This window comes from Neoarius graeffei, chromosome 13 (genome assembly GCF_027579695.1).
Source record: "Neoarius graeffei isolate fNeoGra1 chromosome 13, fNeoGra1.pri, whole genome shotgun sequence".
NCBI lineage: Eukaryota > Metazoa > Chordata > Actinopteri > Siluriformes > Ariidae > Neoarius > Neoarius graeffei.
This window is the reverse complement of record NC_083581.1, coordinates 57,163,926-57,398,046: the sequence shown is the minus strand read 5'-3', so window position 1 is coordinate 57,398,046 and position 234,121 is coordinate 57,163,926. Positions and strand designations below refer to the sequence as shown.

The window sequence follows — 234,121 nt, the reverse complement described above, 5'->3', positions numbered from 1 at the left end:
CCTTAAAAATTAAAATACCATTGCACTTCGCTCCAATGTCTATCAGAGTCTGTCTGGTGTATGTAGTTAGACAGAGTGCAGGCTGTGCAAAAAAGCTAAAAATAACAATAATTAACGCTAAATACACAAAAACGACCGGAGCAGGTATGACGGCTGCCTGCCTCACCAGTGCCATCTTGTGTCAAGACCAATCATTTCCCTGGGTCTGAGACTTACTTTGTTTCATTTGTAATGCAAATGATTGTAGTGTGATGTGCAAACGGATGAGATAGAGTTTCTTGTGTGAATGAATGTGTTACAGACCAGGGGTAGGAGGTAGGTAGTGGACAGAGTTCAACATCCTGACAGCCTGGTGGATGAAGCTGTTCAGCAGTCTTGTGGAGCGGGCCCGGAGGCTCCGGTACCTTTTCCCTGAGGGCAGGAGGCTGAAGAGTGAGTGTGAAGGGTGGGAGCAGGGCTCTACACTAACTTTTTTTTTCAGGAGCACACATGCTCCTAAGTTAAAAATTTTAGGAGCACAGGGGAAAAAATGGGGGCACAAGTAGGTTTTCATTTGAAAGGTTTATTGCAGCGCAAACCTTAGACACACCAACACATAAAACGCAAAATTCAATTGAGAATGAATGAATGAACTAATGAATGAATGAACAAACAAATGAATAACGAACAACTGAATGAATGAACAAACAGTAGCTAAACAGAGAGCAGAGCTCAGCAGAGCTAACAACATCATCAAGGACAGCTCCCACCCTGGCTCTGAGTTCTTTGACTTGCTGCCCTCAGGCAGGCGTTACAGGTGCATCAAAGCAAAGACCAACAGACTCAAAAACAGTTTTTTCCCACAGACCATAACCACCTTGAACAATTAGCCTTTTTCACATTACGTCACTTGCAGGGGAACTCATATCCGTTTTCAGCATTTTGAATGGAAGAAGAGGTATACGGCGGCAACATATGTTAACAAAACTGTGTCATTCACAGATAAGATTGATAATAATATTGCGCATTGTTGTTTATCATTACGTATTGTTAGCGACCATTCCAGTCACCTGTCCGCCTTGTTTTGGAAAGGACGTTTACTGACTTTCTATGGTTGCTACTTGTTAGCCAGCAGATTAGCATGCCGCCTCTTTTTCCATTCAAAAGGCTGAAAACAGATGTGAGGTTCTTCTGCAAGTGACGTAATGTGAAAAAGGCTAATTACATGCACTGACTGATGCCACTTCTGGCAGGTGCAACAATGCACCAACAAGGACCTAAAAGGACAATATTCTCACACTTACCTGATACAGTGCAATACTTATTACAGTGCAACCTCACAGAGCAACTTTTTAGTTTTTATAGCTTTTGTATATTTTATATTTATATTTCTACACTTTTACATCCATACCCAATACAATGCAATACCAAATACAGTGCAATATCCTGAGTTTTGTAGCTGAACTGAGTTTCTATAACTAATGTGCAATTAACATCTGCAACTCAACACGCCCAGTTGTGTATATATATTCTTTGTTTTTCTGCTGTGTTGTGACATGCACCATTTGTATATACTGTATATTATTTGTTTTTCTGCTGTGTTGTACAGTGGTGCTTGAAAGTTTGTGAACCCTTTAGAATTTTCTATATTTCTGCATAAATATGACCTAAAACATCATCAGATTTTCACACAAGTCCTAAAAGTAGATAAAGAGAACCCAGTTCAACAAATGAGACAAAAATATTGTACTTGGTCATTTATTTATTGAGGAAAATAATCCAATATTACATATCTGAGAGTGGCAAAAGTATGTGAACCTTTGCTTTCAGTATCTGGTGTGACCCTCTTGTGCAGCAATAGCTGCAACTAAACATTTCCGGTAACTGTTGATCAGTCCTGCGCACCGGCTTGGAGGAATTTTAGCCCATTCCTCCTTACAGAACAGCTTCAACTCTGGGATGTTGGTGGGTTTCCTCACATGAACTGCTCACTTCAGGTCCTTCCACAACATTTCGATTGGATTAAGGTCAGGACTTTGACTTGGCCATTTCAAAACATTAACTTTATTCTTCTATAAACATTCTTTGGTAGAACAACTTGCGTGCTTAGGTTCGTTGTCTTGCTGCATGACCCACCTTCTCTTGAGATTCAGTTCATGGACAGATGTCCTGACATTTTCCTTTAGAATTCGCTGGTATAATTCAGAATTCATTGTTCCATCAATGATGGCAAGCCATCCTGGCCCAGATGCAGCAAAACAGGCCCAAACCATGATACTACCAGCACCATGTTTCACAGATGGGATAAGGTTCTTATGCTGGAATGTAGTGTTTTCCTGTCTCCAAACAAAACGCTTCTCATTTAAACCAAAAAGTTCTATTTTGGTCTCATCCGTTAACAAAACAGTTTTCCAATAGCCTTCTGGTTTGTCCATGTGATCTTTAGCAAACTGCAGACAAGCAGCAATGCTCTTTTTGAAGAGCAGTGGCTTTCTCCTTGAAACCCTGCCATGCACACCATTGTTGTTCAGTGTTCTCCTGATGGTGGACTCATGAACATTAACATTAGCCAATGTGAGAGAGGCCTTCAGTTGCTTAGAAGTTACCCTGGGGTCCTTTGTGACCTCACTGACTATTACACGCCTTGCTCTTGGAGTGATCTTTGTTGGTCGACCACTCCTGGGGAGGGTAACAGTGGTTTTGAATTTCCTCCATTTGTACACAATCTGTCTGACTGTGGATTGGTGGAGTCCAAACTCTCTAGAGATGGTATTGTAACCTTTTCCAGCCTGATGAGCATCAACAACACTTTTTCTGAGGTCCTCAGAAATCTCCTTTGTTTGTGCCATGATACACTTCCACAAACATGTGTTGTGAAGATCAGACTTTGATAGATCCCTGTTCTTTAAATAAAACAGGGTGCCCACTCACACCTGATTGTCATCCCATTGATTGAAAACACCTGACTCTAATTTCACCTTCAAATTAACTGCTAATCCTAGAGGTTCACATACTTTTGCCACTCACAGATATGTAATATTGGATAATTTTCCTCAATATATAAATGAAAAAAATATAATATTTTTGTCTCATTTGTTTAACTGGGTTCTCTTTATCTACTTTTAGGACTTGTGTGAAAATCTGATGATGTTTTAGGTCATATTTATGCAGAAATATAGAAAATTCTAAAGGGTTCACAAACTTTCAAGCACCACTGTATGTTCCCATCTAAATGTTTGCACTGGGGTGTGTGCTTTCCATCTCATTATATAATTTTCCCGCACCTTCTCCCATCGTTCTAGCTTTCTTCACTACACTTTCTTCCTCATCCGTTCTTTTATTCTTGTTTCCACCATCATTGCTTTTAAAAAATGCCGTTATTCTCTGCATAGCGAATATATTTCTCAGCTCGGGCCGAACCAGCTCTCAGTTATCTCTCAGTTGAATGATCGGATGAATCCCTAAAAAGCACTTTTCCCACCTAATGCCACACCCACAACATACAACCGTGGGAAAGAGGGGCAATCACAGAAAGATGAGTAGAAAACGGGAAATGTTACAGGGGATATTTATTGTGATAGTAGGCTATTGTAGCGTCAGCACAAAAGCACCAGACTCAACTTTAACTGAAAGTGTTATTCAGTAGCCTAAACTTATTCAAGCTACAGACCGAGAAGAATAAAAATGCTGAAATCTCATGTCCCGGTAAAATGCACTAGCATGGCAGAACGGCAAAAAAAAGAGTAACTTTTTCACTCCCCCCCCCGGCTACCGTGGGAACCACCGCAGTGCAAGACAGAGGCAATGCACGCAACTACAGACAGGGAGCAAGGCGCAGGCAGAACACACACGCACGTACACAACACTGAACACACACACTTACAACAATACAGGCCGTTACTCGTTACACTGCCATGATGCTACAAGCCTGTGTCTCTCTGAGAGGGAGCAGCCCCTCCCTCCTGTGTGTGTGTGTGTGTGTGCATAGACATATAAACATAGACGCCACATTCTGCGTAGAATCATACGTCATCCTCGCCGCCATATTGGATGTGGCAAAGTGGAGATTCTTCAACCGTCTCTGGTATAGCGTCTAGACAGTAGCTGAGAATAAAGATGCCTCATTCATGTGCTGCGTTTAATTGTACCAACAGGTTTATCGTCCAAACGAGATCACATGGGATTACCTTTCACAGGTGAGACTGGAAAAATACTTTTCAATACTGTTCCTTCAGTCTTCAGTTTCCCAGCTCATCTCCACCAGGTAGGTGTATAGTTATAAGCAGTGAGAATTAGATAATACAGTGCCACACTATGATGAATGTTTTTGAACGTATAATGAATGTTTTTAAACTTTCTGAATGTGAAGGAATCAGTGATGTATTTTGTTTTGGTATGACGTTAGAACCTGTCCGAACTCAGTTTGGCGGTCATTCAGCTCACTTTATTCAACGAAAGTACGTCTGTGTGGTGACTCAATAAATAACACAGTAAATTTTTTTTTTCATTCACTATTTCCAGTTTTTCCACTATTTCCATCATTTATCATATTCAGTCTTGTAGGTTGGTTATTGTGGCCTCAGGTTTTGGTAGCTTGCTATGGTATGCTGACTGATTAGCTTACCTGAGCTATCTATCGCGTATCTGTCGCTAGTTTGCAGTGTACAGGGTATTTCGCACACTATTTATAACCATCACATTAAAAGTTATATGTGTTGTTTTGATGCCTGTTTGTTTCCCAAATATATACGTGTGTGTCTTAATGGGTGAATAAAAGGCATCGAGTTAAATATTATTGTAGAAAGGGGCTTTATGAAGTTCAGTCCATTTACTTGCATTGGTTTACGGGGAAGATTTGCCACATCCAATATGGCGGACACTCTGACGTATCCCAGCAACGGGGCCACCAGCTCAATGCGGCATCTATGTTTATATGTCTATGTGTGTGTGAGAGCGAGCAGCCCCTCCCCCATCCGCTCGCTGAGCGCAGAGACACAGTGTGTCACACAGAAAGTGAAGGATTTTCTCAGAGTGCTCCCTCCAAACAACGGGGATTTACATGAAAACGGAAGGAGATATTCACAAAATTATTTCACATTGAGCACTACAAGGCTCTGATGAACACATTGATGTAATTTTCTTGTCTCTAGTGTAAAAAATATTAGGTAGGCTATCCAGCGCTGGATTTACATACTTTGCAGTTTAACGTTTGATACATTTTAGAATGTTAAACTCGTCGCGTCTGTGCTCAGTGCTTTCCTAAATTGTTGGCCGCAAGAAGCCCTCGCACGAATGCGCGTGTTTTTTTTTCGTCGTTCGCATGCCGAAAAATTCACTCGCAAATGCGAGTGAAATGTGCGCACTGTAGAGCCCTGCCCAGCACTGCTTAAAGCTACACTTAATCTTGTTATAATACAAACTATTACACATGCCTATCTGTTCTTTAACTTGTCCTTCACTTAAAAACAGGTACAAGAACCAGTTTGAATCAATTTGAATTTTGGACCCCTGTGACACAAACTTTGTACCCTGATTGTAAAACAACCCTTACGTCACCTTCACTTGGCTTTTTCATCAGTACCTTGATTACCTTTATTTTTGCTCTTTGCAGATACGTGAGTCTTGTGTTGGTGTACCAGAGAAGGCAATGGACAAGTTCATGGAGTTGTGCCTCCAGTGCCAGGTAGACAAGCCACAGCTGGTTCAGCCAACCTTGCAACCAATCAAGTCCGGCAATTTTATGGAACATGGCCAGGTACTTAAATGTATAGACCAGTTGATTCCTTTTCTCTCAATTTTTATTCTCTTAATATTCTTGCCCTTGTTTAATTGATGGGGGCATAGTGGCCTTCGACTCTTGCATTTGCCCCTTTCCCAAATCCCAGTATGCATTACGCACTGGGAACTTCAGGTGGCTAGGCTCAGGTTGCTGATACCTGTACAGTGGATGTCTGCTAGTACAGTTAGACTATAATAGTGAGCACCACAGAATGCAGTGCGGTCAGTCAGAGCCAAAGACAGTGCAATTAATATAAGAATAACCGATTAAAAGCCTCTGTACTGATGAAAAATACCATGGAGCCAGTAACTAGACAAATAAAGGAGAGCAGATGTAATGTGTGTTCAGGGTTGTTGTTGATGCCTCTTGCTTCTTTCTTACTCTTTCCAGCTGCAATCTGGCCCCTCCTTTTATCTGCCTCTGTGATTCCCTCCCGAATGGCCTGGTGCCAGGCGGCTCGGCCCTTGGCTTGTAACTCCCACTTGTCCACAGGGATGCTGCAGGTGATCATGTCTCTCTTGCAGACATCCCGGAATCTCAGCGCAGGGTGACCAACATGCCTGTGGCCAACTGGCCATACATAATGTCTTTTGGTAGTCTTCTGTCTTCCATACATCAGACATGTTCCAGCCATCGGAGGTGTCTTTGGCTGAGTAGGGAGTACGTACTTGGGATTTTGGCACATTGCAGGATGACGGTGCTTGGTAGGTGGTCCTGCCAGCTGATACCAAGAATGCACCTGAGGCATCGCATGTGAAGGGCATTGAGCAGATGTTCTTGGCGCTTATATGTGCCCCAGGTCTCACTTCCATACAATAAGATACTGAGGACACAGGCCTGGTAGACTTGGATCTTGGTGTGTTCTGTCAGGGTTTTGTTTTCCCCACACCTTGCTTTTGACTAATCTACCGGTGGTGTCTACCTACACACTAGGTCTGACAACAAACTGTACAACCTGGCATGTCTGTGTTTAAAGACTAAGGTGAGGACAGTACTCTTCAAAGAGATGCTCTTTGCAGATGATGATGCACTCGCTGCCCACACAGAGGAGGCCCTTCAGAGACTGAATGACCGCTTTGCTGATGCATGCACCCAGTTTGGGCTCACTGTCAGCTTAAAGAAGACCTGCATCTGCATACAAGGTGGAAGTATCTCCATCAAAATGAACAGTGTCGCCTTGGAAGTTGTGGACAAATTCACCTATCTAGGGTCAACAGTCAGTAACACCCTCTCACTTGACACTGAGCTCGACAGACAACTTGGGAAGTCCAACACCACCATGGGGGGAGGGGGGAGAGAGAGAGAGAGATTATGTTGTGTTGTATTGTATTATATATACATAAACAATCTGAGTTAGGCTCAGTGAATAGGGGGAAGCCATGGCCTAATGGTTAGAGAAGCAGCTTTGGGGCCTAATGGTTAGAGAAGCAGCTTTGGGACCAAAAGATTGCCGGTTCAATTCCCTAGACCAGCAGGACTGGCTCAAGTGCCTTTGAGCAAGGCACCTAACCTCCAACTGCTCCCCAGGCCACTCTGGGTATGTTGTATGTCATTCTGGATAAGAGCATCTGCTAAATGCCTGTAACGTAATTTCTGTGAATAATGATTTTGACTTTGTCTCAGTTATTATTCTCAGATATTCATCTCACCTTTGGTGAATAGATGTTTATCTCCCAAAGATTTGCACTGAACTGATTATCAAAAGCACAGAACGAAGCACATCCCATATCAGTTCGATACAAAATATTGTCTTAATTTCCAATAATTGGATGATTCTGTATTTTATGGGACGGTTCCAACCCTAGCACCTACCAACGGCACTTAACATTTGACTTCACAAAAGACTAACGTTGAATAAAGTGGAGTGGACAAGTGTTGTTTTTTTTTAAGCAGTTCTCTTGTTTGTTTGTTTATAGAATTGTCTGCCATCGACAACGTTGCTGCCAACGCTGAGCTACTGCCAACGCTGAGCTACTGCCACCACTGGACTGCAGCTCAGGGGCTCAAAGCTCTGTGTCTTCATCACAGCAGGCCAGAGGGGGCAAGATATGTTGTGCTGGGTAGGCCTATACAGAAGGCTGTCACCCCAAACACTATGCAAACTTCGAGATGTATTTATATTACAGTCAGGCTCTGACAGTTTCTTTTTCTTCACCGACCACTGTAGCAGGTAGCTGGACAGTCGATTCTTTTTTGCCTGGCACCTCTGAATCCATGGAGAAAGCTTTACAAATACAGTACTAGCAAATGGAAAAAAGTCAAATGTACCTGATAGTAGAATTGTATGATACAGAATAGAGCTTTAATCATTTAAAATGCTTCGACAAGTAAGCCATTAAAATTGGCTAAACTAGTTAAAAGCTAAATTTCTGTATTAATATAGAGATGTAGTTATATGATCTATATTATAGAGCATAAAGCAGGTTAATGTAACGTATAATATGGGACATGATGATATAGTATGGGATATGAGATGGTAAAAGGTGAAGTGTTGTGATACAGTAGTACAGCAGTATAACATATGGTGGTATATACCTGCCACAGGTAGTATTTGACCAACGTTTGACATGCACATACTCTTCATTCCCTCTAGAAAACAGTTTGCAATGGCATGACTACACAATGAAGATCTGTTTTAATTATTGTTGTTCTTGTACGCAGGAAAAAGGAAGCAAGACGACAATGTGGAGCTGCTGGAATATCTGGAGAGGGCAGATCAGAGATTCTTGCAGCACGACAAGGACTTGAATGACACCTTGTTGCAGAAAATGGAAGCAGGTACAAGTGCTTTACTTGGACTCATGGAGGACTCCCTAAAGTGAATGACGCATGAAATGGAATGACGAATGACAGGTAGTAAATTTGAACACTAAATGGTCCCTTGTCATTCAGATTCTTACAAATGGAATAACAATTGAAATCTTTAGTTTTAGACCTCCCTAGGATAAGATAAGTGGGTGCTTGGTGGGATATCAGCTTTTACAAATGGAATGACAGGGTTTCTATATGTATTGACTTACTTTGAGCTAATGTTGTCAGTGATATCACCTTTTACAAATGGAATGATAAGGTTTCTAGGTGGAATGACATACTTTGAGGCAATGTTATCAGTGATATCATATTAACAAATGGAATGACATTGTTTCTAGGGTTAGGGTTAGGTTATAGGTGATATCACTGATAACATTGCCTCAAAGTATGTCATTCCACCTAAAAACACTGTCATTCCATTTGTAAAAGGGGATATCACTGATAACATTAGCTTAAAGTATATCATTCCACCTGGAAACGCTGTCATTCCATTTGTAAAAGGTGATATCACTGATAACATAACCTAAAAGTATGTCATTCCACTTAGAAACAATGTCATTCCATTTCATGAGCTGAAAGCATGTCATTCCACCTACATTTCAATCGTTATTCCATTTATAAGAATCTGAATGACAAGGGACCATTTATTGTTCAAATCACTAGCTGTCATTCGTCATTCCATTTCATGCGTCATTCACTTTAGGGAGTCCCACTCATGGGGCGTATGGTGGCAGTGATGGAGGCTCAGTCCCACAAATGACTGTACATCAACCACACTAAAGAGTGTTTTGTTTTTTCTTTTTAAAATTGAAATGTTTGAGATTGCGTGTTTACTGCACTCTACACTTTATTTTTTTACTTTTGTATTTTGTGTATTTTACTGTATTTTGTTTTTATGAATAAACCAACTTTTTGATTAGTCATGTCTGTTTCAGTATGCTTAATCAATAATGATACAGCTATCACAATTACAGCTACAAAATATTCCATTATTTTGCTCTTAATCAGAAAAAGATATTCCTACAAAGCTGTTTACATGGCTAATGAAAATGAATATTCCACTAATATTCCCATTTACTCTACCGTTCAAAAGTTTGGGGTCACTTTGAAATTTCCTTATTTTTGAAAGAAAAGCACTGTTCTTTTCAATGAAGATCACTTTAAACTAATCAGAAATACACTCTATACATTGCTAATGTGGTAAATGACTATTCTAGCTGCAAATGTCTGGTTTTTGGTGCAATATCTCCATAGGTGTATAGAGGCCCATTTCCAGCAACTATCACTCCAGTGTTCTAATGGTACAATGTGTTTGCTCATTGCCTCAGAAGGCTAATGGATGATTAGAAAACCCTTGTACAATCATGTTAGCACAGCTGAAAACAGTTTAGCTCTTTAGAGAAGCTATAAAACTGACCTTCCTTTGAGCAGATTGAGTTTCTGGAGCATCACATTTGTGGGGTTGATTAAATGTTCAAAATGGCCAGAAAAATGTCTTGACTATATTTTCTATTCATTTTACAACTTATGGTGGTAAATAAAAGTGTGACTTTTCATGGAAAACACAAAATTGTCTGGGTGACCCCAAACTTTTGAACGGTAGTGTGTATACATGTTATTTCACCTCCCTCACTGCCATCACCAGGAACTACCTGCAGGCCAGGACAATGATAACATTTTAACATAGCATACCTGTCAACCCTCCCGTTTTTCCCGGGAAATCCCTTATTTTGACTTATTTCCCGCTGTCTTCCCGTTTTTTTATTTTCCCGAAAATATCCCGTATTTTCACAATATAAAAAAGTCGGTAGGTCCAGAATTCATGACGCGCCTCTGACAGGAATTTACAGCAGGAAGTCAGGCCATGAATTCACGTCCCCGCCCTCTCCAGTACAGCAGGTGGCAGTCTAGTAATTACACATTGATTTTAATTGCATGTCTGTGAAGAAGACTGTCAGAACCATAGCGCTAGTCTGATCAAGGTCACTGCTCGGAACTTCTCACAAAACTAAAAGATAGTCGTAATTCTTTCCTCAGGCAGGGCTTGAAGTGGGCCGGAACGCATCGGAACTGCGTTCCTGCACTTCTTTATTTTCACCGGAGTGGCAGCGCAGTTGTGTGCGAAGTTTCCCCATTTGTTTGTCTGGCACTGCCTCAACCACAGGCTTGAATTAGCAGTTGGGGATGTTTTAAAGCAGATCAATGGCATGAACAACTTTAAGATCTTCTTCGACAAGCTGTACAGCCTTTATCACGCTTCGCCAAAAAATCAGCGCGAGCTGAGCAGCTGTGCGCAGCGCGTTGAGCAGCGCCTTCTTGTTATTGGCCGCGTCCTTTCCGTGCGCTGGGTCGCATCCAGTGAGCGCACCGTGAGAGCGGTTTGGTGATTGGTGAACTTAGTTAAACTTAAAGCTGCTTGTATGCGATTAGTAAACTTAAAGGTGTTAAACCTTCTTTTGCTTTTCTTTTAGTGCAATACGTGCACTAATTACTCATTTTTTTTATTTTTGAAACTTAATGTTGTGATGACTTGTTTTTATTAGTTTAAACTTAAAATGATGCAATGTTTTTCTGTTGTTCTTAAGGTTATCAACCTAATCAAGCCCTAATCAACCCCTTCATCACCTTTGAACTTCAATAAAAAACAAAAAAGGGGAAAAACTGAGTGTTCCTTGTGTGATCAAAGCTCTTTTGAAGTTGGGGCACAAAACTGGGGAAAATCATACACAACTTGACAATATGGTTGTGGTTCTTAGTTCTGATTTGTTTTTACTCCAGCTGTCTACAAACTAAGACACTTCGTTCAAAAATAATATCTCAGAGAGTCATTGTGAAAACACATCTGTTCAAGCAACAAATACTGTAGCACAACAACAAATGAAAAGAGTAGAGCAATAAGAGGCTGTGTCACAAACTGCTGCACAAGTCCCAGCTGAGACGCATATTCCCAATGTGCTGTGTCCAAAGAATGCTCCTAAAACCTGAATAATATTGGCATATTGCTGTGGCGCAGACACAACAATCTCTGAACGTTGATAAGACGAAGGAGATTGTTGTGCTCCTCTAACCATCAACGGTCCTGCCGTGGAGAGGGTGAGCAGCACAAAGTTCCTGGGAGTGCATGTCTCAGAGGACCTGTCCTGGAGTAACAACACAGCATCACTGGCCAGGAAGGCTCACCAGCGCCTCTGCTCCGCAAGCTGAGAAGAGCTAGAGCCCCAATCCCCATCATGTGCACCTTTTACAGAGGTGCCATCGAGAGCATCCTGACCAGCTGTATCATTGTGTGGTACGGTGCCTGCACCATGTCCTGCCACAAGACCCTCCAGCACATCGTGAGAGCAGCTGAGAAGATCGTCGGCACCTCTTTCCTCTCCCTCCAAGACATACACGGGACCCGCCTCACTCGGAAAGCCCTCTCCGTGGCAGGTGATCCTACCCACCCACTACACAGCTTTTCCAGCCTGCTGCCATCAGGGAGGAGACTGCGGAGTCTCCGAGCTAGAACCAGCAGACCGAGGGACAGCTCTGTCCACCAGGCTGTCAGGATGCTCAACTCTCTCCCTGCTCTGCCCCCCTCCCCCTTTTGCCTCCTGCACACACAAACTTTGGATCCTGCATCCTTCCCCATCAATACACACACTCAGGATCCTGACACACACACACACACACACACACACACACACACACACACACACACACACATACCCCTCAATACCAGACTTTGCCATCATCAAGAACTGGTCACGCGCACATCACTTTAGGCAGTCTATAAGCTCATCCAATTTGCACTACTGTTTATAATTGCACTAGCCATACCCACAGACTTTTATCTACAACCCCGATTCCAAAAAAGTTGGGACAAAGTACAAATTGTAAATAAAAACGCAATGCAATGATGTGGAAGTTTCAAAATTCCATATTTTATTCAGAATAGAACATAGATGACATATCAAATGTTTAAACTGAGAAAATGTATCATTTAAAGAGAAAAATTAGGTGATTTTAAATTTCATGACAACAACACATCTCAAAAAAGTTGGGACAAGGCCATGTTTACCACTGTGAGACATCCCCTTTTCTCTTTACAACAGTCTGTAAACGTCTGGGGACTGAGGAGACAAGTTGCTCAAGTTTAGGGATAGGAATGTTAACCCATTCTTGTCTAATGTAGGATTCTAGTTGCTCAACTGTCTTAGGTCTTTTTTATCATATCTTCCATTTTATGATGTGCCAAATGTTTTCTATGGGTGAAAGATCTGGACTGCAGGCTGGCCAGTTCAGTATCCGGACCCTTCTTCTACACAGCCATGATGCTGTAATTGATGCAGTATGTGGTTTGGCATTGTCATGTTGGAAAATGCAAGGTCTTCCCTGAAAGAGACGTCGTCTGGATGGGAGCATATGTTGCTCCTTTCGGCATTGATGGTGTCTTTCCAGATGTGTAAGCTGCCCATGCCACACGCACTAATGCAACCCCATACCATCAGAGATGCAGGCTTCTGAACTGAGCGCTGATAACAACTCGGGTCGTCCTTCTCCTCTTTAGTCCGAATAACAAGGCGTCCCTGGTTTCCATAAAGAACTTCAAATTTTGATTCGTCTGACCACAGAACAGTTTTCCACTTTGCCACAGTCCATTTTAAATGAGCCTTGGCCCAGAGAAGACGTCTGCGCTTCTGGATCATATTTAGATGCGGCTTCTTCTTTGAACTATAGAGTTTGAGCTGGCAACGGCGGATGGCACGGTGAATTGTGTTCACAGATAATGTTCTCTGGAAATATTCCTGAGCCCATTTTGTGATTTCCAATACAGAAGCATGCCTGTATGTGATGCAGTGCCGTCTAAGGGCCCGAAGATCACGGGCACCCAGTATGGTTTTCCAGCCTTGACCCTTACGCACAGAGATTCTTCCAGATTCTCTGAATCTTTTGATGATATTATGCACTGTACATGATGATATGTTCAAACTCTTTGCAATTTTACACTGTCGAACTCCTTTCTGATATTGCTCCACTATTTGTCGGCGCAGAATTAGGGGAATTGGTGATCCTCTTCCCATCTTTACTTCTGAGAGCCGCTGCCACTCCAAGATGCTCTTTTTATACCCAGTCATGTTAATGACCTATTGCCAATTGACCTAATGAGTTGCAATTTGGTCCTCCAGCTGTTCCTTTTTTGTACCTTTTAACTTTTCCAGCCTCTTATTGCCCCTGTCCCAACTTTTTTGAGATGTGTTGCTGTCATGAAATTTCAAATGAGGCAATATTTGGCATGAAATTTCAAAATGTCTCACTTTCGACATTTGATATGTTGTCTATGTTCTATTGTGAATACAATATCAGTTTTTGAGATTTGTAAATTATTGCATTCCGTTTTTATTTACAATTTGTACTTTGTCCCAACTTTTTTGGAATCGGGGTTGTATTAGGTGCTTATGTCCCTTTATTGTTCTGATGTCAATATCAGGGACTTTTATATTTATCTTATATATCTCGTAATAATCTTTATGATTAGTGTGTATTAGTCCTATATTTTATGCTTAATGTTTATTTAATGCTTAATGTTTATTGCTGCATCATAGGTTTGAGAGTAACGCAATTTCAATCTTCTGTATGTTCATATTGCAGTACTGACAATAAAGTAGACTTTGACTTTGATATCCCACATCTCAATCAGAAAATGCTAAATTCAGAGTAAGGCCAAATTTGGATTATCCAAAAGGAATATATTGTTTACGTGAGCCATATCAAATTTGAAATCTTGTTATATTTGGAATAATAGTGTGCATGTAAATGTACTGAGTTCAAAAGGAGTGTGAAATGTAAAGGTGTAATGTTGGGTCACGGGGCAGCAAATAAATGTTTCCTAGTTTGTCTCAACAGTTCTGGAAGCCTGTTTCTGCCACAATAATAATGAGAAGAGTTCTCATAATAATGAGATAACTGTCTTATAATTGAGATCTCATTTGCTCTGGCAGATCTCAATTCAATTTTATTTGTTGCACTTTAAACAATAGATATGTCACAAAGCAGCTTTACAGAAATATATAAAATTTATGACTCAATATCTAGTGGCACGGTGGTGTAGTGGTTAGCACTGCTGCCTCACAGCAAGAAGGTCCGGGTTCGAGCCCCGTGGCCGGCGAGGGCCTTTCTGTGTGGAGTTTGCATGTTCTCCCCGTGTCCGCGTGGGTTTCCTCCGGGTGCTCCGGTTTCCCCCACAGTCCAAAGACATGCAGGTTAGGTTAACTGGTGACTCTAAATTGACCGTAGGTGTGAATGTGAGTGTGAATGGTTGTCTGTGTCTATGTGTCAGCCCTGTGATGACCTGGCGACTTGTCCAGGGTGTACCCCGCCTTTCGCCCGTAGTCAGCTGGGATAGGCTCCAGCTTGCCTGCGACCCTGTAGAACAGGATAAAGTGGCTAGAGATAACAAGATGAGACTCAATATCCTATCTCATAATGATGTATGACTTACTATCTCACAATTATCACTTAAGGTCTCATAAATTAATCTCAGTCATAATTCTGAGATACAAAGTGATGATTAAGAGAGATATTCTCATTATTATGACATGCTGCAAAACAGGGTTTTATATGAAAATAAGTCAGAATATTTTTGAATATTTGCACCCTAAGTGTAAGTAGTCGACTCAAACCTGTTGTGCAATATGGATCACTGGGAAAAAATGACGACCAAGTACTGGATACAGGCAAAATATCTTCCCTACATCCAGTCCCTTCAAAAACTTGGTGTGTCAGCGACGGTTAACGGTGGTTTAGCCCCATCTTCAGATGTTTTACACTGGCGGATAAACCACTGCATATCTACCCCCATCATTGAACTGGACTAAGTTTGATTATAATTTTAGCTTCTACTAAGACTCCAGTAACAGTCACATGTAAACATCCTTTTAACAAAAGCTCTGTTGTCTTTAAATCTAGAATGATCAATCACAGACACGTGTTTGATCAACTTTTTTTCACATTTAAACAAGGGGCAAATACATTGGGGGATAAACCACTGCATATCTACCCCATTGAACTGACTTAAGTTTGATCATAATTTTACCTTCTATTAAGACACCAATAACAGTCAAAAAGTTTGATCAACTTTATTCACATTTAAACATTATTTAAAAAAAAAGCTCTGTTGTCTTTAAATCTAGAATGATCAATCACACACGTGTTTGATCAACTTTTTTTCACATTTAAACATGGGGCTAATACACTGGGAGATAAACCACTGCATATCTACCCCCATCATTGAACTGAACTAAGTTTGATCATAATTTTAGCTTCTACTAAGACTCCAGTAACAGTCACATTTAAACATCCTTTAAAAAAAGCTCTGTTGTCTTTAAATCTAGAATGATCAATCATAGACACGTGTTTGATCAACTTTTCTTTTCACATTTAAAGTGCTGATGACACGAACATGACTCTATGCAATTTCTTAAATAAACTATACAACATGGCAAACATGTTAGATTTCTGTTATAATTACGTGAAAAGAAGCTGTTGTTACACGAATATCCAACTTTTAATTGCACAGCGCAAGAAAACTGGATCCGTGGCTTGCGGCCATGTTGTGACGTCAGCAGAAGAACACGCTGCGGTTCACTGGCTGTTCTACTCAATGGAAATGGCGCATGAAAACGCCGGTGAACTCCCTAGTGCTAGCTCTTCCTCTGAACAAAAGAACAACCAAATACTGGTACTTTAAGCAGTGATCATGATGGCATGATTTTATCTGATTTTAAATAAATGAGATTGATAATAATGTGAATGTTCACAACTAGTACAAACTCTGCAGCTTCTGATTCAGCAGCTGCGTCATACTCCTCAAAAACATCAGCAAGAACCTACAATATAAATGGAAATGCAATACACTAAGCTCAAATGACTTTTGGAAAGTATAATTTCTAAATTTTTTCTACATATTCTTGAAGTCGGTCATCGGGGTACTTGCTACCGTTCCCTAACAACGCATGGCAAAGGGTAAAGTGTAGTGCTGCTACGAGTACTTGCTAAAGCCTCCGGTGGAAGATCCTCGATGTGCTGATAAGACATACAGTTCTATATAACACACAAGTGTCACGATAATCACAAAACAGATGCAAATTGTTAAAATACCTAATTTTTAAGCAATCATGTATTGATCTCTTCCGAATAGAATCTATGATAGCCTACCCTCTTTACCCTTTGCCTCTCGTTGCTAGGCGGCAGTTACATGAAAGCCGCAAGCTTTCACAAGCAAATACATGACTGATATCACGCCGACTTTATGATTACATTTATGATTATCATGAATGTGTACTCTATGATGTGTACTCTATGAGTGCTCTGGAGCGAGTCACTTCCAAGATGGCCTCACAGACCGCATGGTTACTATTTTTAGCATCATGTCGGAGCACTCTATAGCTCTACGTACCTTTATCTTATGTCGTTTCTCAACACATGTTCTGACAGGAGGACTGTCTTTGGAGGAGTCGCCTTGTCCCAGGCGACTGCTGGATCCAGCATAGCTACTAGTAGACCCCCTCCGGAATACTGTAGGCACTGCTGATGGTAGCAGCACACGTTTGTGCTGAACTGAACACCCAAGAGATTCTTTTAAGCTGGGAAGGGTGTCAAAACAATCCAAATCGAAGTGTTCAGAGCACAGGACGGATGTTGGTGAGGGCTCCCACTTGTCACGAGTGCGCCTGACTTGCTTCACCCACTTCGCATGCAGCTCGGGATCTCTGGGAAACTTGAATAAACTTACCCCATCCTTGTGGGTTTTGGAGCAAAAGCCGGCAACACAACGCAAAGGCATAATAATTTAAAAAAAAAAATATATATATATATATATATATATATATATATATGGTGGCACGGTGGTGTAGTGGTTAGCGCTGTCGCCTCACAGCAAGAAGGTCCTGGGTTCGAGCCCCGGGGCCGGCGAGGGCCTTTCTGTGTGGAGTTTGCATGTTCTCCCCGTGTCCGCGTGGGTTTCCTCCGGGTGCTCCGGTTTCCCCCACAGTCCAAAGACATGCAGGTTAGGTTAACTGGTGACTCTAAATTGACCGTAGGTGTGAATGTGAGTGTGAATGGTTGTCTGTGTCTATGTGTCAGCCCTGTGATGACCTGGCGACTTGTCTAGGGTGTACCCCGCCTTTCGCCCGTAGTCAGCTGGGATAGGCGCAGCTTGCCTGCGACCCTGTAGAAGGATAAAGCGGCTTGAGATAATGAGATGAGATGAGATATATATATATATATAAAATAATGTATAATAATGTATAATAAAAATACTAATAATGATAAACTGAACACCTGCCGCATCAACAACAAACTGGTAAGTTAGGAGGAAGGTTCTTTCGCTGACGTCATATAGCTCCTCCTCCTCTTTCGTCTCCTGGGTGCTGCAGCCCCGTCAAATTTGCCCAAATAGCAACGTTTTTTTTATCATAACTTGTAAAATAGGCACCTTCGTGAATTAATATATGGATCATCGGGAATTACTTTTTATGTTATAAAACATCGCCAAAGATGTCAAAAACGTGTCATCAGCACTTTAAACAAGGGGCAAATACATTGGGGGATAAACCACTGCATATCTACCCCCATCATTGAACTGAACTAAGTTTGATCATAATTTTACCTTCTATTAAGACTCCAGTAACAGTCACATTTAAACATCCTTTTAAAAAAAGCTCTGTTGTCTTTAAATCTAGAATGATCAATCACAGACACGTGTTTTATTAACTGTTTTTCACATTTAAACAAGGGGCAAATACATTGGGGGATAAACCACTGGATATCTACCCCCATCATTGAACTGACCTAAGTTTGATCATAATTTTACCTTCTATTAAGACTCCAGTAACAGTCAAAATGCTTGAACAACTTTATTCACATTTAAACATCCTTTTTAAAAAATCTCTGTTGTCTTTAAATCTAGAATGATCAATCACAGACACGTGTTTGATCAATTTTTTTTCCACATTTAAACATGGGCCCAATACACTGGGGGATAAACCACTGCATATCTACCCCCATCATTGAACTGAACTAAGTTTGATCATAATTTTAGCTTCTACTAAGACTCCAGTAATAGTCACATTTAAACATCCTTTAAAAAAAGCTCTGTTGTCTTTAAATCTAGAATGATCAATCACAGACACGTTTGATCATTTTTTCCACATTTAAACATGGGGCTAATACACTGGGGGATAAACCAATGCATATCTACCCCCATCATTGAACTGAACTAAGTTTGATCATAATTTTAGCTTCTACTAAGACTCCAGTAACAGTCACATTTAAACATCATTTAAAAAAAGCTCTGTTGTATTTAAATCTAGAATGATCAATCATAGACATGTGTTTGATCAACTTTTTTTTTTACATTTAAACATGGGGCTAATACACTGGGGGATAAACCACTGCATATCTACCCCCATCATTTAACTGAACTAAGTTTGATCATAATTTTAGCTTCTACTAAGACTCCAGTAATAGTCACATTTAAACATCCTTTAAAAAAAGCTCTGTTGTCTTTAAATCTAGAATGATCAATCACAGACACGTTTGATCATTTTTTCCACATTTAAACATGGGGCTAATACACTGGGGGATAAACCAATGCATATCTACCCCCATCATTGAACTGAACTAAGTTTGATCATAATTTTAGCTTCTACTAAGACTCCAGTAACAGTCACATTTAAACATCCTTTAAAAAAAGCTCTGTTGTCTTTAAATCTAGAATGATCAATCATAGACATGTGTTTGATCAACTTTTTTTTTCACATTTAAACATGGGGCTAATACACTGGGGTATAAACCACTGCATATCTACCCCCATCATTGAACTGAACTAAGTTTGATCATAATTTTACCTTCTATTAAGACACCAATAACAGTCAAAAAGTTTGATCAACTTTATTCACATTTAAACATTATTTAAAAAAAAGATCTGTTGTCTTTAAATCTAGAATGATCAATCACACACGTGTTTGATCAACTTTTTTTTCACATTTAAACATGGGGCTAATACACTGGGGGATAAACCACTGCATATCTACCCCCATCATTGAACTGAACTAAGTTTTATCATAATTTTAGCTTCTACTAAGACTCCAGTAACAGTCACATTTAAACATCCTTTTAAAAAAGCTCTGTTGTCTTTAAATCTAGAATGATCAATCATAGACACGTGTTTAATCAACTTTTTTTTCACATTTAAACATGGGGCTAATACACTGGGAGATAAACCACTGCATATCTACCCCCATCATTGAACTGAACTAAGTTTGATCATAATTTTAGCTTCTACTAAGACTCCAGTAACAGTCACATTTAAACATCCTTTAAAAAAAGCTCTGTTGTCTTTAAATCTAGAATGATCAATCATAGACACGTGTTTGATCAACTTTTTTTTTCACATTTAAACATGAAGCTAATACACTGGGGGATAAACCACTGCATACCGGTGACTACGAGACACACAGACTTGTGCAAAAATCGCAAACCGGAAGCGCAGTTTTGTCGACTTTACGGATACCCATGAAAAACCTGCAAATAATTTCCCAAACTCTCATCACACAAATCCATAGCCAAATCCCAAACAGCCTTCTATTATCTGTTTAGTATCTTAATCTACGGTGTAAAGGCGAGTTTTTTCTGACACTGGAAAAAGACACACGTTCAAGATGTAACCTCTGCGAAGAGCACGTGACCATGACGCGTCATCAACATGGCGACCCAGTGCTGAAACAGCAGCAGCGTCTGTCGCTCCAATACAAGCAGCGGCGACATCAGCCAGCTTCAGGTAGTGTCTCATACCTGCACTAAAGCAGGGCTTTGGGCCGACAATGACGGCCTGAACGAGGAAATAAGTTCCGGAACAAGAAATGAAAGAACAACAACAACCTGCCTTCAGTAATAAACGGCACACTGAGACAGAAAGCACTACGACGAAGAGCATGTTTGTGTCTCGGGCGCTGGAGAAAATCCTGTCGGATAAGGAGGTGAAGCGGAGCCAACACAGCCAGCTGCGGAAGGCCTGCCAGGTGGCTCTGGGTGAGCTCTGTTTACATTTACACCTGCTTGCTTTCCACAGAAAACTGACTTATTTACGATAACACTGATAAATATAATAATATAATCTATAAACACACCTTTTTAGTTCAGTGCATGTTTAAAATGTTCACTGTCAGGTTTTTATCAGGGCCTAATCGATTTCCCCGTTTCCTTGAAAGACTTCTGATACATTTGGGAGTTGATTCCTGAATGTTTATCTGCCAAACGCTTCATTCCGGGTTGTTTCGTTAGCTTCTACAGTTAGCACTGGCCCTGACATCACGATGATGTCGCTTGCTACTCTGCTAGCTCTTCTGGCTAACAGGCTAACACTATCGGTGTCCTGATCTAGATAAGATCTCGGAGGTTTGTTTAGCTTTTATTGATTGATTGATTGTGCATTTGGTCCTTATTTGTGTATTGTCGTCTGGACTATAAACTAATCGCACATCATCTCCTAATCGCTGTTTGACTGCTGAATAAATATTGTTCCTGATTTCCGCCGAGTTTTACATGAACACGGATGTCAGCTGTTTGACCAATCATATGAGAATACGTAGTGTTTCAGTAATCAGCTCACCTCAGCCTGCTCAGATGAGTCACTTGGCTTAGTTCTAGAGTCTCTTGTAACTTCATTGATCAGTCCCCTGTCTGACCTGTGTCACTGTGAATGTTGGTTATTAAAGGAAACCTCCACCCTGAAACATGTAAAATTTATGTTGAAATATTTGATGCTAGTTGTCCTGTATTTCTGCTATTCCTGTGAGAAGTTGGCAGTTGTGTGTGATGGAATTTAGCACAACAGGAAAGCCTATTATTCGTAGATCGCGAGTTCGAATTCCGATGTCGCCACTGCCATCCATAGCCGGGAGCCCAAGAGAGCAAAATTGGCCGTGCTCTCAGGTGTGGCATAATCTCTGTCCTCTGTCAATCACAAGTGCTGCTAACCAATCATGGGTGTCTGTGAGCTCATGCATAAAGTATGCAGGTGGGCGGATAGCGCTTTCCTCAGAGTGTGTTACGCCGCCGTTGATTTGATGTTGCGTGAGTAGCACCTTGAAAAGACACAGTTGGCTGTCTTGGAGGAAGCATGTGACCGCTCTTGCCCTCCCTGGTTAGTAGTGGTCAGGTGATGGGGAGAGCTGTCTGGCGGGTAAGACTTGGCCGTGACGGATTTAGGGAGAATTAAAAATATAAATGATTTCAACAGTCAGGTTTTGCAGTTAAATGCTCCCCATTTTCCTGCAGTGTTCAGTGTGGTGGTGGTGGTTGTTATATTAATGAGAAATCCACTGTAGAAACAGTGGACAGGGCAAACGTTTGAGTCAAATTTCCTGAATGCAATCCAACACATTTGCTCTGAGTTACGGCAGAGGCTTGGTTTAACTAATTAGCAATCTACAAGATGACAACCACAATGGCTTTGATGGTAGAATTAGCATGAAATTTTGCTCTGGAACTGGATATGTTTGAGCAGAGGTGGTGAAAGAGCTGGACAGACTACGCCGAGATGAAATGGTGACACTATGATCAGGGAGTCGAACAGAGTTGTGGGTCATGCAGGAAACTGTTAACCAAAGTGAAAATAGACCAGCTTGTTGTTGAAGGTAGTTTAAACCAAAACTTAGAATTCCATTATAAAATACATTTTAGATGCCACTGAATTTCGCATGTCGATTCTAAACATTTAATGTAGATGTCCTTCAGGGTGGAACTTATTTATTTATTAAATAATGCTGAAAGCATTGGCATGAACATGCATGTGATCCAGTATGCAATTAACACAATTATTGATGGTGTTAAATTTCAGCTCTGTGCACTTCCTCAATGTTTTTCGGGCAAGGGTGAGCTTTAACAAAGTGGTTTAGTCATTTTTACCCCAGTTCTCAAATGTATTATTGTTAGAGTTAACTGATATTCCTGAAGGTGTTAGATAGTGTTTCTTGGTAACATTTCCTAAACTCTGATCTTTGGGAATGTTTTTGACGAAATAAAATAAAAATCAGAGTTCAAAATGCTCACATGGAACTTGATCGTTGAGCCTGATATAGTTCAGTAATCAGTTTAAAATTTTCATTACTGCATAACCTTGATAAACCGAGTGGTCTGTTGGTTCAGGCTAACTGGCACAGCAGACTTGTTTGCATAGCAGGTTCCTGGATTTATAGTGCTTGGCTTACCTTGAGTATACAATCCACCTATTCACTAGCGACTTTCCCTTAGTTCATTTGTGAGGTGAGACTTGCTGACTAGAATATTCTTGGTCAAATGATATTGACCTTTAGTACTAACCTGAGCGAGGTGGTTCTTGTAGCCATAATACATGTTTGTTCCCTAGTTAGATCACAATATGGTATTTTTCCAAGTTTATGCAGGGTTTCATATCATCCAAACCACTCAAATATTCACATATTTTTATTAATTCATTTTTCTTCATGCTGACGGGGTCAATAATGGAAAAAGTACCATGACATTGTTTATAATAAATGTATAACTATGGTTAATGTAGCCAGTTAACAACTTCTTATTCTTATTCCGCTTCTGCTTATTATTCTTATTAATATTATTAAAAGGATTCCATGCCCCTTCAGTTTTGTGACTAGTGAGTCATTGGACTCCAAAATTACTCACATTTCATATGAATTTCCCAAACAGCTGGAGCACTTGTACCTAATGATACTCCAGTTTATTCTATTCGCATTCTCTGGATATGAGCAATTGTGCGCTCTGATTGGCTACTCTATTACTAGGCTATCAGCTCATATACTGTGAGTAGAGAAAAACAAAATGGCAGAGTGTGTTGCTGAACCAACCAAGGACGAAATAAAAACTACTCAAAAACAAAACCCCCCAAAAATATAAAAAAAAGCAACAAAATATGGAATAAAAGTATTTGATTATTATCTATCTATCTATCTATCTATCTATCTATCTATCTATCTATCTATCTACAACCCCGATTCCAAAAAAGTTGGGACAAAGTACAAATTGTAAATAAAAATGGAAGGCAATGATGTGGAAGTTTCAAAATTCCATATTTTATTCAGAATATAACATGGATGACACAATGTTTAAACTGAGAAAATGTATCATTTAAAGAGAAAACTTAGGTGATTTTAAATGTCATGACAACAACACATCTCAAAAAAGTTGGGACAAGGCCATGTTTACCACTGTGAGACATCCCCTTTTCTCTTTACAACAGTCTGTAAACATCTGGGGACTGAGGAGACAAGTTGCTCAAGTTTAGGGATAGGAATGTTAACCCATTCTTGTCTAATGTAGGATTCTAGTTTCTCAACTGTCTTAGGTCTTTTTTTGTCGTATCTTCCGTTTTATGATGCACCAAATGTTTTCTATGGGTGAAAGATCTGGACTGCAGGCTGGCCAGTTCAGTACCCGGACCCTTCTTCTACACAGCCATGATGCTGTAATTGATGCAGTATGTGGTTTGGCATTGTCATGTTGGAAAATGCAAGGTCTTCCCTGAAAGAGACGTCGTCTGGATGGGAGCATATGTTGCTCTAGAACCTGGATATACCTTTCAGCATTGATGGTGTCTTTCCAGATGTGTAAGCTGCCCATGCCACACGCACTAATGCAACCCCATACCATCAGAGATGCAGGCTTCTGAACTGAGCGCTGATAACAACTTGGGTCGTCCTTCTCCTTTTTAGTCCGAATGACATGGCATCCCTGATTTCCATAAAGAACTTCAAATTTTGATTCGTCTGACCACAGAACAGTTTTCCACTTTGCCACAGTCCATTTTAAATGAGCCTTGGCCCAGAGAAGACGTCTGCGCTTCTGGATCATGTTTAGATACGGCTTCTTCTTTGACCTATAGAGTTTTAGCTGGCAACGGCGGATGGCATGGTGAATTGTGTTCACAGATAATATTCTTTGGAAATATTCCTGAGCCCATTTTGTGATTTCCAATACAGAAGCACGCTCGTATGTGATGCAGTGCTGTCTAAGGGCCTGAAGATCACGGGCACCCAGCATGGTTTTCTGGCCTTGACCCTTACGCACAGAGATTCTTCCAGATTCTCTGAATCTTTTGATGATGATATGCACTGTACATGATGATATGTTCAAACTCTTTGCAATTTTACACTGTCGAACTCCTTTCTGATATTGCTGCACTATTTGTCGGTGCAGAATTAGGGGGATTGGTGATCCTCTTCCCATCTTTACTTCTGAGAGCCGCTGCCACTCCAAGATGCTCTTTTTATACCCAGTCATGTTAATGACCTATTGCCAATTGACCTAATGAGTTGCAATTTGGTCCTCCAGCTGTTCCTTTTTTGTGCCTTTAACTTTTCCAGCCTCTTATTGCCCCTGTCCCAGCTTTTTTGAGATGTATTGCTGTCATGAAATTTCAAATGAGCCAATATTTGGCATGAAATTTCAAAATGTCTCACTTTCGACATTTGATATGTTGTCTATGTTCTATTGTGAATACAGTATCAGTTTTTGAGATTTGTAAATTATTGCATTCTGTTTTTATTTACAATTTGTACTTTGTCCCAACTTTTTTGGAATTGGGGTTGTATCTCTATCTATAAATCTCTGATGATGACTACGAGCACAAAATCCAGTGTACTGCTTCAGACTGAGGCTTTTACTAGATTTTACATGGTCTAGCTCATTAAAAGCTTTGTGGATGCCTGATGAATGAAGTGTGTGCAGGCAGCACAACTTTCTGCAGAAAATTTATGAACTTAAGAGACCTGCAGTACTTATGAAATCAATTTTGGAAGTCTACCTTTAACTGGTGTTTTCCAGTGCTAAACGTGCTCTCTCCCAGCACTGATCACACAGCAGCTAATTCAAGCAATCAGGAACACTGAATGTAATACAGTTATACTGGGAGCTAGGGGAGGGCAAAATATGGGCTGTGTGGGGATCTTTCTCTGAGGACTTGATTCGAAAACACTGCTTTATATTAACAGCGTGTCTCTGTTTGTGCTACGTCTTATTCTGCTGATAGAAATTTTAGTTGTTCTTAGACCTACTGTATCTAACCTGACTGTCATCACGTGCTGCAGTATTCACATATCATTATGAGCAACAGCTTTTTTTTTTTTTTTTGCTTCATCATGCTGATCTGGATGCTTGCTTTATTTGGCAGTTGGGATGGTTCGTATTCAGTCATGGATTAATGTAACTTCAGATCAGAAGCTTAAAAGAAGGCCCCGACTTGCACTTACATACTTGTATATTCATTTGTATAAGCTTTAATTCAGCGTGAAAGAGTGAAATGGAACATAATGTATAAGGAATAAATCATATTCAGATGTCTTGTTATAGCAAAATAATCAATGAGTGGGTGGTGATTTTGATTATTTTCCCAGAACAGCATGTCTTGAAGTGTTCTAGTCTTCGTATAATAACAGCAATTTGCCAATGACTTTTTTTTTTTTTAAATTTAAGAACAACATATGTTTGTAGTTATATTTCAGTACATCTGTGAAAAAGTTCATTCCTGTTATCGCTTGCATTACAGCAGCTCTAAACAATCATTCCATCCCTTTCTCTTGAAGTAAATAAATACATGCAGTTTGTTACTGAGAAGCCACAAATGTGTGTAATTTCATGTGGCGGGAATTTTAAAGGAAGACTTTCACCTCTGATTGTTCCAAAGCACTGATACTGGAGACTCCTTCCATAAAATGTTAAACATTTCCTGACAGAAAACTTTTCCATATTATGCACTTTTTCTATTAAATAACAATACATCTTTTTAATCCCTTTGTTAGTAGGCTTTGATTTAAGTGGGGTGTCAACCGTATGAAGTCCTTGTAAATAAGTTGTTACTATAGAAATGGTAATGCATGAGCGTAAACCTGTGATTTTTTTTTTTTTTTTTTTTTTTCTCTCCCCACCACAGCAATCACTGCCAGAGCTGCCATAATATTAGAAACCTAAACACGTGGTTTAATGGTTAAATGTTCCGACATTTGATATTAGTGGCAGCTATTGACCAGAAACAAGTGTAGGAAAGTTTTGGGAAGAACGGAGAGAGTCATAACCGAACACGACACTTGGTGTACTATAAATATCAGTCATAAAGCAGACACTCATAATTAATAATTATATCATCTAAGAACACTTAGAAGAAGACTGCAGTAGATTACTTCACAATATGTGTAACTGCAAGCAGTGTTGAGTCATCACTGGCTAGCAACATAGAAAACAAGAATAGATCTAGATATATACACGCACACATCCTAAGAGGAAGGAAGAGCAGTTTCATTTGAATTTAGATGTATGATCTTGTAGAATGATTCAGTGTGTTGTGCTCAGTAATACTGTAGTTCCACTCACTGCATGTTTCTCCCTCTCTGTTTTTCAGAGGAGATCAAACTTGAGCTGGAAAACCAGAAGTGAGTCCATCATGTTCTCGGATCACACTATTCCTTCCCATGTCTTTGAGCTAAAAAGATGTACAAATGAAGCATTACTTAAAACACCTGTGTGTGGATTTCCAGAGCATACGATATAATCTTGAGTAGGGATGCATTATCAATGCTGGTATCGGGTATCAGTCAGCGACCGTGCTCAATTACTCGTACAGTACCAACCTCATACCATATGATACTTTGTGATGGTCAGAGGTTTACATACACTCATCACATACCACATACGGTCTTTGGTGCACAAGTTTTAATTTATTTAGAAATCAACACAGGGTCAAAATTATACATTCAACACAACTAATATTTGGTTAAATGTCCTTTTGCAAGTTTCACCTTGACCAGATGCTTTTGGTAGCTATCAACAGGCTTCTGGCAGAATTCCGTTTGGATATTTGAGCACTCTTTTGGGTCGTCCAGGCACAGACCTGATTTTTAAGTACAGCCCACGTATTTTTAATAAAGTTGAGGCCAGGAATTTGGGAAGGTCATGCTTTATCCATTCCACAACCAGCTTTGACGTCTTTGGAGTCATTGACCTGTTGGAACACCCAGTTGTGTCCACGTTTTAACCGCCTGATGGATTGAAGTTCTATTGAAGAATTCTCAGGTAGTCCTCTTTTTATTATTTTATCCATTTTGTTTAGCCATGCTTAACAGTTGGTACAGTTTGCTTGGGGTTGAACGCCTCCCCTTTACTCCTCCAAACATACCTCTGGTGTTATTGTGGCCAAACAACTCAAACTTTTTCTCATCTGGGCATAAAACTTTTCTCCGGAAGGCTTTTTCTTTGTCCATGTGGTCAGCTGCAAACTTTAGTTGAGCTTGAAGGTGTAGATTTTGGAGTAGGAGGTTCTTTCTTGGATGGTGGCCCCAGGGTATTATCTAGAAATTGAGAGAAAGGCGTCGGCAGGGGCGTCTGCTAGGGGGGTCTGGGGCATGAGAAAATTTCGAACTCTTGAAGCAAATTTGGGGTTTTCTAGTGCAATCTTGGCATGGAAAAGCAGTTGAGAGACGCTCTTAAAATAGGGTGTTTTTAGGTAGTGAATTTCTGAAAAAGGAATTGGTCAACTCAAATAATTTCAAGAAAATTCTTTATTTTATAGCACATGTAGCCTTTGTGCCTAAAGGTAAATAAGTATTAGAGCTTTCACACATGCCTCAGATGAGGCTACATGAAAAATTTTCTCTAATAGAGACTTTGTACCGTCACCTGACCCCATAGCAATGGTAACTGTGCTGCCATGACGGGGCACGCTTGTAGTGCTTCATTCGGTTGAGCTAATTGTGATTGATCGGTATGGGAAGGTTTTGCGGTGTTTTTGGATGTGCAAATTGTTTTGAATGAAACAAAGACATCAGATTTTTTTATTTTAATTTACCAAAAGTAATTCATCATTGGGGGGGTGCTAGAGATTTCTCAACGTAAAAGGGAAAAATGGGGGGGAGGGGTTCAGTGGGACTCTGTCGAATGGAGAGGTCAAAAACCCCATGATGTACTCACTTCATTTCCATGGAGGTAAGAATTCTTTAAAAAAAAATTATTTAGACCTGGAGCAAGGTGCTCATTCTTATCCAGTGACGTTAACATGAAGAACACAGCGGCTCGGCACAGCCTGAACTTGACTGAGACTTATGCCATGTACACACGTAGCCGGGTATTTTTAAAACCGAACATTTTACCCCCCTCCGTTTATAAAAATGTTTTATCCACACCACCTCGTCTTCGAAAAAAATCCCTTCCACACATAACCGAACATCTGCGTTTTCAATCACATTCATAAGCATTCCAAACCTGTAGATGGCTATTTCCCCAAATCCTCGCCTGTGCTCTTGGAGCAGTAGTTGGGCTTCTAAAATTAAACATGTAAATAGCACCTGCACAATAATTTAACGCTTTCAAGGCACTACTCCGATCCATTACTCTTTAGCTAGCCGCACACTACGCCAATTTTCAGCGTACCGAGCCAACTGAAGTCGCGAGTCAGGCGTAATTAAAGACTAGTTTTCGATGGTACCGACTCATCTCACAGCCGATTCGAAAAACTAATCGGGAGCCAGACTGATCGGCGAGAGTCGCTAGCAATAGCCAATCATATCTTTCGCATATAACACGTAACATCATTAAACACAATTTCTAGCGCGAGAAATATGTGTTGGTAGCACCTAATGCAGGTATATACTGTAATTCCATAGACTGAAGCTTTATCCATAGACACAGTGGGCTGGAAAGCCACTCTGCTCAAGTTGTGTGGCTGAATTCCAAATCGCTTTAACTCCCCTATATAAGGTTGGAAATAATAGCTCATGCAGCTTAGATAGTGCGCTACATATTCCATGTTGTGTCATTTGTAATTCAGCCTGTAGCATCTTCAAGTGTTGGATTTAACAGTAACTATATCCAATAGCCAATCACAAAGCTATTAAGTTGTCACGTGTCGCTTCAATCGCGACTGCACTCGTCAACAGTCGGGAGTCGGCTCTGAAATGGGTCGGTTCGGTACCGCGTGGATCGCCGTAGTGTGCGGCTAGCTTAAGTCCATGCTTAATCTGGCTTCTGCAGTAAACAAAGGTCGCACGTTTGACGTCAGGGCAGATTTGTTGTCATTTTTTTGGCGCAGATTGTGACATTCTAAAACGCAAACCTCCGGTTATCTCTGTCCACACGAAAAGGCATACACGGAGTTTTCAAAAATCTTCACTTTGCCCGGAGTTTTTTTAAATATTCGTTTTTGATGTGTTTTCATGTGGATGACAGGCCAAAACGTAGAAAAATATCTTCGATTTAGCAGATACCCGGCTACGTGTGGACGGGGTCTTAGTGCGTGTATGTTCGTGGATCCTTTGGAATCCGTTGGGCGTGCGCTTGGGAGCTAGTCGTTATGAGAAACACCTGATGCTGATTTGAGAGCAATCGGCACGTGCATGTAAGGACACAGCGGCTTTGTGAAGTATTATCATTATCACTGTCATATTTATTTGTAGCCATGTTCATGACCCTGTTTCAGTTTCATTTTTGTAAATACCACACCTGCTAACAAACACTCTCTTCCTGCACTTAGATCCGTCTACCGCCACATACCTGACAGAATGCATCACAAAGACTCTGTGAAAAGTGTCCTTGCATGCATGTGCTGATTGTGCTCAAGTCAGCATCAGGTGTTTCCCAAAATGATTGGGTCCCAAACGCGTGCACAATGTGCTCTGAAGGATCCCTGAATGGGAATTTTGAAGCCAGTCATTGCAGAAAATTACCTGTCAACTTCTAATATTGGCCGTCGAAAAGACAGGTCAACGGGTCTCGAGAGAACACCTAGGGCGGCCCCTCAGCGTATGGCGACGTAAAACTCACTTGACTGTAGACAGTGAGACAGGTGTTCCAGCAGGTCTGTGCCTTGGTGGTTCCTGGGATTTTCCTGACCACCTGAACTTTTATTTTCTCTCAGCTGAGGGTGACCATTTGGATTTTTTTTTCCCCAGACCTTGGCAAAGTGGCTACATGTCCCAATAATTGGTCAATTGTCAAACAAACCCATTTTATAGCACAGAGACGCTACCAGCTGCATCATTAAAGTATGTAAAGCTGTTTGTGAATCACCATTTTGGATCTTTCAGCACCACTGAATTAATAATCTAAGTGGGTGTATGTACATACATGGTCAAAAATATATAATTTTGACCCCGTGTTGATTTCAGAAAACCCAAAATAAACTTAAATTCTGTGAGCACTGAGACGCACAGCCTTTCTTTCCTCTCACTCTCCAGCATCTACATTTAGCTCAAGAGTCAAGGTGCAATTCGACACGTTGCGTTCATTTTTAATGACCGTACGCACTGATACTGCTCTGTGCATGCAGGTTGGGCACCCTGTCGCACACTCGAGCAAAGATACTGTTTAAATGCCTTGAGATTTTAAACTTCCGACAAGGAGTTTATCACCAGGAGCACACGGCAGCAAACAAGTACAGTGAAGTGAAGTGTTCTGTGACTCCCCGATTGCGTAATACTAAGTACGCTGCTCATTTATGTATCAGTATCGGTACTGATGAGTACCAAAAAACAATGATGCATCCCTACTCTTGAGGCACTGTGGCTGGTTGTACATTTTGTGTGTGTTTATATGAAGAATTTATGCAGCTGAAGTTGTAAACTAATGAGGAAGTGCTTTGGGTGCCACTCCCTAAACCGTTAATTATTTTTTATTTATGATAGAGGTTGGAACACACAGCTTGATTCATTTAACTATTCTTTTGATGTTTAAATTTGTCAGGGATGGTACTGTTGTTCCTCCCAAAGCTAATTACATCGAAGCTGACAAGTATGTGTTACCCTTCGAGCTGGCATGCCAGTCAAAGTCTCCACGTATTGTCAGTACATCATTGGACTGCTTGCAGGTATTGTATATTCTCATACCTAGTACAATAATCTTGTTTTGCATGTTGGTTTATATGAATTTGCAAATGTAATGCACTCAGGTTGTCATGTTGCTCTTAAACAGGCTTTTTTTGTGGCATGATACTAACCCTGAACTTCCTGTGTCCTATAGAAACTTATTGCTTATGGCCATATCACGGGTAATGCACCGGACAGCGGTGCACCAGGGAAACGGCTGATTGACAGATTGGTAGAGACTATCTGCAACTGTTTTCAGGGTCCACAAACTGACGAAGGAGTGCAGCTCCAGATTATAAAAGTGAGAGCGCCCAATGATTTATTTTTTATTTTTTTAAAATTGCTTGCCGGATGGATAATGGGGGCCGATCCTGTAAAGGTCACCAGTGTGATGTACAGCATGCTTGCAGAATAAACACAAAAGTAGGAACTCAGTGATGCTACTCTACATTTTATAATCCCTTTGAGTTCGACTCTCAAAGATCATACTAGTTTTGTAGTTAAGGCAGGTTAAATAACTATTAGATTCTCTTCTGACTTGTACACAGTGGCGTGCACAGACATTTTGGGGGGCAAGTGCTCTGGGGGGAAAAAAGGGCACTTTTTTGCGCATGTGGAACACCTTATTATAAAAGTCTGAGATTGAACCCTCCTCTTGTGTTCGGGTCGCCACTGACCCGTTTTAGTTTTTTTCTCTCTCTCTCTCTCTCTCTCTCTCTCTCTTTCTCTCTCTCATTATCTCTAGCCGCTTTATCCTTCTACAGGGTCGCAGGCAAGCTGGAGCCTATCCCAGCTGACTACGGGCGAAAGGCGGGGTACACCCTGGACAAGTCGCCAGGTCATCACAGGGCTGACACATAGACACAGACAACCATTCACACTCACATTCACACCTACGGTCAATTTAGAGTCACCAGTTAACCTAACCTGCATGTCTTTGGACTGTGGGGGAAACCAGAGCACCCGGAGGAAACCCACGCGGACACGGGGAGAACATGCAAACTCCACACAGAAAGGCCCTCGCCGGCCCCGGGGCTCGAACCCAGGACCTTCTTGCTGTGAGGCGACAGCGCTAACCACTACACCACCGTGCCGCCCCGTTTTAGTTTTTAAAGGTGTAAAACAACCACTTAACATTAATTTATTACATCGAGGCTTTTTGACTTTGCCAGGAATCTCTAGTTGAACAAAATAGAAAAAGAAATTTTTGTTTTCCTAAATCTGAAAATGGTCTAGCAAAAAATATAATACTTATGTGCAGTTGTTTCTGTATGCGACGGGCTACTTCACGACAAAATAATTACAGCTTGGGCTTAAGGCCTCTGCATGCTCTTGCGACAAGGCTTTCGCAGATAGCTTTTCGCAGACAGTTGTAATTTATTGTTGAGCGGGGATAATAGGCGTGCGCGATGTTATTCACCGGCACAACGCAAGGGGGCGCGAAGTTGCTAGGAGTAGTTGGTGGGTGTGGTTAGTGGAGTGTTTATCCTCCGGTTACTTATAATGACTAGAACTGGAGTCGTATAGATGTACGTACTTCCTCAATCAACCGCTCTTCATGCTGCTCCATCTTCGCTCATGCTTTTAAAAATGCCGGTTGTGAAAACAAACCAAACCGGGAAAGTAGGGAAGCGGAAGTGCGTGTACAGCGGATGTAGAGTGGACCAATCAGAGCCCTCTTGTCTGCGACGCTGTCTGCGAGGCTTCTGCGGTGGTCACAATTTTTGGGAGGTGCGCGCAGAGCGTCTGCGAAGGTGGGGGGGCTACGCATACACTGTCTGTGACGCTATCTGCGAGGACTGGGTTGTCAGCATAAATTGGCCTTTAGAGGGCAAACAATACATTTTCACTCGATTCATCTGTTACCTGGCTGGTGGGGCAGGGGAAGGACTGACTGACTGACTGCCCGATGTGTTGTCTGCGCTACGACAAGGCCGTGGCTTCCAGGGCGCTATGCTGCTGCAACCTCACATTGAATGCACTGCACGCTTGTTCACGTGACAGAGCAAGAGAGACAGAGGTCCGGTGTGTGTGCGGAGGGGGCACACATCGGGACATTATTTTCATACATGCTTTTAATGCCGCGGCTTTTCTAAAAGATCATGTCGACATTGGCCTCAGTAAACTGTAAAAAAAAAAAATTCAAAAGGGCACTTTTTTGGACAGAGGGCAGAGGGGCAGGTGCTTGAGCACCACCTCGTGTCTATCTGTGCACGCCACTGCTTGTACAGTTCATTACATTAGGAAAGATTATAATTAGGAGCCATGGCTTTGGTATTGCTTGTGGATCATATTTTTCTCAATAAAATTAAAGGTGTAGTCAATAATTTTGGCACAGCTTTCCCATAAATGCTGTTTTGAAAGCCAAAATTCAAACGTTCAGACTGTCCCTTCAGTGTTCCCTCCAAAGCCACACCTCTAAAACACATGCTGTATCAGCATGAACGCCTGAACACGAGCGCATGGAGGGAGGCTTTCTGAAGCGATGGACAGTCACGAGACTTTTTTTTTTTGTACTTTTTGGTTAATGTTTGTACATATGATGGCATCTGTAAATGAATATCTTTTTAAAAATACTACATACTCAATAGCATACACAATGTTCTAACTAACCCTACCTTTAAATTATTCAAGTAGATGCTGAAGGACTTGGAGGTCATTTTAAACTTTCTGGTTTCATTATGGCTGTTTTGTTTGGTTTCTCAGGCTCTCCTGACTGCAGTCACGTCTCCTCATATAGAGATACATGAGGGGACAATTCTGCTGACCGTGCGCACTTGCTACAACATCTACCTGGCCAGCCGTAACCTGATCAACCAGACCACAGCCAAGGCCACACTAACTCAGATGCTCAATGTCATTTTTGCACGCATGGAGAACCAAGCAGTTAGTATAAGTCAGAACTTTAGTATTCACTGAGCTGGCAGGTAAAATAAGGAATAAAACACTTGCAGCATTTTAGTATTAGAAAACGCAACCCCAAATCAGAAAATGTTGGGACGGCATGGTGAAATTAATACCTAAAACAATGATTTGTAAATAATCTTAGACCTGTCTTACACGCAGCACATTTGATATTTTACCTCATTTGTATTTGTATTTATTTATTTTTCCCCCCAAAAATGAACACATTTCAATTTTGATACTTGCAATGCACAAAAAAAATTGTGGGGAAAAAAGTGGTAAACCATTTACCAATTTATAATGTTGCCATTCCTTCTCAAAACATTGGAAACATCTTTCAGGACTGAAGACATCAAGTGAGGCCATCCTTAAAAAAAAAAAAATCCGTTTCCTGTCCACCGGGTGAGCAAAAAATTTTTTCAGTAGGGAGGGAGGGATTTTTTTTTTTTTTTATTTTATATTTTTATTTATATATATATATATATATATATATATATATATATATATATATATATATATATATATAAGAAATCGCAATGCTGTTTGCTTTTTCTTTCAGTACTTTTTTTATTACAAAAGCAGACACATTTAATAAAATGACAGTTTAATCAACTGAAACTTGTACAAAAACTAAGTTAGCATTTTAAATGCTGACTGCAATATTTGCAAAACTTTTACAAAGGTACTTAAAATGTTTTGAACACTAAACTTTGTACTGCACTTGTTTGACATTCAGAATTTTTATGTAAGAGTGCAAAGAAACTGATAATTTACCAGTGTTTTCAGGTTTTTGTTCTTTGAAACTATGACAAGCGAAACTTCAGTGTAAACAAATTTTAACCTCAATGTAAATAAACTTTAACATGCTTATTTTTTAGATTTTTTTGCTGCTCTTGCAGCTGCAGCTGTGTTTTTAGGTCCACGTTTTAGGGACTGCTTGCCACGACCCTTACAACCAGCACAAAGTGGCAACACTGAATGATTTTGTTTTTCTGAATCTTTACTATTTTGTTGTTCGCTAGAATACCATTTTGCGATTTCACACTTAAGCAAATGTTTGAAAACTCCGGATCTCCTTCCTTCATGGCGGCTGCCATTTTTTTTGTGCCGCACGGCGCATGATGCGCAGAGCTGATTCGATTCTATATTCTGTGCGGAATGCGTAATGTCAAGTTCGATTTTAGATTTATGAACCCGAAAAAAAATGTCGAAAAACCGGCGTTAAAAAAAAAATTTCAACCGCACAAACGGCACTCACCCGGCCGGTGGACCGGAAACAGAAAATTTTTTAATAATGGCCTGATGAAGCATTTCACAGGTGTTATTTTGTCCCATTCTTCCTGCAAATGGGTCGTTCTGTCATTTTTCATTTCAAAATTCTCCACACGTTCTCTATTGGGGAAAGAGGGGATAGGTACCCTTGTCTTCCATTATAGCTATGCCTTTGTAATGTGTGCAGAATGTGGTTTTGCATTGTCTTGTTGAAATATCCCTGGAAAAGATGTCGTCTTCAAGGCAGCGTATGATGCTCCAGAATCTCAGTGTACTTTTCTGCATAAATGCTGCCATCACAAATGTGTTAGTAACCTTTGCCAAGGGCACTGACACAACCCCATAACATGACACACCCTGGCTTTTGGACTTGTTGCTGGTTACAGTCTGGATGGTCCTTTACGTCTTTGGTCCAGAGCATACGGTATCCATTTCTTACAGAAAAAAAAGACCTTGAATACTGATTCATCTGAACCACAGTGTGTATTTCCACTGTGTGATGGTCCAGCCCAGATGCCTCTGAGCCCAGGGAAGTTGAAGGCACTTTTGGACACCGTTAACATAAGGCTTCCTTTTTATACAGTAAAGTTTTAACTGGCATTTGTGGATGTAACTCTGTACTGTAGTACTTGACAAAGGTGTGCCAAAGTAATCCCAAACCCATGTGGTTATATCAGCTGTAGATGAATGACTGTTCTTGATGCGGTGCTGTCTGAGGGCTTAGAGATCACAGGTGTTCAGCTTAGGCTTGCACCTTTGCCCTTTACATACCACAGTTCCTCCAGGTTTCTTGAATCGTTTAATGATCTGCACCATAGAGGATAAAATATCCAAATTCCTTCCTTTCTTTCTTTGAGGAAAATTTGTTTTTAAATATTTCAGTAACTTGCTCATGCATTTGTTGACAAACTGGAAAGCCTTGGCCCAGTTTTGCTCCTCAGAGACCAAGCCTTTCCCGGATGGATCATGATTACAATCATCCGTTGACATCAGCTGTTTCAAACGTCATTATTATTTCATTGCTTTATGTCATTGCTAGCCCTAAATGGTGTGTGTATGATGCACACATGAGAAAAGATGTTGGGAAACACCCCCACCACCCAAACAAAACATGAAATGACTTGTTCATGCTGTCTGCAATAAAATACAAGTCAAAGTAATGTAGAGATCACTTTTTTTTTTTTTTTTTTGAAATCATCATTTTACATACAGTGTCAACTTTTTCTGATTTGGGGTTGTAATCAGTGATGTGTTAGTATGCTGTAGCCTGATGCAAAGCAAAGGTACCACCTTGAAGTTGATAATTTTGATGTAACCGCACATCCCAATGTTTTTATTATTCTTATAACCAGTATTGATGATTATTAATGTACAACACATTGCACTTTTAATGCTTTTATAGTTGAGACAATTATTTTGGGTTTTATTCATTTATCATTAGCTTTAGATTATTGTGGATCATCTGATCCTGTAATCGAGTACTGATTATAGAAATGAGAACATATTGGAACAAGTGCATTAATATAAACCTACGATTTTGCCTTTTAGCTGGAACTGTCAATGCTACGGTTTTATAGAAGATTAATCAGATTAGAGAATTCACCACCTGTGTTCTATAATACTCTGATGTCCCTTTTTGTGGACCCCCCCCCCCAAAAAAAGTGAGTTGGTGTTCTAAAAATCTATTAAGTTCCCTGTTATAATTGAATGCATTCTCTAGGCACTCGAGGCCCAGGAAGCAGAGAAAGAGAGACAGCGACTTCAGGTTCCGAATCCTGTCGCAGTCTCCCGAAACACTTCGCCTACACCGTCCCCACAGAACGGGCCTCCAGGGCCCTCTCTGAGCCCTCCTGAACTTGCATCTGCACCCCCTACTCCTCAGAACACCTCCGTTAACGGACAGTCAGAGGGACCAATAACAGAAGAGGAACCAGCTGCACAAGAACAGAATGCAACCAAAAGTTCTCAACCAGGTGCCGCCTTTTTTTGGGGGGTTGGGGTCATGCTATCTGAAAGCATTGAATGTACAACAGTTATTTGTGATGTTCATATTTATTTATTTTGCTTGATAATATCCTATTAATGTGTTGGTCCAGAACTGCAGGAGTCGGATCCTTCTGTGCCCAAACCACTGCAAGAGCGGGATGGTGGGAGAGAGGAGGGTCATCTGGAGCCTGAGACAGAACAAACCTCAGAGGCTCAGGAGGAGGCCGAGCCAGACAGTGGCCTGGGCGAGAGCTCTGTGGAGGGAGGTGAGGGGCAGGCCGCTGTACTCATTTTACCACATGAAGATAGACGTGCTGATGAGAACTTTCCATATCGCAGTAATTGCATGATGTTTTAATATGGTTCTGCCACGAGGTCATGATTATACAGCACCGAATCAGAAAAAGTTGGGAAGGTTTGGAAAATGGGGGGGAGTGAGTTTCTAAATTTATTTGTATTTCATTGCAATTCAGGGCTAGTAATGACGTAAAACAATTAAATAATGCCATGATTTTAAATGGGTGATGTCAACAGGGCTAGCACAAAATTAGTATTCACGAAACACCTAGTCTTTGACCAAAGATGTATTGAGGATCTTCAGTTTGGCAATAAATGTGTGAGGGGGGAAAATAATTGAAATGGTTAAAAAGAAAGGAAGGGATTTGGATATTTCATCCTCTATGGTGCATAATGTCGTTAAACTGTTCAAGGAATCTGGAGGAATTTTAATGTGTAAAGGGCAAGGGCACAAGCCTAAGCTGAAACACCTGTGATCCCTGATCCCTCAGACGGCACTGCATCAAGAACAGTCATTCATCTATAGCTGATATAACCACATGGGCTTGAGATTACTTTGGTGAACCTTTTGCCAAGGACTGCAGTACAGAGTTACACCCACAAATGCCATTTCAAACTTTACTGTGTAGAAAGGAAACCTTATGTCCAGAAGTGCTATCAACTTTGCTGGGCTTGGAAGCATCTGGGATGAGCCATCACACTGACTGTTATCTGCAACAAGTCCAAAAGCCAGTGTTTGCCATGGTATGGGGTTGTGTCCGTGCCCTTGGCAAAGGTAACTTGCACTTCTGTGATGGCAGCATTAATGCAGAAAAGTAAATTGAGATTCTGGAACATCATATCCTGCCTTGAAGACATCTTTTCCAGGGATCTTTCAACAAGTCTATGTAAAACCACATTCTGCACACATTACAAAGGCATGGCTGTGGAAGAAGAGGGTGTCTGTCCGTCTGTCCCCAATAGAGAACGTGTGACAAATTTTGAAATGAAAGATATGACCATGACATACCCATTCCGTTTCACACCTTAAGACCTGTTTGCAGGAAGAATGAGATGACAAAACGCCTGAAACGCTTCCTCACTTGGAGTCTTCAGTCCCTAAACACGCTAAGTGTTGTGAGAAAAAGAAGAAACCTTTATTCGTCACTTTACAGTGTAATTCATCCTCTGCATTTAACCCATCTGAAGCAGTGAACACATGCGCACACACTCAGAGCAGTGGGCAGCCACACCAGAGCGCCCGGGGAGCAGTCAGGGGTTCGGTACCTTGCTCAAGGGCACCTCAGCCCAAGGCTGCCCCATGTTAACCTAACTGCATGTCTTTGGAAGGAGTGGCAACATTATAAAGTGGTAAATGCATTACTGACCCAACTTTTGATTTAAATGTGTTGCAAGAATCAAAATTGAAACGAGTGTTTTATTTTGAAAAAAAAAAAAACACAATAAAATTCATGAGGTAAAACATCAAATAATGTGCTGTTGTATTGTTTTGAGTGCAATACAGGTCAAAGATTATTTACAAATAATTGTTCTCGGTTTTAATTTAAATTTCAACATACCATCCCAACATTTTCTGGTTTGTGGCTGTATTTTTGGATTGTCTATATGTACCTGCATCCATCCAAGTTTCTCGTTAGCATGATTTATGAATAATGAATGGTTAAATGCTTGAAGGATGTGTATGGAATTTTCATTGTGACGAACAGATGAACTGATTTGATTTAGCAGTTGATCCAAATGGGGTCAAGGTCAAATGTCTGAAATAGTCTTTCTACAGTATACTTCAATCAAGTATATTTTAAGGCTTTTTCAAAAGGTGCACAAATTTGTAACGAGGGATTAGACTTGTTGGAGGCATCCCTGTTGATCAGGTTCTACTTGTTCTGCTTTATTATTGTAGTTGGACTAGGCAAATATAATTCGTGTAAAATTCATTAGTGACGCCATTCATCTAGTCCCATAGTTTGGTTCCCTGATAACGTTTACTTTCAGGTTTCTGTATTAACAACAAAAAGTAATTTGGTACATGCTGTACATTTAATCAGTGTTTCTCAAACTTTTTTTTTTTGGTCCAGTGACAACTTTAAAGTAAATTTCCTAGTCCCTGAAAATAATCCAGCTGCTCAGATATTAGGATTTAAATGTATGCCATAATATCTCTGTTATTTATTTGAGCCTTGAAGCATTTGCCTAAAATTTCCATCCTTACAATACATTTGGTCCATCTCATCTCATTATCTCTAGCCGCTTTATCCTGTTCTACAGGGTCGTAGGCAAGCTGGAGCCTATCCCAGCTGACTACGGGTGAAAGGCGGGGTACACCCTGGACAAGTCGCCAGGTCATCACAGGGCTGACACATAGACACAGACAACCATTCACACTCACATTCACACCTACGGTCAATTTAGAGTCACCAGTTAACCTAACCTGCATGTCTTTGGACTGTGGGGGAAACCGGAGCACCCGGAGGAAACCCACGCGGACACGGGGAGAACATGCAAACTCCACACAGAAAGGCCCTCATCGGCCACGGGGCTCGAACCCAGACCTTCTTGCTGTGAGGCGACAGCGCTAACCACTACACCACCGTGCCACCCACATTTGGTCCAAACTGCCCCCCCCCCCTTTATTTTTTATTTTAAATGCCTACTTGGACCAACTAACTTGAACAGTCAGATTCTTAATAATAATTACGGAAGCTGTGAGAGGCCCTTCATATAATCTTTTTTTATTCACCTTGTTATCCCGAGATAACGACATATAATTAATTCAGGATGTCGAGAAAACAACACAACTAATTTGAGATTTCGAGAAAACAAAACAATTATTCTGTGATCTCGAGAAAACAAGACAATTATTCCGTGATCTCGAAAAAACAAAACAATTATTTCATGATCTTGGGAAAACAGCGGAGATTTCTAGCAGAGCTGCGCCCCCTGTGGGTCAGACAACGAAGACTTAGAAATTGGCGGACATGTAACAGAGCAGAAATGGCTTTTTACGATGCCTTGAGAGAGAGGGCTAGTCTTCTGAAGAGGTGCCGTGGACTAATTTTGAAATGATCCCTTATTAAAAGACTTGATGCAATCTCTCCCTGTGTCAACCCCTGATCAAAATATTGCCTTATTAGGTGATCGATTATTCCAGACATTCTAATGACCAAAGTTGCATCTATACAGAATGAGAAATAGCCCCAGAGTCAGCATATCACAAGTCTCTTGGCGCACCTGAATGAACCATTTCTCGGCTGTTTACTCGAGATCATGAAAAAAATTTTGTTTTCTCGAGATCCTGAATTAATTATGTCGTTATCTCGGGATAACAAGGTGAATTAAAAAAAAAAAGGATTATATGAAGGGCCTCTCTCGGCTTTCGTAAATAATATTGTGCTTTCTAGCATTGTAACATGTAAACATAAAACATCTGACTGCATGACAGACCCCACTTTGGGAGCCATGACTTCAGTGTTCTCATCATGCTGTGTACATGACATTTCAGGTCCATATGTGATCTTTCACTAATTCTACTCTTTCTGCTTCAGTAGGCTTGGACCAACATTCGGACTCCGAGTCCAAAGTGGTACCCCCTACGGCCAGGACAGACGCTCAGCAAATGAATGGTGTTGTGGATGACCAAACGTCTGTGTCCTCAGATATTCTGGTTTGTTACAAATACAGACATTTATTTGGTTATATCTCTGGCTTGACTCTTAAGCCTTGGAGATTTGCTAGTTTATTATTGTTTAGTAATGCTTGTGTTCTCTTGTGGCTTCCAGTCAAGGTTACAGTTTATCTACTTAATTGTTTTTCACGAAGTCTCCTTGCTGTTACTCAGCCCTTGAGTTTTCTGAACTCTGTGTATTAAGGGAATAACAGTAGCCTGGATGTTCTCTTTCTTTAGTGGAAAAACTTTTGCTTTTGTAATTTTACATGCATAAAAGCTGCATGCAAGAAACTTGCTGCAGTGTTACTGCATTAAAAAATAAAAGAAAAATCTCCAGCTTAATCTACAGTGCGTAGATCTCTCTACTACATTTGCAGCCAACAGACAAGGATTTTGCCACTTTATTTAATGTGGAAAACAGCCCAGAAAGCCTGTTTAAAGGAAATGACTATAAACAGTGAAAGTGCAGTTGTTGGGGCAGGAAATGTATATAATTTTTTTTTTTTTAAATGTTATATGTGGCAATATAATGGCCTTAATAGAAAATGTATCACAGGATGGGTGTTTTACAATAGTAAAATCTATTCACAGATTCTTCCTGGGGGGGGGATCCCATCACTGGTGGGGGGAAATCCATCCATTATCCATAACCGCTTATCCTGTACAGGGTCGCAGGCAAGCTGGAGCCTGTCCCAGCTGACTATGGGCAAGAGGCGGGGTACACCCTGGACAAGTTGTCAAATCATCACAGGGCTGACACATACCGTAGAGACACACAAACATTCACATTCACACCTACGGTCAATTTAGAGCCACCAATTAACCTAACCTGCATGTCTTTGGACTGTGGGGGAAACCGGAGCACCTGGAGGAAACCCATGTAGACTCCACACCGAAAGGCCCCCGTCGGCCACCGGGCTTGAACCCAGATCCTTCTTGCTGTGAGGCGACAGTGCGAACCACTACACCACCATGCCGCCCTTGAAATAAATATATTTGAGTAACAGATTTGTGAATGCCTTCTACAAATACTTGTTTCCTTGACTGCCCCAACAACTATTATTTATTTATTTATTTATTTATTTTGTATAAAGTGAAGCATTAAAAACGACTGTGATGATTACAGATCTGATGTGGTAAATGCAGATTTAGTTTGATAAAATGCTGGAGTCTAAACCAGGGCATGAGAAATCCAGTGGACTACCGTGATGAATAACTTTTTGCATAATCTTTAAAACTGTCAGGTAACACCCTCAGCAACAAAGCTGCATGCTTACTGGTGTCGCAGGTTTTGTAGCTTCTGAACCATCTTTAGGTGGAGCTTAGAGCTGATGTAAGGATGCTTTGATCTACTGTATAAACTCAAACATTCTTCAGACAAACTACAAGCAACCCACAACACCTTTTTTATTTTTTTTTTCATTTTTATTTTTAAACATCCCGATAAAGTTTTTTTAGTTAATATACATTTTCTGTGGGTTTTTACAATTTCATGAGTCTTAAATTAAAAAAAATGTATTCTCATACTCCTTTTTTTTTTTTTTTTTTTTAATTGTATAAATGCCTTTAAAGGAGCCATTTTTACTGATGCAGAATTGGAAATAAGGTATATGGTGTGTTTTGGCTTTTGTGTGCAGGAGACTGAGGTGATGCAGAGCACGCAGACAGCTGCCCGCTTCTCTCACATCCTTCAGAAAGATGCCTTTCTCGTCTTCCGTTCCCTTTGCAAACTCTCCATGAAGCCGCTGGCTGATGGCCCACCAGACCCCAAGTGAGACATTAAGGGTATACTCACACACTAGGTGATCCTTACTGCACTCGAGCAAGTTTGACCCCAAAGTCCGGCTTGCTTGATTAGTGTGATCACTGCGTTCTGTGCTCAGGTGCGGTGCAGTTCATTTGGACTCATCCACAGTGTGATCGCTACCCGCACGGAACTTGAGCACTATAGAATTCACTTTTCAGTTCATTGGAGAATATTTGGGTTAATAACGGGTCTGGTTGATGAACGTGAATTGTAGTCGCTGAGTAAAGCTGACTGGAACATAAAGCGGTATGTGAGTGTAAGCCAGTGAGGGGGGGCAGTCACTTTCGGGAGCGGTACAAGGCAATTGTTCCTTGTGTGTACACCCTGAACCCTTTTACACTTTCCTCCATAGGTACATACGAGCCAGTAGTTTACAACCAAACCTGGCCTTCTAGAAGATGTGCTGCAGAGAAATAATTGCAGTTTGTGTTGAATTTCTGGCAGGGTTGTATAAACGAGTAGTTTTACAGGTTATTTAACAATAATTAAATTTTATATTGGGTCTTTGATTGTTAGTGACTAACAATTCCAGTTCAGCATGTCAGACTGTTGTGAAATATGGGCATGAAGTCACACACCTGAAGTGAAGCTGGAGTTTGTGTAGCCTTTCAAGTTCTGTGACCGGTTTGAGGTGCATTTCAGCTCTGCTTCATTAGAAATTCAGATGGAGTCAGAAAGTGTCCTTGATTAAAATGGCTCAGTATGGTATTAATTGTAAAATTATTGTCCTACACATGTGTTATGAGCATAGCGCTTGGGTGGTTGTCTCGTCTAGACTCCTTAATAACAACTTGGACAACCCAGTTTTCCTTTTTCTCACTGGGCATTTCTGGCCAAAACCATTTAAAAAGAGTTTATATCCAGGCAAGTGATTTATCTCTGAGTTAATAGAGAGACGCTTGAGGCCTCAAAATACAAGTGCCAAAGGCAACATAGTATTCCCATAAAATGTCAAATAGGATCTACAAAGTTTGCTTGAAAAGTTTGTGAACCCTTTTAGAATTTTCTATATTTCTGCATAAATATGACCTAAAACATCATCAAATTTTCACACAAGTCCTAAATGTAGATAAAGAGAACCCAGTTAAACAAATGAGACAGAAATATTATACTTGGTCATTTATTTATTGAGGAAAATGATCCAATATTACATATCTGTGAGTGGCAAAAGTATGTGAACCTTTGCTTTCAGTATCTGGTGTGACCCCCTTGTGCAGCAATAACTGCAACTAAACGTTTGCGGTAACTGTTGATCAGTCCTGCACACTGGCTTGGAGGAATTTTAGCCCATTCCTCCATACAGAACAGCTTCAACTCTGGGATGTTGGTGGGTTTCCTCACATGAACTGCTCGCTTCAGGTCCTTCCACAACATTTTGATTGGATTAAGGTCAGGACTTTGACTTGGCCATTCCAAAACATTCACTTTATTCTTCTTTAACCATTCTTTGGTAGAATGACTTGTGTGCTTAGGGTCGTTGTCTTGCTGCATGACCCACCTTCTCTTGAGATTCAGTTCATGGACAGATGTCCTGACATTTTCCTTTAGAATTTGCTGGTATAATTCAGAATTCATTGTTCCATCAATGATGGCAAGCCGTCCTGGCCCAGATGCAGCAAAACAGGCCCAAACCATGATACTACCACCACCACCATGTTTCACAGATGGGATAAGGTTTTTATGCTGGAATGCAGTGTTTTCCTTTCTCCAAACATAACACTTCTCATTTAAACCAAAAAGTTCTATTTTGGTCTCATCCATCCACAAAACCATTTTTTTCAGTAGCCTTCTGGCTTGTCCATGTGATCTTTAGCAAACTGCAGACAAGCAGCAATGTTCTTTTTGGAGAGTAGTGGCTTTCTCCTTGCAACCCTGCCATGCACACCATTGTTGTTCAGTGTTCTCCTGATGATGAACTCATGAACTTTAGCTAATGTGAGAGAGGCCTTCAGTTGCTTAGACGTTACCCTGTGGTCCTTTGTGACCTCGCCGACTATTACACGCCTTGCTCTTGGAGTGATCTTTGTTGGTCGACCACTCCTGGGGAGGGTAACAATGGAATTTCTTCCATTTGTACACAATCTGTCTGTCTGATTGTGGATTGGTGGAGTCCAAACTCTTTAGAAATGGTTTTGTAACCTTTTCCAGCCTGATAAGCATCAACAACGCTTTTTCTGAGATCCTCAGAAATCTCCTTTGTTTGTGCCATGATGCACTTCTACAAACGTGTTGTGAAGATCAGACTTTGATAGATCCCTGTTCTTTAAATAAAACAGGGTGCCCACTCACACCTGATTGTCATCCCATTGATTGAAAACACTTGACTCTAATTTCACCTTCAAATTACCTGCTAATCCCAGAGGTTCACATGACCAAGTATAATATTTTTGTCTCATTTGTTTAACTGGGTTCTCTTTATCTACTTTTAGGACTTGTGTGAAAAGCTAATGTTGTTTTAGGTCATGTTTATGCAGAAATATAGAAAATTCTAAAGTGTTCACAAACTTTTCAAGCAAACTTTGTAGATCCTATTTGACATTTTATGGGAATACTATGTTGCCTTTGGCACTTGTGTTTTGAGGTCTCAAGCGTGCTGTGGTGTTCCCCAGGGTTCTGTTCTTCATCCTGTACTTTAAACCTATATATACTTCCACTCTCGGACACATCATTAATTTCCATGTAAATGCAGATAGCATACAGCTATACATGCCTTAAACACCTGCTGTCAGCTTTCTGCTTTACTAAACCAAAGGGGGGGAACCTCTTATTCGAACCAATGCACAGAAGAAAGATCTGTCTCAATTTCCAGTCTCTGAGACCAAAAACTGCCAAGAACCTATTAATCTTTTTTTTTTTTTTTTTTGATAATGACCTCACTTAGTAGTGTGCAGTATCTACTATCACCTTTTGTAATAGCTCGAAGGTTGGGAAAAAGTATGTACACGTGCTTTTGTCATGAGACCCTGGAAGTTCTGCAGTGCTCTCTTATCTGGCCTACGCAAGAGCTGTCAGTGATTTATGCTGAGTACTGAATGTTGCTGTCAGAATCCAGATAAGACGCAGGTTGCCCATGCTTTTAGAGCTGGGTGGTTTGTTTTGGTTTTTTATTTATTTATTTATTTATTTATTTATTTATTTATTTTTTAAATTAAAATGTTTTTTTTAATAAATTTTTGTTTTTAAAGATCTTTTTTGATTGTTGGATTATGTTAGCTCACTCAGGTCATCAGTAATCTACTGGCCATCCAAAAAACAGCTCAAGCAGAAGTCAGCTTTTTGTGAGACGGCATACGTTTGGTAATTTCATGAAAGTTGCTTCTCAAAGTCCCAAAATGTGGAGTGATGATCCTAAAGAATTATTATTTTTTTTTAAGTGGTGGTGATGTTTTCCGACTTTTAGGTCTCATGAGCTACGCTCTAAGGTGGTCTCGCTCCAGTTGCTGCTGTCAGTGCTTCAAGGGGCCGGCCCTGTGTTTCGCACACATGAGATGTTCGTGAACGCTATCAAACAATACTTGTGTGTGGCGCTGTCTAAGAACGGAGTTTCCTCTGTGCCTGAGGTGTTTGAACTCTCTCTAGCCATCTTCCTCACCCTGCTCTCCCATTTTAAAGTGCACCTTAAGATGCAGATTGAGGTAAGAAAAGAATAAAGGCAGACACAATTAATTGATTGTATCTTCAGAATTGGATACAGGATACAAGTGAATCAAACTTTTCATCGGTTTTCTTTGGCTTTTGTCAGGTGTTCTTCAGAGAGATTTTCCTGACTATTCTGGAAACGTCTACAAGCTCTTTCGAGCACAAATGGATGGTCATCCAAACACTGACTCGCATTTGTGCAGGTACTCATGCTGCTTCTTGGCCTATGACCTGTTTACATTAATTATGAAAAAATACATATTATGCTCACTCATTATGAAAAAGTTCGGTCTCTTCTGTTTTTTCTCAGATGCCCAGTGTGTGGTGGATATCTACGTGAACTATGACTGTGACCTAAATGCAGCCAATATCTTCGAGCGGCTGGTGAATGATCTGTCAAAAATTGCTCAGGGTCGGAGTGGGCAGGAGCTGGGGATGACACCACTGCAGGTATTCCCTTCATCTGTCTTACTGTTTTAAGCTTTGCTGTATTTGGAGAAATGGCTAAGTTCAAAGGTTTTAGTTAAAACTAGCATGTACAGTATCAGATGAAGGGGGGCAGGGGAGACTTGACTCTGGTGAGTTAATCTACTTAAGCATGAGGCAATCTGGGGAAAGCCCATTGAATGTCACTGTGGCTGAATTCTGGAAAACCATCCAAAAAAATTGGGGTTTGGCCAAAAGTGGAGTTTTCTGCTGGTAACATTCTCTGCATTATCTACTTTCAGAAACCATAAATGTGTTTTTTCCAAAACATTATGGTAGTCATCTCATCTCATTATCTCTAGCCGCTTTATCCTGTTCTACAGGGTCGAAGGCAAGCTGGAGCCTATCCCAGCTGACTACGGGCGAAAGGCGGGGTACACCCTGGACAAGTCTCCAGGTCATCACAGGGCTGACACATAGACACAGACAACCATTCACACTCACATTCACACCTACGGTCAATTTAGAGTCACCAGTTAACCTAACCTGCATGTCTTTGGACTGTGGGGGAAACCGGAGCACCCGGAGGAAACCCACGCGGACACGGGGAGAACATGCAAACTCCACACAGAAAGGCACTTGCCGGCCACAGGGCTCGAACCCGGACCTTCTTGATGTGAGGCGACAGTGCTAACCACTACACCACCGTGCCGCCCACGTTATGGTAATGTGATTTTTAATTTTTAACCTTTTCTATGCCGAAGATAATGTTTGCTCAAGAGCCCATTTAACAACTGTAGTCTTAAAAACAGTCAGCCTTTTTTTTTTTTGGCAACTTTAACTTCATTATTTTAAAAATACCTCAGCTGTTGTCACACTACTCAAAATGTGGTTAAGCCAGTGGCATTGCGCCTCCCAAAGACTGGTCACTGGATAGCTACGTGCCAGGTGGCAAAACAGACCTAAAACTAATAAATTCAGTTTGAAGAGATACTGGCTGTCAAATATCTGTAGTGGTTCTGCATTGCAGCGAGAATGCAATCTTTAAATGCAAATTTCTTGTTTTTTCATTCTCCTTTTTCACATGTGGTTGTGATGTGTACGAAAGGAGTGTTTCGGTAAAGAGTGTAGTTTTCAGAACTATTTCTTCATGTGAATGGTCTCTCTCTCTCTCGCTCTTTTTTTTTTTTTTTTTTAATTATATTGTATATAAAAAAATTGGGCGGCACGGTGGTGTAGTGGTTAGCGCTGTCGCCTCACAACAAGAAGGTCCGGGTTCGAGCCCCGTGGTCGGCGAGGGCCTTTCTGTGCGGAGTTTGCATGTTCTTCCCGTGTCCGCGTGGGTTTCCTCCGGGTGCTCCGGTTTCCCCCACAGTCCAAAGACATGCAGGTTAGGTTAACTGGTGACTCTAAATTGACCGTAAGTGTGAATGTGAGTGTGAATGGTTGTCTGTGTCTATGTGTCAGCCCTGTGATGACCTGGCAACTTGTCCAGGGTGTACCCCGCCTTTCGCCCGTAGTCAGCTGGGATAGGCGTCAGCTGGGATAGGCTCCAGCTTGCCTGCGACCCTGTAGAAGGATAAAGCGGCTAGAGATAATGAGATGAGATAAAAAAATTGATGTGTTAGTTGGAGAAGCTCATGTCGTTCAGATTTTGGTTTGTTTTGCAGGAGCTGAGTTTACGTAAGAAAGGCTTAGAATGCCTTGTGTCTATTCTGAAGTGCATGGTGGAGTGGAGCAAAGACCTGTACGTCAACCCTAACTTGCAGGCCAATCTAGGTGAGAAGATGTCCTTTGTAGGCTATTTAAGGACTTTTTCTCTTGCTGTGTTGATTCTGCATGGTGGTTTATACCACCTTCAGTGCTTCCGATGTCTGCAGTGCTGTTTCTTATTTTATTTTTTTCTACTTCATTGACAGTTTTGATGGACTCTGCTGTGTTCTGGTGTATGTGTAGGTCAGGAGCATCAGGCTGAGGGAGAGGGAGTAGAAGCTAAACTTCCTGAACACTTGTCCTCTCGCAGAGACAGTATCAGCTCTCAGGACTCAGCCATGTCTTCAAGTGTTCAGACTTCCCAGCCTGACCACCCTGAACAGTATGAGGTTATCAAACAGCAGAAAGAGATTATTGAGCACGGCATTGAGCTGTAAGTCTGTTTTTTCTTTTCATTCATTTTTTTTAGCCTTGTTCAAACTGTAATGTCTTTTATTTCCACCATGTGTTCTGGTTAGATTTAATAAAAAGCCCAAAAGGGGTGTGCAGTACCTGCAGGAGCAAGGCATGTTGGGACCCTCTGCTGAGGACATCGCTCAGTTCCTGCACCAGGAGGAGAGACTTGATACAGTAGGTGTATTTTTATTTTCCATTTGCTGCCTTTGCTTTGCTAAAATCTCTCATGTTCTCAGCTCGCCTCTTGCTTCCTTTGATAAGACTCAGGTTGGGGAGTTCCTCGGTGAGAACGCCAAGTTCAATAAGGAGGTGATGTACTGTTACGTGGACCAACTGGACTTCTGTGGCAAGGACTTTGTGTCGGCATTACGCATATTCCTCGAAGGCTTCAGGCTGCCTGGGGAGGCGCAGAAAATCGATCGGCTCATGGAGAAATTTGCAGCGCGCTATCTGGAGTGCAATCAGGGGTGAGTGTCTAATGGAGTTCACCATGAATACAGCAAGTCTTTTCACTCAGCAGCCCATAGTGTAAACCTAGCCTTTTAATTAATTTACTTTATGACTGTCTGGGAAAGCTACTTTGTAGACTTGTATAGTCAGACACAAGAAACAAACCAAAGTTCTGTACATCTACAGCGCGACATGAATAAACAATGCAAAAGTGAAAAAATGGTTGATTTAATTTAACACAATATTTAATATTCACATTAAATGTGAAATGATTTATGTGAACATTCCACAAAAACAATCCTGTGACAATGGAGTCGACAAGTAGTGATGAGTTGGTGCTTATTCCTTTACAAAAGGGGGGGCAGAAAATTTTGGGTACATCCTGTCCTGAGACATTGACAAGACCATGGGAAATTTCACTGCTTGGTTCAGAAATTGCTGAAACTCGTAGCAAGCGTCACCACATCACAAAGTAGGCTATAGACTGGCTGTACGCCCACCGTTTTCATTGCCAAGCTCCATACCTGTGTCGTCGTCTTCTCCCCCAGACCCGACACTGGCGCTCGTTTATAAAAAGAATGTATGACAGAAAACTGTTGTGTGGTCATTTCCATGCAAAGCTCAGGATTTGTCAATGTGGTCATAAGCGGAGGCTATGATTAAATCTCACGTCAAGTCTCCCCTTGTGCACACAAGTTTTCAAGTCAGCATGGGCATGCGGTGCAGCACAGTAAATCTGGCTGAGATGAGAATTATTATTAGACCATATATTCCAGCTGGTATTTAAGCCTATTCACCCACATATCACTTCACAACATGTATCGTATGGCAAAATAATATACATTTTTTTTAAAGGACGATCAACTATGTGTCATTTCTTTAACATGGGCTAAATAGAGGGTCCCCCCCCCCTCCTATTTTGAGAACCTAGGATACTGGTGGCATAATTACAAATAAAATTGACCAATTGGACTTCCGGTTTGGAAATGTAGTGGGCAGACGTGTGGATGAGAAGCTCCTGACAACTTTAATATAATTACCTTTAAACTCCAATTATATACATTCTTGCATTAACGGTTCAGTTCTTTCACTTGATCCTATTTGTCGAGAAATATTGGTTGTGAAACATGCCAGGCTCGCAGAAACCGAAAGAGGAGAAAAAGCAAACTCTCAGTACCAAGGTGGCTAATATGGCGACTAAGGCTGCTAATAACAAACTTGCTGTATTGCTAGCAGCCGAAATAGAAAAGCAATGTGAATATCTTCGTGAAGACATGGCTGCACTTATTCAGTCATCTCTAGCACCTATTCAAGCATCGATAGCCAACTTCCAGGAATTGGCGGATACACTTGGGCAACGAGTCGCATCTGTAGAGACCACAGCAGGTGAAAATTTTGAGGATTTGTCTAAAGCAAAGAAAGCGATCTCGGAGTTGCAGGCTCCGAATGCTACGTTGGCAGACCGCATCAACGACTTGGAAAATCGCTCCAGGAGGGCAAACCTTCGGATTATAAATGTACCAGAAGGAAGCGAAACCACGATAACATTTGTTTCCACACTGCTGTATGAGAAAATTGGGAATCCGGTGTTTACAGCACCACCGGAGTTGGATCGAGCTCACCGGGCCACAACACAGAAACCTAAGGATGGCCAACCTCCCAGGCCCATCATCGTCGCGTTCCACAGATATCAAGACCGGGAGTGGGTACTATGCTGGACCAGGCAGAACGAGCTACAATACAAGGGCAATACTTTTAAGGTTTTACCCCAACCTAAGTGCAATCCTCTCTAGGAAACGCGCAGCTTTCAAGAAAGTTAAAGCAGCTCTTTACCAGAAAGGAATACAATTCAGGCTAATCTACCCTGCGCGCCTCCGGGTGACTCATGAAGGGGAGACTTTTCTGTTCGAGACACCATTGGATGCGGAGGCATTCAATTCCCAGCTGGGTGAGAAAACTGACGCTTCAGAGGCTGTGCACGAGGATTAATCTTGGTACATTTATGTTATGAAGACCTGATGAATAGCAAATAGCAATGGTTCACGTTTGTCTAGTTAGCCTGAGGTTCGTTTATTAGACCTACCAGTGACTTTTTCAAGACTGCTGAGGTTTGTTGGGGCATGTTCTGCTAATTGCATGCTCTGATCGACAGGTGGAACATTGAACAAGTTTTTATTTTTATTTTGTTTTGGAGTTTATTCGTTTCATTAAGAATTTGGAGCTCTCATGAGCAGAGTTTAAGATAATGGTGAGTAGTTGGAAGTGTTTAGAAGGGCGAATCCTGCGTGCTACCTGTTTGGTAGAGAAAGGAGGGGAGGTTTGGTTAAGGGGAGGGTTAATGACTGGACCTTTTATTTTTTTTCTCATTTTCATTTTGCACATTATTGTAAGGACTGGAATGATGTGCTTTGTGCTAGTAGTGTGGGGTTTTTTTTTTTTTACAGTTGGAGGAAAATGTTTGTACACCCTTTGGAATTTTTTACATTTCTGCCTAAATTGGTCATAAAACATCATCTGAACTCTCCAGCAATCTTAAGAATGAACAAACAGTGTCTGCTTGAACTAAAACCACCCAAACATTTGCGTTTTATATTTTTATTGACCATAAGATGGAATTATTCACAGGATAGGGAGGCATAAGTAAGTACACCCTTTGATTTAGTAGCTGGTTGACCCTCCTCTGGCTGCAGTAACTTCAACCAGACGTTTCCTGTAGTTGCAGACTAGACGGGCACAACAATCAGGAGAAATCTTGCACCATTCCTCTTTGCAAAACTGTTGCAATTCAGCAAGATTCCTGGGATGCCTGGAATGGATGGCTTTCTTGAGGTCATGCCACAACATCTCGATTGGATTGAGGTCGGGGCTTTGACTGGGCCATTCCAGAATGTGAATTTTGTTCTTCTGAAACCATTCTAATGTCGACCTGCTTCTGTGTTTAGGGTCATTGTCCTGTTGCAGGACCCATCCTCTCTTGAGTTTCAACTTTTTGACAGATTGCCTCAGGTTTTTCTGCAAAATATCTTGATATACTTGAGAATTCATTTTCCCATTGATTATAGCCAGTTGTCCAGGCCCAGAGGCAGCAAAGCACCCCCACACCATGATGCTACCGTCGCCATACTTGACGGTGGGGATGAGGTTTTGCTGATGGTGTGCTGTACCGACTTTCCCCCACACATGATGTGGTGTGTTTCCCCCCCAAACAATTCAACTTTGGTTTCATCCGACCACAATATGTTTTTCCAGTGGCGCTGAGGAGCATCCAGATGCTTTTTCGCGAACTCCAAACGAGCAGAAATGTTCTTTCTGGACGGCAATGGCTTCCTCCGTGGCCTTCTCCCATGAATCCCATTCTTGTTCAGTGTCTTTCTTATAGTAGATGTGTCCACAGAGATGTCTGCATGTTTCAGTGATTTCCTCAAGTCTTCAGCAGACACTCTTGGGTTCTTTTTTTACCTCATTGATGATGACTCTCAGTGCCTTTGGAGTGATCTTCGCAGGGCGGCCACTCCTTGGCAGAGTAACAACCGTTCCAAATTGTCTCCATTAATGCACAATTTTTTTTAATTGTAGACACATGAACACCAAGGGTCTTAGAGATGACTATTCTTTAAATTCGTTTCTTAAGACAAGGATTTTTTAAGATGTTACCTTGACAGTTTCGGCGATAAACTTCCGCCGCCTTCTTTGAAGAAGGCGGAAGTTTATCGCCGAAACTGTCAAGGTAACATCTTAAAAAATCCTTGTCTTAAGAAACGAATTTAAAGAATAGTTTCAATAGGTAGACATAATGAACTTTCACTACGGTCTTAGAGATGGTTTTGTAACCCTTTTTAGCCTTATACAAATCAATTATTTTGTGTCTTAAGTCTTCAGACAGCTCCTTTGAGCGAGGCATGATGCACAGAACATGCCTCTCATCAAAACACACCTTTTAACTGGTTTTCCAGTGGGGTTGGGTAGCTTACGACACACCTCAGTGATTGGACATCAGGTTGGCTCACACCTGAGTCAAATTTTTTAATCATCTAATTAGCTCTTGGATGAGCCTTAGCTAAGGGTGTACTTACTTATGCCTCCCTATCCTGTCAATATTTCCATCTTATGGCCAATAAAAATATGATAACATGTAATTGTTTGGGTGGTTTTCGTTCAAGCAGACACTGTTTGTTCATTCTTAAGATTGCTGGAGAGTTCAGGCGATGTTTTATGACCAATTTAGGCAGAAATGTAAAAAATTCCAAAGGGTGTACAAACATTTTCCTCCGACTGTATTTATTTTTATTTATTTATTTATTTATTTATTTATTTATTTATTTTTTTGGCAAGGGAGAAATATGGCTGTGCATGGGACACACATGACGCTTTTAGACCATGACTAGCAATGCAGGAGATGGCAGTGGCAGGGGGTTAGCAGTTCGGTTTACATTTCGGAATGTGAAGGGCCTGAATAGTCCAATGAAAAGATCTAAAATATTTATTCATCTCAAAAATTTAAAGACTGCTATTGCTTTCCTTCAGGAAACCCACCTGAAAATGCTGACCAGTTACGGCTTAAAAAGCAATGGGTAGGGCAAATCTTTCACTCAAGTTTTAACACTAAGGCAAGAGGAACCGCTATAATAATACATAAAAAAAAATACAGTTTACCACTTCTAGCATTATATCTGACCCACAAGGCCGTTACATTATCAGTGTTTGAAATACCCGTCTGCAGTCTGCATTTTGCAGAATGATTTTCAAGATTGCAGAATGAAAAAATGAGGCTCGGGATTCAATGGTTTTCAATTTAGCAAACTAGCGGTGCTGTAAATAAACTGAAACCTGCACCGCGCGAACCTGACGGCGTTTTCCAGGTCAAAGTTGAGCAATATTTACGCAATACCGAAGAAAGACGACGACAACCAAATAAGGGCAGTTGCCATTTTCCGATGTAAGATTTCGTCACTTTTAATACCCGCCGGGAGGACCCGACAACTACCTCGGCAGTGTTTGGCAGTTTCCGCCATGCATCTCCCAGAATTCAATGCGGCACAACAAACATGGCTCCCAAGAAGAGGATTGTTTCTTCGGGGCAAGAGTCCGACAAAAACGCCAAGAAAACGAGGACTATTTTATCGTATCTCGGCAAAACCGGCAGCCAGCGTGACTCCAACAGCGACAGATTGCGCGTCCACGAGGGGGACAAAAATGAAGACGGTCGCTGTTATAGTTGCATACATATATATTGGTAAATTGTATAGGTTTGTATATATTGTATTGTTGAATCATGCAAAATTATACTGATATCCCTTTGAAGACAGCAACAGTATTTTACCTTTATTCATAGATACTTTTGAATATTTTTTTTCTCATACCAAGCTACACTAATGCATGTTTTGTATACATGTTCTACTTTTTTTTTTTTACTACTAGTGCTGTCTTGCCTGTGGTGCAGACTAGCACAAAGTAAAACAGTTGCCCTGTAAAACAAAGCTCATAGGTTCAGTTCTGTAGCTCTCAGTAGTTCTGTAGCTCTCAGTTCTGCCATGATTAGTTTGTACCCAGTTCTCTGTTAGTTTAGAGTAGTGAAGCCCCTGCAGTCGTTCTCAGTTCAGTTCATGACCTTGCACTTTAGAAGTCAGGCAAACACAATGAACCCAAACGTCTTTCCATTTGCCAGTTGGGTTTTATTCCTTAATGGCATCAATTCTTTGCATCATCGTAAGATTTAACAGTGTAGAATTGAAACCTTGCTTTCAATTTAAAACTACAGGTTGCAGATGCAAACACTGTGAATGAAGTACATTTTGGGTAACAATCTATTGTTCAAGCTAGAAACTTAATCTTGACAAAATGTAACATGACGTGTAACATGAAAATGAATGTTTTGTTTCTTGAACAGTTGTGTTCTATATTTTGTGGCGATACCTTTATTAGTATGTTGTGTGGAAGGATAATGTGTGGGTGTGATAACTAATCCATAAATGTACTAGTTGGTATACTTCAAGTTGTAGTAGCCCGTAGTGTCAGGGCGAGGGGGATGAAAGACCTGTGGAGGTATCATGGAATGATAACTTTGCTGCAGAGAAGGATCTGTGAAGACTGAAATTAAAAATAGAGTGAGAGAATAAAGAATTGCAGTAATGCTATGAGTTGTAAAGCTAGATATGATGTAAATATAGGCATTATTAGGTTGAGAAGGGTGTAGTATGGAGGCTTGTGTATTTGCAGAAAATATTTCCAAATTGCAGAACACATTTTTTTCCAGTGTTCTGCAATATTGCAGAATGTCAAAAGTATTTCGACCACTGATTATAGTCTCTGGGCAACTTTTTCACACTCCGGTCGTACTAGGCAAGGCAAGTTTATTTATATAGCACATTTCATACACAGTGGCAGTTCAATGTGCTTTACAGAAGTAAAAAACATGCTAGTAAACATATATGCCCCCAACTGGGATGATGTAAATTTTGTACAAAGGCTTGTGTGCAAGCTTCCTGACTTAAACTCCCACCTTATGATTTTAGGAGACTTTAATTGTGTGATGGACCCAAATCTGGATAGGTCTAACCCTAAAATACAACCCCGATTCCAAAAAAGTTGGGACGAAGTACAAATTGTAAATAAAAATGGAATGCAATAATTTACGAATCTCAAAAACTGATACTGTATTCACAATAGAACATAGACAACATATCAAATGTCGAAAGTGAGACATTTTGAAATTTCATGACAGCAACACATCTCAAAAAAGTTGGGACGGGGCAATAAGAGGCTGGAAAAGTTAAAGGTACAAAAAAGGAACAGCTGGAGGACCAAATTGCAACTCATTAGGTCAATTGGCAATAGGTCATTAACATGACTGGGTATAAAAAGAGCATCTTGGAGTGGCAGCGGCTCTCAGAAGTAAAGCTGGGAAGAGGATCACCAATCCCCCTAATTCTGCGCCGACAAATAGTGGAGCAATATCAGAAAGGAGTTCGACAGTGTAAAATTGCAAAGAGTTTGAACATATCATCATCTACAGTGCATAATATCATCAAAAGATTCAGAGAATCTGGAAGAATCTCTGTGCGTAAGGGTCAAGGCCGGAAAACCATACTGGGTGCTCGTGATCTTCGGGCCCTTAGACGGCACTGCATCACATACAGGCATGCTTCTGTATTGGAAATCACAAAATGGGCTCAGGAATATTTCCAGAGAACATTATCTGTGAACACAATTCACAGTGCCATCCGCCGTTGCCAGCTAAAACTCTGTAGTTCAAAGAAGAAGCCGTATCTAAACATGATCCAGAAGCGCAGACGTCTTCTCTGGGCCAAGGCTCATTTAAAATGGACTGTGGCAAAGTGGAAAACTGTTCTGTGGTCAGACGAATCAAAATTTGAAGTTCTTTATGGAAATCAGGGACGCCGTGTCATTCGGACTAAAGAGGAGAAGGACGACCCAAGTTGTTATCAGCGCTCAGTTCAGAAGCCTGCATCTCTGATGGTATGGGGTTGCATTAGTGCATGTGGCATGGGCAGCTTACACATCTGGAAAGACACCATCAATGCTGAAAGGTATATCCAGATTCTAGAGCAACATATGCTCCCATCCAGACGATGTCTCTTTCAGGGAAGACCTTGCGTTTTCCAACATGACAATGCCAAACCACATACTGCATCAATTACAGCATCATGGCTGCGTAGAAGAAGGGTCCGGGTACTGAACTGGCCAGCCTGCAGTCCAGATCTTTCACCCATAGAAAACATTTGGCGCATCATAAAACGGAAGATACGACAAAAAAGACTTAAGACAGTTGAGCAACTAGAATCCTACATTAGACAAGAATGGGTTAACATTCCTATCCCTAAACTTGAGCAACTTGTCTCCTCAGTCCCCAGACGTTTACAGACTGTTGTAAAGAGAAAAGGGGATGTCTCACAGTGGTAAACATGGTCCTTGTCCCAACTTTTTTGAGATGTTGTTGTCATGAAATTTAAAATCACCTAATTTTTCTCTTTAAATGATACATTTTCTCAGTTTAAACATTTGATATGTCATCTATGTTCTATTCTGAATAAAATATGGAATTTTGAAACTTCCACATCATTGCATTCCGTTTTTATTTACAATTTGTACTTTGTCCCAACTTTTTTGGAATCGGGGTTGTAAATGCATACATAGTGCAGAGGGGAAAGGGACAGGATTAAAGAGTATGTAAGGTTGTGTGTACAGTTAGCATTCCGTTTTTATTTACAATTTGTACTTTGTCCCAACTTTTTTGGAATTGGGGTTGTACATTCATCATCAAGAATGGCGAACAAATTCTCAGAATTCTTCCAGCACACAGCAAGTGTAGACCCTTGGTGCTTTTTGTACCCTAATAGTAAAGTATTTTCCTATTTTTCTAATGTGCACCATTCCTATTCCAGAATTGATTGATAATTTTTTTTATTGATGATAAACTTCTTAACTCATTGAAAAGGATAGAATATTCTGCTATTGTAGAATCAGACCATGCTCCTATATTTCTAGCTCTATCATTTATGCATAACACTAGTCACCCTCAATGGCGCTTTAACACAACACTACTGTCAGACGAGATGTTCTGTAATTTAACCACCATGGCTATAAATAACTTTTTAGAGATTAACAGAGGGGATTCTGTTTCTCCATCACTACTTTGGGAGACTCTTAAAGCAGTTCTAAGGGGAGAAATAATAGCATACTCCATCTTAATAAAGAAAGACAAAGGAAAAAACAGAAGTTGATTGATGCAACACTAGATTTGGACTGTAAGCATTCCACATCTGAGTCCATCACTCTTTTTAAAGAAGGGATAGCCCTACAAACTGAATATAATCTTGTTTCGACTAAAGAAACAGAACAACTTTTAGGTGGTGTTTACATTAGACCGTATCGTTTTCGTTGCGGATGCACTGTCCGTGCACATTAAAACGCCGGGAAACGACTCCACAGGCGGAACAATTTGAATCCGCCAGGGCCCACGTATTCAACCCAGTACGTACCTGATCCGGTGCTGTGTAAACCTTGAGGAACGAGGATACTGTACGCAGTGCTGAACTCTAGCTGACGTCATTGGACAACGTCACTGTGACATCCACCTTCCTGATTCGCTGGCGTTGGTCATGCCACGTTGGTCATGTGATGCGACTGCTGAAAAACGGCACGGACTTCACTTCCTGCTATTTGTGTATACGCGAATCGTTTTAAAAACGTTAATCTGATGATCCGCTGATTCGAAATAATGTAAACAGGGCCTTAATTAGATCACGTGGGCTGTTTTATGAACATTGGGGGGGGGGGGGGGGAGAAGCAGGGTGGCTTCTGGCTCATCAATTAAAATCTAAGTCAGCCTCTCAGTTCATAGCTCAAATTGAAGACGACGCTGGAGATCTTACCACAAACCCTCAAATTAATGATGTTTTTAAAAATTATTATTTTAATTTGTATAAGTCAGAATCATTTAAAGACGCATCTCTTTTTTTTTTTTTTTTTTTTTTTCAAAATTTTTTGAAAATATAGAAGTTCCCAATCTCTCCTCTGTCCAAAAAGACCACTTAGATCAACCTCTGGAGCTTAAAGAAGTTCTTTCTGCCATGTCTGCTATGCAGAATGGAAAGGCCCCAGGGCCTGATGGCTTCCCCATCGATTTTTATAAAAAATTTTCTGCCCAGTTGGCTCCCTTATTGTTGGATATGTTTCATCACTCCCTCTCTCAGGGTAAATTACCGGACTCCCTTACTGAGGCGTCTATTACCCTTTTGTTGAAACCTGGTAGGGATGCGTCTAAGTGCAGTTCTTATCGGCCGGTGTCGCTATTAAATTCTGATATAAAAATACTCTCAAAATTGTTAGCTATGCGATTGGAAGTACCCCTACCATCTTTAATTTCAAGAGATCAGACAGGCTTTATCAGAGGAAGATATTTATTTTCTAATGTACGATGTCTTCTAAATATTCTATATAGTCCTTCATCAAATATTACCCCTGAAGTTGTAGTTTCATTAGACGCTGAAAAAGCCTTTGACCGGGTGGAATGGGACTATCTTTTCTTTAGTCTGAAGCAATTTGGTTTTGGCAAAACTTTTAGAAATTGGATCCAACTTCATTTCTCTCCCCAAGCATCAGTGGTTATGAACCTGCAGCGTTCACCAAACTTTCCTCTATCTAGAGGAGCTAGGCAGGGTTGCCCACTTAGTCCACTACTGTTTACATTAGCAATTGAGCCCTTATCCCTTGTTCTGAAATCTACACCCTCAATAACTGGTATTGACAGATGGGGATTAGAAAATAAGCTGTCCCTTTATGCTGATATGTTGCTTTACGTCTCCAATCCTTTACAATGCATCAACAAAATCATTTCAGTGCTCCACACATTTGGGCGCATATCAGGGTATAAATTGAATCTATCCAAAAGTGACTGTTTCCCTGTGAATAGACTAGCAAGGCAAATTCCAGACCATGCTTTGCCATTTCACATGTCAAAATCAGGTTTTAAATACCTGGGCATTAGCATAACCCCTACCTTCCAAGATCTCTTTCATAGGAACTTTTTTCCACTTATATCTAAGCTTAAATCAGACTTACAAAGGTGGGATATTTTGCATTTAACATTGGCTGGCAGAGCGAACTGTGTTAAAATGAATGTCTTACCCAAGTTTCTATTTCTGTTTCAGTGTCTTCCTATTTTTCTACCCAAATCTTTTTTTTTTTTTTTTGTCAAATAGAAAAATTGATATCAAAGTTCATTTGGAATGGACGGAATCCGAGAATTTCTAAAGAATTCCTCCAGCGACAAAGAGTGGGAGGTGGGCTAGCACTCCCTAATTTCAGAGGCTATTACTGGGCATCAAACATACATAAAATCACATACTGGTTGCAGTCTCCAGGTACAGCCTGGTGTGAGTTGGAAGGTAGATCATGTGTGTCGACCTGTCTACAAGCTCTAGTCTTATCTAGTCTACCAGTTAGGACTTTGCAATTTACATCAAACCCAGTGGTCATCTCCACTATGAAAATATGGTGTCAATTTCTATGAAAATATGGTGTCTTTTTTTTGTTTCCGTTTCCGGTTGAGAGTACGTCGTGCGCGTTCTGGCTGCCGCTTCTCACCGGAGCTCTTATTTTATTTCTTTTTCTATTTTTTTTCTTTCCTGTGTGTTTGTGTAGTTTGGTGTTTGAGTGTTTTGTCCGCCGGTTGTGGTGTAGCTCCGGACCCAGTTTGGGGCGTCAGTTCCCTCCAGGCCTTGGTTCGCTGTGGGTGATGCCTGCACTCCCAGCTGTGGACTGCAGTGAGCCTGTTGCTCAATTTACATCGTGGTTGTCCAGCGCTCTGTGCTTTAACGCTTGGCGTGATGCTCCGAGCGATGTTGCTCGGTGGCGTCGCGGCGGCTGTGCAGGCGGTTTGGGACACACCAGCGCTCTGCGTGGCGGAGCTTCTCTGCTCGCTGTGTGGATCCACGGCGTGGTGTTCGAGCGATGTTGCTGACGGCGTCACGGCAGAGATGTGGGACTTGTTTTCGTGCACCTTTTGGTGGGACTGTGGCTGCTACACCACGGGAATTACATCCTGACCCCTACTTGGTGGACTTTTTACTTATTTTTATTTATTTTTTCTTTCCTTGTCTATAATTGTAACGCGTCCTTGGGTTTTTTGAAAGGCGCTATATAAATTTAACATTATTATTATTATTATTATTATTATTATTATTATTTAGAAAGCACACTGACATAGGAGGAACTCTTCTGATTCGGAGCCCGCTTTGTAATAACCACAACTTTTTACCGGCTAAATTAGATCAGGCCTTTGTTGTATGGCGCAGGAAAGGAATCCTTAAATTTAGTGATCTTTATGTAAATGGAGTTTTCTCTAGTTTCAACGACCTGTGTGCTAAGTATGAACTTCAACAAACTGATTTTGTTTCGTTATTTTCAGGCTCGCCAGCATGCTAAGAGCCACAGCCCACATTTTCCTGCACTACCCCAAAAATCAATAATAGATTTACTGTTGGAAATCCCTTTTTGGTTAAAGGGGTTTACAGCACATTCATACTCAATGATCATGCCAATGACTGATGTTAAATTGGGGAGGTTAAAAACTGGTTGGGAAAACGAACTTGGAATTGAAATCTCAGAAGATGTATGGTCTGAGGCTCTAAGAAGGGTGAACAGTAGCATTTTTTGTGCAAGATTGGGTTTAATTCAGTTCAGGGTGGTGCATCGCCTACACTGGAGTAAAGCCAAAGTTTCTGCATTCTACCCTAATGTGGATAACAGATGTATTAGATGTCCAATAGATGTGGCGAATTTGACACACGTTCTGGTCATGCCATAAACTGGTAGGATATTGGTCAGCTGTTTTCGATGTTTTGTCTAATGTTCTTGGAGTGAGTTTAAGGCCTTGTGCTTTTAATTGCAATATTTGGTGTACCAGATGATGACTCGAATCTGACGAAAAAACAGCTCAATGTTATAGCTTTTGTAACTTTACTAGCACGAAGGCAAATTTTACTCCATTGGAAGTCAAGTGCCCCACCCACTGCAGCACGGTGGTTACAGGATGTGATGCTCTTTTTACATCTGGAAAAGATCAAATTTAATACAAGAGGTTCAAATAAGGGGCGGCACGGTGGTGTAGTGGTTAGCGCTGTCGCCTCACAGCAAGAAGGTCCTGGGTTCGAGCCCCGGGGCCGGCGAGGCCCTTTCTGTGTGGAGTTTGCATGTTCTCCCCGTGTCCGCGTGGGTTTCCTCCGGGTGCTCCGGTTTCCCCCACAGTCCAAAGACATGCAGGTTAGGTTAACTGGTGACTCTAAATTGACCGTAGGTGTGAATGTGAGTGTGAATGGTTGTCTGTGTCTGTGTCAGCCCTGTGATGACCTGGCGACTTGTCCAGGGTGTACCCCGCCTTTCGCCCGTAGTCAGCTGGGATAGGCTCCAGCTTGCCTGCGACCCTGTAGAACAGGATAAAGCGGCTAGAGATAATGAGATGAGATGAGGTTCAAATAAGTTCATCTCAGTGTGGGAACCTCTGCTGTCATACTTTAATGGTCTTCAAGCACTCTCCATATAACAATTGGTTACATCATTTCTATCTAATATATAATGCACCAAGCTATAACATTAATCATAATGATGTATCATGGTTAATCTTACTGTCCTATTGTTGTAATGTCCTTCAATGAAATGGCATTTCTGTACATTGATTTGGAATGAGCAGGTGTGGTTTTTTTTTGTTTTGTTTTGTTTTTTCCCCCCTTCCTCTTTTAAAGGTCCAGTCAAGTGGGGTAGGGTGGGTATGTTTGTTTAAAAGCAAAAAAAGTAATGTATCTCGATTCTTGTCCTTTTTCATGGTCTTTTTTTCAATAAAAAGTTAAAAAAAAAAAAAAATTGAGCAATTAAAACCAGTGGGTAGGCTAATTAATTTGCAGTATGATGGGTTAGATGCTTATTCAGTCATCTATTTAAACAAGAGCTTTGCCAGTCAATGGGCCATCTGGCTGTTATAAGAGCCAGATTTTTTTTTCCCTTCACCTACATGTAAAGATTTGTAATAATGCTATTTTATTAGACTACCAGTATATAGGTGTAACACTCGTAGGTTAGGGAATGAGGAACTGTGAGACAGGCTCGACAACTCAAGGGGTGTGGTGTTTTTAACTTGGCGATCACTTTTCAGTGACCGTTATTCCTCTCTACGTTTCACACGTGCATGCATGTGCACATGGCGCTGGGTAGCTCAGCTCTCTCCCTGATTACCGGCTGCTCTTTACAAGAACGGACAAAAAAACAACAAAAAAAAAAAACACCCAAATGTAAATTGCTAGTAATCAAACAAATATAAAAATCAAATTTATCAAATAAATATACCCATTTAGAATATAGAAGGCCCATAGCTGACTCATTTCCCTATCGTGCCGAGTAGCGCTATGGCACACCTTTCTGCATTTTTCCTTGTTTTATTTATATTGCCACTTTTTTTTTTCTGTCTTGTCATTTACCTTGTCCTGTTTGGATCTGATTGTGCCATAATTACTGTCACCCGTTTCTGTTTGTCCCTTTGATTAGTACAGTGGTATGCAAAAGTTTGGGCACCCCTGGTCAAAATTGCTGTTACTGTGAACAGTTAAGCAAGTTGAAGATGAAATGATCTCCAAAAGGCATAAAGTTAAAGATGATTCATTCACTTTTATATTTTAAGCAAAAACATTTATTTTTTTATTTTCATCTTTTACATTTTCAAAATGACAAAGTAAAAGGGCCTGAAGCAAAAGTTTGGGCACCCTGCATGGTTAGTACCTTGTAACACCCCCTTTGGCAAGTATCACAGCTTGTAAACTTTTTTTTTTTTTGTAGCCAGCTAATAATCTTTCAGTTCTTACCTGGGGAATTTTCACACATTTGTCCTTGCAAAAGGTTTCCAGTTCTACAAGTTTCTTGGGCTGTCTTGCATGCACTGTTCTTTTGAGATCTATCCACAGATTTTCAATGGTGTTTAGGTCAGGGGACTGTGAGGGCCAGGGCAAAACCTTCAGCTTGTGCCTCTTGAGGTATTCCATTGTAGATTTTGAGGTGTGTTTTGGATCATCGTCTTATTGTAGGACCCATCCTCTTTTTAACTTCAACTTTTTACAGATGGGGTGATGTTTGCTTCCAGAATTTGCTGATATTTATTCGAATCCATGCTTCCCTCGACCAATGAAATGTGCCCTGTGCCACTGGCTGCAACACAACCCCAAAGCATGATCGATCCACACCCATGCTTCAGAGTTGGAGAGATGTTCTTTTCCTGGAATTTGGCACCCTTTTTTCTCCAAACATGCCTTTTTGCACATTGTGGCCAAAAAGTTGTATTTTGGTTTCATCAGTCCACAGGACTTTTGTTTCCAAAATGCATCAGGCTTATTTAGATGTTCATTTGCAAACTTCAGATGCTGAATTTTGTGGCTAGGACGCAGGAAAGGTTTTCTTCTGATGACTCTCCCATGAAGGTCATATTTGTTCAGATGTCACTGCACAGAAGAACAGTGCACCACCACTCCAGGGTCTGCTAAATCTTTCTGAAGGTCTTTTGCAGTCAAACAGGGGTTTTTATTTGCCTTTCTAGCAATCCAACGAGCAGTTCTTTCAGAAAGTTTTCTTCATCTTCCAGACCTCACCTTGATCTCCACTGTTTCTGTTAACTGTCATTTCTTAACATTATGATCTGAGGAAACGGCTACCTGAAAACACTTTGCTACGTATTTGTAGCCTTCTCCTGCTTTGTGAGCATCAATTATTTTATTATTCAGAATGCGAGGGAGTTGCTTTGAGGAGCCCATGGCTGTTGATTTTAGGGACAAGTTTGAGGAGTCAAAGAATTTATACAGCTTTGAAATCTGCATCATCTGACCTTTCCTAATGAAGAATTTGAACAAGCCACAGCTCAATAAGCTAATTAAGGTCTGGAACCTTGGTTAAACTTACCTGAGAACTCAAATGTATTGGGGTGCCCAAACTTTCGCATGGTGTTCCTTTTCTTTTTTCACTCTTCAATTGTACAAAACAAAAACAATACACAAATCTTGCAGAAAACGCTGAAAAGAAATGTGCCGTCTTTACCTTTATGCCTTTTGATGATCAGTTCATCTTCTGCTCACTTAACTATTCACAGTAACAGACATTTTCAGTAAGGGTGCCCAAACTTTTGCATGCCACTGTATGCCTACTTAAACCCTCATGCTTGCCTTGCACATTTGTGAAGTACAAGGGTGTCAAAATAGATGCAACCCATAAACATTATAATAACTTATTACTCAGACAAGAAAGTCCAAAAAAGATGACATTTTCTGGAAGCTGATATTATAACAATTACAAAACTAATGCTGCTTTTCCACTACCAACGCGGCTGAGTCGGGCTGAGCCGTGCAGTGCTGAGTTGGGCTGAGTCGAGCTGAGTGGGGCTGTTGGAGTTGCATTTCGACTACAACCGCGCTGAACCGTGCTGGCTGGAAGTGGGTGGACACATTGGGTGGAGTTAGCGAAAGTGGGTGGACGTCATGTGATGTCGTTAGGCGGCGCAAACAGTGACATCAGTGACCTTTTAAGCGGTAGTCTCACAACCCGGATAGTAAACAATAAACATGGAGGACATGGAGTCGTTAGTGTTGCTGGTCTTGGTGCTGTGGCTTGTTGTCACCGACAACGCCAACAGATACTGGCAAGAGCGTATAGATGAGGCGAGGCGCATAAGGCTTCATAAATTCTCGTAATTCGTAATTCTTCTTCTTCTGGGCTTACGGTGTTTACAGATCCCAGCGTGCTCGCGGGGCGTGTGTGGGCATGTGAGGACACTCCTCCTCACCAATCAGTGCACAGGGGAGTGTCTCCTCACGCCCCTAGCCCCACTCGGTTTGGCTCGCTTCAGCCCCACTCCAAAACCGTGCGAGTTTTGGGTGCTGAGCAGGGCTGAAGCGAGCTGAGTCGTGCTGTTCTGAGGTAGTCGAAATGCGAGCCGTGTCGGGCTGAAGCGAGCTGAAGTGAGCTGAAAAAGGGTAGTGGAAAAGGGCCATAAGGGTTTGAGGTCTCTAGCTCAAAGGATACATCCATTAGAGCATATGTTCCAAATGACTGCCGTTGCACTGCAGACAAACTTGAAGCTGACAAGCGAAGTTGTCAATCACTCTTCCTTCCTGATGGCATGAATCTTCTGGGTGATGGCCACTTTCAGTTCAGCAATGGATTGAGGACGATTCTCATATGCATGGTCTTTCAAGAACCCCCAAAGATAAAAATCTGGGGGGTTCAGATCGGACGAATGCGGAGCCCACTCTAGTTTGCGGCGTTTGCTGATCAGCCGATGAGGGAATCTGTGGTCCAGCCACTCCATTGTGATGTTGGCTGTATGTGGAGTTGCCCCATCTTGTTGGAACCATTGCACATCTTGATTCACACCACGACATGTCCCAAGTACCCTCCAGAACTTGTTGAGTACCACAAGGTAATGCTCCTTTGCGACAGTGACTGCCTCCTCGTCTGCATCTTCAAACCAAAATGGTCTGATTATGCCATGTTTTGAGATGGTCACCCAGGCTGTATGTTTCAGAGTACAAGGGCCTCTGAAACACCTCATATGGGGTTTGTGTGCCCCAGAACACATTGTTTTTGCTACTGACGTGCTCAGAGAGCAAGAAGTGTGCTTCGTCGCTGAACCAAACACCAAGAAAGTCAGGATCCTCTTCGGTCTTGTTTTCGAACCACCAGCATAGCACATCACAACACGTTTTGCCATGTCAGCTGGTGTGAGTTTGTTTGATCTGGATCCTGTATGGGTACAGCTGAAGATCCTTGATCATGATTCTTTGCATTGATGCATGTGAAAGACCCAGTTCTTGGCTCTGTCTTTGGCTGGACTTTTTTGGACTCCTTCCAACAGAATTTCTCACCGCATCCACATTGTCAGGAGATCTTGCAGTCAGCTTCCTGCCAGATCTGAGTTTTTTTTTTTTTTCTTTTTCTTCCCGTTCCCCTTCTTGTTGAGGTGGTTTACTGATCCTGTGGCTTGAAATGTGTGTGCCCAAAGATAAATTTGGCTTTTTTGGGGATAGTTGAACTTCCTGAGAAATTTTGCTTGCACTGTTTTGAATGATTGATTGTTTCCAAATAAGTAGTGTAACAATTTTTTTTCCCTCTCCTTTGTCCAAGGCATTTTGACTAATAATTATTAGTTGTTATGGTCTCCTCTCTTCAAATCTGAAAAATTAGAACAAGCCAATTTTAATATTGGCAGAATTATTAGCAGTGACATGGGTTGCATGTATTTTGAGACACCCTGTATATGTGCTGTGTTTTGTACCAGACATTACTGCGATGATTGATTGATTGATTGATTGATTAGACTGTGAGATTAGCAGTCGAATCAGGCGCCTTAGCTCAAATAGTTGACTATTCAAGGGTCGCCCCTAGGTAATAACTAGTCTGGTTAACACCAGACCATATCACAAGTGAAATATGGTCTGGAATCCGCCTATTGAATTTCTCGTAGGGGAGGTGTGGTTTATAATTGTCAACGGCCGTTTATTGGACGTAGCGAATGTCTATCATTTGGCGTATACGTAGCCCATGGCCAATCATGGCAGTTGTACCCGGTGACGTAGTTAGAGCGAAGAAGAGAAGGAAAGAGTTTTTTAAAACAAACTTTCGCTCTAAACTATTCAGAACAGTGTCTAAAGCTTGATCGAAAGTTTGGTTCGTATCGCTTGCCGCCATGTTAAATGTGATCCGTAAACAGTCCCAAATAAACTACAAGCTTCCGTTTGTCGAGTAGTACGCGTCACCGTCTTTCCACCCCTCCCCACTCTCTGATTGGCTCCCTAACTCAGGCGAGCCTTTAGACCAGGGGTGTTCAAATTGATCCATAAAGGGCCGTGTGGCTGCAGGTTTTCATTCCAGCCATGCAGCAGCACACCTGACTTGGCTCATTCAATCAACTGAACTGTCTTCACACAGTCAAATACTTGCAGCCACACCCACCCTTGATTAAAGGGTGGGTGTGTCAGTTGATTGAATAAGCCAAATCAGGGTGCTGCTGCATGGCTGGAATGAAAACCTGCAGCCACACGGCCCTTTATGGATCAGTTTGGACACCCCTGCTTTAGACCATAGTTTCCATGCTGTCTTTTCAGATCGGAACGATTGTGCAAAGCAGCATGGGATTTCCCAGGCTAGGTAATAACAGGACTATTGTAATGTAATAACATGGTATCGTTTGTTGTTTATTTTTAATTGATTCCTTTTTATTGATAATTTCCTGCCTCATGTCTTTCCAGACTTTTCCCATTTGGTCCACTTGTTAGTAAAGGTTGTTGTCTTTGCACTGACTTTCAGCTGTTTGTTTCCAGGCAGACACTGTTCGCGAGTGCTGACACGGCCTATGTGCTGGCTTACTCCATCATCATGTTAACCACCGATCTGCACAGTCCACAGGTGAGTTTAAAGATGCCAGGCCTTGGATTAATGCTAAATATGTTTCATCTTACCTTTATTCTGATAAACATGTTTTTATCCCCCACTGGCCGAAAGGCCCAAAGGGGGATTATGTCGTGGCGAAGTCCGTCTGTCTGTCCCGGAAAGGGTTCTCACGTTCTGAAGTCAACTCCTTTTTTTTTTTTTTTTTGAGGAATTTCACGAAACTTGGAAAAAGGCTTTGTTATAGGACCATAATACGCATATTGCAATTTCGTTTGCAATATATTGTGGCAGGGTGATCTTGTGCTCTCCGAGCACTCTTGTTGTTTTATTTATGGTTAGGGTCTTTTCTTTATTGAGTGCCATTATATTCATATGCACGGTTTCTAAATATTTGTCCTTTTCTTAATGTGTTTGTTTCATCTCAGGTGAAAAGCAAAATGACAAAAGAACAGTACATTAAGATGAACCGCGGCATTAACGACAGTAAGGATCTGCCTGAGGAGTACCTCTCCTCCATTTATGATGAAATAGCAGGAAAGAAGATCGCCATGAAGGAGAGTAAAGAGTACTCGATCACCCCCAAGTCCAGTAAGCAGAGTAAGTGCTCCCCCCCCCCCCCCCCCAGCATGATGGAGTGAAATTTTCTTTTGCCCAGTGACTTTATTTCATCTCTTTTTATATAGCTTTAATAAGCATAAATTATTGAACATGTTACTCCATATTATTAATTTAATTTTATAAAAACCGAAAGTAAAGTGTATTTTCTGAGCAGGACACTAACTGAATAAGGCTCTGCTTTGCTGGCAGGTGTAGCTAGTGAGAAACAGAGACGGCTGCTGTATAATATGGAAATGGAGCAGATGGCTAAGACAGCTAAAGCCCTGATGGAAGCTGTGAGCCACGCTCAGGCTCCTTTCTTTAGTGCCACCCACCTGGAACATGTCCGTCCCATGTTTAAGGTACCAGACCTTTCCTCGTTCCCTCTTCCCTTCCCCCTCTTTAGAACCATACAGTGTCCAGGGTGGCTAGTGTGTGAGACGTGTCTAATCACGCTAGCTGTACAATCCATCATCGCAATGTGAATTGCAAGCTCAGCTGTGAGCTCAGCTGTGAGCTTGGGTCTGGACGAATTTTAGATTTCTGTTGTGTAGTACTGCTAGATATGATTTTATTACTACCAGGGCCAGATGGTTATAGAAATTGTCAAACTTATTTAAAGATTCGGTGAATAATATTGGCTGGAAAGGCAATACATATTTAAAATGTCAGTTAATGTATCACTTAACATTAGAACAAATCAGACACTTCTCAGTTCACTTATCTTTAGACTTTACATTCGACTTTTCATTTTATACTAGTTAAAATCGATTTGAAAATATTTCTTCTTTAAGAAGTTTGATGATCATATTCGGAGCATTTGACTGACTGAATTATTGCTGCACTACAAGTTATATTTTAGCATAAATGAGCTGCTGTTTTTAACAGTCGAGGGCTTGCAGAGGGGAAAAATAAAATCTGTCTTTGAGTGTAGGCAGGGGCACCGCCAGAAATTTTGGGCCCCATGAAAGATTAGAATTTTGGGCCCCCCAACTTTGCCCACCCTCGTCACAATTGCACTATTGTCATTATTTGACTTTTGATAGCCCATGGACCTTGAGTTTGTGACTTTATTACATTTTATGTATTAACCTACCAGGGACTAGATGAAAACTGGTCAGTGACTAATTCTGGTGCATTTACAATCACAAATGAAAATTCAAGATTTTGCCACATGCCTTCTTGTGCTAGGACAATTGGTAGTGAAATGTGTGATGTGACTGCTGTCCGTTATTAGCAACACTTTTTAATCTAGCAAACTGTATATGGCGCTCGCTCATTAAAAACTTCAATCCTAAAGCATTTATGGGTTGTATTGCTGCTTACCTCCTTCTCCAAAGGGGGGTTCAGTGGTTTGGTAGGGCGGAGGTCCCCCTGAGGCTGAATCTGTGCATATTTAGGGCACCCCATTAGTTATGAAACTGGTTATTAGCACTAGTTATTAGCACCAGCATAACATAATATTTCATCTTATCACACAAGTCAGTTCAGTTATTAAAATGGAAAAAATGTCACTGTACAAACTGTAAAAGTGTTCTCTTGATAGGCTAATCCAACCACGTTCATACTGTTCATTTACCATTCGCTAATATTTTGAACACACGTGTGAGTGATAGCTACCTTTCTTTGGGAAAAACTGAGTGACCAGTTGCCTGCCTCTCCGGTCCCTCTCAGCTTTTAGCTGCTTTTCTTTACGTTTTTGACAGCCACTCTTCATATTTAGCGATCATAGACTGTACGCACTCCACTGCTGGCTGGCTGGCTGCTGCACCGCGACACAGCAGCAAGTAGCGTTGCACTGATCAGCACACAGATTTAACGCATCGTGCTTCTACCAGAACTGGACCGTACCATTTCGCAAAAGGGGGAGGGTTAAATGACAATATGTTGAAGAACTCAAGAAATAGACAACCTTGTTCAATTAGCTCATTTTACTAGATGGAATATTGCATTGTTGTTATTTCAAAAGTCTTATTAAAATCATTAAAAGCATATTATCATCCCCTTAAAGGGCCCCATGGCAGTGCTGGGCCCCTAGAATTGTTCTAACCTTTCCCCCCCTGGCGGCGCCCATGAGTGTAGGGATGATAAAAAACAAGTTGTTTGTTACAGTTGGCATGGACTCCCCTGTTAGCAGCATTCAGTGTGGGCCTGCAGGACTGTGATGACCAGGAGGTGGCGTCTCTGTGTTTGGAAGGGATACGCTGTGCAATCAGGATTGCCTGCATTTTCAACATGCAGGTGAGTTCAACACTAATCAGTGCAGTGATGATTTATGATGTCTAATTTCTGCTACACTTTTCACGCTTGTGTATTTGTGTGTAGCTGGAGCGCGATGCATATATTCAGGCACTGGCCAGGTTTACACTGCTCACAGCTAGTTCCAGCATTACGGAGATGAAGCAGAAGAACATTGACACCATAAAGACCCTCATCACTGTGGCACACACTGATGGAAACTACTTGGGCAACTCCTGGCATGAGGTTCTCATTGCACTACAGCTCAGCAGTCTGTTTTGGTCTTAGCTGATTAGCCATTAATTAAAGCCCTCATTTCACACCTGATTTGAGATCTTCTGCTCACTTGTGTAGATTCTGCGGTGTATCAGTCAGTTGGAATTGGCTCAGCTGATTGGCACAGGTGTAAAGACGCGTTACATCTCCGGTGTAGTCCGAGATCAGGGAGGTGGCATTAAAGGCTTTCCTACTGGTGGAGAGGAGTTCATGCCTCTTGGCTTAGGTAAGCCACTCTGTGAATGTGTTTACTGTTCTTAGGGTGCTTTAACACTTTATTGGTCTATTCGCCAAGTCCGACTGAACATGAAATGGATACTCTGTGGTATGTTTATTTGGTCTAGTTTAGTTTCAAACTGGGGCATTATAGAGCTAAACTTGTACTCATCAAACTCATTCGTCAGCAGTTTGGAGAGTATTTTTCCCACCTTTTCCCAGTATACATAAACCTTTTCCCCTTCTACAGGGTCGCAGGCAAGCTGGAGCCTATCCCAGCTGACTACGGGCGAGAGGCGGGGTACACCCTGGACAAGTCGCCAGGTCATCACAGGGCTGACACATAGACACAGACAACCATTCACACTCACATTCACACCTACGGTCAATTTAGAGTCACCAGTTAACCTAACCTGCATGTCTTTGGACTGTGGGGGAAACCGGAGCACCCGGAGGAAACCCACGCGGACACGGGGAGAACATGCAAACTCCGCACAGAAAGGCCCTCGCCGGCCCCGGGGCTCGAACCCAGGACCTTCTTGCTGTGAGGCGACAGCGCTAACCACTACACCACCGTGCCGCCCCCTCGCTCGTTCACAACAACAAAAAACATTTTTTTTCATAAGATTTATTTATAAGATTATCAAAAATCTTAAATTTTTGCCAGCATTTCTCAGGAGAATAGCATTAATTTTAGCGGAGCTCCCAGCAGAGCACCATACCTAAGAAAAAATGGTAAACCCATAGTCGTGTGGGTTTTTTTTTTTTTTTGTGGTTTATACGTGTACCACCACAGGAAGCCCAGTTTTGCTTTCAAAAAGTTTGCAAATGAAAAGGATCAAGAATAGTTGTTCTGTGTTGGTCCAAGTCAGGGGTGTCCAAATTGATCCATAAAGGGCCATGTGGCTGCAGGTTTTCATTCCAGCCATGCAGCAGCACCCTGATTTGGCTTATTCAATCAACTGACACACCCACCCTTTAATCAAGGGTGGGTGTGGCTGCAAGTATTTGACTGTGTGAAGACAGTTCAGTTGATTGAATGAGCCAAATCAGGTGTGCTGCTGCATGGCTGGAATGAAAACCTGCAGCCACATGGCCCTTTATGGATCAATTTGGGCACCCCTGGTCCAAGTTAAGACCAGGGAATTCAAAGCTAGCAAATCATTGCAAAGTGTTTGCAAAAAACAACCAACTTTGTCAGCGTTTGTAAATTTCGAATGGCTGGGAGCAAGTGGCCGGTTAGTTGACTTGATGGGTTTACCATTTTTTTTCTTAGGTATGGTGCTTCGCTAACGCGGGCCGAAATAAATAACTTCCAGTTTAAAAGTATATGGAATTATACATCTGGAAATGATGGCAGAGGAGAACAAAGGAAAAAGAAAATTAATTTTAACAGAAGAAGAAAAACTTTGAAGACGGGAAAGTGAAAAAGAAAGAAGGCAAAACTTAAGCGAAGAAAGAAAACGAATTTTAACAGAAGAAAAGCTTAGACGGGAAAGTGAAAAAGACTATCGACCAATCACAAAGCGAGAAAATTATTTTGACAACTACCTGGTAGATGATTCTACGAGAGCTGTTAAGTGTGACGTCACTTGTAAGGAAAATTGACTTCTGGGTCCAAAATCAAAAGCTATTATATGAAGATTTTTCTTTTGTACCACCAGTCATACACACCGCCTAGTGGTCAGTGTTAGTAATTACCAGTCATACATGCCACCTAGTGGCCAGTGTTAGTAATTACCAGTCATACACACCGCCTCGTGGCCAGTGTTAAGGCCAATTTATGCTGACAACCCAGTCCTCGCAGATAGCGTCACAGACAGTGTCTGCGTAGCCCCCCCACCTTCGCAGACGCTCTGCGCGCACCTCCCAAAAATTGTGACCACCGCAGAAGCCTCGCAGACAGCGTCGCAGACAAGAGGGCTCTGATTGGTCCACTCTACTTCTGCTGTACACGCACTTCCGCTTTCCTACTTTCCCGGTTTGGTTTGTTTTCACGACCGGCATTTTTAAAAACACGAGCGAAGATGGAGCAGCATGAAGAGCGGTTGATTGAGGAAGTACGTACATCTATACGACTCCAGTTCTAGTCATTATTAAAAAAAAAAAAGTTCTAGTCATTATAAGTAACCGGAGGATAAACACTCCTCCACTAACCACACCCACCAACTACTCCTAGCGACTTCGCGCCCCCTTGCGTTGTGCCGGTGAATAACATCGCGCACGCCTATTATCCCCCCTCAACGATAAATTACAACTGTCTGCGAAAAGCTATCTGCGAAAGCCTTGTCGCACGAGCATGCAGAGGCCTTTAGTAATTGCCAGTCATACACACTGCCTAGTGACCAGTGTTAGTAATTACCAGTCATGCACACGGCTTACACGGTGGTGTAGTGGTTAGCGCTGTCGCCTCACGGCAAGAAGGTCCGTGTTCGAGCCCTGTGGCCAGCGAGGGCCTTTCTGTGTGGAGTTTGCATGTTCTCCCCGTGTCCGCGTGGGTTTCCTCCGGGTGCTCCGGTTTCCCCCACAGTCCAAAGACATGCAGGTTAGGTTAACTGGTGACTCTAAATTGACCGTAGGTGTGAGTGTGAATGGTTGTCTGTGTCTATGTGTCAGCCCTGTGATGACCTGGCGACTTGTCCAGGGTGTACCCCGCCTTTCGCCCGTAGTCAGCTGGGATAGGCTCCAGCTTGCCTGCGACCCTGTAGAACAGGATAAAGCGGCTAGAGATAGTGAGATGAGATGAGACACACCGCCTAGTGGCCAGTGTTGGTAATTACCAGTCATACACACCGCCTAGTGGCCAGTGCTAGCCAGTAAAGAAATAAAACAAAAGAGACTGGCTATGATAAAAGAAAATTCTACAACCCAGAAACAGATGGGAGCTCCGCTTTTAGGCAGTGCCTAAATCTATATTACATCATGGATGGTGATAATGACAGTCTTCACAGCGAAAGCGAGTTTTACTACCCTGAGGAAGACAAAATAAAACATTTCAGGAGAAAGCTAAAAACCTGTAACTTGCTAACGCCGAGCAAAAACATGGCTGAATCCTGAATGACTCAATTTTGTATAAATAGGGGACTACATAGGTGGCAAAATGTAGTTTTTTTTTTTTTTTTTTTTTTCCTGCCATGGAAGTGCACTTGTATACTGAGGAGAAAGCAATTTGCATTACAGCCGTGAATGAGGATTCAAAATGGCGGCTCAACTTGGTTTTCCCTTTTGGGCGCTCTCGTTTTCTGTTAGAATTTGATAGAGAAAATAAAATAAATAAATTTTTTTATTATATATATATATATATATATATATATATATATATATATATATATATAAAATTAATTAATTTACCAGCTTAAGGTCGATCCGTATGGTGAAATACCGTGACCTTGCCTTAAATACTGACCTCTGCCCAGAGGGCCTCGCTCAGTACTTTCAAGACCTCGGTCACAGTGTGTGTGTGTAAAATTGTTCTTTTTGTGTGCGTGTGTCAACTAGCTTAACTTTTTGTGTATCCCATTTCCACAGGTCTGTCTTTTAACTCAGTTTTGCAAGTTGTGGTTTGCATCTACAGAAAAATGTGATCCACAACCTAAAATACATGCGGTTTAATCAGATTCTGAGTCAAATCACTTTCTCACTGCAATCAAACCGAAATCACCTTACTCAGACAGTCTCAGGCTGGTAGTTTTGATCCATGCACAAATATGAACATGGTGTTCTTCCCTACCTAAATAACTGCACCAAAGAGGAGAATGCATCAGGGTTCGCTTCAAAGAGACAAAATGCCACATGTGAAAGCACCATTAGGGGCCAGACAAACCTTCTTTTATAGCATGATGTTATGAACAGCTTGTGTCTTCATATAAATGCTTGATCAAATGTGTTGTAATCCTTGTACTTTATCCAACGCATTGTTTGTGCCTGTATTCTTGACCTATCACAGGCACGCTAGTTGGGGGTCCAGATAGACGTCAAATGGCTCACATTCAGGAGTCAGTGGGTGAAACCAGCTCTCAGAGTGTCGTGGTAGCTGTGGACAGGTGAGAGAACAGTGACGGTTAAAAAGCTGCATATTTTTCGTGTTGTTGCTTTTTGTGTTGAACTAATTTTTACATTTTGTACTTCAGAATTTTCACAGGATCCACCAGACTCGATGGAAATGCAATTGGTATGTGCATATGTTTGCAGTTGTCTGAATTATCTGTTTCTGGTATGCTTCCTGCAACTGTAGTTCCTGTATTTCTTTTCTTGGTGCATATATAGGGTTCAAGCATGTGTACCTTTTTAATATAAGATCTTAAACTGTAATCCCTAACATTTTGTATATTTAGTTATTCCTTTGTGTCCTTTAATCAACTTAAATATCCCAAAACCTTAAATCCATATTCATGTTGAAATCACAGCTGACTTAAATAGTAAACTTTTCTCTCCCAGTGGACTTTGTGCGCTGGCTATGCGCTGTGTCCATGGATGAACTGGCCTCTGCTCACCAGCCACGCATGTTCAGCCTGCAGAAGATTGTGGAGATCTCCTACTACAACATGAACCGCATCCGACTGCAGTGGTCCCGCATTTGGCAGGTCATAGGAGACCACTTCAACAAGGTCAGCTGTGTCTCTGCTTCTAATGGATTTATCGTCTCCGTCTCTGAATCTGCAGTAGCTAATTTCTGATATGCCTACCCCTGCTTGTGCTGTTCCTACAGGTGGGCTGCAACCCTAACGAGGATGTGGCCATCTTTGCCGTGGACTCTCTGAGACAGCTTTCCATGAAATTTTTGGAGAAAGGCGAGTTGGCCAACTTCCGCTTCCAGAAGGACTTCCTTAGGCCATTTGAGCACATTATGAAGAAGAACAGGTTAGAGAAACCGAATGCCCTGGAATCAATAATAATTTGGCCACCAGTAGTTTTTACTTGCGTCTATTTCTCCCTTTTTCCATAAAGGTCTCCGACTATCCGGGACATGGTGATCCGCTGTGTGGCTCAAATGGTGAACTCGCAGGCAGCTAACATCCGCTCAGGCTGGAAGAACATCTTCTCTGTGTTCCACCAGGCAGCATCAGACCACGATGAGACCATAGTGGAGCTTGCCTTCCAAACCACAGGACACATCGTCAGTGAGTGTCACCAACTCCCCATCTCAGAGAGCAGCAACACTGACGTACTCTTTGAGCTAGTCTTTAGTAAAAGTGGTTTAGATGTTGTTTTCATCTTTCTACTCATTTTCTCTCCCCTTCTCGTCTTAGTGAAAACTTTTCAGCAGCACTTTGCAGCAGCCATTGACTCGTTCCAGGATGCGGTGAAGTGTCTGTCTGAGTTTGTCTGTAATGCTGCGTTCCCTGACACTAGCATGGAAGCCATTCGGCTCATTCGCCATTGTGCCAAATATGTGTCTGACAGACCACAGGTGAGCACTCGCACTTTTACTTGAGTTTACAAGAATCTTTTAAAGACCATATCACTTCATTTTGCTCTTTCTCACTGTCCTCCTTCACAGGTACTAAGAGAGTACACTAGTGATGACATGAATGTTGCTCCTGGTGACCGGGTGTGGGTGCGAGGCTGGTTCCCCATCCTTTTCGAGCTCTCTTGTATCATTAACCGCTGCAAGCTGGACATCAGGACCAGGTGGGCTGACCCACCAGTTCCAAAACTCCTTCCATCACGCTCGCACTGAGATTTCATGGTTTGTGTTATGTGTGTCTTCAGAGGCCTGACGGTGATGTTTGAGATTATGAAGAGTTATGGACACACTTTTGAGAAGCACTGGTGGCACGACCTCTTCCGCATCGTCTTCCGCATCTTTGACAACATGAAACTTCCAGAGCAGCAGACTGAGGTGATCTAGTGTAGCCTATTTCCCAGTGGTCATGAAGGGGAAGCTTGTATTTAAAGGAATGCTCCAGTGGTTTTTCAAATCAACTTTCTGTGGTGCATATTTGATTTGATTATTAAAACACTCCCTTATTATGGGTGTGTGATTTATGAAGAGTTGGGGCCTCGATAAATCTTTATGGCAAAAATATTTTTGAAGCGTCCTTTTTATTTATAAAACCAAAGATATTTGCTCCTACATTTGTATAATTGATCCTTTTCAAGGTCAGACAGGAAGATGTAGAAATGGGATGTTTGTGGTCATGCATAGTCTGGCTAACGCGACAAAGCTCTCCGAGCTATTGGTCTGGCCAAGATATTAAGCCCAACCGTTTCCCAGAGCCCGTGGTTGACCCGCCTCCCTGAAATGCCTCAGTTTGCTACTGGTCGAAGCCAGAAAAGGCTGTGACGAAGCTTAAACCAATCACATCACTCTTTCCTCTGACGTATGCGACGCGACGGGGCTAACTGGTAGATTAAACTCTTACCGAAGCCGGTCGGGAGCAAGGCGAAAACGTCCTTCCTTTCAATAAATACCTCCAGGGCTGCTCTTTGCTCCGTTTTCAATGAGAACTTCCCGTTGAATGCTTTCAATACAGCATCTATGCGTAATAGATGCGGAAGCGTGAATGAAGCGCTTCCGGCATAGATTCTGTAAACAATCTATGGCTTCCGGTCGCAGTTCTACTACGTCAGTGCCTTGAACACGCCTCTACCCAGGGCCGTTGGAGATGCTCAAAGTTGATTGGTTCCCGATTTTTCGGGAGCTTGGAAGAGCTGTAGATAGCTTGCCTGGCCAGACTAAGCTCGCAACAGGCCCTCGTGTTGCGTCACGCTTAGGATGGGCGGGCCCAGGCTAGGTCATGCACATCGTTAAGTCACCATTTTAGTGAATAACTGTGTAACCACACACGTAGAGATTTAGATCATGCTTGGTGTGTATTCGTAAATGAATGTTAAAAGTGAGATTACGTTTCCAACATCTTCATGAAAAGTTTAAGAATCGGGTATGTTGACGTCAGAAAATTTAGTTAACTGCAGTTATAAATTAAAGTCAGATATTTACTAAATAAAACTGAACGTATTTAACCTGCACCTGTTTCTGCCATTGGTTTAAGATTAGCAGTTTTATTTTATTTAAAATTTTTTCCCCCCTCCTCCTACAGCACAGATGTGGTGTATATACCGTAGATATTACACTGCAAAGAAAAGCTGGAGCATTCTTTTAACCCTTTGATGCAAAACATATGCACACCCCTTCTAATGCACAACATGGGTCAAAAATGACCCGCATTCGTTTTCCAGGTTATTTCATGCTGACTTTTTTTTTTTTTTTGCTCTATCTTTTGAAATCAATTTATTTTGATTGAATATTCCAAGTATTCTTTACATATCTTGTTTTTAATTACCACAAATCATTAATTTAATTTTTTCTTTCCTACTTTATGAACAAAAATACTTTTTTATATTACTACACATGGGTCATCCAAGTGTGATTTAAAATTAAATGTCTTAATGTTATAATAATAATAATAATAATAATAATAATAATAATTTGTTTCAAGTAATTACTTTAGCAGTGAATGGGGCCAGTTATTTATTTATTAACTATGTAGTTAGCTAAGCCAACTATAATAAAATTAGCTAACTAAAGTAGAATATGTCAACAGCTCGGTAGCTAATAGTGATTACTTGTAACTTTCTGACAAGTAATCTACTCACTCTCAAGGTATCCTAAACGTAATCAATTTTTTTCTAAGGTAATGTTAGAACAATTGAAAAACATTACTTCCATGTATTAGATGGGCAAAGGGCGCTGTGCTGAGCTGTGAAATGTCTGACACAAGCACAATTCACAGTTCCCACCAAACACTGGAGTAAATGCATGCGGGTCGTTTCTGACCCATGTGTGTAAACTTGATGTAGAATTACAAAAGCTGTGCTTGTTCATAACTTAAGAAAGGAAAAATAAAAATGATTTGTGCTAAACAAAAACAAGATATTTACTGCATATTTGGAAAAGTAAATGACAAAATGAATTTATTTCAAAAGTATATCATAGAAACACTCAGCCATACATGAAATAACCTGGAAAATGAATGCAGGCCGTTTTTGACCCATGTTGTGCATTAGAAGGGTAGTGATACAAAAAGGGTTTTTATTCAAAAAGTAGAAAGGAAAAAATAAAATAAGGATGTATGATGATCAAAAACAAGTTAACGGAGGAATACCTTGAATACTGAATGATGGAATTAATTTATTGCAAAGATATAGAAGATAAAAACTCAGCCGGGTCACTTTTGACCCATGTTTTGCATCAAAGGGTTAAAATTGATTTATATTCTGCAATGTTGGTGACCTTTTTGAATCCTTGCAATACTTCTGAGGCCAAATAAGCAGCAGTCATTTCTGATGTGCTTTTGTCTCCTGCAGAAAACCGAATGGATGACTACTACATGTAACCATGCACTCTACGCTATTTGTGACGTCTTCACGCAGTTCTATGAGCCGCTCAGTGAGGTGTTGCTCGTCGATGTTTTTGCTCAGCTGCAGTGGTGTGTCAGACAAGGTACTTTGAGCAACTTTCAGTTACTCAACTAAACGCACTCATTGCTCCATAAATCTTGCATAACATAAGACTTCCAGCACACTGCCCATTAGTAATTATTGGTGGTAATTGCCGTGCTTTGCTTTGTACTGACTTGTGTAATGCAAGGGAAAGGTCAGAGTTTTAACCTTATATTTTTACACTATTTTAAAAAAAAATCACAAACTTGGCCCAAACAAGAAGCAACAGAACTTGTAGTTCCAGGTAATTTTCCACTGTTTTGCAAGAGGGTTCGATAGCTCACCGTTATGACACAAAGCTACATCAGCAGTCCAAAATGGAGCAGGTGTTAATATTAACGTTATTTTGTCTTATCTGTTTTAGTTAATAAATTTATACATGCTGTAATCACATTACTGGTGAAAGAACTTGTTAACCCAGGGTTTTAACATTTTGTCAATAATAAAGCCATAAATCTGTTTTTTAACTGGAATTGGGTGTGATCTGGTATTTTGTGCAACTTTGACATAGTCTTCACTCTGTGTTCTTAGATAATGAGCAGCTAGCACGGTCAGGCACCAATTGTTTGGAAAACTTGGTGATCCAGAATGGCGAGAAGTTCAGTGCGGAAGTTTGGGATATCACCTGCACCTGCATGCTGGAGATCTTCCAGTCGACCAGCCCTCATGCGTATGACATTTACACACCCTACTGTCTGCTTTCAGAGTTTCTTAGCTTAGTGATGAACACCTGTAATCTTTAATTTGCATTCATGTTTACATTTCAGGATTGAATAAATCAGTAGCTCGGGTCACCGTCGCAAGTAGATTTCATGACGGTGCAAATTTTTTTATTCATAGTTACCCAGCACACATGGACTCTTCCCCCTTATTGGCTTTCATGAAGTAAAGGTTTGTGTGTACACGCCTTAAGGTGGCGTGATGCATATCAGTGCTGTAACTGTAGCATGAGCTACTGGTTCCAGATCCAACCACCTCCTGCACTACACACATCACCCGAAGTGTACTCTTTTTCTAACTGTAGAACTGCTTTTACTACAGAGCAAAGATAACAGTCTGTTCAGGAACAGAGTATGTTATGCTGATGAAACTGTACAGAATAATGCTCAGCACAATGCAAGTTGCGATAAACGACAGCAGTTACAGCGTGGCTTTAAAGTGCAGGTCACGGGTAAATTCAGGAGCAAGATCAATGTAATTCTCTTATTTTATATTAAACTTTGGTCAAATATCTGTCACATTTTGTGCAATTTTTTTTTTTTTACCTTGCGCAATACCAGAAAAAATTCAGTTGAAATCAAGCCATTTGAGGCGAATTGGTCCGCCTCTGAGAAAACTTGGTATTTGGATTTCCCGGCAAACGTTGATTTTTGAGACGTCACGTGCGGGACGCCTCCCTCTGAATCCTACGTCAGCACTGGTTTGTTTATGAGAAAACGACCTGGTGGTTTTCTGCAAATTTCTTCAAAGTTATCACGCAATTATTAAAATGCTTAACAGATGTATCATAGGAGGGTGTAGCAACACCAATCTTGATGGGATTAGTACTCATCGTTTTCCAAAAGACCGGACAATGAGAGAGAAATGGGAGCGCTTGGTCTACACAGGCTGTGTACTGAAACTGCGCAAGCTTGCGCATAACGTCACGAATCTGGCTCCAGACACCCTTGGGATTTTTCCAGACGTGTTTTATTTTTTTCTGCTGTAGATAGATGGCCTTGTGCAAAATTACCCTTCTGGATGAGTGTGTAAAGGGACATTCTTTCATATAAAAAGAAAAAAAGAAATTGGTCCAGAATATGCACTTTAAAAACATTGAGGGGTGATGATGGCCAGAGTCAAATAATATATTTTACTTGCAATGTGAAGACAGTATACCAAATGTAATCGCTGAAATGTTGGCTAAAAATCTGCTGACTTTTTGTCGAGCATGCAAACAGGATGTGCTGCATGATCATATACAGTACTTGTTCATTTACCGTAGTATTAATGTGATTATCTTGCTAAGTAGTTTGCCATATGTTAATACTTTCTACTTTTTGGTGTAGACAGGAAGGTTTCTGGGCAACTAAAATGGTACACTGGAGTTTGCCCACTTTATGAACTAATGAATTTGTAATCCCCCCCCGAGATTGTCTAATGCAGGGGTTTTCAAAGTGTGGGTGAGTCAGCCCCCCCTCAGAGAGCAAATAAACAACAGCGTCCCCCCTCACAATTTTTGTTGTTGCTATACTTAATATTCCATTCGTATTTTTAAAAAAATGGTTGTTGTACACATTTTTTTCTTTTACACATTTTAAACATCTGTGCTTTTTAAAACATCTTTTTTTTTTTTTTTTTACACATTTTAAACATCTGTGCTTTTTTCTTTTTAAAACATCTTGTTTTACACATTTTAAACATCTCATAGCATCGTTAGCTAGCACCTCTTGGCAGACAACACACTGTGGCAGTGGAGCATCTTCAGATCCAGTCCATGAAAATCCAAACTTTTTAAATAATCGTTGTCATACTTACTTCTTTTTTCAGTCCCCCCAGGATTCCGCGGGCCTTTTTTGTGATTGTTGCGGGCTAAAATGTCTGATGTTGCGGGGGTTTCCCAAAAAATTGCGATGAAAGTTGCGGTGTTTTTTAGGTTTTTGTTGCGATTACATTGCGGGAGGAAGTGAAAGTTGCGAGAAATTGTTGCGATTTTCTTTTTGTGATTAAAATTGAGTGATATGTTAAATATTAAGTTATTACTGAAAAACTATTGATTAAAAAAAAAACAGACACTGAGAAATGATCCTATAAACAACTTTACCAATATAAAAGATTACCAGGATTACAAAAATGCAGAAAAATAGGCTTTACTTATCCAAATGCTCCTGTTGGTTCAAAAGTTAAAGTGCAGAGAACCTCACAGCACAACATGAAGTTACCTTAAAATATAATATAAATGCCTCAGCTTTCATGTAAGAAAAAAAAACTATTAATACTAGTACTGTGTGCAGGCAGTCTCTCCTGAAGACTAAATTAAACAATAATTATAAACTAATAAAATAAATGGCTCAGGCTTCATAGAAGAAAAAAAAAACAATTTGAACAGAATCTCACAGTATGATGCTGAAGCTGCCTAAACAATGGAAAATAAAATACCATTTTGGCAAAAATGTTGGCATCCATTAATTTCTTGTATTAAGTAAAAAAAATAATGTAAAGTGCACACAGTCCTTCACTGTAAACATGTCTCGCACATGCAGTGTTGCCAGATACTGCTGACGTTTTCCAGTCCAAAATACGTTCGCAACCCGCCAAAATGCACTTAAAACCGCCCAATCTGGCAACACTGCGCGCATGCTGCTTCTCTTGAACGTATACACGGAAGTAAGGCGGAAGGTAGTTTGTCGACGTCACCTCAAGACGATGCCAACGATTGGTCAAATTTGCGGGAAGGTGGCGGTGATTGGATATAATTGCAACACCGCCCTGAATTCGCGGGGATTGGTTGAATTTGCAAATCGCAACATCGCGAAATCCTGGAGGCTCTGTTTTTTTTTTTTTTGCTCGGCCCAGACTCTGTCTCCTCACTCACTGTAGCTTTAGGTACTAAAAATCGATCCATTTTGTCTCTGGCAAAGGCTAGCTGAAGTTCGCTAAATGTCCGCAATAGTAACTTATTCTGGTTTGTTTCCTCACGTTGCGCCCCCCCCCGAAGAACTCTGGCGCCCCCCAGGGGAGGCACGCCCCACACTCTGAAAAGCCCTGGTCTAATGCTAACAATATGATCAGTCTGTTTGCGAGGCTACTGTGACTGGCCGTATGAAATGTTCTTAATTAAATACACCTGACCTGATGCGATTATTGTTCTCTTAATAGCTTGCTGACATGGAGACCAGCTGGGCAGGAGGAGGAGGTGGGAGATGGGAAACACATGGTGAGCTGACTAACAAAAGCAAATATCACAGGCACACACATCATGAAAAAGATACACAGAGATAATCAGCAACCAAATGTCACCCTGATGTTCATTTGCCAGTAAAAATCTTGATATGTCTTCTCACGCTGGCACACCCTTATTAGAGTTCACGTTGAACAAATTAGATTTCTGATGTGGAGTCCAAAACAAACTTGTTGTTTATTTTTCAGGATGTGGAAATGGACTCTCAGTCTCAGAGCAGCTTTGAGAGGACGCTTTCCGAGAGGGGACAGAGTCAAATGTCCACTGCCAGTGACGAAGCCTGGAGGGGAAGGCCCCATGCACGTAAGCAGCCCACTCATCTCTCACCAGTACCATTTTGGAGTTCACTTCCTGCCCTTTTTGATGTCATAGAATTGTATGCTTTTTTTTTTCTCCTTATTTGCATAAAACACACATGAGGTGTGAGTAAATGTTGTTGATCTCACCTCTGTTATCTCAATTTCGTCAGTTCTGTTTTAGACTTCGTCATTGTCTGTCCTCCACTGTATGTTAATTATACTCTGGAAAAAGATACTATGACTCATAAACATAGCAAACAAGTGATGTTTTCCTCAGCTAAGATGAGCCTTTGATGTGATCACACAATAAAATAAAGGAGGAAGGACGTAAAACTTATGGAGGAAGGATAGAAAAAACAATCATGCTTTTTTATCATCGGCGTTTTTACAGTTTTACAAGAGTACAGGTTTAAAAATAGAAAAAAAACCATTGTAATAAAGGAGTGATGGAATAGTAGTATTGTTCTAAAGCCTTAATGACCATCGTATTGTGCAGGTGAAGCAGACCTCATCTTAGCACATCTTTTTATGCCTCCGCCACCTTAAGGTGCAGGAGGCGTTATGTTTTTGGGTTGTCCGTCTGTGCGTGCGTGCGTCCGTCCCGAAACCTTGTGAACACGATATCTCAAAGGCTAATGAAAGGAATTTCACCAAACTTTCACCATTTGTGCGTTTTGGGACAAATATAAACTGATTAGATTTTGAGGTTAAAAGGCCTAAGGTCAAGGTCACTGTGAGGTCAAATGTCTGTCCGAAAATATGTAGTGAAAATTCATTATGTCTGATTATTATAACTATTCTTTAAGTTCGTTTCTTAAGACACTTATTTTTTTAGTATGTTACCTCGTTTGTTGACAGTTTCGGCGAACGCTTCCGCCTTCTTCAAAACAGTCACCAGATGTCGAGTGGTGACGTGCCTTATCAGCTGATGTTACTCTATGGAGGCGTGAACGTCCCGCCCAGTTTGACAGGTAGTTCACGCCTCCTGCTGTCAGGTCGCTGCTCCAGGACTGCGCTCCAGGTGTGTGACAGCGCGTATGCTCCCTCATCCCGGTTCATCGTCCTCTGCGCCCGCTTACATATCTCCACTGCCTCCAAAATCCAACGCTGGTATCTATTCTCTTCAGCGCGAATGACTCTGGCCTCTTCCCAATACATAATATGATTTTGTCGTTTGCAGTGGTCTGAAATGGCTGATTAAGTTTTCTTGGTTTGCTTTTTCTTTTTCGGATCTTGTGAGTCTTTTTGTTGTTTCTTTTTCACATTCTAATTGGTGTTCTTTCCTGCGAGTGTGGAAGCATCTGCCCGTTTCACCAATATAGACTTTATTGCATGAACGGCAAGGGATTTCATAGATGACATTGCATTTGTTGTCCAGTTGTATTTTGTCTTTGGGGTGAACTAGCAGCTGTCGGAGGTTCTTGTATGGTTTGACCGGGGTGTTGATGTGGTATTTCCTCATGGATCGTTGGATGCGTTCTGTAACTCCTTTTATGTATGGTAATGTGACAAAGCCCCAGTTTGTTTTTTGTGTTTTTTCTTTTGTTTGTTTTTTTCCTTTTTTTGTGTCTGTAATTTTCCTTTTCAAATTGCCCACGGTGGATATTGGCAGTTTTTTAATGCCTGTTGGATGTGTTGTTCCTCCTCCTGTCTGTCTTTCTCCTCCGTGATGTTCTGTGTTCGGTCGTATAGTGTTCTGATTACTGACATTTTATGTGCTATGGGATGTACCCCAATGTAAAACCTTGTGAACACAATATCTCCAAGGCAAATGAAAGGAATTTCACCAAACTTTCACCATTTGTGCATTTGGGGACAAACATGAACTGATTAGATTTTGAGATCGAAAGGTCTAAGATCAAGGTCACTGTCAGGTCAAATGTCCATCCCCAAACTTTGTGAACACCGTATCTCAAAGACTAATGAAAGGAATTTCACCAAACTTTCACCATTTGTGCATTTGGGGACAAAGATAAACTGATTAGATTTTGAGATCAAAAGGTCTAAGGTCAAGGTCACGGTCAGGTCAAATGTCTATCCGAAAACCTTGTGAACACAATATCTCCAAGGCAAATGAAAGGAATTTCACCAAACTTTCACCATTTGTGCGCTTTGGGACAAACATGAACTGATTAGATTTTGAGGTTAAAAGGTCACAGGTCAGGATTACTGTGAGGTCAAATGTCCATCCCCAAATCACAACTTAATAAGGCATGTAGTCTACCAGGCGGAGGCATCCCCATCGACGCCGTTGGCTGATTTCTATCTAGTCTCTTATGCAGACGAAACCAATTATATCGTGATGCAAATTCTATTTAAAATGGGCAGAAGAGTATACTTGGAGCTTCTGATTCACTGGTGAATGGTTAAAGCAACAACTAATACCATGATTAGTCCACTTACTTCTGGGACATCCTGTGTATTTAGGGGGCACTCTGGAATAATAAACGTAGATCAGTACGCCCCCTGACTTCTGGGACACCCTGTATACTCAGTTGTTCTTATGCAACACAGTAAACATGGATATCTTCAGTCAGCATACTGATGTCTAGCATGGTGTCTGATATAATTTAATCTACTCTTGTCACTCAGCAATTCACAACCTTGCCTACAGTTTTGATTTCTCTGAGGAAGGTCTAGAGATCGATGATAATGCGGGCTGTTACCAGTGCTTCATCTTGGCTATGGTAAAATTGCCTAAATTCTTTACTCTTATCAATGTGCAACTACACATCTAAACACAGTTCCTTCTACAATTATTGGCACACCTTGTAGTGCCAATAGTAGCAGGTATTTTTTTTTTTAAATAATTTTCTTGATTTTTTTTTTTCTCTCCTCTGAATAAATTTCAATTAAGGATTGGATTTTTCTCTTTTTTTTCAGTGCGAGATGAAGCTACTTCACCAAAAGGTGGAATTTTTTTTCTAACCCTTTTTATTAATCTTTACAAGGGGTGCCAATAATTGTGGAAAACACTGTACATACTCTGTAAAAGTTCAGTTTTAAATTCTTCACTCAGGATGATGAAGGAAAGTATAGACACATTTGCTTAAAGTATAAAAGTACATGTATGACGGATTCACAAATTAGGATGGCATTTTATTTGACTCAGTTGCCATTTATTTTAGTTACCGATTGTAAATTATGGCCCCTTTCACCAAGGAATGTTGGAAGACTTTTTAGTTAAGGCTAAGTAATGAGTTTTCTTCCTCGCAGATGTTAGCTCGAACTATAAAACTAGCTTAATGCAAATGCAGCTTGCGGTTAGTGTATACTACCTCGATAAATAACGGGTATTCAGCAACAGATAAGTTGCATCGTAAAATGGAGATTTGTTAGGAATTCAGATCAACTCTTTATAATGCCAAAAAGTCACCTTGTGACATTGTCGCCATTATGATTGTGGCCTTTTGATTTGCGGTAATCATGAAATTGTTTCAACATGCACGCACAGTTACTTCATATAATAAAACGCAGAGAGGCAAAGCCACAGAAGTACTGAATAAAGGAATGTTCAGTAATAAAGGAGGCAAAGAAATGTAATATATTAAGGATTACTACAATAACATTTGTAATTGGTGAAAAATCATGACGCTTTAATTTATATTGTGTGGCATTGTGCTGTTCTAAGACCTGTGTGCTGTGTGTCACAGGTGTGTCAGACCAGAGGCTGTTTGCGGGGCTCCTCATAAAGTGTGTGGTGCAGCTAGAGCTCATTCAGACCATAGACAACATTGTCTTCTACCCAGCCACCAGCAAGAAGGAGGACGCTGAGAACATGGCTGCTGCTCTGGTGTGTCTGTCTGTCGAATTTCTAAAAAAGTTCAATTTAACTTTTTTTTTTTTTAAATCCCCCGCTGGCCGAAAGGCCCGAAGGGGGATTATGTCGTGGCGATGTCCGTCCGTCCCGGGAAGGGTCACCTTCTGAAATAAACTCTTCTCTCAATTTTTGGAGGAATTTCACGAAACTTGGCAGGATTCTTTGTTATATGTCGGTAATATGCACATTGTAATTTTGTTAAATTGGGTCACATTTTACCAGAGTTACAGCCCTTGATGAACAAAATTATAATTTGACAATTTCATGAGGGTTTTTTTTTTCTCTCTCTGTCAATTTGTGGAGGGATTTCACCAAACTTGACCAGAGGCGGTGTTTTATGTCAGTAGTACGCATATTTTGTTCAATTCGGTCGCATTTTACCAGAGTTGTGGCCCTTGATTAACAGCCTTGTACTTTCACAATTTCATGAAGGTGTGTTTGCCTTCTGACATCATCCCCTCAATTTTTGGATGAATTTCTTAAATCTTGGCAAAAAGCCTTGTTATATGACGGTAATGCGCATATTGCGGGAGTCCCCCCCCCCCCCCCCCCCCCCCCCCCCGTTTGTGAAAATTTTACCAGTTTTGATCCTTGATTAAATAACTTTGACAGTTCTATGAGGGTGGACGTTCTTCTGAAATCAACTCCTCTCACAATTTGTGGAGGAATTTCACCAAACTTAGCAAAAGGCTTTGTTATATGACCGTTATATGCATATTGAAATTTCGTTTAATTTGGGCAAATTTTACCAGAGTTATGCCCTTGATTATTAACAAACTTGTACTTTTGGCAATTTCATCAAGGTGTGCTTGCTTTCTGAAATCAACTTCCCTCGCAATATTTGGAGGAATTTCATGTAATTTGGCAAAAAGTTTTATGCCCCGCTGGCCGAAAGGCCCGAAGGGGGATTACGTCATGGCAATGTCCATCCATCCCGGGAAGGGTACTCACCTTGTGAAATCAAGTCCTCTCACAATTTTTGGAGGAATTTCATGAAATTTGGCAGGATTCGTTGTTGTATATCGATAATACGTATATTGCATTTTCGTTCAACTCAGTCGCGTTTTACCAGAGTTATAGCCTAGTTGCGAGTGGGGGGATATTATGCTCTCGGAGCACACCTGAGTTTTTTTTTTTTTTTGAGGTGGGATAACTTGCATTCCTGCAGAATGTAGTTCTATTGGTGCAGCCATGCAAAAGACCGTTACAGATCTGAGGGTCATGTTCTGGTGTTCTCCCTTTTCAGAGAGATTGCTTGGAAGAGGGTGAGCTACAGTTTGAATCAGAGCAGGGCATGTACAAGTATCTCTCTCCTCAGCACCTCTTCACACTGCTCGACTGTCTACTTGAGTCGCATGGCTTCGCTAAAGACTTCAACTCCAACAACGAGCAGAGGACGGCACTCTGGAGGGCAGGTTTGTCTCTTTTGTACTTCTGCAGCTATGGGAAAGCTCATTTTTTTCCATAGTTGTACATAAACCAGAGGTGGGGACTTGAGACTTGGGGACTTGGACTCGAGTCGACTCGAGTCACTGTTTTCATGACTTGTGACTTGACTTGACAAAACATGAAAATACTTGAGACTTGACTCGGACTTGGAAGTTTAAGACTCGGAACTTGACTTGACTTGACACACGATGACTTGAGTGTTATTTCCATCGTGTTTTTATTGTGAAAATAAAATGTAATATGCACATACTTCAGTAATTTTGATTGCACTGCCGTTGCGTTGTCACCGCCCTGTCCATCAGCCATGCTCTCTGCGTGGGCTATATACCACGCCCCATGCCACGATGTGTTCACAGATTTCACATCATATCATCATGTCAGGCTACCAGGCCGCCAAAACAATGGTCTGAATGACTACAATTTAGAGAGCACAACTCTGTAACTGAACAGGTGCATTGGATATTTCCCAGTGAGGTAATTTAAAAAGTCTCTGGGTAATTATTGAAGGAAAGATGAATCCCGCGCGCTGTCCTTTCCGTATTGTTCCCAAAACGTTGCACTTGTGGTAAGGAGGACAGTGCGTTAGCCACAACCGAAACGTTGTGAGCAAAGTTCCTGTGGAAAGGAATGCGCGGGATGCATATTTCATTTAACATTTATTTTCGTAACAATCTATTATAGCGGGAACCAAGACTCCCGCGCCAAAGTCGTTCTATATGTCCCCGCTCCACACAGGCTGAGGCAGTCTCGGAGAGCGAGAGAGCGCTTTTGCACACACCTCTGTAGCTTGTCATATGGGGTAAGATGATGTCACTTTTGCACGGGCGAACAGGTCTTCTTTTTGAGACCTAAATTATGTCTGACACATTTCTCTATCCTTTGGGTTTTTTTTTTTTTACTGGCGCAAACATACATCGGAGTCACTTCAGGTTTCTCCACGTGTATCTTATTAATAATAATCATCTCATCTGACGTGATTGGAGGAGCTCATGCCCCTGTTAACCCAAGGTGTCGTCCTACCCTCTTTTAACTACGCACATAACAGAATGCCAATTCTCTGTTTATTTTTCTTGTTGGCTGATGACAATGTGAGAAACTTAGTTGGCTTTCAATCTTGCAATCAATTTGCAATCAAAACATGAGTATTTAAAATGCAAATATTTAACAGGTTGGGCACATGTGCCAGGGATGTTTACTGACATTTACTTATGTATTGCCTTTTCAATGTATTAAATTCATATTCTGCTGCTAAAATTACGCCAATACGCCTAAGGTGACTTGACTTGGACTTGACTTATTATAGGACTTGACTTGACTTGACATAGCCTGTGACTTGACTTGACTTGACTTGCCCAAGACAAAAAAGACTTGGGACTTACTTGGGACTTGAAGGTTAAGACTTGAGACTTACTTGAGACTTGCACATGTGTGACTTGGTCCCATCTCTGACATAAACACAGCTAATGTAGGGGACTTGCACTCATTAATGACAACTTGCAATGACACAAGACCTTTTACACCAGTATGGACACTTAAATTGATTGTAAGATCACTTATAATAATAATCTCTCAATTTGTAAAGAATGTCATCCTCAGCTATTAGTATGTATGTATGCATGCATGTATGTAGTGTTCTCTGTGATCAACTATTAAGTAATTTGCCAGTTCTGTTCAAGCAAAGCACTTGGTATTTGGTTGGTAATGAGGTTTTGCCTGCATTTGTGTTTCTGCAGGATTCAAGGGCAAGTCCAAACCCAACCTGCTGAAGCAGGAAACGAGCAGCTTGGCTTGCAGCCTGAGGATCCTGTTCAGAATGTACTCGGACGGGCGGCTACAGAGCACATGGCCCGACATCCAGACTCGACTGCTACTGTGAGTGTGGACTCTGGGGCCCATTGAGGTTTTCTAAAGCAAAGTACAGCCATATGCTTTCATTAAAACAGTTCTCACTGAGACAAGCAGCAATTGAAACATCTGGATGCAATAACATTTAGAACTCTGTAGCCTGCACTTTGTTTTTCGGCTTTTAATGATGTGTAATAATCCACATCAGTAAATTGTCGTGTGTCGAATACGAGTTTGCTGTTTTGTAACAGTCATGCTTAATTGTAGTCTTGTAATTGGAAAATGCTTTGTATATTAAATAATTAGTACAGGAATGGATTTGGAGACCAATTTGTGCGCCTTCATGTTGGCTCTTGAGAAGACGAAATGGTTAATCATTTACTCCGATATTTTAAGACAATTTACACTAATTAAACACTTATTAGAAATATTTGTACACCATTTCAAGATTGAGGAAGAAAAAATTAGATGTTTTTCCAAGTTTTGGTGAGCCTGTGCCCACTGTAGCCTCAGATTCCTGTTTTTTGCTGATAGGAGTGAAAGCTGCTGTGCTCTTTTGCTGTTGTAGCTCATCCACTTCACTGTGGTGTTCATTCTGAGATGCTTTTCTGCTCACCATGGTTGTAAATAGTAAATGAGTTTCCATAAACTTTGTCCGATCAAACCAGTCTGGCCATTCTCCTCTAGCGTCTCTCATCGACATGGCTTTTCTTCCTGCAGAACTGCTGCTCACGGCATATTTTTCCCCACCGCAACATTCTAAAGACTGTTGGTCTCAAAATCACAGATCTAAAGTTTCTGAAATACTCAAACCAAAAACACCACGCTTCTTACCACAGTCACCATCATGGAGAGAATTTTTATCCATTCTCATGTATGCTGTGAACATTAACTGATGCTCTTGACCCGTATCTGCATGATTTTATGCATTGTGCACTTGCCACATGATTTGGCTGGTGAATGCACTTTGGAAAACCATTCATGAAGCTTCTTACTTTTCATTAGTGTGCTTTAATTTCACCAGTGTAAGGCTGATGCAGCGAAAACCTCCATGTACATGGTAATCAGATTGTGTGGTGACAGCCGTCAAAATGTTTGGCTTTTAAGGTCCTCCATTTTTCAATTTAATAAGAGTTTACCAGGAGTATTTTTCATTTGAATTGAGAATGTTCATTGATGGAAAAAGGTTCAGCGTTCACCTCACTCCATTTGTGTGCATTCATGCATTTTCTTCTTCCACAGTGTGTGTAGTGAAGCCTTGGCCTACTTTATCAGCCTAACCTCAGAGAGCCACCGAGAAGCCTGGACCAGCTTACTGCTGCTCCTACTCACCAGAACACTCAGACTCCCTGATGACAAGGTAATTCCTCTTATCGACCCCTTGCACTGACGTCACATTTACGTTCACAACCGTCGCTACCCTATACCTGGGGGACAAGCGAACTTTTGTTCACGTACTGAAGCCAAGCGAAGATGTCTGGCATCTATTGCTGTTGTCTGAAGAAAACCACATCTAAGAAGCTCTATTACTGGATTACTTGGATAATCTTAGTCAGAAAAAAGTGAATGATTGATAGATATACCCGGAAATTAGAGTTTATTAGCGGTTATGATCTGTACAAAATTCCTCGAAACGACTGGAGTGACGGTGTAGATTTGTGGCTTAGCATTAGCTACATGTTGGAATATACCTTCTTTTTCAAAAAGAGTCCTGACACAGAAGAACAGTTAAACTACAAAAGCAAGAAAATCTTCTTTGCATAAAGACTTTTTTTTTTTTTCCCCCCGACATCAGCTTTTAGGAACAGAGTATTGCAAAAGGCAGATCATTTACTCTCAAAGGACTCCGACCTGAACTATGGGCTCGATGGTATTCCTGCCCTCCGTGTCTTAGCAACTCTACAGACATCTATTTACACTCTGTCATTTATACAGTGATGCTTATTCTTTTGTTAAAACAATATCCGAAGTGGTGTTATTTGTAAAATAAAATATCTTGCTCTAGACTTTCAAACCATATTGTAAGATATATATATATATATATATATATATATATATATATATATATATATATATATAAAAAAATGATTTACCAGCTGGGAGGTCCATATCGTGAAATACCGTGACCAAGGTCTTGAAAGTACTGACCGAGGCCCTCTGGGCCGAGGTCAGCATTCAAGGCTGAGGTCACGGTATTTCACCATACGGACCGACCTTAAGCTGGTAAATAACCTTTTTTTTTTTTTTTTTTTTTCCTTTACCAAATTCTAACAGAAAACGAGAGCGTCCAAAAGGGAAAATTGAGCCGAGCCGCCATTTTGAATCCTCATTCACGGCTGTAATGCAAATTGCTTTCTCCTCGGTATACAAGTGCACTTCCATGGCAGGAAAAATACTACATTTTGCCACCTATGTAGTCCCCTATTTACACAAATAGGAGTCATTCAGGATTCAGCCATGTTTTTGCTTGGCACTAGCAAGTTAGGTTTTTAGCTTTCTCCTGAAATGTTTTCTTTTATTTCTTCTTCCTCAGGGCAGTAAAACTCGCTTTTGCTGTGAACACTGTCATTATCACAATCCATGCTGTAAAATTGGTGCTATTTTCCTGGGAAATGCGAAAATAAATGTTGGCAAAAAAATGCTACTATGTTTGTCGTCGTGAACGAGCGAGTCGCCAGAGGTCCATAACCAGGTTCCGTACCATAGGATACGGACCCGCTCGCCAGCCAATCAGAGTGCAGGATTTGAACCGTGAAAAAAAATTTTTTATTTTTATCTAATAGTGGATGGTACGATAATTACAAACGCTAACAATATCGGCACATTCCAGTTGTAGCTATAGTCATATAGTAACTATAATCACCCTTGTAGTAATACAGGTCCTTCTCAAAAAATTAGCATATTGTGATAAAGTTCATTATTTCCTGTAATGTACTCATAAACATTAGACTTTAATATATTTTAGATTCATTACACACAACTGAAGTAGTTCAAGCCTTTTATTGTTTTAATATTGATGATTTTGGCAAAAAAGTAAAGGAAAACCAAAAATCCCTATCTCAAAAAAAATGAGCATATTTCATCTGACCAATAAAAAAAAGTGTTTTTAATACAAAAAAAGTCAACCTTCAAATAATTATGTTCAGTTATGCACTCAATACTTGGTCGGGAATCCTTTGGCAGAAATGACTGCTTCAATGCGACGTGGCATGGAGGCGATCAGCCTGTGGCACTGCTGAGGTGTTATGGAGGCCCAGGATGCTTCGATAGCGGCCTTAAGCTCATCCACAGTGTTGGGTCTGGTGTCTCTCAACTTCCTCTTCACAATACCCCACAGATTCTCTATGGGGTTGAGGTCAGGAGAGTTGGCAGGCCAATTGAGCACAGTAATACCATGGTCAGTAAACCATTTACCAGTGGTTTTGGCACTGTGAGCAGGTGCCAGATCGTGCTGAAAAATGAAATCTTCATCTCCATAAAGCTTTTCAGCAGATGGAAGCATGAAGTGCTCCAAAATCTCCTGATAGCTAGCTGCATTGACCCTGCCTTTGATAAAACACAGTGGACCAACACCAGCAGCTGACATGGCACCCCAAATCATCACAGACTGTGGAAACTTCACACTGGGCTTCAAACACCTTGGATTCTGTGGCTCTCCACTCTTCCTCCAGACTCCAGAACCGTGATTTCCAAATTAAATGCAAAATGTACTTTCATCTGAAAAGAGGACTTTGGACCACTGAGCAACAGTCCATTTCTTTCTCTCCTTAGCCCAGATAAGACACTTCTGACATTGTCTCTGGCTCAGAAGTAGCTTGATATTAGGAATGCGAAAGTTGTATCCCCTTTCTTGAAGATGTCTGTTCGTGATGGGTCTTGATACACTGACACCAGCCTCAGTCCACTCCTTGTGAAGCTCTCCCAAGTTCTTGAATCAATTTTTCTTGACAATCCTCTCAAGACTGCGGCCATCCCTGTTGCTTGTGCACCTTTTCCAGCCACCCTTTTCAGCAGTGACCTTTTGTGGCTTACCCTCCTTGTGGAGGGCATCAGTGATCATCTTCTGGACAACAGTCAAGTCAGCAGTCTTCCCCATGATTGTGGTTGTGTGTACTGAACTAAACCGAGAGATACACTGTGTTCATACTGTTTTACTCAAACTCGAAATGAAATATTCTAATATTTTGAGATGTTTTTTTTTTAATGTTTTTGTACTGTATGCCATACTGATTAAAATAGAAAAATGCTTGAAACATTTTAGTTTATGTGTAATGAGTCTATAATATATAACATTTTCACTTTCTTAAATAACTGATGGAAAATATTGAACTTTTTCACAATATGCTAATTTTTTGAGAAGGACCTGTAATTTCAATAAACGGTTAATATTCAGTTCCCTCTTCATTTATTCTCTATTCAAAAGGCACAACTGGGTCACACAGGTTGATAAGTGTGTAACGGACAATAACTATTTTACCCGAAATAGTTTTTCATGCCTTGGTCAATTTATTTCTGTTTCACATGCATGCAGCTGTTGTAAAGTTCAGTGTGTTTGTGTAGAACACCCTCGAACTGTAGGTTCATTACTACACTCTGGCTCCATGGTGACGTTTTGCACAGGACTGGGTTCCTCTGATAACAGAAACAAAGCTTCAGCACTCTCTCTACTCTTAACCTTTTCTGTTCTTTCAGGATATATCGCACATGTTGCTCCTTGCTGGGGATTTATTTATTTATTTATTTATTTTAACTGTGTTATATCAGAGTTGTTTGAAACCAGTCTAGGTTTTCCGTGTCTCATATGGAAGCTGCTTCACCTATAAGAAAATCAAACACTTTTTCATGAAGAAGCTAACTCGAAGGCAAGCAGAAAAAAAAAACGAGTTTCTTAAGCAAACTCTTCCATACTCACTCCCAACTTTCTATTTAAAAAAAAAAAAAAAATTTAAATACGATCACGAATTTCTCTGGAGTTTTTAGGCTTAGTTCCTCTCATCGTGTTCTCTTTAACCACCAATTTCTTCGCTGTTCTTGAAGCATTTGCTTCTCTAACATTTTTCTTGATAGCGGGGAGACAGTAATACCTTATTTATTTATTTTAAAATCTTGATTTGAACAACCAAAAACAGCACAAAAATGAACGATGTTGAAGACCGATTAAGCCTTGCTTACACGAAAGACAGTGTCTGTCTGACCCCCAGGTGTAATTATCACGTGATGCGTGACATCATGCACAAGGGGTCTATATACAGACACGCACTCATACAAGCTGAAGACAAAAGCCCACTAAAACAAGATCATGTGGGTTTTTTTTTTTTTTCTCGTCATTAATCAGTTTCAGATGTCCCTGCAGGTTGCATATCCAAATTTTCTGTGACTTCTAGTCAGAGAAATGGAATGGTTTCCTTTTACACTCCTGTGTAAGTGTGTGTGTCATGTTTTTGCTGGTGTGGTTATTTCCTGTATGATGACTCTGATTTGAATATTCCACTTATCCTTCAGGGTTGTAAGGTAAACCTCACTTGCAGGAAACTCCCAGCTGATAAGTCAAACTGTCAGTATGATGACCTCGGTATGGAAAGGAAGATCCCAGATTTACACTGATAGAATACCAATAGCCCCAGGAGCTGTGCTTTGCCATTCATAAGAGCACGGGAGATAACTTTTAGAGCTGATCCACCTCTCTGGAAACACCATGTGCTCCCCCCCCCCCTTTAATAAGACAGTGTCTCAATTTAAGAGTAATAAAGAATATAGTTGGTCAGTTTTGAACTTTAAATAACATCCTTCTAAGATTTATGACTTTTACACAGGAGTCTGTTCTTTGTCTATGCAATATCGGTTGTAGTAGGAATTTGGTGTACTAGTTAAGACTTTATTGTATACCTGTCTTAATGAACGCATTCTTTATCACTCTGCAGTTCAAGCCACATGCCTCCTGTTATTACCCCCATCTATGCGAGATGATGCAGTTTGACCTCATCCCTGAGCTACGTGCAGTCCTGCGTCGCTTCTTCCTCCGCATCGGTTCAGTCTTCCACATCGCCGCTCCTGAGATGGTGCACGCAAGAGCCCCAGCCTCATAGGCCTGTGCATGGCTTGTGTGTGTATAAAAGGCTTTTTGAAAAGAGGAGGCAGGAAAGCTTAAGTATTGCAGATCCCTCCTGGTCTGAAGAACAATGCAGGATCGCTCTGAGCCGATGCCGAGACTGCTCGCTCTGGGCTCTGTGTGTCTAGAGCGGCCCTCCGTGTCTCAATCTCATGACCTTTTCACCCCTCAACTCCCCTTCAAGAGAGAACAGCACTGTGAGCCAGCAGAGCTTTTCCTCTATGCTGACTGATCAACATTTGCAGCTCAGAAAAATTATATCATTTATTCCAGAACAGAGGGGGACAGTATGGCGAGAATAATTAATTTATTAACCATATTGTTGTCTATCCTGTTTGATTGTCGGTTGATTGTGTTGGGTTGTTTGTTTGTTTTTTCTTCTTGTTGTCTTATTTTTGTCCACTCAGTAAGTCCGCAAACAGAAATGTCCAAATGCCCAGTGTTGAAAGAGCGTTTGAATATTTCACTGTTCACAAATTTTGTAATTTAAAGCGAGATTATGCTTATGAGGAGAGATTTACTAAATACTCAGTCAAGAATTACAGCAAGACACACAAAGGTTGAACACTGCTGTAACAATTAAATTATTCAGCCTGTCGATACCGACTGGATTTTAATGATCTTTTTTTGCTGTATGTTGATCATTTCTGATTGGAGCTTTAATGACGAGTAGTGCAAAATACACTCTTTTGCTGGTGTTTGCATCTTAGCATATTGTATTCAAATACCACGGAAGTGAAACATTATTTTTGGAGCCTAGATTTGGGTTGCATGTGTCACATTTAACTGTAAGAGTCCCGAATGCGACCGATGTTTACCTTTTCATCTTTTGATGAGTATGTTAATAAAAATAAGATTTGGCGGTTAAATGGAGTCGTCCTAATGTTGACCAGGGGAAGTAGAGCTGCTCTTGTTTCTTTTTGACTTCAAGTATTCTGTCTTAAGACATTCCATTCACTCGGTAATACACACTACACTTCCCCTGTGTCAAGTGCAAACAAATTGTTTGGCCTGGAAAATGTCAAATTCTCCTTCCCTTCAGCCTAAATTTAAGGAAAAGTGGAGGTTGTCTTTTTGTTTTTCCTACTTTGGAAAGTCCCTGCTTGTCCTTCCAGTCCCATCATAAACTGGGCTTTATCCCAGTGTTGAGTGTGATCAAGTCAGCTTGCTTCATCATCTTGCCATGTTGTCATATCAACACCAAGCAAACCCACAAGTTAAAAAAAAAAAAAAAGGTTACATACACTGTATAATGCATACTTGTTTATACTTGAGTTCTACCAGTATAAAGCCTCTGTAGTAACAGAGCCTATGAAGCTTGGGATTCGTTTTTATGCAGATGTATTTAATTATTTGAAGTGCATTTAAATATTTTCTGAAAGCATTCCTTCCCTTGCAACTATATGTCTACTTTGCTTCCCTGATGTAGGGGGAATATAAATATATATATAAAAAAAAAATATATATATATATATACAATAAGAAAAAATACAAAGTGTAAAGTTTTCATGTAAAATAAAGCATTAAATGCATTACACATATATTGTGGTGGTATATTCCAAGGTTGGGGTATTCTATCCATCCATCCATCGATTACCTATACTGCTTATTTATCAGGGTTGTGGGGGAGTTGGGGCCAATCCCAGCTGACGTTGGGTGAGAGGTGGGATGCACCCAGGACAGGTCACCAATCTATCACAGGGCTAACGCAGAGACCAACAGCCATTCACATTCGCGCCAATGGGCAATTTAGAGTAGCCATTTGACTTAACACGCATGTCTTGGGATTGTGGGAGGAAACTGGAGCATCCAGACGGAACCTACATAGGGAGAATATGCAAGCTCCACACGGCAAGGTCCCAGTTAGCCACTAGGTTTGAACCCAGAGCTTTCTTGCTGTGAGGTGACCATTCTAACCACTGCACTACCATGTTGCCAAGTGGGGAATTCTCACTGAAAATATAATACTCCGTTTCCTCCAGACCATTTCATGCTTCGTGCATCTGGACTGAATCCTGAAACTTTAACCACATGCATTTACACTTGTAGTCAAATGCATCTCCGTTTGGCCAGGCTGAGCTGTATTGCACATTTAATGTTCAAATCAGCTCATTACACTCAAACATGAATTTCCAGTGAACTTCATTTTAAGTTTTGAGAGTATGTTGTCTGTGAAAATTTTTTAAAGTACCAACATCATGTCTGTCATGAGAAACCGATACATTTACACTCACCACCTCCTGCAGTGGTTTGAGCGATGTTTTAAATGTGTTTCAAATGCATCTTGAGTGCATTAACACTTCAATATTTTATGAGGGTAATTTCCGTCCAGATATAATCCTGATAAACAAAATGCATGAAATGAGCAATAGTAAATGAGTTCTAGGTCTGCAGAGTCACAGTTCTCTCCACTAACTAGCTTTCCACGCAGGTTTGAGAGTAATAATGCATAGTTTAATTTGTTCTTGATGTGTGGTCCAGGGATGCATCTGCAATTTTCTTGATTTTATACTATCATATTGGTGATCATTATTACTTTTTTTTAACAAGCATTTTTTTTTTTTAGATATGATGGTTCTAAACCTAGGGCGCCATGGTGGTGTAGTGGTTAGCGCTGTTGCCTCACAACAAGAAGGTCCAGGTTTGAGCCCCATGGCCGGCGAGGGCCCTTCTGTGCGGAGTTTGCATGTTGTCCGTGTGGGTTTCCTCCGGGTGCTCCGGTTTCCCCCACAGTCCAAAGACATGCAGGTTAGATTAACTGGTGACTCTAAATTGACCGTAGGTGTGAGTGTGAATGGTTGTCTGTGTCTATGTGTCAGCCCTGTGATGACCTGGCGACTTGTCCAGGGTGTACCCCACCTTTCGCCCGCAGTCAGCTGGGATAGGCTCCAGCTTGCCTGCGACCCTGTAGAACAGGATAAAGCGGGTAGAGATGAGATATGGTGATCCTTATTACTTTTTTTTTACAAGCTTTTTTTTTTTAAGATATGATGGTTCTAAACCTAGGGCGCCATGGTGGTGTAGTGGTTAACACTGTCGCCTCACAGCAAGAGGGTCCTGGGTTCGTGGCCAGTGAGGGCCTTTCTGTGTGGAGTTTGCATGTTCTCCCCGTGTCTGCGTGGGTTTCCCCCACAGTCCAAAGACATGTAGGTTAGGTTAATTGGTGGCTCTAAATTGACCATAGGTGTGAATGGTTGGTTGTCTCCGTGTCAGCCCTGTGATAACCTGATGACTTGTCCAGGGTGTATCCCGCCTCTCGCCCATAGTCAGCTGGGATGGGCTCCAGCTTGCCTGTGAACCTGTACTGTAGAACAGGATAAGCGGCTACAGATAATGGATGGATGGGTTCTAAACCTAATTCTTCTTCTTCTTTTGGCTGCTCCCGATTAGGGGTCGCCACAGCGGATCTTTTGTCTCCATTGCTCCCTGTCTTCCACATCCTTCTCTACCACACCTGCCACTTTCATGTCCTCTCTCACCACATCCATGTATCTCCTCTTTGGCCTTCCTTGTTCTTGTTTGCCTGGCAGCTCCATCCTCAACATTCTCCTTCCCACATTCTCTGCATCTCTTCTCAGGATGTGCCCGTACCATCTCGGTCTCATCTCTCTTAGCTTAATTCCCAAGCTCTCCACATGTGCTGTCCCCCTGATGTGCTCGTTCCTTATCCTGTCTAACCTTGTCACTCCCATCGCAAACCTTAACATCCTCAACTCCACCACGTCCAACTTTGCCTCCTGTCTCTTCGTTAAGGGTACTGTCTCCAATCCGTACATCACAGCTGGTCTCACTACTGCCTTATACATCTTACCTTTCACTTTTACTGGGACTTTCCTATCACAAATGACTCCCGAAATCCTTCTCCAACTGCTCCACCCTACCTGCACTCTCTTTCTCACCTCACTATCGCAGCCCCCATTTTCCTGCACAGTTGACCCCAGGTACTTGAATTCACTAAACCTAATTATTGGCAGAATTTTAAACAAACAAAAACAGTGTACACTAGTGACAAATAATTCATGCTTTCATAGGAGACCATTTTCTAATCTAAGGATTTAAATAATAAGAAGCACAACTAAAGTCAGGCAGCATGGTGGCACAGAAGGTAGCGCTCCTAACTTATGGTTCCAACCCTGAGCTCGGCTGCAGTTTTGCATGTTGTCCATGTGCGTTTTCTTTGGATTCTTCAGATTCCTTTCAAAAAACATGCTGGTTCAGTGGATTGGTGACTCTAAATTGCGTCTAGGTCTGAATGAGTACGTGTTCAGTAAATGTGTGTATGCATGCTGCCCTGGGATGGGTTGGCATTCCATTCAGGGTGTATTCCTACAGCTTTCCCAGTGTTCCCAGAACAGGCTCCAGATCTACAGTGAAAAAAAAAATTCTAATAAATGATAGTACATATTTGCCTCTGTGCTTTATTTTAATTGTGAGATTCTATTTAGGGCGGCACGATGGTGTAGTGGTTAGCGCTGTCGCCTCACAGCAAGAAGGTCCTGGGTTCGAGCCCCGTGGCCGGCGAGGGCCCTTCTGTGTGGAGTTTGCATGTTCTCCCCATGTCCGCGTGGGTTTCCTCCGGGTGCTCCGGTTTCCCCCACAGTCCAAAGACATGCAGGTTAGGTTAACTGGTGACTCTAAATTGACCGTAGGTGTGAATGTGAGTGTGAATGGTTGTCTGTGTCTATGTGTCAGCCCTGTGATGACCTGGCGACTTGTCCAGGGTGTACCCCGCCTTTCGCCCGTAGTCAGCTGGGATAGGCTCCAGCCTGCCTGCGACCCTGTAGAAGGATAAAGCGGCTAGAGATGAGATGAGATTTTATTTATACCTGTACTGTAAATTGGGGCCCTGGTTTTGTGTGCGTTTTAAACTCTTAAATAAATGTGGTGAAAATGAATTAAATGTACCACAGAGCTAAAATACCATTGTAGGGTGCTTTCTTCTAACCTTTATTAAAGCGAGTGTTGACTCTCAGAACTGTCAGAATAATATTAAACCACCTATACCTTTTGAGAGTTAGACTGGGACTGGAACCCTTTAGCTTGAAGTTGCTCACAGGTGAGTGCAACTGATTCGGCTGATTTTACACAATCAGGTCACACTCAAGAAAAGTCTTCATCATTTATGAATAATAAAACTCGTGCTCGAATAGTCGTCTTGGGAGAACCTAGTCTAACCTAAACACCGACATTACCTACCGCGGTGTAATGTGAGAGAAAGTGGAATGCATGCGCATGCGCAGACTTTGTCTGTCTTGGATTATTATTTTTTATTCCCCGCCCACATACGTTTCCTGCTCTAACGCGATTGGTCATTTTTTTTAATCGTCACCGCTTTGAAGACGTTTGACACGCTCGTATAGGAGGTGGGATTTGTCACAATAGGGGTGTGGAAAGGATAAATAGTACATTGCAGGTACTTAGAGAGTTAGCGTAGCTTTGCCAAGCTGCGGTGGAGGTTCCATGTAGGTTGAGCAAGAAATGTCGGCTTTGCAGTCGGACATTAACTGGAGTCTTGCTTGATATTTTGGTCATGTGGGAACGCGAGATGTAACGCTTTTAATTATTTGAGTAAGTAGTTCGCGTTGTAGTCGTATCTGTGTGTTCTTTGACTTGTGAATACCGAGCCGATTCTGTACGCTAACGTCAGGGCTGCTAGCTAACGAGCTGAGTCGGCTGTGGTAGCCCAGGACTGACGTAGTTAGCTCGGCTAGGGCTGACCAGGAAAAGGACTATTGGCTGAAAACCAAATTATTTGGGCCTGTTTCTGTTGTTAATTGCTTTGTGTTTCTGTCGTTATATAGGACGCCTTAGGACCGTCGCTGTTTATTTACATATTCTGTAGTAAATAAACAGCCTGTCCTAGAGCGCGGAGTTGTTGTTGAATCAGGTTCAAACATTATAGTTTGAACCGGAATGTGTCCAAATAACCCTCATTTGGAGGTGGTACTAAGTTGCTGTAGCACTGTAGCTAAGCTAACTAGCTGTCTTGTAATGCTCCTGATAGCTAGGTTAATTATTTAGCCTAATAATTATAAGACTTAATTGTAGCGGTTAACGACCTACATAAGACTGTGTAGTCAGTTTTCATTATGAAACTATCAACAAGAACCTCTTTTTTAAATAGCTTCCTATAACGGCTCTCTCGTGTATGTGTGTACATATGATATATTTTTATATATATATATATATATGGGTGCTGTACTAGACGGTTCCTATAGTTACGGTAATTGCGATGTGGGCGGACCTGCTGCGTCGCGTGGGAACTGTGGGCGGGGCTCGAAGATTCCTGTTCATTCTGCTTTATTTTCTGGCACTCTGAAGTAGATTCTAGAACATCTCTCTGTTCTAAATTGGAACTTCTGCACTTGTACGACAAACCAGCCTTGAGGGTTAGTGCGTTCAGAGCTCGTGTGAAGAGCGAAGCAGCTTTCCGTGTTGGTAAGCAGGGTTTTTTCATTAACTTGGTGCTTAAGCAGGTTGTCATGTGCGTTGTTTACAGTAGAGATAATGCGAGTTGATGTACAATGTCCAAAGTGGAAGAGAGCGCCTGTGTTGTTATTGGTGGCCAGTGTTTCAGTTAATGTCTGACTAAGCTATATACAGACTGCTCGGTTTAGGCTTTTGAATTCTCGAGGGTGTTTTTTTTTTTTTTTTAAATAAATGTTTTAGCTGGTTTCTTTGGGGCACGCATTCTTCCTGCATGAGTCTCGTGTTGACATTGTAGCTTTAGAGCACATCATGTTCATTAATCAGTAATTTAGCAACGCCGAAGCTACTATCTCGTTTTTAATAATTAAAAAAAATCCATAACAGGAGTGACTTGTTTGGGTGCTGATTTCTATCTAAACAGTGGATTTAATGAAGTAGTAAGTGAGCTGCTCCGCTTTACCACGTGTGCTGCTGCGTGCTCAGGCTTCAAGTAGGAGTTCACGCACTAGTGCGCTGTTTTCATTGCTGTCCATTGTTAAGGCTTTTCTCAGTGACTTGTGAATTTAAAGCAGAGAAAACGCTGCACGACAACACGCTTTCTACAGACTGTCCGTCACTCTGCTTTTGTCCACAAGCCTTTAGTACGTTATGCTTGTCTTTCAAATGTATACAGGGTTATTTATTTTTAAATAAATTGCCGTGTTTTTTAAAAACCCTTAAGCCCCGCCCACCAAAGCGGATTCCTTTCACGTGTGAACGTTCTGAGCAATAGATTCTGATTCGGTTGCATTTATTAAACTCTTCACGCATTGTGAACGTGTACGTACAAGACACTCCTTACTTTATTTACTACAGCTATTTTTTTTTCCTTTTTTTTTGTCCAGCTTGGAAGAAATCCTTTATTCTAAGTGGATATTGAAACATCCTGCTGGTTAATTTCACTCTGGTCTAGGTAAGGAGGAAGAGTTGTGGGGTTTTACTTATTTATTTTTAAATTTTTGTTCATCAGGGCTAGATAAGAGACACCATCTGCTACTCTGGACAACCAAATTAGTCGCTGGGATTAGAAATAAAGGTTTGTTTACAGAAGCTTAGGGGTGCAAGGTAGAACATGATCAATTTGATAATCACTAAGCATTTCTGAATAAGAGGCTTGTCAGTCACAATAAGCCTTTCCTGAGTATTTGTCAATAGTCTATGCAATAAGTAAACAATTGGATATCACAACATGTTTGTAGCAATTGTTTCATTTCCCAGTCCTTTTTAACGATTAAGCAAACTTGTTTTTCTGTCATGGCTCAACTGTTGTATTGACTTTTTTTTTTTTTTTTTTAAGCAAAGCCTCAAACAAAGTAATCAAGTATTACAAGATTTTTTTTTTTTGGCCTTACTCCCCAGTTGTACAGTAGTCCTTAGCCTTTCTTTTAAAACTTGTAATTCTGACCTCTTGCTCCTGTTTAGAGAGCATGTTTGTGTCTGAGTGCTCTAATATTTCACTGCTTTCTGAACATTGTCCAAGCCCTTGCATGATCCTTGATTGTATGTTTGTACCTGATAAGAAGCAGAGGGAATCGGCCAGAGATCGACCTGGTTGAAGATCTGTAATGAGAGCCAGCATTGGCACAAGTCTGAGTAGAGATGCAAGTAATGTTGTTTTTCTTTTTTTTTTCTCTCCAGAGACTGACAAGCAAGTGGGATTGGTATTCAGCATCAGAAACGACATATTGCGCTTCATTATGTCTTACTACAACAGAGAACTGGTTGTGTACTACATCAAGTACAAGCTTTCCCAGAGAAACTACCCTTGCAACCACATTGGGCTCACAGAAGATGCAAATGGGACTGAAGGAGGTCAGGTGGAGGAAGAGAATGCAGAGGCAGCGGCGGAAATGGAGACGCCAACAGCAGTTGTTAATGGTGCTGTAAATGGGACCGGTTCAGCAGGGACTCCGCCACGATCACCAACTTTATCCCCTCAGAGGCAGGTGAATGGTGCTGCAAGTCTGGAGGCAGTAAAGGAAGCGCTGCGTGACTCTGCGAACGAGTTTGAGCTGCGCTATGCGCGTGCTTTTAGCGACCTGTCGTCACAATTGCATATCACTCCAGTCACGGTGTACCAGAGCTTTGAGAGTGTGATGGATGAGGTGTTCCGTGATGGCGTCAACTGGGGCCGTATCGTGGGCTTGTTCGTCTTTGGAGGTGCACTCTGTGTCGAGTGTGTGGAAAAGGAGATGAGTCCGCTGGTGGCACGTATCGCGGAATGGATGACCGTCTACCTGGACAACCACATCCAGCCTTGGATCCAAGAGCAAGGAGGATGGGTAAGCTTAATAAAGATTTCTAAGGAGTCGTCACCATTATATTTTTGTCATTCAGTTTAAAATGTGTATTATTCTGGTGTGATTTTATTGTACTCAACTATGATGGACTTGATGCTGTTTATCTTGGGGGGTGGTTTCTTGGCGGTGTTCTGTGCTCAGCACTCCTGATTGCCTGTTTAAGGATTTAAAAGAAGGCAAAATCAGATTACTGATCGTGTTCTGCAGTTGGCACCAGTGCTTGTGTAATCAGTTTTTGCATTTGCTGCCTCCTTGGGTCAAGATGAGGGGTGTTCTTGGCGTGGGTCTGGGTGGGGAATTTAAATAGCATGTAATGGTGAAAAGTAGAGAAAATGCAGTGGTCAGCCAAGCATTGATCATCCCTGCTGCTTTTCAGCTGAATTGAAACTGAACAAGGGAAAGAGCAGAGCAGCAAGCCTCATGTGTAAGCTACATATGGTGGCTGGTGGGGGACGGTCCGCTTGATGCTGTATTGTTTTCCCTGCTGGTATTCATTGTTTTGTTTCGCATTTTGTCTTTTGCTTCTTTGGTCAGCTAGGCACTAGATTAAAAGCAGTGAGGGCCTGTGTAGATGTGGGGTTTTCCTTTTTTTTTTTTTCCCCTTTTAAAAAGCAATTTTCTCTTTGTGGTGAGAACCAGATGACTGGATGTTCCACTGGGGATGTTTTATGGAAGGCCCTGTCTGATAGGCAATGTTTTGAGTGTTTTTCTTTGATTGGGTGCTGTTGTATTGTGCCCTCTGACTGGTTAATTGGTATTGCTGGTGCTGTTTGAGACTTGGTTGAATTTCTGAAGTATCAGATTATATGAAATGCTTCTTTAGATAAAACTTTATTGATCCCTTTGGGAGGGTTCCCTCAGGGAAATTAAGATTCCAACAGCATCATTACAGATAAACGGAGAAAAGAAATGGAGAACTTCTAGATAAATTAGTATTTACATATGCAAATTTAAAAGAATAGGATATGAGGAGGAGTGGGGTTAGGGTAAGTGTGTGTGTGGGGGGGGGAAGCAGGAAAGATGTTGCACATAATATTGCACATTGTCCGGTATTGCTTATTGTTAGGCTAGGTTACTGTTCTGATGTTGTAAAATGTCCTAACTTGATGCCTCATAGGACATTGTTACTGAGTGGTTGAACACTCAGCATGCAAATCATGAGCTGAACTGGAGTCAAGACCTAAAAATAAATTTATTCTCAGATCTAGCCAAAATCATCTTGCCCAGCTTTTTTTTTTTTTGGGTGGGCATCAAAGATTCCTTTTGCCAAGGAATTCACCCACTTATTCTGAGTGACTTCAGTGCTGAATGAAGTCATCCTGTGGGTTTTAACAAAACTGCTTTTTGCTTACACGAAAGGAAGCAGGCATGTGTTTCTGATGTCACTTCCTTTGTGGTAAATGAAATGTCTGACGAGGAGACAAGCACAAATATGGTGCACGAACATACTGAATGTAGGCCAGCTACCCTCGAAGACGTGCTCAATGTTTGACACCCACACAATGGTTCCCTTTTAACAGCAGGCCTTCAGCTAATTGCTGGTCAAATTTGGCTAATGGGTGGAATTGATCAACTACTCTAGTACTATACTATAGCCCCCCTTTTTTTTTTTCATGCACTACAGTCAGTTCTAGTAAAGTGCATCTCTGCCTGAAAAGGATAAACTGTCCCCTAAAAAGCACTGCACACTTCAGCATGTAGTCATCTTGAATTCAGGGCTGAATTGCTGTAATGATGCCAGCATTCAGCTCCTCACATCCCCAAAATGTGCATGCTTTCTCTGGCTCGTTGTTGGCATGCTGATATGGCGTCTCGCTCACATGCGTATGCACGGCGATGGGGAAGTTGTTGACAGCTGTTGGCTGCAGGTGTGTCTCAGTACCTGAGTATATCTGTACACTTGGGTGGATGTGTGTGCTTGCTTTCTCCCTCCCCCCTCTTTCCCTCACACAGAATATGCACAGCACACAGTCTCATGCTGTAGCATTGTTCTTCAAATGATTTTCTGTGTCCAGTTCTCCAGCTCCCTCTGTCCCGGCTCTTAATTAGTTTTATGGGAGTCGATGGAATTAAAGTGGCACAGTTAAGAGAGCAGGTGGCGATGGTGTCTGCACAAATCTGAGCAGAGATGGCAGGCGGCTGTACTAATATTGTGAGGCTCTTGTTAAGCGCGTGTTGCTGAGGTGAATTGCTCAGGGGATGGGATTGTTGAATAAGTGAATGTGATTTGAGTAATTATCTTTTCAGGCAGGCCAAGATCACAAATCTTCAACCCGTGCGAGTGAGTAGAGCGCAGGGGAATCCGAGAGAGACGGGTGGGGGAAGACTGCATTACACTCTGGAGGTTTTGTCCTTTATTTCTCCTTCATAGAGCGTGTGGGAGAATGTGAGGCATGTCGTGTGGCAGTTCCTCTAAAGCCCTCATTAGCACAATGTTCAAACAGGGTTCTTCACCCTAGTGTCATTGCAGTCATCCTGGCCAGGCCACTCTCTCCCCCCAATGCACTGCCTGTGTCCTTAATTAAACGCACACATGCATGCACACACCAGTCAAGCAGGGATGCACTGAAATAAGGGCTGTTTTCATCTTTTAATTACTGTCCCAGTAATGAGGTAGATCTCCTAATTATGTTTAAAGTCATAGTTCTCTTACACTGCCCCCCCCCCCCCCCCCCCCCCCCCCCCAAAAAAAAAAAAAAAACACCTTTCTGACTGTTCTTGAACTGATTCAGTTCAGGGTTCTTTGAGCCTTGGTGCCAGCTAGTGAACCACATTTTCACCAGTATTGAGCAGGCTCGCTGTAATCAAGGCTGCGTCGTGAACCGAGGGTGGTACACAACGGTTGGAGCACATGGATTACCTGCAAGCTTTTTTATTTCCCTGAAGATGTATCCTTTTGTTCCATTCTTTGTTGCTGCACTCATTCTCCAAGCTAATGACACCCACTGATGTGACATTTGTGCTGGAGAAACAAACGATATTTCAATTCCAGCTGGGAACCAACTTTTCTGAGCCAATTCATTTTTGGTCACAATGCTCTGTCTGAACAGTTCAAAATGTGGTGTGCAGAACAGAACCTGTTCCCCCGTTTGTAGGAAAAGGGGTTGTCCTCTCCTTCTGTATCAGATGAACAGGGCATTATGTGCAAGATATTTGTGAAGGCGCATGCTTTGTGGAGCCATCACTCCCTGCCGTTACCTGCTGAAATTCTCCACCCTGCATCACCTTTTTTTTTTTTTTTTTTTTTTACTTCCTCGTCCTTTTCTTTGTTTGTCTCTTGCTGTCCCTGTCCCCATCTCTTTTGCTCCCCCATCCCAGTCTCCACCTATTTTTCTCTCACGTGGCTAAACATGTTGCAGAGCAGGCATGCAACACGTGCATTGTTGTAGATTCCCCGTTTTCCTACTTCATCTCTGATTTTCCTCCACAGGCCTGTCGATGCCACAACTTGCTGTCTGCGCACCATAATCTGTATTTTCTGTATTTTCCATTTGAGTATGAAAGCAGCATGCACCTGTGTTGCCCTTTTTAACCCCATTGCTGCTTTAACATTTACATTTTTTTGGGGGGGAATGTGTTTAGTTTGTTGGTCTTTTCATAAACAAGAACGAGAACGCTGAAGGGTTAAACAGCTGTTTCTTGTGTGCAGCTGTAACTGTTTCAAACTGATGTGGAGTCTTTAAGAACCTGTCAGAAAAACTCACAATGCTTCTATAACTCTCTTTTTATAAAAAGCCCAGAATACCATACTATCAATTTATAGTTGTCAGAAGTGCTCAAAAGGGCATCTAGTTTGAACTGTGGCCTTGTATATTTGAATATTTAGTCAATGCTAAAATTTTAATGCTTTTTGTGTTTTTTGTACATTTTTAACTTGAATAGTAAGTGTGGTAGTACTCGGTCCAAATTGCTCAAGACGTATGAAGGTATTCTGCTTGTAACTTTGCCACTCTTTCCTTGTTGTGTAATGCATGACTGACTTGGTTTAAGTAAAAATCCTTGCCCTCAAACTCTATCTTGGCACTGACAGCTCTGTATCGTACACCCAGTCTGAAAATCTAGCCCAAACATGATACTCAATTAAGCTGTTTTTCATGCTTGTCTGCATTACATGTGGATGAATTTGGATCATCAAATATCCATGAGCCTGCTTTTGTTTCTCTCATTACCCATTTGACTTATCATAGCAGTTATAGCTTGTGTGAAGATGACCTGTGCTGTGCACTTGACTACCTTACACTACGTTCACACTGCAAGCTGAAGTGACTCAAATCTGATTTTTTTTCGCCCATATGTGACCTGTATCCGATCTTTTATTGACAAAATGAATGACACAGATCATATATATATATTCATTCATCCGACTTGCGTCATCAACAAGCCACAAACGTGAAAGTTGTTACATCTACATCCCACCATTCCTGGCTGCGACTCCGCACCCACACATTCCTTTGAACGGAGGTTGCAGTCACTACCCCGCAGAACGCCTGAGCCAAAGCCCTTGCCCTCTTCTTTCTCAACCTCCTCCTTAACATCAGGCTATTGTGCATGTTCTGGCTCCATCGCAATAACTGCATCATCGCCAGGTACTCCATGCTGGCTACTGTCATACACAGGAAACTTTAGGTTACTTTCGTAAACACTGGCCATGGTCACTGCGTGTGACGTCGTCGTATCCTGCAATGCGGAACACTTTTAGGTCGCTTTTCATTCATACTGAGGATCACATACAAGTCGCATATATTTGTTAATGTGAACGACCTCACAAAAACGGATTCCACAAAAATCGGAATTGAGCATTAAGCCTTGCAGTGTGAACATAGCATTAAAGACACAGGGCACATGTATGCGCACACCCTGCAATGGCCCAGGTGAAGAGCTGAGACTGTAAACAGGTAGTCACTGGAGGTACAGAGAGCTGAGCACCATGATGTCCCTTCTCACTGCCCTCCCAGACAGGAGCTTTACGTAAAACATCAGCCCAGCCCCCTTTTATTTAGAGCGATGTTTCCTTTCTCTCGGGGCACCAGCTGCCTGTAATCCTGTCGCAACTTCATCCACACTGATGCAAGGTCACAACCCTGAGCTGTTGAAGATTGGCTGAGAAATCAAGGCCGGTCAGGGTTGTAGCCATGCTGTGTTTGAGATGTATTGGAGTGTGTGTGTGGGGGGGGCTGATGGTGTGAAAATGGCAGTAAACAGATGGTAAGGTTGTGTACTGCTGCCTTATCACCAATGTCAGTGTGTGATAGAAGGGGAGATATAGGCCGAGGGGAAAGTGGTGAGGATATTTAAAAAAAAAAAAGCAGGTTGAGCAGCATAAACCACCCCCCACCTACCTCAGGGGAGTGAAGGTGAAGCTGTGATCCATTTCAACATGGGTGTGGAGGATGGGGGAAGGCAATCTCAGCAGGCCACGGTTTGTCTTGTGGTTTGTTTTTTCTTGTAATCCACACCATTGTAATTGAGAGCTTGACTTTAATTTGTTTCACGAGATTCAATAACGAAGGAAATGAAATTGGGAGTTGGTGTCTCTCTGCATGCGTTTCACAGCCGTGTGCGCGCGCGCGAGTGAGAATCAGTGTTGTGGAAGAGCGATCCGTAGCTTTAAGTCTTCCTCCGAATGCACTTGCACTGATTAGCCAGCATCATGGGACTTGAGTTGGCCATCATTAACAGGGAAAAGCAGGTCAGTGTACACTGATACTGACCTCTTCCAGAGGAAATGGCAGTGACAAAAATAGCCCAGTGTGGCTTTTTTTTTTTTTTTTTTTAAGTGATGGATTAAATGATCTTGCCTGCCTTTCTCAGGACTGTTCAAATCGGACCGGAGTCATTCGTATAGTCTTAGATTGGGTATCCAACATGAATGAGACTGGTCAGATTGTACTTGATGCAGCTCTTTCTCTACATGCATGTGCTTTTCAGTCTTCAGTTTCTGCATGACCAAACGGAGGACAGTAACAGATCACCATACTTCATTGAATGTCAATGATGCTACAGCCATCCATGACCAGGAGTGAAATTGGCAGTGTTGTCTGGGTGGGAGCGATAGCATCCATTTGTTAATGCCAGCAACACCAACCAGTCACGAGTATTTGTGAGCTTATGCATGTAGAAGACAACAGGTGATGCTTTCCTCAGTGTCCCTGTGATTCAGCACAAACAGCAGTTTGAAAACATGCAGCTAAAACACATCCCAGGCTTGTAGCTAGGGGAGCTGGCTGGTGGGTGGGAACTGGTGAACAAAATGGGTGGGGAAAATCGGCAGTTTATTTGCAGTAAGAACATGATTTCAACATCCCATCTGAACAAAGTGTGCAAAGGTGCTTGTGATGTAAATGTAGCCCAGCGTGTTATGATATTGAGAATCATGTTCTCCATATAACTGAAGACTGAATGTGCTAGTGATTTGTAAATATTAGGAAAGCAATGACTCATGTACTGTGTGCTTGGCCATGCCATGTGACTCTTCTGGCTATGTAGTGCTGTGGCCTGTCAAAGTGAAAGTGTGCATGAGCCTTGTGATTGAGCACTAGTATCCTGCAAGTGACCAGGGTTAAGTCAGAATTCCTGCTCAAACTGGCTTCCTCTAGAAATCAGGCGTCACTTTCTCACGTTTATTCACTTTCTGCTTTTGCTCTCTGCAGCCCCATGTCTCTGGCCTGTCTTGTCCCTCGGCCATACTGCAGTTTCACCCTCACCATTTCCTCTTGTCTGCTTCCATCTTCATGTCTCTCCTGAAGAGCTCTTGCTTCTAATGGCTGTTTCTGTCCTGTCCTTTTTGCCTTGACTTAAGGCCAATTTATGCTGACAACCCAGTCCTCACGGACAGTGTCTGCGTAGCCCCCCCCCCCCCCCACCTTCGCAGACGCTCTGCGCGCACCTCCCAAAAATTGTGACCACCGCAGAAGCCTCGCAGACAGCGTCGCAGACGAGGGCTCTGATTGGTCCACTCCACATCTGCTGTACACGCACTTCCACTTCCCTACTTTCCCGGTTTTTGTTTTCACGACCGGCATTTTTAAAAACACGAGCGAAGATGGAGCAGCATGAAGAGCGGTTGATTGAGGAAGTACGTACATCTATACGACTCCAGTTCTAGTCATTATAAAAAAAAAAAAAAAAAGTTCTAGTCATAAGTAACCGGAGGATAAACACTCCTCCACTAACCACACCCACCAACTACTCCTAGCGACTTCGCGCCCCCTTGCGTTGTGCCGGTGAATAACATCGCGCATGCCTATTACTCCCTGCTCAACGATAAATTACAACTGTCTGTGAAAAGCTATCTGCGAAAGCCTTGTTGCAAGAGCATGCAGAGGCCTTTAGTGTTGATGGCAGATTGTGCACCTGTCGACTTTAGGGGTGTGCCCATTTATTTAAAATGGGGTAAGACATAAGAACCTTGCTTTGAGGTACAGATGGAACTTCGCTCATGTTTGGGCTCTGTGAGCAGCTTAATCAGGTTGAGCTTGAGTCATTAGTTTAACTTGCCCCTTGTGAAGTTGAACAAAAAATAGCACGATTTCCTTGAACATTTGATTTTGAGCTAATCTGACTTAGGATTGATTAGTATCTAATACAATGACAGCTGTACTGATGAGCAGCATTATCAGTTGTCTTTCACTCTGTTTCCTTCATGCCTGCTTCATGACATTTTTTTACTCTGACTTTCTAATTCCTGTTTCTCCCTCTCAGATGACGCATTTTTGTGCTCATGTGTAGGGATTGGTAATGCCAACATACCATTGACGGAGTGGAAAATGTGCACAGGATTTTGTGTACCCTTCATTATTCTCAGCCTGCAGTCGGTTTTCTGCTAGACATTGCTGTGGGTTTGCTGTATGTCTGCTTTGGTGTTTGTTCATCTGTCACAATTGTAGGGCTGCACAGTTGATCATGTTTCAGTCCTGCTCCATTATTGGCATGGTCAACTGCATTAATGTTGAACATGGCTAAACTCAACTGTCCGGATCGGGTTTTGAATTCTTGATTGGCTTTCATTTTCAATAACAGTGCAGCAGTTTTGTTTTATATTCCCAATGAGAGGAAGGTATTTTGGGGGTGTGTCTTTCAGAGCTTTTTTTTTTTGGGTGCGGCTACTCCATGTGATTCTAGTTGAAATTAAGACCATAAATTCATGCCTTTTCAGAAAAGCACTGGCACTTGTGCCTTCTCAAGCAAGCAATCATATGGAAGTTAGTGATGTCAAGATCGTCTCTCAACCCATAGACTGACTGACAGTGCTGGGATGAAGCCAGTATAAAAACATTATATGGACACCCTTTGTGTGATTATCCTAATGTTTCTATAGTAACAAGTTATACTTTTATGAGACATTCCACAAACAATTGAGCTTTTATGAGGTTTATGCAATGGGCTGTGTGGGGGAGGGGGTGTCATCTCCCACCTTGTCTGAAAGGAGTCTCCATGGAGCACTTGCATGTGACGTCACAGCCGATCCAGATTGTGACAGACGCCATCTTGTAGGTCAAACGCCATATTTCCGCCTTCTACTTCTGGTTCTACTTCTACCTTTTCTTCTGGAAAACCCTACTATATACAATTCTACTACAACGGCTGCGGCTACAAGCTCTCCCTACCTGTGTATGTTTTTTGTGTGTGTTTTTGCGTGTTGTTCATCTGTACCGGATTTCAATATCCACTACAACCGTATGGACTTACTGGACATTGGTTTCCAGCAGAAAATGACGGTTTGTAGCGATTTCCATCGCATGTGCAACATTCCGGACGAGATAGCGAGACCAGCGGGGTCTCCGTGGATTGTTATCGGAGGCAAAGCGAAGGGGGCGGTGTCGGGAGCGGAAACAAAAGCGAGGCTGCAGGCAGAGCCGGCCTGTTGACTAAGCTCAGAAAACAGCCACTCAAACCTCCACTGCTAAGCCTCTACCTCTCCAACGCCAGATCCATGTAAACAAGACGGACGATTTGGAATTACAGCTGGAATTACCTTATTCTATTCTATAATCGGCTGGTCAGTGCTATACTCCATACTTAAGTGACTTACCCATCCAATGAGGATTCTTGTTTACAAGATGCCACATCTGAGTTGCTGACATCCTGAATTTCTGTAAAGATAACTGTCCAGAGATTTATAAGCACGCAGTGTTTCACCACTGAACAGCGAGGGAAAGTTAATGAGGTAATTATACACGTCCAGGTATTCCGCTGGCAGTTCAAAATCCGGTCGTGAAAACTCCGTCCGGTAAGCCATAAGGGTCACTAATCTGTAGATCGTTTATTTTAGACATCTAGTTATCTGTTCATTAGAAAAATGAGCCGTGTAGTCCGTCGGTTGAAATTGATCCATTCTGTACACGAGTGCAGCAGTATTCAGCGGTGTTTTTGACCGACAAGATGGGGGTTGTGTACTTTCCGGTCACGTGACTGCAAGATCTCTATTGTCTGCTTTGGCTCAGTCAGGTAAAACTAAAGATTGAGTTCAGTCTTCAGGACACAAGAAGCTCTAATCTCTCAAACTACAGGTTTCTCTACCCCCCCCCCCCCCCCCCCCCCCCCCAAAAAAAAATCTTAAAGCTGGTGGTGAGGAAGCGATTATTTATAACTGCTATAACATAAGAGATAACAGGAACTCTCTAGTTTCAGATGTTCCACAGTATTACAGTTGCTTGATAAAATGATGCATATTACTTTTGGTAAAGCGTAATGGTTGGCATATTGTGGTCGTGCTATAGTTCTGAATTAACTGAACCTGAGGTTTTGTTTTTTTTTAAAACTCGTAGTCCTTACTTGTCTTGTTGGCTCTGGATCTGATCATGAGTAGTTTCAGCACATGCTCTGATCATTTTGTTCTCGGCTTCTCAAACAGACTGTAGGCAAAGACGGTCATTAGGTTGCAAAAGCAGAAATGAAGTAAACAAGATGTACTAGAGTTGCACAACCTGGTTATAAATGGCTTCTAGTTGTCTTTAAGAGGTTATGGCAACACTTTATATGCATCTTGTCGGCTGATATGTTCTACTTGACTGACTAAATGCATTTATGTAAATTTAAGTCAAATTGCAGGAAAGGCATTAATCATGTAATTGCATTTAGGTGATTTTAATATTAGACACATCTACGTGACTACACACTGCCATAGTAACAAAGGAACCTTCTTTTAGACAAAGCTCTAGAGATGTGACCTAAAATAGTAGAAGGGGTGTGTAGTGCAGTGATGGGAGAGAAGACTCTATGCTTTCCTCTCCATAATATTACTTTCACACTTGTATTAGAGGCCTTGTTTGCTTTCTCAGGTCAATTCATGATGGCTTTACTGTGGATGCTGAAAACGTACAGCAGTAATGTAGGTGTTCAAGATGTAATATGAATCTTCCCAACAGTGATAAATTGGAACACTCAAGTCAGCTAAATCAAGATATCCTGCTTCACTGCTTTAAAGGTCATAGTGCCAGATCACAATTTCTTTGAAATTGTAGCCAAAAGTTAACTTGTTTCATGGCTGTTTAACAGTCCATATACTGTGTAGCAGTGTTTATTTTTATCTAGGTGTGTTGTCTTGGTGCACAAGACGTACCATTGGAGTTGCCTCATATGCTTTATACACAACCACACAGAGATGTCAGCCACGTTCATGTTTCTGGAAGTCTGGTGACCCACCAACCTGAATCATGCTGAGGTCATTGATCTGTAGGGGATAAAGACAGTGACCAGCACTATTGAGTGATGTACAGTGGTGCTTGAAAGTTTGTGAACCCTTTAGAATTTTCTATATTTCTGCATAAATATGACCTAAAACATCATCAGATTTTCACACAAGTCCTAAAAGTAGATAAAGAGAACCCAGTGAAACAAATGAGACAAAAATATTGTACTTGGTCATTTATTGAGGAAAATGATCCAAAATTACATATCTGTGAGTGGCAAAAGTATGTGAACCTTTGCTTTCAGTATCTGGTGTGACCCCCCCCCCCCCCCCCCCCCCCCCCCCTTGTGCAGCAATAACTGCAACTAAACATTTCCAGTAACTGTTGATCAGTCCTGCACACTGGCTTGGAGGAATTTTAGCCCATTCCTCCTTACAGAACAGCTTCAACTCTGGGATGTTGGTGGGTTTCCACACATGAACTGCTCGCTTCAGGTCCTTCCACAGCATTTCGATTGGATTAAGGTCAGGGCTTTGACTTGGCCATTCCAAAACATTCACTTTTATTCTTCTTTAACCATTCTTTGGTAGAATGACTTGTGTGCTTAGGGTCGTTGTCTTGCTGCATGACCCACCTTCTCTTGAGATTCAGTTCATGGACAGATGTCCTGACATTTTCCTTTAGAATTCGCTGGTATAATTCAGAATTCATTGTTCCATCGATAATGGCAAGCCATCCTGGCCCAAATACAGCAAAACAGGCCCAAACCATGATACTACCACCACCATGTTTCACAGATGGGATAAGGTTCTTATGCTAGAATGCAGTCTTGTCCTTTCTCCAAACATAATACTTCTCATTTAAACCAAAAAGTTATATTTTGGTCTCATCCATCCACAACATTTTTTTTCCAATAGCCTTCTGGCTTGTCTACATGATCTTTAGCAAATGGCAGATGAGCAGCAATGTTCTTTTTGGAGAGCAGTGGCTTTCTCCTTGCAACCCTGCCATGCACACCATTGTTGTTCAGTGTTCTCCTGATGGTGGACTCATGAACATTAGCCAATGTGAGAGAGGCCTTCAGTTGCTTAGAAGTTACCCTGGGGTCCTTTGTGACCTCACTGACTATTACACGCCTTGCTCTTTAAGTGATCTTTGTTGATCGACCACTCCTGGGGAGGGTAACAATGGTCTTGAATTTCCTCCATTTGTACAGTCTGTCTGACTGTGGGTTGGTGGAGTCCAAACTCTTTCGAGATGGTTTTGTAACCTTTTCCAGCCTGATGAGCATCAACAACGCTTTTTCTGAAGTCCTCAGAAATCTCCTTTGTTCTTGCCATGATACACTTCCACAAACGTGTGTTGTGAAGATCAGACTTTGATAGATCCCTGTTCTTTAAATAAAACTGGGTGCCCGCTCACACCTGATTTGTCATCCCATTGATTGAAAACACTTGACTCGAATTTCACCTTCAAATTAACTGCTAATTCTAGAGGTTCACATACTTTTGCAACTCACAGATATGTAATATTGGATCATTTTCCTCAATAAATAAATGACCAAGTCTAATATTTTGTCTCATTTGTTTAACTGGGTTCTCTTTATCGACTTTTAGGACTTGTGTGAAAATCTGATGTTTTAGGTCATTTATGCAGAAATATAAATTCTAATGGGTTCACAAACTTTCAAGTACCACTGTAACTCTGAACACAGATTCTGTTATTGACGTTCTCTGACCATGTGGACAGATGTCCATGCACATCCTGTTCTGCTTTGAAAGTGCTTTGTAATTCTCAGCCAGCCCTATCTTGTCACATATCCTGTTCTGTGACTCGATCTTTTACTGAAGCCTACTTCACCTCATAACACCAAGGCACAGTAGCATATTCAGATGGTTTTGGGAAAGTGATGTCATATGTACCAAGTGAAAAACCTTGGCAAACAAAAATACAGGAATTGCTTTCCTGTATGTGCTGAGGTCAAGCTTTCTTTTGAAGCAGTTCTTTTGGCTCAGATCAGCTGATTGCCGCCCCCCCCACACAAAAAAAGACTGACAAGCAGCATTCCAGCAAGTGTCAGGAAGTTCTGCCCTTCCTGTCAGCATGGATTGTTCTGTCCAGGAGGCTGGCTCAGGGGAACAAGTAGAACAGAGGCCTGCTTGTTTCTGTTAAGCTTATCCAGTAAAACATGAATATGAAATAGAACAGCAGTACATTCAGGGACAGTGATGCTGTTCTGTGTTTCCTCAGATTTCAGTAATCAAGTTAATGACTTGGGATGGGCAAATCAGTATGGATTGCCTGGGACAAGTAGATGTTATGGCAGGTGTTGTGGATATAAGGTTGCCTGGTGGATAAGTAGGTTTAACATTTAGAGTTGTCCCTACTCCTTATTGACTTGTTTGTGAAGGAAAGCTTTCCGATTGCTATGTACAGTGTCTTTTTAAATGTAATGTAGATCATGTGGTGCTGTAACTAAAACATGTGCTTTCCAATCACATCAGCTGCTGCACACATGGATTGCTATCAATGTTGGTGGTCATGGATGACTCGAGCCTTTTCTGAACCCATGGGAAAACTGACTACTCCTACTAGCAACACATGCATTCAGCAGAAAAGATGAGGCATAAATGGCATCTTTTTAGGGGCAGTGCAAGGATGGCCCCTCAGCTCATAGTTGAAACTCTGGCCAATGAGTTGCTAGATGTTTGTCTAAAACTGTTTAGAACTTTAAGTAAATAATCAAACTCGTTTGCTTTTAGTCTGTACAATGCACTTAACCAGCTAGCCATTACATTAGCTATGACCCCTTGGCTTCCAGGCAACTAAAACCAAAGCTTTACCTTGCCTGGTGAGCTAGCTAACAAACTTAAATTGTCAAATTTCTTATCAATGTTAGAGTATGCAAGTTGAACCTTGGGTAGCCAAACTAATGCCTTGTAGTGCATACATCACATGTACATCCTCTCCCAAGGCTGATTTAACAATGGTATCTATTTTGGTATAATAACCTGCCTGAGCCACACCACAATACTTCATACTGCATGTGAAAGATTGGTCTTGAGTCAGAACCAGTGACAAAAGAAGCCAAAAATGGGTGGAAGAGGTCAACTGTGTTGTAACAGTAGAGAAAGAAGCCTAGATTGTTTTGGCTCCAGGCTCACACTGAAGGCACACACAGTCATCAGTATCAGTCTTGCTGCATCACTACTCCTCCCAGCTCACTCATTCTTGAAATTCAATGTCTGATTCATGCATACATTTGTGTACACACCTTGCAAGATGCTTGCTGGAAATTTGGCAATGTAGCGACAATATCCTTTTACTGGAATGATGTATCTTAAGCATTACACAGTCTCAATGCTTTACAACAGGGCTGTGAAAGATCCGCAGAATTCCGTGAATTTGGCCGCCAAAAATATAATTTTTAGTAAATCATCTAATTTTGCAATAACAAATTGGGGGGGTAGGGGTTGTCTACCAACCGCTAGGAGTCTCGTACAGCGAGTGTCACCGAGCCGGCGAGTCTGGGAAAGAGCCTACCGCAAATTGTTCTTTCTGTAATGACATTGTAATTTTTTTTTTTTTCTTTTGTGACAATGACAGACCAGTTTACGGCACTTGTGCCATGCTTACAAACCATGGCGTGAATCTTGTTCTTTTCGTTTTACCATTGTGCTCTTTAAACACGTTTTCGATATCAACGGTTTTGAAAAGGAGAATTTCGCAGTATGTCCGTGTCACGGAGGGACATCGTTCAGAGGGAGGACGGTGAGACCGATGTCAAAAACATTGACAAGGAAAACGGCATCAAAAATCCATGGAATTGGCGATGGTTGGAGTTTAAAGCCGGTAGTGAATATCTCCATGAGCACATACGGGAGATAAAGGAACCAGGGAAAGCTTACTGCATCTTGTGCCATCAGGATGTGAAGTACAGTTCTGGTGGAAGAACACGTTTGGTTGACCATATTAAAGGAAAAAAACATGTGGAATTGGTGAAATTGAAGCTGTTGAACTATAGATTACCAGGTAGACCATCTTGTTCACATTTATTAATGTAGTTTTAACTTATTGTTCATAATGTTCATTTATCATGAGTATGTAATGAGAGACCAAAAGAGCAAGGAAAAGCCATATAGAAAGTCAGAAAGAAAAGAGTAGGCTTTAAGCTGAAGAAACTGCTAACAAAGAAAAGGAAATATAAATATTGACGTGTATATAGTTTTTGACTAGAATCTGTCTAACATGAACATTTTGGTATTGAATCAGTTCAAAAACAAGAACACTACTGACTATTAGTCAGTCTAGAATTTCCCCCCTGGAAAAGACATTATGGTACCCAATGAATTGATACAAATCGACACGAATATAAGTGAATTTAATATGAGGTATGTTTATTGATATATTTTCATTCTTCAAGTGAACCCTCATCAGTTCAAAGGTAAATCAGTTCAAATTGTATTTTCAACATAACAGTTCAAATTAAATGGCATGGTTGAAAATATTTGCTTTCAGGAGATGCTTCAAATCTATCAATATACACAATCTGTTCAGCTTCTGGGGCCCTGCGGCCCCCAGACCCCCTGCTAAAATTGCTTCCTCGGATTTTGTCATTTCTATTTCAGTCCTGTTACAATGAATTAACTAATATATTTACATAATACAAATCCTATCAGTACATTCAATAAGAACCTATAGAATAAATTTAATCTAAATATACACTCCAGAGCACGTTTCTATACATTATAAGCACTAAGGGGGGGGAAAAAATGTCTTTTTAATGACTAAAAGTTACAAATGAATCTAAGTTCCTAATAGAAAGCGGCAGAGTTCCAAAATTTTGGTCCATATACTGAAAATGCTCTTTCTCCATATGTTTTAGTGTAACTTTAGGTATTGATAACAGATTGAGGCTAGCTGACCTCAACGAGCAAGAAGGTCTGTAATTTATTATAAGGGGAAGAGTTCTCCCTGCTTCCATTGTAGTGTGTTCACAAAGCATCTTCAACCTTTTTTCAGCTCCTCCCAGGTCACAAAGTCATGCAACTCCACCCTTGGAGTTGAAGGGAATATTCTGGTTTTAGGTTTGAGGGAAGGTAGGTTTGGCTTAGTTTTTTGCTTAATAATTTAATGATGGTATATCCTGCAGGCGTGTCCTTTGTCTCAAATGCCAAACTGATGCAAGTGTAAGGTGTAAAATGGTGCCTTTTTTTTTCCCCCCTCCTCGCCCCAGCTCCTCTTGAGCCCCTTTTCTGTGCTCCGGAGGGATGTGTGCAGATATTGCTGCCTAGCAGCAGTAATCCCAGTGGACAGATTTTCTAAATCCACCCATCCTTTGGGTATTTTGGGAAAGTTTGTGCCTGGCAGATGAGGTTTTTGTGCAGGTGTGGCTGTCCACCCACGGTCACTGATGGTACATACTGTAACCTGTAGGTGCTTGGGGTTGATGAGGGCCTGCCTTTGTCAGAGAAAGATTGTTGTAAATGTGTTCCAATGAAGCTGTGCATGCCTGATGGTACTGACAGCATGTTTGGGCATGTTCATTACCTGTCTGGGTTCAGTTGACTGGGAGACATGACCTGTCGAACACTGAATGATAGCAATCAGCAAGAAGTTATACATCTGTCCTTTAGAGGTCTGCTTAACACAATTTCTAAGAGCATGTTATAGTTTAACAAATTGTAAGCATCTCATTATCTGTAGCCGCTTTATCCTGTTCTACAGGGTCGCAGGCAAGCTGGAGCCTATCCCAGCTGACTACGGGTGAAAGGCGGGGTACACCCTGGACAAGTCGCCAGGTCATCACAGGGCTGACACATAGACACAGACAACCATTCACACTCCCATTCACACCTACGGTCAATTTAGAGTCACCAGTTAACCTAACCTGCATGTCTTTGGACTGTGGGGGAAACCGGAGCACCCGGAGGAAACCCACACGGACACATTTTGCTGTTAGTGTTGCCTGTTGCGTACATGGAGTACTGTCCTCTGTAATCTGGTCTAAAGGGAGCACACCAGTGCTTAACTTCATCTAAGCTGCCACCTTGAGTGTGTGATAGTCACACATTTCACCAACACAATGTTTACCTGTACTGAGAACAGAACCTGTTTGCTTAAAACTTGGTTAATATAAGCCAAATGGCAGTTGAGGCTGTCAGTTACATGTTTAAAATGCACCATGGAAAACATAACCTTTTTGCTGTAAAAGGCCATAGGGTAAGATTGATACAAGTGAAGTGTCTTGCCAAAACACTTGATTTAGTTTCATTCAACTTTCTAAAACACAGGTCAGTTATTGATCATGACCTCTTTCCATGATGTTTTGTGGTGTTCGTGTATGATCAGATATATACAGCGCTTTTTTTTTTTTTTTTTTTTTTTTTTAAAGTAACGCACTCAACACTGTTGCCTCACAGCAAAAAGGCTCAATTTGAAGCTCATGGCCAACAGGCCTTTGTATTGCATTTGTGTTCTTGTGCCTGTATGGGTTTCTTCCAGGTGCTCCAGTTTCCTCACAGTCCAAAGACTTGCAGATTAGGCTAACTGGCTACTCTAAATTAACCATAGGTGAGTGTAAATGGTTTTGTTCCTGTGCTGTGCATATTGCTGACCTGCCTAGGGTGTGTACACACACCCCTTTTCCACCAAATCAGTTCCAGGGCTGGTTCAGAGCCAGGGCTGGTTCACAACTCGTTCAACTTGCAAGCCAGCTGAGAACCAGTTTGCTTTTCCATAGCTCGCGGTGCTAAGGGAAGACGCGTCATTACATCGCTGTATACATCAGTTACGTCGCTACGTTTGCATAAACCTTGGCGCGAATATCGAAGCAAAGGCAACACAAGAAGCAGCAACAATAATAGGTGACTTCGTGTTTGTACAGCTGCTGCTTCTCGTTGCTTAAAAATGGCGTTCTTTCGCGGTCTTATTGTTGTTGGTCTTAACAACTCCGCCCCCCGCTGACGTAAGCAGTTCTTTCCTCTGGCCCAGCAGAGAGTTGGTGCTAGCCTGGAACCTGTTTTTCTGGCCCCAGAGCCAGTTCTTTGTCAGTGGAAACAGAAACCCAGTTCCAAACTAAGCACTGGCCCCGAACCAGCCCTGGAACTGCTTTGGTGGAAAAGGGGCATCAGTCTGCTGGCTCCAGCTTCCCCACGGCATGGTATAGTGGATGGATGTACAAATGCATTTAACCTGAAGAATGACCTTTCTACAAAGTTTTTGTATAAATGTTAATTGATGGCCTCAACATCTGTCCTGAGACTTCATTATTCGTTTTTTTCCTCTATACAGGCAAATATTGGTTGTTAATCACACGTATGCTACAACTGTGATGGATCGAGATTATATTTAGGTGCTAGAGTATTGGATTAAGGCTTTACATAAATTGCAAGTCTATTTATAAAAGTACCATTCTGCCACCATGTAGATTCATCTCATCTCATTATCTCTAGCCGCTTTATCCTTCTACAGGGTCGCAGGCAAGCTGGAGCCTATCCCAGCTGACTACGGGCGAAAGGCGGGGTACACCCTGGACAAGTCGCCAGGTCATCACAGGGCTGACACATAGACACAGACAACCATTCACACTCACATTCACACCTACGGTCAATTTAGAGTCACCAGTTAACCTAACCTGCATGTCTTTAGACTGTGGGGGAAACCGGAGCACCCGGAGGAAACCCACATGGACACGGGGAGAACATGCAAACTCCACACAGAAAGGCCCTCGCCGGCCCCGGGGCCCTCGCCGGCCCCGGGGCTCGAACCCAGGACCTTCTTGCTGTGAGGCGACAGCGCTAACCACTACACCACTGTGCCACCCCCATGTAGATTCAGTTATGAACAATTCACCCTTTCCTAATTTGCTAAAGTTAACAAATCAATCATGTTTTAATTCAATTGCTGCTGATGGGTTTCATGATTGACGTTTTACATGGGTTTACTTTATCAGACAGTGGGGGTGTGGGTGGTTTTAAAAAAGTATATAAAATAAATACAACTGCGAATCTGCTCTTGGCATAGTATTGGTGAGGACTTGGTCATGACTTTTTCTCAAGTTCAGTGAAAAGTCTAAAGTCCTTCCCACATCATGCAATTGGGTGGCACTGGTCTGTTTCCATGGCCCTAAGCCTCTTGTCTATACAGCTAGGGTTACAGGGGCTGGTCCTCTAACTGCGAGAGTTTGACAGCAGGTACACTTTTTTTTTTTTTGATTTAAATTATTGAACTTTTCCCATCACAAAGTGGCGTTTTCACGCTCATTTGGTCAGTGCTGGAAATTTCCATTATTTTGGTGCCTACACTGAAATAATCTGGGTTGGGCTGGGTGTGAAGAGAAGGAAAATAGTCTTCAAAACAGACATGCAGTCAGCTATTTGACCTTAGGCTACGTTTACACTAGACCGTATCTGTCTCGTTTTCTTCGCGGATGCACTGTCCGTTTACATTAACCCCCCTGAAAAAGCGGGGAAACGGGAATCCGCCAGCGTCCACGTATTCAATCTAGATCGTATCAGCTCCGGTGCTGTGTAAACATTGAGAATACGCGAATACGCTGTGCTGAGCTCTAGCTGGCGTCTCATTGGACAACGTCACTGTGACATCCACCTTCCTGATTCGCTGGCGTTGGTCATGTGACGCGACTGCTGAAAAACGGCGCAGACTTCCGCCTTGTATCACCTTTCATTAAAGAGTATAAAAGTATGAAAATACTGCAAATACTGATGCAAATACTGCCCATTGTGTAGTTATGATTGTCTTTAGGCTTGCCATCCTTCCACTTGCAAGTAATAAGTGATATGCGCTGGGATCTCACACACAGCGGCTCAGTCCCGAATCGTGGCTTGTTCACTTCACTTGCGCGCTCTGTGAGCTGCGCAGGGCCGGAGTGCGCACCCTCCAGAGGGCACTCGCTGTTCAGGGCGGAGTGATTTGGAGCGCAGGATGCCTGCGGAGCCGAGCGTATCCGCGTTGCTGTGTGCACGGCTAACGGTTTTAGTGTAAACGCGAATCGTTTTAAGAACATTAATCTGATGATCCGCTGATTCGACGTAATGTAAACGTAGCCATAGTCAAGCTGTTTTCAGTTCTCATAATTGGAGTGCAAATTTAGGCAAACCACACAGCTGAATGATTGTGAATGGATCTTCAGGAGTCATGTTAACGGAGCAAATTGAACGACTTTCTGCGAAGACTAGCTCTAGTGCTGAGATTTTTCCATGTTGCAAGGTGAGTCACATACTGTTTGCACTCCTGCCTGCTTTTTCTCACATTCCCTGCATACCAAGTCATCTCATATGTATGTAATGTGCTAGCCCATGGGTGTGCATGAGGCAGCATACGTTACACAGCCTTGCCTCAGTCTAATCAATATTTGCATTCTTTCTGAAGCAGCTGATCCTGAAGTCATGTGGCATGATCAGGATCTATAACATCCTCTTCCTCTCGGTTTAGTGTGTGGGTTTTTCACAGCTTAGTATTTGCTTTCGGTGCAGGTCTGCTGGCAGGAGTGTCAGGCAGCTTCAGGTATGCTTGCTGTTGCAGTCTGAGCCCTTTTGATGTGCATGACAGCAGTGCGAGTTGGATAGACGGGTGGCTGGTTTTTGATGTTGGCAGTATGGGAAGTTGAGGTGCTTTTCAGCTGCAGGTCTGGATTTGAGGTCAAACTTGCGTCACACCACTCTAAACTCTTGCCCAAACGTTATCAGCTGCCACCACCACTGTGTTCTCACCACTCCCTTTTTCATTAACTTCTGAAGAAATTCTCTAGTCTTGGGCACATCATCTAGTGCTCTTCCCAGCCGAACCCTTTGATCACCTTTCAGCAGCTTTGATCACACCATTTCACCCTTTTCCTTCTGCCCTGTCTTCTCCCTTTTTTTGTCTTTCTGACACTCTTCTCACTTTGTGTAGTCTTTGACACTGCTGCAAATATGGCAGGATTTAAGGTACTACACAATGCTCTCTGCTCATGCATGTGTACACCTTGTGCCTTGCTACGCAAGTGGCTCTGTTCAGTGTGTCTGCATCACAAACCATGGCTCATAAGTCTCCTTTGGTTCGTTTCCATTTATGGTAAAGGATTTGAAGGCATTTTGTATGTTTCCTGTCAACTTGTTAGAGAAAGTGCTGCAATATCAATTTTTGATAGTATTTCCAGCTGTGAAGTTTGTGTATGTAATGCCTCAACACTTTTTTTTTTTTTTTCCCTCCTCCCCCTTGTATGAAGCGGTCATTGTTGATTGACTGTGTGTTTTCAACCCATAACTGATCCAAAAGTCCATAAATTGATTAGCTGATTTTTCACAGAATCTGCCAAGACTTCTCGGGAAGATCCAAAGGGGTGCGTGACATCACATGTAACAATTCAGGTATTGACTTTGTTCATGTGTGCAGTAGGGCTGTAACAATATGCGTATCGAAATCGCGATACGCAGAGCCACGATCCGTATCGTGATACAAGAAGGCAGAATCGCGGTACACCCTTTCAAACTTCCCCTCAGCCCAAAAACAGAGGCGCTTCCAAACTTCAATTTATGAATACTTTTACTTTTTATTTAAATTACATTTTAAACTTACTTAAATTACTTTTTTTTTATATCTATTAGTAAGTTGTTTTTTCGCCGACCTGCGACAATCTTCTACGAGTCACGCAACGTCCACACTCGCCACTGGCAGAGCATTCATTTCTTTTAAGCGGTCGCCATTCTGGTTGCGACGCGGGGAGCGAATCTGTAAACAAGCAGCTCATTGGCTGGCTAGGTGTGCCACAAGCCAATCACAATCACTTGACCGGAAAGGCATGCAGTGTTGCCAGATTGGGCAGGTTTAGGTGCTTTTTGGCTGGTTTCGAACATATTTTGGGGTGGAAAATGTTAGCAATATCTGGCAACACTGAAGGCATGTCTGCTTGGGCGGAAGCCTTCTGCGGCAGTTACATTTTGACACGCGAGCAATGTTTTTCACGATAAAAATTCCGTAATTTCCATCTGTTTTCCGCGATCACAGAAAATCATTGGCCCTATGAGAGAGCCCCCCCCCCAAAAAAAAATCTTAACGGATTTACATGATTTGGAAAAATGACTTTTTCAGAACCGAAAAAACAGAGCTTCCGGCTCAACAGTATTTTGAGAAATAAAACAGTCTTTGGATATACATTTGTTCATTTTTGCATACATATTACTCATTCTCTGCAGTGGTTTGAATTTTGTTATTAAATAGTTAATGTAAGTAAATATTAAGTCAAATTTACTACTTTTTAAAAAAAATCGTGGGCGTATCAAATCGTGGGTCAAAAATCACGATTCGAATCGTGAGTTGGGTGTATCGTTACAGCCCTAGTGTGCAGCAGTGGTTAGACTCTTCTTGATATGGAATCACATTTTGAAGAGAATTCTGATGGTGATTGGGATTCTTGTACGTCAGATGAAGGTGCAGATCAAGGATTTTCCAGAGTAAATGGTCCTTTTTCAACCCCAAGGCAAACTGCCAGTTCAGTTCACGACAGTCTTCCTCTGTAGCATGTGTGAGATGGAGATAGAGGTGTAGAATGCAGTGGTTACTTTTCATGTTTTCCTGAACAAAACTAAAGTCTTGCAATATTGCAGTCTGAGAGCATTTAACACTTCAGTTAATAAATGATTGCACATGTGCATTTTTCTTCCTGTTGGTGTATCAGATATGATAAGATGTCGCAAGTATGTAAATGTTGCTCATAATCCTGCATCTGGTGCACTGTGAGATATGGGGGGGGGGAATCGACAAACTGATCAAATCAAATTTATTGAATGGGTTTCTTTTTGCTCCAGTAATTCCATGTGGTTGTTCTGGTAGCAACACTTGATAAATCAGATTTATTCGGTGACATCTGCTTTGTTTGCACGAACTTCACCCAATGTCACTTTTTTTTTTTTTCTTGGAAATTTGTGAACCAAATGTCTTGTATGGGAATTTGAACATCCAAGCAGCTTTCCCATCGTTATTTTGTAAGATTCCAATAATAGCCAATCTCTGAGTAAAGTCACGGAGTCCGATGAATGGAAATGACCCAGGTATCTGGGGTTCCATGTGTCTTGTGAAATTTGCCCTGAGGCAAGGCTGCCACCTTCCAGAAGCCGTAACTTATCGATAACTAACTGTGCTTGATTAAAATATTTTCCCTCTGCTTTTATTCATTTTGGTTAACATGTACATTTTAAAGCATTACAGAAAGGCATTACGTACACTTGAAACATGTAATTATGAAGTTTTGTCAACTAGGAGTCGTCAGTGTTGGAGCTAAACCGAGGAAAGTGTCAGGTTTCTGACGTGGGAACTGTCAGCTTTGTGGTTTCTTGGGAAAATGACAAGCTGCCTTTTATAAACCCACCCCCTTATATTTAACAGCTGCAAAACAATGTGTAACTGTCAACAAAGTATGATCTTTTTGTTCTTTTAAGTGCAGTTGTTGGCAAATTATACCACAGCAAGTAGAATTGGGCTGCAACAAGTGATTTTAATGGTTAAATCATCAGTTATGAAATGAAGAATCGATTATTTGGATGATGGATCGCCTAATTACCAAAACTCTTATCTGACATCAGTTTTTAAATTTAGCTGGAGGGTCTTTTCTACGCATGTGCTAACTAACGAAAACCAACATGAATACTTGATTCAAAAATTCAAACTTTAAACTCTCCTGCTGCTGCAAAGATGGATAAATTCCAATATCCATTTTTCCTGTCAATTTAAAACCAAGGATAAGCAGTGTAGCAGCTTTTTTTTTTTTTTTTTTTTCCCCCCCAAATCAAGTAAATCAAACAACCCATCGAAATTTAAACTGAGGATGGAAATGTGCTGTCTAAACTGTTGCAACTAAATTGGGCTACAGTCTCATTTCTGTATTGAAATGAAAGTCAGCATCTCTACGTGCTCCTGTGAGAGGCTCTGTTGTGCCACCCACCAGACAAATCCAATCCAAACAGTGCATTACTTGTTATAATATGCCTCAACTAAAACTCCAACTGTACAAAACGCTTTGTTCACCCAACACCTTTTGTACAGACAAAATGCCCATATTTAACATGCATTAAAATCACACCTGTCAAAATGGACCATACCATGCTCCCATTTCCCTGTAGTGGTACAGCCCCCAGTTTCCCACTGGAACCAGGAAGTTGTGGTAGGATTTGAATGGTGGCAATTAAAACTGGGTGGCTTTTTTTTTTTTTAAATAAACAGCTTTAACCAATAAGTAAATATTTTAAGCCAGTGAGAAGGTTTGTATTTCTTGATGCTAGATACTGTTTATACAAACGAGGTGAACATGACAAAGATGGAATATTTAGTTTTGTTAATGTTTAAAAATGCAGGTAGATGTTTCCCTGTACTTCTAAAACAATTCATTTTGTTAAAATGGTGTTAATCTATGGCAAACTAGAAAAGCACTTGGAGAGCGCAGACGTCCGCCAAGAATCCTTCCAGACGGTGATCCGGATCACTGCCAAAATTTAATGGATTGTTACTTGTGCCCAGTCACACCTCCTGGAAAAAAAAATTTCAGAGCAAGCCATTCATAACCTTTTTCTGTAACGTTGCTAACAGACAAACCAACAAACAACGCTACCGAAAACACAACCTCCTTGGCGGAGGTAATGATAAATGACACAATAGTACAGAAATGGTAGCAGCAGTTCAGCCCCCCTGTAAACTGCTTATGGCAAACTTGGTTTAAGAATTTTTTTTTTTTAAGCTCTAATTTCTCAAATCCTGTGAAAATATCAATGCATGTTGAAACAGGTAGTTATTTGGTAATGGAATTGCCTTCACAACAATTAACTTAAAGTTGCAGTACTCAAGATAATGGTATTTTTAAATAAATTCACACTACGGGGTGTCTTGACCCTACAAAGCATAAAATTGGCCATGTTTAACTCTGAATGGAAAATCTTAGAATTGTTGGGGGGCTTTAATTCAAAGATTTCTGACGTGACACTGCTATAAGTTAACTTCTGATAAAGCAAACCCATAAATTGTTCACTTTGGCCATGCGCATAAACGGGTGTGGAATTTCTTTGCAATTTTAGTTAGAAAAGCTGATTCTCTGTACATCTGCAAACTTGTCTGCAGCAACATCTCCAGCCATAAGTCGCCATGACGTTATGACAATGCAATGTTTAAAATTCTAAAGACACTGAACAGTTTCATTGTGAAATGTTACTTGCTTCCGTTCTAACTCCATTTAACAATTCGAGTATGCATTTCAAATAGAAAACATCTCAGCTTTTAACATTGGCGAACTAGCTTGCTAAATTGTGGAGATGAATTTTCATCCAGTGAGTCAATGTGCTTCCATGCCACCAAAAGTCTGCTTTACAAACTGCAATTCTCCATCTCCCCCAAGAGTTCAGTGTGATGCTCCCACACTTTGGAGGTTTTTGGAGCTGCCATTGCACTTCTCTTAGCTTCTCTCCAGTAAGCATAATATCAAAGCATTCCTGGTTAGTGTAGAAAAATGCAGGTCACCAACTGAAATTAGTTGGCAACTAATTTGGTGTGTTAGTTGATTTTTAAATTGTGCCCCTGAAGTAGAAACACTGGGACTAGATTTTATTGTAAAATGAATTATAACCATGTCTTCCATAAAATCTAACAAATGGTTTACTGCATTTTACTTTGTTAAACAGATTTTTAAAAACTTTTCAGTCCTAGATTGTGGTATGTCCACTGTACCACTCACTGTGTATGAGCTGTTACTATAGAAACAAACAGGTTTAATATTAACTAATGACATGGCTTTGAATACTCCAGACTGTTGCTATGGACTAGTGACTATCATTTTTAACACTTGTGTGAAATTGATTTTCTTCAAGTACCTTCCACTTTGCATTAGCATCCTGCATTGTCCAATCAGGTTTATTCCACAATGATTGCTCACTGTATTCATTTTGTCACTGGAACTACTATATGAACTGTTATAATGCCTACCTTCTGACCAATCAGATTCAAGAAATCAACTGTGCTATATTATGTGCTTTTTAATGATTCCACATGTCTAACTTGTTAGATCTGGGACCAACATCTGTTTCAGTGATCCTGTCACAACTGGACAGCTTTAAATGTGTGAATAGGGTGAAATGTGCCATGAGCTGATGAACTACATTCAGAGACCTGCATATCCATATTTCATCTTTGGTGTGAATGCTAACATGCCTGGGATGACGAGCAAGAGTCAGTCAGCTGAGATCAGGTTGTTGGATAGCTAGCTTTTACAGCTGGTCCAGGAGAGTCTGTAGTTTTCAGAACTGGTTTAAAAAAAAAAAAGCTTGCGTTTCAGTGAGGCGGGGTTCAGGCTGCCATGCAGGGTATAACTGTTGCAGGACCGGTTGGCTCAAGCCTAACCTAAACCTTTAATTTCTTATTTTTTCCCCCACAAGAAAAGTGTCCCAAGTATAAAAATTTAAGCTTTTAAGTGAATATTGAGTACAGGTAAAAGCTGTTATTACAAAGTTCAATAAATGTTTCAGCCTTTTATTTTAGGACAATTGTATTCAACATCTTTCATCAGACATCATGAGCCAGTCTAAGGGTTCATGTATTTGTGGTAGAGGGACATACAGACTGGTGTTCACTTCTTCTGTCAGTCCTTCAGCATTTTTCTTCTGACGTTACACCAGCACAGACAGGCTCTGGGGTGAAAGAAAAGGCTAGGGGATGACCTTGGGCCAAGCTTACATTAGACCGCATCTGTCTCATTTTCTTCGCGGATGCACTGTCCATTTACATTAAAACGCCGGGAAACGGGAATCTGCCAGGGTCCACGTATTCAATCCAGATCTTGTCTGGTCCGGTGCTGTGTAAACATTGAGAATACGCAGATACGCTGTGCTGAGCTCTAGCTGGCGTCGTCATTGGACAACGTCACTGTGACATCCTACCTTCCTGATTCACTGGCGTTGGTCATGTGACACGACTGCTGAAAAACGGCGCGGACTTCCGCCTTGTATCACCTTTCATTAGAGTATAAAAGTATGAAAATACTGCAAATACTGATGCAAATACTGCCCATTGTGTAGTTATGATTGTCTTTAGGCTTGCCATCCTTCCACTTGCAAGTGGTAAGTGACGCGCATGCCCGACATGCACTAGGATCACACACACAGCGGCTCAGTCCCAAATCACTGCTCTTGCACTCCTTGCGCGCTCTGAGCTGCGCAGGGCCGGAGTGCGCACCCTCTAGAGGGCACTCGCTGTTCAGGGCGGAGTGATTTGGAGCGCAGGATGCCTGCGGAGCCGAGCGTATCCGTGTATTGGCGTTGCTGTGTGCACGCGAATCGTGTATTGGCGTTGCTGTGTGAACGCTAATCGTTTTAAAAACGTTAATCTGATGATCCGCTGATACGGTCTAATGTAAACCCCACCTCAGTCTGCTTGACTGCAGCATGTGGTGTAATCATCAGGGTTGCATGCTCAAAGTATTTTTGCTGTATTTGTCATACCTGACTTCATTGCTGGGCAATAGAGTACATGAAGTAATCAAAACACCTTGGTTATAGACTTTTTTTTTTTTTCAGGCCCTTTTCTTCTGTTGCAGTATGTGCACTAGACCTAATCCAAGGAATTCATGTGCTTTTTACTGATCTGATCGGTCATTGAACACACCCATGTTTGCTGTTCTCTTTGGAAACTTGTTACAGCATTAAGTCTGAAATCCCCTCTCAGCACTTTGCATAAAACTGGTTGCTATAGAATTGTTCCAAAAAAAGTTGTTGGGCCTGTAATCCTGTGTAAAGGGGTGTGCGCCTTCTGGTGGATACATCTCTGTAGTACTTGCTTTTTTAAAGCGTGCACACAAGCTTGTTTAGAGGAAGGGGTGTGTCAAGGAGGCCTGTGATGGGCAGGTCCGTAAAGGAGGCATATGATTGGCTGTACCATCCACAAAGCAATGGTGGTGTATGCCTCTGCAAGAATTTTCTGGAAAGAATAGATTTTGATAATTTCTGGAATTTTCCAATGGTTCAGCTGCGAATACTTGCTAGTAAATGTTTAGATTAACTGGCTTTGCTGGGATTCAGCTTTTCTTGGAGTGAATAACCTTTTTTTTTTTTTTTTTCTTTTTTTTTTGGTTACAGGAGCATTTTGCAGAGATCTATGGGAACGATGCAGCAGCAGAGAGCAGAAGGTCCCGGGAAAGATTCAAGATGTGGATTCTGGCAGGGATGGCAGTCTTCATGGGGGCTGTGGTGGGGTCCTTTATTGCTCAGAAACGCCTGTAAAGATTACTGAAGACACAGCATCAGCCTCCACCCAGTATCCACCTCAAATATACATGAAGGAACTTTTTTAAATCGTTTTTTTGGGGGGGTTTGTTTGTACTTTTTCTTTGCCAAGAATTCATGTTTACACCCTCCTTTCACGGTGGACTGTGTGAGTGGCCCAAGCACAGCTATAAACTTCATACACCCAGTCCCAGCCTGGTGAAAGGAGACTTGTTGCTACTTGGCCCAAAACAGTGATGTTGCTCAATATCCTAAGATTTGTTGCTTGAGTCATCCTTTTTTTTTGCTTTTTTTTTTTTTTTTGTTTGTGTTTTGGATCACTTGTTAAACTGTCCAAATGGATCACTCATTTCTTTGTGAAAATAACTTACTGATTTAGTCTTTTTAAATAAACATTTTTATCTGAGTATAGCGATTATACAAATCTCGTTTGAGAACTGAGTTTAAGTGAAGCACCTCACAGGTTCTTCATGGAGTCTAGGTTCATGTTGACCCTTCAGAGGCTTGTAAATGGACTAGCAGGACATGTTCCAAACCTTGCACTACAACTCAAGTCCTTTCTTGGTCTGCTGTGGGAATTCTTTACAACATGGCTTCTTTACCAGTAAGGTGCAATGAAGGGAAATATTTGCTTAACCTTGGTCATTTTTGCAAGTAAATTCTGGGCCATTCTGTAGCTTTGCATTGATTCCCAGGTTAATTTGTCCAGAAAAATGCCATGAAATGGTGCGTGATGCATGTATGGGACCGAGGGTCGGAGGCTTTGTTAAAGCTAGTCAATTTAAGTGACCAAGTACTCTCTGAGATGTGAGAGCCTACTCTGGTAAAGGAGCAATGAAGTTAAATTTCTGTGGGTTTCATTGTCAAACCCAAATTGGTTGAAATTGTGGCAACTTTACACCATTTTGAGTATTGTAATGAGAGCTAGAGCTGGCTCTTTCCTTTATTGTTGCCACACTGCATCATAAACATGTAATAGACTAGGATTAAAATGCATCGTGGTAAGGGCCCCACTGTGTCTTGTGTAGTTTTGGTGGTGGTTTGTCCCATTTGGCTTTAAAAAGTTAACATTGGAGCAGGTTGTAGAAGAGATGACTAGGTCTAGCTTGCTTTAGTTATAATTAACTTATCAGCCAGTGATTTTATAGTAATTCTTAAATGCGATTTTTCCTGTGAGTGTTAGAGTGGGTGGGTGCTTCTGTTGTAAGTGTACATCCTGGTTTATTTACAGCGAACATTTCATTTTTAAATAGCGCAATAATGTTTCGCATCACTTTCTAGCATTTTCCCCAGATGTGCTTGAAATCTGACAGCTCTACCATCTACTGTGCATGAGGGTGCTGTAAAGGGGTTGAAGGTATGTATGGAATGAGGTGTGCCACTGCAGTCCCAATTATAAAGGTACAAATCTGAATTTTATGCCTTTGAGTTATTTGGAAAATTAAAGTTTAAGTTGAATTAAATCTAGTTGAAATTGTTGCATGACTGAAATTTGAGGCCTTGTACAGTTTTACAATAAACAGGTGTTTAAAAAAATGTGGGGCCACAATCCATACCCTTCAATTTCAACTTAAGTGTATGAATTTGAAGAACTGGAATTTTAAAATGGCTTATCCCACAAATTTAGGGTTAAAAAAAAAAAAATCTGCAATGGCATGATTCATAGCCTATATTTCCAGGGTTTTGGGTTCATTCCGGAGCACGAGTTCTATTCTCCCACCTCCCAAAAATGGGTGCATTGGTTAATGCTAAATTGCTGTGGGTGTGTATACATGGGGCCTGGTGATGGACTAGCCCATTCAGGTTGTCTCCATCACCCCAGGTGTTTTCAAGCTAAGCTCTGGATGCATGGTGACCCTGACCAACATAAAGCAGTTGGATGAATACACCTGCTTTGACAACCGAATTTGAAACCTTGCGCGTGTGTAACTAAACTACAAAAGTACCTTTTCAGATTATACCCTCTTAAATTGAGATTTTAGTAGTACATTCCCTCATTCCATAGGTGAGGACCGTTTTCAAGGAGATGCAGCAGGAATGTAAACTGGATTAACCAGTCAGGGGGCTCAAAATTCCTACTGCAGTGCCAGAGTATGTAGATTCACATTTGGCATCAGTGGCTACATCTGAAACGGCATGCTAGCCTACGACATGGTAGGTCAATACACCGTCTGGATGGCTGTAGTATGTCACAGCCACTGCAGACAAACTAACATGGAATTTTAAAATGATTGGGATGCAACACTTATAAATTCTTTGCTTTAATTTGTGAACATTTTACTGGCCTTTGAGCCGACCAGGCTGTCTCTCCGCCATCTGTCTTTACTGTGGTGTTTAGTCGCTTTTGCTGTCATGGTAGCTGGAGCTGCTTGTCACTCAGGTGAGGCCACCTGCTGCTCTGCACCTTACAGTGACCGAAGCTAACATTTGGTATCAAAATGCATTTTATTCAAACATGTTTTCTGTTTGTTAGTAGTGTTTGGCAAGTGGGTTCCTTTTGTCATCAGAATTCACTCAACTTTCAGGAGTATGAGCTGAATCCCAAACAGGCTCACTACTTTTGTGTATATAGGTTCATTAGAGCTGGGGTAAGAAATTTATTCCCTTTTCATCCTAGATCTAGTGAACTACATGCTCACTGGGGTAGCTAAAACAGAAATCCACTCATCTACAAACAAGGTTTTTTTTTTTTTGTGCATATCTCAAACTATAGGCTTAATATACATCAGTCAAGTAACCAAGAGGTACATATTTACTTCAAACCCAGCTGAACAATGCCAAGCTACATCTTGACGCATGGTATAGATTTGGGATCTTCAGCTGCTCTGTAGACATGACTTTAACAGAATGCATTCCATATTGAAGAGAAATTCGCTGCTTGCATATTTTTGTGTATAAATGACTGAGTGTTCTGTGGCAATGGTGTACAAGAACAGCTTGGTAGAGTGAAATGATGTTGGCAGGACACTATGTAAACTAGGTAACTTAAATTACATTTAGAGTAGCAATTAGTATAGCAAATATTTAAAGCCTCTTGGATGTCTTGAAAATATTTATAACACCATAGTGTTCTTTCCTATGGCCTTAAACTCCATTATTTCTTTGAGGTGTTTTGTTACACACTGTGTTTGTACTTAGTCAAGTTCACCTGAAAAGATAAACTATTTTTTTAAGGCTTTTGGTTTATTTAAACACACATCCCCAAAATTGAATGTTTTATGTCTTTAGTTTTTTTTTTTTAAATGTCTATCAAAAGTGAATAAAGACCAATCACAAAGGATGGCGTGTGTGTGTGGGGTCATTAAACATCTGAATGTGTCTTTCTGGCTATGGTAGAGAAGATATGAAAACAGGTTTATTTTGAAATGAATTCATGTTGGGCTGAGACTACTAGAGACCAAGTCATGACTTAATTCATCCAATACAAAGTTTATTATACACTACTCAGACAGTGGTAGGAAAAATGGACTTGATACCACAAGTTTTATTTAAGTTCTGAGTTTTAATCACTTCTCATAATGGTGTTTTTCATAGATGATTGGACAGACACCATGGTTCTAAAAGGGGACGGGAACTTCTTCCTTTGACTTTATTTCCACTGCCCCTTCTCATAGTCCCACTTGGCAGAGAAGCCCTGCACTGGGTTCACTCGCATGTCCAACATCCTTTTCACCTGCTTAGCCTCCCACTCTTCATCAAATGTATGAGGAGGATGAGGATACACTGGAGGAGGGGATAATTCACTGTTAGCTCAAGTCTGTTTTTGCCATGGTCTACAAATCAACTAAATTTCTCACACTACCTATTAAAGTTGCATTATTAATTCTGTTCTATGCACAAGCAGGTTTTAAACATTCAAGGGAGTGAATACTTCTGAAAATGCATGGTGGGTATTTATTTATTTATTTTTTAAACTCGTCACTGAAATTCAGACATGATTAGTTGTCCTTACCATAGATACGCTGCCAGAGCACCACAAGGCCAGTCAAACCTACAAAGAAGAAGATTCCACCCAGCACAGTCTTCCACTCATTGGAGGGCTTTTTCATCTCTGCATACGTTTCTTTAAACATAATCCTATACACTAAGACACACAAAACTGGTGGGTGACTTTAATAGAGTGCAACCATGAATTATTGGTAGCTTGAGCACCTGGAGATCTCAAACTAAATATTACTAAGAAAATAAAACATAACACAACCATATGGGAATTATTGGTAAACATTTAAAACAGTCCCATTTTTATATACGCTACCACTCAGTTTATTAAGGCAGTAATTGTCAAGTAATTATTTCTGAGTGGTTCCTGACATATGGATTACTACAGTTGTGGAATAGGGCTATTTACAGTTTGATCTTGAACACGAAGGCATAAAATTGCACTAATTAATTTGACAAGGCATGCTAGTTAACTGAAAAGCATTCCAGGTGACTAGCTCATGAAGCTGGTTAAGATAATGTCAGTGTTCAAAGTGTCAAGGTAAACAGTAGCTACTTTGGAGAATCTAAAACGCACTTTTTTTCAGTTTAGACAAAATATTCCATGTTATTTCATAGTTTATCTATTTAGTATTGTTCTACAGTGTAGAAAATAAAATACAGGAAAAACCTGTGAATGCGCAAATCCACATAAGCAATATCACAAGTAGTTTTACTGAAGATTTAAACAGCCATGATTAATAGAAATTGACAGAATAAGAACAAAATACCAACAGGCGATTTTCTCCTCCTTTGAAAGGTTGTTCCATGGTCCTTTCTCCTTCTGTTTCAAACTCTCCTCAGCAGCAGTAAGGGTATCGTTGTAAGGTCTGTCTGGTAGTGGGATGTCCCGACGATCCCAGTACATGGGCAGAGACATGTCAGCCTGCTGTGACACTTCTGAGTCAGAATGGAGGAAAACATGAGCAGTGCAATGGAGTGAAAGAACAAATTTGTTGACAGTGATGCCTTAAAAATTGCCTTTACTGTATCCTAAGACAAGCGCGCCCCCTACTGGATACATTAACACTAGCCATTTTATAGCAAGATGTACTGCCTGACCAATACAGCTCGCATAAAGAATAGAGTAGGGTTATAATATACAGTATAGCCTAACTATTACCATGGCTGGCCATCCTGGCACTAGTGGTGCTGAGAGCGGCCACTGTCCTTCTGGACAACAGCGTCCCCAGTCGTCCTGCAGTCAGACGCAGCATCTGAGAAACAAAAGATGGATTCATGGACATACAATGTCGTACATCTTCAGAAGGATTTACTTCACTTGTGTCTTAGATCAAATGCAATCTTCTACAGTCATGGTTACTTTATCATTTATGGGTCACAACATTTTAGGTTATAAGAAGTGAATAACGGTTCGTTCTTTATAAACACCAGCCTGTCCTGTGTGCCATTGCAGCTTGTGGAACCGGAAGACACCAGAGCTCAGTACTTCTAGTTCTTCAGGTCAGGCTCAGAACGGTTTCCAGGGGTAACATACACCCTGTCCTCACTGCTGGATATTTGGACTCTAAAACCTTTCTCGTTGCTCTCAAGTTAACAAACCACAAATTATGACCCATGTTTTCCCTGTTTGTAGTTGTTGGGTGCTACTGGCCAGTAGGTGATACTGATGGTTACTATGGTAACCAGGTCTAAGTTAGCCCTGGGGTCAGAGTGTAACTAGCCTTAGGTCGAAGTTAGCCTGGGGGTTGTGTGTGTGTTTTTTTAGGGAGAGGGGCTTAAAAATTAGCCTTTATTTTTGTGAAACTTGAATTAGACTACTCTATTAGCAAAATTAAGAGTTCCATCCTGGCACTAGTGGTGCTGAGAGCTGCCACTGTCCTTCTGGACAACAGCGTCCCCAGTCGTCCTGCAGTCAGACGCAGCATCTGAGAAACAAAAGATGGATTCATGGACATACACACAATGTCGTACATCTTCAGAAGGATTTACTTAACTCTTGTGTCTTGGATCAAACCTTCTACAGTCATGGTTACTTTATCATTTATGGGTCGCAACATTTTAGGTTATAAGAAATTAAAAGACGAATAACGGTTCATTCTTTATAAACACCAGCCTGTCCTGTGTGCCATTGCAGCCTATGGAACTGGAAGACACCAGAGCTCAGTACTTCTAGTTCTTCAGGTCAGGCTCAGGACGTAACACACACTCTGTCCTCACTGCTGGATATCTGGTCTCTAAAAACTTTAAAACCGTTCTCGTTGCGCTCAAGTTAACAAACCACAAATTATGACCCATATTTTCTCTGTAGCACCCAATAACTACTGGCCAGTAGGTGATACTGATGGTTACTATGGTAACCAGGTCTAAGTTAGCCTTGGGGTCAGAGTGTAACTAGCCTTAGGTCGAAGTTAGCCTGGGGGTTGTGTGCAGGGGTTTTTTTTTTTTACAGAGAGGGGCTTAAAAATTAGCCTTTATTTTTGTGAAACTTGAATTAGACTAATCTATTAGCAAAATTAAGACTGGTCTAACACTACAGACTCGCCTCAAATACACTATCTTTGTGAAACCAGCTCTATATTAGTAGCTACACTGTAAAAAAAAAAAGTTACGCCAACTTAAAAATTCAAGGCAACTTACTGCACAGGATTTTTGAGTTTATGTGACAACTAAGATTTTTAAGTTTTGAAGAAAGTTGTGCCAACTTATACTTTTGGTCTTCATATTCACACAAACTTATTTTTTTTCAGTTTTATATGATAAGAATTCATCTCATTATCTCTAGCCGCTTTATCCTTCTACAGCAGGGGTGTCAAACCTGATCCATAAAGGGCCGTGTGGCTGCAGGTTTTCATTCCAGCCATGCAGCAGCACACCTGACTTGGCTCATTCAATCAAGTGAACTGTCTTCACACAGTCAAATACTTGCAGCCACACCCACCCTTGATTAAAGGGTGGGTGTGTCAGTTGATTGAATAAGCCAAATCAGGGTGCTGCTGCATGGCTGGAATGAAAACCTGCAGCCACACGGCCCTTTATGGATCAGGTTTGACACCCCTGTTCTACAGGGTCGCAGGCAAGCTGGAGCCTATCCCAGCTGACTACGGGCGAAAGGCGGGGTACACCCTGGACAAGTCGCCAGGTCATCACAGGACTGACACATAGACACAGACAACCATTCACACTCACACCTACGGTCAATTTAGAGTCACCAGTTAACCTAACCTGCATGTCTTTGGACTGTGGGGGAAACACGCGGACAACATGCAAACTCCACACAGAAAGGCCCTCGCCGGCCCCGGGGCTCGAACCCAGGACCTTCTTGCTGTGAGGCGACAGCGCTAACCACTACACCACCGTGCCGCCCTGATTTTAACATGATGGTAGCAAAACTGCTATAAAACTGTAGTGGCAGTGCTTTTTTTTGTTAAGTCACACGTTCACTTATTTTAAGCCTGAAGCTAATTTGACAAACGAAATGTGCAAACAATTCAGTATATTGAATTGTTTGCACATTTCGTTTGTCAAATTAGTTTTTACTTGGATGAAAGATTAGTGGCCTTAAAGTTGAATTCTTATCATGTAAAACTGAAAAAATTAAGTCTGTGTGAAGAAGGCTAAGTTATCCGAGACCAAAAGTATAAGTTGGCACAACTTTCTTCAAAACTTAAAAATCTTAGTTGTCACATAAACTCAAAAATCCTGTGCAGTAAGTTGCCTTGAATTTTTAAGTTGGCGTAACTTTTTTTTTTTACAGTGTACATAAAACTACTGAATCGAAGAGATGGGCATTTTTCAGTGTCAGAGTCACCTTTTATACAGCATGGGTTACTTTGAGGACAGTAAACTACCCGACTTGGATAAGTACAGAAAGAAAAGAAACGTAAAAGCGAGTTGTTTTATTAGTGGACACCCAGAATCCTGGGCCACAAGACGCAAATAAAATGGGCGAATCTGGCACTAGTTCAAGTGCAGGCTGTGGACAAGAATAAACAACCCCGGCTTTATGCCAAGACAACACATCAAAAAATATAAAAATCAGTTTCGTAATATACTAGACGACACGCATTTTAGTGCAGTGGTATTGTCTGAACAGATTTCCCCCTCCTCATGGTATTATGAACGGAAGACCGTGTATCTGCTGCACGAAACCCCACCGCACTTTCGAGAAGACATTAAGAACATGTAACTGCAACTTGTTTGCTTTTCCCCTGCAGCAATTAGGACATGTCGGCTACTTTTGCCTTTATCCAGGACCAACAATAGTTTTTTCATCATTATTATTATTATAATAATAAGCTAAGCTGCACTGGTTTTCTTCATCTTCAAGCGCGTTTTAAAAAAAGAAAGAAAAAAGCGGCCTTCACTTAAATTAAAAAAACAACAACAACAACTTTGCATTAAAACCGTGCTACACTTCGCAAACATCCTCTCTGGAGGAAATCTAACGAATGTACTCACGGATGCCCTGAGAAACTGGACCACAGGGTGTAAATAAACCACAAACAAACGAGCGACTATAACAAATTTAGTTGACCGCTGCCTCCGATCCTCCACGACTGCAAGCCTACCCCTAAACTACTGCGGACTGGGTTGCCAGATTGAAGTCCCAACCTCTCTCTGACCCACCAAATCCATGATCAATGCAACAAGTTCATCAAGAACCTTTTACCAAGTTGATAAACAAGCCGAAAGGTAAACACAGTCCAATCTGGCAACATGGTCGTGCAGGCCTGATACAGATTTTTTTTTTTTTAATTCGACTGTAATAAAGTTTATCCATCTTGTCAGCCGTTCCTGCCAGCTCAGGGAATAGAATGGAATAGAATAGAATAGGATGCCTTTATTGTCACTATACACATGTACAATGAGATTAAAGCATCTTCAATAACAGTGCAAACAGCGTAGAGAGAGAGAGAGAGGAAGGAAAAAAGGGGGGGTGTAAGGGGGATAAGGTAAGGTGCACAGTCCTGAGGTATATGTGTTGTGTTACACATTATGGAGTGAGGTATTGCTCATTGCACATTATAAATTATTGCACGAGAGAGTCTCATCTCATCTCATTATCTCTAGCCGCTTTATCCTTCTACAGGGTCGCAGACAAGCTGGAGCCTATCCCAGCTGACTACGGGCGAAAGGCGGGGTACACCCTGGACAAGTCGCCAGGTCATCACAGGGCCGACACATAGACACAGACAACCATTCACACTCACATTCACACCTACGGTCAATTTAGAGTCACCAGTTAACCTAACCTGCATGTCTTTGGACTGTGGGGGAAACCGGAGCACCCGGAGGAAACCCACGCGGACACGGGGAGAACATGCAAACTCCACACAGAAAGGCCCTCGCCGGCCCCGGGGCTCGAACCCAGGACCTTCTTGCTGTGAGGCGACAGCGCTAACCACTACACCACCGTGCCGCCCCACGAGAGAGTCACATTATAAAATAAAATATTACACATTATGAAGTATTGCAAGGTAAGGTAAGGTGCACAGACTTGGTGTATGTGTTGTGTGTAGGGTGCACAGTCCTGAGGTGAATGTGTTGCGTTTCACATTATGGAGTGAGGTATTGCACATTATAAAAGTATTGCACAGAGAGAGTCACCTTATAAAGTACTGCGCATTATAAATTATTGCACGAAGAGAGTCACATAGTAAAATAAATAGACTATAAAGTCAGAGCATATCTGAATTCAGGGCGGTTATGGCTTTTGGAAAGAAGCTGTCTTTGAATTGAACTTGCAACCTTTTGATCCCAAAGCCACTTCTCTAATCATTAGGCCATGGTAATCATCTTGTAATAAGGTCTGATTTACAAACAAACAAACAAACAAACCCTGCACCGTCTTTTCAAAATAGCCATATTTAGAAATATTTAGTGAAAACAGCTATAATATCTCACTTTCTTTTTAGAAGTAGCCATACACCTTCGCAGTTAATTCTGAGTACACACGATTTATTGCGAAAGTGCTCTGGTCATGTGACCAATTAGGGTACTGTGTTTATATCCTGTGAATTCAAAAACAATCAGATTTCATTTATAGGCTGCATTTTGGGATTTGATCATTTAAATAGGACATTTTATGCACTGAGCTGGTTAGGGTTAAATATACAGTTTAAATGAACCGAAGAGGCAAAACGACTTGGATTTCACCTTTTATTCTGAGAAGCTCAGGGGTGAAGTTTCAGAGAACTGAGGAAGTGTAAGAGAGCTCTAAACAGGCAGAAGAAGAAATGCAGAAAAAGTTACTCAGCAAATATATCTGCTAGATTATAGCTAGTTACACTACTGCACAGGTGACCAACCCTGGTCTCACGGGGAAGCCATGACCTAATGGTTAGAGAAGTAGTTTTGGGACCAAAAGGTTGCCGGTTCAAGGTTCTTGGCCCAGCAGGAATGGCTGAAGTGGCCTTAAGCAAGGCACCTAACCCCCAACTGCTCCCCAGTACGTCACTCTGGATAAGCACGTCTGCTAACCATCCATCCATCCATCCATCCATCCATCCATCATCTGTAGTCACTTATCCTGTACAGGGTCACAGGCAAGCTGGAGCCTATCTCAGCTGACTATAGGCACCAAAAGGTTGCCAGTTCAAGGTCCTTGGCCCAGCAGGAATGGCTGAAGTTGCCTTAAGCAAGGCACCTAACCCCCAACTGCTCCCCAGTACGTCATTCTGGATAAGCACATCTGATAACTGTCCATCCATCCATCATCTGTAGTCACTTATCCTGTACAGGGTCACAGGCAAGCTGGAGCCTATCCCAGCTGACTATGGGCAAGAGGCAGGGTACACCCTGGACAAGTCACCAGGTCATTGCAAGGCTGACACATACAGACACACTCACACCTACGGTCAATTTCGAGCCACCAATTAGCCTAAACTTTGGACTATGGGGGAAACCCACGCAGACACGGGCTTGAACGTGAGGAGACAGTGCTAACCACTACACCGCCGTCTAACTACTGTATGCTAAATGTAATGTCACTGGAGAACCCCCTGTCCTACATATTTCAGTGTTTTCCCTGCTCCCATCACACCCGCTTCAACTAACCTACTCATCAGACCAGGGTTGGGAACTTGTGCATCAGGGAAATATTAGACGCATTAGGGAACAAAGTACATGGCAAACGTCCATTTGAAAATTTAGACCCTTTAAGGGTTCTGCAGTTGTTCCTATGGAGAATAATACACGATAAAAATGTCCAGTTCTCTCAATATGCCAATTAATATATTTTAGGTGTTTGTTTTAATCTCTCTGAAACACTTGATTCAACAAACCAGGTTATTAACAGTCCTTTCTGAGGTGAAGTGAGTGTGTTAGAGTAGGGAAAACACTAAAATGTGCAGGACAGGGGGTTCTCCAGGACCAGGGTTGAGAACCTTAGCTAATTAAATAACACAACATCAAGTATCCTACAGAAGCAAATAACAATAACGACTCAGTGAACAAAACCTGTGGGCTGAAGTGTAATTATAGCTGATGGGTAACGAAAATTGAAGTTTAGATACAAACACAACAGAGACAGAAAAAAAACAAACCTCCCATTGTTTTTCTTTTGGCCTTGACCTACAAGGTCTTTGTCATGCCTTCAAAAATATTAATCCAAACTGTGACTGTATGAACTGTTTCAGGGCCATGGTAAAGATAGCTTGAAAGAGATAGAGGACCTGTTCCCTGTGTAGATATGAAGGGCTCATTCTAAACTTACAAAAACAACTATTTGTAGTTACAGGTGATTATACACTAATCAAGACATAAGTGTGAATACTATATTCCATTTCTGCTAATAAATCCCCCTAAATCCTACATAATGCTCCTTTAAAGACATAAAATGGTCATGTCTCATAATAAAGTCTCTTTAATGAAGTGCAATTACCCAATGCAGCCGCTAGGTGGTACCAATTAGCCAATTTAAAAATAAAGGTTCATTGGCTCTGTGAAATGTGTAGCACCACTAGGAGCAGCAGTGTAATTCTTCAGTGTCATATCTCTAGTATTTTTCAATAATAACCAACGTTTACACGTTTACATACAGCTTTTAAAGTACATTCTTAGAAAAAAAGCTTCCTTTATTGGTTCTTTGAATAGTGTGCTTAGTTTCCACAAAGGATTATTTTAGGATCTTTTCTATAACACTCAGTTCTAGGGTTCTCCAAAGAGATAGCTGAACCCCTTTAGGTTTCTAGATTTAACCTTTTTATTTTACTTTTTTTCTTTTTTAATATTTGGATGCGGCGGCATAGTGGTGTAGTGGTTAGCGCTGTCGCCTCACAGCAAGAAGGTCCGGGTTCGAGCCCCGTGGCCGGCGAGGGCCTTTCTGTGTGGAGTTTGCATGTTCTCCCCGTGTCCGTGTGGGTTTCCTCCGGGTGCTCCGGTTTCCCCCACAGTCCAAAGACATGCAGGTTAGGTTAACTGGTGACTCTAAATTGACCGTGAATGTGAATGGTTGTCTGTGTCTATGTGTCAGCCCTGTGATGACCTGGCGACTTGTCCAGGGTGTAACCCGCCTTTCGCCCGTAGTCAGCTGGGATAGGCTCCAGCTTGCCTGCAACCCTGTAGAACAGGATAAAGCGGCTACAGATAATGAGATGAGATATTTGGATGCAGATAATGCTGAGATGTGATTAATGCTGTAGTGTTAATGACTAGTTTATTCCCACAGTGTTCCCACTCTTTGAGTCATGCTATGATCTGAAACAGAGTAATCTGAAGTAGCCTAGATATAGACTTATATAGTTGTGTTCTGCCAGTACACAATTTTTTTTTTTTTTACAACCACGTTTTTGATGTTTAAAGAACAGTGGTACCTGGGTAACTATTTCTTCATTTATTTTATAAAATACTGAAAGCCTAGATACCTACTTAACAAGGCCTTAAAAATGAGTCCTAATAAGGAAATCATTTTAATAACTAAACAATTACTGGCGTGTTATTCATCACTTAATGTCTTCTTGATAACAGGAGTTTTGGGGTTATCATTGGATTGTAGGGTTATTAAGTAGGAAATGGATATTTTCTGACATTTGTGTTTTATGTGTACATGGAAACATACAGTATAATCTCAAAAAGAATTCTATTTGATCATTTAATATGAAGTCATTGATTGTACAGTCAGCCTGTTGAGTTTGTTTAGTGTTATTTAATTTGTTTTTGTAATGCAGGTTCAAGAATAAACTGGTACACTGAAAACAAGTTAGGCTTTGAGTCTTTGTGTCTCTCAGTGTGTAAAATTGGGGTTCTCTGATCATCTCCCTGGGGTCATATGGTTTGCAGACAGTACCACTGACAGCTGGCAGAACAAAACCCAGAATCAACGTAGACATGACAGACTCGCCCATCTCCCCACTCCACAGAACCTGGCACGTGTCCCCATCAGCTTCCCCCTAAATATAGATTAAACCGAGAACATCCTCACCCCTCCTTCCAGTCATTACCCTCATTGTTATCACTCGGCCCCACAAGGTCTCCCTTCCTCCAACTCAGCTTTAATATAATCTCAGATTTAGCATTTTTCACTCTCTGGAGGAAACACACACACCATTTGTTTTCGTCCCCCTCTTACCTCACATTGTCCTGTCTCTTCATGCAACAATAAAAGAGCTGAGATGAAGATTGAAAGAGAAATTAGCCCCTTGACCAAGAGCTTGGAGTCAGTCTGGCACTCACTGATGCAACGGTCCATGCATGCAGTTTGAACAGACAAAACCACAACAACAATACTGCACATGACAGGACGCCCACTTTAACAAATGTGATGTGATGGTCATTTTATGAATATAATGAGTATTCGACGGACTCCTAACTGACAGGCATCTCCCAGTGACAGGGGTCTCTTACCACTCAGGCCTGTCCTTCAGATGGATGCTCATTACAACTTGGCCAAGAAAAACTCACAGTCTGTTTATTTATGAGTATGTGGTAGAGATGCTAAATGCAGAAATTGCCATGTAGGCCCCACATTGTCAAATATGTAAGTATAACAATTTTTGTAAAGTCTATATCCATACCATACATATATACACATCCAATATAGACTCTGTGAATGATCTACAGATACTACAACAAACTTTGCATAAAAGCATTATTACATAAGCACACATACTAGCCATTATAAGCAATACACCCTACACACAGATGTAAATCAAACCATTTCCCCCTACCAAAATGTGCAGTATAGTTTGATTATAAATCAAACAAAACCATAATGTCAAAGCATAATGCCTTTCTCAATAACACTATATATTGTAATAAATGCACAAATGTGATATGCATGTATAACATAAGTAAGCTATAAATAGCTTTGACTCACACAATATCTGGAGGAAGTATTCAAATACTAGTAATCATTAAAAACCCAGTCAGTTCTACATATTATTTGCTGTTTTTCTGTTTTATAAAAGTACCACTGACCTCATACTATGCTAAAAGCAGGGACTGGTAATGGTTTATTTCTAGCAGTGGGCTGAAATGAAGACATGGTACAGTATTTTAAGAAAGCATATGGTTTTAACCAACACTTGTGGGAGAAGCTGTAACAGGCCACATAGGCAGAGACATGCTGGTGTGTTAGTAAGGGATCATTTAAGGTTTTGTTTTTTTTTACACAATCTAATTGTACATACACATACTTATTTGGTGCATGCCCCCCCAAGAGACAATTCAAACTGGTCAAGCGTCAATTATGGTATTCCAACTCAAAATCCTCTGATCACTAGGATATGACCTTAACCATTGAGCTAGCAATGACAACACATTTTAACACTTCACACGTTTTAAAACTTCGCCTCACTATTGTTTTAACCAATTTTGAATTTGTGTAAAAGAAATCCCGAATGCAAACGTGTCTAATTTAAAAATTAAACTTCCTGTGCCACCTGTGTGGTGCCCTGCGATGGACTGACATACCATCCAGGGTGTGTTCCCATCTCATGCCGGGGCTCCAGATCCACTGCAATCCCTAACCAAACTCTAACCCTAACATCAAGTGGATAATGAAGATGAATATATATGTGTATGGTTTAGCTTCTGCGCTGTGCATTATGCCATCTTCTTATGCCCTGTTCATTTGTTTTTGATAAATAGTTGAAGGTATCACACAATCATTCATATTTGTCTTTTGCTGTTTTTTTTCTTTCCTTTGCTGATCTTTCCAAAATCTGCTTAAAACACGAGCAGCATGTGTGTGGGAGGTGCAAGTACTGGTTTCAAAAACCTGAAATGGCATCAAGCATAACATAACCCAGCCCTGTGTTTGGCAGTGTCACCAGTTTGCTAGCTGGTCTTTCTTTCACTGTTCCTCTTTCTCTTCACTCTTCTGGTTCAAGCTGTTTGAATGCTGGCATCACAAAAGAGCCTGAGGCATGCTGGGTAAATGGGTCATTCTCTGTAGTAGCCTGTTTTGAGAGCCTTGTTTGCTTTCTGTTGCTCATTTTGTGTGCTCACCACAACTTTTTGTTGGGTTCTGAGCTGCTGTACCTCCTCTCCTGGTTCTGCTTCAATAGCAGTAACGTCCTGAGCAGAATGTGTGCATGCGTATAGAGCCTTTATAACCTCATTTTATCCTCTCATTAGCGCTCCTCTATCGTTGTTCCTGTTCTGTTCTTCTGCAACACAACACCACTTCCCATAGTGAACATGTTCATTTACATTTACACTGATCAGTTGAGAATAGCAGTCTTATTTGCATTTAAAAAAAAAAAACAGATGGAGAGGATATGAAATGAAGGACATTAGATTATACGTTTTGCCTTAAGACATAACAGCGGTGCTCTGCCTCCCCTGCTGGTGCAGTCAAAGCCCAAGCAACAAGTCTGGCTTCTTACAAAGTTTTGTGTGTATGCTAGCATACTTATTTGATTGCCAAATGATAATACCAGCTTCATTTTTACTCCATAAACCTATAACCACAGCAGCATCTAAATGTATTTGTGATGATAGAAATAGAGTCTATGTAGTCCATACACATGAAGAAGGTTTTATCTTCTAATGTGAACCTTTGGAGGTTCCTAATCTGTACTTCTCCAGTAACATGAATCTATAGAACTACACAAAGTTATCTAAAATGAGAAAGCTTGCTTTTTTTTTTTTTAATAGAACTGCTTTCCGTTTGTGATGAGTAAATTTGCATTCCCTGTGTAGAAATTATATTCTGTATGCCTTTAAGAACAGAGGAATGTTGTTTTCATTTGGTTATTTATGTAACAATGATGTAAGAATTCTGTGGAAAAAGATACATTAAACACACCTGTGCCAAGGGTGTAGGCTGATGTATTCATTTCTATTCTGAGGTACAAAGAAATTGTGAGGTTTTGAGGAAGAACCAGGAAATTTAATTCCATTTAATCATTAGCTTTAAAAAAATGCAATTTTTTTTTGGTGCATGCGTGTGCTGTGTGCAAGAGCTTATGGCATTCTCCAGAGTGTCAAAGTACAAGTCAGCATGTGTGAACTGTGAAATCCACACAATATACACTGTGTGCACAATTATTAGGCAAGTTGTATTCCTGATGATTAATTTTATCGTTGAACAAATACAGTGCTCTCAGTCAATCCAAATCGTTAATAAACCTAAAACCAGAATGATTAACAAAGGAAAGGGGAGTTTAGGCCTTCTCAGGGGAATATATAAGTGTGCAGAATTATTAGGCAACATTTAGTGTGCAGAATTATTATGCAACTAAATGAAAAGCTTAAAGTTTCCCATCTCACTTGTTTATTTTAATTTTCAGTGTAACAAATAAACAACTCAGAATTAACAAATAAACACTTCTAGCATTTCAAAAATATTCAGTGACCAATATAGCCACCCTTCTTTTCAATAACTGCCATGAGCCTTCCATCCAGTCTGTTAGTTTTTTGATTTGTTGACGATCAACTTTTTGTGCAGGAGCAACCATGGCCTCCCAAATGCTATTCAGAGTGGTGTATTGTCTTCCCTCGCTGTAAATCTCATGCTTAAGAAGGGGCCACAAGTACTCAATAGGGTTTAAGTCAGGTGAGGAAGGGGGCCATGTCATTACTTTGTCATCTTTAAGGCCTTTGTGGGCTCGCCAAGCAGTGGAGTACTTGGGTGCATGTGATGGTGCATTGTTCTGCATAACAATCATGGCCTTCTTGAATGATGCAGACTTCTTCCCATACCACTGCTTGAAGAATGTATCTTTTAGAAACTGGCAGTAGGTTTGGGAGTTGATGTTAAGTCCATCTTCAACCTGAAATGGTCAAACTAGCTCATCCTTAATAATAGCAGCCCATGCCATTACCCCTCCACCACCTTGCTGGTGTCTGAGTCAAAGTGCCCTGTGTCCATTAGTTATCCAGCTATGGGCCCATCCATCTGGTCTATCCAGAGTCACTCTCATTTCATCCGTCCATAAAACCTTTGGAAAATCTGTCTTCAGATATTTCTTGGCCCAATCTTGACATTTCAACTTGTGAGTCTTGTTTAGTGGTGGTCGTGTTTCAGCCTTCCTTACCTTGGCCATGTCTCTGAGCACCGAACACCTTGTCCTTCTGGACACTCCAGGTCGGTTGCAGTTCTAGAATATTGTGGCACTGGAGGATAATGGGTTCCTGGTAGCTTCATGTTTAATCCTTCTCAAGTCTTTTGCGGTTAATTTGTGTCTTTTCTTCTCCACACATTTTTTGCGACCCTGTTGACTATTTGCAACAAAATGTTTGATTGTTTTGTGCTCACATTTCTATAGCTTAGCTATTTCAAGAGTGCTGCATCCCTCTGATAGGCATTTTACAATTTTTGTCTTTTCAGTGTCTGTTAAATCTCTTTTTTGGCCCATTTTGCCTGAGATAAAGAAGCTGCCTAATAATTATGCACACCTTAATATAGGGTATTAATGACTTTAGGTCACACCCTCCCTCATTACACAAATAAATACCACCTGAGAATGCTTAAATCCAATTAGCATTCAAGTGTATCTAGCTTGCGGTTGGAAAACATGCATAGAAATAATGGTAGGGTCAGAGTACTCACTTGCCTAATAATTGTGCACACAGTGTACATGAGTACAGAACCATAACCACAATCAAAAATTTAGTGAGGTCCAGAAACGTGTCATAGATAATATATCACAGTGCTGAATGTGCACTAAATCAATTGCTAATTAATCTCTGTTACGCTATCCTCTCATTCTTCTATAAACTGCCCTGAATCAAATTAGACTGTTTAATTTTACTCAGTTACATTATTAGATTTACAAGATAAGTTACAGTGGTGCTTGAAAGTTTGTGAACCCTTTAGAATTTTCTATATTTCTGCATAAATATGACCTAAAACATCATCAGATTTTCACACAAGTCCTAAAAGTAGATAAAGAGAACCCAGTTTAATAAATGAGACAAAAATATTATACTTGGTCATTTATTTATTGAGGAAAATGATCCAATATTACACATCTGTGAGTGGCAAAAGTATGTGAACCTTTGTTTCAGTATCTGGTGTGACCCCCTTGTGCAGCAATAACTGCAACTAAACGTTTCCGGTAACTGTTGATCAGTCCTGCACACCGGCTTGGAGGAATTTTAGCTCATTCCTCCGTACAGAACAGCTTCAACTCTGGGATGTTGGTGGGTTTCCTCACATGAACTGCTCGCTTCAGGTCCTTCCACAACATTTCGATTGGATTAAGGTCAGGACTTTGACTTGGCCATTCCAAAACATTAACTTTATTCTTCTTTAACCATTCTTTGGTAGAACGACTTGTGTGCTTAGGTGGGGTTTACATTAGACCGTATCAGCGGATCATCAGATTAACGTTTTTAAAACAATTAGCGTGCACACAGCAACACCAATACACGATTCGCGTGCACACAGCAACACCAATACACGGATACGCTTGGCTCCGCAGGCATCCTGCGCTCCAAATCACTCCGCCCTGAACAGCGAGTGCCCTCTGGAGGGTGCGCACTCCGGCCCTGCGCAGCTCACAGAGCGCGCGAGTATAGCGCACGAGCAGTGATTCGGGACTGAGCCGCTGTGTGTGTGATCTCAGTGCATATCACTTACCACTTGCAAGTGGAAGGATGGCAAGCCTAAAGACAATCATAACTACACAATGGACAGTATTTGCATCAGTATTTGCAGTATTTTCATACTTTTATACTCTTTAATGAAAGGTGATACAAGGCGGAAGTCCGCGCCGTTTTTCAGCAGTCGCGTCACATGACCAATGCCAGCGAAGGTGGATGTCACAGTGACGTTGTCCAATGACGACGCCAGCTAGAGCTCAGCACAGCGTATCCGCGTATTCTCAATGTTTACACAGCACCGAACCAGACACGATCTGGATTGAATACAGCCAAGTTTACATTAGACCATATCTGTCTTGTTTTCTTCCCGGATGCACTGTCCGTTTACATTAAAACGCCTGGAAACGGCAGGAAACAGGAATCTGCCAGGGTCCACGTATTCAATCCAGATCGTGTCTGGTCCGGTGCTGTGTAAACATTGAGAATACGCGGATACGCTGTGCTGAGCTCTAGCTGGCGTCGTCATTGGACAACGTCACTGTGACATCCACCTTCCTGATTCGCTGGCGTTGGTCATGTGACGCGACTGCTGAAAAACGGCGCGGACTTCCGCCTTGTATCACCTTTCATTAAAGAGTATAAAAGTATGAAAATACTGCAAATACTGATGCAAATACTGCCCATTGTGTACTTATGATTGTCTTTAGGCTTGCCATCCTTCCACTTGCAAGTGGTAAGTGATATGCGCTGGGATCACACACACAGCGGCTCAGTCCCGAATCACAGCTTGTGCACTTAACTCGCGCGCTCTGTGAGCTGCGCAGGGCCGGAGTGCACACCCTCCAGAGGGCACTCGCTGTTCAGGGCGGAGTGATTTGGAGCGCAGGATGCCTGCGGAGCCGAGCGTATCCGTGTATTGGTGTTGCTGTGTGCATGCGAATCGTGTATTGGTGTTGCTGTGTGCACGCTAATCGTTTTAAAAACGTTAATCTGATGATCCGCTGATACGGTCTAATGTAAACCCCACCTACGTGGACCCTGGCGGATTCCCATTTCCTGGCGTTTTAATGTAAACGGACAGTGCATCCGCGAAGAAAACGAGACAGATACGGTCTAATGTAAACTTGGCCTTAAGGTCATTGTCTTGCTGTATGACCCACCTTCTCTTGAGATTCAGTTCATGGATGGATGTCCTGACGTTTTCCTTTAGAATTCGCTGGTATAATTCAGAATTCATTGTTCCATCAATGATGGCAATGTTAACGTTCATGAGTCCACCATCAGGAGAACACTGAACAACAATGGTGTGCATGGCAGGGTTGCAAGGAGAAAGCCACTGCTCTCCAAAAAGAACATTGCTGCTCGTCTGCAATTTGCTAAAGATCACATGGACAACCTAGAAGGCTATTGGAAAAAAATGTTTTGTGGACAGATGAGACCAAAATAGAACTTTTTGGTTTAAATAAGAAGCGTTACATTTGGAGAAAAGAAAACACTGCATTCCAGCATAAGAACTGTATCAGCAAAACAGGCCCAAACCTAGGTCATATTTATGCAGAAATATAGAATATTTTAAAGGGTTCACAAACTTTCAAGCACCACTGTACATGTTGATTTCTCAATTATGTTAAATTACATTATTACATTAATATATTAGTTAATAATGTGATTTATCATGCTCAAAGTATGTTGTTAATGAGTAATGTTACACAACTTAAAATTGAACTAATATTGTGTTTATTTATAGCAAGGTTTATTCCCAGTAATATTGCACTAATTAAAAAAAAATTGAGGTTTGCATTTTACAAACACACCAACTGCCCTCACAAGCATTCACATTTACAGCCTCTCCAATAACACTTTAACGGCAAAGCTTTTTGTTTTGTTTGTTTGCTATACACAGAAGACATCTGGGTTTTAGATCAAAATATGAATGAATAGAGTAGACCTTTTACTTCTAGATATTTACATCTAGATGTGTTAAACGACTTAATACATGGCACCTTTTGTTTGAACCCACCCATTTTTCAAGGGATCAAAAATATTGGAACATGTGACTGACAGGTTTTTCTTATTGCCCGTTTGTGCCTTGTTAGATGGATTGTTTACACAATTAATAGCCTACTCTTGGTTTGAGCCCTAGGTTTCACCTATGAAAATATGTGTTGTTAAAAAAGGATAAACCAACATGAAGACCAGAGAGCTGTCTATAGGAGAAAAGTAAACTATTTTGAAGCAAGAAAAGAAGGAAAATCGATCAGCGCCATTGCACAACCACTATGGCACAGCCAATATAACAATTTGAAATGTCCTGAAAAAAAAAATCTCAAAAAAAAACCCAAAACACTGGTTTACTAACAACCAGATATCGAACAGGTCGGGGTTAAGGAAAACAACAGCAGTTTATGACAGAAAGATTGTGAGAGCTGTGAACAAAATCCCAAAACAACAGTCACTGATATCACCAGCAAACCTCCACATGGCAGGGTTGAAGGTACCACAATCCACTGATTGAAGAAGACTTTGAGAGCAGAAACATAGAGACCATATACCACAAGATGCAAACCACTCATGAGCAGTAAGAATCAGAATGCCAGATTGGAATTCACAAAGAAATAAAGATATAAGCCACAAAAGTTCTGGAACCAAGATTAACCTCTACCAAAGTGTTGGAAAGGCCAAAATGTGGAGAAAGGAAAGATCAGCTTACAGTGGTGCTTGAAAGTTTGTGAACCCTTTAGAATTTTCTATATTTCTGCATAAATATGACCAAAAACATCATCAGATTTTCACACAAGTCCTAAAAGTAGATAAAGAGAATCCAGTTAAACAAATAAGACAAAAATATTATACTTGGTCATTTATTTATTGAGGAAAATGATCCAATATTACATATCTGTGAGTGGCAAAAGTATGTGAACCTTTGCTTTCTATCTGGTGTGACCCCCTTGTGCAGCAATAACTGCAACTAAACATTTCTGCTAACTGTTGATCAGTCCTGCACACCGGCTTGGAGGAATTTTAGCCCGTTCCTCCGTACAGAACAGCTTCAACTCTGGGATGTTGGTGGGTTTCCTCACATGAACTGCTCGCTTCAGGTCCTTCCACAATATTTCGATTGGATTAAGGTCAGGACTTTGACTTGGCCATTCCAAAACATTAACTTTATTCTTCTTTAACCATTCTTTGGTAGAACGACTTGTGTGCTTAGGGTCGTTGTCTTGCTGCATGACCCACCTTCTCTTGAGATTCAGTTCATGGACAGATATCCTGACATTTTCTTTTAGAATTCGCTGGTATAATTCAGAATTCATTGTTCCATCAATGATAGCAAGCCGTCCTGGCCCAGATGCAGCAAAACAGGCCCAAACCATGATACTATCACCACCATGTTTCACAGATGGGATAAGGTTCTTATACTGGAATCCAGTGTTTTCCTTTCTCCAAACATAATGCTTCTCATTTAAACCAAAAAGTTCTATTTTGGTCTCATCCGTCCACAAAACATTTTTCCAACAGCCTTCTGGCTTGTCCACATGATCTTTAGCAAACTGCAGATGAGCACAAATGTTCTTTTTGGAGAGCAGTGGCTTTCTCCTTGCAACCCTGCCATGCACACCATTGTTGTTCAGTGTTCTCCTGATGGTGGACTCATGAACATTAACATTAGCCAATGTGAGAGAGACCTTCAGTTGCTTAGAAGTTACCCCGGGGTCCTTTGTGACCTCGCCGACTATTACACACCTTGCTCTTGGAGTGATCTTTGTTGGTCGACCACTCCTGGGGAGGGTAACAATGGTCTTGAATTTCCTCCATTTGTACACAATCTGTCTGACTGTGGATTGGTGGAGTCCACACTTTTTACAGATGGTTTTGTAACCTTTTCTAGCCTGATGAGCATCAACAACGCTTTTTCTGAGGTCCTCAGAAATCTCCTTTGTTCATGCCATGATACACTTCCACAAACACATGTTGTGAAGATCAGACTTTGATAGATCCCTGTTCTTTAAATAAAACAGGGTGCCCACTCACACCTGATTGTCATCCCATTGATTGAAAACACCTGACTCTAATTTCACCTTCAAATTAACTGCTAATCCTAGAGGTTCACATACTTTTGCCACTCACAGATATGCAATTTTGGATCATTTTCCTCAATAAATAAATGACCAAGTACAATATTTTTGTCTCATTTGTTTAACTGGCTTCTCTTTATCTACTTTTAGGACTTGTGTGAAAATCTGATGATGTTTTAGGTCATATTTATGCAGAAATATAGAAAATTCTAAAGGGTTCACAAACTTTCAAGCACCACTGTATGATCCAAAACATACACACACATCAGTCAAGCACGGTGAAGGTAGTGTCATGGATTGGGCTTGCATTTCACCTCATAAAGAGGAGACAGAAGGAATTACCCCCCCCCCCCCCCCAAAAAAAAAACAAACAAAAAAAAACAAAAAAAAAACAACAACAACTGAAAGAAACTATGGTACAAACCTGGAAAAGCATCACAAAAGAAGAATACAACAGTTCAGTGATGTACTTTCATTTAAGACTATCTTTTCCAATACTGAAAAACTGGGTAGTCTGCCACCAAAGGTGGCACGTTCGAAATTGTTTAACACATCTAGATGTATATATCAGAAAATGAAAGCTGAAATTCTGATCTATCGTCTCATCAAGTGTTTTCAGTGTATAACAAAAACACAAGAATGGGCCTTGCTGTTCCAATTCTTTTGGAGGGGACTGTGTATCAAACTGTCCTTGCATATTTTCACACATTTATTTAAAAGCTATTTCAGACATCAGTCTATAATATCAATATTGCATACTTTTCAATAAGAAGTTAAGAAGTTAAAGTCTGGTAGTGTAGTGTCTCATGAGAGTTAAACATACTGGATTATTAATTCTATGGCAAGTCCAGGTCCCGAGAAAGGGCAAATGGTTAAGTCTAGGGCAAACCTAAAGTGTCCTTCTCAGCTACTCTCAGGTCATTTGAGAAGCAGTCGTCATTACGTTACATTACCTGGGGAGCAGTTGAGTGTTAGATGCCTTGCTCAAGGGCACTTCAGCCATTCCTGCTGGTCCAAAGAATCTAACCAGCATCTTTTTGGTCCCAAAGCTGTTTCTTTAACCATTAGGCCATGGCTTCCCCACCAATAGCTGCTGATTGGGTAGTCTTGGAATGCACATTTTTATATATAGTAGACTAGATTTTGCTACTGCATTATGTTTCCATATTTAATTTTGCTACATGAAAGGTAAGAAACAAAAACCTTCCTAAACTACTGGAGGTCCAGACTTCCCATGGTGGCACAGTGGTGTAGTGGTTAGCACTGTCGCCTCACAGCAAGAAGGTTCTGGGTTTGAGCCTAGCAGCTGCCATGGGGGCCTTTCTGTGTGGAGTTTGCATGTTGTCTGTGTGGGTTTGCTCCAGTTTCCCCCACAGATTCTGAGAAATCAAGTTCGGTTCAATTTCAGCCGAATTAAGGTGTATACATGGCATTTTGAACTTCGATTTCAGTCGAGCAACGGCAGAAATTCGATTCTCTCTATGTGCATGTAAACGTAGTGACTCGTTGCCTTTTAATCTTCTTCCTGTGACTTCTTTTTTTTAACCCTTCTTTACATCCACTTCCTTTTAGTGATCAGGCCCCAGTTTTCCAGTATGACGCTTTAAAGGAACACTTCAGTGTTGTTATCTTTGACTACCATATCTGTAGTGTATGTGCTATTACAACAGACAATGATTTTACTGTTTCTCTTCTAAGAACCTGTGTAATCACCACTTAGTTATGATGGACTTCTAATTCTTAATTAATAATGTAATTGCGTGGGTCTGATGAACAGACACATGTATGACCGCAACATAACTGCAGAGAAAATGTAGATAATTTTAAATTTTATTTATTGCTCTCTGGTTTGAAATCAGAATCTTTAGTGAGACATTATTTAATGTCTGTAACATCTTAATGTTTATTATTAAAGTGCAAATTTTGTAAATTTGAATTCACTTCATGTAATGAATGAATGAATGAATGAATGATGCTTAGTGAATTTCAACACCTTTCTTTAGAATTTCTTTACAAGTATGTTTTGTCAACAGACTTTTTTTTTTCTGTACACGGAAACATTTAATCCACGGAATCAGGTCGTACATGAGCTGATAGCCGAGTTGGCTATAAGCCATGTATGACAAGATTGAGTGTCTCATCTCATCTCATCTCATCATCTCTAGCCGCTTTATCCTGTTCTACAGGGTCGCAGGCAAGCTGGAGCCTATCCCAGCTGACTATGGGTGAAAGGGGGGGTACACCCTGGACAAGTCGCCAGGTCATCACAGGGCTGACACATAGACACAGACAACCATTCACATTCACACCTACGGTCAATTTAGTGTCACCAGTTAACCTAACCTACATGTCTTTGGACTGTGGGGGAAACCGGAGCACCTGGAGGAAACCCACGCGGACACGGGGAGAACATGCAAACTCCACACAGAAAGGCCCTCGCCGGCCACGGGGCTCGAACCCGGACCTTCTTGCTATGAGGCGACAGCGTTAACCACTACACCATCGTGCTGCCCCAAGATTGAATGTAATAACTGTTTTATTCTGTCCACATTCACTGGATTTTGAGAAACAGAGCTGTGGCAGTGGGGGCATGGTCAAGCGTCGGTCTGTGACCGGAGGGCGGAGTCAGGGAAGGTAAGTGGCAGAATCACTACACCTGATGTGAATTAACCTGTGTTTGTGTGTCTTCCCAGGAGCCGCGCCCTATTTAAGGAAGAGAGCGAGAGCAGAGCGGGCTCTCTCCCGACCAGAACACGTGTGTGTGTGTGTGTGTGTGTGTGTGTGTGTGTGTGTATATATGTGGTTCAAAGTATAGTTAAGGCTGAAAAGCTTTAATAAACGTGTTTGTGAACTCAGTTCTGGCCTGCCGTCCTTCTGTGCTCCACCCACCCATCTGAGTTGCTACAGTGGTGCTGAAACCCGGGATGGAGCGCAGGAGAAAACAGCTCCATGGAGTCCTCCCCTTTTGCCGAGCTGGTCCACGCCCTCACCATGGCCCAGCAAAGCCAGCACCAGGCACTAGTCGCCCTGCGGAGGGAACAGGAACAGCGGTTCGAGGCCCTGATGCTGGCTCAGCAGGAGGAGCGACAGGCGTTCCGGCACCTCCTCGCGTCGGCGGGGTCCACCGCCACGGGACCGACCCCCTTCACCCTGACGAAGATGGGCCCACAGGATGACCCCGAGGCCTTCCTCACGCTTTTTGAACAGGTTGCAGAGACCTCGGGGTGGCCGATGGAACAGCTCGCGGCGCGCCTTGTCCCCCTGCTAACGGGAGAGGCGCAGCTGGCCACGCTACAGCTCCCCGCCGACCGCCGGCTGGCCTACGCGGACCTTCGTTGGGCCGTCCTCCAGCGTGTGGGGCACACCCCTGAGCAACAACGGTGGCGCTTCCGCGCGTTGCGCTTGGAGGAAGTCGGCCGGACGTTCGCGTTTGGCCAGCAACTCTGGGACGCCTGCGGGCGGTGGTTGAGGGCCGACAACCACGACGCCGAGGGGATCATCGACCAGGTGGCGCTGGAGCAGTTCATTGCGCGTCTACCAGCCGGAGCTGCAGAGTGGGTCCAGTGCCACTGCCCGGCGTCACTGGATCAGGCAATCAAGCTAGCGGAGGACCATTTGGCGGCTGTCCTGACGGCAGGACAGTAAACAACCTCTTCTCCTCTCTCTCCCTCTCTCCTCCTGTGTCTCGTCCTCACCCCGTTCCCCCACCGCAGAGGCGGGGGCCGTTCCCCCACCGCGGAGGCGGGGGCCGTTCCCCCACCGCGGAGGCGGGGGCCGGCCGCACCCACGGTGCCCTTCTGTTCCTCCCGTCTGTGTCGGTCTCTCCCCCCTCAGGTGAGTGAGCCCCAGAGCACCAGTGCAGAGAGGGAGCCCGGGCCAGTTTGCTGGCGCTGCGGGGAGCCGGGCCACCTCCAACAGCCGTGCTCAGTAATGGAGGTGGGCGCGGTGGTTTGGATCCCCGACGCGCCAGGAGCCGCCCTCGATCGGGCCGGAGCGTACCGCATACCGGTGAGTATCCAAGGGGATACGTATCAGGCGTTGGTGGATTCTGGTTGTAATCAGACCTCAATCCACCAAAGCCTGGTGCAAGACGAGGCATTGGGGGGAGCACAATTGGTGAAGGTGTTGTGTGTGCACAGGGATGTTCACAGCTACCCTTTAGTGTCAGTTCACATTCTGTTTCGAGGGGAGAAATTTATAGTGAAGGCGGCGGTTAATCCTCGCCTCACCCACTCTATAATTTTGGGGACTGATTGGCCGGGATTTCGGGAATTAATGAGTCATTTAGTGAAAAGTGGGTCCTGCCATAGTTTAACAGGGGGAGGTCCCGGTGTCGCGTTGGCGGGAGCAGCTGTCACAGAGCCGTCTACATCAGCTCCATGTCAGAGTGAGGAGCCGCCGCCCCCTCCTCTCCCTCTCAGGGAATTCCTCACGGATTTCCCATTAGAGCAGTCGCGAGACGAGACTCTGTGGCATGCATTTGACCAAGTGAGAGTAATCGATGGTCAAATGCTCCAGCCAAACGCCACCCCATCCTTCCCCTACTTCGCGATTATGAAGGATAGATTATACCGAGTGACGCAGGACACTCAAACTAAAGAGCAAGTCATGCAGCTTTTGATTCCGAAAAGCCGCCGGGAATTGGTATTCCAGGCGGCTCACTTTAATGGCTGGACACTTAGGGCAGGATAAGACACTAGCCCGAATAATGGCCCGGTTCTATTGGTCAGGGATTCGCGGCGATGTCCGTAGGTGGTGTACGGCGTGCCACGAATGCCAGTTAGTAAATCCAGCGGCCATTCCAAAAGTGCCTTTGCGCCCTCTACCATTAATTGAGACCCCATTCGAAAGAATTGGGATGGATCTCGTTGGGCCATTAGATCGGTCAGCACGAGGGTACCGCTTTATATTAGTTCTGGTGGACTATGCAACGCGATACCCGGAAGCAGTGCCTCTTCACAATATCTCAGCACGCAGTATTGCAGAGGCGTTGTTCCGCATTATCTCCCGAGTTGGAATCCCGAAAGAGATTCTGATTGATCAAGGCACTGCATTTATGTCACGTACACTAAAGGTATTGTATAGGTTGTTGGGTATTAAGCTGATCCGCACCAGCGTGTACCACCCACAAATGGACGGTTTAGTTGAACGGTTCAATCGCACCCTCAAAAATATAATTAAAAAATTCATAAGTGAGGACGCACGTAACTGGGATAAGTGGCTCGAACCCTTGTTGTTTTCAGTGCGAGAGGTCCCACAAGCCTCCACGGAGTTCTCCCCATTTGAATTATTATATGGGCGTAAGCCGTGCGGCATTCTAGATGTGCTGCGGGAAAATTGGGAGGAGGGACCTTCACAAAGTAAAAATGAAATCCAATACGTTATTGACCTGTGCGCAAAACTCCACACACTCACCCACCTAACCCAGGAGGATTTGCAGCAGGTCCAAGAACGACAAACCCGCCTGTACAACAAGGGTATGCGCCTCAGGGAGTTCGCACCGGGAGATAAAGTACTCGTACTGTTGCCCACGTCGAGCTCTAAATTAATTGCCAGGTGGCAAGGACCCTTTGAGGTCACACGGCGAGTCGGGGACGTCGACTATGAGGTGAGGTGAACGGACAGGGGTGGGACGTTACAGGTATACCACCTCAATCTGTTAAAAAGTTGGAGCGAGGAGGTCCCTGTGGCGCTGGTGTCGGTGGTTCCTGAGAAGGCGGAGTTGGGGCCGGAGGTTCAAAAGGGAAAATTGGCATCACCCACCGCTCCGGTCCCCTGTGGAGCCCACCTCTCACTGACCCAGCTCGCAGAGGTCGCCCGGTTGCAAACAGAATTTTCTGACGTGTTCTCGCCCCTGCCCAGCTGCACCCACCTCATAGAACACCACATTGAGACGCCCCCGGGGGTGGTAGTGCGCAGCCGCCCTTACAGACTGCCCGAACACAAGAAAAAGGTGGTTCGGGAAAAACTCGAGACCATGCTCGAAATGGGCATCGTCGAGGAGTCCCACAGTGGCTGGAGCAGCCCGGTGGTCTTGGTTCCCAAGGCCGACGGGTCGGTCCGGTTCTGTGTCGACTATAGGAAGGTCAACGCGGTGTCTAAATTCGACGCGTACCCAATGCCTCGTATCGATGAGTTGCTCGATCGACTAGACATGGCTCGCTTTTACCCGACGCTGGATTTAACAAAGGGTTATTGGCAGATCCCCTTGACTCCATTATCCCGAGAAAAAACGGCCTTTTCCACACCATTCGGCTTACACCAGTTTGTCACACTTCCTTTTGGGCTGTTTGGGGCGCCCGCTACGTTTCAGCGGCTGATGGATAGGGTCCTTCGCCCCCACGCCGCCTATGCGGCCGCCTATCTCAACAATATCATTATCTATAGTAATGACTGGCCGAGGCACCTCCAACATCTGAGGGCCGTCCTTAGGTCGCTGAGGCGGGCAGGCCTCACAGCCAGCCCGAAGAAGTGTGCGATTGGGCAGGTGGAAGTATGGTATCTGGGCTTCCACTTGGGCAATGGGCAAGTGCGTCCCCAAATTAACAAGACAGCGGCAATTGCGGCCTGCCCAAGGCCCAAGACCAAAAAGGGGGTGAGACAGTTCCTGGGGCTGGCTGGCTGGCTATCATCGTAGGTTTATACCTAATTATTCGGATGTCACCAGCCCGCTGACTGATCTCACTAAAAAGGGGGCACCAGATCCGGTCCAGTGGACGGAGCAGTGCCAGTGGGCTTTTTCTGAGGTAAAGGCTACACTGTGTGGGGGCCACTGTTACACTCCCCTGACTTTTCTCTCCCTTTTATATTGCAGATGGACGCGTCAGACAGAGGGCTGGGGGCTGTTTTGTCCCAGGAGGTGGAGGGGGAGGATCACCCAGTGCTGTATATAAGTCAGAAGCTGTCGGTGTGTGAGGGGCGCTACAGCACCATAGAGAAGGAGTGCCTGGCCATCAAGTGGGTGGTCCTCGCCCTCCGTCACTACCTGCTGGGATGCCCTTTCACCCTCTGTTCGGACCATGTGCCCCTCCAGTGGCTCCACCGCATGAAGGATGCCAACGCGCGGATCACCCGTTGGTATCTGGCACTCCAACCCTTTAACTTCAAGGTGGTCCACAGGCTGGGGGCGCAGATGGTCGTGGCGGACTTCCTCGCCCGTCGGGGGGGGGGGGGGGGGGGGGGGCTGCGGGCCGGACAGCTGCCTGGCCTGAGTCGGGCGGTGGGGGTATGTGGCAGTGGGGGCGTGGTCAAGCGGCGGTCTGTGACCGGAGGGCGGAGGCAGGGAAGGTAGGTGGCAGAATCACTACACCTGATGTGAATTAACCTGTGTTTGTGTGTCTTCCCAGGAGCCGCACCCTATTTAAGGAAGAGAGCGAGAGCAGAGCGGGCTCTCTCCCGACCAGAACACGTGTGTGTGTGGTGTGTGTGTATATGTGGTTCAAAGTATAGTTAAGGCTGAAAAGCTTTAATAAACGTGTTTGTGAACTCAGTTCTGGCCTGCCGTCCTTCTGTGCTCCACCCACCCATCTGAGTTGCTACATGAGCATTTTTATTTTTTGCAAATTCGATAAGTAAAAAATTTATACAAAACATTTGACAAAATCATTTCCGCTTAGAATGTAAACAAGCCGGCGAAATGACAGGAGCAATTTGTGAAAAATGCTATAACAATAATTCTTGAAAAATAAAAGATATTTTCTTTCCATCAAATACTTTCATTCTATAGTTTGTTGGTTTTTATATTTTACTTTTGGGGGGTTTCGTTTTCCAATAGAGTTTTTATTTCATCCTCGGTTGGTTCAGCAACACGCGCCGTCATTTTGTTTTTCTCTACTCACGGTATACAAGCTGATAGCCTAGTAGTAGAGCAGCCAATCAGAGCATGCAGTTGCTCATATCCAGTGAATGTGGATAGAATAAATGAAGATTATTCATGGTGATAATTGCATATATGATACAGTGGATAGAAGCTGGTTGAAAAGTGCTGGTGTCTCGGTGTTTCAGCATTTACTCAAGTTTTTAAAGTGACATATTCATAGTTTCATATTGTATCCGCAACACTCAGCAATTTATGAAAATGCTGATAATGAAAATGCCAGATATTACAATGTAGAATGATGTGCAGACCTAATGCCACTGCAGATCTAATGCCACTGTGGATCTAATGCCACCGCACTGCAGCCATCCGTCTCTGCGTTTCAGCCATATTTACAGAGTTCCAGGACAAAAACATTGTGCTCCATTCATTTTTCATCCTTTTTTTATAATTCATAGTTTATCTAAGTGCTCCTGTGAAAGGCGCCATCACTATGGACCGAACATGAGCAGGTCTTCTGCCTCTTTACTGCCAGGCAGCTTTAAGAGTGTTAGATTAGTGCAGGAAGAGAGAAAATGAAAGAAAAAAGTGACAAGAAAGGAGTGGTGCACTAGCAATAAATGGATGTTGATACTGTATTATCCTTCTTGAGCCCCCAGGTACAGTTGATTCTCCATCTTGGTTTTGTTTCTCACTTCTGATAGATGTCTGTCTGTACTTTTGTTAGTTTTGAGTGACAGAAGATGAAGTTTTTTCTATTTGTTTTAAGCAAAGTATTTGTATGTTTGCATGCAAATACAGCATTGTGCGTTTTTATAGATTATCTATATCTGGATGGGTAGTAGGCGTGTTTGCTTGCCCTACCATGATGTTATACAAAGAACCATTTCACATGCAGGCTTGAACCCTGACCTTTGGTGTCTAGTCCCACTCATCCGTTCTCTTGCCCTCCTCCTCCCTTCACTCTCTCCTGGGGCTCACAATTCAGTCAGAGAGGCAGAGCAGCTGCTTGTCTGAAGAGAGAAAAGGGAAGTGGAGGGAGATGCAGGGGTGCAGCATGTAGGGAAGTCTGAAAAGTAGGCACAGGAACAGGAAAAAGAGAACTCTGATATATTTATGATCGCTATTTAGAGGTGTTTTTATTCAGCATCTTTGCTATTATGTCCAGCTATGGATTCATCCACAAACAAATACATGTTTGTTCAGTTATTTGTGAAATGTGTTACCACTGATTATCCTTTTCATAAACAAATGCAAAACAATGGCAACAAAAAGTACACAGGCTCTTGAAGTTCCTCATGAGCAGTCAGTTACAATGTGTGATCATGTTCCTCATAATCAGTATATTCCATTGTCTTTATGTACAATGTACCATATGTCCTCAGTTAACAACTCTCCTAGCTTTAGCTATCCATCTGTCCTCCTCTGTACTACAGCTTGATCTCACACCACCAAGACACTGACCCTCCAAACCCCCTGCAACGATTCCCGCTGGCCTTCTTCTGAATATGCTTATATAACAGGCACATATTCTTATAGTTATATAATCCATAATCAGTGACACTAAACCACAGAGACAGTTATAGGGTTTTGTGAGGTTTCTGAAGTTTGTTAGGCATTATTTGGTGAGCGACACTGATGGCACGGTGGTGTAGTGGTTAGCACTGTTGCCTCACAGCAAGAAGATCCTGGGTTCGAGCCCAGTGGCTGACAAGGGCCTTTCTGTGTGGAGTTTGCATGTTCTCCCCGTGTCTGCGTGGGTTTCCTCCGGGTGCTCCAGTTTCCCCCACAGTTCAAGGACATGCGGTTAGGTTAACATGGGGTGGCCTTGGGCTGGGGTGCCCTTGAGCAAGGTACCTAATTCCTAACTGCTCCCCGGGTGCTGTAGTATGGCTGCCCACTGGTCTGGGTGTGTGCGCGCGCGTGTTCACTGCTTCAGATGGGTTGAATGAAGAGGATGAATCTCACTGTGCTTGGGTGTGCATGTGACAAATAAAGGTTTCTTCTTCTTCGGATTATGAGGCATCCTAATCAAAACACCGAAACTGTGTTTCATGTGATAATATTCATTCATTCATCTTCAGTTCCTGCTTTATCCTGGTCAGGCTTGTGGCTTCAGAGCCTAACAGTGGACACTCTGGGACACTGCCCATTGCAGGGCACCACACACACACACATCCATCCACACACTCATTCACATCTAGAAGCAATTTAGCATAACCAATCCACTGACTGGAATGTTTTGGAAGGTCGGATGAAACTGGAGAACTCAGAAGAAACCCACGCAGATACAAGATGAACATGCAACATTCCATGCAGACAGTGAGGTCAAGATCATACTGTAAGCCCTTGAGTTGTGGCAAAGATAGTAATAAATATGCGATATATTTATGACCTGACCTTCCTTAGTCTAAAACACTAATTCTAATTCTAGCACTAATTCAGTAGAACTGATAGGTTGAAGAGGACTTAGCTGGTTATGAATAGTTTATGTGATGGGTTGGCCAAAGACAGTCATGTAAAGGTCACTGTATACTGCCACAGTTGTAGTTTTTTTCATTTATTTTTTACTGAATCATATGATAAGTGGTATCTGAAGGTATATAAAAGTTTATGCTCTTTGTGAGGCTGATGCATCAATCAATGCCTTTAGTGGTAAAATTCAGTCACAGTATTTTGTTAGGCTTTTAAAAAAAATCCAGGTAGTTATACAACCAGCAAAACAAACACACACACACACACACACACACACACACACACACACACACACACACACACACACACTGCCCTGACTGTAGCTCAAGCTTTCTTTAGATCATAGCTGGTTTCTGGGAAGGGGGGGGGGAAGAGAGAGTTGGTGGAGGTCTGTGCTCTGTTTTTATTCAAAATGTGTCTCTGCTGCTTGGCATCTGCTGCTCCTGCCCCAATGGGTCTGATGGGTAGACTCCACAGGGAGAGGGGACCAGCCGATGAATGAAAGGGGTCTAATGGGGGCCAAATGAGAGAGAGAGAGAGAGAGAGAGAGAGAGAGAGAGAGGGAGGAGGTGGAATTGAATTGCACAGAAATAAATGGTGTCAGATGTTGTTACAGATTTGCAGAAATGGAAAGGGAGGTGTGAGTAGCTAATGAGATGCAGCATCACTTCAATCTTTATTTATCTTGCATCTGAAACACCTAGCTGCTTAGGTCAGGTTCTACCCCAAACAATAACAGTTTTCCGACTGTAAGGCAGATTTCTCCCAAATGCTGTATGAAGCTCTAAAGCTTGATGACGAAACAACGATATGAGTCGTTGTAGTAATACGGTCCTTTTCAATATATCAGAGCATAATGATCAAATTTCAAGAAAACAGAAGCAAAACAAAAATTAAAACAATGAACATGTGAATTATATTAAACTTCATGGAGTGAGTTAGGATGCTATGAATAGATCACAGAGGTTTTGTGTGTGTGAGTGAGTCAGTGAGTGAGTGAGTGAGTGAGTGAGTGAGTGAGAGAGAGAGAGAGAGAGAGAGAGAGAGAGAGAGAGAGATTTATCAGCTCTGACTGGATATTAGTATCCTGGGTTGGTCTTTGTGTCTCCTCAATACAAGGATAGGAAACAGTGATTAAAAATAGATGTTGTTGTTGGAGTAGATGAATTGGTAAGATTAAAATACTATGGTGGATTGGTACCTATTTACCAATCATAAACATGAAACAAACAATGGCAACCTGTGAACATGTTAAAACGTGTCAGTGTCACACGTAACTCATCACACAATTGCCTCAATCTAAACACATCTTAACAACAGTATTTAAACGTGAGAAAGAAGAAAAATTCCAGCTGCTTAGAAAAAATATTGATATTTTGAAAGGAAAGATTTGACTGCAATAAAAACTGGTTTGAAGAGTATAAGCATAAGCATGGACTGCAGTGTACTGTGTTGACCTCGTCTAGTATTCATCCGCTTAACTGGGGCCGGGTCGCGGAGGCAGCAGTCTGAGCATGAAAGCCCAAACTTCCCTTTCCCCAGACACCTTGGCCAGCTCCTCGGGAAGAACACCGAGGCGTTCCCAGGCCAGCCGAGAGACATAGTCCCTCCAGCGTGTCCTGGGTCTTCCCTGGGGCCTCCTCCCGGGGGGACATGCCTGGAACACCTCCCCAGGGAGACGTCCAGGAGGCATCCGAAAGAGATGCCCGAGCCACCTCAGCTGATTCCTCTCGATGTGGAGGAGCAGCGGCTCTACTCTGAGCTTCTCCCGAGTGACTGTGCTTCTCACCCTAAGGGAGCGCCCAGCCACCCTGCGAAGGAAACTCATTTCGGCCGCTTGCATCTGTGATCTTGTTCTTTCGGTCATTACCCAAAGCTCATGACCATAGGTGAGAGTCGGAACATAGATTGACCGGTAAATCAAGAGCTTCACCTTTTGGCTCAGCTCCTTCTTCACCATGACGGACCGGTAAAGCGACCGCATCACTGCGGAGGCTGCACCGATCCACCTGTCAATCTCATGCTCTATCCTTCCCTCACTCGTGAACAAGATCCTGAGATACTTAAACTCCTCCACTTGATGCAGGACTTCACCAACCTGGAGAGGGCAAGCCACCCTTTTCTGGTTGAGAACCATGGCCTTGGGCTTGGAGGTGCTGATTCTCATCCCAGCCAATTCACACTCGACTGCAAACCACCCCAGTGCATGCTGAAGGTTCTGGTTTGAAGAAGCCAACAGGACAACATCATCCGCAAAAAGCAGAGATGAAATCCTGTGATTCCCAAACAGGATTCCTTCCGGCCCCTGGCTGTGCCTAGAAATTCTGTCCATAAAAATTATGAACAGAACTAGTGACAAAGGGCAGCCCTGCTGGAGTCCAACATGTACTGGGAACAGGTCTGACTTACTGCCAGCAATACGAACCAGACTCCCGCTCCGTTCGTACAGGGACTGGACAGCCCTTAGCAAAGAGCCCCGAACCCCATACTCCCGAAGCACCCCCCCCCACAGAATACCATGAGGGACACGGTCGAATGCCTTCTCCAGATCCACAAAAACACATGTGGACTGGTTGGGCAGACTCCCATGAACCCTTGAGCACCCTATGAAGGGTATAGAGCTGGTCCAGTGTTCCACGACCAGGATGAAAACCGCATTGTTCCTCCTGGATCCGAGGTTCGACTATTAGCTGAATTCTCCTCTCCAGTACCCTGGAGTAAACCTTCCCGGGGAGACTGAGAAGTGTGATTCCCCTATAATTGGAGCACACTCTCTGGTCCCCTTTCTTAAAAAGAGGGACCACCACCCCAGTCTGCCACTCCAGAGGCACTGTCCCCGACTGCCACACGATGTTGCAGAGGCATGTCAGCCAAGACAGCCCCACAACATCCAGAGACTTGAGATACTCAGGGGGGATCTCATCCACCCCCGGTGCCTTGCCACCGAGGAGCTTGCAATCACCTCAGTGACTTCGGCTTGGGTAATGGACGAGTCCACCTCTGAGTCATCAGCCTCCGCTTCCTCAATGGAAGATGTGACGGTGGGATTGAGGAGATCCTCAAAGTATTCCTTCCACCGCCCGACAATGTCCCCAGTCAAGGTCAACAGCTCCCCACCCGCACTGTAAACAGTGTTGGCAGAGTACTGCTTCCCCCTCCTGAGGCGCCGGACGGTTTGCCAGAATTTCTTCGAGGCCGACCAATAGTCCTCCTCCATGGCCTCACTGAACTCCTCCCAGTTCCGAGGTTTTGCCTCCACAACTGCCCAAGCTGCAGCACGCCTGGCCTGCCGATACCCGTCAGCTGCCTCAGGAGTCCTGGAGGCCAACATGGCCCGATAGGACTCCTTCTTCAGCTTGACGGCATCCCTTACTTCTGGTGTCCACCACTGGGTTCGGGGACTGCCGCCATGACAGGCACCGGAGACCTTGAACAGCTGCTCTGAACAGCCGCGTCTACAATGGAGGTAGAGAACATGGTCCACTCAGACTCAAATGTCCTCCACCTCCCTCGGAAGCTGGGAGAAGCTCTCCCGGAGGTGGGAGTTAAAGACCTCCCTGACAGAGTGCTCGGCCAGATGTTCCCAGCAGACCCTCACCATACGTTTGGGCCTGCCAAGTCTGTCCGGCTTCCTCCTCCGCCAGCAGATCCAACTCACCACCAGGTGGTGATCAATTGACAGCTCAGCCCCTCTCTTCACCCGAGTGTCCAAGACATAGGGCCGGAGATCAGATGAAACGACAACAAAGTTGATCATCGACCTCCAACCTAAGGTGTCCTGGTGCCACGTGCACTTATGGACATCCCTATGCTCGAACATGGTGTTCGTTATGGACAAACCGTGACTTGCACAGAAGTCCAATAACAAAACACCACTCGGGTTCAGATCGGGGAGGCCGTTCCTCCCAATCACGCCCCTCCAGGTGTCACTGTCGTTGCCCACGTGAGTGTTGAAGTCCCCCAGTAGAACAATGGAGTCCCCAGTCTGAGCACCTCTCAGTACCTCTCCCAGGGACTCCAAGAAGGCAGGATACTCTATACTGCTATTCGGCCCGTAGGCACAAACAGCAAGAGCCCTCTCCCCGATCCGAAGGCACAGAGAGGTGACTCTCTCGTTCACTGGGGTAAACGCCAACACATGGCGGCTGAGCTGGGGAGCTATAAGCAAGCCCACACCAGCCCGCCGCCGCTCACCATGGGCAACTCCAGAGAAGTGGAGAGTCCAGCCCCTCTCGAGGAGCTGGGTTCCGGAGCCCAAGCTGTGCGTGGAGGTGAGCCCGACTATCTCTAGCCGGTACCTCTCAACCTCCTGCACAAGCTCAGGCTCTTTCCCCCCCAGCGAAGTGACATTCCATGTCCCAACAGCTAGCCGCTGTGTTTGGGGATCAGGTTGTCGAGGCCCCTGCCTTCAACTGCTGCCCAATCCACACTGCACCGGCCCCCTACTGCTACCTCTGTGGGTGGTGAACCTACAGGAGGTCGGACCCATATCACCACTTCGGGCTGAGCCCGGCCGGGCCCCGTGAGCAAAGGCCCGGCCACCAAGCGCTCATGTACGAGCCCCAACCCCGGGCCTGGCTCCAGGGTGGGGCCCCGGCTGTGCTATACCGGGTGACGTCACGGTCCTTAATCTATTATTATCCATAAGGGTTTTGGTGAACTGCTCTTGGTCTGGCCTGTCACCTAGGACCTGTCTGCCTTGGGAGACCCTAACAGGGGCGTAATGCCCCCAACAACATAGCTCCTAGGATCATTCAAGCACACAAACCCCTCCACCACAATAAGGTGGCAGTTCTAGGAGGGGTACTGTGTTGATGTAGATGAAAAATTACAAAATCTATACTTATCCCATAAAAGCACTAAGTGCCAAATGTATGACAACCTCAGTTCACACTTGGCTAATCTTACCAACAGAGTCCAAAAAGAATAATAAAACATAGCATTATTTTTTTCTGTGAGAAAATTTTACTCACTAAGATAATGCCCCCAAAACACTAAGGAAAGACATAATTATGTGTATGAGGTGCTCTGGAGATTTCCTCCTCTTTAATGGTGGCCAGCATTAGTGTGAAATCAGTTAGAGGATGAGGCCCTGGATTCTTTTTTTGGTGGGAGTCATTGAACACACATGGTAACCTGACTCTCCATAGTCTAAAACAATAGCTGGCAGAGGAGATTTCTTTGGAAGCTTTCCTTTTTACTGTGAATGTTGTGTTAAGTGCTTATTTGGAAAAGGGGAGGATAACACAATAATAATGTTGGGTTAGTGTAATAGACTTTTACACTATTCTCAGAGGGGAAATAAAAAAACAGGGTTGATAAAAGGCTGATGTTCTGCCATGACACACTCAGGCTTCAGACCTAATTTGAAGAAAGCAGATTTTGACACATAGCAGAGTTATATTAAGTAGCCAAAACCAACATTTATATCAAGAATCTATATCATTTATAAATTATTATGGCAAATTATAGTATATTTATCACATTCATAAAAGAAGATACAAACCTTTGAACTGATTTTATTTTATGTAAGAGATAATGTACAGCGAGCCAGGCAGTACTGTGAAATAAACCCTGACAGGGTGATGCAGAACCCTGAGACAAAGCGGAGGGGGTCTTGAATCACCTTGAAAGGGTTTATTTCGCCATAATGACATGCTTGCTGTGCATTATCCCACTTACTACATGGCTACTTACTAAAGAAATCAATATTTTGACACAAAATCTTCTTCTTTCAGCTGGAGTCACCACAGTGTATCTGTTCCACATATTTGATCTGACATAGGTTTCACACCACATACCCTTCCTGATGCAACCCTCTCCAATCTATACAGGCTTGGGACCGGCGCCAAGTATGCACTGGCTTGTGCAACCCCAGTGGCTGGGTATTGTACCTAACTTGCACGTCTTTGAAGTGTAGAGGAAACCAGAGCACCCCAAGGAAACCCACAAGGAGAACATACAAACTCCACAAAGAAAGGCCCCCCGTCAACCACTGGACTCAAACCCAGAACCTTCTTGCTGTGAGGCAACAGTGCTAACCACTACACCACCATGCTGCCGGTTTCACAAATGATCCTTCAGTATCAAAAGGAATGAGAATGGTCAAACTGTGTTTGTCCATTTTTATGCCATTAATAGTGTTTATTACACAGCTTTCTGACTGATTATACTTGATTCTGATTGGTCATTTGCAGCATTCTACAGTCTGATCTTTCTGTATAACAGACGGTCGCTATGAACTACATCATTAGCGGAAGCAATAAAATTATTTTTTAAATCAATTTAATTCAATATTTTGTGTCAAAAAAAAAAAATCAAGGGTGGCACAGTCGTGTCATGGTTAGTACTGTTGCCTCACAGCAAGAAGGTTCCTGGTTCAAACCCCATGGCTGACGGGTTCTTTCTGTGTGGAGTTTGCATGTTCTCCCTGTGTCTGTGTGGGTTTATGCCGGGTGCTCCAGTTTTCCCCGCAGTCCAAAGACATGCAGGTTAGATTAACTGGTGGCTCTAAATTGACTGTGAATGGTTGTGTCTCTATGTGTCAGCCCTGCGATAACCTGGCGATTTGTCCAGGGTGTACCCCGGCTCTCGCCCATACTAGTCAGCTGGGATAGGCTCCAGCTTGCCCATGACCCTGCACAGGATACGTGGTTATGGATAATGGGTGGATGGATCTGTGAAACCAAACGCACTAAAATCTTGTGATACTATCTTGCTAATATAAATTAAATTTATGTCCTTTTCATTTCTTCATTTTGTTCTCCAGTCATTCAGAGTGTATTCCAGCCTCATGCCCAGTGTTCCTGTGATAGGCTCTAAATTCACTGAAGCTGACTAGGATAAAGTGGTTACTGAAGATGAATGAATGAATGAATGAATGAATTAGGTTCTGAGGAATGCATATATTTTGCATTTAAGATGTAGTTTTGTAGGACTCATTATACACAATAATATAACAAACAAGAATCAGAAATAAAGCCGTTTACAAATACGAATGAGAATGTTATCTTGGCTCATTCATACTAAAACATTCCAACTATAACAACTTTTTTCACTGTTGTCATTGTCAATGCTTTTATGTCGCTATTCATAAGTTCATAAACCTGTCATGTCACTCTTCCCTCTGGCCACAATTACATGCACAGCATGGAAAACTTTGCATGTAATTGTGTGCAGTTTTCTATGCTGGAAACATGTTTTTCTGTTCCATGGAAAAAACAAACAACAACTCAGTACTAGCAGACCTGGGAAGAAACAATAAATAATTCTCACCAGTAAAACCATTACTATTACTGGTAAAAGTGGTAATTTGAGTTGAACAACAGTTGACATTCTTTCCTTCAAAGACTGAATTGCTATGTTTCCCAGAGTTCTCTGTTTCCACTGATCACTGGAGCTGCCACTGTCCTGGACCCCAAAAGGGGAGTTGTAATGAAGATTTAAAGAATTAGCTGCTGGTCAGGTGGTACAGTATGAGTTTGGTCTAGACATGTTACTCTCTAAAATTAGATTTTAATTCCAGTCTGAGACTGAAAATAGACTTCTTAACCAAATATTCAGTGTAATTCAGTGTGAAAAGAACATTTACCTGGCTGAGATTAAATGATCTTGGAATTGAGTGGCAAGGATTTTTTAACACCATCATGTCTATCCACAGAGAAGTGTGCTTAATTAACATAATTAACACTTTGAAATCCAAAAATTAAATCACCATTTTGCATAATGGGTGCCACGTTTGTAAAGATAAAAACCAGAGGCTGTGGATTAACCCACCATCTTCCCACCCCCCCATTCCACTACTCACAACGCTCACTCATCTCCAATACACAGTGGGAACTGTAGCACTTGTGAGTTATAGATACACACATTGACAAGTAGAATTTACTCTTCTAACTTATCAAAGGATAAACTTCCATGTGGCAGCTGTACTTTTTTCCTCTCATAACTTTGCCCATTTTTGTACGTGTAATTAGTGAATACCTGCAATGCAAACACTATTATAACTGATATTTGAAGCACCAAAAACTGTAATGAATTTCTGTGACCCCAGTGTGCCTCCCTATGTGTCCTCCCATCTGGCAGACGTTACCGAAGCCTCCGCTCCCGCACCAACAGGTTCAGGAGGAGCTTCTTCCCTGAGGTGGTAACCATGCTGAATTGCACACCACCACTCTGCTAACATCACTGCACTCATACTGCACTGTTCAGTACTCTTACACACCATTTGCACTATTAATTTCTTGCACAAAATGGACCACTTACATTGTTGCACAATTTATGCCACTTATGTGATAATATTACTGTACATATAAACAGCTGTACATGTGTTCATACTGTGCTGCCACACACTGCCACTTTATATAAACATCTGTACATATGGGTTAACTACTGCTAACTGTACATACAACCTTACATACTCTTTAATCCTGTCCCCTTCCCCTCTGCACTATGTATGCATTTAAATATATACAAGCATATCTGTATAATGTCACTGTCCATCACTGTGTACACTGTTTTATTCTACCCACATTCACTGGATATGAGCAACCGTGCGCTCTGATTGGCCGCTCTACTACTAGGATATCAGCTCATATACCGTGAATAGAGAAAAACAAAATGGCGGAGCGTGTTGCTGAACCAACCAAGGACGAAATAAAAACACGACTCGAAAACAAAACCTCAAAAATTGTAATCAAGTATTTAAAGGAAAAGAAATGGCTAAATGACTGTCGTTTTTTTTTCTCCCCCAATTGCTCCTGTTCCACACTCCAGCCCAGTCGATGCCGGTAATGCACCTTTAAGTCGGTTTGCCAACTGCCAAAAAAAAAAAAATCCTAAAGAAGAAGAAGAAAACCCGCCCAAAATACAAAAAAACTAAAACCCCACAACAAAATATGGAATAAAAGGATTTGATGGTAAGAGCGTATCTTTCTTTATTTTTCAAGAATTATTATTATAATAGCATTTTTCACAAATTGCTACTGTCATTTCACCGGTTTGTTTACATTCTAAGCAGAAATGATTTTGTCGGACGTTTTGTATAGAGTTTTTATTTTTCGAATTTGCAAAAAATAAAAATAAAAATGCTCTGTTTCTCAAAATCCAGTGAATGTGGATATAATAAATCAATTATTCCCTCAGGCGGCACGGTGGTGCAGTGGTTAGCGCTGTCGCCTCACAGCAAGAAGGTCCGGGTTCGAGCCCCGTGGCCGGCGAGGGCCTTTCTGTGGGGAGTTTGCATGTTCTCCCTGTATCCGCATGGGTTTCCTCCGGGTGCTCCGGTTTCCCCCACAGTCCAAAGACATGCAGGTTAGGCTAACTGGTGACTCTAAATTGACCGTAGGTGTCAAATAGCTGACTGCATGTCTGTTTTGAAGACTATTTTCCTTCTCTTCACACCCAGCCCAACCCAGACTATTTCAGTGTAGGCACCAAAATAATGGAAATTTCCAGCACTGACCAAATGAGCGTGAAAACGCCACTTTGTGATGGGAAAAGTTCAATAATTTAAATTAAAAAAAAAAAAAAAGTGTACCTGCTGTCAAACTCTGCCAGTTAGAGGACCAGCCCCTGTAACCCTAGCTGTATAGACAAGAGGCTTAGGGCCATGGAAACAGACCAGTGCCACCCAATTGCATGATGTGGGAAGGACTTTAGACTTTTCACTGAACTTGAGAAAAAGTCATGACCAAGTCCTCACCAATACTATGCCAAGAGCAGATTCACAGTTGTATTTATTTTATATACTTTTTTAAAACCACCCACACCCCCACTGTCTGATAAAGTAAACCCATGTAAAACGTCAATCATGAAACCCATCAGCAGCAATTGAATTAAAGCAACATGATTGATTTGTTAACTTTAGCAAATTAGGAAAGGGTGAATTGTTCATAAATGAATCTACATGGGGGTGGCACAGTGGTGTAGTGGTTAGCGCTGTCGCCTCACAGCAAGAAGGTCCTGGGTTCGAGCCCCGGGGCCGGCGAGGGCCTTTCTGTGTGGAGTTTGCATGTTCTCCCCGTGTCCGCGTGGGTTTCCTCCGGGTGCTCCGGTTTCCCCCACAGTCCAAAGACATGCAGGTTAGGCTAACTGGTGACTCTAAATTGAGCGTAGGTGTGAATGTGAGTGTGAATGGTTGTCTGTGTCTATGTGTCAGCCCTGTGATGACCTGGCGACTTGTCCAGGGTGTACCCCGCCTTTCGCCCGTAATCAGCTGGGATAGGCTCCAGCTTGCCTGCGACCCTGTAGAAGGATAAAGCGGCTAGAGATAATGAGATGAGATGAATTATTCCCTCAATCTTATCGTACATGGCTTATAGCCAACTCGGTGCTACGTGCCTCGTCAGCTATCAGCTCATGTACGACTTGATTTCGTGGAACAAATGTAAAATATACTGTCACATATAACATCACTGTGCTGCACTTATCTATAAATAATACTGTATTTTGCACTTCTGGTTAGATGCTACCTGCATTTCACTGGCTTTGTACCTGCACAATGACTATAAAGCTGAATCTAATCTCATATAATCATACAATGTGTACCTATTAAAGTAGCCTGTTTAATTTGGACTGTATGAGCACACTGGATATCTACTATACTTTCAGTCATGGCTGCAAAGTGGCAAAACTTACAAACTCGTGAATAGGGTGCAGTGTTCGTCTGTCAGTTGAGGTAGGCCTCATGGACATGACGTCATTCCAAAGCGCAGTATCGGGTTCCCACCGCAGCTGTTTCTTGTTACCTTGGAAACTTGGCTGCGTCTTCCGAACTACAAAACGACCAATGGGAGGATTCGGGTCATACTATGTCTTTAATAGGGGTGTCGTAAATTTTGGGGGTCTTAAAGTTGAGCAATTTTTTTTTCTTTCCACTCATATATTATATTGATTGAGATATATAAATTTATCAATATGGTGAAGGAAACTCATTCGGGTGTACGCAGTAAAAACGCTTTATTAACAATAGCAATAACGGTCCATTTCCACCTAAATGATGTGTCCTGTGGTGGTACACTCCTGCAGGACTGAACCGAACTTTTCATAGCCAGTGGATTTAAAAAAAAAAAAAAAACAACGAAAAAGTGATTTATATAACTATGAAGTGTTGTGTATGAGTTTACAAGTTAAATAGAATAATTAGTGTTGATTTATTTTTATTTAAAGCCTCTGCAGTATCTGACGGGTGAGCTGAAGTTTGAATTATTTCATTTTTATTATATTTTATCATTTGTGTAATAGAGGGTTTGTATCTTATTTAGCTTTTCTGCTACACTGTTGACTGGTTAATAAGTAAAATAACGTTGTGTTTTTTTTTTTGAGGTTTTAAAGTCTAATGTTATTTTTATATTCATTCCCTTGTGCAATACTACCTGGGTAATACTGGTAATAAAACCTGTGCAATATTTACACGTGCAATTCCACCTTTGTAATACACTTATGTTAACTGTATATCTGCAAACCTGCTAATTTATGCAAATTTGTTAATTTTTTTATCTCTAAATTTGTAGTTTATTTCTTTTATATATATCCTTTTTTGTATACTTAGTACTTTTGCACTACTCCTTCACTGCCTTATCTTTTTCTCTTTATATATTTTGCTGCTGTAACAATGTTCATAATACATAGGGCCAAATTACTCAATTCTGATTGGTCAATCAAGGAGGGCTTTTTTCTTTAACACGGGCCGTATTTCTGAAATGCTATTGGCTAGTTCATTGCTGGGTTACGGTTACAAAAATTAGCAAATTTTGTCAACAAAATGGCTGACTCTGCTGACTCAGCAATGCTGCATTTCGCCATATTTGACGAAGAAATGATAAACCAATTGAAAGCTGCAAGCGAAAATGAAAATACCAAAAAAAGTATGAATTTTTGGCTTTCCATGTTTAAGAAATGGGCTGCAGAAAGACAAATAAACGACTCTCTAGTGGCATATGAATGCTGTGAGTTAGACAAGGTGCTATTGCAGTTTTATGCAGAAGTGAGGAAAGAAAATGGGGAAAACTACGAACCAGACTCTCTTAAAGTAATGCAGGCAGCATTGGATCGGCATATGAAACAAGAGAAATAACCGGGATCAATCCTGAAAGATGTTACTTTTCAAGAATCACGAAAAGTCCTTGAGGGAAAAGCGGGAGATTTGCGAAAACAAGGAATGCTTTAGAAACTGATTCAAACGTGCAAGATAGTCTTGCGCCCTGATTGGTTCAGAAAACGTGAATAACAAATGTTGTGAACTTGAATGGTTTCTGAAGTATGAATTTGGCCCTACATATTATAAACAAGTAATCGTATGGTTCCTCGTAAAATTAAGGATCAATTTCACTCGTGATTTCAAAGTTTTGAAATCGCCCCTGTCGCTTCACGACTTGGGCAATTTTCAAAACTTTGAAATCACTTGTGAAATTAATCCTTAATTTTACTCGGCCCTGTACGATTACCTATACAAATTTCCCCTTGTGGAATAATAAAAGGTTATCTTCTCTTATCTTCTCTTATCTTATCTTATTCACACATGCAGTTATAATGAATACATAGACTTGTCAAATCCAGTGCCTTTTTTCTTTCTCTCTTTTCTTTTTTTTTGGACATGTCAAGTAGCTACACTGTAAAGCTAGTTACTGATAATTACAGAAAGTTTTCCTCAGGGCAGTGTCTGGCTTTGGCGTATTTTCAGTATTTAGTTTGCTGAAAACGGTGTGTGTGGAGTGAACGCCCAGTGAAACCGCAAATATTCAGACCTACACAGAGCTACACATACATGCCCTAATTTTAAACATAATGCATAACTGTATTGCAGCAGACATGATAGAGGAGAAGCTCATCTCTGCACTTCCCTGCTCATGATGAAACTGGTCTTTAAACTACAGCAACTTCCTCTGTTCAAGCTTTCTCTCAGGTTCACAAACACACCTGGAATTAAGAATCAAAGCTCTCCTTTCATTTTTTTCTTTTACTTCCAAAGTAACATTAAAACATTGTAAATTTTTGCATTTGCTTATGTCATACTGGTAGTGAACAATAAGGCACAGGTTACTTTCAGCTGCAGGATGGTTTTTCCTTTCCATTCTCCCACAGTTGGTACACTGTGATTTTGTTTCTTTTTTTCATGTAAATATTCTTTATTTCTTTCTAGAAAAGAAAAACAACATTAAATGGCATTGAAAGGTTCATCAAAATCAGATGAATCATTGAAGAATCGATTGTTTTTTCCTTCAACCTTTCATTAAAATGCAATGACTTTTTTTATTAATTTTTGGGCGGCATGGTGGTGTAAGTGGTTAGCACGGTCACCTCACAGCAAGAAGGTTCTGGGTTCGAGCAGGGGCCCTTCTGTGTGGAGTTTGCGTGCTCTCCCCGTGTCTGCGTGGGTTTCCTCCAGGTGCTCCGGTTTCCCCCACAGTCCAAAGACATGCGGTTAGGTTAATGGCCTTGGGCTGGGGTGCCCTTGAGCGAGGCACCAAACTCCCAACTGCTCCCCAGGCACCGTTAGCATGGCTGCCTACTGCTCTGGGTATGTGTGTGTGCTCATTGCTCACGTGTGTGTGCATGTGTGTGTTCACTGCTTCAGATGGGTTAAATGCAGAGAGGAATTTCACAAGTGTGTGATGAATAAAGTTTTTCTTTCTTTCTTTCTTTCTTTCTTTCTTTCTTTCTACTAGTGTATCTCAAAAAATTAGAATACCATGAAAAAGTTCCTTTTTTTCATAATTTAATTCAAAAAGGTAAACTTTCATATATTTATATTTTCATATAATTTTGATGATTATGGCTTATAGCTCATGAAAATCAGAAATCCAGTATCTCAAATTATTAGAATATTCCCTAAGATCAATCAAATAAGGATTTACAATACAGAAATGTCCAACTTCTGAAAAGTATATTCATTTATACACTCAGTACTTGGTTGGGGCTCCTTTACCATGAATTACTGTATCAATGTGGTGTGGCATGGAGGTGATCAGTCTGTGGCACTGCTGAGGTGTTATTGAAGCCCAGGTTGCTTTGATAGTAGCCTTCAGCGTATCTGTATTTTTGGGTCGGGTGTTTCTCATCTTCCTCTTGACAATACCCCATAGATTCTCTGTGGGGTTCAGGTCAGGCAAGTTGGCTGGCCAATCAAACACAGTAATATCATGGTCAGCAAACCATTTGGTAGTAGTTTTGGCACTGTGGGTAGGTGCTAAGTCCTGCTGGAAAAGGAAATCAGCATCTCCAAAAAGCTCGTCAGCAGATGGAAGCATGAAGTGCTCTAAAATCTCCTGGTAGATGGCTGTGTTGACTTTGGACTTGATAAAATACAGTGGACCAACACCAGCAGATGACATGGCACCCCAAATCATCACAGACTGTGGAAACTTCACACTGGGCTTCAAACACCTTGGATTCTGTGCCTCTCCACTCTTCCTCCAGACTCTAGAACCGTGACTTCCAAATTAAATGCAAAATGTACTTTCATCTGAAAAGAGGACTTTGGACCACTGAGCAACAGTCCATTTCTTTCTCTCCTTAGCCCAGATAAGACACTTCTGACATTGTCTCTGGCTCAGGAGTAGCTTGATATTAGGAATGCGAAAGTTGTAACCCCTTTCTTGAAGATGTCTGTTCGTGATGGATCTTGATACACTGACACCAGCCTCAGTCCACTCCTTGTGAAGCTCTCCCAAGTTCTTGAATCAACTTTTCTTGACAGTCCTCTCAAGACTGCGGCCATCCCTGTTGCTTGTGCACCTTTTCCAGCCACCCTTTTCAGCAATGACCTTTTGTGGCTTACCCTCCTTGTGGAGGGCATCAGTGATCATCTTCTGGACAACAGTCAAGTCAGCAGTCTTCCCCGTGATTGTGGTTGTGTGTACTGAACTAGACCGAGAGATACGCTGTGTTCATACTGTTTTACTCAAACTCGAAATGAAATATTCTAATATTTTGAGATGTTTTTCTTTAATGTTTTTGTACTGTATGCCATACTGATTAAAATAGAAAAATGCTTGAAACATTTTAGTTTATGTGTAATGAGTCTATAATATATAACATTTTCACTTTCTTAAATAACTAATGGAAAATATTGAACTTTTTCACAATATTCTAATTTTTTGAGATGCACTAGTATGTGTGTGTGTGTGTGTGTGTGTGTGTGTCTATATATATATATTTTTAAACAAACCACATGCACCAAAGCTTTCATGCCTGAATATCCTTTCTTAAGTCACCTTTACATGCTACGATTTTTGGTCAGATTTTGCTATTGCAGACCATATCGTAAAACATTTCTTTGGTCATGAGTTTGAGTTATGCTGAGATCGGTCTACATCATATTTTTGTCTTTGATGATGGTCACCATATCAGATTAGGCAATGATCGTGCAATAAATTCTTGCTATGTCTTGGCTGGGAGACTGGCAACACTACAATTTGACCCCGACCACGATATGGTGAGAATTTATTGCCCTATGATTGTCTAATCTGATATGATAACCATCATGAAAGACAAAAATACTGTTCACATCCTTGTCTGTTGTCAGGGAAAAAGGTTGAGAAGTTGTCAAATTGCTACAGAAGGAATATGTCATAGGACTTGTCAAATTAGGTGAGAAAATACAAAAAAATTCTGACATGCTAGACTTTTCGTTCAGGTGTCCTAGGTATCCCAAATGCCACATCACTGTTCTTCGATTATGTCACACTACAAGGCCTGCCCATCATTCCTGATGTTCATATTTGGGCCCGACACTGGAAATTTGCCAGCCACTACAAAATCGTGTCAAAACTGAGCTGAATTTATGGAGTCTGATTCTGGCATTAAACTCATGGCCTTAGTGCCATTACAACCAAAAACGTCTGACAAAAATTTCTGTCAGTGTTTGAAAATTTTGATCAAAATCTTAGGCCCAATCCCAATTCTAATTTCTACCCCTACCCCTCCCCCTTCCCCTCCCCCTTCCCCTTGGCCCTTCCCCTTGAAACTGAGCTACAAGGGATAGGGCTTGAAATTCAACCCCTACGTATTGGGATAGCCCTTCAACGATCGCATACGTCATCGCGTACCTCCGTCAGCGTTTACGTTAGCAAAACACGACCAAATGCGTCATTGGCTGCGACCAGCCGCTACAGTCAGAGCCAGAACCAGAAATCTCTGCTGGCAGGGTGTGATTTGTTAACTAACACCACTGAATGGGATATCTTTGGCGCTTCGTGCACCACATCCGACAGAATGAGGTGTCAGAACACTCATGTAAACAATAAAAGCGAGAATAACAGAACAAAACGTACGCAGTCAAGCAACCAAAAACAATACTCACTCCCAAAGCTTTTTAGCAGCAGCTTGGATTTCAGAAATCGCTGCTCATTCTCAGCTCGAAAGCGAATCAAGCGGCGTGTTTCCTCTGGATAACAACTTAAAACACGTAAATAATGGAGAAAATACATTTATGACAATCTTTCGCCGCGGGAACCGCCATCTTTCTGAAATCCGCATGAAATCTCGCTGAAATCCGCATGGCATTGTGGGAAATCACTCAAACCCCTTCGTTCGGAGTCAGCTCCAGGAAAATCTCCGTTTGGAGGGGTACAGAAGCCCTACCCCTTCCCCTACCCCTCCGCATTAACTGGGATTGGGATACCCCTACCCCTTCACGTGAACGCGCAAAATGGAGGGGAAGGGCCAAGGGGTTGGTCCAAGGGGTGAAATGGGATTCGGCCTTAGAGCGTGACCACTGCTATGACACTTTTCTAAAAGCAACCAATAGGATAGTGGCATAGTATGACGTGAATATTATGCTACAGCTATAGTAATGCGAATGGAAAACCGTAAACAATACATGCTAATGAACAGAAAAAAATGAACCTAATTACCTTAAGTTCACTTGGAAGAATGTTCACAAACCTAGCTTTCACGGATTGATAAGCAGAACATAGTAGATTGGTTTAATTGCAGGTCTAGCTGACATTGGAGAACACACATTAATCTACAGTCTGCTATAGAATTAGGCTAAGTATTTATTGGCCTTATGTTTTCCAGTGTGACAAGTAATACTAAAAAGCTGCTGTAATCACATTGTCTAATTCAAATTCACAACAGAAAAAAAAATCCTGTTCTTCCATGCTTGAGAGGGAATTTGTTTCAGGATGTAATGCAATTGGGAAAGAAATATTGCATCTGATATGCAAACAGTATGTTAATGTAATTTAGATGTATAACCTACAAGCACATTGTTTCTGTGTTTGTGTGTGTGTGAAAGCTGTTATGCTTGAAGGGAGACAATGGTGATGTTGGAGGAAGTAAATGTGTAACGTGTGCAGTCATGTTGTCAGTATGCTTGTACAAAAAAGCAAATATGTTAAACACTGAATGCTTGAGAGGAGCAGTATGTGTGTAAATGCCTGGGTTTAGGAGGTAAGGCCAACCATTAGCCCTTTTGCACTGGCACAGCACCACAAAATTGCTGGTCCCAAAGTTGGAACTACTGACGTCAGGGGCTATGAGAAGGGCTACTGCAAGAAATTTGCCACCATTTTGATAAAACATGAGCAAAATCGGACATCGCTACACGCAGGCAACTTGCAAATGCAAGATTTAATGACTTTAAAAGTAAATTTATAAAAAGCAAGCAAAGCAGATACATTCTGTCTACCATTATTGTTTCCCACAAATGTTAACCTGGAAATATTTCAAGCCCAACTTCCTCTATGCAACGTTCAGTTATTAGGCCCTGCACAGTGGTGTAGTGGTTAGCACTGTCACCTCACAGCAAGAAGGTTCTGGGTTTGAGCCCAGCAGCCGATGAGGTCCTTTCTGTGTGTAGTTTGCATGTTCTCCCCGTGTCTGTGTGGGTTTCCTCCGGATGCTCCGGTTTCCCCCCACAGTCCAAAGACATGTGGTTAGGTTAACATGGGGTGGCCTTGGCCTGAGGTTGGGCTGAAGTGCACTTGAGCAAGGCACCTAACCCCCAACTGCTCCCCAGGTGTTGTAGTCTATCCCTGGGTTGCCCGCTGCTCTGGGTATGTGTGTGTGCTCATTGCTCACTTGTGTGTGCATGTGTATGTTCACTGCTGCAGATGGGTTAAATGCAGAGGAGGAATGTGAGCAGCCAAAGCTCATCTCATCTCATTCTCATTATCTCTAGCCACTTTATCCTGTTCTACAGGGTCGCAGGCAAGCTGGAGCCTATCCCAGCTGACTACGGGCGAAAGGCGGGGTACACCCTGGACAAGTCGCCAGGTCATCGCAGGGCTGACACATAGACACAGACAACCATTCACATTCACACCTACGGTCAATTTAGGCTACATCCACACGACAACGGCAACGAGATGTTATTTAAAAAAATATCACGTCCAAATGGGCAACGATCAGTAAAATATCAGGTCCATATGGCAACGCAACGCTTGCTGAAAACGATGCAATACACATGCCACACCTCTAGGGGCGCTGTAAGATGGTCCCTTCGGAGACACCAGAACAATAGAAGAAGTAAGGACGCATGCGCATAAACTATTATGCGCGAGACTTCATATTAGCCACAAAGTCAGAAAAATCTGTTCGTAAAATTACATTATAATGACCAAATACAATGAAAAGTATTTTTCCAGTCTCACCTGTGAAAGGTAATCCCATGTGATCTCGTTTGGACGGTAAACCTGTTGGTACAGTTAAACGCAGCACATGAATGAGGCATCTTTATTCTCCGCTTTGACCTATCCAATATGGCGGCGAGGATGACGTATGATTCTACGCAGAAGGCGGCGTCTTTAATGATCCGGAGATAAATTGAATGCTACACGTTGATGGATTAATTTGTTCTCCTACGCCCTTTTTGAGGAATGTATTGTAGGACTTAAACCAACATCTGAAGAGGTGAGATCGCTCCTTTTTTTCCCTATTTTTGCTGGTGGGATTGACTCTGACCTAAGAGCTATTCTCTCTCTCTCTCTCTCTCTCTCTCTCTCTCACTTTGCACCATTACACAATAACTATTCACAGTGAAAATATTTTGTAAGCGTGTTTCATGAACCAAGTTATAGGATTTGTTGACAACTCGCATCGAGTTCGTTACACTTCTACCCGGCGTGAAGCACATGTGGTTGTGACGTCATCGTAAACAAATCAGTTCTACTCATCCAGACAACTTCGCAACAGCAACGTTGCCAGATCTTTCCACTCTGGAACCCGTTCTCAAAAGATTGCGTTTTGGGGCACCCAAAACGCCGGTGCCGTGTGGACGCCAGGCCGAAACGATAAACAATTTTATCGGATTCACCTGAATCCGTTGCCGTGTGGACAGGGCCGTAGAGTCACCAGTTAACCTAACCTGCATGTCTTTGGACTGTGGGGGAAACCGGAGCACCCGGAGGAAACCCACGCGGACACGGAGAGAACATGCAAACTCCGCACAGAAAGGCCCTCGCCGGCCACGGGGCTCGAACCCAGACCTTCTTGCTGTGAGGCGACAGTGCTAACCACTACACCACCGTGCCGCCCGCAACCAAAGCTAGGTCTCAAAAAAAAAAACAAAACTTTACAGTATTTCCTCAGTCAAGCTAGACTGCTATTTCAAAATTTCAATATCCCTTAAAATATTCCAGTGACTTTACTTTATCCTGTGTGGGTTCTGACGTAAGATAACTGACCACACTTTGGCTTATCTCTGTCTGTTTCTCTCATGTTGTTGTTCACTCTGTAGCAATGCTGTTATTTCATGTGTGCTGATGACTTTGCTCTGAGGTGCTCGGTGCTGGTGCTGATGTCTCTATTTTGGAGATAAGCCTCTATCAGGGCCTTGTGAAATGTTGGATATTCTGTAACACCGCTGTTCTATTCTCAGAAACTCCTTCTGACATCACGCTTCCCTTCTCTCCCCTCTGCTGACTGTAGTTCATGATGAAGGTTGCCTCATAGCGCTGCTTTCCTTGAGGCATTTCAGTAAGGCTTAAACGTCTACACTTAAAATAGACGGATCTGTGGAGATTCCAAGATTGCAGTGTAGGTTACTCCTCCTCTTCTTCCTTAATGCCTCTGGAAGTGTTTACAGACAAACCTTCTCCTCCAGTACCTTGTATTGCCTTGTATTACCCTATCCTATAGCAGTTAATGAGCCATCGGTAGTGTGGAAAAGATTAACGCCTGATAGAATGAATATTTTGTTTTGTAATAAGAGCTTTATTCTATAACTGTCATCCTGGGAGGCTTAGCTATACCTTTCACAAACACACCTGAAAGGCTACGTTTTTAAGCTTCAACTTGCACAACATAATGCAGCAGCTTACAGCTTTTGGAACGAGCTGATGAATTATTTTAAAACTTTTTTTTCAAGAGTTGAAACCCTGCCCAATTTCTTTCTCCCCCTCTGTTTAAGAATTTGTATGGTTCAACTGGTCAAAGATTTAAAAACTTGACAAGTAAATTATTTTGAAGTCAGGCCAGACAAGACAGTGTTGCTTGGTCCCCAATTCAGTGCATTAAATGAGTTCTCCTGTTATCTGTTCACAGGGTGAGAAAAAAGTGATGTAGATAATAAAGAATACTCCAGATAATAAATCTCTCTTGATAAACAACAGGATGGTTTTGCGCTGATGGCGTGTGTTGTCTTCTCAACAGCAGTGCTCACATTACTCAGACCTAATAGCCACTGCTAAATATGATATGGTTATGACATAACTTAAATAACCTTGTTCATTTGCTGACTTTACTTGTTCCAACCATATGGGTTTAGTCTGGGAATGCATTCCGGAACCACACAAGTTTTTCCTTCATGTGCATTTTTCCTGATCTGACATATTGCGCACATACACATATAGCCTATAAAAACTCTTCCATCAGCATACAGTATGTTACGCATACATGTCAACCTATACGGAATGTCCGTATTTTATACGGCTTTGATTCAATAAACGTAGTATACGGGCGTATAAATAAAGTTATACGGATTCTTTAAAAAAATTTCAATATTTATTTAGCGCTATAATCAATTCCCACGATGATAAAAGAGCGCATAACATTTACAAACGTACTGTACACCACAGCCAGCCAGTAAAGAGTCTTATGAAATCGCGCGTTATCTTGTGGTAGCGAGACTTTGTTCCACTTTTGATCATGCGCACACCGCATTGTGAGAATCCCGCCAACCGTGAAGTCATAGACATATAAACATAGACGCCGCCTTCTGCGTAGAATCATACGTCATCCTCGCCGCCATATTGGATGTGGCAAAGTGGAGATTCTTCAACCGTCTCTGGTATAGCGTCTAGACAGTAGCCGAGAATAAAGATGCCTCATTCATGTGCTGCGTTTAACTGTACCAACAGGTTTACCGTCCAAACGAGATCACATGGGATTACCTTTCACAGGTGAGACTGGAAAAATACTTTTCATTGTATTTGGTCATTATAACATAATTTTACGAACAGATTTTCCTGACTTTGTGGCTAATATGAAGTCTCGTGCATAATAGCCACTCTGTGAAACCTGTCTCCAAACAACGAAGTATTTCCTTCGTAACTACGCTGATAACACTTTGTGTTTTTGTCAAACATTGGAGCTTTGTATTCATTCTGAAGGTTTATTGTTATTAATATTGAATATTTTATACGGCTTTGATTCAATAAACGTAGTATACGGGCGTATAAATAAAGTTATACGGATTCTTTAAAAAAACTTCAATATTTATTTAGAGCTATAATCAATTCCCACGATGATAAAAGAGCGCATAACATTTACAAACGTACTGTACACCACAGACAGCCAGTAAAGAATCTTATGAAATCGCGTGTTATCTTGTGGTAGCGAGACTTTGTTCCACTTTTGATCATGCGCACACCGCATTGTGAGAATCCCGCCAACCGTGAAGTCATAGACATATAAACATAGACGCAGCACATGAATGAGTAACTGGGATATATCATTGTTAATTATCATTCAAATTTTAGGTAAATTATTTTAATTTGCATCTTATACGGATTTTATAAGGGAAATACGGATTTAGGAGGTTGGTTATACAGGTTTGATTGACCAAAGGTTGACCTGTATGATTACGATAACAAATCTGTGATCTCTTGCTGTTATTTCCATTAAGTACCCATACCGAACTTGGTTATACTTCTTGCCAGGGTACTAAGTGTACTGAAAATTAGTTTCTGGGTGGAGCTAGAAATGCTGTAGAATAGGAGTTGAGAACCATAGTTCAAATGCAGAACCAGCAAAGTGTTTCAGTGTAGTGAACCGAGTACTTGAGAAAATACTTGAGAAAGTAATGCAGATTAAAGGGGCTGACACACCCTTCGATATTCCACTGTTTGTAAAACAATCTGAAAAAAGGCAGCAACATCCTAAGCTGTAGATCATAAACTGTAATGTGAAAGTGAAGAAATTTTGTCAAAATATATTAAAGTACATTCCTTTGACCGATTCATTTGGTTGTCGTACGGTTTTTCTGCTGTAATGGACCAGAACTGGTCTCAACCATCTCGTGGGCAGCCATGAAGCAAAGAATATATCAGGCACATACTATTCAAAACTTCCACACTGTCAGAAAAAGGGGTACAGATTGCACCCCAAGATTGTACCTCAAGGTACAATCTACACTAATGTACCCCCTAGGGCTCATTATTGGACTTCACGGTAACTATGTACCTTTTTAGGGTTAAAAAGGTACATATATGTTTTTAAGCAGTATATAAATGGTACAGATAAGTACCTTAGAAGGTACTGCCTCACTGACAAACTGTTGTACCCCTAAAGGTATAATGATGTACTTTGTTTACTGAGAGTGCATATACAACATGTAGACGAAGAAAAAGTTTGAGATGAGTTTCGAACGGATCACTAACAGTAAATTTGCAGAGGTTTTGCTGCACATAGAGCTAGCAAAGTAGCGGTCACATGCTTTCAAAACAAAAACAATGAACTGGATTCTGGGAAGGGTGAGCCGGCTCCTTTAACATACTTTAAAAAAACTGATCAGATTTTAGTGACTCTAAACATTATCTAACTCGATAGCATATTTTCTCTCATGGTTTATCCAATCAGATCCACTTGTATAGTTTGTGTGTACATATGTGTACATTATTCTCCTCATGTCAAATTCAGAATAGATATCTCACATGTTCAAACTCCATGGTACTAGTCAGCAAAACAAAACATAACCACTTCCAAAAGCTATAATCATAAACTGTCAACATTTGGATGTGTGAGTTGCTTGTATGGATCTTAAGCAAGGAAATTTATTTAATTGGACCTTAAAAAGATAAGTTGACTCACCTTGGTGTACAGTGGTGCTTGAAAGTTTTGTGAACCCTTTAGAATTTTCTATATTTCTGCATAAATATGACCTAAAACAACATCAGATTTTCACACAAGTCCTAAAAGTAGATAAAGAGAACCCAGTTAAACAAATGAGACAAAAATATTATACTTGGTCATTTATTTATTGAGGAAAATGATCCAATATTACATATCTGTGAGTGGCAAAAGTATGCAAACCTCTAGGATTAGCAGTTAATTTGAAGGTGAAATTAGAGTCAGGTGTTTTCAATCAATGGGATGACAATCAAGTGTGAGTGGGCACCCTGTTTTATTTAAAGAACAGGGATCTATCAAAGTCTGATCTTCACAACATATGTTTGTGGAAGTGTATCATGGCACGAACAAAGGAGATTTCTGAGGACCTCAGAAAAAGCGTTGTTGATGCTCATCAGGCTGGAAAAGGTTACAAAACCATCTCTAAAGAGTTTGGACTCCACCAATCCACAATCAGACAGATTGTGTACATTTGTACACAATCTGGACATTCGAGACCATTGTTACCCTCCTCAGGAGTGGTGGACCAACAAAGATCACTCCAAGAGCAAGGTGTGTAATAGTTGGGGAGGTCACAAAGGACCCCAGGGTAACTTCTAAGCAACTGAAGGCCTCTCTCACATCGGCTAATGTTAACATTCATGAGTCCACCATCAGGAGAACACTGAACAACAATGGTGTGCATGGCAGGGTTGCAAGGAGAAAGCCATTGCTCTCCAAAAAGAACATTGCTGCTTGTCTGCAGTTTGCTAAAGATCATGTGGACAAGCCAGAAGGCTGTTGGAAAAATGTTTTGTGGACGGATGAGACAAAAATAGAACTCTTTGGCATAAATGAGAAGCGTTATTTTTGGAGAAAGGAAAACGCTGCATTCCAGCATAAGAACCTTATCCCATCTGTGAAACATGGTGGTGGTGGTAGTATCATGATTTGGGCCTGTTTTGCTGCATCTGGGCCAGGACAGCTTGCCATCATTGATGGAACAATGAATTCTGAATGATACCAGCTAATTCTAAAGGAAAATGTCAGGACATCTGTCCATGAACTGAATCTCAAGAGAAAGTGGGTCATGCAGCAAGACAACAACCCTAAGCACACAAGTCGTTCTACCAAAGAATGGTTAAAGAAGAATAAAGTTAATGTTTTGGAATGGCCAAGTCAAAGTCCTGACCTTAATCCAATCGAAATGTTGTGGAAAGATCTGAAGTGAGCAGTTCATGTGAGGAAACCCACCAGCATCCCAGAGTTGAAGCTGTTCTGTACGGAGGAATGGGCTAAAATTCCTCCAAGCCGGTGTGCAGGACTGATCAACAGTTACCGGAAACATTTAGTTGCAGTTATTGCTGCACAAGGGGGTCACACCAGATACTGAAAGCAAAGGTTCACATACTTTTGCCACTCACAGATATGTATTATTGGATCATTTTCCTCAGTAAATAAATGGCCAAGTATAATATTTTTGTCTCATTTGTTTAACTGGGTTCTCTTTATCTACTTTTAGGACTTGTGATGATGTTTTAGGTCATATTTATGCAGAAATATAGAAAATTCTAAAGGGTTCACAAACTTTCAAGCACCACTGTCGGTCATGAGTTCTTGAACTGTTTGCAGTCAGGGACTTCTTAAACTGTAAAATAAATACCAAAGTTCCCTCAGTACAATTTTACTTAATGAAAATAATCCAACTACTCAAAGAAAAAAAACTCACATGGGCTTATTACGTAAATTTGTGGAATATATTATTTCTGTGGGGCGGCACGGTGGTGTAGTGGTTAGCGCTGTCGCCTCACAGCAAGAAGGTCCTGGGTTCGAGCCCCAGGGCCGGCGAGGGCCTTTCTGTGTGGAGTTTGCATGTTCTCCCCGTGTCCGCGTGGGTTTCCTCCGGGTGCTCCGGTTTCCCCCACAGTCCAAAGACATGCAGGTTAGGTTAACTGGTGACTCTAAATTGACCGTAGGTATGAATGTGAGTGTGAATGGTTGTCTGTGTCTATGTGTCAGCCCTGTGATGACCTGGCGACTTGTCCAGGGTGTACCCCGCCTTTCGCCCATAGTCAGCTGGGATAGGCTCCAGCTTGCCTGCGACCCTGTAAAAGGATAAAGCGGCTAGAGATAATGAGATGAGATGAGATATTATTTCTGTTTATCTGAGACAAAAAGCATTTTATTTCTGAATCTTCCACTGACAGAACAGGTCCAAGGTGATGTTATTTATAGCCCTGCTTGTTTCTGAGTTATTGAAGTTTTGATTAAACTCATCCAAGAGAAGTAACCAGTCAAACAGGTTAAAAACTATGTGAGCTCAATACTGTCTTTCCATTGTTTAAAAAAAAAAAATCACGAATACCTTGGCTATGCAGGGCAGCACGGTGGTGTAGTGGTTAGCGCTGTTGCCTCACAGCAAGAAGGTCCGGGTTCAAGCCCCGTGGCCGGCGAGGGCCTTTCTGTGTGGAGTTTGCATGTTCTCCCCGTGTCCGCGTGGGTTTCCTCCGGGTGCTCCGGTTTCCCCCACAGTCCAAAGACATGCAGGTTAGGTTAACTGGTGACTCTAAATTGACTGTAGGTGTGAATGTGAGGGTGAATGGTTGTCTGTGTCTGTGTGTCAGCCCTGTGATGACCTGGCGACTTGTCCAGGGTGTACCCCGCCTTTCGCCCGTAGTCAGCTGGGATAGGTTCCAGCTTGCCTGCGACCCTGTAGAAGGATAAAGCAGCTAGAGATAATGAGATGAGATGAGACCTTGGCTATGCTTCACAGACTACTGGGATTCCCCAAACCCCACTTTGAGACCACTGATGTAGACCAGCGTTTCTCAACCTTTTTTCAGTCACGGCACCCTTCAGAAGTATGCAAATTCTCAAGGCACCCCCATATAAAATATACGCAGTCACGCTGACCATACGCTGACCCCGGCAGTGACGTTGTGACATGGGAAAGGGGGCCATGAGACAAATTTTGATGATGCATGAGGCAGCAATGATCTGCATTAGTGTAACTATCGTTTTTTGGAATTTTAGTTCATTTTATTTATTTCAATGTTAGAATACAGTCGGAGGAAAATGTTTGTACACCCTTTGGAATTTTTTACATTTCTGCCTAAATTGGTCATAAAACATCATCTGAACTCTCCAGCAATCTTAAGAATGAACAAACAGTGTCTGCTTGAACTAAAACCACCCAAACATTTGCATTTTATCATATTTTTATTGACCATAAGATGGAATTATTCACAGGATAGGGAGGCATAAATAAGTACACCCTTTGATTTAGTAGCTGGTTGACCCTCCTCTGGCTGCAATAACTTCAACCAGACGTTTCCTGTAGTTGCAGACTAGACGGGCACAACGATCAGGAGAAATCTTGCACTATTCCTCTTTGCAAAACTGTTGCAATTCAGCAAGATTCCTGGGATGCCTGGGATGGATGGCTTTCTTGAGGTCATGCCACAACATCTCGATTGGATTGAGGTCGGGGCTTTGACTGGGCCATTCCAGAACGTGAATTTTGTTCTTCTGAAACCATTCTAATGTCGACCTGCTTCTGTGTTTAGGGTCATTGTCCTGTTGCAGGACCCATCCTCTCTTGAGTTTCAACTTTTTGACAGATTGCCTCAGGTTTTTCTGCAAAATAGCTTGATATACTTGAGAATTCATTTTCCCATTGATTATAGCCAGTTGTCCAGGCTCAGAGGCAGCAAAGCACCCCCACACCATGATGCTACCGCCACCATACTTGACGGTGGGGATGAGGTTTTGCTGATGGTGTGCTGTACTGACTTTCCTCCACACATGATGTGGTGTGTTCCCCCCAAACAATTCAACTTTGGTTTCATTAGACCACAATATGTTTTTCCAGTGGCGCTGAGGAGCATCCAAATGCTTTTTTGTGAACTCCAAACGAGCAGAAATGTTCTTTCTGGACAGCAATGGCTTCCTCCGTGGCCTTCTCCCATGAATCCCATTCTTGTTCAGTGTCTTTCTTATAGTAGATGTGTCCACAGAGATGTCTGCATGTTTCAGTGATTTCCTCAAGTCTTCAGTGGACACTCTTGGATTCTTTTTTACCTCATTGATGATGACTCGCAGTGCCTTTGGAGTGATCTTCGCAGGGCGGCCACTCCTTGGCAGAGTAACAACCGTTCCAAATTGTCTCCATTTATACACAATTTTTCTAATTGTAGACACATGAACACCAAGGGTCTTAGAGATGGTTTTGTAACCCTTTTTAGCTTTATACAAATCAATTATTTTGTGTCTTAAGTCTTCAGACAGCTCCTTTGAGCGAGGCATGATGCACAGAACATGCCTCTCATAAAAACACACCTTTTAACTGGTTTTCCAGTGGGGTGGGTAGCTTACGACACACCTCAGTGATTGGACATCAGGTTGGCTCACACCTGAGTCAAATTGTTTAATCATCTAATTAGTCTAATTAGCTCTTGGATGAGCCTTAGCTAAGGGTGTACTTACTTATGCCTCCCTATCCTGTCAATATTTCCATCTTATGGCCAATAAAAATATGATAACATGTAATTGTTTGAGTGGTTTTAGTTCAAGCAGACACTGTTTGTTCATTCTTAAGATTGCTGGAGAGTTCAGGCGATGTTTTATGACCAATTTAAGCAGAAATGTAAAAAATTCCAAAGGGTGTACAAACATTTTCCTCCGACTGTATATCATTTTTTGATGGCACCCCTAACAAAGCCAGACGGTACCCCAGGGTGCTGTGGCACCCCAGTTGAGAAAGGCTGATGTAGACCACTGACACAATCCCAATCATCAAAGTCAATTACCACAGTATGGTCAGAGGAAATCTGTCAGGTGAGCTGTAATAGCTTTTCTATGTATGTCTGGTGCAGAAGTCTTAGGCCCTGTCCACACGGCAACAGATTCAGGTGACTCCGATACAATTGCTTATCATTTAGGCCTGGCGTCCACACGGCACCGGCGTTTTGGGTGCCCAAAACGCAATCTTTTTGAGAACGGGTTCCAGAGTGGAAAGATCTGACAACGTTGCCGTTGTGAAGTCGTCTGGATGAGTAGAATGGATTTGTTTACGATGACGTCACAACCACATGACTGTGAGTGCTTCACGCCGGGTAGAAGTGTAACGAATATCACCAGGATTCACCAGGAAAAAGCCTTACAGAGCACTAGTGAGAGTGAAACACGAGCTTGGATATTATTATTATTATTATTATTATTATTATTATTATTATGTTCAGTGTTAGTTCACAGTAGTAATGCAAGAAGCAGAATAGTGACAGTAATAGTGAAGCAAAAACATGCAATTGTACAAACACTGCAGCTCTACAGCAAAATATTCATTTATGAAATGGTCTGATTCTTAACACCAGTAGTGCCAATGATCTTCTCATTGCGATGCGATGCGAGTTGTCAACAAATCCTATAACTTGGTTCATGAAACGCGCTTACAAAATATTTTCACTGTGAATATTTATTGTGTAATGGTGCAAAGTGAGAGAGAGAGAGAGACTCTGCCCTTAGGGCAGAGTCAATCCCGCCAGCAAAAATAGGGAAAAAAAGGAGCGATCTCACCTCTTCAGATGATGGTTTAAGTCCTACAATACATTCCTCAAAAAGGGCGTAGAGGAGCAAATTAATCCATCAACGTGTAGCATTCAATTTATTCCGGACCATTAAAGACGCCGACTTCCGCGTAGAATCATACGTCATCCTCGCCGCCATATTGGATAGGTCAAAGCGGAGAATAAAGATTCATGTGCTGCGTTTAACTGTACCAACAGGTTTACCGTCCAAACGAGATCACATGGGATTACCTTTCACAGGTGAGAAACAACAAATTAATCCATCAACGTGTAGCATTCAATTTATTCCGGACCATTAAAGACGCCGCCTTCCGCGTAGAATCATACGTCATCCTCGCCGCCATATTGGATAGGTCAAAGCGGAGAATAAAGATTAGCTGCGTTTAACTGTACCAACAGGTTTGCCGTCCAAACGAGATCACATGGGATTACCTTTCACAGGTGAGACTGGAAAAATACTTTTCATTGTATTTGGTCATTATAATGTAATTTTACGAACAGATTTTCCTGACTTTGTGGCTAATATGAAGTCTCGCGCATAATAGTTTATGCGCATGCATCCTTACTTCTTCTATTGTTCTGGTGTCTCCGAAGGGACCGTCTTACAGCGCCCCTAGAGGTGTGGCATGTGTATTGCATCGTTTTCAGCAAGCGTTGCGTTGCCATATGGACCTGATATTTTACTGATCGTTGCCCATTTGGACACGATATATTTTTAAATAACATCTCGTTGCCGTTGTCGTGTGGATGTAGCCTTAGTGTCTAACCTTCTGATCAAGTAGAATGGAAAACAGTTTTTGCTACTGATGTTAGTGGTTACTGTTAACACTAGAGTTGAATGCAAATAATACCACACCACAACCTGCAGGGAAGTCCTCAGCTCTGCATTGCGTTTCGTTAACATGCTGTAGCGTACCACACTGTCCAGGGAGAAACTGACTCAGGGTTTGTTGACAGGATTTGGGATTCTTCTTGACAAACAAGTTTCAGCAATGCACACCTCTCTGCTCCTACCCAGAGTGCCTTGCTTGCTCAGCTTGAATGAATCTGAGTATCTCTTTTGTGAAACACAGTTGGAGCCAAGCATAAACTAAGTGAACTAGAGTACGCTCACTTTTTTTGGCCCCATGTGCGAGTGTGTGCATGTGTATGTGTGTGTTTTGTGGTAGGTGATATAGACTGCTGTGCCTTTGACCTTGAAATTAACCTGCTCAACTGTCTGTATTTGTCTGTAGCCAAAGTGGAGAAAATGAGAGATGAATTGACTTGAATGTTTATTCTGATGTGAGCTATCTGTACGCTGTGTCTGATTTACCCGTTTCCTGCTGTGTGCAGGAACATTTCTGTTTCTGGCCTACAGTGTATTCCCTGAAAGCTGATATAGATATGTGTGTGTGTGTGTGAGAGAGAGAGAGAGAGAGAGAGAGAGAGTGTTAGAGCCTAGAGCATGGTCTGTGATCTTCCGTATGAAGGATGGGTTCGAGCAGTAATCCTCCACCCAGAATTTTTTTCTGTAATCCCCCTATTCAAAAAGCCAGCCACTCCTGCACTGTTTGGATGAATAGCTCAAGTCTAAAGGCAACGGGCACTGACAAGCTCTTCCAGAAGGACTGGCTATAAACATCTCAGCAAGTTGTGGAGAGATGAAATTACAACCAGAGTGTGAGGAGGTTAGAGTTCAGGGTTCAGCGAAGCTTCACCTCCTGCCCTGAACTTGAGCAACTGAAGATGAAACAGGTTGAAAGTGCGCTACAATTACATTTCTGTTATGTAACATTAATTTTCTGTCTCCGACATGCTGCTATAACATTTCATTAAAACTCTACTACTGTGTATTTTGGGGTTTTAGTGCTCGGGCAGTCTGTGACATATCAGGGATCTTTTGTTCTTTCTGCCATGCCTCCTGACACAGATGGAAGAAGGGAGCTGCCGGCCACAGCTCGGACAGAATTACAACGTTCTCATTAATATCTTACTGTAGCCAGGGGTATTTGTGATTTGTTCCTATTGTGTCACTCAGATATGAGCCCCTGGCACTGACTGTGTGGATTTCAAAGGCTACAGGATAAAGAGGAGCATTAAGATGTACATGTGGACGTTCAGGACTACCTTTAATAAGTATCCTAATTAGTTTATTAGCTTATAACATGCCTTACGCCGGCACTGAAACCAGATTGAAATCCGATTGCAGAATTGCACCTTTGCAGCTTAGAAGTTTTTTCAAGTGGGTGTTAGTTGGGTCTCTTTCTTTCTTGCTTGCTTTCAAATCACATGATATTAACATGAACTAGTATTAATGTTGTTATAGTTAGTGATTAATTATTATTCATCTAAAACTAATCCAATCTAACTGCAATGTAGAGATTAGATTAGATTAGATTTTTTTTTCCCGTTTCCAGTTGAGAGTACGTCGTGCGCATTCTGGCTGCCGCTTCTCACCGGAGCTTATTTTATTTTATTTTCTCTCCTTTTTTATTTTTTTACTTTTTTTTCTGTGTGTTTGTGTAGTTTGATGTTTGAGTGTTTTAGTCTGCCGGTTGTGGTGTAGCTCTGGACCCAGTTTTGGGCGTCGGTCCCCTCCAGGCCTTGGTTCGCCGTGGGTGATGCCTGCGCTCCCAGCTATGGACTGCAGTGAGCTCGTTGCTCATTTTAACATCGTGGTTGTCCAGCGCTCTGTGCTTTAATGCTTGGCGTGATGTTCCGAGCGATGTTGCTCGGTGGTGTCACGGTGGCTGTGCAGGCGGTTTGGGACACACCAGCGCTCTGCGTGGCGGTGCTTCTGTGCTCGCTTTGTGGATCCATGGCATGGTGTTCGAGCGATGTTGTGGCGGTGTCACGGTGGCTGTGCTAGTGGTGTGGGACTTGTTTTCGTGCACCTTTTGGTGGGACTGTGGCTGCTACACCACTGGAATTACATCCTGACCCCTATTTGGTGGATTTTTTTTCCCTGTCTATTATTGTAAAGCGTCCTTGGGTTTTGAGAAAGGCACTATATAAATTGAACCTATTATTATTAGATTAGATTAGATTAGATTAGATTAGATTAGATTAGATTAGATTAGATTAGATTAGATTAGATAAAACTTTATTGATCCCTTTGGGCGGGTTCCCTCAGGGAAATTAAGATTCCAGCAACATCATTACAGATAAACAGAGAAAAAAAATAGAGAAAAACTTCTAGATAAATTAAATTAAGTATTTACATATACAAATATAAAAAGAATAAGATATGGGGAAGAGAGGAAAGGGGGAGAGAGAGGAGGAAAAAAATCGGGAAAAGGGGGGCAGCAGGAGAGATATTGCACTTTATATTGCACATTATATTGCACATTGTCCGGTATTGCTTATTGTTAGGCTAAGCTAGGCTACTGCTCCTTCCCGTCCTCTGTCCTCCTGTTACCCCTCCTCCCCCCCAGAGAGGAGGTGTACAGTCTGATGGCGTGAGGGACAAAGGAGTTTTTGAGTCTGTTCGTCCTGCACTTGGGAAGGAGCATTCTGTCACTGAACAGGCTCCTCTGGTTGCTGATGACGGTGTGCAGAGGGTGACTGGCATCGTCCATGATGTTCAATAGTTTATCCATAGACCTCTTCTCTGCCACCGTCACCAGAGAGTCCAGCTTCATGCCGACCACAGAGCCGGCCCGCCTGATCAGTTTGTCCAGCCTGGATGTGTCCTTGGATGTGCTGCCCCCCCAGCACACCACGGTGTAAAACAGGGCACTGGCGACCACAGACTGATAGAACATCCACAGGAGTTTCCTGCAGATGTTAAAGGACCACAGCCTCCTAAGGAAGTATAGCCTGCTCTGTCCCTTCCTGTATAAGTGTTTGGTGTTGCAAGTCTAGTCCAGCTTGCTGTCCAGCCACAGCCCGAGGTGCTTGTAGGAATCCACAGCCTCCACCTCGACTCCCTCAATCAGAACTGGCCGTGACCTTGGTCTGGACCTCCCAAAGTCAATGACCAGCTCCTTGGTCTTCAAGGTGTTGAGCTGCAGATGGTTCCTGTTGCACCACACAGCAAAGTCCCTCACCAGGCTCCTATACTCCTCCTCTCTGTCGTCACTGATGCACCCAACGATGGCTGTGTCATCAGCAAACTTCTGAATGTGACAGCTCCAAGTTGTAGCAGAAATCCGCGGTGTATAGGGTGAAGAGAAGAGGGGCCAGCACCGTGCCCTGGGGTGCTCCGGTGCTGCTAATCACAGTGTCAGACGTGATGTCCTTCAGCCTGACGTACTGCGGCCTGTCAGTGAGGTAGCTGGAGATCCAGGTGACCAGGCAGGGGTCCACTCGCATCCTGTTCAGTTTGTCCTGAAGCAAAAGGGGGTAATAATACCAAGAAGCAATGTTGATGTGATTCAGTGTTTCAACTACACCTCTGGGTGAATGGAAACTTCAGGACCAAAAAAGCTCTAATGACACAAACAAACAAAAATAATAAGGCACACCCACAGGAAAATGCTACTAAGCTGTACCTGGGCAATTCCATGTAAATGTCAACCTCACCACGCAAAAATAAAGCAACATGTAATACATCAAAACCACTCCCAGAGATATCACCTAGGCCTGTATTTTACAGATGTGAATAAGTTGAACCAATTTGTCACATTTTGATCACCTAATATGTCACTGTCAGTCTTTCTTTCTTATAATGTAAAACCCAAGCTAAAATCAACTTTGATCATGTACAATTCTATATTATTGCCACAAGCCACAGAAATGTATGCTAAAATCCACAAAACAGCAAAACAATAGCCATCCTAAATATTATTTAAGAACTTTGATGGTTTTAGCTGATATTTAGAGAGTTTTTCAAAGGGTTATGGTGGTTAAATTGCTGATTTTCTAAACATATGCCATGTCTATTTCAGACGCGTCACATCCATAACAGAATTTCGTCACATCCATAACGCTGACTTTTCCTTCCGAAACTCTGCATGAAATATAAAATATTTTAAACAAAGATTTTTTAATATTCACCTTGGACCCCTCTATCAAATGGATATCTCCATTTTGACATTAGGTTTACAATTTCACAGAGTTTGATAAAAATGTACAGTCACCCAAGAAAAGTGATACTTTTTCTGTCACATCCATAACGCATCTTTTATTGGCATTTTCTGGCATGCCCCAGATGTACTATGGGAATTGTTCTTGTTCTATCACTTCTCCAGTATGGTACAGCCTTAAAATATGCAACACCTGTTTGAATACTGGGAGACAATAAAACATGCACTGGGTCATTTGTTGCCATTTTGAGTTCAAGTGTCACGTCCATAACGCTGGAATTGCTCACCTTTCTTTGTTCTTGCAGTGATAATCTTTTGTATGTTAATATGTAAGCCAGTCTTTCAAATAGAAAAAGGGATATTGCAACTTAAAAAAAAACAAAACACAACATCCATAATTGGTCCATAACATCCTCTAGATTAAAGCTTTCAATATACACTACATGCACCTTTGTAGGTAAAAGATACACACTAAAAGACATACCCTTGGGTGTATCACCCCAGTAACAAAGAATGATACAGTTTAGTGCCCTATTTTTCTGAGTGTGTAAGTATTGGCCCTGTTCTTAACTGTATGCTGTGATCCTCAGACGTCCTTGGAAATTATTTTAGTCTGAAAGGGATTCCTGGCTGCAAAATAAAGTTTGAGAACACCGAATGATTAGATTTCAATCTGTCTTAAATGCATTTTTCTGTGTAAAGCTTAGTGCACTTCATTTTATCATGTAAGTCCTCAGGGACTCTAACTGGACAGGATATCCTTGTAGCAACACTGCAAGTATATTGTTTCCATAACTCTTTCCCAACATCTTTGATGAAGCCATCTGATCCTGTTGTATCACTTCCTTAACAGTAACACAGAGCTAGAAAGGTGTTGGAAAAGCAGGAAATGATTGCTGAGCAGTGTTTTGGGAAATGACTGCTTAGATGCAGAGACAAGGGGGGGAATGAATCCTGTGGATATAGATTCAGAAGTCTAGGTAGTCTAATGTGCAGTTTTTTGGTAGACGAATGGGTACAGGAAAAGCCGAGAGTTGGACACATGATGATGTAGTTCTTCTCGTCATGTGCCTACTAGGAAGTGGTCTTCCTGCCTGTACTTGAACAGACGAGCTGATTGGACAGGCTGGGTGGAGCCGGGGAGAGCAAAAGGAGGAGTATTTGTGTTCTCTCCTCAGTTGCACACTGAACTTGCTCACATGCGCTTAATAGCTTCAGTATAATGCGACTTTCTAAACCAGTATCTGCTCTCATAAGGACATAAGGAGTTTGTGGTCTTAGCTGGCAGGTTTTCACACCTCCTTTGGTAAGTTGCTGCATAGAAATAGACTAAGTGAATAGAAATGTCTGGTATTGTAGAAGAATGTTGTTCATCAGAAGTGCAAGCTTGTTGTCTTAAATCACTGTGAATTAAAAAAAAAAGTTTTTTCTGTTTATAATTTTATCCGTTTAACAATATTTTTCTCTAAACAAACTTATTTTAATCAGTAGAACTAACCTACTTTTCTGCATTGGTGTAGAACTCTATAGAGCACATAGCTGCCTCCGCGATCAACACTGTTTCCAGAATGGTAATGGGTTTCTCTTTACGATCATTGAGGACTGTGTAACGTCTTGATGAGTGAGCCTAAGCTATTGCTCATTAAGCTCCACTCTACATGAGGCGACAAAAGCCCTCCGTCCTTGGCCCACAGTGTGTCCTTGGATTTTTCTTGCATGAGCCTTTGTTTTTTCCTCATTTAAATACTTCTCTTAAATTTCTTGACTAATTATGTAGGAAAGACTCTTGATGAGTATGAACAATATGCATAGAATGAGTCAGGATGAGGGAAGTCTGTGAATACGTGATGAGTGAAAGTGGGGTGTGTGTGGGGAGGGGGGGGGGGGGGGGGGGGGGGGTTACCTTCCTGCTCATGTGGGCAGGAAAAACAAACAGGAGCCCTCTGTCACCAGGGCATTAGAGTCCAAGAAGTTCCTTGTATAGCTGACTAAACAGAGTTAACCCTTGTGTGGTGTACCTATTTTTCTTACTCAGCCAGTGTTCGTGGGTCTGATGGCCCCGCTGCATTTTGGACTTTGGATCCACAGACCCGAACACCATACAAGGGTTAAATAGTTCATTGAATTTTGGGCGTCTTGAAAGGTTTGTGTTTTTCATGTCCACGTGTTGTGTGTTAACAGTTGTGTGCGTATGTGTTTTTGTGCATGTGTCTTTCTCAGAGACTTTGTAGGAAAGGGTGGTTGTAGTGATTGTGGTGGAAATGGAAATGAGACTGCAGTGATGGCATTAGGGCACTTGCAATACTGCCACAGCTTTACGATCACACTGATTATAATGGGATGTGTGTCCGTATGTTTACATGTGTGTACATGAACATGCATTAACTTTTTTTTTTTCCCACTTATGACACAATACAAAAGATGTCATTTTGTGTCTATGCTGTACATTCCCTGTGGCTTTTTCCTGCATATTTTGAGGCTTGGATGCCATAGTACAAAGTCTGAGCAACACAGTTTGTCATTCCTTTAGAATTACCATCACTGAGTTAGGGCTTGTGTGTGGATCCCAGATGGCCTGCATTTCAGAAATGACACCATGGTTACAATTTATAAAATGATTAGACAATTTGTCTGTGGTCCTGCTTAATCAGTGTATAGTTGGGGACAGTCTCGTTGTTTTGCTGTTAATTTTCAGGCATGGTTTTTGCTGAGGTGATAGTGCAACTTTGCTGAAGCTGCTTTGAGGGCCTGTCCACACGGCAACGGATTCAGGTGAATCTGATAAAATTGTTTATCGTTTCGGCCTGGCGTCCACACGGCACCGGCGTTTTGGGTGCCCCAAAACGAAATCTTTTGAGAACGGGTTCCAGAGTGGAAAGATCTGGCAACGGTGCTGTTGCGAAGTCGTCTGGATGAGTAGAATGGATTTGTTTACGATGACGTCACAACCACATGTGCTTCACGCTGGGTAGAAGTGTAACGAACTCGATGCGAGTTGTCAACAAATCCTATAACTTGGTTCATGAAACGCGCTTACAAAATATTTTCACTGTGAATATTTATTGTGTAATGGTGCAAAGTGAGAGAGAGAGAGAGAGAGAGAGAGAGAGAGAGAAAATAGCCCTTAGGGCAGAGTCAATCCCGCCAGCAAAAATAGGGGAAAAAAAAGGAGCGATCTCACCTCTTCAGATGTTGGTTTAAGTCCTACAATACATTCCTCAAAAAGGGCGTAGAAGAACAAATTAATCCATCAACGTGTAGCATTCAATTTATTCCGGACCATTAAAGACGCCGCCTTCCGCGTAGAATCATACGTCATCCTCGCCGCCATATTGGACGGGGCAAAGCGGAGAATAAAGATGCCTCATTCATGTGCTGCGTTTAACTGTACCAACAGGTTTGCCGTCCAAACGAGATCACATGGGATTACCTTTCACAGGTGAGACTGGAAAAATACTTTTCATTGTATCTGGTCATTATAACGTAATTTTACGAACAGATTTTTCTGACTGTGGCTAATATGAAGTCTCGCGCATAATAGTTTATGCGCATGCGTCCTTACTTCTTCTATTATTCTGGTGTCTCCGATGGGACCGTCTTACAGCGCACCTAGAGGTGTGGCATGTGTATTGCATCGTTTTCAGCAAGCGTTGCATTGCCATATGTACCTGATATTTTACTGATCCGTTGCCCATGTGGACGTGATATATATATTTTTTTTAAATCTCGTTGTCGTGTGGATGTAGCCTTAGTTTAGAGTTCAGATTGACTCCAGGTGCCCTGGTGATGTTCCCCGAATAGGATCCTAAGAAAACGTCTTGATTCAAAGGAGATCCAAACTTACTAACCGTCCTCTGATGGATCATCCATCCGCTCTAGTGGTTTTGTCTTTTCTCATGGGCCTTCAGGTAACATTACTGATGAAAGAAGAATGACACCCTGGTGGATTTGGCCTCACAGGCCCTGAATCAGATGACTTTATCTCTGAAAGCCTGGCAGCGTGTGATAGAAGAGAATGGGGAACATGAGAGGAATGTGCAGCCGTGGGAAGGGCTTCAGGCTGGCTTGTATCTGCACAGTCAAAAGAGGAGTAGAGATTCGACTTGTCCTACTTATCAGAATCTGGAACCTAGGATCTTTTTTTCCTCTCTCTTTTGTGGCTGACTATCTATTTAATGAATTTGCCCCTAATATAAACAAATGCCTGTCAGAGCTGATTTATCCACAAGAGGGGTCTTGCTTAGGGCATGGGGGTGTTGAACCACCTGCTCTTATTTGTTTGTCTTATTAAAGTCTGATAATAAGGAAAGGCTGCATATACTGTAGAGGATCAGTTCCTGTCCTGTTTGTACTCATTTTCGCTTTTCCAGTGACAGGCAGTGTTACAGTGTTTGCAGTTGCATCTTCTGCAAGTTTGGATGGAAGATTGAACATGCACACAATGGTGTTCATGCTTGGCTCACAAAGATGAATGGCAGTGATGGCTGGATAATTCTCTCCTCAATGCCAGGATGCATGTGGAATTATGAATACTGAGAAAGTCCCAAGGGCTTAGGCTCAGATGGCTGGGGGCCTCTTGGGGGAGGGGGTGCGCACTATTACAACACATTGACACACTAATGGCTCTGTGTTCAAAGTTTATTTTGTCCTGCTGTTAGTGGAAGGAGTTGTCCTGGTGCTGCATATAAGAACAGGGCTGTTTACTGATAAGGTGACTGCAGTAGATGGGTATGGTTATCTGGTTGCCTGTTTGAGGCACCAGGCATCAGTTACTGTGGGAGTGGTGTGTGTATGTATGTGTTCCATCTGAGGCATTAAACTGTCCTTCAGCCACCACAGTAAAAGCTGGAAAGCCTCCCAATGGAGACCTCACTAAGGCCCTGTCCACACGGCAACGGATTCAGGTGAATCCGATAAAATTGTTTATCGTTTCGGCCTGGCGTCCACACGGCACCGGCGTTTTGGGTGCCCCAAAACGAAATCTTTTGAGAACGGGTTCCAGAGTGGAAAGATCTGGCAACGGCGCCGTTGCGAAGTCGTCTGGATGAGTAGAACGGATTTGTTTACGATGACGTCACAACCACATGTGCTTCACGCCGGGTAGAAGTGTAACGAACTCGATGCGAGTTGTCAACAAATCCTATAACTTGGTTCATGAAACGCGCTTACAAAATATTTTCACTGTGAATATTTATTGTGTAATGGTGCAAAGAGAGAGAAAGAGAGAGAGAGAATAGCTCTTAGGGCAGAGTCAATCACGCCAGCAAAAATAGGGAAAAAAAGGAGCGATCTCACCTCTTCAGATGTTGGTTTAAGTCCTACAATACATTCCTCAAAAAGGGCGTAGAAGAACAAATTAATCCATCAACGTGTAGCATTCAATTTATTCCGGACCATTAAAGACACCGCCTTCCGCGTAGAATCATACGTCATCCTCGCCGCCATATTGGATGGGTCAAAGCGGAGAATAAAGATGCCTCATTCATGTGCTGCGTTTAACTGTACCAACAGGTTTACCGTCCAAACGAGATCACATGGGATTACCTTTCACAGGTGAGACTGGAAAAATACTTTTCATTGTATTTGGTCATTATAATGTAATTTTACGAACAGATTTTTCTGACTTTGTGGCTAATATGAAGTCTCGCGCATAATAGTTTATGCGCATGCGTCCTTACTACTTCTATTGTTCTGGTGTCTCCGAAGGGACCGTCATCAGCGGATCATCAGATTAACGTTTTTAAAACGATTAGTGTGCACACAGCAACGCCAATACACGATTCGCGTGCACATAGCAACACCAATACACGGATACGCTCGGCTCCGCAGGCATCCTGCGCTCCAAATCACTCCGCCCTGAACAGCGAGTGCCCTCTGCAGGGAGCGCACTCCGGCCCTGCGCAGCTCACAGAGCGCCGAGTATAGCGCACGAGCAGTGATTTGGGACTGAGCCGCTGTGTGTGTGATCTCAGTGCATGTCGGGCATGCGCGTCACTTACCACTTGCAAGTGGAAGGATGGCAAGCCTAAAGACAATCATAACTACACAATGGGCAGTATTTGCATCAGTATTTGCAGTATTTTCATACTTTTATACTCTTTAATGAAAGGTGATACAAGGCGGAAGTCCGCGCCGTTTTTCAGCAGTCGCGTCACATGACCAACGCCAGCGAATCAGGAAGGTGGATGTCACAGTGACGTTGTCCAATGACGACGCCAGCTAGAGCTCAGCACAGCGTATCCGCGTATTCTCAATGTTTACACAGCACCGGACCAGACACGATCTGGATTGAATACGTGGACCCTGGCGGATTCCCGTTTCCCGGCGTTTCCAGGCGTTTTAATGTAAACGGACAGTGCATCCGCGAAGAAAACGAGACAGATACGGTCTAATGTAAACTTGGCCTAAGCCTGACACATTAGGTAATGCTTAATGTTAAGGTTATAGCCTTCTACACAGATCACTCTTAATTTCCAGGTAATGGGAATGTAATTAGAGGTTTAAATAGGCAATTTAGCAGCTTTAAACCTTTTAATGCTTTAAATGTTCTCGCATGACAATTGTACAGTTGGATCAGATTCATAAATAATGTGAATGACCTAGAATTATGTCAGAGATCAGTAGTTCTTAACCACAACACTGGGGCTTTATTGCATTGAATTGAATAATGATTTCTGTGTCTCCCTGTTTGAGATCTACTGATAATTATGTTGTTCAAGATAAGTGGCTACAGATAATGGATGGATGATAATTATGTTGTAAAGATAAATTGAGTATATTTGATCAGGAAACACACCAAATTCTGCAACATGATAACTGAATTGAGACCCACTGCCACAAAATACTCCAATTACCAGTTACAAGACCTGAAGGCATAGAGTGAGGCCCCATAGTAATTTGACCATGAGGATTGTGTGTAAATGGCTGATCACAGTTATCACTGTTCTTAGTAGTGCTATGACCACCTAAAGTTTGTGTTTGCATGTAAAGTCACATTATCTCAGTCCTGCAGTGGACTCCACCTGGCTTTAATCTACATTCACCCTCTTCTTTCTGCAACTTTCATTAACTAGCCAAAAAAAAGTGAAATTTGAAATACCGTTCCTCCTGAGAGAGAGAGAGAGAGAGAGAGAGAGAGGCCTGAAGAACGTACTCATCAGTGGTTTGTGTGGATGTCTCCCAGCATGAAGGAGTCGTGTTTATTTTACCCAGAGCTCAACAGGGAAAAGTAAGCCAATCTCCGGTCTCGAGTCAGCAGAACTGCCAGGTCCAGATAATGCTTTACTTGTCAATACTCCCCCCAACACACACACACACACACACACACACACACACACACACACACACCTCTCTCATTCTCTCTGACTTCAGTAGTGGCCCATTGACTTCTACTGCCCAGAAACTATATTTATTAAATAATAATAATAATAATTTAAAAAAAACTACTGGTAAAGACCCAGCCACCCCCATTTCCTGTTACTACTGCTGTTGTTCCACTGTCCCACATATATCTGACTTGCTCTCCTCTCCATAGAAATTGCAAAAGCACAAAATTGCCTCCACTCACCCAATCCCCTTGTAATTACAACATGTAGTTTCTCTCGGCTAGAATTTGCCTGGTCATTTTTTCCACTCTTCAGCTGTAGACTGCTGAGGTTGACCGATGGTATCCCACTGTTTTTAGTGGTGCTTTTATCCCATGTAGTGTCACTTTTTTCCCAGTTCACATTTCAGTCATAAAACTGTTTCATTAATTTAAATCATTAGTCCAAATTATATACACAGTGCTCACTATGGGGAAATTAGTAAACACAAGGCCTACTGCTAAATATATTACAGATGTGTTTTGCATTTTCTAAGCATTATGCTATTCCCTGGAAACAGACATCTACAGTACCATTAAACCTTTAAATATTGTAGGGATTATAGGGATTTGTACATTTACATAGATGTTTACTGGATGTTGGGGAGCTGAATGTATATTACAACAACATGAATTTGTTGAAGTGGATCACTATTCTTGGTTAAATAGCTGAGAATGGACAATTAGCATTTGAAAATGTCTAATTGACATTTTGAAAGAGATTATGTTCCTGTATACCCCCGTGTTCTAGATGCCATGGTACTATAGCCCTTTTTATATCTTAGCCCATTCTCACTTCTAGAAGTGCCCAAACTTGGTCTGTGACATCATGGACATTTCTGCACAGTCCAGTTCTTTCCTGTATATTCGTGTCTGGTCTTGCCTAGCTTATTATATGCACAAGTCTTTACCGGTGTCTCGAATGTTTCTGGCCCCAAGAGCAGTGATTAAGGTACATATTGCACAATAAGGTGTGAATGGTAGGGGTGGCTGCGAGTCTATGTTTTTGAGTCACACATTTGAGTCAGTGTTTTTGAAATAATAAAAAGGAAGATAGAAAGAAGGGGGTGAAAACAACAATGAAAATAGCTGTAAAGCTCATCTCATTATCTCTAGCTGCTTTATCCTTCTACAGGGTCGCAGGCAAGCTGGAGCCTATCCCAGCTGACTACGGGCGAAAGGCGGGGTACACCCTGGACAAGTCGCCAGGTCATCGCAGGGCTGACACATAGACACAGACAACCATTCACACTCACATTCACACCTACGGTCAATTTAGAGTCACCAGTTAACCTAACCTGCATGTCTTTGGACTGTGGGGGAAACCGGAGCACCCAGAGAAAACCCACGTGGACACGGGGAGAACATGCAAACTCCACACAGAAAGGCCCTCGCTGGCCCCGGGGCTCGAACCCAGGACCTTCTTGCTGTGAGGCGACAGCGCTAACCACTACACCACCGTGCCGCCCCTAGCTGTAAAGCTAAAATATAAAATTGGTGTCTGTACCTTGTGTGCGCTAAATTCTAACAGCATAAAGACTAGTTTGGCATTGAGTTATGGTACTTGTGTTTTGATCTTTCACTGCGGGCTGTAAATCCTCCATGATGGTGGCCATGAGGCACTTTGTGTATGGCAAAGGGCATCAGGGTACGCCGTCCCTGTCGATATGAGTGAGTAATTGTATGTTTGGGTCTGATCCCTCTCAACAGTTCTAGCCTGCCTAGATCCCCAGCAAATGTTCCTTCTATTAAAAGCCCTGCCACTGAGGGACAGCTGACCGTATTTGCGTAAATATGTGAATCAGTTTTACTGTGCACTCATCCTCAACTGCTTTTATATATTCATTACTTCCACTGTTGTTGGAGTTGGTCAAACATAGTGTTGTGTATATGTATAATGCACATATAATGCAAGTTCAGTTTCTCTTAAAAAATCACTTCAGATCTGGCATGTGTTTGTGTTGCCTTATTCAGTAATTAAATTCTGAGTCTATTCTTAGAATTAACCCCCTTACATTTTTGTTTAGTCTCTCTTTTAGCCTGCAAAATTATTAACTATTCATTTTATAAATGTGTTTCAACGGATATGGATGAAGAAGGGAAAGGAAAAGACATTTGAGTGATACGAGTGTGATATGATGTAGTATAAATCCTTAGTAATGTAAGAAATGAGAAGAGGGTAGAATGCAAAGTAAATTGCTTCTTGACTTTGAAGGAACCATGGAAATAGGGCTCCATCATGAATTTTGAGTGAGGCTACTTAGAGTTCAGAAAATATACTGAAGTTGAATTCATGCCCATGAGCATTTTCAGCATTTCCATCTCTGTCAGTAAGCTGATAATCTGAAAGTAATGTGCTTTGTGTACATAATACACACACCGTATTATTTTCTGGAGAATGCCACATAAGTGACAGAGATTTAATTGTTTTCCCCTAAACATTTTAATGCATCCAAACGCAAATGATTGCAGCTGTTCTCTCGTTCCTTTCCCCCTTTTTGTTGTCTTTCAAAGTATTTCATTTGAATGAAAATTCAGTAGGCGTGTTTGTTATTGGGGGGGGTTTAGAATGGTCAGAGCCTGGGATATTAGCCAACTGGAAAGCAATTCTGTCTTCCCCTCCTCCTTTCTTTCCTCTTATTGGCTGCTTGTTGAAACGGCATCTGGAGGCTCGGAGAGTGGAGTAGGAGGAGACAGGCAGTGCATTAAAAACCAAGTATCTGTCCCATTTACTCTTCAGTGCTCCACTGTGCTTTACATGTGTGGAGCTGAAGCAGTGAGAAGATTTCTTCTACTCACAGTTCTGAGCATGTTTTTCCTTTTCTTTTCTTATCTTTTCAGGAGGCCTCAGCCTGAAAAAGGGAACCTTAGGATTACAAGCTCTGGGGGATTGTAAGGGACAGCGTGCAAGTGTGCAGGTATGAGAGAGCAGATTGGGTCCCTGTTTTGCCGGCTGCAGCATTGACTTTACCAACTGCACTCACGCTGCTGGGTCACTCTTCAGACGTGAATGCAACCCCTGGTGACCCGCTTCAACAAGTCTTCATTCAGTTTGCAGCACTAGGAAGAGCAAGGATAAAAGACTGAAAGTGACACAAAAAAGAGTGAGCAACAACAGCAGGAGCAGATCACTCGAGTCGGGGCCCTCGGTTGGAAAGGAACTTAAAACCCAAGACAAAAGGAACGTGCAAGAAAAGCATCAATACAAAAGACATTTCTGAGGAGTTGGACATTTAGGAACACCAAGGGGTACGGATCTTTAGCCTCTGTTTCACCCTTCCTTGAATTGCTCCTTCTATCACATTCACCGATCTAAACCCATCATGCCTGTGGAGACTCTTCGTCCCTCAGATGGTCGTCTGACTGGAACACCTTTTACTTCAGCCATGCCTCTCCGAATCTTAAACAAGGGCCCAGACTATTTCCGCAGGGTTCTTCAGCCAGGTGTACGCAAGCTGAGTGCTGTGGAGCGCCTGGAGGCTGATAAGGCCAAGTATGTGAAGAGTCAGCAGGTTGCTCTCACCAGGCAGGAGCCCATCAAACCCCCAGTGATTCGCAAGCCACTGATGTCTTCGGCCATGATGCTGCACACACCACCGGCCAGGAAAGTCCCCCGCAGACCCTCAGACACTGAAAACGGGGAACAGGGGCCATGCAGGGCAACACCGCTCAACCTGGATGTTCTTAACAATCTTATCAACATCTCTGATGGGCCCCAATCTTCATCCCCTGCTCCTAACTCTCCTTGTCCCTCAGCCATGTCTGGGCAGTCAGTAGAATCTCAGCAGAGTTATGGCTTTAATGGGCATTTTCTTTTGAAGCCTGCTTTTTCTTGCACTTCCTCTTCTCTCAACAACCAAATCCAGCCTGCTTCTCTTACTTCTCCTACTCCAGAGCCGAGCCATAGGCCTCCACCTGTACCAACCCGAGGTCCTAGACTCCCTGCACAGGGCAATTACAGCAGCCCAAACCCTGTGACAGTGCGGCGTGTTGATGTTCGGCCACAAGCAGTGATCAGGAAGCCCCAGAGGATGCCTCTACAGCCTCATTCCAAACCTCCACAGCCCCAGCCTAAACCCAGACAGATACCACAGCCCCAGGCCCCACCCCCCCACACATCATCCTTTAAATCCCCATCCCTCCCCTCACACTCTCCATCGTCCCCCTGCCTGCCCTCCAGCCCCCTGTTGCTACGAGCAGGCATGCTACCCCCTGCTTCACCAGCCTGTACCCGCTTGTCCTCTGCAAGCTCACGGGGCTCAACACGCAGACGCCCCTCACTGCACCGCTCCAAATCAGACCTAAGTGACCGTTATGCACGTGCCAATGCTGACCTAGAACGCTTCTTCAATTACTGTGGTTTAGAACCCAGTGAATTGGAGGGTATGGGCATGGAACATTTTGGACGTGCCAATTCTGATATAGTCTCCGTTTCAAAGCTCCGCAGTGTCAGCACACCCAGTTCTGAGTGTGGAGATGAAGGGCACGCTTACAGGGAGGAGGAAGATGATGATGATGATGATGGCCCTCCAAGGCCTAGTGAACGTGTTCCCTACGGCATCTCAGTCATTGAGAGGAATGCACGTGTGATCAAGTGGCTCTACGGGATCCGACAGGCTCGGGACGCTCAAAATGTTTCTAATGTATAGGTGCCTCATTGAAACACCAAAACACTGGTGAGAAGGAAAATAATGGGGACAGATTCAGATGAAACATCTCATCTCATGCCCTGACTTAATGATGTCTTTTGCTTTTTGAAATATATTTATTATTTTTTTGAGACTCTTGAAGATGATATTTTGTGCTGTATATTTGTGATTAGTATGGAGTATTCTTTATTTTCCTTACAGTAAGCTCAAGGATACATTTCAATTATGTTACATCATGATAGATATTTTGTTGTCGCAGCCCATTGTTGTTTCTTTTGGCTATGTAATTTGGGCTGTAATGATTTACCTCAACGGGAGAGAAGACTGGAGCAAGCTTTAGATTCTCTGCACATTGACTTAGAAAGTGAAAGTCGTTTAAAGCAATAATTAAAGGACTAGATACTAAGAGCCATGAGTGTGTGACTGAATGGATGATGCTGATGGTTGTAATGAATACGGCAATAGGCCAGCTGTAATGTTGATAATCAGGTACTTAGTCTTTATATCAGATTTAGACTTTTTAGCAAAAATACTTTTTAAAAAAAATCAAATATGCATTGATGAGGGAACTGTGGCCTCCAATATGTCAAGTGAACAAGAGTAAGGGCTTAGTTATGATAAACCAGGTACTGTTTCAGGAAGTGAGTGCAACTTTCTGAGAGGCCACAGAAATATGCAGTAAGCTACATGAAGGACAAGGGCTGCATCTGAATACTCAGTAGGTAATAACGACGGTTAAGTACTTACTAACTGACTGTAACTGTAGTACGTTCTATGAGTATGCGAGCGAGTAGCAAGGACACAATTTAGACGTACTCCAGTGCCATTTTACCCACCACCTGACTCAGATAATCACAGATGACGTATGCTGCAAAATAAATATATTTCTGCAATGGCAGAAATGTTTAAACAATTCCTGATACTTCTGTACATCACGTGCATCACTGCAACAACTGGCTTTGCTTCAGACAGCCATCTTCTTTCTATTTTTCTTGGGGGATTTCTTCTTCAGTTATTCGGTGGCTCCAGCTTAATTATGGGATAGTATGATGTAGTGTAGCGTAATACGTTTGCATACTATTGAGTATTTGAACACCCTACATACCCGTATTTGAACACCCTACATGCTTTTTGTCTCCTAATAGCATGGAGATATGCGTATTCGGATGCAGCCTAGGATTAGGAAGCAAGGTCTAATCAGCATACATTACACTAAGATATGTTCATATACACACGCACGCACGCGCGCACACACACACACACACACACATGCATACACACATATACACATACAGTGGCGTTTAAAATTTTGTGAATCCTTTTGAATTTTCTATATTTCTGCATAAATATGACCAAAAATATCAGCAGATTTTCACACAAATCCTAAAAGTAGATAAAGCGAACCTGATTAAACAAAATTAGACAAAATATTATACTATGTCATTTATTTATTAAGGAAAACATTCCAATATTACATATCAGTGAGTGGCAAAAGTATATGAACCTCTAGGATTAGCTCATCAGACTGGAAAAAAGTTACAGAACTGTCTAAATAGTTTGGACTCCACCAAACCACAGTCAGACAGATGGAAGAAATTCAAGATCATTGTTATCCTCCCCAGGGGTGGTCAACCAACAAAGATCACTCCAAAAGCAAGGTGTGTAAAAATCCACAAGGACACAAAGGAACCCCGGGTAACTCCTAAGCAACTAAAGGCTTAAAAATCTGATGTTTTAGGTCATATTTATGAAGAAATATAGACAATTCAAAAGAGTTCACAAACTTTCAAGCGGTAGTGTGGATGCATGCACTCAAAGGAACATTCACACACTGACTACTGGTCACTGTGCAAAGAGTTGTTCTGTCAGCATCAAGCGTGAATGTGTTGAAGAGATAAAACGGGTGTGTTGAGATATGGCACTAGTGAAGTGCAAGACACTGATACTGTGAAGGAACTCCGAGCAGCTTTAAACATGTTCCTTTAAGCATCTTTTGACACACGGCTGTGATTTTGTCAGCATGTAAGAGCTTCCATTAGCATGCATGCTTTTATGTACAGGTGAATGGAAAGCCATTTTAGCAAAGCACCGATGCAACTGAAAAACATTCCAGCATTTAATGTTGAAAAAGAGTTTTGTGGTTTGGTTTTATTCTGTTTTATTCTGTGTTCACGCAGCACCATTTCTCCCTGTGAAGGTTTATATAATTTGGGAAGTATGTTGTCATGTGTCAGATGGATGCGGGAGGTTGACGTGAAATAGCCTGAGAGAGCTGGAGTCAGTTTGTCACAACTCTCAGCTATAAGAACACAGTCACATCTCTTTTCTGCAGAGATGAATGGTTGAGGTTGTGAAACGGAAATGTGACTTTGAAGGAAACTTGTAATAATGAAAAATGTAGTGACATTATCTCTGGCCAGAAAAAGAAAGACAAATAGCTGTTTTTCACTTTTTTCCTTTGTAGTTTTTTTTTTTTTTTTAATTTTTCACCAACAGTCTGATGTTACAACACAGCAAGCACTCAGGGTTTGCTTGCTTTTTTTAGTGTGCAGCCTAATCTTTTTACATGCATATGTCAAAAGTAAAACATGTACACACATGCTAATATTATTACCTGTGTAGAAATCACATAAATATGCTTAGCCATGTTTTCTGGGTTATGAAGTATGACCAGAGTTGTGTGGTCAGGTCATTAAAGACTGGACTTCTGATGTCTTCTAATGATATTAATAAACAGAAAATGTTTTGGAAGAACATATTTGTGCATTTAGTCCATCTTTTAACTACCTCTTATAACCTCTCAGAAGCAGAAACTAATCTTTCTTGGAAGAATGTTTATATAAGACATAAATATTGTCTTGGCTTAAGTAAATGCATGGAACATAGAGTGCATTAGAGGGTAATAACCTATAACCTCATAAAGAGTTTGTTTTGACTCTTGGTATTTTTTTAAATTATTTTTTCTTATCAGAAAGACACTTTAAAATTATGTTGAGAGTTTCTTCTTGGTACAGCAATCCTACTTGTGTGAGAGCTTTTGGTTTGCTGGAGCATTTGCCAGCAAGGTTGTTTTAATTGACACTGAAGAGTCGGACATGAATTATTGATCTTTTGAATTAAATAATTGCTTTGAGTATATCTGTATTTGAGTCTCACGATATATTATTAAATATGTACAGCATCAGAAATCATTAAAATCGTATACTGTGCCCATGCAGAAATTCTTTGGAAACGTGTAGTAAATGTGTTGTAATCTCAACTTGGACATTATTCAAAATTTTGTACTCAAAGAAGGAATGTTTCTCTGATGTCTTTGGTTTTAACTTCAAATCTTACGTAACACATTAATGAATTTGTAGCACAGTGCTACCCTTTGCATGTTCAATACCATGTCTAATTTTTATGCCTGCTGCTGTATGGTAAGTAAATGGACACTGTGCTGTTCTATGATTCAGTGAAGTTGCTGTGTTTGACAGCAAGCGATCGTCTTCAAGACTGCCTGTGAGTTACGTCCTGCTTCCAGCATGGAAGAGTTGATGAGGACGAGGAGAGTGAGTGATATATCAGAGAGAAGTGATAGCAGGAGTGGGATTAAGGAGTAGGAGTCGATCCCTGCATGGCAATGAGGTTAGTCATCCTGGAATATGTGGGTTTGGCCTAAAAGAAGAAAGAGCACTCATACTTCCATATCTGAGCTACTGTGTGGAGATATGGGGTAATACCTACAAATCTAACCTGCAGCTGTTATGCACATTACAAAAAAGAGCAATAAGAATTGTCAATAATACGGGATATCTTGAGCATACAAACGCATTATTCGTAAAAGCACACACTCTGAAATTCACTGATCTGGTTAAACACAAGACTGCACAAATTATGTATAAAGCAAGACATAACCTTCTTCCGGGTGAGGTACAAAATACGTTTATGGAAAGGCAGGGTGGGTATAACCTGAGAGGGGAAATGAATTTTAAGAGAGTAAATGTTAGAACAACTCTGAAAAGTATGTGCGTAACAGTCTGTGGGGTGGAATTGTGGAATGGTCTGGAAAATGAACTCAAAAATAGCACCAACATAAAGCTGTTTAAAAAATTATATAAAAACATGTTAATAAAAATATATGAGAATGAGGACAGGCAGACTATATAGGTGATGATGAAATTGAGAGTAAGTCTGACTGGTCTTCTTGTATTTAGTGTATAGTTATAGGTATGTGTATATGTATGTACTGTATATATGTATTGTATGTGTGTATATATGCATAACATAAGTATCTGTATATATGATTTGATTTGGTTGATATTATACCATGTTGGTATGTTTTCTTTTTTGTTTATTGCTTTTGTTTTCTTTTGTATATATAGTTTATTATGGTGGAAAGTGACATTTGATTAGCGGTGGTATAGAGGGTTAGGATTGGATAAGTTATTACTTCTTCCTAATCCTTTCTGAACATTGTTATGTTATTGCCTTGTGGCTACACTATTCTGTTTGTTTATGATGATGTTTTGATTATTGTATTTTTTATTTAAATTATTTTATATCTTCTTTATTGTTCATAGTAAAGTAATCAATCAATCAATCAAAAAAAGAAGAAAGAGGTAGGAAGAGGTGAAAGAGACAACAGTGGGGAGCTGAGATGCTCAAACTGAGGGTTCAAGCTGAGGTGTGCTCAAGACAATTTCCCCACCATTACACACATGCTTTTCTTTATATGAAGCGTGATCAGCAATTTCTCGAAGTCAGAACACTTTTTTTGTAGTATTCAACAAAGTTCACTTCATATTCTGGCAGCTGTCAATAAGATATCTGCTTAAAGGAACACACAGTCACTGTAGCTGCCCTAGGCTCTATTGCTGGGTGTCAGTCACATGACTTTTTTTTTAATCAGTTTTACCGAAAGTGAAATAGCTGGTGGTCTAAACGGCTGCCTTAGTGCAAACAACTAGCAATAACTTATCAGAGTACGCTCGTAATCTAGAAGCCACTGTTTGCTTTCGATATATTCAGAAGATTGCTGTGTGCAATGGAATAGACCCCGACAGTCTGGGAAAGAAGTATTTATCATACGATCTTGAAAACTACCCTTCACTCGAGTTCCCAGACATCTCAAACTATCTGGTGTTGCAGACATCCTTCTCCACCGCAAAACAGATGAAAGCGTGGAAGAGTATGGAGGCTTACAACTTTTTAGTATGTGGCTGGGTAAAGGACCTCGTATCAAGTCACTGCCGAATGAATCCTGTATTGTTTTTGCCCGTGTAAGTATGGTTATTTATTTATTTATTTATTTATTTAATTAAACAAAATTTTAAAGCTTTTTCTTCGCGTCTTTACAACGAAGCGCTGCAAGTTGAAGTGTAAACAAACAACAGTTCGCTTGATTCTCACTTGTGCTGGTGCTTATCTCTCAGGTAAATCATTCACAAAGATCATCAGGAACCCCTTTAAAGACCTGGATCTTAGTTAAACAAGACGGAGAAGTGATCATGGCGCATTGTAACTGTATGGCTGGGTAAGAATTTTGTCGCGACTTTCATGCATATGGACTTAGTGAGGGGTAAACAAAGAAACAGCTGGGGACTTTAGCGCTTCGTGACTAAAAAAAGTACCGTAAAATAACGACACATAGCAAGAAAAGTACTTGGAAAACACTAAGCACATAGCTGAGAGGGATATACAAACCTTTCATGAAGTGATCACAGCAAACTCGAGCGTGCTTCGACTCGGCTCCCTTCGATTTCAGTGAGAGGTTCAGAAACCATATTTCTCGACGCCTTTTTGTGAAATCCTGTGTTTGTTCACCTTTTTTATTAGTTCACGGGGAACCCTGAGGAAACTTTTATCAGTTTCACGGTATGATCGATTCGAACAACCTAAAACAATGCAAGCGTAAGGCATTTTTCATGCGAGCAATGCACCTTCTCCGTACAAACACTTTGTCAACTGAGCTTTGGTAGACCACCAGCTAAAGTTTTGAATAACTAATGAGGCAGATGTGACGTCACGTGAAACCCAGCAATACACAGAAAACAGTAATGACCCAATTGCAAAACATGCCTGTCAATCATATTGTCTAATTCCTCCTTCAGCTTGGATGAGAAACCCAAACAGAGAAGGAAAAGGGAATCTTTTTGTTTTCTAAAGGCTTTGTTGATGAGACAAATTAGATATATTTCATACAAAGAGTATCGTAATTACATTGCGTGAACTAAGTCAATGTTTCAGTTAATATTAATTAGCATTTACTAAAACTAATTGTAAGCAAGTTACTGTTATTGAACTTAGTATAATAAAGTGTTGATGTAGCTAATCTCATGCTATGTAAAAGTGTATTAGTGAAATTCAGTTGTGACAATTTACAATGGTGCTTGAAAGTTTGTGAACCCTTTAGAATTTTCTATGTTTCTGCATAAATATGACCTAAAACATCATCAGATTTTCACACAAGTCCTAAAAGTAGATAAAGAGAACCCAGTTAAACAAATGAGACAAAATATTATACTTGGTCTTTTGTTTATTGAGGAAAATTATCCAATATTACATATCTTTGAGTGGCAAAAGTATGTGAACCTCTAGGATTAGCAGTTAATTTGAAGGTGAAATTCGAGTCAGGTGTTTTCAATCAATGGGATGACAATCAGATGTGAGTGGGCACCCTGTTTTATTTAAAGAACAGGGATCTATCAAAGTCTGATCTTCACAACACATGTTTGTGGAAGTGTATCATGGCACAAACATAGGAGATTTCTGAGGACCTCAGAAAAAGCATTGTTGATGCTCATCAGGCTGGAAAAGGTTACAAAACCATCTCTAAAGAGTTTGGACTCCACCAATCCACAGTCAGACAGATTGTGTACAAATGGAGGAAATTCAAGACCATTGTTACCCTCCCCAGGAGTGGTCAACCAACAAAGATCACTCCAAGAGCAAGGCGTATAATAGTCAGCGAGGTCACAAAGGACCCCAGGGTAACTTCTAAGCAACTGAAGGCCTCTCTCACATTGGCTAATGTTAATGTTCATGAGTCCACCATCAGGAGAACACTGAACAACAATGGTGTGCATGGCAGGGTTGCAAGGAGAAAGCCACTGCTCTCCAAAAAATCATTGCTGCTTGTCTGCAGTTTGCTAAAGATCATGTGGACAAGCCAGAAGGCTATTGGAAAAATGTTTTGTGGACGGATGAGACCAAAATAGGGACTTTTTGGTTTAAATGAGAAGCGTTATGACTGGAGAAAGGAAAATACTGTTAGGGTTTTGCTGGGATTCGAACCTGGTTCGTTGGTGTGATAATCCAGCAAACCCCCACTAGGCCACCAGGGGGATGACTCAAATGCAGAGGCGTGAGGCGGAAGTAGAAAAAGAATCAAAAGGTTTATTTAAACTATATACACTATATACAGGGCAAAACAAAAGACAAAAAAAAAACCAAAGAGTAAAATCCAAAAGAAAAGCAAAGTGCAAAAATTCAAAAGCTAAGAAGATCAAAAAACACAGTAAACACAGGAAACACAGGAAACTGGAGATAAACATAACAGCACAAAGACTCCGTGACAAGAGGACTGAACTCAGGGGTATAAATAGACAAACTAATTAAGGACACAGGTGAAGATAATTAGGCAATTAACACAAACACAAAACACAGGAACAGTGGCGGCCTCTAGAGGCCAAAATAAACACGACATGAAAAGGAAATAACAGCGGCCTCTAGAGGCCAAAACAGTCCTAGTCCTAACAGGACCCCCCCCTCTAGGAGCGTCTCCTGACGTTCCCAGGGCGATCCGGATGGGCCAAATGGAAGTCCCGACATAGTTCTTTATCAAGGACATCCCGAGCAGGAACCCAGCAGCGCTCCTCAGGACCATAGCCCTCCCAGTCCACCAGATATTGCAACCCGCCGCGGACCCGGCGGGAGTCAAGCAGGCGATTCACAGTGAACACAGTCTGCCCCTGGAAGATGCGGGGGGGTGGGGGGTTCCTAGGGGCAGGGGCATACGTAGACGTCAGTATGGGCCGTAACAGGGAAACATGGAAAGTGGGGTTGATCCTCAGAGTCCGGGGCAACTGGAGCCGGTAGGAGACAGGGTTCACCCTGCGCACCACCTTGAAGGGGCCAATGTAGCGAGGAGCAAGCTTGCGGTTCTCCACCCGCAGTGGAAGGTCCTTAGTGGACAGCCAAACACGCTGCCCAGGGCGGAAAGCGTGTGCAGGTCTTCTATGGCGGTTGGCCTGAGTCTGGTTGGTTCTGGAGGTCTGTATGAGGGTCTTCCTGACCTTGCTCCAGGTCTTGCGACACCGTCTCACATATTGGTTGACCGAGGGCACCCCCGCGTCCTCCTCCTGGTCCGGGAACAGAGGTGGCTGGAACCCGAATTGGCACTGGAATGGCGACAGCTTGGTGGCCGATGACTGCAGGGTGTTGTGGGCGTACTCCGCCCATGGCAGCCAGGTGCTCCACGATGTCGGGTTATCCATAGCCAGGCCTCGCAGGGTGGTTTCCAGGTCCTGGTTGAGCCTCTCCGTCTGACCATTGGACTGTGGGTGAAACCCAGAGGAGAGGCTGGCAGTGGCTCCGATGACCTTGCAGAACCCGTGCCACACTCGGGAAGAGAACTGGGGCCCTCGGTCTGAGACGATGTCCTGTGGAAGACCAAAGACTCGGAAGACATGATTAAACAAAAGTTTCGCAGTTTCAAGAGCAGAGGGGAGTTTGCACAGTGGTATGAAGCGGCAGGCCTTGGAGAATCTGTCAACTAAGACCAAAATGACCGTGTTACCTTGTGACTCAGGGAGACCCGTGATAAAGTCGACTGCCACGTGGGACCAGGGACGCCGGGGAATGGTCAGAGGATGCAGGAGACCCTGGGGACGCTGTCGTGGGTTCTTGGTTCTGGTGCAAACCTCACAGGACAGGACAAATGACCTAACTTCCTTCTCCATGTTAGGCCACCAGAAGCGTCTTTTCAGGAAGTCCAGGGTCCTCCGAGCTCCCGGGTGGGCGGTGAGAGGGGAAGAGTGACCCCACTGGAGAACCTTGGCCCGGGCTTGATGTGGGACGTACAAGAGGCCTGGTGGCCCCGTCCCAGGACCGGGGTCCTGGCGTTGGGCTCGTCGGACAGCCTCCTCAATACCCCAGCGGACAGGGGCCACAATCCGGGACACAGGGATAATAGGCCCGACTTTATTCTCCCTGTTAGTGGCAGAGAACAGTCTGGACAGTGCGTCAGGTTTGGTGTTCTTGGAGCCGGGGCGGTATGAGAGGGTGAAGTCAAACCGACTGAAAAACAGGGCCCACCTAGCCTGTCGAGGGTTCAGTCTCTTGGCTTGCTGGAGGTACTCCAGGTTCTTGTGGTCAGTCCAAACCAGGAATGGATGTTGTGCTCCCTCCAGCCAGTGCCTCCACTCCTCAAGGGCCAGTTTGACCGCTAGCAGTTCTCGATCCCCCACATCGTACCGGGACTCAGCAGGACTCAGGCGGTGGGAGAAGTAAGCGCAGGGGTGCAGCTTTCCTTCCGAACGTTGAGAGAGCACCGCGCCAACACCACTGTCCGAGGCGTCCACCTCCACGATGAATGGTTGGGAGGTGTCCGGGAGAACCAGAATGGGTGCCGTGCAGAAGCGGTCCTTGAGGTCTTTGAACGCCTTTTCTGCCTGAGGAGACCAGCCATAAGATCCACCTGTCCCTTTGGTGAGGTCTGACATGGGTGCTGCCACAGAACTGAAGTCCCTGATGAACTTGCGGTAGAAGTTAGCGAATCCTAAGAACCGCTGAACCTCCTTAACGGACTTGGGAGTAGGCCAATCCCGGACGGCCAGGGTCTTGGCAGGGTCCATTTGGAGTTGGCCTGTCCGTACAATAAATCCCAGAAAGGAGACCTCGGGAACATGAAATTCGCATTTCTGGGCCTTGGCGAACAGATTGTTCTGTAGCAGCCTCTGGAGAACCTGGCGGACATGGTGGCGGTGCTCCTGCACGGTCTTGGAAAAGATAAGGATGTCGTCGAGGTAGACAAAAACGTATAGGTTAATCATGTCCCTTAAGACGTCGTTGATTAGGGCCTGAAAAACAGCTGGTGCGTTGGTGAGTCCGAAGGGCATCACCTGGTATTCGTAGTGCCCAGACGGGGTGTTAAAGGCAGTCTTCCACTCGTCTCCCTGTCGGATACGGATGAGGTGGTATGCGTTCCGTAGGTCCAACTTGGTGAAGACGGTGGCGCCTTGGAGCAGGTCGAAAGCTGTGGACATCAGCGGAAGGGGATATCGGTTGCGCACAGTGATCTTATTCAGGCCCCTGTAATCAATACATGGTCGGAGCCCCCCATCCTTCTTGCCGACAAAGAAGAAGCCGGCTCCAGCAGGTGAAGTGGAGGGTCGAATAAACCCAGAGACCAGGGCATCTTTGAGGTATTCCTCCATGGCCTTGCGTTCTGGCTGAGAGAGTGAAAACAGTCTGCCACGAGGAGGGGTAGTCCCAGGGAGCAAGTCGATGGCACAGTCGTAGGCCCGGTGCGGAGGAAGAACGGCGGCCCTGCTCTTGCTGAATACCTCCTTGAGATCCCAGTACTCTGTGGGAACTTGAGATAACTCGGTGAGATCAGGGGGCTCGGCAGGAGACACAGGATAGCTAGAGAGCAGACAAGAGGCATGGCATGCAGGGCCCCATTCCACAACCTGGCTTGTTACCCAGTCTATGCGAGGGTTGTGGCGAGTAAGCCAAGGAAGGCCTAGAATAACTGGGAACTCAGGTGAAGGAATCAGGTGCAGGGATATTTCTTCCTTGTGACCTTGAGACTGGAGGAAGACTGGAGAAGTAACTTGAGTGACTCTTCCATCACCTAACGCTTGGCCATCGAGGGCAGACACAGACAGTGGGACTTCAAGAGGTGCAGTCGGAATATTGATGCTTTGGGCGAAGTGAATATCCATAAAGTTCCCAGCCGCCCCTGAGTCTATCAAAGCTTGACAAGAGTGGACAGACTCACCCCAGGAGATGGAGACCGGGATGTAGATTCCTTGGCCAGGGAGTCCGGGAGAGAGGGTAGGCCCCGTCACAACCCTCCCTCGGCTGGACGGGGCAGTCCTTTTCCCAAGAGTTCGGGACATGATGCTCGGAAGTGACCAGGCTTGCCACAGTAGATGCAGCACTTGTCCCTCCTTCTGCGCTCCCTCTCAGATGCGGAGAGGCGAGTACGACCCACTTGCATGGGTTCTGGACAGTCACTGAAGGAGGTAGACGGTCTCCAGGTAGAGGTAGGGAGGCTGGGGGGGCTCAAGGCTTGGTGGCGTTCTCTCATCCTGTTGTCCAGACGAATAGCATGTGAGATGAGGGTTTCGAGGTCACTTGGGCATCCAATAGAGGCCAGACCGTCCTTGATGGGGTCAGACAGACCATGGTGGAAGGCTGACACCAGGGCAGTCTCGTTCCATCCACTTACTGCTGCGAGTGTTCGGAACGAGATGGCGTAATCTGCGACGCTTCCTCCTTGCCGGATGGACATGAGCTTTCGGGCTGCGTCGGTACTGATGTCTGCCTGATCGAAGACCCGAAGCATCTCTTCAGAAAACAGCTGGAAATCAAAGCACTCAGGTCCCTGTCTTTGCCAGATAGCAGTAGCCCAGGCTCGCGCCTTACCAGCTAATAAGGTGATCACAAAGGCAATCTTGCGGCGATCCGTAGTGTAGGTGGTAGGCTGAAGCTCAAAGGTGAGTTGACACTGGGTAAGGAACTCTCGGCACTCACTGTGCTTGCCGTCATACCTCTGTGGTGCAGGAAGGCTGGGTTCGCGAGGTGAAGAAGGCAGCATTGCAGGAGGCACTGGAGCAGGAGTGGGAGCTGGATCAGGAGCAGGAACTGGATCAGGAGCAGGAGATGCAGGCAGAGATGTCAGCTGTGCCAGGGTTTTCCCAATTTGCTGAAGCAGTTCCTCGTGGCGAGCGAGGGCCTCACGTTGGCTGGTGAGCGTACGTCCATGAGCGTCCATGGTCGCTCCGAAGCGTGTCAAAGCTGCCATAATTCCCTGAAGGTTGGCCGGGTAGACAGTTGAAGCAGCCTCTGCTGAGTCGGTCATGACGGAGTCTTTCTGTTAGGGTTTTGCTGGGATTCGAACCTGGTTCGTTGGTGTGATAATCCAGCAAACCCCCACTAGGCCACCAGGGGGATGACTCAAATGCAGAGGCGTGAGGCGGAAGTAGAAAAAGAATCAAAAGGTTTATTTAAACTATATACACTATATACAGGGCAAAACAAAAGACAAAAAAAAAACCAAAGAGTAAAATCCAAAAGAAAAGCAAAGTGCAAAAATTCAAAAGCTAAGAAGATCAAAAAACACAGTAAACACAGGAAACACAGGAAACTGGAGATAAACATAACAGCACAAAGACTCCGTGACAAGAGGACTGAACTCAGGGGTATAAATAGACAAACTAATTAAGGACACAGGTGAAGATAATTAGGCAATTAACACAAACACAAAACACAGGAACAGTGGCGGCCTCTAGAGGCCAAAATAAACACGACATGAAAAGGAAATAACAGCGGCCTCTAGAGGCCAAAACAGTCCTAGTCCTAACAAATACTGCATTCCAGCACAAGAACCTTATCCCATCTGTTAAACATGATGGTGGTAGTATCATGGTTTGGGCCTGTTTTGCTGCATCTGGGCCTGGATGGCTTGCCATCATTGATGCAACAATGAATTGTGAATTATACCAGCAAATTCTAAATGAAAATGTCAGGACATCTGTCCATGAACTGAATCTCAAGAGAAAGTGGGTCATGCAGCAAGACAACGACCCTAAGCACACAAGTCGTTCTTCCAAAGAATGGTTAAAGAAGAATAAAGTTAATGTTTTGGAATGGCCAAGTCAAAGTCCTGACCTTAATCCAATCGAAATGTTGTGGAAGGACCTGAAGTGAGCAGTTCATGTGAGGAAACCCACCAACATCCCAGAGTTGAAGCTGTTCTGTACGGAGGAATGGGCTAAAATTCCTCCAAGCCGGTGTGCAGGACTGATCAACAGTTACCGGAAACGTTTAGTTTAGCAGTTTATTGCTGCACAAGGGGGTCACACCAGATACTGAAAGCAAAGGTTCACATACTTTTGCCACTCACAGATATGTATTGGATCATTTTCCTCAATAAATAAATGACCAAGTATAACATTTTTGTCTCAATTGTTTAACTGGGTTCTCTTTATCTACTTTTAGGACTTGTGTGAAAATCTGATGATGTTTTAGGTCATATTTATGCAGAAATATAGAAAATTCTAAAGGGTTCACAAACTTTCAAGCACCACTGTATGAAAGGTATGTGATCATTACATGATGTTTCAACTTGTTGGTGAACTATATCAGGGTGGTTTTTTTGGTGTGTGTGTGTGTGTGCGCGTGCGCGTGTGCTAGCTAGCTAATGTTAGCAGGCTGTGGGCCTTCTTCCATCCAGATTGGGCTTTACATCACATTGTTGGAATGTATTTGTTTGAACTTTGAGTTTCAATACTAGCTAGCTTCAGCAACTTCTGACTAAATCCCTGACTCTAATTTTATGAAGTGTTCAATATTGCTTGTCCAAAAATCTGAGGGCACATTGAAAATCTTAGATTTTCTTTTTTTCTTTTTATTTAACACTGGAAATAAAACAGTTTTAGAATTTTGAAATTTTAAAACAAAAAAGCAAATTTTTGCATCTTGACTCTTTAATATTCAAGAATCTGCACTATTTCTTGGTCACTATTTAAATGTAAGCAAATTTGTGATATTAACCATGTTAAATCCTTCGGACAAAAGGTTGGATTTTTTATGAGTCTTATCCCTTCTGTTGAAACGTGTTCAGACGACAGTCCAATGAATTTGATCGAACATGGATCATCGGGTTTTACACAAGCATGTAGAGACTGTCGATTGAGTGCACACTGTCATTAAAATAAAAAAGGGGACTTGATAAATACTAAGGAATTCTGAAATTCAACTAAATATTCCTAAGATTCTACTTTTCACTCAGTTATTGCTGATATCATTTGTAATTAAAACCTTTGGGTTAAATTGTAGAAGAATGCCAAACAGTTGCTTGTCTGACACAACAGCATAAATCCCCATCTCAACCAAAGTAGTATAGTATAAATATCAGAGGGGAACTGTCAGGGCCAGAATATGCTATCTTCAGAAAAAGCCCAAACATATCAGCATTTCAAATATGATATTTAATTTCTTTCATTCTTTAATTGCTTTCATTCTTTCATAATTTCATTATAATTGTTCTCTTCTAATTCTAATTTGGCCTCATTTGCTGGGACAAAAGGCCATGGCAGTGTATGTTTATGTTGGTAGTGACAGATGAATTAACCAATCAGATTTTGATGTATAGTGGGAGGGACCAAAAATGCATCACCCTCGGCCTCTCGAAGGCCAACGCTAGCTTAACCATGACTCGGCGCCGTCAGCACAGCAGTGAAGTAACCTTCCAACCGGTGTAGCGTTTATCAGTAGTGTTAGGAAATGCTAATAAAGCGGTCAAGCCAAGTGCTATTGAGAGCAAGTAGGACAGGCTGGCGACCGAGAAATTAAGATTTCTGTCTCCAGACTCTTCTTCCGGGCGGCACGGTGGTGTAGTGGTTAGCGCTGTCGCCTTACAGCAAGAAGGTCCAGGTTCGAGCCCCGTGGCCGGCGAGGGCCTTTCTGTGCGGAGTTTGCATGTTCTCCCCGTGTCCGCGTGGGTTTCCTCCGGGTGCTCCGGTTTCCCCCACAGTCCAAAGACATGCAGGTTAGGTTAACTTGTGACTCTGAATTGACCGTAGGTGTGAGTGTGAATGGTTGTCTGTGTCTATGTGTCAGCCCTGTGATGACCTGGCGACTTGTCCAGGGTGTACCCCGCCTTTCGCCCATAGTCAGCTGGGATAGGCTCCAGCTTGCCTGCGACCCTGTAGAACAGGATAAAACGGCTAGAGATGATGAGATGAGATATTCGGCAGTCCATTGTTACGATGATGACTGTGAAGTCGTGAAAAAAAATTATGCCACGGATAAATAGTATATAAATTATACTGTTATTTGCTGAAATGATGTTATGGAATGGCTTAACGTTGAGGAAGTGGTGTGTTTTTTTTGTAAACCAGACAGAACAGGAACTAGCTGCAGTCAATGTATGTCACAGCCTGACGCTTACACACAGACTGTCAGGAGGTGTATAGTGATAATCTGATTAAATGCATAGGAGGAGAAGGCTTGTGTGCATGTTTGTATGTGGGATACATCTGGTTCAGTGTTTTGTAACAGAATTGGGTTGTGTATGAGTGTGCACTAAATAGCATTCCACACTAACACACCACACTGGAATTGGTTTTTATGTACGAGCCTATCAATACAACTGATTTACAAAGAGCTTGATATCAGTGGTTATGCATCATATCTTACATGCGTCACATCTTATGAAAATAAAAGATCACTTGTAAGCCCCCATGATCCCAGCCTCCACACCGTTCTAAACCTGGTACAATCTAAAATTATCACCTTTATTAGAATCCACCATTAGTCATCTATCACGTACTTCCATGTTTGGAATTTTCCATAACAATCAGAAGTTTGGCTGGAAAAAAAAAACAGTTACATGTAATGGACCTCTGATGGGCTGTGTGGTAACACTAGATACTGTAAGTGTGTGAATCATGGTATGAGCACCAAACTTTTGTTGACTCCCTCGCATATAACACACACACTATCTGACCCAAGAGCAGAGGGTCTGTGAGTGGAGGAGGAGTTCACAGTAAAGCCTGCTCACTCGCTTTTATTTATTAAAAATTTTTTTTGCTGAAAACTGATTCATACTGAGAATATCCAACATTTCCTGGTTTAGGAAATTCCACAGGAAATTTAGAGAATTTTTGTGTTTTTTTGGTTAAGACTTAAGGTCATATGAGGGGTTAGCTATTGAGGAATGAGTTAGCCTTAAAACTTACTGTTCAGTTTAAAGTGCATATTCTGGACCAATTTCGTGTTTTTTTTATATGAAAGTATATCCCTGTACACACTCATCCAGAAGGGTAATTTTGCACAAGGCCATCTGTCTACAGCAGAAAAAAATAAAATAACAAAACGCGTCTGGAAAAATCCCAAGGGAGTCTGGAGCCAGATTCCTGACGTTATCTGTGGAAGCGCCAGCAGGCTGCGTGAGCTTTGCACAGTTTCAGTGCACAGCCTGTGTAGACCAAGCGCTCCCATTTCTCTCTCATTGTCCGGTCTTTTGGAAAACGATGAATACTAATCCCATCAAGATTGGTGTTGCTACACCCTGCTACAATATATCTGTTAACTATTTTAATAATTACGTGATAACGTTGAAGAAATTTGCAGAAAACCACCAGGTTGTTTTCTTATAAACAAACCAGCGCTGACGTAGGATTCAGAGGGAGGCGTCCTGCATGTGACGTCACGAAAATCAATGTTTCCCAGGAAATCCAAATGGCAAGTTTTTTCTGAGGCGGACCAATTCGCCTCGAATGGCTTGATTTCAACTGAATTTTTCTGGTATTGCACAAGGTAAAAAAAATTGCACAACATGCAAAATGTGACAGATATTTGACCAAAGTTTAATATAAAATAGGAGAATTATACTGATCTTGCTCCTGAATTTACCCATGATATGCACTTTAAGGTCATATGAGGAGTTAGCTATTGAGGAATGAGTTGACGATTCTGTTTTTCTGGACTTTAGCCTTAAAACTTTGCTGTTCAGTTTAAGGACAACTTCATACATTAGAACAGCAATGTGAAACACCAAATAATATGTATTAGGAAAACATACTTAACAAACGCATAAAGCTGCAATCATCATCATACACATACAGTATATACAAATGGTACAGTGTAAATCTAACCTATTAATATAAACAAAAGCTAAACACATAGTATGAAGCAAGGCAAATATATAAAATAAGTGAGAACTCATTTTATATGAGAAACCAGTGATTCTCAAATTGAGGTGTGAACAAAGGTCACGGTTTTGTGCCAAATTGAGCTAGTTTTGGAATAAGGTTACAGGTGGGAAAAGGAGATCTGGTGTTTTCACGGTTAGCTTAAAAATAGTCCACAGCCACCGTGATGTTTTTAAAGCAAATGATCTGAATTAATTGTAATTAATTTCAGCAAACAGGCTCTATGATAAACAAAGGGAATGCGTAAGTGCAGGCCGTGCAAGGTGTACTACAGAACTATTTCTGTTATCAGGTGTACATATAGTAAAGATCTGGAGAGGGAAAGGGTTTTGTGGAGTGGATAATGTCTGTACAAGGCAATAAGGAAAAAAAAGCATAATTAATACAAATTAAAAAAACAAAACAAAACTGTGCACACACTCTGGTGAACTTCTTTCCCACACAATTACTGAGAAAAGGAACAAACATTTCTCTCCTTTTTCCAGTGGCCAAATGTTTTGGGATATTTTTTAAAAAAACCTCTTTTTGGGGTGTGGTTTTTGAGATGTAGTTGGGTTGGAAATATTCCTGAGATCTGGCAACCCTGAGTCTGGGGAATCCCAGACATCCATGAAGTGTAGACACTTTTATCAAAATGGTTAAATTTACTGTGGTTTTGAGTTTCTTTACTCTCTTATTAGCCTATTTTATCGGTTTCTTTAACTTAAAAATGAGCAAGACAATAAATAAGAAATTAGTTCAAAGGTTCGGGATTAAAATATCTCTGTCTGTTTGCAGAGAGCAGAACATTCACTTCAGCTCACGTTTGTTAGATTTACACAGAATTTTGAGCAGAGCCTATATAACACCACATCCCTTTCTTAGCAGTTTAGTCCATTTGAGACGCAGTAGTTGTGCAGCTTTATTAGGCATCCAGTCTGTAAAAAAAAAAGAAAAAAAGTATTTTTCCCCCCACAGTTGTCTATTCCTGTCATTTATATTGGGAGTTCTCATGAAGTTGGTTTTCAGCCTAGCCAGCTTTTCTTGTAAAAAGTTGAGTTGAAAAAACATATATATTTTTTATTTATAGGCTGATCTTGGCTGTTTTTTCCTCTGTTTACTGTTATGGTTTCTTTCTGGTAATTACTTGCATTGTTATTCTGCTCAGTTCTGTCTTGTTGCCCTACTTTACTTTTTTCTTTTTATATCTTCTTTTTTTGTCTCTCCAGACTTCAAGGCTGTGTGGACTTTCGTAAGCATGTTCAGTTCACTGACACACATCCTCTTTGAATGGTTATCATGACAGGTAATGGTACGGGGCCCAAACTGACAGCAGGTGTTTTCTTAGATAAGAGGGGAAGAATGTGTGTGGGATATATATATATATATATATATGTGTGTGTGTGTGTGTGTGTGTGTGTGTGTGTGGGAGAGAGAGGAAGAGAGAGAGAATGAGGGAGTGTGTAATCAGTACATTGGCCATGCTTATTGCTTGTCTCTGTATGTGTACTTTACAAATGATCATGTTAAACCATTGATGTTTTCCAGTCCTTACTCTCCACCATCGAACGAGAACCGTGTAATAACTCTACATTGCACCCTGTGAGTTGACAGTGATACTCGGCTACCGCTGGAATAACTTTGCAACATTTCTGGCTGCACTGTTTGTTCTAGCAGCATGACCAGCCTCTGCTGGACTTGGCCTGAACATCAGGCAGCTGTCCTCTGTGTCCTTCCAGTTTATGACCTGTGTGCCAGTACAGTGTGAGAACAGGCAGGCAAAGCCAAACACACACAAGATGACACACGCACAATCTGTGGGACAGAGACAGAAACATCCACAAGGGAACATTGAGAAGCAATCGAGACAGAGAAAATGAGAGTCGGAGACACTAAAGCACCTCCTTGTCTTTCTTAGCTCCTTGTCTTTCCACTTCTATTCACGTCACCAAGGGACTTTTCACAGAGTAAATCCCTTCTCTAATTAAACAGGAAAAATCTAGCACACTGTGTGCTCTTGCTAATGCATGGGAAAAGAGTTAGGAATTATGTTCTTGCCACTTTAGCAGCCACATTCTGCTTTGCTCAGTCACTGCTTCATGAAGACATGCACAAAGTTATGTGGGTGAACCTATAGTGTGTGCAGAACTTTCTTTATCATGCATAAGCAATTATTAAATGTGAATTGTATGAGCATATAGAAGCACATATAACCAAGGGCAGCTTGTATCAGGGTTAATGAAAAATCAATATAAAGCTTTATCTTTTGAGCATTCATATCATCTTATCTGCAGTTAACAAATGTTTTAAAGAGGATTATTTATGTGTTTGTTTTTTAAACAGAGTGTAACAGCACCGCTCTATCATTATTTTTATGCTAAAACATGTTTGGAGGAAAGTTGATAGACTAAACACACATTGTCTAATCAAAGTACAAATTACACAAAAGGACAGATGACAAAACTAAGTTTTTAGTGGTTTTTTTAACAAAAGAAAGAGTTACAGCTTTTCTGTGTACCGTGTTTTTTTTTATTCAGACAAAACACAGTTCAGATTCCAATGCCAAAAGTTATATATTAGAAGAAAAAAACCTTTATTTGTCACATGCACACTTTAAGCACAGTGAAATTCATCCTCTGCATTTAACCCATCTGAAGCAGTGAACACACGCACACCCAGAGCAGTGGGCAGCCACACACAGCACCCAGGGAGCAGTCAGGGGTTAGGTACCTTGCTCAAGGGCACCTCAGCCCAAGGCTGCCCCACATCAGCCTAACTGCATGTCTTTGGATTGTGGGGGAAACCGGAGCACCTGGAGGAAACCCATGCAGACAGGGGGAGAACATGCAAACGCCACACAGAAAGGCCCTCGCCATCCGCTGGGTTCGAACCCAGAACCTTCTTACAGTGAGGCGACCGTGCTAACCACTACACCACCGTGCCACCCTATATAAACCTTTAAATGATATATTAGTGATATATATATACAGTGCTCAGCGTAAGTGAGTACACCCCCTTTGAAAAGTAACATTTTAAACAATATCTCAATGAACACAAACAATTTCCAAAATGTTGACAAGACAAAGTTTAATATAACATCTGTTTAACTTATAATGTGAAAGTAAGGTTAATAATATA

The 234,121-nt window shown here is 42.1% G+C and overlaps 4 protein-coding genes across 12 annotated transcripts; 3 read left to right on the top strand and 1 right to left on the bottom strand.

Moving 5' to 3' along the window:
• Nucleotides 1–20,307: 20,307 nt before the first annotated feature.
• On the top strand, nt 20,308–99,776 carry arfgef2 (ADP-ribosylation factor guanine nucleotide-exchange factor 2 (brefeldin A-inhibited)). 4 transcript variants are annotated; one of them, XM_060938131.1, is made up of 40 exons: nt 20,308–20,641; nt 27,000–27,030; nt 31,331–31,454; nt 31,607–31,753; nt 34,159–34,338; nt 37,349–37,601; nt 37,725–37,880; nt 41,457–41,572; nt 43,213–43,346; nt 46,783–47,017; nt 47,125–47,224; nt 47,332–47,471; nt 49,118–49,226; nt 49,404–49,593; nt 49,679–49,790; nt 49,878–50,083; nt 68,936–69,020; nt 69,431–69,602; nt 69,813–69,964; nt 71,715–71,843; nt 71,928–72,086; nt 72,195–72,342; nt 76,279–76,375; nt 76,463–76,503; nt 76,770–76,939; nt 77,041–77,192; nt 77,280–77,452; nt 77,582–77,742; nt 77,833–77,963; nt 78,045–78,174; nt 80,643–80,778; nt 81,309–81,447; nt 84,636–84,693; nt 84,906–85,020; nt 87,900–87,926; nt 88,670–88,809; nt 90,083–90,251; nt 92,019–92,157; nt 93,373–93,490; nt 98,052–99,776. In XM_060938131.1, exons 1-40 carry the CDS (start codon nt 20,473–20,475, stop codon nt 98,214–98,216), a joined length of 5,508 nt encoding a protein of 1,835 aa, XP_060794114.1. In that variant the 5' UTR covers nt 20,308–20,472; the 3' UTR covers nt 98,217–99,776. The 4 variants fall into 4 exon arrangements, with proteins under 4 accessions (XP_060794114.1, XP_060794113.1, XP_060794116.1 ...); XM_060938130.1 differs by having other exon boundaries at nt 41,454–41,572; XM_060938133.1 differs by lacking the exon at nt 87,900–87,926.
• Nucleotides 99,777–103,663: 3,887 nt separating this feature from the next.
• Nucleotides 103,664–135,302, top strand: bcl2l1 (BCL2 like 1). Of its 5 annotated transcripts, none has more exons than XM_060938127.1 (4): nt 103,664–103,807; nt 105,553–105,620; nt 106,346–106,989; nt 134,750–135,302. In XM_060938127.1, the coding sequence occupies exons 3-4, from the start codon at nt 106,405–106,407 to the stop codon at nt 134,891–134,893; spliced, it is 729 nt and encodes a 242-aa protein (XP_060794110.1). In that variant the 5' UTR covers nt 103,664–103,807; nt 105,553–105,620; nt 106,346–106,404; the 3' UTR covers nt 134,894–135,302. The 5 variants fall into 5 exon arrangements, with proteins under 5 accessions (XP_060794110.1, XP_060794111.1, XP_060794112.1 ...); XM_060938128.1 differs by lacking the exon at nt 105,553–105,620 and adding an exon at nt 104,561–104,677; XM_060938126.1 differs by lacking the exon at nt 103,664–103,807 and adding an exon at nt 103,814–104,677.
• A 3,003-nt stretch (nt 135,303–138,305) lies between these two features.
• Nucleotides 138,306–143,428, bottom strand: LOC132896941 (cytochrome c oxidase subunit 4 isoform 2, mitochondrial). The gene is made up of 5 exons (XM_060938124.1): nt 143,297–143,428; nt 139,998–140,763; nt 139,610–139,774; nt 138,849–138,980; nt 138,306–138,619 (listed from the first exon to the last, which is right to left on the bottom strand). The coding sequence occupies exons 2-5, from the start codon at nt 140,119–140,121 to the stop codon at nt 138,486–138,488; spliced, it is 555 nt and encodes a 184-aa protein (XP_060794107.1). The 5' UTR covers nt 140,122–140,763; nt 143,297–143,428; the 3' UTR covers nt 138,306–138,485.
• A 59,827-nt stretch (nt 143,429–203,255) lies between these two features.
• Nucleotides 203,256–216,830, top strand: wu:fa11c10 (protein FAM110B). Of its 2 annotated transcripts, XM_060938123.1 has the most exons (3): nt 203,256–203,370; nt 203,585–203,635; nt 212,269–216,830. In XM_060938123.1, the coding sequence occupies exon 3, from the start codon at nt 212,751–212,753 to the stop codon at nt 214,074–214,076; it is 1,326 nt and encodes a 441-aa protein (XP_060794106.1). In that variant the 5' UTR covers nt 203,256–203,370; nt 203,585–203,635; nt 212,269–212,750; the 3' UTR covers nt 214,077–216,830. The 2 variants fall into 2 exon arrangements, with proteins under 2 accessions (XP_060794106.1, XP_060794105.1); XM_060938122.1 differs by lacking the exon at nt 203,585–203,635.
• Nucleotides 216,831–234,121: the final 17,291 nt, after the last annotated feature.

Excerpts from the sequence above, each read along its gene's own strand:
- arfgef2 (XM_060938130.1), top strand. The coding sequence starts at position 20,473 with ATGAAAGAACAACAACAACCTGCCTTCAGTAATAAACGGCACACTGAG. Across the intron at positions 90,252-92,018 it reads GACGGCACTCTGGAGGGCAG|GATTCAAGGGCAAGTCCAAA; the intron begins GTTTGTCTCTTT and ends GTGTTTCTGCAG. Across the intron at positions 93,491-98,051 it reads TCAGACTCCCTGATGACAAG|TTCAAGCCACATGCCTCCTG; the intron begins GTAATTCCTCTT and ends ATCACTCTGCAG.
- bcl2l1 (XM_060938129.1), top strand. The coding sequence starts at position 106,405 with ATGTCTTACTACAACAGAGAACTGGTTGTGTACTACATCAAGTACAAG. Across the intron at positions 106,990-134,749 it reads TCCAAGAGCAAGGAGGATGG|GAGCATTTTGCAGAGATCTA; the intron begins GTAAGCTTAATA and ends TTTTGGTTACAG.
- LOC132896941 (XM_060938124.1), bottom strand. The coding sequence starts at position 140,121 with ATGTCCATGAATCCATCTTTTGTTTCTCAGATGCTGCGTCTGACTGCA. Across the intron at positions 138,981-139,609 it reads AAAGGAGGAGAAAATCGCCT|TGTATAGGATTATGTTTAAA; the intron begins GTTGGTATTTTG and ends TGTGTGTCTTAG. Across the intron at positions 138,620-138,848 it reads GCTCTGGCAGCGTATCTATG|TGTATCCTCATCCTCCTCAT; the intron begins GTAAGGACAACT and ends CCCCTCCTCCAG.
- wu:fa11c10 (XM_060938122.1), top strand. The coding sequence starts at position 212,751 with ATGCCTGTGGAGACTCTTCGTCCCTCAGATGGTCGTCTGACTGGAACA.